At 42.4% G+C, this 288,358-nt stretch overlaps 2 protein-coding genes and 1 pseudogene across 6 annotated transcripts; 2 read left to right on the forward strand and 1 right to left on the reverse strand.

Moving 5' to 3' along the window:
• RHBDD1 (rhomboid domain containing 1) lies at window positions 7,064-144,789 on the reverse strand. 5 transcript variants are annotated; one of them, XM_005676623.3, is made up of 8 exons: window positions 144,538-144,783; window positions 142,567-142,735; window positions 116,313-116,810; window positions 114,283-114,415; window positions 80,879-80,967; window positions 77,432-77,488; window positions 66,976-67,119; window positions 7,064-9,708 (listed from the first exon to the last, which is right to left on the reverse strand). In XM_005676623.3, the coding sequence occupies exons 3-8, from the start codon at window positions 116,743-116,745 to the stop codon at window positions 9,596-9,598; spliced, it is 969 nt and encodes a 322-aa protein (XP_005676680.1). In that variant the 5' UTR covers window positions 116,746-116,810; window positions 142,567-142,735; window positions 144,538-144,783; the 3' UTR covers window positions 7,064-9,595. The 5 variants fall into 5 exon arrangements, with proteins under 5 accessions (XP_005676680.1, XP_013828489.1, XP_005676681.1 ...); XM_013973035.2 differs by lacking the exon at window positions 144,538-144,783 and adding an exon at window positions 143,915-144,527; XM_005676624.3 differs by lacking the exon at window positions 144,538-144,783 and adding an exon at window positions 143,470-143,781.
• Window positions 167,888-168,394, forward strand: LOC102185131 (annotated as a pseudogene).
• IRS1 (insulin receptor substrate 1) lies at window positions 176,744-241,240 on the forward strand. Its single transcript, XM_018058864.1, has 2 exons — window positions 176,744-180,827; window positions 236,828-241,240. Exon 1 carries the CDS (start codon window positions 177,099-177,101, stop codon window positions 180,804-180,806), a length of 3,708 nt encoding a protein of 1,235 aa, XP_017914353.1. The 5' UTR covers window positions 176,744-177,098; the 3' UTR covers window positions 180,807-180,827; window positions 236,828-241,240.

The raw sequence follows: 288,358 nt of genomic DNA on the forward strand, positions 1-288,358 counted from the left end.
TGAACACCTTCATTTTAGTATCAGAATATTATCTTAACAAACTGACCGAATAAATTAAAAAAAAAACAAAACAGCCTGAATTTAGTGGACAAGTTCCTCCACAGTGAGTCCAAGGTAGTGTACAAGGCTGATTCAAAATAGTAGTATCACAAGAGCCCCCTCTAAATGCAGTACAAATGCTGCCTGCTGATTTTGAAAAATTATGTTCAATGCTTGAAAAAGCAAGATTATGGAAATAATACTATCTTACATTAGAGAACCACATTATTTTTTAGGCCATTAGTTTCTTTATCTGGTTACCCATCAGTGTACTTCTCTCCTTTCACTCTGAAGGATGAACAAAGCTTTAAAGTTCTTCTCCTAATTCCTTACTGGTGATTATCCTTATTAAAAGCTCCTTCTCCCAAACCCTCTCCCCCAGCGAGTTAGTTGAAATGCTTCTGGACTGCCCAAAGACAGTTGCTATGAGCTGGGGGTCAGGATGTTTCCTTTCAGGTTCTTATTCTCAATGAGTGGAGCCCATCCATGCTGCCAGCGGAGGGAGGCCTATCCACCATAATCCCTCCTCTCTCAGATTCCCCCAGACCTCAATTTCAGTCTCCACTTCCTGTGGGCTGCTACCTTCTTCTCTGACTCACTGCACCTGTCTTAACATAGCCTTTGTCCTTCACCTCTGCTTGTGTAGTAGACATCTCCCAGCTGCCGCCTCCAGTTTCAAATTCTCATCTTCATTTCTCTAAGGTGCAAACTTGACTTTGTTACTCTCTGGCCTTCGCTGTTGTTCAGTTGTTCAGTCGTGCCCAACTCTTTGCGACCCCATGGACTGCAGCACACCAGGCTCCCCTGTCCTTCACTATCTCCCGAAACTTGCTCAAACTCATGTCCATTGAGTCAGCAATGCCATTCAACCATCTCACTCCCTGTCACACCCTTCTCCTCCTGCCCTCAATCTTTCCCAGCATCAGGGTCTTTTCTAATGAGTCAGTTCTTCTCATCAAGTGGCCAAAGTATTGGAGTTTCAGCTTCAGCATCAGTCCTTCCAATGAATATTCAGGACTGAGTTCCTTTAGGATTGACTGGTTGGATCTCCTTGCAGTCCAAGGGACTCTCAAGAGTCTTCTCCAACACCACAGTTCAAAAGCATCAATTCTTCAGCGTTCAGTCTTTATGGTCCAACTCTCAAATCCATAGATGACTACTGGAAAAACCATAGCTCTCACTATATGGACCTTTGCCAGCAAAGTGATGTCTCTGCTTTTTAATACACTGTCTAGATTTGTCATAGCTTTTCTTCCAAGGAGCAAGTGTCTGTTAATTTCATGGCTGCAGTCACTGTCCACAGTGATAAATGACCCCACTGCCCACAAAGTCTAGATGGCTTCCCACAGGGGGAAAGGGCTGTGGGAACTCTCTGCTCATCACAGAGGCATGTGACTTTGCTCCTGCTCTTTTCATCAGTGATGGCCCTGTCCCACCTCTGTAAGTTTACCTGGCAGACAACAACTTATCTTTAGACTGAATTAGCTGGTAGGGAGGACTGTGTGCATTTCTCCACGATGATCTGGCCTCCGTTCTGCGGCTCCCAGTACGAGTCAGGGATTTGCTCACTCTCTCATGCTTTCCCCCACAGCTCCTGTATTGTCTCATCCCTCTGCCTTCATTCTCTTGCTAAAATGTAAGCTCAGAGGGCAGGGACCATGCTTCATTCATTGCCATATGCTCAGGGCTCACATAGAGCTGAGCATGTTATTGACTCTTCTTTCTTCACTGACAATTCAAATAAGCATCATTAGACATTAGATGTTCAGCTCTGGGTATTGGTTCTCATTGACAAAATGGTTACAAGTACAAACCATTTCTCATTTCAAACAATTTTAATGTGACAACCTATCTGCACACCCACAATCTCATCTTACAATTGTTGACAGAAAGCCGACTGATAAACTTTAACCATTACCCACTCCTGAAACGTAGCTTATTTATGTTTAGTCGCTAAATCATGGCCAACTCTTTTGTGACCCCATGGACTGAGCCTGCCAGCCTCCTCTGTCCATGGAATTTCCCAGGCAAGAATGCTGGACTGGGTTGCCAATTCCTTCTCCAGGGGATCCTCCTGACCCAGGAATCAAACCCACGTCTCTTGCATTGGCAGGCAGATTCTTTACCCCAGCGTCACCAGGGCTCCCCTGAAATGTAGCATACTTTTCCATAAACTGAAATTGTAGAAATAACATTCGAGAGGTTTGACAATGAGAGAAGACTCTTCGTGGAAATGTGATATGTCTTAACTCATGCTGTAGGCTGTGTTCCCTTGTGATCTTGAGTGTCCTAGCATAAAATCCCCTCTACAAAATTTGTATATGTTATTGGTGCTGAGGAAAAGAGTAACAGAATGGTTTACTAAAACTGGATTTACCAAGGGTTTTATTTTGAGCCTCTTAGAGATTATAATAAAACAAATCATTCTCTGTGTTTCAGGAAATTACATGGATTTGTTCTTCTGTCAGCTCACCAGCCTAATTTTATCATTGTTACTTTTATTTGGTATGGCTGCAAGCACAGTGGAAAGATGTGGCCTTAAAGTTGGTTGAACCTAGGTTTCAATTCAGCTGTGCCTTTCCAGTGGCAGCACCCTGGGTGATACACTAACTCCCTGACCCCCATTTCCCACATTTACAAAATGGGGCTTAATGCCTACTCTTGCATTGAAAATTAACTCTATATGTCCAGCATGTAGCTGACCTTGTACATTTATTATGGCCACATCTCCAATTTGAAATAAGCCCTTTCATATGAAAACATATTTCTTGGGATTCTTTACATAGTGGAACACAATGATTCTCACAGGGCATATAAATTACTGATTAGAATTGTTTATCAATTCTTAATGTCTTTGGGAAAGCTATTTTATTCCAATTCTCGAAGTTACTGTACCACATGTGAAAAAAGTCACCGTTTCCTGCAGGATCATTATCAGGAAGTTCTTCAGGGAACAAAACAATTGACATTAAAAATCAGTACTCTGCAATTGCCACTGTTATTATCTGCCAGAGATTCTGCATAATGCATTTTCAACCACCAAGGTTGGCTGCCACATCCATGTGAAATGCTTGAATTTTATGGTGCTTAAATATTTAATGATTCATAGGAAAAAAATGTGAAACGTGTCTGATAAATTGCATCCCTTTATCTAACCTACAGTTGTAAAGACTTTCAACATATAACATTTGCAAGGTGCCTGGTTTGCTATTGACATTGAAATGTTGTATTGCAATTTATACTATCACTTATTATATATAAAATTCTGATAACCTCCAAAAACAACTGTGTTTTATCTGGTGCATTCATTTTCTTTCAAGCCAAAGTGAGTTTACTACTTAACCTACCATGTAACATGGCCTGCCTTAGGGTTGGGGGGAACAAGAAATGTTACATGGTAGAAGTGTGATCTGCAGATGGGAAGAGCTTGAGCCGAGCATGGACAGTGACCCCCCCCCCCCCCCCCCGCCGCCCCTGCCCCACTGCCCCCGGGCTTGGGAAAGCATGATTCTGAGGCTCCAGAGAGCACTGTCCTCCATGCAGTGGTGAGCTGGGGTGGACATGAAACCAATCCTCTGCTGAATTGCGTTCACCTGCCAGCATGGGGCTCTGCTTTCGTGGGTCTCAGCTGTCCCATCAGTTGAAGAATCAGACCACCTGCTTCACAGGGTTGCTGTAAGGGTTAAAAGTAAGAGCTATAGGGGAATTCCCTAGCAGTCCAGGGGTTAGGACTTTGCCTTCCAAGGCAGGAGGTGTGGGTTTGATCCCTGTTCAGGGAGCTTATATCCCACATGCCTCACACTAAAAAGCCAAAACATAAAGCAGAAACAATATTGTAACAAATTCAATAAAGACTTTTAAAAAGTTCAAAAAAAGTCTTAAAAAAATTAAGAGATATAACTACAAAGAGATACAAAATGGAAGGTACTGTTACTGACAACCAGAGGAACTGGAAGTTAGGGGCCAGGAGGTATTTTTATCCTCATAGCACAGGGGTGGGTGCAGTGCAGATATTCAATAGCTGTTTTATGGAGCAACTGTTTTTAATTAGGAGGGAACTTCAGGGGTTATTTGGTCTAACTGGGCTTCCCAGGTGACTCGGTAAAAAAAAAAGTCTGCCTACAAATGCAGGAGATGCAGTTTTGGTCCCTTGTTTGGAAGATCCTCCGGAGGAGGAAATGATGACCCACTCCAGTAGTCTTGCCTGGGAAATCCATGGACAGAGGAGCCTGGCGGGATACAGTCCATGAGGTTGCAAAGAGTTGGACATGACTTAGCAACTGAGCATGCACAATTGTATACTCACTTAATAGAGCAACAATGTTAGTAAACGAACATTTCTTGAACACCTACTGTATGATAGGAACAGTATGAACCCTGTGGTATGAGCTCCCCTCAACCTCTCAACTATCCTATCTTACAGATGAGGAAGCTGAGGTTTAGAGAGGATAAATGACTTGCTCGGGGTCACACAGTCAACACAGGAGATCTCGAACCCTGGTCCATCAATTGCTTAAGACTGTGCTTCACTCACTACACCATGGCCTCCCATACTACTGGTTTTATCACACAATTCTCTACCCAAGCAGCAATATGCATTACAAACAAATTCAGTGATTTCTGCTAGTCATGTTCTGGTTTTCCTTGATAAAGTCTAAATCGTATATTCCAAACTGCCAGTTCATCTGAAGATCCTGAATCAGATGTCAAAAATGCCATGGGGGGAAAAGCAGTGTGCACAGACACACAAACACACCTGCGAAGGAACAGTGGGCAGATCTGGTGGTATCCACAGGGGCTCCTTGGTGATGCCCTGTGAAGGTCCTGGAATCTTGAGTTCTGTGCTCTACATTGTAGCATTCATGACATGAAACCAGCTCAGGGCACAGGAGGATGGAGACCTCTCCCCATCATCTGTAAACCTTGGGGAAGGCCTGGATATTTCTGCTTCTATGGGCAAAAGAGCCTGATGCTGGGGAAGATTGAGGGCAGGAGAAGGGGGCGACAGAAGATGAGATGGTTGGATGGCATCACCAACTCAACGGACATGAGCTTGAGCAAACTCTGGGAGATAGTGGACAGGGAAGCCTGGTGTACTGCAGTCTATGGGGTCGGAAAGAGTCGAACAAGACCGAGTGACTGAACAACTACATGGACAAAAGCTTCTTTCAAGTGATTCTTTCCTGTGACTCAAGAAAACAGACACACAGTCAACAGTATCAAGCAGCAATAGGCACCTCTTCTAACGGGTGCCACTGGTGATGTTATACATGAGCTTCTGTTTCACTCCACAGAAACTTTATTGGTTTTAACACCTCAGACATTGTATCAGGTACTATGAAGAGATGCACAGAAACACAAAGTCCTGCCTTTGTGAAGCTTACAATCCAGAGAACTTCTCTCACTTCATGATAACTAGCAATTCTAAGCGGCTTGTGGAAACTGTGATGAACACCCTCCAAGGGCAGATCATTCTGGGGGCAGAACAGGGAGGATCTAGATGCGCTGAGACAGGAATAGGCTACTGCATGGAAGCCACAGAGTCAGGAATGCTCGTGGCCTGGACAACGATGAGACCTGTTAGCACTAGCACAGACTCCCTTAGGGAAAGTGAGGGTGAGGCTGAAAGGCTGGCTGGAGCCCCATGGTTGAGGCGAATGAGTTTGACCTTTATCCTTTGGCAACAGAGAAATGAGAAAAATGTACTGAGATCGTGAGTGGCATCACAAAAATAGATTTTGGAAGATTAATGGGCAGTGCTATGTAGAATCGAGTGAAGACAAATTTTAAGTATTGAGTGGGGCAATGAACAGAGATTTTAAGCAGGGAGTCTGTGACTCTAAAATAAAAGACTGGGGCAAAAGCAGAAAGAAAATGATTGCAGTAATCCATAGGAAGGGAAGGGAAGAGATGATAGGATTTTGTTTTTTAATGACTTGTTGTTTAGTCACTCAGTTGTGTCCAACTCTGTGACTCCATGGACTGCAGCCTGTCAAGCTTCCCTGTCCTTCACCATCTCCCAGAACCAGCTCAAACTCATGTTCATTGAGTTGGTGATGCCATCCAACCATCTCATTCTCTGTTGCCCCTTCCTCCTTTTGTCCTCAATCTTTCCCAGCATCAGGGTCTTTTCCAATGAGTCAGCTCTTTGCATCAGTTACTAATTGAATACAATTCTTTACTGACTCTTTCAAGAGACACTAGGAAGAGGAAGGAGGTGGCCAGGTCTGCCACACCCTCTGGGTTTTATTGTCCTTTTCTGGTGATGGGTCTCAGTCTTTTAATCCCCCAGGTGGCTCAGTGGTAAAGAATTTGCCTGCCAAAGCAGGAGACACTGATTCTATCCCTGGGTTGAAAAGATCTCCCCTGGAGTAGGAAATGGAAACCCACTGCCGTATTCTTGACTGGAAAATTCCTTGGATAGAGGAACCTGGCGGATTATAGTTCATGGGGTCGTATAGAGTTGGACACCTGAGCAACTCCATTTACTCAGATTATTAACTTACTTCCCAAGCAGCAGAACGTGTGATGGACATGTATATTGGCTTCAATTCTACAAAAACCAGCCTTTTACTACTGTCCAGGCCTCAACAACAGACAGCTTAAAAGGACAGAAGGGCTGCGAACAATCATGTACAACTTTGGAATCACAGGCACTAAATACATTCAAGGTCCTAAAGAGGGAGCAATTTTAACTGGTTCCTCATCTTGAAAACCAAGGAAAGAGTCTGAATTAAGAGGTCTCCTAAGTTGACTGATCACAGCCAAAGCATGGGAATGTTTAACAGACAACCAGGAAATCACTATCAAGCAAAGAAACCAAATTTAAAACCAGCTCTAAATGCTTACTCCCTGAGAGATAATTAGTTGAATACACTGGTTTTTGTTTGCCTTTCTCAACCCTATTTCAGTTTTGTGGTGTAACTTTGGAGATTCCTTACTGTAGGAAGAAAAAATAAGATGGCTATTGAAAATAATAAGCACCGGTGACAAGCAAGCCTATTAACTGAGAAAGTAATTATAATAATTTCCAAAACATCTTTATTGTTGTGCTAAGATAACTGGTTTATATTTATAACTGAAATGACCTTTCCCACATCTGTAAAGTTTAGTGATAATCCACTCCATAAATAAGGTGCGCCTATTACAGTTACACCATTTGCAATCCAATTCTGGTGTCTTTACACCTGACAAGTGAAACAGAGCAAGGAGCTACTATTACTAGACTTGACAGCCATAAAAAATACAAATACCTCCATATACAGTGGCTGGACTTTTACTGCATTGAAATAACACTCTGGTGAGAAACCAACACTGAATAAGCCTCTACTGGGAGGCAGGGGCCAGCCTTTGGGCGATGCAGTGAGAGAGCTGGAACGTGTGGAGTTAACAAGACCTCATTCCACAGCCATTCATGATCTGTGCTCCTGTGTAGAAGGCATGTCTTTCTACAGTTGTGTACAAGTAATCATAGAGCCAAACATAAATGTCAGAGTTACCTTTACAATGTGCTATCAGAAGACAGAGTGTAAGAATGAGGTTATTCCCAGTAGGGGGCTTTCCAGGTAGTGCTAGTGGTAAACAACCCGCCTGCCAATACAGGAGACGTAAGAGACCTGGGTTTGATCCCTGGGTTGGGAAGATCCCCTGCAGGAGGAAATGGCAACCCACTCCAGTATTCTTGCCTTGAGAATCCCAGGGACAGAGGAACCTGGTGGGCTACAGTCCATGGGGTTGCAAAGAATCGGACACGACTGAACCGACTTAGCATGCACACATCACCAGCAGAGGTCATGGGAAACAAGTTTGAAGAGTTTGGGAGAAGAGGAATGACATTTGGCTTAAACATTTCAATTTTAAAATGTTTGAAGCTGCAAGACTCAGAGATACAATTCATACTATAAATGTGCTGCAAGTCACTTTGTATCAGTCATAAATTAAGCCGAGGAGCTCAGGTAACATTGTTCCAGCTGGCAGGTCAAAGTGCTCCCAGGTCTCATGTGGTTTGTTAGCTCATTTACATGCAAGTGACAAGGTCTCACCCAGGTCAGCTGAGATTAGGAACCAGGCACAAAACTGCATAGTTGGTATGCTCCAAATTTGTGAAATATACACAAAGACAGAAAAAGCAATATCCTTAAAATCTTAACCCTGGTGGAGACACAGGTGATTTTTAAATTACACATGTATTTTTTGTATTTCTGTTTATATTGTAAATTTTATCAACAGAGCCACAATACTTATTCTTGAGTCCATTTTCCTGATTATATATTTCATCATTTATTATTATATAAATCAGTTTCCCTATTGCAAAAGTGGTACACACATATAGATACACACACATTTTAAAAAGAGGACAATATAAATTGTGAAAAACAGAAAGTAAAATCCTATGCACTCCACCTTCCTAAATAACCTCTGTTAATATGTGGGTGCATTTCCTGCCAGATGTTGGCTTTATGCATATACAAGGTATATATATTACTTTCATAATCAGGAAACTATATAAATGCTAGATAAAGCCATAGAGGAAGATCTTTTCCTGCTTCTAACTCTCTTTAAACATAAATATCTCCGTGACATAAGACATCAGTGATATTTGACCTTTTCCTTTTATTCATGAAACACAAGCACCAGGAAACCTGTCTTAAGTGACTTGGGGAGTGTCTTGGAGGGTGGCTGTTACAGTGGTCAATTAAAAGGCACTTTTGTGAGAAAAAAAAAAATACTTCCTCAGGAAGGACTTCTGCATGACCAAGCTGCTGGTCACTCCTCTGCACGTGGCACCTGCTGCTGCTCTGCTGGTTAGTTCAATACAAGTCACATCCCCAGGATGTGACATCGTCCCCGGAGAGGCTCTTGCAGCTGGGTTGTCGGTGCCACCTGCCGGGTTGTGGAGCGTGGAACTGGTTTCCCATCCGAGGTCTCACTTAAGCTTATCCACTGACACATCCTGGGAAGGCAGAGGAGCATCAGAGAAAAGCAGGTTCACTGCAGATACCACTCAGACGTGGGGACCCCAGGAACCAAGGCGCCTGGGTGAGGGAGGCCGGGACGACATCCTGCAATGATGGTGCCTAGAAAGTCACCATGGCAGTGTGCCAGGAGGACCATGGCAGTGTGCCAGGAGGATGAGGGATGGCTCCCCACTTCCTGCCAAGTCAGGCACTGAGCAGGAAGGGGGCCTGATCTTCTGGGCTGGTGAACACAAACCTCCGGGCAAAGGTCAGGGTCTTCAAAGACATAACAAGGCAGGGGCTCCACTGAGTCAGCAGTTGAGAGATGGGAGCGTGGAGACTGGCCCCCACATGGAGACGCCCGAGCTTCTGTCTGCAAGAGAACAAGGTCGGAAGTGCCATTCCCAGAGAACTGGGGGCTGTCAAAACAAGCCTGGTCTCAAGACGTCAACCAGCTCAAGACATCAACTGGACTCATGGTGGCTGAAGGATGACAGGCCACTGCAAGCGTGAGCAACTGGGATGGTCATGTGCCCGCTCTGCTTCTGTACAAAACTGAGGGTCTGGGGGTAACTACTGTACAACTGGACCATGTTTGTTCACAAGGCTGGGTTGCCTCGCTGGCTATCGAATCTGTGCAGCCGCTGTCTCCTCATTTCTTCTTCTGGTGAGAGACGGAAACCATAGGCCGGGGAGCTGCTTCTGCGATTTCCTGAAGAGAGAAAGCACAAGGCAGAGTCAAGCACTGCCCTTGTTCTAACATTCACAGGGCTCTGCATCCCAGATTCCAAGGGCGGGGGAGAAGATGGCGTGGGTGTTATCTTTAGCAGGAAACAGAGACAAAACAAACAGATTTCAACTGCAGCTGTCAATATGACATTGTGACATCAAGTAAATGTTTTTAGTGAGGTCCAGTCCATGAAGCTAATTTGACTCATTTTGAAACTTCTTGACAATCCTCCCATTTCTGTGTTGGTTCCCCCACTCCCCGCCGCCCACCATGCTCCATAATTTGCATCATTTAATTTCCCTAATGTCTCAAAGGCTTAGTTTATCTTTTCTTAATGCCCAGGAAAAACTTTGTGACTATCTGTAACGTCCTCACTGGATGTGCTCGGAGGTGTCTCCCGATGGGCCTGAGGGTCTCCCTTTCCCTCCCTCTAACCTGCTATCTCCTGAACCTTGCCAGCCAGTGGGAATCACACCTGCCTGAGAAGCACAAGCACCCACAGGGCATCATGGCCCACAGAGCAGAGGCTGTGTTACCATAATGACCAGTATTGGGGCAGGCAGACAAAACTATAGGCATAGTATGCGACGATCATATGAAGGACCATGGAGGTCATTACTGAAAAGAGCTTCTTGGGGCTGCAAACAGACCAAGAAAATCATTTGCAATAACAGAAGCACTTCAGTTTACTGAATTAAAAACAAAAACAATGGAAGATCCAGGCATTGTTGGGGGGGGGCGGGTAATAAAGGAATACCAACAAACAGTCCTTGACCTCAAGGAACCAGCAACCTAACTCTAATAAAAGAGCTTTAATGTCCACGATGAGACAACCAGGCAGGGCATCACTGATGGATACAGACAAATGATTCACTTTTAAGCACAGGGACCAAAAAGATTGTACTTTTTCCCTTCTGAGCCTCTGCTAACTCTGTGAGCTCACTTTGAAAGGCCTGCTCCCCTCACCGACATCCATCAAAAGTTCTGTATGTTACAGCCAGACCACCATGCTCAACACTGCCCTCTGAGGTTCTGACACAACTGACTCTGGAAGTCCTAGCCGAGCCACGAAGGGTGGGTGGTGGGCAAGGGGGCTGGAGCCACGAGGGAAAACCAGTGAACAGTGATCCCTCCTGCTCACGCTCCGAGTGTCGGAGATGTTGACAGGTAATATATCGACGTGGCAACTGTTAAACCTATGATGAAAAGATGATAGAGAAAGCAGTGTGACTAACAGTCAGTTTGCTGAGCTACAACTAGAATTTCAGCGGTCAGACAAATTTCTAAGAAGGCAGTTTTTGGTCCACACTGTGATAGAGACCCCAAGACTCACCCATATGTGGTTCTCCTTTCCTTTTCAGACATGAGGGAATCACCCCTCCCAGACCTCCTGTAACATTTTCTGACTAGTCCACCCAAAAGTGAACGGGGTGGGCCAAGCCCGACACTCACTCCCACTGGGTAAACTCCACTTCGAGGTTTTTTGATCAGCGAAGTATCCGTCATTTTACCAATGTTCACCAAAGATGATGTTCAAACACAGAACATTTTTACCATAGAGATTCTATGAATCCTATAAAAGTTTTACTAGATACAGCTTTCGCCATATACATTTGTAGAGGGCTTTCTGTTTAAAGTGGTAAACGCTTTGAAATTACAGAAAAACTCATGAATCCAATTATCATTGGTTTATGGCTTCAAATTGCTTTATACAATGAGATCCAAATCCTGCTTTTCCTCTGACAGTTGTTTTTAACAAGTTCATCCTTAATTGCACTCATGAGCATGGGCCAGTGTGTGACAGCCCGTTCCAGCTGGGCAGGGAACTGGGAGGCCTGGGCTGTGGGCAGAGTCAGAAGTGAGCTCAACGTGGCATGTTGACTCTGGGCCACAGGGCGCGAGCCCACGGATGCTGAAAGATGCTCAGACGCCCAAAGGGACTCACAGTGTCCAAGAGAAAAAGCTGTTCCGTGAAGGGAGAAATTAGAGAGGACAGACTGTGAAGGTTCCAGGGGTCCAGCTCTCAAAGTGGGCAGCCTGCACAAAAGCTCTCTGGACCCCCACTTGGGGCACTGGAGGAGAACCAGGGCTGAGCCAAGGGCAGATATGCCACGTGCCCATGTAGAAAACTCACGTGGAGGAACAAATAATCACTCCTTCATGAGAGCCTTGTAAGGTATCCTATTTCAATTAGTTTTTATTCCTAATTTCATGAAGCCAACCTTACAGAGGAGGAGACTGAGGCTCAGGGAGAGTTAGGGACAAACCTGAGGTCACGAAGCTAGCATGAGAGGAAGCACAACTGGAACCCAGGTGTTCTGACTGCAGTTTGAGTTCTTCTCCCCTTTCCCACAATCCCATATCACTGTTCCTTCTAACACACCGAGTATGTTAAGCATCTCATCTTTTCCTTCTGCCTTATCCTCCTCCCCAAACCCAGAGAGTCTCCTTCCTGGATGGATATGTGGGGAGCTCACTATTTGAAAAGAGAAAAAGAAGAACCAGCCTAAGTCCTCAACTTGATGGGACTCTGCTGTCATCACAGATGTGGCCACAAAGTTCCCACACAGAAGTGAAAGTGTTAGTCGCTCAGTTGTATCCGACTCTTTGCAACCCCATGGGCTGTAGCATGCCAGGCATGGAATCCTCCTGGCAAGAATACTGGAGCGGGTAGCCATTCCTTTCTCTGGGGGATCTTCCCGACCCAGGTCTCCTGAATTGAAGCAGATTCTTTACTGTCTGAGCCACCACAAAGTTCCCACTTTGGGTCCCCTTAAACTCTACTGACTGCTGGAGTGGTTGGGTTTTTTTTTAAGGATCCCTGGGAAGGCCTTGGGTATAGCAACCACAAAACAACGACGACGACAATGCCTGACTTGGATATTTTCATGGATGTTTTAAGTCCTTCAAACGCAGTGTTTCTGACTTATCAAAGCCACCCTATTGTCTGAAGAATGACTTAATCCTTTCATTTCAGGTTTTGAACTCCGTTCTTCTTAATGCTGGTGGTTAATTTTCTTGGAAAGTTTTCAAGTCTAAATTAATCTGTGACATTTTAAAGGCAATTGAGTATTTGATATCAGCCGGCAACCCACCCATCCTATTCATCACATCTGTACTTTAGGTCCGTGCCTCTCAGCTGCTCTGCTCAGTCTCAGCTGAGCTCTCTTTTCCAAATCTACACTTTTTCATTTGTTTTCTAACCCATTTCTGTATTTTCCTCTTGTGTCACATGATCTATCACGTCTCTCTTTAGACTCCAGGATCCTCTGAAGCTACTTCTCAAAGGGTCTTAAGAAATGTGCTTTTAGTATCTACTTATATTGATTACGTATGTACTAAGTCACTTTAGCTGTGTATGACCCTCTGCGACTCTATGGACTGGAGCCCATCAGACTCTTCTGTCCATAGAGTTCTCCAGGCAAGAACACTAGAGTGGATTGCCAGGCCCTCCTCCAGGGAATCTTCTCAACCCAGGGATTGAACCCACATCTCATTATGTCTCCTGCATGGCAGGCAGGTTTTTTACCATAAAGGCCACCTGGAAAGCCTGAGCACATAGAAAAAGATCCGAATGGGCCTCAGCTGGATGGTAAAATAAAAAGAGGTCCCTGTGGGTGTACTGGAAATGGGAGATGTTTCCAGCCCTGGGTACAGCTGCGGGGGACACCCTAGGGAAAAGTTCATTCCATCAGGCTCTGGTTGGGTCACTTATCAGGGGAGGCTGAGGAGCAAGGTGACTGCCAGGGTCCTTGCTACAACTCTGGAGTTTGATGATTGGAATTAAATTGTGCCTTCTCCATGTATGGTTATATATCCTTGAGCAAGTAGGTTACCGTCCCTCAGCCTCAGTATTCTTATCTATAAAATGGGAATAGTAACAGTACTTCCTCTGTTGGGTTGTTGAGAGGATAAGAAGAGATGATGCATATAAAATCGTGAGTGTCAGGCATGCAGTTAGTGCCTGATGGCCAATGGACACTGGGACTTTTAACTGTAACATCAGTGAGAATCATGGCTTAAATGTCTGCTTGTTACTATCATTGACTAAGGCAGATATGAAATAAAATTACCAATGACTTCTTAAAAGATAAGAGCCCAGGACGTCTCTGGTGGTCCAGTGGTTGAGAATCTACCTGCCAATGCAGGGGACACAGGTTCGATTCCTGGTCCAGGAAGACCCACATGCGAGGAGCAACCCAGCCTGTGTGCCACAACTATTGAGTCTGTGTTCTAGAGCCTATGTTCCGCAACAACAGAAGTCACTGCAGTGAGAAGACCGTGCCCTGCAGCTGAAGAGTAGCCCCTGCTCGCCACAGCTAGAGGAAGCCTGTGTGCAGTCGTACAGACCCAGTGTAGTCAAAAACAAATCAATACAATTTTTTTTTAAAAAATAGAGCCTAATTCTATTTGAGGGACAACTGGGAGTGTTTTGTACAAAGTGTGGGGTCACTACTTATTAAATATTTGCCCTCCAAGAAACAGATCCAAAAGGGTAATTTGTGACCCCCACTTTTGTAACCACAAGGAGCCTTACAGGCTTTGGGAAAGCTGGCGACCTTTTCTCTGCTGAGTAAAACCATGCTTTGAACGTTTACAGACTTGGGTGAAATGGCCTCGCTCTGATGAACTTGGTACAGAATATTAGTATTTATGAGCCTTGCTTCTGTGTTCCTGTAAATGGAGGTCAGCCCTCAATTTTACTGAAAGAAAGAGTGAGCATGCTTCAAAGAACCTCAGGAACAGTGCCTGGTTTAAGAAGATTTAGCTCAATTATGGCACCAATGGTGAGATCATAAGATTTATTGACTTGTGGTCCTTGATGGAAAAATTTTCAGTTCTCTACGGTTATGTATAATGCAGTAACCTCTGTGTTTTACATCTGAGGGAGGAGAAGCAATTCCATCCACATAAGAATTGCTAAAAAGAATGCTGTGAGTTGATGGCCCTTTTCCCTACTGTTCACCATCCCTGTAAACAGAGATGCTTAATTTGCTGGTATTCATAGATGCTGCCATGATCTGATGAGCTCTCTAGGCCATTCAGTGAAATTATACTAAAATGAAGTCACAGGATGGCATATCTTTCCCTTAAATCAGGGACCCATGGAGGCAATCACTTAAAATTTTTTTTTTTAAATCAAGAAACCCCTAAATGTTCTTTTCCTTTGTCAAATGAGGGCAGTAGCATGGGACCCACAGTCTCTCTTTCAAAAATGTTACTTGATTAGAATTCCATGAATTCTAAAGCTTACAAAATGCTTTCTGATAGCACAGTTGCTAAATCATTTACTACGACCAAAAAGGCCTGGAAGAAATCCCAAGTGCAACAATTAGCAAGATATTCTTTGAAAGTGGGAGGTGCCCGAGGACAATAAGACCACTCTATTGTTTGAGTCACTAATTACAATGACCTATCTATCTATCCATTTCTAAAAAGAGTTCGAAATCACTTAAAGTCTCATAATTTTCATACAGATGGAAGTTTCATTATGGTTTATAGTAAATGTAACAGTTATTAACAGGTATGACTTGAAAGAGAAAAATTCACATTTCTACTCCTCAACCAATGGGTTGAAAAAGTAAAGACTCTGAAGCTGGGAAAGACTGAAGGCAAAAGGAGAAGGGGGATGCAGAGGATTAGACAGTATCATTGACTCAGTAGGCATGGATGTGAACAAATTCCAAGAAATAATGAAGAACAGGGGAGACTGGCGTGCTCAGTCCATGGGCTGCAAAGAATCAAAAATAACTTAGTGACTAAACAACAACAAAAACCAATCAAGTAACAGGAGTAGGAATTCCTTAATTCTGAGACAGTACCTGGAATCCCAAAATGGGCAGCTTTGAATGGAAATCAACTCAGTTACTACCTTCCCTGTTGTACTTCTCTGCCCGTTCTAGTTGGCCAATTTGGGGGACCTTAACTGGCCACAACTGACTTAAAATCAACAGGCTATATATAATTCAGTCAGCAGTTTGAGAAATCCAAAATACTGGGTGTACTCTGTCAGATCTAGAGCTTTTTGCAATATAGACAATGCACTGTCTGAGCTCGGAAACAAAAAGAGAAAGTCCAGGACTTCCCTAGTGGTCCAGAGGTTAAGACTCCAGGTTCCAATGCAGGGGGTACAGGTTCGATCCCTGGTCAGAGAACTAAGATCCCACACGTGTGCTAAGCCGCTTCAGTCGTGCATGACTCTTTTCGACCCCATCAACTGCAGCCCTCCATGCTCCTCTCTCTATGGAATTCTCCAGGCCAGAATACTAGAGTGGGTTGCCATGCCCTTCTCCAGGGGATCTTTCTGATGCAGAGGTCAAATTCTCATCTCTTGTAGCTCCTGCACCACAGGCAGATTCTTTACCATTGAGCCACCACATGCCATGCGGCAGAAAAAAAAAGAAAAGAGAGAAAGTCCAGGGGGACTGCTTTCTGGGCAATTGCTACAGGCTTTCCCTACTTACTCTCCCCGCCTTTGAAAAAGTGTACAACTTGATTAATTTTCATGAAAGGAACATATGGGAACAACATCCAGACCAAAACACAAGAGTATTTCTAGCACTCAAGCCTCCATGTGCTCCCTCTCAGCAGTGGTCCACGGGCTTCTCACAGCAGAGACTTGTCTATTTTTGTCCAGAAGTGGATTCATACAATATGTACCCTTTGTGAGTAGCTTCATTTTACATTATGTTTATGAGATTCACCATACTGCTTTATGTAGTTTTTATTCTATTTATTCTTCTAAGTAGAAGTTTGTCTGTTTTACAGATAGAAAAATTGAGGCTTAAAGATTTTAAGGAACTTGCCATGGCCACACGGTTTGGTCAGGAACTGAGTCCAAAGTCAAATTCATGTTTATTTCTACTCTGCTCCAGACATGCAGTGTGTCAGTTGTCTTCCTTAATTCTGAAACCACACTCTCTAAACCTGAACAATACTATTGCTTTTACACTTGATTTGGAGGCAGGGTCTGTTTAGAATGCAGCTGGAAAATGTTACCTTCTGCTGTAGATAAGCCTCATTGCAAACAGCAAGATTTTCTGGATAACAAAGTAACTAGAATTAGGATCTCCCTTGACAAGGTTTTAGGCAAGAGGTTCAGCTGTGTATGTCAGCCTTGGTAATTAACTACATCAAGTATTTTCTAAACAGAGAATAGCCTCTAAGTTCTTACAAAATAATTCTCAATAGGCTGGAGGGGCAGCAAAGAGACAGGCTGAAGACTTCCCTGGTGGTCCAGTGGTTAAGACTCTGCACCCTATGCCGCGGGCCTGGGTGCAGTCCCTAGTCAGGGAACCAGATCCTGCATGCCGCAAGACCCAGTGCAGCCAAATAAGTTTTAAAAAGAAGAGAGAGAGAGGTTGAGGAGCAAAGTGTCTCCCATTAGGAACCACTGTAACATGAGGTATGTATTTCTTTAAACAAACAGATGTAGATTTTCATACTAAAGGGATTTTCCATTTTTAAATCAATCTGTCTATAATCCTTTCACAATTCTGTCATCATCTTAACACTGTATTCAGAGGGATTTTAATGAAATTAGGAATGATCTTCAAGCACCTTTTATGTATATTTATACATAAAATCCCTTTAGTAAAAATCTCTTTAGTATTAAAATCCATACAATGATTTATATACATTTAATATATAAATGTTTCGAATTTTAGGATGTTTCCAATTCTCTTTGATCTAAAACAGAATGTTCACCAATCCGAAGGTGCCTCAGATGGAGTTTACTCAGTGACTTCAGCTGATTCTGCAAACTGAGGTTAACTGTCTCCAAGAATATCTTTCCCAGTTCCATATACTCTGGGACTGCATCTTTTATTTATTTTTTTAAATTCAAAATCACCTAAGAATATCCACTGGACAGTTATGAGAAAATTCTTGGAAAACTAGATGCAGGCCTCCCTTTGCTCCCATATCCTCATTGCCTAGTACCACGAGGTCCCACGTGCCTGGCTGGGATGGCAGAGAGAAACCGGACATGAGGTCTGTCTGAAGGGACAGATTGGAGAACATACTTGACAACAGAAAAAAGGAAGTAAAATAAGGAAGTCTTTTTGTGGGCAGAGTTCTGATAAAAAAAATACACACACACACGTACACATACATATACATGAGTATAGACAATGCTAGATGAAAGATGAAGACCTTTCAGAAAGATAAAATCCCACACTCTTCTCTGAAGCTCTAAGACCAACATGCCTGACTCGCCCAGGAGGGGCGGCTGCAGCCTCTCTGGATGTTTTTGATGGAGATCCCACACCTGCCCGCAAACAGGGCCCTAGCAGGACCTCAAAGTTGGGGGCCACGGCCCTGCACCTCCGGCCTGGCCTGCAGCTTCGTTGCCTGCAGGGAATCCAGAGGGCCAAACGGTTATCTATTAAAGTCTCTGGCTCTTCTCCTCTGTCAGCTCTGACTTCTCATCTTTATCTTGCAGACAGAGGAGGCCTTCCACTGTCTTCACTGCCTGGACTTTCTGATGAAGTTAAGACGGGCCACAGTGGGGAAAGGACAAGCAGGATGGGACTTCTAGTGGCTCCTGGAGCCTGGATCCCATGCCTCCTTTTGTTTATTGATCATGGTGTTATCTTTGAGTAACTTTTTTTTTTAATTTAATTTTTATGTTTGGTCATGTTAGATCTTTGTTGCTGCATGGGCTTTCCTTTGGTTGTGGCAGGCAAGCAGGGGCTACTCTCTAGCTGTGGTGGCTTCTCCCATCACAGAGGACAGGCTCTAGGGCACGCAGGCTTCAGTAGTTATGCCACTCAGGCTTAGCTGCTCCACGACACATGGGATCTGCCTGAATCAGGGGTCAAACCCATGTATCTTGCATTGGCAGGCAGATTCTTTTACCACTGAGCCATCAGGGAAGGCCTGAGCAACTTATAATTTAATTATTTTTTTAAAAGGAGAGGGAAATGGGTATGAGATTATTTAAACCATAATCAATTGAGCTCAAAAAGATATTAAATAGCCTCCTCGTGAGACACACAGGGTTCTGGTTGGGCAGCTCACCACCTGCTAGGGCATCATCATAAAAGGATTCAGCTGTGACTGAATTCTCCCCTTGCAGGCCTTTTAGTAGCCCTGTGCTATGAGCACAGTCTCCATAGAAAGCAAGCAGCTGGCCAATGGAGACAGGAGTCAGAGCCCTTCGGTAGCTCAAATGCAAGAGGTCTGGGCAATGCTAGACTGTCTTGGAGAATCTACGAATGGGACAGTTTGGTTTTCTGCAAAGACTCTTTAAGTTTTGTGTGCACAATAATGAAGAACTTGTTAAAAATGCAGAGTTACTAGATCCTAAAGGCAGAGATTCTTTGCATTAAGTGGTTGGGGCCCAGGAAGCTATATGTTAATGAAAACCCACCCAGGTGTTTCTCCTGTAGACAATGTATCAAATGACTGAGAATCACTGGGGAAAAGAACACACGTCTTTATAGGTGGGCTTGCATCTGGCTCCACCAGAATTTTGGACAATTCACTTCTCTCCAGGGTCTCAGGCTCCCGTCTGCACAATGAGGGAGCTGGACTGGACATTTTAGACCTCCACACAGAGATGTAAGATCCCACCCAATGAGGCATCAGGGTTGGCTGGCCAAAGAGGGCAGAGTGGGCCATGCCAGCAACCCGCCTCCTCCACGGCCGGTGGTCTGGGCAGCTACTCTGCCTGCCTGTCAGCCAGCCTGGCCGTGACTGCTGACAGCTGGACTGAGATTTGGCCAGGCTGTGCTCCTTGCAAACTTCCTCCAACTCATCTGATCTAACTCAGTGTCCCTCCCCACCCCCTGATATTTTAATTTTTAATAAACTTTTTATTTGGGAATAGTTTTTAGATTTAAAAATGTCTCCAAGGTAATACAGCCAAACATATTACCACGGTCTAGTTGTCAAGACCAGCCATTTACAGGGATGAGCATGTTACTGTTAACTGAATTCCAGACTTGCCTTGGATCTCACTTGTTTTTCCGCTCATTTCCTTTCTCTGTTTCAGGGTCCAACATTCCATTTAGCTGTCAGGCCTCCTTAGTTTCTTCCTGCTGGTGGTACTTTCTCAGTCTTTTCTTATTTCCCGTGACCTTGACAATTCTGAGGAGTACTAGCCTATAGAATGTGCCCCCATTTAGTTTGACTGATGCTTTTCCTCATCATTAGACTGGGTTAGGGTTTTGGGCAGAATACCAGAGAAGAGAAGCACCCTTCCCATTACTCCATGCAATCATATGACTTATCACTGGTGATGTCACCTTGAGCCCTGGGTAAGGAATAAAGCTTTTTTTTTTTTAAAAAAGTTTCCTTTCTTCCCCCCTTTTTGGTTGTGCTGGGTGCTGCGTGCATGCTTTCTCTAGGAGAGGTGAGCAGGAGAGGCTCTCCCTTATGGTGCATGGACTTTGCATTGCAGTGGCTTCTCTTGCTGAAAGCACAAGCTCTAAAGCGCAGGCTTAGCAGTCGTGGGGCACAGGCTTTAGCCGCTCCATGGTATGTGGAATCCTCGCAGACCAGGGGTCGAGCCTGTGTCCCCTGCACCGGCAGGCAGATTCCTATCCGCTGTCACCCACTGGGCCACCAGGGAAATCCAGGGATAAAGCCTCGACTCTCTCCACCAAGAGTTACCAATACAGAACTGGGTACCTAAGGTTGGCTTCGTCACTTTCCCTGTTCGAGGATGAGCAGGATAGGGTGGGGTCATCCCTGACCTTCGCTGGCACAGGCCCCTGAATTCCAGATTCTCTAACAGAGATGTGAGTGTATGAATCACCAGGAGAGCTCTTTGAGAGTTTCCGATTCAGTAGGCTTGGCACAGAGCCCAGGCCACTGTATTTTTAATGAGCTCCCAGGTGACTCTGAGCTACCCTAGCTTTTGAGGATCCCTGAGCTACAGCTCAGAATTTTTTTTTTTTTTTTTTTTCAACTGAAAATATCCACCCCGGGTTTCAGGCCAGTATTCATACTTGCCAGCAGGTGGAGTGAGAGGCCTATGCCTCTGAATCTGCTGCAGAAAACTAGGACAAATTCCAGTCAACAAAGCATTCCGCATAGTAAGCAGAATTAGGGTTATTTTGAAACAGATGGGCTCTCACAGAAGCTGCTGCACTGAATATTATGGAGTTGTTTATTGTCTAGATGGTCTGAAACCCAGGGATTATTGGCCAGCATCTAGCAGTTTCTATGTCATATCACATTTCTTCCAGGGCAAAGGAGACTGACAAGGGCCTGGGAGAGATACAGCTGTGGTTTATGGGTATGGATGTGGATGTGGATGTAGATATTTTAACCAGCTCTAAACTCAGAATTTACCCTTGCTATGGTGCATACTGCCTTCCACGGCTGCATGCTTCTTCCTGGAAATGGCTGGTATCATTCTAACTCCAAATGAGAAGAGAGAAATAGATACAATCCATGATAATCAGACAACGAATCCTGGGTGCAGCAGTCCTAAAAATGCTTTAGATTATGCCTAACCAAAGTGGCTCTGCTTCCTGGTTTACATTTACCCAGACCCTCACTTACATGTGCCCCGACCCTCTATTCTCCTGCCCTCCTCCTTGCTCTGACGACCCCAGGGACCTTGCTACCCCGGGGAGGAAGCAAGGTCAAGGAGGGCCATGGAACGCCCATGTTCACTGTGCCTGATGCAGCAGTTCAAAGCATGCAGGACCAGGGTGTTACAAACGGAGTATTCGTGAGTCCTGGAAATCTTCAAAGGCCTTTAAGCACCTCCAGGTTCCTCCCTGGAGAATTTTTTCCTTAACTAATTCCTTAGCCTGTGATCCTGGACACTCAGCTGCTGCTGTCCTGGCCAGCCCAGGCTCAGAGAGGCCCTGAGGGTGTCTTGAAAGGCGGCAGCTTGGTAACTGGCAGTTCAGAACAGGTCTGAACTATCTCTGCTACTGGGCAGACCCTCGACCATCTGAGGGATGCATGGATGTGGTTCCTAGTGGGTGAGACCTTGCTTTAAGTGGTGGGTTCATAACTGCCTGGGACAGTGGCTCCCTCCCCCAAAAGGGTAAAACCCCAGTAGATGGCAGCCCCTCTGTCACACACAGGGCCAGGCCCTCCACTCAGAAAACAACAAAATCCCCAATACGCTTACCCTTTACCCAGACTCCAGACAGAGGCTGAGAGCAGAAGCACTGCTGATGATACTTAGACCTGTTTCAATTTCTTCTCATTTCCTTCATCTTGAGTTTGGAATCAATGTCCGGCTTTTTAAGCAAAGGCCCAAGGTAATGTTTTCATTGACTTTTAAAATCATAGACCACTTGGAGTTAGCCGTATTTCCCTCAGAAACCTCAATGCTTTTAAAAAATTGTCCACAATGTTGTGTTAGTTTCTGTCATACAACAATGCGAATCAGCCATAATTATATATGCCCTCTGTCTTGATCCGCCCTCCCCTCCTCAACCCCACCTCTCTAGGTCATCACAGAGCACCGGACTGGGCTCCGTGTGTTTTACAGCTTCTCACCAGCCATCTATTTTACATACTATATGTACGTATGTTGGCACCACTTTCTCCATTCGTCCCACTCACTCCCTCCCTCCCTCCCTCACTCTGTTCACAAGTCTGTTTTCTACATCTGTGTCTCCGTTCCTCCCCTGCAAATATGTTTATCAATACCATTATTCCATCAGCTCAGTTCAGTCGCTCAGTGGTGTCCGACTCCTTGCAACCCCATGAATCGCAGCACACCAGGCCTCCCTGTCTATCACCGTCTCCCGGAGTTCACCCAGACTCGTGTCCATCGAGTCAGTGATGCCATCCAGCCATCTCATCCTCGGTTGTCCCCTTCTCCTCCTGCCCCCAATCCCTCCCAGTATCAAAGTCTTCTCCAATGAGTCAACTCTTTGCATGAGGTGGCCAAAGTACTGGAGCTTCAGCTTTAGCATCATTCCTTCCAAAGAAATTCCAGGGCTGATCTCCTTCAGAATGGTCTGGTTCGATCTCCTTGCAGTCCAAGGGACCCTCAAGAGTCTTCTCCAACACCACAGTTCAAACGCATCAATTCTTCGGCGCTCAGCCTTCTTCACAGTCCAACTCTCACATCCATACATGACCACTGGAAAAACCATAGCCTTGACTGGACGGACCTTAGTCGGCAAAGTAATGTCTCTGCTTTTGAATATGCTATCTAGGTTGGTCATAACTTTTCTTCCAAGGAGTAAGCGTCTTTTAATTTCATGGCTGCAGTCACCATCTGCAGTGATCTTGGAGCCCAAAAAAATAAAGTCTGACACTGTTTCCACTGTTTCCCCATCTATTTCCCATAATAAACGATATTTGTTTTTCTCTTTCTGATTTACTTCACTCTGTATAACAGGCTCTGGGTTCATTCACCTCACTAGAACTGACTCAAATAATAATCTTCTGAAAATACCTTTTAACCTTTGGGCATTAAAAAAAATACTGTTCATAGGGTTCTCGAGGCAAGAATGCTGAAGTGGTTTGTCATTTCCTTCTCCAGTGGACCACGTTTTGTCAGAACTCTCCGCCATGACCCGTCCGTCTTGGGTGGTCCTACATGGCATGGATCATAGTTTCACTGAGTTAGATAAGGCTATGACCCATGTGATCAGTAAAGAAAGCTGAGCACCAAAGAACTGATGCTTTTGAACTGTGGTGTTGGAGAAGACTCTTGAGAGTCCCTTGGATTGCAAGGAGATCCAACCAGTCAATCCTAAAGGAAATCAGTCCTGAATATTCATCAGAAGGACTGATGCTGAAGCTCTAATACTTTGGCCACCTGATGTGAAAAGCTGACTCATGAGAAAAGACCCTGATGCTGGGAAAGATTGAAGGCAGGAGGAGAAGGGGATGACAGAGGATGAGATGGTTGGATAGTATCACCGACTCAATGGACATGAGTGTAAGCAAACTCCAGGAGATGGTGAAGGACAAGGAAGCCTGGCATGCTGCAGTTCATGGGGTCACAAAGAGTTGGACATGACTGAACAAGTGAACAACAACAAATAAAATATAAGTAAAGATCACCCCAAGAAATCAAAGAATAAAACAAAAGTAAAATGATGGGAGGTCAACAGGAGAACTTCGGAAAGGGACAAAGAAACTTTAATCAGCAACTTCTGCTGAGAGCAAGCACTCAGGGGTCATGTCCAGATCACACTGGACAACCACTGCTGGGTCACCGTGTGTCAGAAGAGGCGAGCGTGTGGGGCCTGGGAGGGAAGGGACAGCTTCCCTGTCCCAGCTGTTGGGACCGCTGGCCCCAGGCTTGGTGGCAAGACTAACTGGCAGCAAATAAGATGAAACATGTAACAGGTCCTACATCCACCCACTGCTTCCATGTCACCATCCTGCAGAGCACATGCATCAAAGCTCTAGAGATTAGATGCTGGGTCTAGAACAGTCACTCCCAGAGTTGCACATGGGCGGGCATGGGAGAGGCAGGTTCTAAGTTTTAACGTGATCAAGGAATCTGCTCTTTTCACAAGCACCCCAAGTGAGTCTGACACTATCGGGCCCCACTTTGAGAAACTTGGGTCAGAGGGATGCTGTGCTACATTCTGGGGTTTTGTTTGGTTGTGACCATCAGCACTGGCATGATGCCACTTGGTATTGTACACACTGTTTTCTCTCATGTCTTCCCTGATAGCTCAGTTGGTAAAGAATCCGCTTTGGTGGTTTCCCAGATGTGCTGTGCTTAGTCCTGGAGGAGACGGATTTTAAACATAAGACACCAAGGCAACCCTGTTCTCCTAAAGAATATACCAAATATGATCACAGTGTTGCCCTGGTGAGTCTATTAATTATAATGTGACAGTGGGTGACACTGGCCGCTCAGCCAGTCCTAGGTACAAAGCCACTCACCTCTGAATCCCAGGTGCCTGGGACACCATGGGTGCATCATAAATGTCTGCTGAATGTTTGCTGAATGAACCAAAACAACAACTAACATGACAGCAGGGCTGGGCAGAGAAGAGGCTGGGGACCGTGGGGCCAGATCAGGCCCTTGGGGCTAGAGGACCCTGAGAAATACAGGTAAGTGGTAGCAGCTAGGGAATTTCAAGTCCCGAGAATCTTGGTTTCTCACCTCTGCCAACAACCAGCTTCCAAACCCTGAGACATAAATGGGTGAGAAAAGGCGAGAGGAGGCTTCGGAATACAATTCATCTATTTGTTTCCCTTAACCAATGCATGGAGGCCGTCTGGGCTCCGGAGTTCCACTACATTAGAGGCCTTCAGTACCTGGATGCAGGCTGAGATATGAGATGTGATATGTATATCCATGATGAATGCTATCACAAAGACTGTGAAAAGTCAAATTATTTCCACTTTTCAAATAAACCTGATTTAACTACATGCTAGGGGTTGGGGGCCGGAGGAGAAGGGGATGACAGAGGATGAGATGGCTGGATGGCATCACCGACTCGATGCACATGTTTGGGTGAACGCTGGGAGTTGGTGATGGACAGAGAGGCCTGGCATGCTGTGATTCATGGGGTCGCAAAGAGTTGGACACGACTGAGCGACTGAACTGAACTGACTGAAGTGTGTAACTACACATCAAGAGACATCAGTATCAATGCACAATTACAGAAATGATCCCTGACCTAGGAAATGGTCCCCAAGATGCTGAGCAGTCAAGGAGAACACTGTGGTTCAAAGCTCTCACAAGAGCTGGAAGCTGCAGGCCAGCTTCTCTTGCAGGTGGAAACAGAGGAAGACAAGACGTTCGGGGAAAAGCCTGCAATGAGAAGTGCATCACAGCTGGTCTCAAAGGGCCTGGCTGGCAGGGTGGGGTGGGCATCGAGAGACTCACCAGCCCAAGCCCACGAGGAAACAGCAATGCAAGGGCCTTGGCAGATGCACTTGCTGGGTTAAAAAAGGGCAGGGGCTGAGAGGAAAAGTAACTGGAAGAGGAACAACATCCGTGTCAACAGTCCAAGCCCCGTGATTTCTGAATGGTTGGTGGGTTAGAAAACCAGGGTGGGCTCCTTGGCAAAAGTCTAGATAACCGGGGAGGTGAGGATGACCCACATGAATCTTCAGAGTGGACAAGGTCTGTGAGCCAAGTGGCAGGGACGGGCTTGTGCACAAACACGAACAGGCGTGAGCCTTGCTCTCTGCACCAGGAGCTGAGAAATGCTTCCTCTGGGTCAGAGCTGGCCCCGAACTGGGACGGTGGTGAACTTCCATGACGCGATAAACTACCCCAGAGGCAGGACCGCCATCTTAAAATCTTGTTTGTTTTTTTATGTTTGACGGTATTTAACCTGAGCTGCACTGCTGTTTTTTGTGTTCTGTTAGGTCTGACTAACTCGCCCCACCCGTACCAAGTTCTGATCCATTAAAGAGCGAGCGTGTATGTGTGTGTGCATGCTTGTGTGTGGGCACAAGTATGTGTTAACAGACATGCCTTGCGACTGAAATGTCTCCACTAAACAAGCCCTCCCAGTCTGAGGAGGAGCCAGGGGCTTTCTCAGACTATGGGCACACCTTTGAAATAGCCTGCCTCTAACTAACCTAGAATTGTTCAGAAACGATTCTGAAATGGCCTGTGCTATGGAGACTCAGTAACAAAAATAGCTAATTCCTGCTGTGCCAAGTTGCTTCAGTCGTGTCTGGCTCTGTTCGATCCTATGGACTGTAGCTCATTAGGCTCTCCTGTCCATGGGATTCTCCAGGCAAGAATACTGGAGTGCCATTTCCTTACCTTCATCTTACACGTCTGTCAAACATTTATAGTAAAAGCAAACTTATGAACAGAAAGGGAGACCTCAGTACGAAATTTTTTGAACTTTAAATTGCAAGTTAGGAAGTGAAGCTTATTTCGGATAACATGATTTTAAGTAAGTGGGGAGGAAAATGTTGCTCTCTTGAGCATCTTTGGGAATATCTAAGTGTGTGCCGTGACCAGAGAAAAGGCGAGTACTGAAGGGCCTACCTATAGTTTTAAGAAAGAAGCTTTGAAGACTGTGTCACAGGTGGAAAGGAGATTTTATGTGAGACGCAGCCAGCACATCTTAAAATTATGGATTTTCAGAGTGAGATTGAGGAGGACCTGGGATAGCAGCATTCTGTCTGCATTTCAGAGCTGGGAAACTGAAGCCAGAGAGGGTGACTGGGTCTCCTGCTTTGCGCAGCTAAGGGGAGGAAGAATCAGATGCTGCGTTTCTCGGGCCTCTGGTCCTGTCACCAGGCTTCATTGTTTTCTCTTTCGGCCATTTCATCCTGAAGAATCCAACCCCCCTTTCAAGTCTGGAGTGGACATCGGAGTTTATAAGAGGGCCCTCCGGCACCCGGCTCTGGTGGAAGGGCATGTGCTCTGGTGCCAGACAGAGCTGCCTTTGAATACTCGCTCTGCCCCTTCCTCTGGGCCCTCGGAGAAGTCACTTTCCTCCTTGCCCCTCAGTTTTCTAGTCTGTGTAATGCAGAAACCTACCTAGAGATGTGCTCTAAATGGAAGGGAGTAAAGGATGCCAGCGCCTGGCGCAAAGCATTGGAGGGTCAGGGTCTTCTGCTATTACACTGATGACTTTCTGCAAGCTGCCCCACCCCGGGAATGTTCCTGCCATCCACTCAGTTAGTCACACATGCTCAGACCCCAGTTGTCCTGGAAGTTGCCCCTCACTCACCTGCCCCCTTCAGCCCATCACCAAATCCTGTCATTGTCACCTGAACATTCCTCTGACTCACCCCGTCACCAGCCCTGCCTAAGTCACCTGCTTCGGGAGCCTGGGTGGTGCCTGAGCCCTGAGACGGTGCCCGCGCTCTGGTCTTCCAACCAGCTATCCTCCACAGGGGAGCTGGAACGCTTTCCAAAAACATGCATCTCATCAACCTTATCCTTGGTCTAAAGCCCTCTAGGAGTTTCCTTTCATCCAAGAACAAAGATCAAGCTCTGTAGCCAGTCCAGTAAGCCTGCTCTCCCTCAGCACCAACTCCCAGGGATGTTCTCCAACTCCCCCAGCCCTCAGGCAAGTGGCCGTGCCCTACTTTGCTCTGCACTCTCCCAGGATCACGTCCCCTTTCTCCAAAGCACACAATGCCACGGTTAGTAGTTTCTAGCAAATTACAGGATTCTGGGGATCTCAGTCTAGTGCATCCTAAGGTGGTGAGCTTTGTAGGGTGAGCACTGAGGCTTTGTGTTCATATTCTCCCCTCCGGGATGAATAAATAAAGGAACCAGCAGGAACGGGAGGGAGGAAGATGCGGAGGAGTTTAACCACTGTCCTCATTTTACATCGAGACTGAGGCTGGAGCGTGGTGTGTTGACTTCCCGAGGTCGAGATCCCCAGGGTCCAGACCAAAGAGCAGTGGTCCCCACGCTCCCCCCAACCACGCTGCTTCAGAAACCACCACCCACATCTCTCTTCACATTAGCTGGTAGCTCAGCAAAAAAAAAAAAAAATTGTGGGTTCTTTTTTAAAGCTGGGAGACTATGAGGACACAGGGGTGTGTATTAGTCATTCAGTCGTGTCCAGTTCTCTGTGCCCCATGGGCTGTAGCCCTCCAGGCTCCTCTATCCATGGGATTTTTCAGGCAAGAATACTGGAATGGGTTGCCATTCCCTTCTCCAAGGGATCTTCCCAACCCAGGTCTCCTGCATTGCAGGCAGATTCTTTACCATCTGAGCCAACAGGGAAGCCTATTGCTCAGTCATGTCCGACTCTTTGTGACTCCATGGACTATAGACTGTAATTGTCATGTGTATAAAAGAAAAAATTGAGAGTTCATAAGGGGGAGATTTTTGAGTTAAAAAAAAAAAGACCATGAAAATGCACAAAATTTATTGCTATTTAGACCAAGTGGAACAACATTTCCAGAGCTGTCTCTATGGATGTGAAGATTCTAGATTAAGGACAACTGATTTTGTCAAAGGCTTGTAGACTTGTTTTCTGACACAGGGAAGAAAAAACAAGGGCGTTAAAAGCTATACTAGTATGACTGATCTAAATGAAACATACTTCCATGAGTCATTTGTAGCTTTAAATACTATAGCAAAAAGAATTTATGAAACATGCCCAAACAGCCTCCCTTTGATGTGGTGAGCTCTTTTCAAACCACATTGTTCAAATTTATGTTAAAATGCAAACTCTTCATGTTTACAACGGGGCTCTTGGAGGAATGCAATATAAAAGTACAACTGCTAAATTTCAAAGACAAGACTTATAACCCCAGAACAATGGGGCATTCCCAGCGTGAATTTATGAGCTGTTAAACCTCAAAAGGCTTCCTCAATTAGCAGTGAAGGTTCTTGACATATTTGCAGCCTGATATAGGGGCTGCTTTTTATATACTTTGGGGTGTACTGCTTTTATCGGAACTTTCCCTTACTTTGGTGGACCTCGGACGACAACCATTGTGCTCCTCTTTGGGCAGCGTTTGATCCTGCTAATTATGCTGTGGGGCTGGGATGGCATTTCACGGTTTACCGTTGCTCCTGGGGCGCGCTACAAATTATACATAATGCACTGCATTGTAATTGCTGCATTGTGAACTTGGCTTGCCTTTCCAACATAAAATACCGACATCCAAGTAGTTTTATTATTAAAAAAAAAACCAGAAGGGATTCTTTCGGATTATAAACATCTGAAGACCTAACATTCTCATGATTCCGGCGGCTATTTTGGACACACGGTGGGTCGGGGGGTGGGGGATGGTGGTGGTGGCAGGCAAGGCTGATATTTCATATTAATGTTTACAGAGAAAAAGAGGCAGTGGTCACAAAGGCAAGGCCACAGTGAATGCAAAACAAAACGGAGGAGGAGCTGTAGAGCCGAGAGAAGTCCAAACTGGGAAACTAGAGGGGCAAGGTCTAGCCCTGGCCCTTCACCTCACCGGGCCTCAAGGTCCTCATTTTGAAAACAAAGGCATGGCATGAAATGACCACAAAGGTCCCTTTTCCATGGAGAGAGGAACCTCAGGAGGGCAGTGACTTGGTTTCCCAGTCTGATTAGTCAGGCACAGCCTTGTCACAGCCAGGAACCTGTATCTCGTACCAAACACACGGCCTCTTGCCACTATTAGTGCGGGGCCTCTTAGAAAAAGATGATGTCTCTTTAAACAACAGGGGACAGAATAAATGAAGCACAAGTTTTACATATGCAATACCATCAAGAGCAAAAAAAAAAAAATCACAAGGATGGGGGCTTCCCTGGTGGCTCAGTGGTAAAGAATCCACCTGCTAATGCAGGAGACATGGATTCGATCCCTGATCCAGGAAGATCCCACATGCTGAGGAGCAGCTGAGCATGCGCAGAACCACAACTACTGAGCCTGTGCTCCAGAGCCCAGGAGCCGCAACTGCTGATGCCTGTGCGCCCTGGAGCCCATGCTCTGCAGCAAGAGAGGTCACTGCCATGAGAAGCCTGGGCACGGCAACCAGAAAGCAGACCCTGTTCACCGCAACTAGAGGAAAGCCGGTGCAGCAATGAAGACCCAGAAGAGTCAAAAATAAAATTAAAAGAAAAAAAAATTCACAAGAACAGTACTGGGGTCCCTCCAGATGCCTGCAGCAGGCCAGTCACAGGACCTGCTGCGGCTTAGAAGCAGTGCCCAGGCACCAGGGGGTGCCCTCCTAAGGCCCCTTCTTCCTGTAACAGGACAGCAACTTGATGTACAATGCAGACGGGTTTCCTTCCACTTCTCAGGGAAATAAGTGTCCTGGAGGAGCCGGAGGTGCCCCAGAGAGCAAGCTTACAAGCACAAGGGGTCCTCACCCGGACAGCTCAGTGGGCCACAGGACACGGTCCGCCATGCTCAGGCAGGGTAGAACATGATTGTGTTACACTGTGGCTTCTCTTTGAAGCTGGGCACAAATAACCCAATGTGCAGTTGGTAGGCTGTTAACCTTCCACAAAAGAATTCTCTGTCCCTCAACTGACTTTTTCCTCCCACCTGGTTCAACAGCAGGCAAATGGCCCAGTTAATTTCAAACCAAATTTCAGACTTAGATTTGACGGTTAAGTATGCTTAGAACTCTGGATGTTTAACAGAGGAGAGTCGGAATTCTATTTACTTAAATTTTACACCCAGTGCTGCATAAAAGATGTCCTGGATGAGAAACACGGCCGCCATCTGTCAAGATCGAGGAAAGGCTGTGAGGCATGTGGGTCTCCTCTCTTCAAAGCCTCAAGTTCACCAGGGGTAGGTGGGCATTCTGCTCCTGACTAGCTCATGTGAGCAAAAGGGGATGCACAGGAGTGGGCAGCTAGGAGGGCAAACAGTCAGGATTACAACTCTAGGACAGAATACTCATAGTTCTTGGCCCTAGAGCTGTATGTGAAGGCTCACAGGCATTCTACCAGGGAGAGAAAATCAGCTGTGATTTTGTCAACGAAAGAATCAGGTCAAGGTTCCTCTCCCCTGTTTATCACTCCTTAAAAGACAATAACAGCAGTAATAATACGAGGCCTGGCCTTTCCAAGAATGGCCATCTCTACAACTTTTCCACTTGCTTATTCTTGGTGGAATTTACCTTGCTTCCTAAAAAGAAAACAACTCAAATGTAAAATAATGGAAAAGTTCCTGGTGAAGGGGACAGGGCAGGGAGAGTGAGAGGTCATATCTAGGAACTGTTTTCGAAAATACTCCCAAGGCAATGGAGCTTTGCTCTAAATAAAGAAAATACCAGTCTTCAAAAGGGGATAGTTTTGGGTAAATGGCAAAGCATGAGGAAGCTGAGTGGAATATGAAAACACTACCTTCCTGACAAATACCATATGATATCACTTAGATGTGGAATCTAAAATATCACACAAATGAGCCTATCAGAGAAACAGAATCGTGGACAACAGAGAACAGACTGGTTGCCAAAGGGGAAGAGCCTAGGGGAGAAACGGAAAGGAGTCTGGGGTTAGCAGATATAAGCCTTTATATATAAACAACAAGGTCCTACTGTCTAGCACAGAGAACTTACATTCAACATGCTATGATAAACCATAGTGAGAAAGAATATTATATACACACACATACACACACATATATATAACTGAATCACTATGCTGTACAGCAGTAATTAACATAATGTTGTAAATCAACTACACTTCAATTTAGAAAAAAAGAAAAAAAAATACTGTCTTCCCAACTTCTTTAGACAAAATTAGGCCTGAGGTCCCCCCACGCAGGCACCCACTTCATGTCACCAGAATCTCCAGTGTAAGAAAACATCTTGCACAATTTTCTTAAGTAATTATTTTCTTAAATTGATGCCAGGCAAATCTTGTTCTTTCTCTGGGGAGAATATACTTTGGGATTCCTGCCACAAATTAAATGGTCTAGATGAGTTTAGAGAAAGATCATTTAAGGAAAATCAAATCATTTAAGGACAATCATATACTCACACATGCATACATATATATACATGTGTGTGTGTGTGTGTATACACGGCCATGTGTAGGACACGTATGTATGTGTACAACATACACACACTGGAGAAAGCAAATACTGAACATGCATGAGAGTGCCTCGGTTGGAAGTTCAGGCAGGAATCTGGGAGGAAGGATAGTGCCAGGGGACAACACAAACTCAAAAGGGCTCTGCATTCCTCTATTTTGAAGTCCAAGTCCATCAAGAGATTTTGAAAGAAACCGGAAAAAGTAAAGCAGTGGAGGAACTGAAGTTTTACGTTTCCATTTTCTACGTTACAGGCTTTCTTTCCCTCTCCAACTTTATAAACAGAAGGTTTCAGCCTTTTGAAAACACAAGGACACTCGTGCACGTACAATCAAATCCAACCAAAAGATGAGCTATAAAAACCAAGGTCATTTCAAGTTATTCCTCAAGCGAGGGCTTGATCGAGGGTCGAGACTCCAGGGAGAAGTCTGTCTGGTCCTGGCGGTGGTCCAGGTGCAGGTGGCCAGTGACTATCTGTTGAAGGATTCAATGCCAAAGACTTTCCATGGATGGGAGTAAGTTCCATCATTGCACCTCTGGCCCACAAACGCAGCCAATCAAGGGGCACTGCAGGTCTTTAGTTTAGCCCTGGTCTGTCCTGGAGCCATCCAGTGAGATCCATCACAGCCTCTAAAGACCTTGGGATGATCTGAGAAGAGCAATCTATCCTGCTATCCATTTACATAAGAAAAGTGAGGATCCACTTCTCTAGGGGTGAACCAGGGCTTCCCAGGTGGTGCTAGTGGTCAAGAACCCACCTGCCAATGCAGGAGACTTAAGAGATGTGGGTTTGATCCCTGGGTCAGGAAGATCACCTGGAGGAGGGCATAGCAACCCTCTCCAGTATTCTTGCCTGGAGAATCCCATGGACAGAGGAGCCTGGTGGGCTAGAGTCCATGGGGTCGCAAAGAGTCAGACACGACTGAAGCAATCTAGCATGTAGAGGTGAACTCAGGGCTGAGGAAGGAAGGCATGGCTCTGTCCTTTACACAGTCTTCATCTTTCTCTCCCCTCTCATGGTTCCCTTTGTATTTCTTTCCTGCCTAAGAAGGGAACTCTCTAGCTTTCTATCATGTTCAATAGTTACCAAATCCAAATCCAAGAGCTCTGAAGAGAAACCACAAAGATTCACTTTTAGATTAAAAAAAAGTCATATCTCCTGAAAACACAGATGTCACATGAGAAACACTTGAGGGCTGACACTTAGAATTCTAAACAAAACAAAAAAGACAGGCAAAAACACTTCTTTAGTTCTGTCCAAAAATGAGTATTTGAATATTAATAACAGCCACCACCCTGCTTATTTAACTTATATGCAGGGTCCATCATGAGAAACGCTGGGCTGGAAGAAGCACAAGCTGGAATCAAGATTGCCGGGAGAAATATCAATAACCTCAGATATGCAGATGACACCACCCTTATGGCAGAAAGTGAAGAAGAATTAAAAAGCCTCTTGATGAAAGTGAAAGAGAAGAGTGAAAAAGTTGGCTTAAAGCTCAACATTCAGAAAACGAAGATCACAGCATCTGGTCCCATCACTTCATGGGAAATAGATGGGAAAACAGAGGAAACAGTGTCAGACTTTATTTTTATTCCTGCCTCTGGTGACACTTTTCTAACATGAATTGAGTCTGTTTTCTTAGAAGGAGCAAGAATTTCAGGTATTCTCTATGCTGCCTGAAGAGAACGTTGAGTATAAGCCTAGTACCTAGACTTTGAGTCCCAGATATACTGTTTCTTTTTGGATACCCAGTTAGGATTCTGCTGAGTACCATGGACAGAGAAGGCAATGGCAACCCACTCAAGTACTCTTGCCTGGAAAATCCCACGGATGGAGGAGCCTGGTAGGCTGCAGTCCATGGGGTCGCTAGGAGTTGGACACGACTGAGAGACTTCACTTTCACTTTTCACTTTCATGCATTGGAGAAGGAAATGGCAACCCACTCCAGTGTTCTTGCCTGGAGAATCCCAGGGATGGGGGAGCCTGATGGGCTGCCGTCTCTGGGGTCACACAGAGTCAGACACGACTGAAACGACTTAGCAGCAGCAGCAGCAAAGTCACTGCAGATGGTGATTGCAGCCATGAAATTAAAAGACGCTTACTCCTTGGAAGAAAAGTTATGACCAACCTAGATAGCATATTCAAAAGCAGAGACATTACTTTGCCAACAAAGGTCCGTCTAGTCAAGGCTATGGTTTTTCCAGTGGTCATGTATGGATGTGAGAGTTGGACTGTGAAGAAAGCTGAGTGCCAAAGAATTGATGTTTTTGAACTGTGGTGTTGGAGAAGACTCTTGAGAGTCCCTTGGACTGCAAGGAGATCCAACCAGTCCATTCTGAAGGAGATCAGCCCTGGGATTTCTTTGGAAGGAATGATGCTGAAGCTGAAACTCCAGTACTTTGGCTACCTCATGCGAAGAGCTGACTCATTGGAAGATACTCTGATGCTGGGAGGGATTGGGGGCAGGAGGAGAAGGGGATGACATAGGACAAGCTGGCTGGATGGCATCACTGACTCGATGGACGTGACTCTGAGTGAACTCTGGGAGTTGGTGATGGACAGGGAAGCCTGGCGTACTGCGATTCATGGGGTCACAAAGAGTTGGACACAACTGAGAGACTGAACTGAACTGACTGAACAGCCACCATTTATCCCATACGTGTAAGGCAAAGCAAATAAAACTAGGGCAATTAAACAGAGAACTGATTATCACCCTAAGGTGGTTACTCCTTCATAAGAACTCTGTGAGTTTGTGTAGTCATTAAGTTGTGTCCAACTCTTGTGAATTCATGGACCGTAGCCGGCCAAACTCCTCTGTCCATGAGATTTTCCAGTCAAGAATACTGGAGTGGGTTGCTCTTTCTTCCTCCAGGGGATCTTCTCAACTCAGGGATCAAACCTGAGTCTCCTCCATTGGCAGGCAGATTCTTTACCACTGAGCCACCAGGGAAGCCCTCATAAGAACTACCAAAATGCAAATAACCTGTAGTCTCCTCTGTGCCTTAGCTGTAATAGGTTAGAAAATCGGCTTGAAAAAGAACAATGAGAGAAAGACAAGGACTGGGTTTTGAATGCAGTTTGGGGGTGTCCACCAGGAAGGCTATGTAGAAGAAATAGGCCATCCAGGGCTTATGTGGGCTTTAATATCAAACTTTACCATTTACTATTCATCCATTTGTTCATTCCTTCATTCTGTCACTAGGTGATCGGTCATTCATCCAATAAATATTTATTAAGCACCTTCCCAGAGCAGAAAAGTATAAGAGCACGGGGATGGCTTTATCCTCTGTGGGCCCAGTGCTCAGGGACTAAGCTTGTGAAAATGTCTGAGATCTCAAAATAATTAATTGGCTCCCTAAGTGGGGGGGAAAAAACCCTATAAAACTGAACAGTAATAAATATTTTATTAAATGCCTATGAAATGTACCATATAGATCATTTAATATCTCAACTCATAAATATGATATATATATATTTACAGCCATTTACTTAAAAATGTATTAATATAATACGGCTGGGATATCACATGTTTGAACACATTTGAGATGATATGGAGTTCAGGGTGGGGCTTCCAAAATTAAAGCCCACAGAAGTCCTCAAATGCCCCCACAGGATGGACAAGACGTCTCTGCCCTCCTGGAGTGTACAGTGCAGCAGAGACAGAGTCACTCGCGAATAACCCCCATCACCTTATGAAATACCTAAGAAAGTTACCCCTCTGGGCCTCATTTTCTTCATGAAAAAAATAACCAACCAGAAACCATAGCCTTAGGGGCAGTTTTGAGGACCAATGTTTTATTAAATGATAGGAAGTATTTCATAAGCTCAGAGTCATGAGAAGTCAAAATTTAACCCCTTTCATCTTAGCTCCTCCTGGTGGGAAATGTCTCTTACCCTGTTGGGTGCTATACCTGCTGCCTATGCGGGAATCAGTGCTCAGGACAGAGACAAATCTCCACCACACCCTAAAAATAAGGCTGCTTTGGTGCCCTTCTGCAGCCCACAGATGCCTCTGAGAGGCAGACATACATAAACTAGGATGCTTCATGTAAAGATAAGACTGGGTCCATATCATGAGATTCCAAAGAGACAATGGTTTAAAGGCTCTGCAGGTAAAGAATCCTCCTGCAGTGCAGGAGACCCAGGTTCAATCCCTGGGTGGTGAAGATCCCCTGGAAAAGGAAATGGCAACCCACCCCAGTTGCCTAGGAAATCCATGGATAGAGGAGTCTGGCAGGATACAGTCCGTGGGGTCAAAAAGAGTTGGACACAGCTTAGCAACTAAGCACGTGCACACACAAACACACACACAAACAAAGGTTTAAAAATAAACAAACAATTGCTTACTGTGGTAAAAATAAACCCATTTTTCAATTAGCTCAGCCCTAATCAGACACCACCATCTATTTTGCCCTAGGAATAAGAAGCTGCAGACTGCTCCTAAATTTGACTTTACTTCTCATTTTTGTAGACATTTCATGAAATAACTTAATCTTTCCAGGAGTGGCAATGTTAGCACACACGTAAAAGGAGAAAATGAACTCAGCTTTGGAAAGGAAGGATCACATGGTATAACACAGAAATGTGTCCTAGGAAGCAGTCTGATTCTATTATTTCTCATTTTCCTGTTTCCCTATTCATCTTCAAGGGCACCCTTTTAGGGAGCGGGGTAGGAGAAGGCTGGGGTAGGGTGTGCCTGGGTGAAAAGGAGTCCAGGACACAACATAACAAACTGAAGAGGGATGAGAGTTACGAACTTGTGCAAGTAGAACCTGGCTGCTTCACCTGTGTTAGAACAGACCCTCCTTCTGGCTTCAGGATTCCCCTTGTGTCTCACCACAGGATGTGTGTCAGGACCATGTACAATGTGTTTAAATAAAACAAAACAAACTGAGAAAAATGTTGCATGACCAAGAACAAAAATCTACTAAAAATACTTTACGGTGACTTCAAACATGGAATCACATTTTACAAATAACGTTTTCGTGGCTTGGGTATAAGAGACTCAGGAGGAACATGTGGATTAAATTTCATCCAAAATGCATAGGGCTTTAAAAATCAAGGGGGAAATTGGCTTGGCAAAATTAGCTTGGTTTGTACAGCAGAGCTTGGGGGGTCGGGGGGTGGGGGACAGAAAAAAGAAGTTTGCAAATGGCAGTCACTTTGGCATCCCCCTGCCCCCACCTGCTCTCTTTGATGACGAGGTCAACTGGCTACAAGGGCCGTTGCCTGGGAACAACGTTCTTGGAAATAATTTAACTCTCTCTCCCTATTTAGGCAAACTATTCAATAATTTTATATTAAATGACTCTCCCTTACCTCTAAAATCTCTCAAGCATCAAAAACAGAGGCCTAAAGTCTACTTGTGTAAAAAATGTTGAGTTATCTTAGGCTCTGATCAAATGCCTACCACACCTTTGGGGCAATCAGGTGTGACTGCATATGTAGGGACATTTTTATTTCCTATTAATCCAATTGAAACTATTGGGTTGGCCAAAAAGTTCATTTGGGTTTTTCCATATGCTGTAATGCAAAACCATGAACAAACTTTTTGTCCAACCCTATATTTTTCTCCCCAAACAGGCATTATTTTAGACAAAGCCCACAAGAATCAGGCTCTTTTTCACTGCCCAAACCTTTTTTGTTTTTCTTCGCCACACAAACTTATACACAAACACTACCGCCACTAACACTGCTGTACAGTATCTTCGTATTCATACTGCTTTGCAGCTTCTGTTGTTCTTCAGTCTCCCAGTTGTGTTTGACTCTGTGCGACCCCATGGACTGCAGCACGCCAGCCCTCCCTGTCCCTCACCATCTCTGGAGTTTGCCCAAGTTCATGTTCACTGCATCAGTGATGCCATCCAGCCGTCTCATCCTCTGATGGCCTCTTCTCCTTCTGCCCTGGATCTTTCCCAGCATCAGGGACTCTTCCAAAGAGCTGTCTGTTCTCATAAGATGACCAAAATACTGGAGCTTCAGCATCAGTCTTTTCAGTGAATATTCTGGTTTGATCTCCCTTAAGATTGATTGGTTTGGTCTTGCTGTCCGACGGACTTTCAGGAGCCTTCTCCAGAACCACAGTTCGAAGGCATCAATTCTTTGGCGTCCTGCCTTCTTTACTAGAGATCAAATAGTGTTTATTGTTTCCACGCACCCTCAAACACAACCTCGTTCCATTTTGGGGGACAGTTATGACAAGCATTTAACCCATTTTTTTTTTTTTAGATGAAGAAAGGGAGATTCAGTGAAAGATCATACAGCAACAATTGGCCACCCTGCAAATACCAGTTGTACTTTCCTGTCCTGGCACCTTTTATTGCTCATTTTTCTCTAGAGTATCTATCCCCTTAGTCCTCACTGACTAGACTCTCCCATTCTTCAAGGAGCAGAACAAATACCACATCTTTCAAGCTATGATCCTTTATGTCATTATGTCTCTAATCAGCTGACTTCAAGGGAGACCATCCTAGTAAATCCAGGTGGACCTGACTGAATTAGCTGAAAACTGTGAAGAGCAAAGCTGAGGTTTCCTGGACAAAGAAGAAATTCCACCGAAGAACTAGAACTTCAGCCCACCCTTCCTGAAGGCCTGTCCTACAGACTGCAGAGTTGCTGGTTCAGTTTCCAGAACTGTGAGCTCCTCAATGAGTCAGGCACTGTTCATTATTGGATCATGAGAAAATAGCTAAAAAGATTTTCATAAAGTTCATAGGGTACCCTCGGGATATCCTGCAAAGTATTTGTTATATGGAATTTATGGAATTGACTCTTGGGGATCTGGGGTCACCTCGCAAAGAGAAGGCCCATTTTGTACATCAGGTTCTCAAAGTCATCTCCAGTTCGGCTTCCGAGCATTACCTGGGAACCTCTTAACAAGTCAAATCCTTATCGTGTGCCAGCCTCTGTCATGTCTGACTCTGTGCGACCCCATGGAGCATAGCCCACCAGGCTCCTCTGTCCAAGGAATTTTTCAGGCAAGAAAACTGTAGTGGGTTGCCAATTCCTCCTCCAGGGGATCTTCCTGACCCAAGGATTAAACCTGTGTCTCCTGCATTGGCAGGTGGATTCTTTATCACTGAGCCACTTGGGAAGCCCCAAATTCTCACACCTCATCCCCAAACCCATTAAGTCAGGAATTTTAGGGGTGGAGCCCAGCTCTAAACATGGGAAACCATTCTGTTCAGTGTGTAAGAGAATCACCTGCAGAGCCTGTTGAACTATAGACTCTTGGGTCTCACCCAAGACACATGGCTATTTTCACATTTAAATGAATTAAAATTAAGTAAACTTATAAATACAGTGCCTTAGTTGTACTAACTATATTCCAAGCACTCAGCACATGTGGCTAGCAGCTACCATTTTGGACACAGAAGATAAAAGGCCATGCCCATCACTGTGGAAACTTCTTATAAGATGGTGCTGCTCTAGAGCCACTGAGCAGGACCCTGAGGAGAAATCCCTCCGTACACGGTCATGTACTACAGCAGGGAGATTAGGAATTTCCATTATTGACCTTACACTGAAAAAGCACAAGGTGAGATGGTCCACACTAAAGACAAATGTTGCTTTGTGGTTAGGCTGCTTCTCACATGGGTGACTGATTCTCTGTCGCTTAGGATGAGTAGCATCGGGAATTCATATATTTAATACTACTTAAGGCTAGGGAACCCAGCAGTAGTAATGGAGCCTATGGGAGTCATCAGGGTCCTTCTCTTCATTCTTTATTGGGGGTGGGGGATGATTGAGAAACTCAAAGCTTTTAGAAGCTCAGGGCTTTCAACTCCGGTGGAACAAGGGACAACAGCAGGGTCTGTATCACACCAGGAACTGTTCACATCCTGAAACAGCTCCTGTCAAGGCTACTGCTAACCTCAGCATTGCTAAACCCACAGGTCATTTCTCAGTCCTCATCTACCCAGGACCACCGGGGCACACCCAGCACAGACAAATACTCTTTCCTCCTAGGAAAACTTGTCTTCGAGGACAGCGGTCCCCAACCTTTTTTGGCACCAGAGACCAGTTTCGTGGAAGGCAATTTTTTCACAGACCAGGGAGACAGGTGGTTTGGGGGGGATGATTCTGATGGCTCAGTTGGTAAAAAATCTGCCTGCAATGTGAGTAGACCTGGGTTTAATCCCTGGGTTGGGAAGATTCTCTGGAGGAGGGCATGGCAACCCACTCCAGTGTTCCTGCCTGAAGAATCCCATGGACAGAGGAGCCTGGTGGGCTACACTCCATGGCGTCTCAGAGTAAGACACGACTGAGTGACTAAGCACGCACACAGCACACACAAAGTACTAAATTTCCTGTGCACTTTATTTCTATTATTATTCCCATCAGTTCCAGCTCAGGCAATCAAGCATTAGATCCCAGGGGCTGGGGACCGCAGCTCTAGGACCACCTGCTCTCTCTTCCTCTGTTTTTTCAGGCTGCTTCACTGGTTCCTTCTTCTCACTCACCTTTGCTGGTACCTCCTTCTCTCTTCAACCCCTAATGTTGGAGACCCCCAGGGCTCAGTCCTTGATTTTCTTCTCCATTGATATTCACTCCCCTGGAGATTCCATCTACGTTCACGAATTCAAGTATTATTTACATCATGCTGATACTTCCAGACCATACCTGTCATCTAATCTCATACTGAACCACCTACTCCATCCCCACATGGAGCTCTCATAAGCCTGTCACTCTCTCCAGGTCCAAGACTGAGATCTATTTGTTTCCCCTGCAAACCTGCTCTATGTGTTCAGGTTAACGGGAACTCCAACTTTTCAGTGCCCTCAGCCAAAAATGTTACTCCCCCTTCACTTCTCTTTCTCTCATAATCACCACCATTCTGTCAAAGATGCTCCCATATCTGCCTTCAAAACGTATCCAGAAGCTGACCACCGTGCACTCCTCCACGGCTGCCATCAGAATGGGGACAGCGGTCCTCCCTTGCCTGAATGACTGCAGCAGGACCCTAACTGGTCTTCCTGCTGCTCCCCTCTGCCTCTGTCTCCACTTGTGCCTCCTTCTCTGTGTCTATCTTCTTCTTGTCTAACTCATCAGCACAGATGTCACTGCATTTCAGTTCAGTCCAGTTCAGTCCCTCAGTCACGTCCGACTCTTTGCGACCCCATGGACTGCAGCACGTCAGGCCTCCTAGTCCATCGCCAACTCCCGGAGTTTACTCAAACTCATGTCCGTTGGGTTTAGGTCCCACCCAATCAGGATGATATCACCTTGTTACTTTATTATATCTGCAAAGAGGCTTACTCCAAATACAGTCATATTCTGAGGCTCTGGGTGAATATATCTCTTGGGGGGGGGGTCACCACTCAACCCACTATGCCACCCCACAGACTATTTTCAACACAATAGCTCCAGTGACCCCTTACAAAATCAATAAATTATTATGATACTCCTGTGCTCAAAACCCTCTAATGGCTCACATCTCATCAAGAGAAAAACTGAAGTCCTTCAATGGCCTGAAAGGCCCTATGGGATCTGGCTCTTATACCTCTTTGTCCTGACCTCCTACAGTCCAGTCATAACAGTGGCCCAGACTAGTGGACGTGGATTTGAGACATATTTTGAGTTAGCATCAAGATCACCTGGTTACTGACCGACACCCAGGAGGTAACACCTGACGGAAAGCAAGCTGGGAAGATAGAAAAGCTACCATAAATTCAGGTTTGTACATGGTGCATGTGAGATGTCCTTGAGTTCATTTATCTATGATTTCAGAAAGAGATCTGGGCGGAGGAGATAAATTTGAAGTACAAATAGTAACTAAAGCTTAAGAGAAGAAAAGAAGACCTAGAATAAAGTCATTAGGAAAACTGATATTCCAAGGTGGCAGGGGGTGGTGGTAGGGGTTGGGGGTATGGGGGAAGCCTGCAAAGTAGACCAAGAGAAAGGTTCAGAGCAGAGTAGCAGTGGGAGAGCTGGGAGGGTGGGCATCAGGGGAACTGGAGGAAAAAGGCAGGGTTTCAAGGAGTGGATAGGTAACGTTAAGTACATCTAAGGAAGAAAAGTGTCTCCAGGCCTCAGCAACATTGAGATCACTGCGGAACTTTCATTAGAGTAAGGGGGGGCGGCAGGCAGCAGCACGACTGAAGAAATGGAGGGAAGATCCAGAGTGAAAGTGAAGACTTTGGAGACTGTAAATGGAATGGAAAGGTGGGGAATAAAAGTCAGTCGAGTTGTTGACCTGTCTCCTCCTCTTTGGGATGAGGGAGGAAAGAGACTTGAGTAGGTTGACATGTTGATAGGAAGGATCTGGTAAAGACTCAAAAGCTGAAGACAGAATGGAGAGAGGGTTAATCAGTAACAACAGATTTTCCTGAGCAGAGAAGACAGGTGAACGACTAGCTTTTGAAAAGAGGAAAGAGCCCTCCCTGCCCAGCTGTCAGGAGCAACAAGTGTGGGAGTGGATGTAGGTAGGCTGTAGTTTTCATGATAGGATGCTAAAGGTGTTACCTACAGGTGGATTCTATTTTCTCTGGGAGGTTGAGGACAGGGGAGATGTCGACGTCATTTATAACAGGCTCAGCCTGCTCTGTTGGGTCACATTCTCCAATCGAGCTCAGCTGCCAGATGCTGAGTCCCAGACGCCCCGTGGCTGGGCTCACTGAAGTCTGAGGATTTTTCCATATAGGTGGATGAAGGGCTGAGCAGCAAGGGCATTAACCTATTTGTAACAGAGTAACTGAAACGAAGGACTGGACATCTAAACACTGGATGGAGGCAAGACAAGAAGGGAGCAATTCATGAACTTGAAAACAAAGAACACCTGCAGCTGAGTATCCAAAACTTTAAGGTCATCTTAAAGTGGTCAGAACTCTAAATGTTAAAATCCATGAAAGCTAAGAGCCCAGTGTATCTAACACGAGAAGCAAAGGATTTTAGATACAACTACTCTACCATATGGCAGAAAGTGAAGAGGAACTAAAAAGCCTCTTGATGAAAGTGAAAGTGGAGAGTGAAAAAGTTGGCTTCAAGCTCAACATTCAGAAAACGAAGATCATGGCATCTGGTCCCACCACTTCATGGGGAATAGATGGGAAAACAGTGGAAACAGTGTCAGACTTTATTTTTTTGGGCTCCAAGATCACTGCAGATGGTGACTGCAGCCATGAAATTAAAAGACGCTTACTCGTTGGAAGAAAAGTTATGACCAACCTAGATAGCATATTCAAAAGCAGAGACATTACTTTGCCGACTCAGGCCCGTCTAGTCAAGGCTATGGTTTTTCCTGTGGCCATGTATGGATGCGAGAGTTGGACTGTGAAGAAAGCTGAGCGCCGAAGAATTGATGCTTTTGAACTGTGGTGTTAGAGAAGACTCTTGAGAGTCCCTTGGACTGCAAGGAGATCCAACCAGTCCATTCTGAAGGAGATCAGCCCTGGGATTTCTTTGGAAGGAATGATGCTAAAGCTGAGACTCCAGTACTTTGGCCACCTCATGCGAAGAGTTGACTCATTGGAAAAGACTCTGATGCTGGGAGGGATTGGGGGCAGGAGGAGAAGGGGACGACCCAGGATGAGATGGCTGGATGGCATCACGGACTCGATGGCCGTGACTCTGAGTGAACTCTGGGAGATGGTGATGGACAGGGAGGCCTGGCGTGCTGCGATTCATGGGGTCGCAAAGAGTCGGACACGGCTGAGCAACTGAACTGAACTGAACTCTACTGTTAATACTAAATACTACTGTACTTACAATCCAAGAGAACCAGAGGGAACTTGATACTGAAGGACGTACTGAAATTCAAGGAACATCATTCCACCTGAATTTCATATTACCAAATTGTTTTTTTTATTTAAAAAAATTTTTTTTTTCATATTACCAAATTGTTTTTAAGTGATGTGCTTTGTTGATTTTGCTACAACTGCTTCTATGTAAGCATCCTATACACAAGTTCACCTGATTCTTTTTTCATCTAAACTTACACTCTGGTGCAGTGGTTCTCAACCAACTTAGCCTACCTAGGGAACAATGGCAGTGTCTGGAGATAATTTTGGCCATCACAACTGGGAGGAAGGATGCACAAGCTCAGAGTGGGTAAGAAGTCAGATGCTACTCAACATCCCATGGTGCACAGGATGGCCCCACCCCTACCGCAACAAGGAATTATCCAGCCCCAAAGGTGATGCAGTGGTGAAGAATCCGCCTGCCAAAGGAAGAGACACAGGAGATGCAAGTTCGATCGCTGGGCTGGGAAGATCCCCTGGAGAAGGGAAAGGCTACCCACTCCAGTATTCTGGACTGGAGAATTCCATGGACTGTATAGTCCATGGGGTCACAAAGAGTCGGACACGATTGAGCGACTTACACTTTCACAAAGTGGTACAGTGGAAAAGAAGTGAAGTCGCTCAGTCATGTCCAACTCTTTGCAACCCAGTGGACTGTAGCCTACGAGGCTCCTCCGTCCATGGAATTTTCCAGGCAAGAGTACTGGAGTGGGTTGCCACTTCCTTCTCCAGGACTGAGCAACTTACACTTTCACAAAGTGGCAGAGTGGAAAAGAACCCGCCTGCCAATGCAGGACACACAGGAGATGCGAGTTCGATCTCTGGGTCAGGAAGATCCCCTGGAGAGGGAAATGGCAACCCATTCTAATAATCTTGCCTGGGAAATCCCATGGACATGGACAGAGGAGCCTGGTAGGCTACAGTCCACAGAGTCACAAAGAGTCAGACGTGACTGAGCACACACGTGTGCACGCACACACACACACACGAGGTCAATAGAGCTCAGTTAGAAAAACCCTGTTTTAGAACAGACGTCCTTGTTTGAAAGGTAGGCTATTTACATCAGAGAGAGGAGGGCTCAACTTTGGATCCGGGTAACAAATTGTCTTCAAATTTTCTATACCATGAGCATATGAACAGCCTAAATAAAACTACCTTACTTTTTAGAAAAACACTGAAATATGAGTACACAAAACCTTGTAGGTGTAGATATGTAAGAAAGGATGTGGATCCTCTTGATGACTTTCTCTCTCCCTCCATCCTTCCTTGCCTCGCTTTTCCCATTCTCCTGTTTGTTTCTCTGCAGAAGGAGCTCTGTTCTTCGCCACTTCTGCACACCAAACCATTATGTTCCAATGGTAAATTAATTTTGACAAAATTCCTTTACGAGTGGTAAATGTAAAAGTCTGAAGAATTTAGTCAGCTGGCCTTTTGCCCATATACAGAAATGATTAAAGACTAGACTGCAATTAAATTCTGAGCAGAGTGACATAATTAGCAAATTTATGAATGGGTCTTCTTTTCACAGTTCTACTGTCAGGACTAATTACTTGTATTAATTAGAACTGTCAACACATGAATATGCTTGTTGAAGCCGCTTCCTATGGTAAAATACGAGACTGGTAAATATCAAGACGCTTGGAAAGATGCAAAGACTTTCATTTATTAGCAACTCTAAATGATACAGAAGCACTGCCTGCACAATGAGCCTTGGGGATTGTAAACAGATTTCCAGTTAATGAATTCACTGTTTGTTCTTCCTTGCTTAGGCGTTAGTCTTGGTTTAGCCTTTGGATGAAGTAGTCAATATATCACTACTTCAGAAGGACTGTAGCAAGGATAAGGAAAAGAATTCTGCAAGTTTACTGGAAAAGCAGAAAGAATAGCTGGGATGGTTAAGGTGAGGAGAGAATTGCTGTCTTTTCATTGATTAGTCTGAGACTTATTGTAAAACAAGTGTTAAGAACTGCTTAAGTGAAAGGGGAAGGTTTAAGAACCAGAGTTTGAGACCCAGTTTACACTCTGTGACCTTGTGTAAGTGGACAGGTTACTGAGCCCCTCTGTGCCTTGGTTTTCTCATCTGAAAAATGGGAACATCAATAGGACTTCCAGAAAGTTATGGTGACCCTTAATTCAGTTAATACATAGAAATAGCTTAGAGCAGCACTCAGCTCAAGGTATGTGCTGGCTGATTGTTGTTCTGTTGTTTCAGTTGCTAGGTCGTGTCTGACTCTCCTGCAACCCCATGGACTACAGCCCGCCAGGCTCCTCCATCCATGGGATTCTCCAGGCAAGGCTCCTCCGTCCATGGGATTCTCCAGGCAAGAACACTGGAGGGGGTTGCCATTTCCTTCTCCAGGGGATCTTCCCAAGCCAAGGATAGAACCCTCATTTTTGCACTGGCAGGCAGGTTCTTTACCACTGAGCCACCTGGGAGGCCTTGGATGGCAGTAGAAACAGAATTTCACACTCCGAGAACGAGATCCTTGGAACAGGATGCAGTGCTTTGGAATCACAACCAAGCCCTAATACAGTTAATATATAAGCCTCAACTGCGCCCTGCCTCATGAGTTCTTATACAAAGTAAATTTTTAAAAATGCATGTAATGTCCTTGCTGGGCCTGGTACATACAAGGGAGCTTGCTAAATATTAGTGCTTCAGCATTCATTACCATTATCATCTTTTTTGGAGATATCTCCAGAATGGCTTGAAATGAATGCCAAAAGATAAATGTTAGCCAGTGGCCTAAGATGAGCGGAGACAGCACGTGTGAAAGAGGAGGAGCTCTCCCAGGGCCTTCTCTGGGCAGGGGAGGTGGGGCGGGCGCTCATCCCAGGACTCAGGCGGCTGTCACCACGGCCCCGAGAGGAGGGTCTAACCACCAGCCACAGAATCCCCATAAATCCCCTAATTACCTTGTTCGCTGGTGAAGGAGAGACAGCTGGGACTCCAACTGGGGCCTGACTGGCTGTGAAGCCCACCCTGTGTGGAGGCGTGAAAGGCAGGCTGTAAAGGGCTTCCTCACAGACTGAGGCGGGAGGCAGACTCTCTGTTCCTCCTATCTTTTCCCTCTTTCCCTGCTTTACATATTTTTTAAAACAAAGTCATCATTATGGTTGCCTGGGGGAAACGGAGGGATGTGTGCACATTGCTATATTTAAAATGGATAACCAACAAGCAGCTACTGTAGAGCACAGGGATTCTGCTCCATGCTACGTGGCAGCCTGGATGCGAGGAGGGTTTGGGGGAGAACGGATACATGTGTATGTATGGCTGAGTCCCTTAGCTGTTCACCTGAAACTATCAGAACAGTGTTAATCGGCTATACCCCAATATAAAATAAAAAGTTCAAAAGAAAAAAAACAAATTCTTGATAGGCAAAGCTTTGGCTGTCTAGCTGAACTGTATCTGATAACTACTATAAAATAACTACCATAAGACAATTTTAAATTAAGTTCATGTATACTATCATGTAAGAATTGAATCGCCAGTCTATGTCTGATGCAGGATACAGCATGCTTGGGGCTGGTGCATGGGGATGACCCAGAAAGATGTTATGGGGAGGGAGGTGGGAGGCGGGTTCATGTTTGGGAACGCATGTAAGAATTAAAGATTTTAAAATTTAAAAAATAAAAAAAAAATAAATAAAATAAAAAAAAAATTAAATTAAGTTGGGTTAATCAACTTTTTGATCCTCTTAAGTACCAACTTGGGCAAGGGGATTCAAAACAGAATTATTCTCACTTTATGCTGTTTTGAAAGGTCCTTCCCAAGAGGCACATTTCGGACTGTGTGATGACGACCTGACACATGGATGCTGCTGGGAGTGTTTAGGGAATGAATGAGAAGCATTTGCTGGAGTCCCCCCTCAATTCATAGAGTTAATGTTTGGTATTTAGCAAAATGTCAATACTAGGGCTGATTTCAACTGAAAATCCAATTGTGTACAAAGGTTATAAAATTAGACTAAGAAAATATAAGTTGACTCCTAATTTTGTCTTAAAAATAATTTGATACTTAATCAATTAATTAAAGATTAACCTGGCCAAAAATTCACAGCATCAAGACACTCAATGCATAAGAAGAAAATCTAGTTGGAGGATGTTCTGGATCCATCCACAAGAAAGCTCAGTTAAATACAAGATGCTAGAAAACCCACCGGAGTTCCCAACATCATGTTAGAAAGCAAGCTGATGTGAGCTGGTCGATGGAACTTGTTAAAATTTATTTTAAAGGATAGATCCTCGCCTATCTGCTCTAGTTGCTCAATCAATAGACACGTCTCGAAGCAAACGAAGGCACCAAAGGATCTTACTAACAATCCTCTAAGGTAGAGGGGGTTATGTATTGGGTTGGCCCAAAAGTTCATTCAGGTTTTTTCCAAAACAGCTTATGAAAAACCAAACAATTTTTTTGGCCAACCCTGTAGCTGTAATGGTGAGAATGTGTATTATTACTCTGAATAATCCCATTCATTTTTCTGATCACATATTATGCTTAAAACTGAACTTGGGGGATACGGTAAAAAACAGCTCTGAACAGTGAGTATGATTCTGCAGACTCCAGGGCGAGCTCAGGGATGGTCAAGCCATGTGGCTCCAAGCCAATACCCTCTCTTTCCAGGGTGCACTGTGCCAAGGGGGTTAGGACCAAGGTGGTGAGTGCTAAGGCCCTTACAGAGTTATTATAATCCAAGGAATAACTATATTATTACAAACAAGAACTCTGTGGAATTCTTATAAGGCCAAACTGCTGCCACAGGGCTCTTAGACTAACATTTTTTTACAGTTTCTGAAAGTGTCAGCTGAGCTTTCCTCAAACGGCACAGTCGTGCCCGTCAGGTTATAATCGTCTCTAATTGGTGGTTTTGTGAATTGCAAATTTCCTAATCACTAAAAGGCCTGGAAAAGAATCTCATGCCTCTGTAATAAGAAACATGTTAAAAGGCAAAATAATTAAAAAAGAAAACACACTACGAGCAATAATCATTAAAATGTGCTGCTTTATGTTTATGTCAACAATCCTCATTAATAAAGGCAAGCCTAAAAAACAGAATAAATGAAAAACAAACATGCTCTTCTACAGTTTCTTAATTGTATGATTTTCAATAAGAATTGGTATATGATGTAAGTTGGTCTTAATGGTTTCCTTTCTTGTCATGTAAACCTAAGAGGAAACCATTCACAACTCACCCTCTCTCCTTCTCTCCCTTCCATCAATCCATCCCTTTCCTAAATATTCCCGACCATCAGTCACCCTTCTCTTTGATTAACAACAGGTTAACTCAGACAACGGCTGTTTCTGTTGATTCCTGCTTAGTTCCCTCCTTCCAACCTTCTCTCTCTCCCACTTGACTAAGTTTCCTGCAGGCCGAAACTTTGGTTTTAATCTTCATTTTAGGGGAAGAGGGGTGGCTACCTTGCTCATACCTGGCACAATATGGGTTTTCCATATATTCTAAAAATTACATAGAATTTAGAAATCTAGGTAATTATTAAATGGATGGTACTATTTGTACTTTCAATTAAAATTTTTTTTAAAAAAGGTACCCTCTGTCGTCTTCTACAGCTAAAGAGTGACCCAGAGATCAATGGAAACCTCTCTCCTTCGTCCTCAAGGAGCTCCCCACGTGAAGGCCTGCGAGCATCACAGGATGCTCATAACGCAACCCTAGTGCCTGCGCCCACAGGGCTGTCTCGGTGTACGCACCCTCACCCCTGCCCCGCTGGCTGTGCACTCTGGTTTATCTGGGGGTCCAGGCACCGATAATTTTTAAAGCTCCTCAGATGATTCTGACCGGCAGCCAGGATTGAAAACTACCAAAATCTCTGAAACATCATCTTGAGTTACTCAGTAACAGTACACTTGACCTTTCTTGTCTTATAGGCCTTAAATGGACCCACAGTCTTGCTGGATACCAATGGTGATTCTCTTTTTTCCGGAAATCAAGTGTGGTCACAAATACATTTAATTCTCCTTGATGTCAGTGAGCTGTACCTTTCATAAAAGCCCTCCATTTAATATCATATTTTCTAACTTTCCACTGAAGCAGAAGATTCTGTCTATAGTTGGCTGAGTGTTAGCTGTGGGCTGGAAAACATCCGGGGATTTTATATTCCCTCCACTTTCATACGTCTCCACTGAAGGTTCTGGAAACACTCAACCATGAAATGTGTAGTAGAAATTCCCATAGGAAAGTTAACGTTGACCAAGAAGACATTAAAAAACCTCTCTTTGGAAAACTTAATTTGAAACTTTTTGATGAATAAGTTTATTTTTATTTATTTTAATTTTTGGCTGCGCTGGGTCTTCACTGCTGCTTGGGCTTCTCTCTAGCTGCAGCATGCAGGCTTTTCATTGCAGGGGCTTCTTTTGTTGCAGAGCATGGGCCCTAGGGCACACAGGCTTCAGCAGGTTGTGGCACGCAGGCTCGGCAGTCTTGGTTCCCAGCCTTTAGAGCACAGGTTCAGTAGTTAATGGCACACGAACTTAGTGCTCTGTGGCACGTGGGATCTTCCTGGATCACGGATCGAATCCATGTCTCCTGCACTGGCAGGTGGGCTCTTTACCACTAAGCCACCAGGGAAGCCTGCAAGTCTTTGATGAATATTTTACAGAAAACTCAAGCTCATTATAATTTTTAATTTCATTCCTATGAGTATGAATACCAAGAAAAAGCTCATTAAGCCAGTAAAATACTAGTAGCATTTAGAAAACCATTAATTATATTAATTATCAACTAAAGCAACATGACGATGACCCTACCAATACAATATGAAAGGCAAAACAATGTAATGATTAAGTAAATAGACTCTGGAACCAAGATTCCTTGGGCTCAAATCTCTGCTCTATGACCTATTAGCTATGGGACCTCAGTTTGCCTCCCTTCAGTTTAGTCTCCTCTTCTCTGAAATGGGTACATAGTAACACTTCATTTGCAGTTGCTGGATTGAGTGAACACACACACACACACACACACACACACACACACACACACGCATGCATATGTCACTAAATAACGGTGCCTGGCGTGCCGGGACTCAAATTTCATCTCTCTCCTGTAACCCACACATAGCAAAGTGAACTTCAAATCCAGATTTCATCTTATTGCTACCCCTGCACTTGAGTCTCAATGGTTTCCCCTGTCTTCAAGGTCAAGTGCAAAACCCTTAAGCACAACATATGGGGCCTCTGACAACCCGATTCCCACCCATTTGCCACTCTGGTCCGCACACTGAAAAATCTATTGCTCCTACAACCACTGTAGGACCCACAATGGGCCACCCTCTCATCTCAGGGTCTTTCCCCATGGTCCCCTCTCTCCTTTGGTCACACCCTTCCCTAACTTCTCATCACATTCAGGGGAAAATCAAAATCCTTAGATGGTCCATGGTCTGAAGCCCACTAATTCAAATTGAGGATCAATACCTCAATTTGAGTTTGATTGCCTCAAACTTTAGCTATGATACATGTATTCACATGAGAAAGCGTGCTCACCCTGTAAATATTTGTCTGCCAGTCTTTAGGACAATCAAGGTGAAAACAGTTGTTACGGTATCATTACATCCTCTCAAGAGGAAAACCTGTGAATCCTGAGTTTAAATAGGATCCTGTCTGTATACCTCTCTTCTGTCTGCTGTAGGTGCAGTTTTTATTTTCATGTTAAACAGTTGTCTGTCTATTCACGTAACTAAAACAGCAGAGAAAGACACTCTTTTTAGAAAATACAAATCTGGGTGTTTTTAAGGACAGTGCTCATTTGATCTCATTATTCTACCAGTTAATTGACAGGAAAGAATGTCCTAATAGCTCATTAACTCTGAAGATGTCCCCCTTGTCTGGTGTCAAGGACTGAGATACAGAGTGCAGAGCAGCTGTACGACTGCTGCTGCTTTAGGAGGACAAAGCCTTAGGTTCGTACAGTTGAAAAACAGCAGATGTTTTGATTGGGGTTTCAAACAATCCTATCTACACTATGGCAGAATTTGGTGGTGAGTGATTTTCCCCTCAGGCTAATAAGATGAACCACATGGCTGGTTAAACATTATTTTCTGGGGCCACAAGGTTTTTTCACAGCCACCGCTTATGGAAATAATTCTTGGTTAGATTATAATCTGCCAAAATGGTAACTGGTGTGAAAGGCTGAGAAAGTGCTCCTTGCTGCTCTTTCCCTTCTATGCATCCTTGTCCCTTACACGCAGGACTGTCTGCTCCTGCAATCATGAGCGAAAGTGTAAGAGAAACAAGCCATCAACACGGGCACTGCTCAGCAGCTACTCAGGTCCCTTCCTCAAAGCACACAGTGAAATCATGCCATTTGCGGCAACACAAACAGACCGAGAGACAGTCATACTGACTGAAGTTTAAGTCAGACAGAGACGGAGAAATATCTTACGGCATTCCTTATATGTGGAATCTGAAAAGAAACGCTACAAGTAAACTTACAAAACAGAAAGAGATTCGCTGACTTAGAGAACGGATTTATGGTTGCCAGAGTAGGAGGGATAGTTGGGGAGTTTGGGATGGGCATGTACACACTGCTGTATTTAGAATGGATAACCAATAAGGACCTACTGTGTAGCACATGGAACTCGGCTCAATGTTAGGTGCCAGCCTGGATGGGAGGGGAATTTGAAAGAGAATGGATCCATGTACATGTATGGCTAAGTCCCTTCACTGTTCACCTGAAACTATCACAACATTGTTAATCAGTGACACCCCAATACAAAATAAAAAGTTTAAAATTAAAATTAAAAAAAAGAAAGAAATCCAGAATTCCAGAAATCAGCTATGCCCATAAACCAAGAAACACTGTCTTCATGCCTTCCTGATGCATAAAACATTAAAATGATAATAATTAGCAAATAATTAGGGCTGCTGAGGGGGTAAGAAAACATTGTCATAACTCGACAAGTGTCACAGTGTCAAAGCTATGCTCACAATGGTCCTCGCTGGGCCTGAGTGATCGAAGGCAGGGGCTCATTTTCCTCCTCAGCCCCACATGTCTCACTAAAAAGCATCTTCCACACAATGGTGAATTACTTGGGGCTTAAAGTTTATCTCTGTCACAGCACAGTGTGCCAAAAGAAGGGCCTGCTAACCCCCAGAGACACAGCTCATTTAAAGTTATAATGAAGACAGCAGGTGTTCCATACAGATGTCACTTCTTTCTAGAAGACACTGATTAAACACTTTATCTCCTTTAATGTCGGTGGGCCAGGCTACATTTTATTTCGGCATCACCCCGAGCTCCTTTCAGTCTCACTGAGCTGAAAATTACAAACTACTGGTTTTGGGTTATTCTGTAGGGATTTGTAGGGAATCCTGAACACTATGATCTGAGAGTCAACTCCCACTGTTTCCTAGAAACACAAAAAGTGTATTTCGCGATACAAAAATTCTCTTCCACAGAAAGCATGCCATACTCCCCCTTTCCTTGGAGACCCAAACTTCTGAGTGCCAATCACTAGACACCTTCCACTGAGGTGATGCACAACTGATCTGAAAAAAAATGTGCTTGGTAAAATGTGCACAGCTTTAACTTTTGTAAACTGTAAAGTCAGATGGCAACGCCTGGTGCCGTGGCTCCTGAAGGCTTCAGTGAGACAGGATCCAGTGTGTTCTGGATCCCTTAATTTACAGGGCAACAATGGAGAAACAGACATAGAGAATAGACTTATGGACATGGGGACAGGGAAGGAGAGGGTGAGATGTATGGAAAGAGTAACATGGAAACTTACATTACCATATGTAAAATAGATAGCTAACGGGAATTTGCTATATGGCTCAGGAAACTCAAACAGGGTCTCAGTATCAACCTAGAGGGGTGGGATGGGGAGGGAGACGGGAAGGAGGTTCAAAAGGGAGGGAATATATGTACACCTATGGCTGATTCATGTTGAGGTTTGACAGAAAACAGCAAAATTCTGTAAAGCAATTATCCTTCAATAAAAAAGAATTAATTAAAGAAAAAAAAAGAAATCACTGCAGCAGCCAGGGAGAGCTAGCTACTGGTAACTGAAGCCACTGTTCTTCCTGCCCAGAGTATGTGGATACTTTCAGCATGGAAGGATTGAAGGATAGATAAGAAAAGAAAGAAGAAAATGAGCAAAAAGGAAAAGTAGAGACTGGATATAGAGAAGTCCTAGTTTGTATATCAGCTCTGCACCATCTCCCTCATCACTCTGATGGCGTAAGTCAGACCACAGAGGCTGGAGGTGAAGGCGTGAGACGGAGTTTTCCCTGCATTTCTCTACAGAAAACAGCCCGATGCCTTTAACAGAGTGGGACTGTGGATAACATCAAAGAAAAGGAAGGCCAATACTGCATATTTTTAGCAATGTGTAGATTTTCATAAAAGTTCTACATGATCTTGCAGACATTTGAGAGAATGGCATAAAGTCAAAACAAGAAAGTAAGTCACCATAATCTTATTCCCGAGAAACAGGATGAGTGGCATTTTGCTAAATATTATTCCAATCTTTTTTATAGTACATTTACTAGGTCTTACAAAAATAGATGTGCCTCTACTAAGAATACGGCTATATCCTGCTCATTTGAGTCACTGTGAACCTGCTTCTCTTTTTAGTGGCTGAGTATTATTCTAGATCATGGTTTATTTCACCTACTTTTCCTTTTGGGGTATGATTAGGCCATTTGCGATTTTTCTAACGCAGATGATTACAATGTAATTTTAATCAGCTTAATATTTATAGTAATCTTAATAACACTGCACAATTTTGGTCCTGTGTTACAACAAAAGTAGATTTAAATAACACAGATGTGACACAGGAAGACTGCTGGTCCCGAATTGAGATTCACGGAGATATATAAATACATATTATGCATGACTCTCACATCTGGCTCTCCATAACAAAGTACAACAGAATTATAAATAGTTTTGAATCCTTGGAGAACTGCCATGTGATGAAACTAGACCACTCTGAAAGCTATTTGTGATTCTGTAATAAATGGAAACCAACATATGACTCTTGATTTTTCTCGCTAGCAAAACAACACAACAAAATGGATGAACACGTGCAACTCCAAGTGAGATTCAAGAGGCTGAGTAAAAGACAGTGAAAATTCTCACATGAATGATTCCTATTAACAAGAAGCTAGCTGCTGCTTAGTCGCTCAGCTGTGTCCGACTCTTTATGAACCCATGGACTGCAGCCCTCCAGGCTCCTCTGTCCATGGGGATTCTCCAGGCAAAAAGACTGGAGTGGGTTACCATACCCTCTCCTCCAGGGGATCTTCCCAACCAAGGGATTGAATCCAAGTCGCTTGCATTGCAGGCGAATTCTTTACTGCCTAAGCCACCAGGGAAGCCCAGCAAGAAACCAGAAGAATGTGTAGAATGTTGCTGTTTTTGTCTTGTGCTCAGTCCTAAGTCCTGTCCCAACCAAGGGATTGAATCCAAGTCGCTTGCATTGCAGGCGAATTCTTTACTGCCTAAGCCACCAGGGAAGCCCAGCAAGAAACTAGAAGAATGTGTAAAATGTTGCTGTTTTTGTCTTGTGCTCAGTCCTAAGTCCTGTCTGACTCTTTGTGATCCCATGGAACTGTGTAGCCTGCCAGGCTCCTCTGTTCATGGGATTTTCCAGGCAAGAATACTGGAGTGGGCTGCCATTTCCTCCTCCAGGGGATCTCCCCAACCTAGGGATCGAACTAATGTCTCCTTTATCTCCTGCATTGGCAGATGGTAGCTCAATGTAAAATTCTGATGTCTTAAGGCACACTTAGTGCAAAGTGCATTTATTCCTTTTTGTTATGAATCTTTTTCTAAAAAGAAAGCCATAGAAGACAAATTGAGTCCTATTTAAATGAACAGTGCAAATTCAATTCAAATGACATTAATTGAGGCCACAGTAAAAACAATATTTTCAAACTCACATGCAATAATTTTTGGTAGAAATAAACGACTGTCCAGAAGATTATTTATGACTGTCTATAGGAAGCATATTTTTTGGTGTGTGTTCTATTAGATACCTAATATGCAAGTTTCTTGTCATAAGAAGGGCATTCTTCTCCTATACAAACTATTTATTTCACAATTTTTACTTAATGTCAGGATTTCTTTTGCCTAAAAAAAAAAAAAAATCAACCAAAGAACTTGGCCAATGATGTGAGGACAATAGTAAGAGAAATGTCACTGTCATTCTATAAATAATACTATCTTTTTCAGTTTACCTGAGACTGTTCTATCGTGACCATGCCTACCTGAGAGTTTTCAGCGTTCTGATGTCAGGATGATTGCAATGGCCAAACCACCTCCACGAACTCAAACATAACTCCAGCTCAGCCATGTGGCCTGACTATGTGGAGGGCTACAGACAGATTCATGCTGGACTCTTCCATATCTGAAAATTCACAGTAGCCCACCAGTACTTTTTCTGAAGAGGCTGTGTTGGACAACATAGAAAGTGCCCTGGCAAGGAACAGAGGAGTCTGGCCTTCTCATCTGTTGTCTACCACTCAGCATGTGACCCCGGGCCCGGCAATTAGCTTCTCTGTGCTCTGTTTCCAATCTAAAACAATGACTACAATGACAAATGCTTATTTCATAGGGTTTTGTGTGGGGATGTGAACCTTCCTGGCACAGAATCATTAATGCTCATGGACCTGGGAAAAAATCACCGAAACATGTACAGCAGTATCTTCTGGGTGTCTACCTTATGGGTAGCTGCAAGGATTCAATGGGAGTGGTTTTAATGCGGGTGATGGAGTTATGAACTATTTTTTGTCTTTTCTTTTTGGTGATTTGTATTTTCCACAGTTAATATATTCTTTTCTAACCAGCATGACAAAACTTGTCCAAATTCTAGAAGACCCTAATAACTGAACTGAGCTCAGGTACTCATCACCAGCTGTGTCAGGCCCTCAGCAACACCCACCCTGGGACATCTGGAATTTAGGTAGGACTTTGGGAGAAAGCTAGGAGTCCCTTTGCAGGCAGCCCAGAAGACAGATGTGGAAGCTAATTCAAGGTTCAGCTCTGCTCCCACCTGGATTCATAAGAGCACGAGGAAATGTGGATTCAATCTCGCACCTTCCAGGAGGGTTCTGACTCCCAGGATCCTCATGCCTGGGGAAGCCGACCTATGTCACGCCGGCATCCCCAGGGCAGGCCACTGTCCTCAGTTAACAGACACAGATACACACTGCAGTAGGATGTAAGTCTCCTGACTTCTCCTAGTCTGCTTCCTCATTGGGTAAAATCAAGGGTCAGACAATGATGACCTTTAAGGTCACTCTCCGTGCCATTTGTGTTTGAAAATGGTATGGTCTTATATCATTCTCTATTACCTACTTTAAAAATAAATTAAGTAAACTAAGCAAAGGATTGATATAGAGATCCCTCCCCAAGACTGCAGTTATGTACTTAAAATTTTATGGTACAGTTATATGGTATATGTTACAAGAAAGGCTCAAATTAAAAAAATTAATTTATTTAATTTTATTCATTAAAATATCAACTGCTGAGTCAATGAAACAACGTCTAGGCCTTTAGCTCCAAAAAAAAGAGAGATTTGTTTTGTTTCCTATTTTAGTATAGAGACATAGAATTAGAAAAATTTTCACACTTCCAATTGTTTGATTAATAAGAATGTAGAATCTACTATAATTTTAAAGCACTATTTGACAACTCTCTCCCTAATTAAAACATTTTATAGGAATGAAGAGTCTCTTAAACAGGCTTATATTAAAAGAGTTTTCTACAGTTAAGTCTGATCTTATGAGACACTGAATATACTCATCAATAACTCTGGTATTAAAGATTGTACAGATTAAAAAAAGAAAAAAATTGTATAGATAACCTGAGTATCCAAATCATCATATTAATAAATTTGCTATTCGATAAAATTCTTACACAGCTTAAGGAATCACAGTTGCTGAATCAGAGAATTTCATAGATGGGTAAGTAAAGGGACTAACTCATTTCAAAAGTTACTTTATCTCTTTCCTAAATCTAATATATTGGGGTAGCTGAAGTGAAGTCACTTAAATCTCCTATCATTCAGCAAAAAGAATAATACTTTTGGTTTGATAGCAATGAAGAAGACTTACTCATTTCTGTACCCTGTTATTACTCAACAACAGTATCACACATAGACAAGGGACTCAGAGAGGGATTTGCTAATAACAGAATGAACAATCATCCGGAGCAATGTGACGGAGCAATGTGACGAATGCACCAGGCAACATTCCTGCAACCTCTAAGACCTGCTAGCCCCCAAAACAGGATGGAGAAGATGTGGGTGGGTGGAACCACTTCGTCAGAGTTTTGTTTATTGTTAAATCTACTCATTAGCATCTGAATAATGCTTTAAATAAATGGTGATTGGGGGGGTAGGTGGCAAAGGAAAAATTATAAAATAATTCACAAAGAACCATTAATGTCAATTTCTCAAATGTATTTCAATTCCATGTATCATTATTTTAATTTTTTTTTTATTTTAGCAAAGGCCAAGATACAGTTAATCTTTCTAAGTATAAAACCTCAACAGAAGCCTGCTCCTTCCCAACGGCAACCTAAACAGAACCTTGGTCCACTTATTTTATTCTTTCTCTTCCTGACTGGGATATATTCACACGTTAGTTCACAGGTTTGAAAAAGCGTGTATTTATATTTCTTTACATGCACAATTTCACATCTAGCTACGGTCTCGAATATCAGACTTTACTCACTGAAATGCGTATCTCTAAAGTCGAGAGTAGGGAGTAAGACCCAGTGATCCAGGGGAAGCATTCTGCAATGAAACTGCGTTTAGGAAATCTGGCAGATGGTACTTTTTCATTACAGAGAAAGTTTTCCTAGGGGAAAACACACCAAATTACTTTAAAAAAAAGTTAAGTGGTCACACAGAATGAGATGTGCATCTCTGTCCTGGCCTCCAACACGCCTGCAAAGCCAAGCAGACCAGCCGTGAATATTTGCATACATTAAAAATCACCAACTGCGTTATGCCTGCATTGGGCCAGTGAAGACTCATGTAATCAGGCGACTAAAGAAGGTACCACCATCAAACGTATCTACATATCAGTGTAGATCTGCCTTAGACAGCTGTGTGACTTTATCTTCTGATACAGAAATGATCTTTCATCCATCAGCCCTGAGACCTAGATGAGAAACGCGTCAATATTTCTGACACCTCTCAATGTCCCCATTTCTGGCTATGCCTGCCCTACTCAGTCCATTACCACAGAATAATGGAAAAGAAAGAAAACTTTGAAGGGTACCCACTTCAACTCTCTTACTATTAAAAAAAGAATAGTAATAGTGCAAACATCGGATTAGGTTTGGTGACACACATCTCAAGTAAAGCTAGTTCACTGAGGACAGATGCTCAGACCACTGCGGTTCCAAGTCTCTTCTCTTTGTACCATATGATGTACCATATGATGAAAGATTAAAAACATGTATGCAATTTACTCTATTTTTTTTTCAAAATTTTCCATACAATAATAAACAAGACAAATGTAATCTGCATATACTTTGGTGTAGCTTCAATAAAAGGCAAAACAGACAACTCAGTTAAATTCTCTCTTTGTTTTTTCACTTAAAATATACCTGCATTGGTCCCTATGAATATAAATGACTATAAAAAGGATTCAAAGATACTGTCAAGTGATCTTTTAGCAACAAAAGCCCTACATACTGATTTGGAACCTACATACTCTTTACCAATATGGCTCCCCTGGTTAATTTTACATGTGAAGACTTAGAGACAAAGCAGGAACCCGTTTCAATCTAAAGCCAAGACCTTTGTATTATAGTTTATCCCACCATAGCTCCACATATGGCCAGCCAGTAACCCCAACTGTACAGTCTGGGGAGGGGGTGACAACTCTGCTTGATTTTTGCAAGAGAGCCGGAGTGTGACTGTGGCCGTTTGCCTTTCGGAGGAGTCTAGGAAAAGCAACACACGTTACTCCACATGTCATGAGGATTTCCAGTTTTAACCAGTACACATGCTCCAGGCTCGCAGACAGAAGTTGAAAAGGACACAGCTTTGTACCCAGCCGCCAGCTGAACTTGGTGGCAGGCTATTTAAAAAAAAAAAAAAAAAGCACAAATTATACATAGAAGGATGTGGGGGAGGGGGAGAGGAAAATGGAATGAGCTAATGTTTCTAGTTGGCATCTGCCTTTTGACTCAAAGAAAGAGATGGCTCTCATCCAGAATTTTTCTATTATTGTGGCATCAGCTGCCTCTTGGATTCGTTTATAAAAGCTGAGACTGCCAACAGAACAGGACAAGATTTTTGTTGATGGTAGTAAATGTGCAAAAGCCTCTTGAAATAATAGGGATTTCTATATTTCTTCTACAAAGGCTACTTTGGTACTATTATTCCTGGCATGAGCTTTAGGACTTGTAATTATAGCCAGGTACACTGTTAGGAAATATGACAACAGCAAATTCTGAGGTTAAAAGAGTTGCTACCTTGATTCTTTAATTTACTCTTCCAGTATATCGAACTAAAGAGAGGTCTGAAACCAATTTGGTGCTGGATGTTTCTTGCTGGACTGGCATTCTACCAAATGAATTTCCACTATTTGGCCCTTTCAAATCCCAGCATTATTGATGACTACTACACTAACTTCTTTGAAAACTGGGAATCAGAGAAAAAGAATTAAGCGTTTACCCTGCCTTTTAAAACAAGCCTATAGATTCTACCTTCTTGATGAGGGAAAGATCTTATTTTTTTTTTTAAAGCTAATAAATAAATGTACTAAGATGATAAATTGAAACCCCCAATGAAGAATCAGAAACACTTCTGGTTTCCACTGGGGATATAGAAAACTGGAAAAAGCACCACTATCATCTTTAAGCATAAATTCTGCACAATTTGCAAATTAATATTCTGTCCTGAACCTATGGGAAAGGGACAGCAGTAGGGCAATCAGCTAGACTGAAGTCCAAGATGTTACAGGAGCCCTTGTTTACCCAGGACAGGGTCTACCGGACACTTACGAGAATTTAGCCAACACTGTTAACACATTGCTAAGGCAGAGTGACAGCTAGCAAGATTATATTCTTAGAATACATAACGCAGAACACATAGCGGGCTGCAATATAAAGGAATTCACAGGCTCTTCTCAGGACCTCCAGTGGTCCTTATAAAGACACAGGTGAGATCAGAGCATGTGTCCTTTGTCCTCTGTCCTTCCTGGGATAGTCCTGAGGGACAGAACAGCAGCCACCGCAGGAAAGACTGCCTGGATCTTTCCTCCCTACTGTCCCTAAGGAACAAAGGACTTAAGTGCCTGCAAGAAAGACAAAAACCAAGTTTCCCCTAGGGAAATAGTGAGAGCCTTCTGCAGCTTCGAAAAGGGAAGAGGAAGAAAAAAAAATCAAGAACAACCCTCTAAACTGGAGGGTCAGGGATACTGAGAAGACCATGCCTCCAAACCAAGGGACACAGTGACTTCTTGGACTGAGCCTTAATCAGAGCACACCCTACACCAGCCTCCCGCGGCCAGGCTAAAAAGCAGAGAGCAACAAGTAAATGGGGCTTCCCTGGTGGCTCAGACGGTAAAGGATTCGCCTGCAACGCAAGAGACCTGGGTTCAATACCTGGGTCAGGAACGAATAAAGGACTGATGCTGAAGCTCCGATACTTTGGCCATCTGATGAGAATAGTCAACTCACTGGAAAAGACCCTGATGCTGGGAAAGACAGGAGCAGAAGGGGGCGACAACGGATGAGACGGTTGGATGGCATCACCGACCTGATGGAAGTGAGTTTGAGCAAGCTCCGGGAGATAGTGGAGGACTGGAAGCCTGGTGTGCTGCAGTCCACGGGTTCACAAAGAGCTGGACATGACTGAGCGACTGAACAACGAGTAACAACAGTGTGCCACCCACTGGAGAAGGGGTAAGGGAGGGGACAGAGTACCTAACCCAGTTACAGCACTAAGACTTAAAAATGAAGTCCAAGTAGACACTGAGAAACACTCAGGCAAATCAGCCCCCACCCTAGAAACAAGGTAACAGTGGAGGAATTCAAAGTCGTTGGTACACTGAGGGTAACCTTATAGTACATACTAAATATTATAGCAATTCTACAAAAATCAAAATACAGTGCTCAATAGAACAAGTAGGCAGATAATCCGCAAGGATTAGAAGACCTGGGCAACACTATCAACTCAATTAATATAATTAACATTTGTAGAATACCCCACCCAACTAGGGCAGAACACACAGTCTTTTTGGGTACACATGGCACCTCACCAAGATGTACCAGGAACACCACAAACATACGAGATTTAACCTGGGAATGCAAACCTGCCTCAAGTTTGAAAATTCAAATTACTTAGCACGTTATTAATAATAGAGTGGGGCTTGCCTGGTGGCTCAGATGGCAAAGAATCTGCCTGCAATGCAGGAAACCCAGGTTCGATCCCTGGGTCAGAAAGATCCCCTGGAGAAGGGAATGGCAACCCACTCGAGTGTTCTTGCCTGGAGAATTCCAAGGACAGAGTTCGAAAATCAAAATTATTTACTATGTTATTAATAATAGACTAAAGAAGAAAAAGTATATAATGATCTCAACAAACACAGAATTAAAAATACTATTATTAATAACACACTGTGCCCGCGTGTTCAGTCGCTAAGTAGTGTCCAGCTCTTTGTGACCTCATGGACTGTGGCTCGATAGGCTACTCTGTCCATGGATTTTTCCAGGCAAGAACACTGGAATGGGTTGCCATTCCCTTCTCCAGGGGATCTTCCCGACCCAGGGATCAATCCCATTTGTCCTGTGTCTCCTCTATTCGCAGGCAGATTCTTCACCACTGAGCCACCTGGGAAGCCCCTAGAGCATATCTCCGGTCTTTAAAAAAAGAAAAAAGGAAACAGGTGTAAGTTTAAGAAAATATATGGAGGATCTGTATGTTTCAAAGTTTTTAATGGCATGAAAAGATGATTACAACATAATAATGAATGAAAAAAAGTAAGGTTCAAAACAAAGGTACCTACCATAAGTAAGGTTCAAAGGTACCTACCATAATGGCCAATGGTTATAAAATAAACCAAATATTTTTTCTATAGGAAATAAAGGAAAAAAATAATAAAGGCCATTTAAAAAAATGTCTCCTTGGCGTCTCATTCTTACTAAGACAGACATGAATATTTTAAGGGAAATAAAATTGAAATTAATATAAACAATTTGCAAAGTTATTTCCTTTGCTGTCACCCATTACGGTACATATACACACTTTAAGAGATCTCTTCATATCAGTTTCATTGCAACTAGTTCCATATGCTCTTAAAAACATTCATTGAAAATGAAGTTCTGTGGTCAAGTAAGTTTGGAAAACATTAATTTCATAAATTGGTTTCTTAATTGCAGAACTAATTAGAATTGTCAGTATTGTCATTCTGGATTTTCAAGAGATAAATTGCAGGGTAAAGTTTGCAGTTTCTCACCTTTATTTGAGTGAGTGAGAGAGGGAGAACGAAAAGGAGAGAGAGGAGAGAGCTGTTTTCAGCTAAAAATTGAAAGTAAGCTGCAGAGATATTACTTTGCTTCCAAATACAATACTTCAGTGGATATCTCCCAAGAATAAGGGACCTTCTGTTACTTATCCATAATACCACTGTCAGCTCAAAGAAAGTTAGTCCAATTCCCAAATAACATCTGCCACATAGTCCAAACACAAAGTTTCTGTTTCCTCAAAAAAGGTCTCTTTATAAGAACCAGTTTTTCAAGGTGCTCGTGTTGTTTGCTTGTTACTTCCTTTTAATATAAAAATCACACCTTGCTTTCTTTCTGACAATGATTTTTTTCAGGAGACGAGTCTCACTGAATTGTAGAAACCTCATATTTTGTATGATGTCTTGACTTATTCCTCTGTTCCATGTATTTCCTGTACATGGGCCTTTACTCTGGAAGACGAAGCATTTTTAGTAAGAATATGTCATAGTTGATGCTGTGTTCCTCATATGGCATCAAATCAGGAGACATACACTATCAGGCCATCCCATAATAATGCTGCTAAATTTGATCGCTGGGATCAGGTGATGACTCCTAAGTCTCCCTGCTTCCCTATTAACACGTCCTCTAGGAAGTGACCCTTTATCACCATGTGAATGACCCATTTCTTTTTCTTTTTTGGGTGGGGGGAGTATAGCTAATTTACAATGTGGAGTTAGCCTCAGGTGTACAGCAAAGTGAATAACAATGTTCCATTTCTAAACAAGACCCAAAGTGAATCCGTTACAACAATGTTCCATTTCTAAATAAGACCTTTTCACTAATGATTTTTATAGTGTTTGTTTGCAAGACTACCAGTTATTTCTTTGGGTTTCTTGCTAATTTCTATTTACATCTTTTAAAACTCCTTTTTAGGAAAATGTTCTCTTTGCGGGATACAGTCAGGTAAGTTTTGACAAACGCAAAGAGTAGTGTATCCATCACAACAACCAAGATACAGAATAGTGCCATCAGTCCAAAAATCCCCTCCTGTTGTCTTTCTATGGTACTAAATAAAGTTTTGTACAAAGTCCAGGCTTAGTAGCTTTGCCCTGACTTCCTTACTTTTGTGTGTGTGTGATATGCAGGGATTAATATTTTTATCAGTGATAACATTTCTACTGCACTTCTAAGATTTACATCCAATAGAGCATACCGTATTTACATGCAATGGACAGTCCAAGGTAACAAATTCAGACATGGTTCTGTTAAATTATGATTTGTTCCATATTAAATTAAATACAAAATATCCTTACCTCCCATAATATTGCATGTCTCACCTTGGAGTGATTAAGCCCCTGCTGTGCCCAGGACTAACCTTTAGAATTTGTTAAAATACAGCCTCTGGGCCTTGCCCCCAGTGTTTAGGATTCCAAGGCTAAGGCACGCTTCCTGTGACTGTGATGTCAGCGGTCCATTAAGGCTGGTGATGGCAAGAATACACCTGGTTATTCACCTCTGTTTCCGTGCATCCTCTTTGCAATGCGACTCTACAGCTTGGCTCAGGAAGAGGTGGAATCTACTTCCTTATCCCCTGAATCTTGTCTGGTTTCCTGATTTGCTTCGGTAACAAAATATAGCGGAACCAACAATGCACCAGCCTAAGTATGTTCCCACATTCTCCCTGGGCACCCTCGTGCTGAGGCCTTGTGAACGAACTTGGGCTGGCCGGCTGGATGATGGGTCACGTGTGGACCAATCGCCACCATCGTATCAGACAGCGGTCAGTCAGGTAGGTAGAGGAGGCTGTCCTAGAAGAGCTAGCCCCGGCTCACCACTGCAGACACCTCAGCACACCAGCCGAGACCAGTGAAGCCTGCCCCATGGGATCATCCGTGCAGAACCATAAATGTGGAACAAACATGTATTGTTTTAGGCCAAGTGTGTCTGGGCAATTTCACCCAGTAGTAGACGACTGAGAGACCACAGCTCTGATACTCTTCATCTGAGAAGTCCTGATTTATCTCTTCCTCTCCATTGCCTCAGCCACCTTCATCATGCAGACTTTGCTCCGTGATTAGACTACTTCAAGCCTTCTGATTTGTCTTCCCCTCTTGCTGTCACTGCCCACCTCCATGCACACTCTTACTGCTAAGACCGTATTCCTAACGTCAGAAACCAAGTTGTGGGAATCTGTGTGTTCCCGTCATATGTTGTAATGCCTGATATCCCCTTCATGCTCAGTCCTTGTTCCTGGCATGACTGTTGCTGGATCCATGAAACACAGCTCTGATCAGATCACTCTCCCGTGCAGAACTCTTCCTGGAAGTTACATCATATGCCAGACCCATCTTCCACGTGGCCTATTTAATTCCGGGACCTCTGTGATCAGGCCCCAGCCTAGCTGCCCACTCTTCTTCCCCTTCTTCTCTTAGCACTTTATTCAAAAGCGAGGATGGGATGACCACACCCTTTACTCTTGTGTCTGAGAAGATATGATTCCTGCCTGGAAGACCCTTTCAGATCTCGGCAAATGCTACACACTCTTCAAGGATCAACTCAAATACCACCTCTTCTGTGAAACTCTGATAGATCTAGTTAAGAAAAAGCTCACCCCTTCTCATGGATTCCAGCAAATGGCTGAAGCCTCTCTTAAGTACCTGATATTATGGTTACTCATGGTATCGAGCAGGCTTCCCTGGTGGCTCAATGGTAAAGAATCCTCTTGCCAATGCAGTAGATGTTGGGAAGATCCCTTGGAGATGGTAATGGCAACCCATTCCAGTATTCTTGCCTGGGAAATTCCATGGACAGTGGAGCCTGGCAAGCTTCAGTCCATGGAGTCACAGAGTTGGACATGACTGAGTGACTAACACTCAGACACACAAACAATAAAAACAGGAATACCAAAACTTATTACTACCAAACCTAGAGGAAAGATGGCAAAATAAATAGGGCGGTTTCCATATACTATTTCATATAGGGCTTCCCTGGTGGCTCAGACAGGAAAGCGTCTGCTTGCAATGTGGGAGACCTCAGTTCGATCCCTGGGTAGAGAAGATCCCCTGGAGAAGGAAATGGCAACGCATTCCAGTACTCTTGCCTGGAAAATTCCATGGACTGAGGAGCCTGGTAGGCTACAGTCCACGGGGTCACAAAGAGTTGGATACAACTGAGTGACTTCACTTTCACTTTCTTTTCATATACTAATTGGTAAGAGAGTCATCTGGAAAGTCAGTTAAAAATATAAATTTCTAGGTTCTGCTCGCAGGGAGACTGGTTCAGCAGGCCTGCAGCCAAACCTTGAGTTTGCATTCTCACCAAGCTGCCCATGTGATTTTGAAGAAGGCTTGTAGGTGACAGTTTGATGTATAGTGACATATAGCATGCCTTATAGATATGCATTTCAAAGTAAACCCTTTGTTCATGTACCTAAGAATTTTTTTCTTAGGTTTCTTGACTTTAATGCCAAAGCACTGAGTGCAGCAGGCCTATAAAAAGAACCACTTTAACAATACATACATAGTCTGGCACCTTATTAGCTTAGGTTGCTGGGAATATGGCATCGCACCCCGTTCTTTGTAATCACAATCTGCACACATTTTTTTATCTACATCTCCTTTTTATAAACTATTTAAAGTTTAATTTGCTACAAACAGCCCTTTTTCAGACATCACACCATGTGAGGTATGTACTTTAAAATAAGTGAAGGGTGAAAATTCCCTACCTTGGTCCAAGAGGCTGGCTCTCAATGCTCTCTCCAGCTGCTCCTCTTCACTCAGTCCCGCGGTATACATGTCATAGTTCCTGGGGACATCTTCATAGGCACCTCGCCCACCATATGGGTAGTAATCCTGATATCCAGAGTAGCCTGCAGGCACAATGAACAAGTTATGGAACAATGCCATGGACTATTCCTTTTCATACTTCCTATTTTGTAAACAAAGACATTAAAATAATGTCATTATTTTGATTATAGTAATAATTCTCAAAATAAGAAAAGATGACTGGCACTGTATGATGACCTGGGGGGATGAGAGGGGGTAGGGAAAGGAGACTAGAGAGGGAGGGGACATATGTATAATTATGGCTGATTTACATTGGAGAAGGAAATGGCAACCCACTTCAGTGTTCTTGCCTGGAGAATCCCAGGGACGGGAGAGCCTGGTGGGCTGCCGTCTATGGGGTCACACAGAGTCAGACACGACTGAAGTGACTTAGCAGCAGCAGCATCGCTAAGAGTCGGGCACGACTGAGCGACTTCCCTTTCACTTTTCACTTTCATGCATTGGAGAAGGAAATGGCAACCCACTCCAGTGTTCTTGCCTGGAGAATCCCAGGGACGGGAGAGCCTGGTGGGCTGCCGTCTATGGGGTCACACAGAGTCGGACACGTCTGAAGCAACTTAGTAGCAGCAGCAGCAGTATTGCTATATAGCAGAAAACAATACAACATTGCGAAATTTTAAAATATATATTTAAATTAAAAAAAAGAAAGTTAAAAAAAAAAGATGACCAATGGAGAATGCCTTCATGAGGGTGGGTGATTATCCTGTCACCACGGTACCACAGTGGCCACATGGGACTGGACATGCCTGAGTCCTTCTGTGCTGAAGATGAAGTGGATATTAATTTATGTTTAATTGCTTTTTTATTGGAGTATATCTGATTTAAAATATTGTGTTAGTTTCTATTGTACTTCAAAGTGAATCAGTTATACATACACACATACTTACCCACTCTTTTTTAGATTCTATTCCCATACAGCAGGGCTTCCCTTGTGGCTCAGCTGGTAAAGAATCCACCTGCAATGTGGGAGACCTGGGATTGACCCCTGGGTTGGGAAGATCCCCTGGAGAAGGGAAAGGCTACCTGCTCCAGTATTATGGCCTGGAGAATTCAAACATGGACTATACAGTCCATGGGGTCGCAAAGAGTTGGACACGACTGAGAGAGTTTTATTTCACTTGGGCTTCCCTGGTGGCTCACACGGTAGAGAGTCTACCTGCAGTGCGGGAGACCTGGGTTCAATCCCTGGGTCAGAAGATCCCCTGGAGAAGGAAATGGTAACCCACTCCAGATCCCTGCCTGGAAAATCCCCTGGACGGAGGAGCCTGGCAGACTGAAGTCCACGGGGTCGCACAGAGTCAGACGCGACTGAGTGATTTTACTTTCTTTCACTTTCCCATACAGCAAGGAGACCAAACCAGTCAATTCTAAAGGAAATCAGTCCTGAATATTCACTGGAAGGATTGATGCTGAAGCTCCAATACTTTGGCCACCTGATGTGAAGAGCCAATTCACTGGAAAAGATCATGGGATTTTCCAGGTAAGAATACTGGAGTTAGTTGCCATGCCCTTCTCCAAGGGATCTTCCTGACCCAGGGATCGAACCTGCGTCTCTCGCATTGCAGGTAGATTCTTTACCACTGAGCCACCTGGAAAGCCCGTGCTCTATATTAGGTTCTTATTAACCATTTTACATAAGAAGATACTAATTGAGAAGGCATGAGTAGTACTGGAAGGGGACTGGAATGGGCTATTGATGTATGGGGTGGGTTCTTTCAGTGTACAGCTACTTAACACTGTCAGTGAAGACTTGGCTGGACATGAGAGAATGGTTAAAATGACAGTTGATAAAGCCTTACTGTCCAGTGGTTCCAAACAATGACAGACAGACCAATATTTACTACCTATACTGTAGGACTTCTGTGTTAGGTATGACACTTCAGATGGTAATAACTACAGTGAGATATAAAAGATAGAGTTTCTCTAATTGTAATTCTATGCCAGAGATCATAGTTTCTATTATTAGCCCTTTCAAGAAACTGGTTGCTAGATCAAAGGAGAGATGAGATAGTGTGGCCATTAAATAATGTTTTAAGAGTCAAACTTTTACATACTATTAACAGAGGGCAAATTGACTTTTGCAAGATGTTTCCATCAAACTTTTCAACTCAATTTGAGTTTATTTTATTGCTCATATTTATGGAATTTGTTTGGAAGAGGTTATTTTTCCCCACATAAGACTGACAACTTAATTCTGGCATAATGAGAGAGTGTGTACATGCTAAGTCATTGCAGTCGTGTCCGACTCTTTGCAACTCGATGGACTGCAGCCCACCAGGCTCCTCTGTTCATGGAGATCCTCCAGGCAAGAAAACTGGAGTGGGTTACCCTGCCCTCCTTGTGGGGATCTTCTCGAGTCTCTTATGTCTCCGGCATTGGTAGGTAGGTTCTTTATCACTAGGGCCACCTGGGACGCCCATAATGAGAGAGAGAATCCACTTGATTTTTTTTCCTTCTCTCCTGCCACTGTCATACCCTTTGAAGATAACATTTCAAATGTTTAATCAATGTGCTTCCTACCGTTCACTATGCATCTTGTGCCATATGCCTCCATATCACCACAGTACAGGCCTGAGTTTAAACTTATTGCTTTAATAAGACTATAGGGGTGTGGGGCGGGGGGGAAGCCAGCGAGAAGAACTCTGTAGGGTAGAACCTGGGTAATTAAAATTTCATGTTCAAAATTTCTGGTAATTAGTCTTAAAAAAGGAAATGACAATAGAACTCAGCTGGATAATCTAACTCTTAAGTGCTTATATAAATATTTGCCATGTAAAGTATCTGTGTCTGTTGGTTGTGTTTTTACAACAACTTTCAAGAGATTTAACTGACATACTATATAATTCATCAATTTAGAGCATATAACTCAATGGATTTTAGTAAATTCATGGAGTTGTGCCGTCATGACCATAAACAACTTGAGAACACTTTTATCATCCCCCAAAGAAACCTGCACTCTTTCGTTACGAGAGAGTTAACAGGCAGGAAGGCCGGAAGTTCCCCAGCGGCAGGAGGAAATAAACTGCAAGTGGCAGTCTGTTCCTCCTCTACACGAAATTAAAAGCGGCTTCTCGTAATTCTGTATTGAGGACATCCGGTTCGACCTTGAGCTAACCAATGTGTTTTTCTTATGTCAATGAAACTATGTGTTTGCTTTGGAATTTGCCTTTCTTCAAAATGGTTCCCCCTAAGACTTTTTTTCTTTCCTCACACCTTGGGCTGATAATGACTCAACAAGCCAGTATTCCTGTCAATTGTTTCATGGCCTGGGGATGACACACCTCAGGCCAACCTATCTCAAAAGTGCATACTGTGGGAAAGGGGCCTAGTGCAGCTCCTTCAACCTGGAGGCATCGCTCTCATCTGACTAATAGCTTTCTAACAGACATAGAACACCTTCCTAAAAACCAGAAAAGCAGGCACTCTTTCTGGCCCCTTCTGATGTCTATGTCAGAGGCTTTTCCTATCTCTATTATACTTTAATAAAACTTTGCTACACAAAAAGCTCCAAGTAGTCAAGCCTCATCTCTGACCCCGGATCAAAATCCTCTCCTCCGGAGGTCACAAATCCCACGTAACACACAGCTCACAGCAGCAACCTTTCATCTTGGGGGCTTGTCTGGGATCTTCAAGACAAGGAAAGGATGATGGAAGCTCTAGTTCCTTACTCTCCCAGTAAACATGTTTTCTGCTATACTTTACTAACTCTGTGGTGTGCCTGTGTGTGTGAAATCAACAACCTTTCACTTACCAGCCCCCGATCAGCCTCAGTTCAGTTCAGTCACTCAGTCATGTCCAACTCTTTGCGTGTGAACTGAAGCATGCCAGGCTTCACCTGGAATGACCATCACCAACTCCTGGAGCTTGTTCAAACTCTTGTTCGAGTCAGTGATGCCATCCAACCATCTCATCCTCTGTCGCCCCCTTCTTCTCCTGTTTTCAATCTTTCCCAGCATCAGGGTCTTTTCCAGTGAATCAGTTCTTCGCATCAGGTAGTGAAAGTATTGAAGTTTCAGCTTTAGCATCAGTCCTTCCAATGGATATTCAGGACTGATTTACTTTAGGATTGACTGGTTGGATCTCCTTGCAGTCCAAGGGACTCTCAAGAGTCTTCTCCAACACCACAGTTCAAAAGTATCAGTTCTACAGTGCTCAGCTTTCTTTATGGTCCAACTTTCATATCCATACATGACTACTGGAAAAACCATAGCTTTGACTAGACAGACCTTTGTCAGTAATGTGTCTACTTTTTAATGCTGTCTAGGTGTGTCATCGGAGAAGGCAATTGCACTCCACTCCAGTACTCTTGCCTGGAAAATCCCATGGATGGAGGAGCCTGGTGGGCTGCAGTCCATGGGGTCGCAAAGAGTCAGACACGACTGAGCGACTTCACTTTCACTTCTCACTTTCATGCATTGGAGAAAGAAATGGCAGCCCACTCCACTGTTCTTGCCTGGAGAATCCCAGGGACAGGGGAGCCTGGTGGGCTGCTGTCTGTGGGGTCGCACAGAGTTGGACATGACTGAAGCGACTTAGCAACAGCAGCAGGTGTGTCATAGCTTTTCTCCCAAGGAGAAAGTGTTTTTTAATTTCATGGCTGCAGTGACCATCTGCAGTGATTCTGGAGCCCAAGAAAATAAAGTCTGTCACTGATTCCATTGTTTCCCCATCTATTTGCCATGAAGTGATGGGACCGGATGCCATTATCTTAGTTTTTTGAATGTTGAGTTTTAAGCTGATCATCCTAGTCCTAAACAAACGCGGGTCTACTTTCTGCCTCCATAGCTATGCCTATTATGGACAATTTTATTAAAGGAATCATATAATATGTTGTGATTCATGTATGGCTTATTTCATTCAGCGTAATGTTTTCATGGTTCATCCACATTGTAGCACAAATCTTTATTTCATTCTTTTTTGTGGCCAAATAATATTTCATTGTATAAATATATCACATTTTGTTTATTCACTCACCAGTTGATGTCTTTTGGGTTATTTCTACCTTGTTACTATTGTGAATAATGCTACTACAAATATTTGTATACAAGTTGTTATTTGGACATATGTTTTCATTTCTCTTACCTAAGAGTGGAATTGTTAGGTCAGATGGTAATTCTATATTTAACCATTTGAAACCGCTAGAATGTTTTCCAAAGAAGTTACACAATTTTCTATTTTTTAGGTGGCTTAGAATATTGGAGTGGGTAGCTGTTCCGTTCTCCAGGGGATCTTCTCAACCCAGAGATCAAACCCAGATCTCCCACACTGCAGGTGGATTCTTTAGGTGGCTCAACTGGTAAAGAATCCACTTGCAATGTGGGAGACCTAGGTTTGATCCCTTGGCTGGGAAGATCCCCTGGAGAAGAGAACGACTACCCACTCTAGTATTCTGGCCTGGAGACTTCTATGGACTATATAGATCATGGGGTCACAAAGTGATGGACACAACTGAGTGACTTTCACTTTCACTTTCTTTACCAGCTGAGCCACCAGGGAAGCCCAGACATTAGTGGGGATTTACCAAGCACCTCCTGTAACCCAACTTCTGTATTCTCTCTCACATTTCCCATGTCAATATATAAACATTATGATATTTAAATCAGGATAAGGATATATCCTCAAATTCCCTCAACAATTTAGGACTGAAATGGGATCCGGACACAATTTTTAATATGGACACTCTTCCTCAAATTGGCTTCTACTCAACAGAACAATCAGAAAAATTCAGCTCCCACTACTGTGTTGGGCAACACATACCAGCAAGTTTCATATCCTAAGATAAAGGAGCCTATGGCACTGCTACAAACCTTGCTTTCTGTGCGTTTCACCGAAAAGCCAAAAAACATAACAAAACAAAAAAAACCCACCAACCAAAAAAAAAATAACCCCCCAAACCTTTCACATAAGGACAAATGATCAATACATAATAAATACATCTACTTCACAAAGAACAAAAAGACAGGGGCAACCACTCCACAACATAATAGAATATTTATGGACAAATCACTGAATACCACAGGATGCTTCAGCAATCCTGAATAGAGAGACTGCCCGATTCCCTAAGAGTGCCAGTTATTCCACTGCAACATGAGAAGCGCACTGGGCACTTTTCCATATGGCTCATTACCACTGTCAAATCCCAGTGGAAAGTCATTTTGTTGCAGAAGGTCTAAGCAGCATTTCTACCTATCCACCCTCAAAAATATTCGGCTAATTCAAAATCCAAAATAGCCCCAAAGCTCTGAATACCTATCTACACAGATACCAGAAACACGACATACATCTGTGGAGTTTCAATTGACAGATAAATTTGCTACGATTTGAGGCAATGTTTTCTTGATAGAGAAGAACATCTTTCTTCGTGCTATTTCTTATTTAAAGTACAACTGAGCAGTGCCTTCACAAAATAAAGCCTACAACTCCAAACATCTGAATATTATAAAATCTAATTTGGTACTTGCCAGACAAAACATGGGGAGAGAGAAAGGGAAAGTTTTAATGCTTTAAGTCAAAAAGACTAGTGTGGTTAAACGTTCTACATCGTCAGTCATGAGTTATCAACAGGACCGAAGATCCCATCAATATCTATTACAATGAGAAGAGGTCTCCTAGGACCAAAAATTTTCTACAGCTGTTCCACTGGCCCAATCAAATATTTTAAAATCTTCATAGTAAACATGGCTGGAAAAACCTAACAATCATACACTTGAGATAAATAAGTTTAAATTATATCCTGTGCTGAATGCTAGTCTAATATTCTTTTGTAGTTATACACTTTGGCTCTGTAATAAAAGAAATTCTGGTTATCATTATTCTATAAACTACTCCATCTGTTCCTTATACACATACCAGGATTTCATGGCAAAAGAGATCAAGAAACACCACCAAGATCAGAAAGATTGGTAACAGCTTTTTAAACATTCATGAGGTTCTGTGACCTATAAATTCTTTTCCAGCTAAGGACGGCCATATTCAGAATAAATCATTGCCTGTAAGAGATACATATGCTCTCATAAAAGTTCCCTAGGTGACCATTAGCATGGCCACCTGGCCTTATGTAGTGCTGCCTTTGAAGAAATCCAATCACTTCAGTGGAAGAAATATAAATATGATAATCTTCCAGGGGATAGGAAAGGAAGGCAAGAGAGGCTTTCACTGCTGGCTTTCATTCTCTGGTCTGTGTGTCTGCTCTGCTTATACCTCTTTCATATGAAGGAGGCTTTTAGCAGGTTTCCCTTTTTTTCTTAGTAAGTTCAAAAAAGATGAAAGAAAAGTCCGAAGGGAACCTGCCCTCTTTGGTAAGGTTAAATCAGTAGAATGCCCATGTCATATCCCTGTACAACAGAAACAGCAGAGGCTAGGAATCGGTGACTTGCATGTTTAGTCCTAGTTATGTAACTAAGTGCCCGTATGACTTTAGCCAAAATACTTAACATTTTTAAACCTCAATTCCCAATTGTCACAGAAGATGTTGGGATGAGGTCATTTATGATAGTTCAAGCCACGTCTGTGCACAAATATGTTATTATTCTCTTCATCCAGAGGATCATTCCTGTTTCTCTCGGATATTTAAAAAATGAACCAGGAGAGAAGCCCCTTTTCCTTGAGTACTCTGAGGTATTAGGAGCCATATATACTGGAGAGAATAAGGTCAACAGGAAGAGAGAAATCACAATGGGAGACAGAGCCAAAACAGTCTTCCTGTACGATTCATCTCTTTCGAGTCACATGGGCTGAGAAACCTCTACTCAAACTTAAGTCAGTGTGAGCTGGCCTCCATAACCAACAACCAAAAGGACCCAGTGTTCTTCCATAAGACTGCATCAGCTCTGTTGACAACTAATCATCACACCTCCTCTCTTCAGGTGAGTTCAGATAGAAACAAGTGAGCTTGCACTGTGTAGCAACTGTTCCTCTCCTGCACCAAGACCACAGTTCTAGGATTTTAAGCCTCCAGAGCATCAGAAGTGAAAGCCTCAGAGTGAAGCAGTTGGGGAACAACAGTATTCTTCACTATAGTCTATAAGCCTACGTAATTCCAATCATCTAAGCCTATGATTTTTCTTCCTGAATCCATTAGAATCACTTGAGAAGCTTTTTTTTTTTTTTTTTTTTAAAAAAAAGGCCCAAGTCCCTGTCTCTATCCCAATTATAACTTAACTGGTCTGGGTTGAATTCAAGCCATGGACACACTGTAAAAGCTTCGCAGGTGGTTCACATAAACAGCCAAGTTTGACCATCATGATCCAAGCCTTCACAACGACATCAAAAACGTATCTTGATTGTAACTCTTAACAGTATCATTCTACTGAGTAAATCATTCAGTGGCACTCCACTACATTCTGGAAATTCCACGCAGGCTTTTTCATAAAGGGTTGAAAAGCCCTTTCCTTTCATTGCTTTCCTTAACTTCATCAAGTTAAATAAGGATGCTTGCTTAACTCATCAAGACACAGCACTCCACCTCTTCTGGATGACCTCCAGTAACTGCAACCCTGCCCCCTCCCTCCAGGCTGAGCACTGACTGCACTGCATCAGTATCTCTGAAATGGGCTCCTACCTCTGCCAGGAAGGAACAGCTGGGCCTGGATTAGATCTCCTACCAAATCAAGTAGGAGATGGGAGAAAACATACGAGATGGATGTTTTCAGGCATTGTATAATTGGCAGTTCAAGATTCTGAATCTTGAGAGAAGGGAAATAAAGGAAATGAGCCTGAAGGCACTCTCTAGACTGTGATTCAGGGAGCAGGGAGGGACACAGGCAGATGCAGCAGGCTCCCTGAGTAGAGCTGGAATTTTCAGGGCGGAATACACCAAAGGAGGAAACTATGTGTACAGAAAAACCTTCGGAAATCTTCCTGGGGTCAACTGGAGATTCTGTTGAACATTAACTATCATCATGTTATTCTGTACTACTTGATTCCACGGTTCACCATTCTGTTTTCTATACCCAGATTAGTCCTATTCGCTTCTACTGTTTTGCCTTTCCAAATGTATGGCACCTACAATCAAGCCCTGGTTATAAACTCTGAGACAAGGACTATAGCTCTTTCTTTCTCTCCCACAGTGGTCAGTCTGACAAACGTGCACAACATGACCACTCACAGAGTGCTACTGGGTAAACCAGACTGAGGGTCAGAATACTGTATGGGAAAACAAAGCAAAAGCACCGATATATATCTAATTATATAATTCTTTGTGCTTGTATTATTTAAGCCAGGGGTCAAAAAGCTACAAGTCGGAGTACAAATACAACCCACTGCCTGTTCTTATAAATAAGGTTTTACTGGAACACAACTGAGGACCTTTGCTTATGAATAGTATCTGGTTGGCTTCCCAGGTGACACTAGTGGTAAAGAACCCACTTGCCAATGCAAGAGATGCAAAGACTCAGGTTCGATCCCTGGGTTGGGAAGATCCCCTGGAGGAGGAAATGGCAATCCACTCCAGTATTCTTTCCTGGAAAATTCCATGGACAGAGGAGACTGGTGTGCTAGAGGCCATGGGGTCACAAAGAATAGGACACGACTGAGTGACTGAACAGTGTATGGTCATCGTCACACTATGACGACAGGTTGCCTAGTTGAGACAAAAACTACATACGGTCAACAAAGCCTTTAGACTCTCAAACAGTAGCTACCTGGCCCTTTACAGGAAAGGTTGCTGACCCCAGATTTAAGTTACAATGGTTCTCGACAGGCAGGACTACAAAGCCACCCACTGCCTCTGGCACTTAGGCTCTCTGCTGCTTGTCTGCTGGTACTGATCCGGGATATTACAGTGCAGCCTTGCCAGGCTGGAACGTAAGGGCTTTAGCTTAAAAAAGGTCATATGCTTGAATAGGAAGTCCTTTCTACCTATTTACAAAGACCTCTAGAAAAAAAATACCTTCTCCTCTTTAACTGTTAAAGGAATGCCTATCTTAGCTTCTTCCAGTAAGTGTGATTCTTCCTGAATATGTAGGTGGAGTGGACCGTGGAGAACTATGAAAGTATATATGAAAGTAACTTCTAACACTTAGCCAGTGAATGGTCTCTTAGGCTGAGTATCAAGGGGCCTGTTTCCCATACAAATCTTAACAAGTCTGAGAAACCTCAAACCAATCATTTAACATTTTCTGGCTGGAGTTCCCTCTTTCCCTAACAACGCACCCAAATATGCTCCCTGGGCAGCGCCGCCATCTAGCTTTCAGGGACATTAGAGGCACAAGGACCTAAAGTCTGGTGTACTCTTCAATAGCATAACTCATATTATCTTATGGGAGCTCTGTAGTAACAAATAGTGTAATTTTAAAAAACAAGTTTAACTGTATTAAATGAAATAAAGTTACTTACCTGAACTATTAAAGTAGTACTGCTGTCCTGGGTAATCAATATTGGATGGGAAAATGCCTAAATATGAAGGAAAAAACAAAACAAAACATTTTAATTGTAGCCATAGGCTCTACCCTGACCCCTATTGCCAGTTTTACTGAGGTATGATTAACAAATTAAAATTGTACGTGTTTGGGTTGGTCATGATTTTTTTAAAAGGTGTACAATGGGATGATTTAATATACATATGTTATGAAATGATAATCACCATTATGTTAATTAACACATCTATCACTTTATATACTTACCATTGTGTGTGTACACATATGAGAAAACGTAAGATCTATTCTCTTAGTAAATTTCAAGTACTCTTTCAAGTATTAATAAAGTGCTATTAAATATAGTCACAATGCTGAACATTACATCCCCAGAACTTATTCATCTTATAACTGAAAGCTTGTACCCTTTGACCAACATCTGCATCTACCCCACCTGCCACCGCCTGGAAACCACTGTTCTACTCTCTGGTTCTGTGAGTTCAGCGTTTTTTAGATTTCACATGTACGTGACAACATACTTAATTATCCGGCTTATTTCACTTAGCACAGTGTCCTCCTGGCTCACCGACTTTATCAAAAACAGGATGAGTGTTCTTTGCACGACTGATAATACTCCATTATATATACACACCTACCACATTTTCTTCACCCATTCATCACCCATTTGGGATGTTTCCCTATACTGGCTATAGTGAACAAATGCTATAAGGAACATGGGAGTACAGATATATCTTTGAGACATTGATTTCTTTTCCTTTGGAAATACACACAGAAGTGGGATTCCTGGATCATACGATAGTCTTCTTTTTTATTTTTTGAGGACCCTCCACGCTTTTTTCCATAGTGGCTGCACCAGTATCCATTCTCACTAACACCCTCACCTAACTTCGTCATCTCTTGCCTTGGTGATAACAGCTGTCTCAACCATCCCTGACCGCCATCGCCGTTACAAAGCTGCAGCAAACAAAGCAGTATGTGCCTGTGTGTGCCCAGTCACGTAGCCGTGCCCAGCTCTCTGCAACCCCTTGGACTGTAGCCCGCCAGACTCTGTCCATGGGATTCTCCAGCAAGATTAGTGAAGTGGGTTGCCATTTCCTTCTGCAGGGGATCTTCCTGACCCAGGGATCGAACCTGTGTCTTCTTTGTCTGCTGCACTGGCAGGGAGATTCTTTACCACTGAGCCACCTGGGAAGCCCATTGTATACTATAAAGCTATAGTCAACAAAACAGGATGGTACCGGAATAAAAATAGACATGTTGTCTGATAGAACAGAATAGCCCTAAAGCTGTAACTACCAGCCTTTCCAACAGTTACTACCTTCTTTGTAACAAAGCTCAAAGTCATTATAAATAATTTCTGAACAATTAAAATATATTCTCTTTTGTTTGGGGTTAGTCCTACAGGGAACAGAATGTGGTGGGGACAGTGAAACTCTAACTTATACTCTCTGAAGTTCCTTAAGGTTCCTGATGACATAAGATGGTCTCTGCCTTCTAAAGGACCAAGCTTGGCCTTTGAGATCTCTGTACAAGTAGAGATGCTCTGGCTATAGAGAGAACATGCCCCATAACAAGGGTGTTCGTGAGCCATGTTCTTACCCTTCCTAAGGGACTTTCCTGTTTCTTACCCCCGAAAGGGCAATAGGACAGAAAATTTAGCACTGGTGAAGGAAAGGAGAGAGGGAAGAGTAACAGGGGACACCCTCAGTGTGATGCTCCTTTCCCAGGAGTTATCAGACAGTTCATGTGTTTCCACAGGGCTCCTGTGTCCCTTCAGTTCTCAAATCACTCTTTCTCCTGCTTTACTGGAAAAAAGGCAGAGATTGCAGGCTATTTGTGAACAGCACTGAATGTTTCAACTTCTAGTATTCAATTTTCTACTTATTATACTGAAAATATAATGATGTAAAAATAAGTCTCCTTAGAAAACAGGCAAGGTTTCAGGGAGAAAACTAAAAGTTAAAATGTTACAATTATGGGGAAAATCCTCTTTAAAAACAAAATATTTGCCTAAATTTCATAATATGTCTGTAAGAAAGCTTTAATAACCACTTAATCGTCACACACACACACACACAAAAGAAACAAAATACTAGACTTCTAAGAATCATTTCTTTTCCTATATCAGCACTGAGGACATTTGGGCAACAAAACTCATAACAAGATTTCCATAATTACGTTGTATCAAAAATATAATAAAATGCTACATTTTCAATACAGGGGGCTCCTGCTGTCTCCTCCAGGCACACACACCAGAAACACTGTAAGATGCAAATGTAGGAAAATAAAAACTTGTGTGGATGCAACACAGTCTGTAAAAATCACCCAAAAGTGAATACAACCAGCTAATAAAGGCAAGAGCACAATGTTTAGAAAGCTTTCTAATATCATGAATATTATATGGTTTGTAAGAATACCAATCATCGGCACAAATAGTGAAAACAAATTATTTATGGTTCAAGAGAAGGTAAAATAGTCTCAGAAGATTCCCCGTGAGTAAAAGATGAAATATTGGAATTCATATGGTCTATAGAACAAGTGTTTGTAAAACAGTTTCCTTATAAGTCACAACTAGTATAGCATTTTCAATTAAGAGAGCCAAACAATTCATAGGTTTCCTAAGTAAAATAAAGTATTTTCATTGAGCAGCAATTAGAAGGGAAATAATTTTTTTAATTAAAAAGCAGGAGCCATGCTTTAGGAATAACAGACTTGGTTTGGCCACGCATGAAAAAACGTCTCGCCCACCAAGGACCTAGTAGTCATTCTGAATTCTCTAAAATACTGACCTTGTACTTCAGTACAGATTTGTCTTTCTTTTTTCAACTTTGCCTTGCACTTTGAATTCAAGGAATTTTACAGAAGAAAGCATATTTTAAACCTGCTTTAGTTCTCTCAATTTCAAGGAAATAGTGGTTTTCGGTAAGTGGTAATAATGCTGTGGGTGTTTAAGTGTGTACCTCATTTGTCCCCTAAGAAAGCATCAGGTTTAAAACTGGGGCTTTCAGTCTTCTTTTTGGAGCCATGAGAGGACCAGCACCAGCTAGTTCAGTTCTTAGTTTAACAAGAGCCTATTAGGGAATTCCTAAGTTGAATCACAGGGAAACTTGGGGTTGCTTTTATTCCCATTAAAACGAAGATGAGCTTCCAACTAGTCAAGCCAAAGGTGTTCTGCGCTTATGTGCTCAGTTCCTCAGTCGTGTCTGACTTTGCGACCCCATGGACTATAGCCTGCCAGGCTCCTCTGTCCATGGAATTCTCCAGGCAAGAATACTGGAGTGGATTGCCATTTCCTACTCCAGGGGATCTTGCCAACTCAGGGAAATGAACTAGCGTCTTTTATGTCTCCTGCGTTGTGGCAGGTGGATTCTTTACCATTAAGCCAGTGAAGAAGCCCTGTTCTCCATACCTGTGCACGATTCCATGATCTTCTTCAGAGGCCCATGAGTGTACATCAGCCCAACAAGAATTCCAGCCAGATGCCCGGCAAAGGAAGTCCTAGGAGAGAAGGAGAACCTTCATGAGTGTTTGCTCTGCTGTGGACTACACACTGTCTTCTCAATAGCCAGGGGCGTGTCAGTTAATCACAGTTTGCAGGCTCTAGTTCTGCATCACATCTTTCATGCTGAGCAGCATTTAACTCAGTCCCAAGGGCATCACTTCCTACCTTACATGAAAAAAAAAGTACAATGAATAACAAGCAAAACAGGTTTAAAAGGCAATCTCCTTCCTTGACCAAGAGAAGTGACCTGGCTCCTTCAGGACAGCAGAAGCGTTTTTGTTAAGACAACCCATTATACTTCTTCCAGTTTTATGCCTGTAGCTCTTATTAGGAAGTATCAATGAAAACCATTTCCTCTGAATTAAAATCTTGAATTAGTCAGCCACTGTGAGGGACGGCTGTTACCTGTGTTCACTGCAGACCAGACAGCTACAGTTTTCCCACTCTGACTAGGGAGGCAAAGAGCAAGAGAAAACTTTGCAGAAGAGATTGAGATGTCCACCCTCTCTCGCACTCCTCACATAAATGTGGATCTTTCAGTCCCTCAGCCCCCCAAAAACCCCAAAATGTAAACCTCAAGCTTGAAAGATGAGATAGAGCTTTAAATCAGTTCCACTCTTCTTAAAATAGCATCTATGATTCGAAATTGCTTCTAAATATAAATACAAGGCAAGCCCCAGCTACGTATATGCTGAATGAGTAAAAGGAGTAAATTGAAGACCATCCAGCCTGGCTTTCTGCTGCCCCCAGCTCCCGCTCTCAGTGCAGCCCACGCCCTCCATCAGTTATTTTCCCCAAACGGAGGTGAGGTCATGTATGTCACTGCCATCCTGTTGGGCTCACTGACTCCTCTGCTTACAGACACTTTAGCCTGTGCTCAAGGCCTTCCCACTCATGGCCCTGCCCATCTCTTCTCTCTGTCCTCATCTCCTACTAAACCCACCCCTACAGCCCACTGCCATACCCCTCAATAGCTCACTGGTGACCCCACGGCTAAACTGAAGAGTACCCCGTCATAAAAACTCTTCACATCTCAGGTGAAGGGCTCCTCTTCCTTTGAAAGTTACCAAGGAGCTGATGTGAACTCCAAGAGCACAGTGAGTTTTGTGGTCTACACAGAGGTATCTCGCACACCTAGGATGGTGCCTGGCACAGGACAGACACCCAAATATGTGTGGAATGCATAATTCCAGTGTCCCAGGATGGTTTCAGCAAGAAGAGCAGGAGGCAACTTAAAGTCGCTGTGCCTTCGGCCTCAGAGCACTGGCTGTGCCATGGCAGGGACTGAGCCGTGCCACTGACGCCATCACCCTTGCGAGATGCAGAATCAAGTCCAGTATCCCTTGTGACCATGGCAGCAAAGGACAGGGGCAAGAGGCCCTTAACGCCACAAGTGAGGCTGCCACAAGTAACTGTCACGGTCTCAGGGCCAGGGAGGGTTGCTGGCTCACAGCAAAGAAACAGACAAGGGAGCACTTCAGAGAAAAAGATGAAAGGAAGCCTTGTGTAGTCAGGACGGTCCTGCCCAATAGCCAATTCAGTCACACTACTGCCCAAACAAGGCTCCGCATGCGTCTACACACACTGAAAGACATACCATGTGCGGGCGTGCATGTATGCACGCACATACACACATACACATCATTCCTTAAGGATAGCTGTTATTTTCATCAAATATCTCTAACTAACAGCATGTTTGACCTGATAATAAAAACATGGGATCAGACAGTCAGTTTTCCATTTTCAGGGAAGAACAATATTAACTGTGCTTTCCTTTAGCTTTTCCAAAAAAAAACCCGAACTGTACTTATTTTATTCTATTTTTAGGCAAATAAACTCTCCAACTAGTTCGAGGAATGGCAAAGAAAGTGGTGGTTTGAGCAAAGAAGAGTCCAGAATCAAAACTTTAAAAACAGTAACTTCAATTTAACTGAAAAGAATAAAATACATCAATATCTTTGAAACTTTTTAAGCCAATCTTTATGGTAAGTTATACATCTATAACATGACATGGGAGAAAATTTCAGTTTTAAATCCCAACCTATTAAACAATCAAGTTTAAACCTCATTTATAAATTAGAGCACAATAGTTAATATAGTAAAAAAAAAAAAAGACGTATATTTTGTATTAAGCTTCCCGGTGGCTCAGCAGTAAAGAATCTGCCTTGCCAATGCAGGCAACTTGGGTTCTGTCCCTGGGTCGGCAAGATCCCCTGGAGGAAGAAATGGCAGTCCACTCCAGTACTGTTGCCTGGAGAATGCATGGACAGAGGAGCCTGGCAGGCTACAGTCCATGGGGTTGCAGAGAGTCAGACACAACGGAGCGACCAAACAACAACATAGTTTCTCTCTCTAAATGGGTTTGTAGAAGTCTAAGTTATAATCACATTACAGATAACTAAGGAAGGGAGGCGGGCAGACCAGAGACTATATTTCATTATCTGCCTAAATTCAGCATTTTCGACTAAAGTCCCATTTCAACACTCTTATTGTCCTTATCATTTCATTTAAGCAATAGAGAAGTATTTTCTTTTAAAATAAAAAATACTCAGAGCTTATGGTCTTATTCGATCAAAACTGAGAACCTCTCAGGACTTCCCCAGTGGTCCAATGGTTAAGACCCTGCGTTTCCAATGCAGCAGGTGAAGGCTTGATTCCTGGTCGGGAAACTAAGATCCCACCTGCTGCACACGGCATAGCTAACACAACCAACCAACCCCTGAGAAAGTCTCAACATTATACACAGAAAAGGGAAGGATGCCATCCATGACAAAGGAATCATATGCTTGTCTCAAGAGGTGAGTTAACCTGCTCCATGCTGTAGGTAACTGTTTGACAAACCACTGCCCTTCGCCTTCTAAGAGATAGCCATGTCATGAGAGAGGAAACATACCTGCAGAGGAGAAACGGAAGTGGAGCTGGGAGCTTCCTTCTCCCTGGTAGGATGGGGTAGTCCAGTCCTAGGATTAGGACACTTTATTCTGGCCCCTGGGGGTGCTGGGGAGGAGGCAGGGATAAAGGAGGCCCTGGGGCTTTGAGGGAAGAAGACACACCTAGGCTCTCTGATTAGTGGCTGGGAATGTCAAATGTCACAGCTCTAGAAGCAGACTGTGTTCCTAGGATCATAATGACACATGCTGAACTGATGTTTCAACATTTCTGACATCTGAGGCTCCCCGAGCTCCACAGCAGCCCTCCTAGAAGGTGCACTCTCCTCTGCTCTTACTTATACCTGCCGGCTAACACCCCAAGTGGCAGGCTGGGGAAACCCTGCTTTTAGGAACAGCCTGAGAAGGTCTCAGGTTGGCATGAGGATCTGGTGGTGACCTTGTCTCCTCCATCCTAATCTACGGCAGTTCCTCAGAGACAGAGCCACTGTCCTCAACTGTGCATCCACGACCTCACCTGGCACAGCATCGGCAGCACTGAGAAGTGGCCTGACTCTAGTTCTTAGTAAACAACTCCTGAAGGAGTGGAGTAGAATTAAGCTTAACACACAAAACGCACACACCTGACCTACATTACAACTACACTCCAAAAGCGGAGTGTAACACCGCTCACCAGTGAATAGCTGCTTTAGTATCAAGCTCCACTGGGAGAGACAATGATTGCACACACACTTCCTCCCTGTGCTCACTCCTGCACACTTGGACAACGTATTACACAAACCATGTGTTCACTGAACAAAACAACAGCACTAAGTCTATTATCATAGCCTAAAATTGATCACTTAGAAGCTTTGTTTCTTCTGATAGCTCAAGAGGGACTCTTTAGAAAATCCTAACAGCTATAGTCAAACATTGACTGTGATGGTGAGATGTGGTCACAAGAGCCAGATATACCACTGCTGTGTGTGGCCACACAGGATGTGCGCTGTGTGAACTACAGACAGAAGGCAAATTGCCTGTCCAGGGTCTCAGTGGTTCTGCAAAGTAACTGACAGATCTGAAATTCAAATCCAGGTGCTCCGATCTCACCGTCAGAACGAGTTAAGTGCTGATATAATTTCTTCTTAACTGGGGGACAATACAATGATCCAGTAGTCCTTTAACTTGTCCAGGTTCTAAATCTCTTTAAATGTGTGACAAACGCCGTGAATCTTGTTTGCGGAAAGACTCCACATTCACAAGGTATGTCAGTTATCATTTTAAGAAGTTCACAGATGCCCTGAGTCCTATCCATGGACCTCTGATTAAAAATCCTTGCCTGAAAACAATTTATCACAAAGAGAAGAATTTCGAATACTGGCACTAAGTCTAAGCAGTTACATACTCAATTGGAAAAACATTTTGTTTGTATTCAAATCCTAACACAGAGGCAGCCATTCCCTTAGATCACTTACGTTTATGAACATGTCCAACTTCTTTGTTGGCCCATGGCTCTCTCATGGTGGAACCTACATCTGGGATCAATTTCTTTCTCTCTAAAATCCAACGTTTAGCAATTCTTTCAGTTCAAGCCTGAGAGCAAAAAATTCTGCCAGTCTTTATAGGTTCAAGAAGGTCCTATTTCTGAATCTACTACGGCTGCTAAGAAATGCTCTAACCATCGGACAGTCATTTTTCTATAGGTGATCTGGCTCTTCTCTCAGCGTTTAAGATTTCCTCTTTATGTTAGATTCACTGGCATTATGGATCATTCCAGTTGTAAACTGGTTTAATTCTCTCCTTGAGATTTGCTGCTGCTTTTTCAACCCGAGGTCTCATGTCTTTCTATAGTTATGAAAAATCTTCATTGTTTTTCATCCTGTGGACCTCCAGCGATGTAGCACTTCTGTATTGAGCAGAGTGGGGGTTCAATACGTGTTCACAGAAAAAAACTTCAAAAAAAAAAAAAGAAAAGTAAATATCAAATCAGTGTTGCTACATGTAAGGAATAGTGATGGTGGAAAGATAATTTGGGAGCAAAACTAAGATACTATTGTGGATCAAAGGTCAATTACCTCTCAGTAAAGCTGAAGAAAAGATACCATTGTGGATTTTAGTTCCACAGATGATATGCAGACAATATTATGAATACCAACACACAGCATTCTTTCCTACCATGCCAGCGTCAGCTGATCCCCCCACTCCTTTAACAGGCAAATTATTTGTCAGACTGAGCTAAGTGGTTATGCAAATGTTCCTACCGTCACACGCACTGTTGAAGAAGCAAATCTAAAGTTATGATCGGAAGCCAAGACAAGCTCTACAGGGCGTCTGTTAAACGGTGAACTCTGCCCACAGTTGCAGAGGTGATCCTCTCAGGCACAGTTCAGAAAGCAGGCAATGAATTACTCTAAGACGTGATCTCACTATGGATGAACAGCAAAAGACCTCATTAAGGACGCAACTTGGTGGAGACCCAGTGTTGGACAAGGTAAGATGAAAAGGTAGGGTTAAAGACAGCCAGCTAGAAGTGGCCTCTGGTCCTGGATGTTCCAGAATTTCCTCCTGTAAAAGCAGCTACTACCAGGTAGGGACTGAGTGGATCAGAAGGTCTGGGGATCTTAATAAAAGGCCCCTGACTGCCACGACAGAAACAAGATGTAGCAAGAATGTTTCAGCTTTAATGAACATCACTATGGAAAATCTCCATCAGATGGCTTCTTCCCAAGATACCCTGTTCTTAAACCATCTGTTTTCTATCTGTGATGCTTTGTTCAACCACAGCCAGCCTGATTCTTTAGCAATGGCACTGTGGGAGATACCTCATCTGTGTCTCTCTCACCATACCTTCCCTCATGCCCTCTCCAGCTTGCTGTGGCCTCAGAAGGAAAAACTAGTCTCCTTCCAGTATTATATCTCCTTAAAGGTAATGCGATCTCTACTCTCCATGTTGGTTCGATAAAACATGGCACCGACCTCAAAGACAGAGCTGGGAGCTGCCCGCTGACATTTACTTCAGGCCCAGACAAACAAGACCTAGACAAAAACAAGCATGACAAAGGTTGGAAGAGCCTCTCTTACACAAGAGCTTCCAATATAATAGATGATACCAAGCAATTGCTTGGCTCTCAAGTCCGCGTCTCTCAGCCTGGCAGCAAGAGAATCCCACGAGCTGGTTCAAGGAAGTAGCATTCATTCATTCACCAAATACTTACTGACTGACTACTACATAAACAGACAAACAGTCACTGCCTCACAGAGTTTATAGTTGGCGGGGGAAACACACACTAACAGTAAATTGTGTTAAGTGTAGGGAAGTGACGCCACTTTCCCTAGGGCGGTCTGGGATGGCTCCTTAAGTGACATTTACAGTGACATACACAGGATTTGAAGCTGGCAGGGCACGAGGCGAGGATGGGAGCCTCTGGCAGGGAAAAGTACATATGGAAGAACTTTGAGGGAAGGAAGAACTCGGTGTTTTAAAAACACTGAGATGGCTATGAGGTGGCTGAATACAGTGAGATGATGGAAACCATGAATTTCAGCATGAGCTGAATTTAGAAAAACAGGTAAAGGTCAAGTCCTATAGGCCTTAGGTGCCATGCAGAGGAATTTGGGTCATTTCATAAGTACATTGGGAGGCCACTGGAGAAGTTTAAAAAGGAGGATTCTTAAGAGTGATCTATTCTGTCTGCTGAGCAGACTCTCCAGTGTCAGCAGACCAGGAAGGAGGCTAATGTAGCTCAGGTGAGAGGCAGCAGCTTGGAAGAGGGTGGGAGCAGTAAGCGTGGAGAGAAAAGAATGGCTTGAGGTCTATTTGGTGGCCAAGATAAAGGATTTGTTGATACATTCAGTGCAGGGGGTGAGGAAAAGGGAGAAAGCTAGGCTTCTAGCTTGTGTAATGAGACAGATGAGAGAACTACCTACTAAGATGGGTAAAACCAGAGAAAGAGGGGAGCGAGAGGGGAGAATCTAAGAGCTCCATTTTGATGTGTTTACTCTGAGATGCCTGCAAGACAGTTAAAACAGAAATACCTAGGGGAGTGTTCGCTAGATATCTGGATACCAAGTTGGAAATTGAGAGGAAGAATGACTCAAAATTCATATATTTAACTTTACTTGACTCCTAGAATATCTGTATACATAGGGCCATGACATTGTATCTTTAAGTATATAACATATGAGGCTCCTCTGTCTATGGGATTCTCCAGGCAAGAATACTGGAGGGGGTAGCCACTCCCTTCTCCAGGGATCTCCTCGACCCAGGAATCGAACTCAGGTCTCCTGCATTGCAGGCAGAATCTTTACTGTCTGAGCCACCAGGGAAGCTCTGGTTCTGATGCATTATACACACCCCAATACACGTATACATATCTAAAAATAGGAGATACAAAGAAAGAGCAACCAATTATATGGGGGAAAAGAACATCCCCCCTTCTTTGTTCCCAATTTCTTAAAAGAGTGTTTTTACTATGTTACTGGGGGCTCAGTCATGTCCGACTCTTTGCGACCCCATGGACTGGAGCCAGCTTCTCTGTCCACGGAATTTCCCAGGCAAAATTACTGGAGTGGTTTGCCATTTCCTCCTCCAGGGTATCTTCCTGACCCAGGGATCAAAACTGTATTTTCCTATGTCTCCTGCACTGACAATCAGATTCTTTACCACTGAGCTACCTTGGCAAGAATGTCATTATTTTTTAAAAATATATAAAGAAAACAGTAACTGGGCAAGGCTCTCATTTAAAAGACGACATTTCTCTCATTGATGTGGTAGATAAATCCAAATATTTTTGCTGTTGCTGTTGCGGTAAATCGTTAAGAAAGCTTTCCTCCATTTGGCACAGGCTAGTGTTTCTAAGTTGACCTCCAGATGGAAATCAAGATCACTAGCTTTGTAGCATTAATCAGTTTCTTTAGAGGCTGTGCTATTATTCAAATCTCCTTCAAAACATAATGAGAAGTTGTGCCAAATTAAATGAAAGCAACAGGTAAGTGAAATTACACACACAATAAATGAATAACCCACACACTTAACTGGAGCACAGACGTTACAGAGTCAGTGTAATTCTCTAAGTGAGGCTGGTGTTCTTTTCCTCACCAGACACTTCATGTAGCTGGATACCTCCTAGAGTTCCCTCTCCCATATCTTCCATATCACTGTTGAGTAGGTTTCATTTGCCCCAAATCTCTCCATCTGCTCTGCACTGCCCTCAAGCCCTGTCCCATCCCAGGCTCGAGCCATTTGCAAAGGCCATGATTCCACTCCGCACAGCTTAATATGCACTGTGCCCTTTGCCTAGCTGAGCCCAAGTGAAACAGCATTCCTGATCACCCCTGACTGCTGCCTCAGGACAAGGCAGGGGTGGCTTCTTGGCTCTTGGAGTATCGTCTGAGTTCCTCCAGCATTTAAGGAACTTTCTTTGTCTGCAGGTGTGTCTGCCATTGCCCCGCTGCTTATCCTCCTGGCTATGAACCCTATCACACCCAACAACCCCCAAGCCCAAATATTCTTTAATGCTCACTCTGTTTTATTATAATGGAATTTATAAATAACGTATCTACACACACATTTTTAAAAACACAGACACAACACATACACTCAATCTCAATTCAATGCCCCAGCTGTAAACACTAGAAAATTTTATTTTATTTTTTTTTTAGTTTTTTTATTTTTTAAATTTTAAAATCTTTAATTCTTACATGCATTCCCAAACATGAACCCCCCTCCCACCTCCCTCCCCACAACATCTCTCTGGGTCATCCCCATGCACCAGCCCCAAGCAAGCTGCACCCTACGTCAGACATGGACTGGCGATTCAATTCTTACATGACAGTATACATGTTAGAATTCCCATTCTCCCAAATCATCCCACCCTCTCCCTCTCCCTCTGAGTCCAAAAGTCCGTTATACACATCTGTGTCTTTTTTCCTGTCTTGCATACAGGGTCGTCATTGCCATCTTCCTAAATTCCATATATATGTGTTAGTATACTGTATTGGTGTTTATCACACAATAAAATACTATGAATTACAAATGTTTAGGGACTTTCCTGGTGGTCCAGTGTTAGTAGCCACCTACCAGTGCAGGGGTCATTGGTTCAGTTCCTGGCCTGGGAAGATTCCACAAGCCGTGCGGCAACTGAGTCCATGCACCACAATGACCAAGTCCACACTGCAACTACTGAAGCCCCCGTGCCCCAGAGCCCATGCTCCCCAACAAGAGAAGCCCCTACTTGCCGCAACTAGAGAAAGCCCTCACAAAGCAATGAAGACCCGGCACAGCCAAAAATCGTAAGTAAGATTTTGTAAAAAAATGTTCAGTCATACCACCACCAGAAGACACATAAATTGATCCCTTTGTTTGTCCCTATGTATGGAATCTGCATGGAGAAATTCACAAATGCAGGTGGGGACAGTTGGGCTTTCTGTGACTCAAACACCGCAGGCAGGGTTTCATTGGTGACATGACTTTATAGGAGGCTTTTGACTCTGAATAATGCAAAGTACAATCTTCTCTTAAGTTACATTTACAATTCAATTTACAATTTTCCTGGAAAAAGTCACTGACTATTAAATCCATGCCAAAGAGGAAAATCTTTGTGTTTACATGAAAAGCACAATTAGGTTTCAGGCTCAGATAATCATAAACAGGTTTTTCACCTACATAAAAGCCCTTTCAACAGAATAGGGGTGTGGTGTGTGCAGGACATTCTTGTTGAAGGGGACAGTACTGCAGGCTGCAGGGCAGCTGGTACCTGTGGTCTTCACAAACCAAGTGCCAGTAGCTCCCCCACTAATTGTTATGATACCTGAAAACAACCCTGTAAACTTCCAAGAGCCTTCCTGGAGACCACGCCACCTAGCCTAGTGGAAAACCACTAGCTTAGCACACAGCAGAGGCTTACGAAATGTTCGTTGAATTGATGACCTTTAATCATTAAGCTTCAAAAATATTTTTCAAAGTACTTTTCATGTGACTACACCATGTACACATTCCAAGGATTCCAAGTAAATTTACAACATATTGAAGTGATACGCAAGAAAACTTCCCACCACAACTGAAACGCACACGGGAAGTCGGACTATTTGAAAGAGGCCATGATCACTTCCACACTGTGCTGCGGCAGAGTAAATGCAACTTGGCACAGGAAAAATGCTCTGCCATCTGCTATTGCTACAGACGAAAGTATTTCTGGATACCACATGAATGGTTATGTGCATATCACCTCCAGAAAGTAAATGTGAAATGAAAGAGAAGTGGGATTGTTTATAGCCTGATTTTAACATATGCTACTGTTACGAAGCAAATCAGCCTTGTAGAGGTATTTTCAGAAGGACTGTCATAACTGGAAATCTCATGGCCCTATGGTAGTTGGGCTCTTTGAGGCTGTAAGAAGAGACTGGCTTAGATGACCCCAATTAATGAGAGTTCATTGTGGGGTACACTGGAAGAGAAGGACAGCAAGGAACAGTCTTGGCTGTGACCTGTGGCAGTGACTTCTACACTGCGCTGATACATACCAGAACACCAATGGTAGGCTTCTCTTACCAGGTGGTAGTCTTAATCCACTGGCTCTCTATCCTAGCTCTCAACTGAGTCCCTTAAAGAGATTTTCAAAGTCACAGCTCCTTGGACACCACTCGCAGAAGTTCTGCAGAATTGTTCTCGAGTGGTATCCGGACATTGCTGTTTGTTGGGTTACTTGTTGATTATGTTGGTTTTAATTCCCCAGGTGATTTTATGTGTCGGGGTTGAGGCCCACTGATCTTAAGCCAAAATTCAAATTCTAATGATGAGATTTCAGCTGGCATGGCAGGCTAACAAGAAAAACATTTTGAGTGTTGGCAAGACTCTTTACCCTGCAATGTACCCCCAGAGAAGTGACATCTGTTTCCCTTCTTGGTAAGTTGGTCTTAATATATCCTGAAAGGCAGCAAGAGAGTAGGTATAGCTTTGAAAATATGTGCAAGGAAACATGTGAACTTACTTCAAAAGATTTACAAGTTTTTTGTTCTTTGGAAAACACGATAATTTAGCTAATGCACCCACGTATTCAAGAGAGTCATATAAACATGGTCAAAATTGAGGACAGTAAAGAGCTAGGGTAATCCCTGAGCCTCTAAATTCAACAGAAAGATTGGGAAACAAAACTGGATCATAAAGCTAACCTATAATTTCAGAAAAGGTAAATTCCATTTGTGGTTAAATCTGGTCTGAATCAAAATTCTACAAATGCCCAACCTTCTCCATGACTTAGAGACCCAGACATGCCATGGACATCACATGCTGCTCCTGTAGCCACTTTATTGGTATGCCTGTGAGGCATAGTTGACGTTGAACAAAGAACCATCAGCTGCACAGTTCTGAAAACCGCCCATTAGAATAGAACGTGTTTATGTAAGACAACATACTAGGCCGAACATCTGGGTGGACAACGTAATCCCAGTGAAGCCATGAGATCCACAGGGGCTCATCTCAGGAGCACTGTCACAGTTGAAGATACACAGTCCCACCTTTGATGGAGGCCCAAGCAGGGCAGATGTCCTCTCATCTCCCCTGCTGGTAGCTGGAGTGCCGACATGGGACCAATACAAGGCCAGTGAGACACACCTCACACCTAATCTTGAGAAGACAGTGCTGAGAGTGCAGTGAGGCAGTGGCAATGGCAGAAGGGTCCATCCAGTTCTCACAGGTCTCCCCCCAGCGCAGTACTTCATTAGTCTCAACAATTCTAGGAGATGCTTGTCATCCCCCAGCACATCTTCCCATGATCAAATATGCCAGAGTCAATTTCTGTTTTCCATCAAGAATCCTAACTGGTAAAAGAACAGGTACATATATGGATGACAAGGAGGTAAGTGGCTCTATTTTCTCTAGGATCACTAGTTTTATGATGACGTAAGGCAGGAGCTGTTGGTCAACCCTGTCACTGGGTGGAGAGAGCTTTTCTGAGAAAGAAGCTCTGGTGGACAGATTCTAAGAGGAACTTGGTGACTCCTAGTATTCATGCCCTTCATAAACCCTTCCTTCATAAGCATGGATGGGATTGGGACTTGCTTCTAACCTATAGAATAAAGCATGCAGCTTCCATGATCATATGACATAAAACTGTAATTTTTGCCTTGTGAGCAGACTCTTCCTTGCTAGCTTTGATGAAGGAAGTTGCCATATGGTGAGCTGACCTACAGAGAGATTCAAGTGGCAGAGAACTAAGGATGGCCTCTGGCTGAAAGCCGACAGCAAAGCTCTCAGTCCAACAACCCACAAAGACCTGAGTTCTTTCAAAAGCTACATAAGCATGGAAGCAGCTCCTTCCCTAGTCATGCCTTCAAATGAGACCTCAGTGCTGACAGACATCTCTGCTGCAGTCTTGTGAGAAAGCCTGACATATAAGGCTTGAAAATTCTAATGAAAGTGTCAGAAAGGATGCTACCACACTAAAGAAATATTAACCCAAATGTTCAACTCACTGTATGAATTCCCGGTGAGTTGTATTTGGCGAAGGAAATGGCAACCCACTCCAGTATTCTTGGCTGGAGAATCCCATGGACAGAGGAGCCTGGCAGGCTACAGTCCATTGGGTCATAAGAGTAGTACATGACTTTGTGACTAGATCAACCACATACCCTTGTATTGGATACAGCTCAATTTGTTATGTGTGAGGGAAAAGAAAAATACCATTGGAAGAAATAAAAGAGAAAATACATACAAAAGTGGTCCATATAATGCTTAATATACTGGAAGTGTTAAAATGTGAGTCAAAATCCACTCACCTCATTTGTTAAAATTGAGAAACACTATTTTTCAATACTCATTTACTATCTCTAAAGGGCTTCTCAGATGGCACTAGTGGTAAAGAACCTGCCTGTCAGTGCAGGAGACATGGGAGATGAGGGTTCAATCCCTGGGGTGGGAAGACCCCCTGGAGAAGGAAATGACAACCCACCCCAGTATTCTCGCCTGGAAAATTCCATGGACAGAGGAGCCTGGCAGGCTACAGTCCAGGGAGCTGCAAAGATTTGGATACTGAGATCCAACCAGTCCATTCTGAAGGAGATCAGCCCTGGGATTTCCTTGGAAGGAATGATGCTAAAGCTGAAGCTCCAGTACTTTGGCCACCTCATGCAAAAGAGTTGACTCATTGGAAAAGACTCTGATGCTGGGAGGGATTGGGGGCAGGAGGAGAAGGGGATGACAGAGGATGAGATGGCTGGATGGCATCACGGACTTGATGGACGTGAGTCTGAGTGAACTCTGGGAGTTGGTGATGGACAGGGAGGCCTGGCGTGCTGCGATTCATGGGGTCTCAGAGTTGGACATGACTGAGCGACTGAACTGAACTGAACTGAACTGAGCGACAGAGCGCCTACTATTTCAAGAGCTCTCTGAAATACGTGGATACTTTTATCCAGCGAGGCGTCATTCTCAGGGGCTCTGATGTCCTCAGACTTGTGTGAGCTTCATCCGCCATTCTTCTTGTACCCACAGAAGACAGCTCAGAGGCACTGAGATGGTGGGAGCTTTTCCAATGAGTCTGATACTGATTTCAGGACTTTTTCTGTTTATCTTTTTAGTCCTCCCAACAAATTCACGAGATGCATACTGTTGCAGTTCCTACATAACAGACGAGGAACTGAATTTTTGAGAAGTAAAACCAAGGGCCAGGGTTATGAAAAGGAGATCTAAGAGAAAGTAGGAGTGATGCTCAATAATTGTGTGTTGAAAGGAGGAGAACTGAGTAATGCATCTGTACCCAGTACTTCCTCACTGATGGATATACCTTCTGCTTGCTTTTGCTCAGACTTTTTAAGTCTGGGAAAGCATAAGTAGGATGTATAATCTTCAGTGAGGAACATGAGGATAAGACACCACATGTGTGACCAGAAGCCATATAACTGTTCATGTAACACAAGTCTAACGATATAGTGGATCATGTTTTACCCATAAAACATTTCCCCCAAATGAACTAATCTACTGATTTCTAATTTGTACCCCTCAACAAACTTTTTCAAAACAGCTATGTGTGCCTCCTTCAAATCTACTAAAAGACTTGTTTCACCAGGTGGTTTTAATTTTCTTTACTGTTTTCTAAGATCTTTTGCTGCCCGTTCCCCATCCGATCTTTTTTTCTTTTAAAAGTGCTGATTCTGAGCTGAACCTTATGAAAACTCAACTGAAACCAGCATGCAAAATTCTGTGGAATATAGATCAAAAGACGTCAAAGTCATCATTAAAAATGAAGACTTCGGAAGAGGATCTTAGAACAATATGGAGCAGAGGAGAAACACCCATCTCGTGAGCTGCGCAGCCCACCTCTATGTGGACAGGGAACAACAGCTCTCATGAGTCATTCCAGGCTAAATATAACAGTGTCCTCTTATCCATCATTGTGCATTCTGAGGTTTTAGCAACCCAAGGTCAACCATGGTCCAAAAATATTACATGGAAAATTCTAGAAATAAAAAATTCATAAATTTTAACTTGTGTGCTGCTCTGAGTAGCCTGATGAAACCTGTCGCTGTCTTGGTCTGTCAGCTATCCTTTTGTCCAGCATATATGCCTGGAGATACTGAGTAGCCATCTGGGTTATCAGATCAACTGCCATGGTATCGGAGGATTTGTGTTCAAGTCACTCTTATTTTACTTAATAAGAGCCTCAAAGTACAAGGGCAATTCAGATCTGCCAAAGATAAGCCATAAAGTGTTTCCTTTAAGTGAAAAGGTAAAAGTTTTCAACTTAATAAGGAGAAAAAACCAAACGCTGAGGTTGCTAAAATCTGCAATAAGAATGAATCTTCTATCAATGAAATCGAGAAGAAGGGAAAAAAAATTTATGCTAGCTTTGCTGGCACATCTCAAACTGCAAAAGTTGGCTATCATGGTGTGTAATAAGCATTTAATTAAGATGGAAAAATATTAAACTTGTACAGTAAGGTATTTTGAGAGACCACATTCACATAACTTTTATTGCAGGATATTGTTGTGATTGTTCTATTTTATTATTATTACCGTTACTCTTTCTGATAGTTATGTACGGATGTGAATGTTGGACCATAAAGAAGGCTGAGCACAGAAGAATGGATGCGTTTGAACTGTGGTGTTGAAGAAGACTCTAGAGACTCCACTGGACAGTAAGGAGATCACACCAGCCAATCCTAAAAAAAATCAACCCTGAATACTCATTGGAAGGACTGATGCTGAAGCTGAAGCTCCAATACTTTGGCCACCTGATGTGGACAGCTAACTTATTGGAAAGACCTTGACGCTGGGAAAGACTGAAAGCAGGAGGATGTGGGTGACAGAGGATGAGACAGCTGGATGGCATCACTGATTCAATGGATGTGGACCTGGGCAAACTCCAGGGGATGGTGAGCGACAGGGAAGCTTGGCATGCTGCCGTCCATGGAGTTGCAAAGATTTGGACGTGACTTGGCAACTGAACAACAGCAACAACAATAATTAATCTTTGTGTCCAATTTATAAGTTGAGCTTTATCCTAGGTATGTATGTAGAGGAAGAACATTCATATAGGGTACAGCATGATCCCTGATTTCAGGCATCCACTGTGGGTCTCGGAACATATTTACTCAGAAGAAGGGGGTCCCTACTGTACTCAGAGCGAGTCAGTCTTGTATTATCTGAAACACCATTACAAAGGATGTGTGTTAAACAGTATATAATCAGTCTGCTCAAGACAGTTGATAGCAATCTTGATGGCAATCATGTGTGGTGCACTGAGAGAGACACTGAAGTGGAATTTATGAATTTCAACTGAACTTTTACCATTTCCTAGGGCAAATCTTTTGGAGAAGGAAATGGCAACCCACTCCAGTGTTCTCGCCTGGAGAATCCCAGGGATGGGGGAGCCTGATGGGCTGCCGTCTATGGGGTCGCACAGAGTTGGACACGACTGAAGCGACTTAGCAGCAGCAGCAGGGCAAATCTTTAAAATTTGCCCTAAAACTGCTACAACGCGAAAGAGCTTAAAGACAGGTGTTTTCAACCACTGTGACTTTACGGTCATTTTTCCATCCTGACAAATACACCTTAAATCTTTTGCCATGAAAGCCATTTAATGCCTAACTCTGAGGTTCTCAGATTAGAGATCTGACAACTTCAGAACATGACTCAGTTCAGTTCAGTTGCTTAGTCATGTCCGACTCTTTCGATCCCATGGACTGCAGCACACCAGGCCTCCCTGTCCATCACCAACTCCCAGAGTTTACTCAAACTCATGCCCATTGAGTCGGCAATGCCATCCAACCATCTCTTCCTCTGTCATCCCCTTCTCCTCGCCCCATAAATCTTTCTCAGCATCAGGGTCTTTTCAAAGTCAGCTCTTCACATCAGGGGCCAAAGTACTGGAGTTTCAGCTTCAGCATCAGTCCTTCCAAAGAATATTCAGGACTGATTTCCTTTAGGATGGGCTGGTTGGATCTCCTTGCTGTCCAAGGTACTCTTAAGAGTCTTCTCCAAACCATAGTTCAAAAGATCAATTCTTCAGTGCTCAGCTTTCTTTATAGTCCAACTCTCACATCCATACCCTTACATGACTACTGGAAAAACTATAGCCTTGACTAGATGGACCTTTGTTGGCCAAGTAATATCTCTGCTTTTTAATATGCTGTCTAGGTTGGTTATAGCTTTTCTTCCAAGGTGTAAGCATCTTTTTAGAACATGACTAATACCACTATTATTAGTGCAAAACACCTGAGGGAAACAAAATCAAATATGAGCCATAATAATGACCATCATGAAGAAAATTCTTCTGCCTTCAGAAAACCTATAATTCTTTATGGGCAGGAAGAAGAACTGTACACAGGATGATGCATGTCACTTAGCTTTTCCCAGGGATGAGCTTTCCTGGATGAGATCAGGAGAAATATGAGAGCAGTGATAAATCAATGAGAAATGTGGTGAAGACTCATAATAATCCATGACCCTTACTTTTTTACTCCCAATTAGACTCTCGAATCAAGGAGAGGACTTTTACTATTCCACAAGGTTACTCAGACACGAACTGTCTGGATGGGCAAGCTCTGAGGACTCCGACACTTACTCAAAGTGAACTATCTTCCACATGGACTCTTTCCTCAGCCCTCAGTCGGCAGCACACAAGAGGGAAGAAAGGGGAAGGAGCCTGCCGGGAGTCAGCCATCAGGATAGACAAACCAGACACTGCTCCTGCTAGAAACCTATTTCACCATAAGTACACATGATGGCTTCCCAGGCGACAAAGTGGTGAAGAACCCGCCTGCCAGTGCAGGAGACGCAAGAGACACAGGTTCAATCCCTGGGTGGAGAAGAGACCCTGGAGGAGGAAATGCAACCCACTCCAGTATTCTTCTCTGGAGAATCCCATGGACAGAGGAGCCTGGAGGGCTACAGTCATGGGGTCGCAAAAGAGTCAGACACGACAGAACACACACACACACACACACACACACACACACACACACACACGCTACCTATGCTTAAATAACTTCAAGGCAATTTTCTAATGGGAAAATGAAGAAATGGGAAAAAACAAAGGAAAAACAGTAATAGTGAATTTCCATCAACACTACACTGGTTATTAGTAAAAAGATGGAATGGCTAGTGTTCATTTTTAATTCATAGACTCTACTTGTATATTCAGTACAAAAGAGCACTGCAAGTTTATAAAGCCGTTTTTCTACCGCCTGCATAGTACTGAATTATTTAAAACTCATTTGAAAAACACACACACCTGACAGTTTTTAAAATACCATTTGACAACAACGTTTTCAACATCTATAAAAATATGTGCAAGAGAGGCAGACTCTGTATACAGTCTTTCATTATCAAGTCCTCAAGTATTTTCACCCGCTGGAGCATCACACTTCACAAAACCACTGGAGAGGAACAGGAAGCAATGCAAGCCTTTGTTCAGAGTTCAAGTTACTTGGTTTATATCATTCAATGAATGCATGCCACCCTCCAAGTAAAATCAGCTGGTTCACCAAAATCTGCACAATGTCAGGACTTCCCTGGTGGTCCAGCGGCTAAGACCCTGTGCCTCCACAGCAGCGGGAATGGTTTGATCCTTGGTTGGGGAGCTAAAGTCCCACATGGCCACTAAAACAAGAAGTTCTAAACAAACAAACAAAAATCTGTGCAATGTCAGCTACACTGGGACATCTTCCCTTCAAAGTTACAGGATTTAAGTCCTCACAAACTGACACTTGGTAAGATCTCATCAAATAAATTCTACAAGGTTGGATGCAATACTGATGTTGGAATACCTCTTGGAAACTCAGAGACTTGTAAAAAATTACATATCCATATTATTTGTTCCATAATGTTTTCTTTTATAAAGAAATCTGGGGTTTAATGAATCTAAAATTTTAATAATCAAAAAAGCTATCTCTTAATACAGGAAAAAAAGTTTATGAAAACATACATCCATTTGAAAGTTGATCCAGCTTCCTTCATATCTATGCTTACATCTTTTTCGTATCTACTGTTTCAAATTTTCCTTCTAAGTTTCCTAATTAAGCCTGCCACTGGTTAGCCCATTTGTCTTTTTAAAGATATGGCCCTCCAGTTATCTATTTTTTTCTTTAAAAAAGTTTTACTTTTACCAATTCCATCTTTCCTTAATCTTGTATTGATTCCTTTTCTCATTTAAGATGAGGACTTCATTTATTTACCTTTTAAAGCTTTTTAAAAAACTTTCTTATAAAAAGAACTTAAGGGTTGGATATGGAGTGCTCCAGCTATTCATTTCTAAAGTTTTTTTTTTTTTTTATCATTTCCTCTTCATCAGGGAGTTATTTAAATTTCCAAGTGATTATGAATAATTATTAGGATTGGCTTTTTTTCCTTTTACTCATATTCAATCTTTTTCCCCCGCTAAGTTTTTATGTATTTAGCTGTACCAAGTCTTAGTGGCAGCATGTGGGATCTAGTTTCCCAACCAGGTATCAAACCCAGGTCCCCTGCATTGGGAGCTCAGAGTCTTAGCCACTGGACCACAAGGGACGCCCCTCATATTTAGTTTTTAAAGTCCTTACCATTACTTTGTGATCAGATAATATAGCCTCTAAAATCTCTGCAGTTTTAGAGGTGATCAAAGCTACCTTTGTAGCCGGTGCACAGTCCCTGTTTATCTCAGTATCTGATGAAGGAACGTGCGGTCTCTCAGGAGGATGAGATGAGCCCAGGGCACTTCCACCATTCTAGCCCCATTGTTGAGCTGCCTCTCAAGCCTCCTGAATGTTATTTTCTCTTTGCCCATTTGAATGAACGCTGCCTTCTTACTCAGCACTCAGGTTTTACATCTGATTTCTTTCCACGCTAGACTTCTGAACAAGGTCAGTAACTCAATTTACAGTTTGCCTATTATCTTTAACAGGGCTAGTCACCTCAAAGTGTCTTTATTCAACACATGTACATTTTACTGAGTAACTATGATGTACCAAGCACTATTGTAGACACTGAGGATACGCAGAGAATAGGACAGATGATAGCTCTGCCCTCCTGGAACTTGGGAGGGATGAGAAAGTTAAGGATCATGCAAATATGCTGTTTATATTTTAATAACTCAAGTCTTTCCACGTAAATAATGCATGCTCACTATAGAGAATCTGACCAAAAAACAGTTAAAGAAAAATGATAAAATTCCATAACACTAACAATATTGTCATCTGTTTTTCCTTAGCCCTTTTTGTGACTATTCTTAGTTTGGAAAAAAAAAAAAATTGAAACCACATCACATGTAATACATTGTATTCTACTTTCTACTCAACTTGAGGATCTTCCAATTCTATTAAGATAATCTCTGAAAATAGCATTTTAATGGCTATATAATATTCTATATACATTATCATTTAACCATTTACCTATTATTGGGTTGTTAAGTGGTTTCCAATTTTCCAACACTTTATGACAATAAATACGTTTACATCTATCATTTTTTGTATTTACTGTTATTTCTAATTTGGACAATTTCCTAAAAAAGTAATTACTAAATTAAAGGGTATAAACATTTTGCATCTTTCAATACATATCACCAAATGACTTTTCAGAAAGTTTATACCAAGATACAGCACCAGCAGAAGTTTATGTAAACTCTCATTTCACCAAACTCTTAACAACAGTGAAAATCTTTTAGTCTTCTTGGTTCAATAAGTAAAATAGCCCATTATTTTAACATTCATTATTTGGTCAATAATGAATTTCTGTCATACATTTATTAGGTCACGCATTCTTTTTTTTTCTGTTTACAGTCTATTGATGGACTTTTTCTTGCAGTTAGTACTATTTACCACAAAAATATGATCTTCTTTTTCCAAATATATTTCTAATATATTTTTGGTCTTTTAACTAACAATATATTTGGACCTAGAGAAAATTGCTTTTACCTACATTTGAGATTATGTTATTTTTTATGTTTAGAAGTTTCTTCTCAAGACCTGAAAAATTTACCTCACTGAAATTTCTTAGACATTTTTTAGACTATTTTTAAAATCTTCTAAACATAATCTATATGAAAGTTGTTTTAGGGTATACTGAATTAAAACTATAAGTTGAACAACAACAGTTTCTTCCAAATGGTTAAACTCTTCTTCAAGTACCATTTGCTAAATAACCCTTATTATCCCCACAGATTTATGATGTTATCTTTATTATGTTCATGGCTTATTTTGCCCTAAAAAGATGCAGGGGGAAAAAGTATGTCTTAGAATCAAGAAACTATGGTAATATAAATCATAAAGGAGACATACATTGCTGGAAATAAAATTTGTTATTTATTTGACCTGTGTGTTATAAACAGCTGCAAAATTAAAATGCTCTCCTCTTGAATTCAGAGGGGAACAATGTCCATTTAAAGAGAGATAAATTAGAATCAAATTATTTTATCTTTCATATAAGCTAATGAGAAGCCAAGTTGAAATGGAAGGAACATTCATGTAGTCTGCAGCCTGTTCTCAGCTGGTTATCATGGAATAATTGATGCATTAATGATTTCAATTCATAGCACCGACTGTCTTCATTTCACATAATTTAAACCAAACCTGAATGTAAATGGAAAACAGTCCTCTTGACTATTTAACTCCCAAGACTTTTAACTAAAAATCATTTAATCCTGCAGAAGAGGAGGGGAAAATTAGCAAATATAAAGAACTTTCTATTTAAAAACATTCCTTCTTATACTGAAATCGGAAGAATTAAGTAAATACACCACAAAATCTCCAGAGATGTGATTTATCATCTTATTAGGTGAGAGTGAACTGTGTAACATTTATCTCCAATATATGTCTCCTGAAAAAAAGATCCAAGTAGACCAAAGTACACATTCTAAATACTGATACTCCCAAGGGAAATAAATGTACTATACTTCACAGGGCTCATTTTTTTAATGAAAAAACTATTAGTAAGAAAACAATCAACTCAAAATAATTGCTGCAATTGGTAATTAACTTTTCAGATTAAAAAACACCTTTTCCTGTAAAACACATATTACACAGGGCTCTTTAATTTAATAAGATGCATCTATTAACTTTTGGCATATGACTTTTTTAATTTTTAAAAAATTTCATCTTTTAAAACTAACTTGTACCAGCTCCAAGCATGCTGTATCCTGCATCAGACATAGACTGGCGATTCAATTTTTACATGATAGTATACATGTTAGAATGCACGGGGATGACCCAGAGGGATGTTGTGGGGAGGGAGGTGGGAGGGGGGTTCATGTTTGGGAACGCATGTAAGAATTAAAGATTTTAAAATTTAAAAAATAAAAAAATAAACAAAATTAAAAAAAAAATAAAATAAAACTAACTTGTAGTCATCATTACCTGAGACAGTCAATATAGTAAACCCAAGCCTTGCACCTGTCACCAAGTCACCAGAATTGATCATTAACAAGCCTAGTTAGTTAAGTACAGATTAGGTAGGTATTATCATCCACAAACCCACAATTACATCACAGCATGATGGCCAATTAGTTTCAACCTGCGCAGTGAACCTTATTCCAGACAACTCTGCGCTCAACTGGAAAAACAGCTGCTTCCTCATTTCTGCCTACTGTTCTTCTCTGTTATTCTGAGCCAACCAATTGGGTGAAGCAGGTCTGAAACAAGGTCTGAGTAATTTACCAACAGCAGGAGTCCTCCACGCTAGTGTGCTCTAGTTGGGATGGAAATTTCTCATATCTACCTCTGTGTATGATGTGCACATCTTACAGTGGAACCACAGCAGTGCCATTTAAGAAAAGACAATATATGTTCATACACCTAAATTAAAACTTGCTTAGAGGAATGGCAGTTCAGGATGGGGGACACATGTACACCTGTGGCTGATTCATGTCAATGTATGGCAAAAACCACCAGAATATTGTAAAGCAATCAGCCTCCAATTAAGATAAATTAAAGAAAAAAAGAAAACAAAAAACTTGCTTAGAAACCATGCCAATTGTTAACTGAACACTGCTTCTGAATCACAAGAGGGCAAATCAAAGAAGTTAATGCTTATACACATGGACATTTAAGAAAAATAGCTAACTATGACCAACCTAGACAGCATATTAAAAAGCAGAGACGTTACTTTGTCAACAAAGGTCCATCTAGTCAAGGCTATGGTTTTTCCAGTGGTCATTTAGGGATGTGAGAGTTGTACTATAAAGAAAGCTGAGCACCGAAGAATTGATGCTTTTGAACTGTGGTGTTGGAGAAGACTCTTGGGAGTCCCCTGGACTGCAAGGAGATCCAACCAGTCCATCCTAAAGGAGATCAGTCCTGGTTGTTCATTGGAAGGACTGATGTTGAAGCTGAAACTCCAATACTTTGGCCACCTCATGCGAAGGGCTGAAGGGAACCCTCCTACACTGTTGGTGGGAATGCAAACTAGTACAGCCACTATGGAGAACAGTGTGGAGATTCCTTAAAAAATTGCAAATAGAACTACCTTATGACCCAGCAATCCCACTTCTGGGCATACACACCGAGGAAACCAGAATTGAAAGAGACACATGTACCCCAATGTTCATCGCAGCACTGTTTACAATAGCCAGGACATGGAAACAACCTAGATGTCCATCAGCAGATGAATGGATAAGAAAGCTGTGGTACATATACACAATGGAGTATTACTCAGCCGTTAAAAAGAATTCATTTGAATCAGTTCTGATGAGATGGGTGAAACTGGAGCCAATTATACAGAGTGAAGTAAGCCAGAAAGAAAAACACCAATACAGTATACTAACACATATATATGGAATTTAGGAAGATGGCAATGACGACCCTGTATGCAAGACAGGAAAAAAGACACAGATGTGTATACCAGACTTTTGGACTCAGAGGGAGAGGGAGAGGGTGGGATGATTTGGGAGAATGGGAATTCTAACATGTATACTGTCATGTAAGAATTGAATCGCCAGTCCATGTCTGACATAGGGTGCAGCTTGCTTGGGGCTGGTGCATGGGGATGACCCAGAGAGATGTTGTGGGGAGGGAGGTGGGAGGGGGGTTCATGTTTGGGAACGCATGTAAGAATTAAAGATTTTAAAATTTAAAAAAATAATAAAAAATTAAAAAAAAAAAAAAGAAAAGAAAGAAAGGACCCTGATGCTGGGAAAGATTGAGGGCAGGAGGAGAAGGGGATGACAGAGGATGAGATGGTTGGATGGCATCACTGACTCAATGGACATGGGTTTGGGTAGACTCTGGGAGTTGGTGACGGACAGGGAGGCCTGGCGTGCTGTGGTTCACGGGGTCGCAAAGGGTCAGACACAACTGAGCGACTGAACTGAACTGAACTCTTCATTAAAAATAAAACCAGTTGTCACAGCCAAGAGGAGCTGCCATGGACTGAATTTTGTACCTATCCAAATCCGTTATGTTGAAGCCCTTGCTCCCACTGTGAAAATAGCTGGAGGTGGGACCTCTGGGAGAGAATTAGGTTTAGGTAAGGTAATGATGGTTGCATGCTCTCTCTTTTTTGGTATCTCTTTGTTATGTGAAGACACAGTAAGAAGATAGCCATTATAAGCTAGGAAGAGACTCCTTGCTAGACACCAACCATGCTGGCACCTTAATCTTGAACTTCTAGCCTCTAGAACTGTGAGAAAATTAAATTCTGTTATTCAAGCCATCCAATCTATAGTATCTTGTTATGACTGCCCAAGCTGATTAACAAAGGAGCCTAAGGAGACATGAAATGTCACATAGGAGTCCAGTTAAGAACCTAGAACAGAAAAAGGACATCAGGTAAAAACTAGGGAAATCTGTATAAAGAAGTTTAGGTAATAATAATGTGTTATATTGGATCATCAACTGTAACAAATATACCATACTAATGTTCAGCTCAGTTCAGTCACTCAATTGTGTCCAAGTCTTTGTGACCCATAGACCGCAGCACATCAGGCCTCCCTGTCCATCACCATCTCCCGGAGTTTACTCAAACTCATGCCCACTGAGTCAGTAATGCCGTCCAACCATCTCATCCTCTGTCCTCCCCTTCTCCTCCTGCCCTCAATCTTTCCCAGCATCAAGGTCTTTTCAAATGAGTTAGCTCTTTGCATCAGGTGGCCAAAGTATTGGAGTTTCAGCTTCAACATCAGTCCTTCCAATGAATATTCAGGACTGATTTTCTTTAGGATGGACTGGCTGGATCTCCTTGCAGTCCAAGGGACTCTCAAGAGTCTTCTCCAATACCACAGTTCAAAAGCATCAATTCTTCGGTGCTCAGCTTTCTTTAAAGTCCAATTCTCATATCCATACATGATGTTAAGATGTCAAAATTAGATGAAACTGGGTGCAAAGTTATGGGGGAACTTTCTGTATCTCTTTACAATTTTTTTCTGTAAATCTAAGGCTATTCTGAAAAGTAAAATTTATTTAAAACAAACATACAAATAGGTAAAACCTGTCTTCAGTCTACTCCTAAAGCAACCTATCAGATTTCTTATTTTCAGTGTAAAAGACTTTCTGTCCTTAGCTATAATTTAAGTCTTTATCAATTAATATCAGACAAAAAAATCCCCATAAACATTGTCTAAGTTATTATTTGTGTGTGCCTGCTCAGTCATGTCCAGCTCTTTGCAACCCCATGGACTGTAGCCCACCAGGCTCCTCTGTCCATGGGATTCTCCAGGCAAGAATACTGGAGTGGGTTGGCATTTCCTTCTCCAGAGGATCCTCCTGACCCAGGGATCAACCAAGTCTCCTCTGTTACAAGTTAATTTTTTACTGCTGAGCCATCAGGGAAGCCCCAAGTTATTATTCGCAGAATTTAAAACTACTGTGTACTTAAGGTCCTTGCTGCTGCTGCTGCTGCTGAGTCGCTTCAGTCGTGTCCGACTCTGTGCGACCCCATGGACTGCAGCCCACCAAGCTCCCCCGTCCATGGGATTCTCCAGGCCAGAGTACTGGAGTGGGTTGCCATTTCCTTCTTCAGTGCATGAAAGTGAAAAGTGAAAGTGAAGTCATTCAGTCGTGTCTGACTCTTAGCGACCCCATGGACTGCAGCCCACCAGGCTCCTCTGTCCATGGGATTCCCCAGGCAAGAGTACTGGAATGGGCTGCCACTGCCTTCTCCTTAAGGTTCCTTAGTATATATAATCTAATAAGAACCCCTTGAAATTCAGTATCACCACTCATTAACAATAAACAATTAACTTATTCTTATTGTTCAGTCACTAAGTTGTGTAGCATCTTGAAAGTATGTTGGGGACACAAAGATAAGTCATGAACAAGGAAATAAAACTTATTAAAAAGGAATAAAAAGTTGTCCCATTTCACTAACTAAAGATTATAAACAACAGAAAGGGAACAACTTTTGTTATGTATCAAATTAAAAAAATATAGCAAATATTTAGTTTGGTCAAGAAGTGGGGAAGTAGGCACTCCCATATGCTGTTGGTGGGCTGTAAATGAGAACACACTTGGAGAAAACAAGATAGTAATATGTATAAAAGAGCCATGAAAAATAGTTCAAACCCATGAACTGATTCTGGAAATCTACTCCAAGGACATATTCAGATCTGGGAGCCAAGACTAGCAACTAATGCTTTAATAAACATTCTCACTTGTAATTTGGATGATTAGGTAATAAAATTAGCATGTAAAATTAGTGAATGAGAAAATAAGGAAACTACAACACGAATCATTATACGGCCATTAAAACTGAGGCTTCTGAAGAGCTGTACTTGTAACAAGTTAAACAAGAGAGCAGGAAACAGAATTGAGTATGAGGGGAGGGGTGCAATGGCAGAACGCTGCAAGTAGTTTTCTAGGAGGGTAGGAGATTATGGGCAATTTGTGTTCTTTATCTGTATATATTTCGAACTTTCCTACAGTGAATACCCCTTCATGGATTACAGCCTTATCAAGGCGAAGGGGCTTGAGCAACTCAATGAAGCTATGAGCCATGCCATGCAGGCATGAATATACTGTTTTTCAATTAGGAGCTGAGAAATTAGGTTACACTCTCATTTGGCTACTGTTTTATTTTCAGTTTAATTCTTTAGGTAATATAACCAGATTTTAAAAGAAACTGTTAACACTAAATCTCTCAGAAAAAAAAGAAGAAAACACAGTAGTCAGATAAAATTCTTTTCTGCTCTTGATACACTTCCTATTTAGCTGGAGCCTCTTGGTAAGTGGTCAGGGATGGCTCAGCTGTCCAGAACAAGGCCAGGCCTTCTCTCTTGCCACAAGCTTGGACTCCAGAGCTAGGCAAAAGATTTATACACTCCTTTGTCCCTCAGAAAGTTCCAGTCCTAATGGGAGGGAAAGTTCTCTGCCTCCAAAGTTCTCATTCTCATCTCATAAAACCTAACCCAAGGGAATCACTGCTTTCGTTAAGCACTGCTCTCACTGAGTTCTGTTCAACTGCAAGCCCTCCTGGGAGACAAACAAACTAACTCACTCTTTTCCATAACTCATATAACTTTCCTTTATGGGAGCCTGTAAAGAGAGAAGGAAGGAAATGTATAAATGGACACCCAAGGGATGCAGAAGAAGAATCTGCTCAGGAGAGTCTTGGAATGTTGACTCACAGGCTGTGAAAACATGCTTCCATGAAATAGAGGGTGAGTATCAATTCTATATACATGCGTCATCCAACTTTAGTAGAAAAATGCAACCATGCCAGTAGATACAAAATAAAAGATGTCACCGTATAATAAAAACAGAAAAACAATGCTTCAGAAAACGCTCACCCTGGCCAATAAATACATTTGTATATACACACATACCCAAGCATACCAAACAACCTGGCAACAATACATTATACCTACTAAAAAAGTGGGTTTAAAAAAAACAATTATGGCCCCTCCAATACAGGTCAATTTGCATTAAAACTGACAAAAATGACATAATGAATTGGTATAACTTCTTGAAAAAAAAATTAACCCACACTTGAAAAACAGGAATGTCTTACAGCAGCCGTCTCTCCTCTCAGTGAGCTGCCACTACCCTCCCTGGCCCTGAGAGGACCACGCTTCCTCCTTAGCTCTCATCCATCAGGCCATTTTTTAAAACTTTTTACTTTGGATTGGAGTGTAGCCAATTAACAACGTTGTGACAGTTTCAGGTGAACAGTAAGGGAGAAGGCTGTATATACATGCATCCATGCTCCCCTGAACTCCCCTCCCATCCAGGCGGCCACATGACATTGAGCAGAGTTCCCTGTGCTATACAGCAGGTCCTTGTTGGTAATCAGTTTTAAATAAGGAGTGTGTACGTGTCCATCTTGTTAAAGGAGCTTTCTCTCCAAAGCACAATTAACTTGGGCTTCATTGGATTTACCCATTTGTCATTTGCTTGTTTACACAAACTCCCAAGGTGTATTTTAACCCTATATTCATTTGGGTTTTATTTTCTACTAAGCTATTGGAAATAAATCTATCAATACATTAAAAAGCTTGGAAAGGAATATTGCACTTCTGGGGAAAATGTGTTAACTTTTACACTTCATTGTCTCCTTTGCTTTAGATTAACCCTTTCTCTTGAATTCCAAAGGATTTTTAAGAATAATGTTTATAACTGAGCAATCGTTACTAGCAATTCTGATTTAGGTAGGTGAAGTCTAAATCTGTTAGCACACATATTCATATAGACAGCTAGAGCGGGCATATTATTAATTAATAAGCTTGCAAATTAATACTTATTCTAATGAAAAATAGCAGATTGGCAGAAATCTGTCATCACAGCCCATTCTCATTGCCCCTCAAGACCTGCCAATCTAATGTTCTTCCATGAAGACAATAAATGTCCCTGACCTTAGAGTAAATGCATTTAACTCTAGTTTAAGCAACTAATAGCTGCTTTAAAGCAGCACCTCCCCAAATTTTTGTCCTGTGTCCCACACCAAAAATACACTTGAGAAATGCAGCGCACAGACACTTAAAACGAAAGTGCCTGGAAATAACACCCTCACCACACTCAGCACTAGTCTGTCTTTCTCTTTCCTTTCCCCTCTCCCTTCCTTCCTTCCTCTCTTCCTTCCTCTCTCTTTCAAACACTGCTTGGGTCTCACTACACCGATTTCAGAACCCTTTAAAGGATTAGAACCCACAAGTGCCAACTACTGCTTTAAAGCCCTGTTAGCTGATGGGTGATGCTGCTGTGACCCATGGTACCACGGCAGCCCAGCATGCACTCCTCCCTCAGCCGCCCTCCTTGGCTCTCTTCCACGTTCACTCCAGACCCCCTCCCACACTGTCCTTTGTACTCCTTTGCTTTTCATTCTACTTTCCCCACTTCTTTTTCATTCACCTGTCTGGCATTACACAGGAGACAAATCTCCCCACATGCAGAGGCATAAAATAACACTTGCTTTCTTCCACTTGCAGATTCTGTGGGTCAGGAATTTCAGGAAGCACATGGTGGCCGGTCTTGCCCCCACCATGTTGAGGCTGGGCTGACACATGGCTATATCTAACAGCCATTCACTCACGTGTTGTGTGCTGCTTCCTCACAGCACAGGGGAACCAGGGAATGTGGGCTCCACAGGCCAGTGTTGCCGCTCATAAGGCAAAGGACTTCTTGCTTCAGAAGTAACATGGCTCTTCTCCTGCCATCTACTGACTGCAATGAGCCACAAACCCACTCAATTCAGGGGCAGGAGCCCCGGATGCCATCTCTAAGTGAAGTTCTAAAAGAACACATGGGACAGGAGATGGTGTAACCATCATCATCCAAATTGTTATTCCTCAACCTCATTCCTAATTCCCAAGGCAAAAATCCAACAGACTGCTACGAAGCTGACTCCACAGAGGTGTCAACTGGCACTCAAACATAAGGTATGCCTTTTATGTTCCCTATCTCAGCACTACTGGAGAAGAAAGAACATGCATGTTGCATTTTAGATGAATATGCCAGAAGCACCTTATCGCAAAATGTAAGCAAGGACAGAATTCAAAGTAGGATGGGAGTTCCCTGCATCTAAGTTCTTGTGGAACAGAACTTACAATCAGTCCCTTTAATGAGAGAGACAAGTGGCCCCTCTCCTGACAAAGCATTAACAGTTCAGGGTAATTAGGAATTGTTAATCAGCGATTTCAATGGTTACATGTGTTCTTGCATACTTTACTGCTTCCCTTTCTCTCCCAGCCCTGGCTGCATGAAGCTCCCATCTTTCCTTTCATACAAGTTAAGACACAGCCAAGTGCGATGCCAGAGAGGCAGCCTGAGAGCTGGGAGCAGTGATTCTCAAAGTGGGCTCCATGGACCATGGGAGGTCCCAGAGGCCCTTCCAGCAGTTCATGAAGTCAAAACTATTTTCATAAGAATACTGAGGCATTATTTGCCCTTTCCTATGTACTGGCATTTTCATTAATGATATAAAAGCAACAGGAGCTTCCCTGGTGCCTCAGGGGTAAAGAATCCACCTGCCAATGAAGGAGACAGGGATCTGATCCCTGGGTGGGGAAGATCCCTGGTGAATGGAATGGCAACCCACTCCAGTATTCATGCTGGGAAATGCCATGGACAGATGAGGCTGGTAGGCTGCAGTCCAGGGGGTTGCAAACAGTCGGACAAGACTTAGCAACTAAACAACAACAACATAAAAGCAATGAGGGGTACAACCGCTGTGTCTTGGCTGCTTGAATTAAGTGAATCAAGCAATGACTCCAAAAAAATATCAGGAGTTGCTGTGTGTCTCACAGCCACAGATTCACACTCAAAGAGAAAAATGGAAGCTTTGCTTAAGAATATCCTTGATAAATAGTAAAATTTTAATTCCTTAAAAAGCATACATCTTTTTCATATGCTATGTAACGAAATGGGAAATAGGCAAAAAGCACTTTAACTCTATATCCAACTAAGGTGCTTATCTCCCAGTGAAGCACCAGTGTGGTTGGTTGAGCTGTGAGATGAACTGGCTACTGTTTTTATGAACTCTCCCTCATCAGACTTACTCAAAAGAAAAACTGACTGCCCATGGTTAAATAAATGGAAAATGGCACGCATTTTCTTAAAAATAATGCGAGCCTTCAAAAAAAAACCCCACAAAAACCCAGTGGTATCTACTGTCAATAAAATTTGAGCTTTAAGGTGAAAATTAGAATTTTGGAATATCCTCCTGCCTGTGCCACCTTAGAAGCAGGGTCACTTCTTCAGACACAACCACCGAGCAGGGTCCCAGGACACACAGGGAAAGGAAACAACCAAGTGAGGCACAGCTGTCACTGACACACGCCACACACGGGAACCGTGACAGGGACACCGTGCAGGGGCCTGCGGGGCTCCTGGGCACAAGGCCTCTGTGTCCCGTTTCTTTGACTATAGGAAACAGCCTTCATTCAGCCTCCAGGACCTTCCCTGAGTCCCAGTGGGCGGATTCAAGCAGCTGTTAATCAGGGAAGGGAGAGGATGCAAAGCCAGGGAGAAACAGTCAAGAGCAGCCTTGAGGCAAGGTCCTGTTTCTCCATCAGTGGATACACACAACCTCTCTGAGCTGCTCTGCAGATACTGACCCCTGCTCAAAGTGGGAGAGGTTAATGGTTAAGGATAGTGCACTGCCCACAAGCCTGTAGACCCCAGACTCGTTGGACCTGAAAGTTGATGATGCTGACTCCTACTTATCTCACCACCAATTCATCAGAAGAAATGGCCAGGACTGATCATTCCCTCTTCGAACATGTACTATAAAACTTCTATCTTCCCCAAGTGAGGACACAAGGTTTTGAGGACATTGAACCTGCTGTGTGTCCCCCTTTGACTGGCAAAGCAACAAAACTATCCTTTTCTACTTCACCCAAAACTGTCTCTGAAATTTGATTCAGCATTGGTGTACAGAGAAGCTGAGCTTTCAGCATCAAGAGCAAAAGGCCCAGCAAAGAAGAGTGGTTACTTCACCCTGCTGTGCAGGTCCATACCCCTCACAGGGCTGGCTGTTTGGAGTGGCTTCCCTCCATAAAACTCCCTAACTGGGGGAAATTACTAATTCTGTGGATTTCATAAAACACAGAGGGCCATAAATGTTTGCTTGGCAGATTTTTTTTTTTTCCCTCCCAAAGGGCAGCTCATTAAGTCCATCAATAAAGCAGGCTTTGTTCTAAAGATTTACAATGTTTTCCCAATGAAAATTCTAATTGACAACCACCAGGAGAATAACAATGTGGAACACCAGAGCTCTGGTTTCTCCCATTCTTCCAAGATCCATCTCAGAGAAGCACTCCCTTCTTAGGTTTCCTGGACCAGCACTCAGCTCTGTCTCTATTGGACACACACATAAGGAGATGCTTGGATATCATCAGTTTATCATTCAAAGTAGTCAAACCTTAAAAAAACAAAAGATTTAGTCTTTCAAACTTCAAAGGAAATTCCATTTGATTCCCAGGCTCAGAATATCAGGTCCCTCCATGCAGAATAAGCATATTACATAAAAATGCAACCATGCCTTTTCTATGTAAAAGGAATGGGGGTGGGGGGGCTGGTATTGCTAAAAAATAAAAATGCATGATGAGGTCTTAAGCAATAGTTGCATGAGAATATTAAAGGCGCAGCTATTCAGTGGATTCATTATAGAATAAAAGTTCAAGTATCAGAGGGAGTGATTTTCATATGAATGTTGGGTGTTGCCCTCACACACAAGAGTCTCTGGTCTATACAGAGAACCGAGTCACATCAAGCAAGTCAGGGAGCTGTGAGTGACAAGGTATAGAGAGGGCTGTTCAGATATGGGACACACATTACTGGACCCTTTTTCAAAGAAAACTTTGAAGATTTTGTTAGGCTTTCTTGGTGGAACTGTCACAAGATAACAATACAGTTGCAAATGAGTGGCGTTCAGTGGCCACACCACTGCCTTTTACAGACCAGCTGGCGAAGGCTGCCCTGACGGGATGGGAAATTAGCATTAAAGAAGGACTCAAGGTTACTGGCCTGACACGCAGCCCAAGAACACTCTCCAATAAAGTACACGACACCCAACATAGTCACAAAACCAAAAGCAAAACAAAAGAGCTCCTTACTGAAAAGAAAAGCAGCCAAAAAATATCCATACTCCTTTCTGAACCTTCTTGAATCTCTCCCTTCTCCAAACAGTTTCCAGGTCCCCAGAGTTTAAAAATAAATGTGCAAACCATGGGCTTCCAGTTGCATTACACAGATTAAGAGAAGTGCAGCTGGTGGAAGAGGTAGGGAAATAAAAAACAATTCACTCCTTTTTCTGAAGAGAAAGTAGAGAAAAGAATCAAAGTGGAAAAGCAACCCCCAACTCCATCCCCACTCCCCTGGGAACATTCAGACCAGGAATCAGAAGGCTAGAATCCTAACTAGCCTGGTATCTACCACCAGCTGTTCAATGAGTCTCCAAGCCTTCTGAATTTCCTTGTCCTCATCTTTAGAGGAAAAGTTATAGATGTCAGGGATTCCCAAACTGTGTTCCCTGGAGCTCCAGGGTTCCAGAGGAGCTTCTGACACAGCCACAGTGACATGGAGGTCAATCAAAGGGAATGGGGTCCTGTGCTTCAATTCAGCCCAAACAGTGCAGAGTTGATCCAGCTCATATGTCAAGACTGTGGGTAAAATCTTCTGCTTATCGTCAAATCACCAAGACAATCCACAACTAAAGTGGCTTAAAAGCATTAGTCCTCTAAAATATCTGCTGATTTTTTATCTTTAAAATTATATGGTTTCTAGCTGCCTCTCTGAATTATCATTATTAGAATTAACTAATTGACAGGCTGGTTAATATTAACCCCCTAAGCTGTGTACCAGGTTCTACTTAAAAGGTGAGAAAATGGAAACTCACGTAAGACAAGTACATCAAAATCACACAGTTCAGTAGCTGACAAGATTCAAACAGAGGAATATCTGACATAAAACCATTAACTGTATTCTGTCCTCAGAGTTAAAGGACAAACTTCACTCACTATAAAAGAGAGCAGGTTACCTCATTATTACTACAATTCTTTCTCCGTGGAATATCAGGTCCTTCATTTGCATTCTCTAAGAGTAAACACTCACCCTGGTGAGATGAAATGAATAGCCAAGAGTTCCACCCAACAAGCAAATCTGTTGGATACAGGAAAGCCCAAAACGTTGACAAAGCCTCCAGGGCAACAGTGGTTGTTCAGAACTTTCAAAGCAAACAAAACTCCTAAAAGAGAATAAAGAGCATTCAAATATCAGCAATCCAAATGCAGAGATGACCAACACTGGCAAAAAAAAAAAAAACTAACTGAAGTGAAAATGATTATCTGACTAGATCCAACTCTTGGCTTTGAAACATACTCTATTCCTGATAACGAGTCAACCCAACATTTGACAGAAAGATAATCCTCAAGGTAACCATTCCTTCGATGTTTCTTCTTCTTCTTTTTTTTTTTTCTTTGATCTTTTGGCTGCACTGAAAAGCATGTAGGACTTTAGTAATCCAACCAGGGATCACATCCTCAACCCCTACAATGGCATCCCGGAGCCTTAAGCACTGGACCACGAGGGAAATCTCCTTCAGTGTTTCTTAACAGAGTTCATACTGACTTTGAGTATGCTGCTGCTACTGCTAAGTCGCTTCAGTCATGTCCGACTCTGTGCGACCCCATAGATGGCAGCCTACCAGGCTCCCTCGTCCCTGGGATTCTCTAGGCAAGAACACTGGAGTGGGTTACCATTTCCTTCTCCAATGCATGAAAGTGAAGTCACTCAGTCGTGTCTGACTTCGCGACCCCATGGACTGCAGCCTACCAGGCTCCTCTGCCCATGGGGTTTTCCACGCAAGAGTACTGGAGTGGGGTGCCATTACCTTCTCCTTTGAGTATGCTACTAAATATATAACACATAAAATGGGGATAACACACTAGTAATGGTACTAAATGCGACTGAATTTAAACTTCAAAATCATTAATTGTATGCTGCTATGTGATTTTTAACTCAATTTGAAAAAACACCATTAATGTGTTTTTTTCTAACTCCTATGGAAAGATATATTGAAGGCAGGGCATTATGTCCTTTCTTCTCACACAATTAGATGCATGAAGATGTATCTTAGAGGAAAGGGGAAAGGACAGCAGGGAAAGGGGAGGAAAGGGTTTGTTTTCCTTCTGTTTCAGGACAATTTCCCTCCTACCCTTCACATTCTAATTTTTAGAGGATCTATTTTAAGTCCGATGGCAATTCAGTCCTACAAGAAAAATTTAAGAAAAGAACTAGTGAGGGGCAACAGTGAGAGACAACGTAACACGTGGTTAAGTCATGGAAACTAGGTTCAGACCCCAGCTCCATCACTTACGGGGTGTATAACCATGACTGATTTCTCTGTGCCTTAGCTTCCTAACTTAGAAAATCAACACAAGGCCACCTCCCTATGGACCTGTTATATTAATTAAATAGCATAAATTGTGCATAGAGCTCAATTTACCACTCCCCAAGTGGCGCAGCGGTAAAGGATCCAGCTGCCAAAGCAGGAGATGCAAGAGACTCAGGTTCAATCCCTGCGTCGGAAAGATCCCTTGGGAGATAGAAATGGCAACCTGCTCCAGTATTCTTGCCTGGGAAATCCCACAGACAGAGGAGGCTGGTGGGCTACAGTCCATGGGGTCTCAAGGAGTCAGACATGACTGAGCGCACACACACGTATAGAGAATATCATGGTAAGGAGGTGCCATCACAGGGTGTGGTACCTTTATTTTAATGGCGTTATTGAGAGGCTGCTGATCTTTTTAGAGAACTCCCTATCACAAATACACCAGTGCATCTCTCTCTCTGGCCCCATCACAATGAGCCAGGGCCTATTTCCAAAATTCTATTTCCTGCAAAACCACCTGTGGGCAGACAGGTGTCCAAGAATGAATAACGCAGCATAATGGGAAATAGCAAAATCGATGACTCTCCTGTGCTCCAATCAGCCTCTTCTCCAAAATCCAAGCCCCAGCAGTCCTTAGCCACTCAGATGTCAGTTCCCTCACCAGCTGGGACCCCCGCTGCATAAAACAAGAACAGCTGTACCTCCCTTACTGTCTTCAGGCAGGCTACCTTTAGAAATGTGTCTGCCTTACCTGAGAAACCGATAGCACAATTCCTTTTGAAGTCAGGCTCATTTAGAAATTCTGCCAGAGCAAATTCCAAGAACAGGTACACAACCCCAGTGAGGAGGGAGAACGTGACGATGATGTAGGCAAACCATCTACTCCCCAGTCTTCTCTCCAGATGAATTCCTTTCCACAGCATGGATGCCATATTGAAATACAAGTGCCAGTCATCCGCATGGTGAATAGGGGAAAGCAGCAGGCGTTGCCAGTCCTTCTGCTGGTAACACTTCTCCACACTGAGGCAGGAGCTAAGCAGCGGCTTCAGGGGATTCAAGAAGAACCAGATGTTGAGAGCCAACGTTGCCAGGGTGACAGGTGGAACATTGTTGATCCCGACCTGGAAGATTTGAGAAAGGAGCAGAAGCAGCCCGATGTTAACTCCTCTTGATCTCCGATGCATGGTGAGATATCAAGCCGGAGATAGGAAGACGTGGTCAGGTCTGGGGAATACACAGGCAGCTGACTCTAAAACACAATAAAAAAATGCACATGAAAATCCACCAATTAAGAATTAGGGCATCGACAAGACATGCTCACCCGAAGATTAGCTTATGTTACATACATCTCATCTCCCATTTAATGGAAACATTTATATTCCATGTCGTCCAGAGCAACTCCCAGGACACTGGCTGCCATCTCTCCTCATTGTACATCCTAAAGGAGAAATGTTATCCCAAATCCCAGTGGGCCAGTGAAGGGCTGGGTATGCTTTTTCTGACAAACATGCCATAAAAATGTGACTTGCCTCTCGTATAAAAAAACTTATAACCTAACAAAAAGACAAAGATACTACACAAATATTTAATGATAGTACACAGCTACTTATTGATTTCTTCTCAGAATGCTAATTTTAAAGAAATTTCGATGTTGATACATTAGAGTCTGCCCCAAAGTTGTTTGACACTGGCAAGTCTTAAAATGCAAACATATATCATCTTCTAGTCTATTTTGCCAGATGTTAACTGCTAGAATGCTTTATTTTCACAAAAATTTCCTCTTTTAAATGTTCCACTATGTGTCAAATCCTGGACTGAAACATGGTCACTGTCTTTAAGGAACTCATTTTCTACTAAGAAGTAAACCAACAGCAGCCACACAGTGTTTTAAATGCAGGGACAGAGGAAGCCGCGACCCGAGGCCGCGATTCAGCCTGACGTGGTTATGGTCTTGAAGGGTAAACTGGATTCACCAGTGAGGAAAGAGTACCCTGTTCACTGGTCTACTTCTCCATGCCCTGGGCTGACCTTGTGACCTACTTTGGTTGACAGAATGAAGAGCAAAGGACACTAGTTCTGAATCTAGGCTTCAAGGTGATTTGCAGACTTCTGCTCTCTTTTGGAACCCTCCTGTGTAACCATGCACACAAGTCCGGGCTAGCCTGCTGGAGGACGGAAGACACGTGCTCTAGTCACCTGATGGCCGCAGCCACTGACCAGCTCAGAAACAGACCTGTTGAACTGACCAAAAATGAATAAGTAAATCCAACTGGGGGCTTCCCTGGTAGCTCAGCTGGTAAAGAATCCACCTGCAATGCAGGAGACCCCAGTTTGATTCCTGGGTTGGGAAAATCTCCTGGAGAAGGGCTATCCACACCAGTATTCTTGGGCTTCCCTGGTGGCTCAGATGATAAAGAATCCACCTGCAACGTGGAGACCTGGGTTCAGTCTCTGGGTTGGGACGATCTCCTGGAGGAGGGCATGGCAACCCACTCCAGTCTTCTTGCCTGGAGAATCCCCATGGACAGAGGAGCCTTGCAGGCTACAGTCCATAGGGTCACAAAGAGTCGGACACGACTGAGCTACTAAAACACAAATCCAACTGAGCCCAGACTAATTTGCTGACTCACAAAACAGTGAGCTAAGCAAATGATAGCTTTTATCCATAATAAGATATTTCAAGTTTTTTATTTGTTTATTCTTGGCTGTGCAGGCTTTTCTCTAGTTGTGGTGAGCAGGGTCTACTCTCTACCTTCAGTGCCCACTACTCAGTGTGGTGGCTTCCCTTACTGTGGAGCACAGGCTCTAGTGTGTGCTGGCTTCAGGAGACACAGCTCCCAGGCTCCAGAGAGCAGGCTCAGTAATCGCAGTGCTCGGGCCTAGCTGTTCTGTGGCACGTGGGATCCTCCTGGACCACGGATCAAATCCATGTCTCCTGGATTGACAGGTGGATTCTTTACCACACAACCACCAGGGAAGCCCACTAAGTATTTTAATTTCACTAAGTTTTGAGTGGTTTGTTACACAGCAATGACTAAACAATACCAAGGGACTTTGCTTTGGAAAAAGTCTGGGTTATGCTTTCGGGAGGAAGCTAGTAAAGAAAAGGGGCACAGATTAAAGGTGCAAGAGATAAACAAAAGGAATCAAGTCCTGAGAGGAACAGCCTTGTCCACCACAACAAATAAGAAGACAAATGTCAGGTATAGATATGGGTAAACAGGCAGATTAGGGGAAAGGATGCTGAAAAAGTTCTCATCTAGTGGTTTTCTGATTTGCCTGATTTCCCTTTTTCTGAGCTTTCTTGTCTTCCAATCAAATACATACCTCACTCTGATACGCTAAAGATTTCATTCAGACAGCACACTGGAAACTGCATAGCTTTGGATTTAAAAAATGGCTAGATTCTCCTACTTACTAGACCTGGGACATTGGGCAAACTACTTAAACTTCAATTAGTTCACTTTAAATTGGTAATAATACCTCCTTCCCAGGATCACTGTAACACGTCTAGAACAAAGTAGGTGCTGAATAAATGGTAGCTACTTTTTCACTGGGGCTTCCCAGGTAGTTCAAGGGTAAAGAATCCAGTTGCCAACGTAGGAGACGTGGGTTTGATCCCTAGGTCAGGAAGATCCCCTGGAGAGGGAAATGGCAATCCACTGAAGTATTGTTTCCTAGAGAATTCCATGGACAGAGGAGGCTGGTGGGCTACAGTCCATGGGGTTGCTAAAGAGTTGGACACGACTGAGCAACTAAATAACAACAACTTTTCATTACAATAAAGTAATCTCACTTAAGAGAAAAAGCTTTCACAAATTACAACATTCTAATAAGACTCAAACGTACTTCCCAACCCACCCCCCATATGGATTCTTATTAACATCACACCCAAAAGAAAAAAATATACATATATGTGCGTGTCATATGTGTGTCCCTATTATTAGCACTCAAATTTCTTTACTGCCAGGGCTTATCGTTATAGCTTTGTAGCAATCTCATACACTAGAGAATTTAATAAAATTTCAACTGAAAAGCTCCCAGATAATTTTGGAGAAATAGTCTATATTTTTCCCATTGACCTTCATGTTGATTTTCAAATCTCCAACTATTGTGACAAGTTTGCAATTCCCCTAAATAGTTATCTATATATCGAACATCATTACTTGTAATGGGAGTAATGGAAAAATATGGCCATGGTCATTAAGTAACCGGCTTAAAAGAAATCACAAAATAAACCCTTCAGTATTAGTACAGTGTCCTATGATACCAGGCATATGCTCAGCAGAAAACCAAAAGTAATTATGTCTTTGCTTAAGAAGAGCAAAGACATAAAAGAAAAGCAAATTCCTGTCAACTGGAATTACTAGAGATGAAGAGTACAAACAAAAAGATAGTGGCATTCCCCCAAGCCTCTCTTACGCTGTGCACCCAGGCTCACGTTCTACTTGCTTGACTTCTGCTCAGACCCAAAGGCCCCTTCTTGTTCTCCTCGCTTCTCACCTGTCTCCCCACTGATGGCTGCTCCTGCTCCCCTGGGCTGCTGGGCTCTCCTGTAGGTCTCCTGACTCCTTCCAACCCCCCTTTCTTTGCTTTTCAGTTCCCCTCCATCCTTACACTCTATTTTACATATACTCATGGAATTCCACTCTCATGGTTTCTATAATTCTTTTTATCAGGATGGTTCCCAACTTTATATTTTACAGCCTTTATTTCTCAGATTTCAGAGACATAACCTTCTAGGAAGAATAAAATCTGTCCGATATCTTGCTCTCACAGAATGACTATTCAGCCATACCTTCAATCACTAATTTATTTAATAACTAACAAGTGCTGATTGCATGCCAGCCCCTGTGCCAGGCACCAGAGGCACAGCAAAGACCAAAACCCTAGCAATCTCAGTCCCTAAATGGCCCATTTCTATTTGTTGAAGGAAATAAAAATACTGGCTGCCAAAAAATCACAGCATGAATAAAACGACATGCTATGCTTAACAGTGCAAAGGCAGATAAAATCAGAACCAATGTGAGAAGTGCATAATATGTGTCAGGCTCTGCTTTCACAAAGGCCAACAGAACATAAAGTTTTGAGTTTTAAGTAGCCAAGATCAATCCAAGTCTTTTAAGTAGCCAAGATCAAGCCAAGTATTGTTTCATATCAGATCTGTGGCCCAGTTTCCTTTCTTGTAAGTTACACCAAGTCAGACATCCAAGGTGAGGGGTATAGCCTGTTAACAAGGTAACAGAAAATCCAACTAGTTCATGTGGAGATCAAATATGTAATTTGACCTTGTGGGTCAGGCAGGCACAGTTCTAAGAACACCAAAGACAACAGATCACAAGTGGCGTTTACTATAAGATGAATATTGTCCTGTATATCAATATACAGAAATTTCTAGAGAGCTAAGCTAAGCTTATTTAAATTATATGCAGAGTACATCATGCGAAATGCTGGGCTGGATGAAGCACAAGCTGGAATCAAGATTGCAGGGAGAAATATCAATAACCTCAGATAAGCAGATGACACCATTCTTATGGCAGAAAGTGAAGAACTAAAGAGCCTCTGATGAAAGTAAAGAGGAGAGTGAAAAAGTTGGCTTTTTCACAGAAAACTAATATCATGGCATCCAGTCCCATCACTTCATGGCAAATAGGTGGGGAAACAGTGGAAACAGTGAGAGACTTTATTTTCTTGGCCTTTAAAATCACTGCAGATGGTGACTGCAGCCAAGAAATTAAAAGACAATTGCTCCTTGGAAGAAAAGCTAGGACCAATCTAGACAGCATATTAAAAAGCAGAGACATCACTTTGTCTACAAAGGTCCAACTAGTCAAAGCTGTGGTTTTTCCAGTAGTCATGTACGGATGTGAGAGTTGTACTATAAAGAAAGCTGAGCCCCCAAGAATTGATGCTTTTGAACTGTGGTGTTAGAGAAGACTCTTGAGAGTCCCTTGGACTGCAAGGAGATCCAACCAGTCCATCCTAAAGGAAATCAGTCCTGAATATTCACTGGAAGGATTGATGCTGAAGCTGAAACTCCAATACTCTGGCCACCTGATGCGAAGAATGGGCTCATTGGAAAAGACCCTGATGCTGGGAAAGATTGAAGGCAGGAGGAGAAGGGGACAACAGAGGATGAGATGGTTGGAAAGCATCACCGACTTGATGGACATGAGTTTGAGTAAACTCTGGGAGTTGGTGATGGACAGGGAGGCCTGGCGTGCTACAGTACATGAGGTCGCGAAGCGTCGGACACAACTGAGTGACTGAACTGAAGCTGTGGGAGACAGCACAGAAGCAAGATTGATGAGCTGGAAACTGGAGCAATGTGTTTGGTTTTGAAAGGGACTTGTTTATTCTAATCTGTACCCAGACCATAACCAGTTATACCAGCTCAAGGAAGAGCAGGTTGGGCCCTTGCTCCAACCCTGCCCTCGCATTATAAACACTTCCTTCCCCTCACACTCAGCATGTCCCAACCTGAACACTGGAAGGTCCCTTCCAAGTCTGGCCCTCCCCCCATGTTCCAGATCTCAGGACACAGAATCCCGACCTACCTAGCTATTCATGTTGGAGATGCTGATAACATCCTCAACACATACTTTCTCCTCTTCATCCCCATATCCCAACCACCACACTTTAATTCTTCCAAACTACTTTTTATCAATCTCCCTCTTTCTACCCCTAGATCCACTACATTAACCTAAACCACCATCATAGCTTGCCTGGATTACAACAAATTCTGCTTCTCCTTCTTCTATCCACCAACCACTTTCCACCACTGCTCAGAGTAATCTTTATAAAACTGAAGTTGGAATACCCTGCAGTAAGCCATCGAAGGCTTATTGTTAAAGGCTGGATGAAGTCCAAACTCTTGACTACAATTACATGCTCATGATAACCAGTGCCCTGCCGGCCCCTCTGGGCTCATCTCACGCTGCTGCTGCTGCTGCTGCTGCTGCTGCTGCTGCTGCTGCTGCTGCTGCTGCTGCTGCTGCGTCACTTCAGTCGTGTCCAACTCTGTGCGACTCCATAGACGGAAGCCCACCAGGCCCTCCCGTCCCTGGGATTCTCCAGGCAAGAGCATTGGAGTGGGTTGCCATTTCCTTCTCCAATGCATCTCACACTAGTCTCTGTCTTATCCACTATGATCCAGCCACTCAGGTGCTTCCACCCAAGGAACTTCACGGTCACAGCATAAATGCTGAGGGCAGAGTTATCTGTTTTAGCCACCACTGAATACCCAGAGCCTGGCATAGTAACTCATATACTCATATAAGTTGTAAGTGTTTGTCCAATGAATCAAAATATTTAGCATGTTAAATATATCTCTACCTTATACAGTAAATGAGACTGACTGACAAGGTCTGAATACCTATGATACATTCATCCCTAAGTATTTTTCTTATAATTGCAGCAGCCTTCCTCACAGCACTATACATATTATTCCACTTAATACTTTCAGTTCCTGAATAGTGTTTGTAACGTTTACCTCAACTTTACAGGAATAAACTTCTGCTCCATTTAAAATGTATTAGTAAGTTGCTTTGCCAGAACTATTTGATAAAATAATGGCATTTTAATTATGTAGTAACACACACCGGACAGTGCTACATCAAGGTTGTGACAGAGAGAAATGGAAGACCTCTTAAAATATTGATAGGAAAATTAGCCGCATTTACTTTCAATGAGAAATTAAAAATTAAACAGGTATGTAATAAGAAAAACTGAGTGGTTAGAACAAACAAAAGAAACTGAATTTATAATCTGGGAACCCAACGTGTCTCACAGGGGAAAGAAAGGAGTTTTATGAAAAGGGAAAAGAAACTAAGTACAGTGATTCTCAATTCTACTGACAAAAGCAAAAAATATTTCATCATCACCATTTACCATGGTGACAGTGTATCTCAATTTTCAGTTTAAATGTTCAAGAACTCAGGCTATTAAACTGCAAACATATATACCAGTTATAAATTATATTCCTGATTTGGCATCTGATAGTAACCAAATTAATATCACAAGAAAGAAACTACAGTCTTAATAGGAGTAACCGAACACTATTCTGAAAACAGCCTTCTATGTCATTAGAAGTGCAACAGATCTTAAAATTATTCACTGAGAGCTTTTAAAATTGTGTGAGATTTTTCTTAAAGAATCAATAAAAGGATTATCAATACATATTTGAGGTAGAATAATGATATGTCATTATTACTATTTTCACGCCTTTGGAAAATTTCATTTAGGTTCCATACATATTTAAGCATATCCTCTAAAAAAAAATCATAGAGAAGAATGTATGTTTGTCCAAGTCACTTCACAAGTATTTATCAGAGGCCCGCTACCACTCAGGTTGAATATTTTGCTAATGCCTGACTTTCCAGATGCTTAAGCATTGATTTTTAAAAATTGAGCTATAATTCACACACCATAAATTTTACTCATATACTACACATCTCAGTGGGTTGTGTATATTCACAAGGTTTTATAATCACCGCCACCATCTAATTCCAGAATATTTTTGTTCCATTCAAATGAAACTCTCTCCACTTACCTCCTCAACCCTCCACCTACCCAGTACCTGGCAACCACTAATCTACTCTTCACCTCAATGAATCTGCCTATTCTGAACATTTCATACAAACAGAATCATACAGCATGTGGCCTTTCGTGTCTGGCTTCTTTCACTTAGCACACTATTTTCAAGGTGCATCTACACTGTATCAAGTATCAGTACTTAAGAGTTCCTTTTCATGATCCAGCAATATTTTATTATATAGATAAGCCACACTGTTTTATCCATTTATGATGGACATTTGGGTTACTCCCACTTTTTTGGCTATAAAGAATGCTGCTGCTATGAACATTCACGTACAATTTCTTTGTAGAAACATATCTTTCCAGTTCTCTTGGACATATATCTAGGAAGAGAATTGCTGGGTTAATTCTGGGGCTTCCCAGGTGGCGCTGCTGCTGCTGCTGCTGCTAAGTCGCCCCAGTCGTGTCCGACTCTGCGCGACCCCATAGACGGCCGCCCACCAGGCTCCCCCGTCCCTGGGACTCTCCAGGCAAGAACACTGGAGTGGGTTGCCATTTCCTTCCCCAATGCATGAAAGTGAAAAGTGAAAGTGAAGTCACTCAGTCGTGTCCGACTCTTAGCAACCCCATGGACTGCAGCCTACCAGGCTCCTCCATCCATGGGAGTTTCCAGGCAGGAGTACTGGAGTGCGGTACCATTGCCTTCTCCCCAGGTGGCGCTAGTGGTAAAGAATCTGCCTGCTGTTGCAGCAGACTTAAGAGATGTGGGTTCGATCCCTGGGTTGGGAAGATTCCCTGGAGGAGGGTATGGCAACCCACTCCAGGATTCTTGTCTGTCTGAAGGATCCCATGGACAGAGGATTCTGGTGGTCTAACAGTTCACAGGATCTCAGAGTCAGGCACGACTGAAGTGACCTAGCACAGTAACTCTATGCTTAACTTTTTGAGGAACTACTAGACTGTTTTCCAAATTTTTGTGCCATTTTTCATTCCCCTTCAGTGTAAGGAGCTCCAATTTCTCCATACTCATACATACTCAACAGCACTTGTTTTTATCCATCCTTTTTATTACAGCCATCCTAAGTGGGTGTGAAGCAGTACCGACTTGCTTTTCTCTAGTGACTAATGATGTTGAGCACATGCTTAAATTTTTATTGCTTAAAACACAGATAAGCATGTTCACTGGTACCCGTAACCATAAAGATGAATATGTCCCTATCCTCAGCCTCCCTCCCACACCCCCTTCAAGGAACAGTTTAACAAATGCTTCAGAAAAAAAAAAAGAAAGAAAGAAATATGATGAAAAAAAGATGGAACCACAAAGTCATTCTGGTTAAACTGCCAGAATTTTAGCACTACCATCCATCTCTTCCCCTGTGATGATATGTGCTAAAAGTGAATGAGAATGTACTTCAGTAGCAGGGGCCAGGCTGCGGCCAAGGCATTCAACTCTACACACTGTAAAATCTTGTTTTGAAAGATGCAGAGGGTCAGTGTGATTTATCGATTCAAATAAAGCAAAAAAACTATGGAAATATCAGATTGGATATGCTAAACATAAAAACGTCCTCCACTTTTGAAATTACAAGAGCTGAACAACAAATCAGAGCATCATAAATACCACACTGACTTGGATATTCGCCCAAGTGAATTCACAAAACAATTAGATGCATCTTTTCTCTCTCTCACTGCCAGCATAGTCCGTTTTCTCTAAGAATGAAATGAAATGGATCATTTCTTCTCATTGCCACCAACTCTCAGCAACCTTTTCATTCATGGCTTTTCTAATCCAAACATAAGAGACTGTCTTTACCACCTGTTAATATAGGGCCAATAGATGAGAATGCTTTGTTCCAAGACAATAATAATACAATCTGTTGTTCTTCCTGTAATACATCTTAGCATAATTTTATTTTTCCTAAAGGTATTAGCTCCAAGAAAGTCCAATAACAAAGTGCAGATTTTCAAGATATTTTTGAAAGTAAAAAAATGCTTCGGTATAATATGTATTTGCATTTAGTGGAAAATAAGAATTTATGAACCAAACACTTGTGAAGTAATTTGTTCCCTGTTTCAAATATATGAATGCATTTCAAAAAGCTTACATAGCTTAAAAAGTGATACAGCTGTTAAATACAATATACATAGTTATATCAATAACACAGGAAGTATACTTTTAAAACTTAGTACTTAAAACATTAAACGTAATAGCAGATGGCCTGGCTTAACACCACTGCACGGTGTTCAATTGACCAGAATGCATCATCTACCTGAGTTGATGAGTCAACGGGGAGCTCCAGGGGTCCAGTGTGGAAGCTGCGACAGAGCACCATCAACATTTTATGACATAAACAACAGATTTTTTTCTGGCGATCAAAATCTGTCACATGACCTCATGAGCTATGTTAATGATAAAAAGCAAAGAAAATCAGAGTAGGATTCTGTTTTCTTATTTCACATTAGAGGCAGAGAGATACAAAGAAATGACAATCGAGTGAAAACTGACTTCATGAATAAACAATGAAAACTGGAATCAAATTATAGGAAGAAGGTAATTGGAATCTAGTCTTCATGAAAACTGTGACACTCAGTAATTACACTCCAGTGTCTGTTCATGGAAATATCTACGGCTTGGACTCTGGTCCAGAAGAAACTGGGAATTGTGAACACTTTCCCTCTTTGAAGACTGCTGACATCTCCATGTACACAATGGTTCTCCAATCTCATACACTTCATCTTCATAACTATGTAAGAAACTCTTACCCAGGTAGAGACAACCATTAAACTCTCTCTCAGATACCAAAGGGCTAAATCTTTCTGATTTTCAGCTACCAGACCTAGCTTAAAGACACAAGACCTAGTTTTTAACACATGAGAGCTCCTCTTTCCTTCTCCCCCTTATATACCATCTCTCCAAGTGAAAACAAATACAAAATTTCCCATACCTTACTGGAACTAGGTCCAACTGTCCTTTACAAGGCCGTCTTAAGTACTAATACCAATGCCGTTCATGTGGAAGGCAAAATAGATGACCTCTGAGGAGTTAGGATTTAAGACCACTAAAATGAGACAGAAGTTAAGAATGTTCCAGACAAGTAAGCAGCCATTAATAAGGTCATATGTGTGATGACACACCCAACCAAAGGTCAGATCCTTATCACCTGATGCTCCTCCCCCAATCTTACTTGTTATGCCTGACTCGATTTGCTTAAAATCCCATGTCATCATGTTATTCCCTGCCCCCAATCCATCATGTTTTCTTACCTAGATCAGCTTTCTCTACGTCATCATTGTAATAAGACTGAACAGTACCATATTTAACAGAGTAGACTCTGAAGCTTAATGGCTTGGGTTCAAATTCTGGCTCAACTGTTTGGAATTGTATGATCTTGCTGTCATTTGTATGAACTTGTTAAGTTGTGTCCAACTTCTTGTGGACTGTAGCCTGCCAGGCTCTATCCACGGGGTTTCCCAGGCAAGAATATTGGAGGGGGTTGCCATTTCCTTCTCCAAGGGATCTTCTCGACCCAGGGATGGAACCCACGTCTCCTGCATTGGCACACAGATTCTCCACCACTGAGTCACCAGGGAACCCCTTATAAAACAGATACTAAAGAATAATAAGACCTGTCTCACAGAGTAGTTGATGAGTGAATATATGTAAAACACATAGGACAAGGCCTGAAATATACTAAGGAGTTTGTAAGTATTAGCTGATATAATCATCAGATCAACTTCAAGCATTTTAGCCTATACATCAGTCCTATATTTGTATACTGTTCTCAGTAATGGAGTCTCTGGTGGCTCAGAGGTTAAAGCATCTGCCTGGAATGTGGGAGACCCAGGTTCGATCACTGGGTCGGGAAGAACCCCTGGAGAAGGAAAATGGCAACCCACTCCAGTACTCTTGCCTGGAGAATCCCATGGAGGGAGGAGTCTGGTAGGCTACAGTCCATGGGGTCGCAAAGAGTCAGACACAACTTGAGTTCTCAATAATAACTAATATTTATGCAGCTATCTGTAGTTTACAAAATAGTTAAGTATACTTGCTTCATTTCACTTAATTCTCACAATCTGGGGAAGACAAAGTTAGTTCCATGTTATCTACCAGCTGGTCTACCCAGCACTGGACAAAAAAAAAGTCACTTTACTGTCTTGGTAGTCATTCTGAAGCCTGCTCTGGACAGCTGCCCAGATGAGAAGGAGCTCAATGAAGCTTCTGCCCTGGAGACTTTCTGGGGATGTTAAATTCCTCTGTCCAAGGTGCTAAATAATTATGGCCATCTCCACAGATGGGCAGTCCTATGGGGCTCTCTCACCACCAGAGGTCACCAAAGTGAATTTTACATACATCCCATAGCTTTTAAGTCTGAGTATTCAGAACATAACTGCCCAATTTAATGGAAATCCTTTCAGCAGTTTTGGTGAGAAAGCTTCAGAGAAAGAAATAACATTTCTTTCTCATTTAAAGAGACCAAGATGACAATGCTCTTAAATTGGACTTCTGCTGCTGCTGCTGCTAAGTCGCTTCAGTCGTGTCCGACTCTGTGCAACCCCATAGACGGCAGCCTACCAAGCTCCCCCGTCCCTGGGATTCTCCAGGCAAGAACACTGGAGTGGGTTGCCATTGCCTTCTCCAATGCATGAAAGTGAAAAGTGAAAGTGAAGTCGCTCAGTCGTGTCCGACTAGAACTCAAAATCAGCTCATCAGATCAGACAGTGCTTGTTTATCTGGCAAGCCCTTCAACCTTCTGCCTCTCACAAATGCAACCCTTGCCGTTACTGTCAACGCTTTTGAGAGACCGCCATGATCCTATCCATCACTCAAAAAGTAAATGTCCACATTTCCGCAGGTTTCCCAGGTAGTACTAGTGGCAAAGAATCCATCTGCCAATGCAGGAGATGCAGGAGACCTGGGTTCAATCCCTGTCTTGGGAAGATCCCCTGGAGAAGGAAATGGCAACCCACCGCAGTATTCTTGCCTGGGAAATCCCAGGGACAGAGGAGCCTGGAGGGCAACAGTCCATGGGGTTGCAAAGAGTCGGACATGACTGAGCACTTGTCAGCAGCATATTTCCACAGCACATAAGAAATTCCTGAAATGAGAATGACTATATGGGGTTCAATAAAAATCTTTTGGAATTTTAGGTTGTGATCTAGAGGCAGACCAGGAAACAGCTCAAACTTCTGATGCACAGTCCATCTTTTTCTAACTCAATAGAAACCCTGAAACAAGATGTCAGCTACTTTGCTTTCACATAACTGTTTCTTGGTGGTAAACTCAAGTTTAAGAGAATTCTTGTAGGTTCTAAAAAAAAAAAGACTAAAACAATGTTTCATTTTTAGCTCAATCTCTCCTTATATAGCATAAAATTCAATAAGGACTATTTTAGGTAGTAATAAGTGAGAAACGGGTGAAAGTTTAAATATTTCCATTTAGTCAAAGGTTTGCTTGTATGAAAAATAAGATCTCACCAAAGAGCTAAGGTAGGGCCACTCAGTTTAAGGTGGATATTGCTTGTGGCAATAATGAGACCCACTGAAATGGATGCATCGTGAAGTGAGCTATCACTGTGGGTGCTGGGCTTTATCTCACCAGGAACTCTGGGAGCTGGTACAGATAATACCTCAGTGTTAATGCCAAGGGCTAGAACTCTGCCTTAACTCCCTGTCACTGGTGGCTTGTCAGAGCAGGAAAGGTGGGTATTAGGGGCCACAGAAAACACTCGGGTAAAGAACCGCAGGTACTAAAGGCTGGAAGTCTGTCAGAGGACACCAAGGGCACAGGGATGTGAGACACACTCCCTGCCACTCCTCCCAACCCGTTCAATTCTGCCCCAACCTTCAAAGCGCCTCTCCTGAGTTGCATCCTTAACGTCAGATTCCTCAGCCATCTCAGCATTCACAAAATCTCCCACAATGCCTTCCATGTGTATGATCCACCTGTGCCAACAGGATGTCACCAGAGGCTTTTTATCATCTCCACCACACTGTGTTTTCAGGATACCTCGGGGCTTGAGAGCACGTATTCTGGGGTCTAAACTAGTCCCAGTGCCTGGCTTTAGCCTTAAGAGCTGTGTGAAGTTGTGCAAGTCACTTAACCTAAGCCCCTGTTTCCTGCCATGAAAATGGGATAATAATAATAATAATAGCTAAACCTGATCCTGTCTAAGTCTCTTGGACAGCAGGGAGATCAAACCAGTCGATCTTAAAGGAAATTAATCCTAAATATTCATTGGAAGGACTGACGCTGAGGCTGAAGCTCCAGTATTTTGGTCACCTGATGCAAAGAGCTGACTCATTAGAAAAGACCCTGATGCTGGGAAAAGATTGAAGGCAGGAGGAAAAGAGGGTTGTCAGAGGATGAGATGGCTGGAAGGTACTACTGATGCAATGGACATGAACTTGGGCAAACCTTGGGAGATGGTGAGGAACAGGGAGGCCTGGCATGCTGTGGTCCACGGGGTTGCAAAGAGTTGGACACAACTGGGTGACTGAACAACAAACTTGATCTTGGAATTCCTGCAAGGATTCAGTGACCTAAAACACCAAGTGTTCATTCTAAGGAATGATGTCAAGCACACAGTCGACACATTCAATCTCAGCTCATGTTTCAATGACTTAAACAGAGATACCCATTTGTTATGGAGTTTAAGTTTTCCTCAACATGGGTCAAACACAAAAGTCAAAAAACTTTGACTAAAGTTACACTCTTATGTAGTCGGAGTTCATCCTTGGCAGCACTGTTCTCAAGCTTTACACATGCACGATTACCTGACAAAGTTAACTCATAGATCAGGACCCACATAATGAAGGCTGCCTCAAACGTCTGGCTCATGCCACAAATCTAAACCCAAGTCAGCCTGCTTTTATGGGAACAGCCTCGCTGCCCAGGAAACCTAACGCTAAGCACAGTCCTCCAGATCAGCTTTAGTCAGGTCACCTTACTCTTTTGAAAAAACAGGTCCTGCTCGCCTCAAAAGGAAACCATCCCCTACTCCCTAGCCAGCCATGCAGTTTCTTCCTTGCCTCTTCTAACATTCTGTAAAACTCATGTGCGTACATGTGTGTGTGCTCAGTCATGTCCAATGCTTTGCGACTCCATAGACCATAGCCCACCAGTCTCCTCTGACCATGGAATTTTCCAGGCAATGATACTGGAATGGGTTGCCATTTCCTACTCCAGGGCATCTTCCTGACCTAGAGATCGAACCCACATCTCCCGCATCCCCTGCATTGGCAGGCAGGTTCTTTACCATTAGGCCACCAGGGAAGCCCTCATAAAACTTGCTCTGGCCCCAAATTTCCGAGGAATAAGGCTCCACTGCTTGGGAGGCGCCCTGTCCCCGCACTCTAGGAACAAAGGACATCAAGCTTATCACTAAGTTGTCTTAAGTTTTGTCATCCTGCATATCCCATTCAATCCTCTAAACTTTATGCGGCAGGTATTATTTCATTTTACAGATGAGTGGGGATTTTAATCAAGATAATCTGGCTCCAGAGTCCTTGTTCTAAAAAGGAAGTTGTGAATCAGGTCTGTCTGCATGAAAGTTGTGAGTTTTTAACTCTCAAGATAGCCTATTCTTGTACTCTAGCAGTTTGTCAGAACAACCATGTAAGCTTCTCAGTGAGTTACTACTGCTCAGTGGCCATGGGTCTAGGTAAAGCTTTAGGGCAGGAGAGGTGCACCCCCAAACAGGCCACTTGGCATAAGGATTATCTTGAGCTGAATATAATTAAGAACAAGCAGATACAACTGAAGCTCTCTGCTTCCCCAGTCTGCTTAAAAGCAGGACATAAATATGTGTACCCCTCCCCCTCTACCAGGCAGGACAAAAGTTAATCACCAAAGACAACCTTAAAATTGGCTCCCAAAAAATCTGCACAGCAAACTTCATCAACTAGCCCTAATCTTCCATGAGTTCCCTGACCCTTTTGCCTTCCTACCATTTGCTGCCCTAGAAACTCAAAGCCTTTTTCCTTTGCCTTGTCACTTCTCAAAGAAATGTATTGTTCTTTCACTAGGATGCTGTATAAGCCCAAGTTCTAACCAACTCTTGAGCCACTCATCACTAGGTATGGTACTTCCACCATCTGAGCCACCAGGGAAGCGCACTAAAAGCTGTACTACGTGAATTCTCCAGGCAAGAATACTGGAGTGGGTAGTCATTCCCGTCTCCAGGGGATCTTCCCAATCCAGAGATCGAACTTGGGTCTCCTGCATTGCAGACAAGGAGAAGTGGGCATCATAGGATGAGATGGCTGGATGGCCTCACTGATGCAATGAACATGAACTTGGGCCAACTTTGGGAGATGATGAGGGACAGGGGGACCTGGTGTGCTGCAATCCATGGCGTTGCAGAGAGTTGGACATGACTGGACGACTGAACAACAACAAAGATAATTCCACTGTGTGCACAGCTTAGCTGCAATTCTCAAAATAAGCATTTATCTCCAGATTTGGGTGTGACAGTTTGCCCCGTGACCTCAATCCTGACAGATCTAAGAAAAAGTCACTGATTTTCAGTTTGCTCAGGGTTCTTCTTGTTGTGAAAACCAGGGTAATACCTGCAAGCTCTTTACATGTCAGGGCTGAAACAGGAAGTCACTCCTACTGTCTTTCGATAAGAGAAACGACACTTCAACCACCAAAAGAATCAGGAAGGACATTATTTGAGCATAAGGACTTGTCTTTGCTAAGAAAGTGCAGTTGGTGACTTTCATCACACACCAAAATATATATGCACTTTGAAGTATTTCAAATGTAGAAAATTTCAGAACATAGAGCTTTTACTCTACCAAATGTAACTGTTTCGTGACACAAAGTAACTTGAGGTACAAAGTAATGTTCAAATACCCAACTTCTCTTGGTAATTGTCATTGTCATAGCTTAAAAAACAACAACAACAAAATCTGTTTCTAAAATCAAGTTAAGAAACAAAACAGTAATCCAAATGTCACTTTTCTCATTTTGGAATATACTCTATACACATAGAGAAGCTGAGGAACAAAAGCCCCTGCTCCATTGCTGACTTTTCTCCCACCAGGACCAGGGCTCCACCTGGCAAGGACTCTGGAAAGAAGGGCGTAAAGCAGGGGGATATGAAGGGTGCCCTGCCCAGCATTCTTTCACCTGCAGGCCCAATCCTGCAAAGTAAGGCTTAATCTAAGCCACAGAGAGGCAAACATCTTTTCTGCCTTTTACGTGGGCAGTAAGGAGATCAAACCAGTCAATCCTAAAGGAAATCAACCCTGAACATTCATTGGAAAGACTGATGCTGAAGCTGAAACTCCAATACTTTGGCCACCTGATGTGAAGAACTGACTCATTGGAAAAGACCCTGATGCTGGAAAAGACTGAAGGCAAGAGGAGAGGAGGGCAGCAGAGGATAAGATAGTATCACTGACTCAGTGGATGTGGGCTTGAGCAAACTCCAGGAGCTAGTGAAGGACAGTGAAGCCTAACGTGTTGCAGTTCATGAAGTCACAGAGTCGGATTTAGTGACTGAATAACAACCTCTTTAGTGACACTTTTCCAACTCTTAGCACTGTGTTTCACCCTGGAAGGGGTATCTTCTTTTCACATTCAACAAATACTTAGATAGCACTCATGAAATGCAAAAATTTCTATACAACAGCCTCTTCGGGAGGAAAGGGTAACCTTTACCCTATCCTTGCTCTTATTTTACTCAGGGTGGTCATGATACATAAGAAAGTACCCAGTGATGAGTAACTCAACAGATGGCTAGAACTTGGGCTTATACAGAATCTTAACAAAAGAACAATACATTTTTAGAGAAGTGACAAGGCAAAGGGTTTTGAGTGTCTAGGGCAAATTTCTTTTTGCCAAATCTCCAAATGCTGCCTGGTCGGATCACATCATTTTGCCTTTGAAGGACTTCTGCAGAAATGCACCTTCATATTATTTGAGGCCCTGACATAGGTCTCATGCACCCGAGGGACTGCTGCAGAGGAGTCATTTTCACATTGTCGTAAAACACTGTTCAGACTTCTCCTTCTCTGTGCAAATTCCTACCAGAGCTGGAAAAGGCTCAATTTCACCTAAGAAGTGCCTGTGCTCTCTTCTGCTGAGAGCTACTCAGTCGTTTGGTTGCTTTTTTTCCCCCTTTACTACCAACTTCTGTCTTAAGTCATTTCTAAAACTGACACTTTCTGGAAATCAGCAAATGTGCCAATTTGTGCCAATATAAATGTACAAATATGTGCCAATATAACAATTCAGAGAATACCTTAGGGAGGATTCCTCACCTGCATCAGACTTTTAAAAAGCAGATAAAAGGAGGAAAGGTATTTGTGCTGTTAGTATACGTGTTAGTCACTCAGTCATGTCCAACTCCTTACAATCCCATGGGCTGTAGCTCGCCAGGCTCCTCTGTCCATGGAATTCTCCAGGCAAGAATACTGGAGTGGGTAGTCTTTCCCTTCTCCAGGGGATCTTCCTGACCCGGGGATGGAACCCAGGTCTCCCTCATTGCAGGCAAATTCTTTCCCATCTTAGCCACCAGGGAAGCTGTTAGCACACAGACAGCAAATAGGGGAAACGTGCTTGTGCGCGCCTGCTCAGTCATGTCTGCCTCTCTGTGACCCCATGGACTGCAGCCCGCCAGGCTCCTCTGTCCATGGGATCTCCCAGGCAAGAACACTGAAGTCAGTTATTTCTTCCTCCAAGGATCTTCCCAACAAAGGAATTGAACCCACGCCTCCTGCACTGGCAGGCAGATTTTTCACCACTGTGCCACCACAGAAACCCAAAATATGCTTAGCGAAGTTTAAATGCATTAGGCTGCTCAGTTCTGCTCTAATGCTTGTTTTGTAACAAGTAGATTTGTTCAAATGCAATTAATATTGATATATCAGGGAACAATCTGAATACAAAGTCTACATCAGATTTGCGCAGTTTCATCGGCAAGAAGTCCTAAGTGAATGCAGGAAACTGCATTCTGCTAAAGCAAGCTGTACAGAAATTCATAAAATGTACACATTTGCACACTTTGAACACCCACCAGCGGCCTAAAGTTCACTGCGTATTTAATGAGTTACGCACCTCCACGTCTCCAGCTACGACTCACCCATCCACATAATCCTTCCTCCACCACTTGACAGTAATTCACAAGCTTCAGTCTTTCTGACAACCATTTCTGACAGCGAAGTTTAGAGCTTTGGGAAGGTAAAGTGCCATATTTCTTATATACTTCTGTATTTATCATTTAAGGAGTGTAAAACCATGCTAACATTAGTTTCCTATCTTTTTTTTTTTAAAGGTACCACTGATAAAAGTCTGAGCATTTTTCTCCTAGCACCCTTTGCACCATAAGCTCTCTGGTTTTTGCTGCATGATTTCGTACAGTCTGGTGGTTTGGGGAATGCCTCTGTCACTTTTGGCAGAGCTGACTATTCCTCGAGTCTAAAGTGTGTGGGAAGGAGGACAGTCTGTATTCAGGAACTGCTGTACTTTAGCCAATGTTATCCCATATCCACTCTGTATTTTATTTCTATCATTCCACTCTGTAACCCAAACCACCCAGGTTAGAGGCTCTTGTCACTCAAATATTTAAACACCATATACTCTGAACTTTCTTGGACAAATTAGAATAAGAGGGGATAAATTTTCTTTCAACCTACCAAATATGCCCATTTTCCCCCCTTATGTCTTCTCTACCAAAAGCTGTTTCACCTTCCTTCACATGGAATTTAGAACCAAGACTCATTTAATTTTGGCATTTGTTTACTTGACTGCATGTTCTAGGAGTGTCAAGGTTTCACGTCCGATTACAATTATTCAATGACACAAAACATCTGTGTTTCGGCCAGATGCTTTCAGTAAGAGATATCAGTACAATATTCGAGGGCAACAATTTCAGCAAAGAAGTAAAGGCAGCGTGAAAGTGAGAACCCAAGATCAGATGTTCTGACAACACATGCAGCTCAAGGAGCCAACTGCATTTACACGCACTGTGCACGTGTCACGACTAGACAGCAAGCAAGGTCGAACCGCTGTCAGTGACAACAAGCTTCCAAACTTCTGGTCAATTATCTGGCTAATAACAAAAGACAAGGCTATGACATCATTACGGCTAGAATTAATTTACACAGATCTGCTTCCTGTCAATCGAATACATCTTTAAAAGCACTTAATTATTTTTCACCTAGAAAGCCAACACTCAGCTTTGTTAGACGAAAAGCAACCTTGCTGAATTCAACATGAGAGGCTGTCAGGCTGCTCTAAGACATAAAGGACAAGTCTTCACAGGGCACACTGCTGCAATACAGGAGCTGCTGCCACATCCACAGCAAACAGATGCACAAGATGATGGATAGCACAACACATTCGAACAGTTTCTGAAGACAAAGAAGTTGTCAGCGAATGGGGGTGTAAACAGACAGACTCTGGCTAAGGAAACATCACAGTGCTTTTTGTCAAAATGACATAGAGGACCAGTAATATTAACATATGCAGTACAGGACAATAGTTAAGGGCATGGTCTTTGGTAAAAGCTCCAAAATACGCCAGCCGTGTGACTTTATAGGAAAGTTACTAACTGCTGGTTTCTCACCAGTACAAGGAGATAATGTAGCCACATTTGGTACTATGAAGCTCAAAAGAGATTATGTATATAAAATCATAAATTGGAAAGTGCTATGGTTTTTAATGCATATAAACACATAAAATAAGGTTTAAGATTAAAAACTCTAAAAAGCTTGATTTTATAACTTAGTAACCAAATAGCCTTTTTCTGGGCTACCTATGAGCCTTCATTTTTATACTGTATTGTGTGATACAATTATACACTTTTTTAAAAAACAACATGATGGGCTATGTGGAAGGCACCACAAAACAAAAAAAATATTTTTTAATAAATTTAACAATAAAATTTCAAACCAGAGTTTTTGTCAAGATGATCGTAATCACTACATTTGAGGATTTAATGAGCCTCCATTTTAGGATTAAAAAAGTCAGATGGCAAAAGTTTAATTTCCCCCCCTTTTTAGAGTGTTATACTCTTGATTAGATGATCTTTATATATGAAAAATGAAATACTGGATTTTGTATATAATCTTGACTTGTGCTCCATCGTGAGGTGAATTAGTGCCAACTCCAATTCTGATCCATCATCACTTATGATTTCCAGTATCAATCATAAGCCGGTTCCTTCTCTCACAGACTACAAGTTTTAGTGTAATGAGGGCTCATTAAAGTTCTCCAACTGACAGCCCTTCAGACGTGGGTCCTTCAACCGGGAGGCGCTCAGGGAGCAGCAATGCCAGCAGTCCACCATTACTCCGTTCAAGAGGATTTAGGGAATTCCACACTCACTCTTACTCCACACCGGATTTCTTTACCTAAAGTCATGAAAAGGTGAGAGCCCTAACCCCATTTAAACTAACGCATGTAAGAACTGCTGGTGAATTATTTACGGAACTGAAATCCTCCCAGCACAGGAACAAGTCAAGAGGGGAATGGCACGCCAGACATCAGCAATGTTCATGTTCCTCAAGCACACAGGACGTCGGCTAATTACCAGGCGGTGGAGACAGCCTGGGTTTTTTTGGTTTTGCTTTGCTGTCTGGCCAGCATCACTTTCGTTCTTTCAATAACAGGTGAGAGACGGCTCTCACTCCCATTGGATGTGGTCCTGGAAGGACCACAAATCAAGGGTGCATTTCCTACATGGATTCGAGGGTGACACTGACCAAAACTGGAAGAACAGCTCTCCTCCTGGAATCTAAAACTTGTGCACAGATACTAACAGCTTCTGGATCTGATGTTCAGAACATTAAAGAATTTTCCAGATCTACCCAAGTCTACTCTGGAGAAGGAAATGGCAACCCACTCCAGTATTCTTGCCTGGAGAATCCCATGGACAGAGGAGCCTGGTGGGCTATAGTCCGTGGGGTTGCAAAGAGTCGGACACGACTGAGCGACTTGACTTCACTTCACTTCACCCAAGTCTACTCAAGCCTTGAGCACTTACCTGGCTGCTGTCCTGTGGTTTTGGCTTTTCTGTAGATTTTCTGAGCTTCTTTATATATTTCCATTAAATCTCCTGTTCTTGAATAAGTTGGGCTTCCCTTGTGGCTCAACTGGTGAATCTGCCTGCAATGTGGGAGATCTGGGTTTGACCCAGGGGTTGGAAACATCCCCTGGAGAAGAGAATGGCTACCCTCTTCAGTATTCTGACCTGGAGAATTCCATGGACTGTATAGTCTATGAGGTCACTAAGAGTTGAACACGACTGAGCAACTTTCACTTTCTTGAACAAGTTATCAAGGTAACTTAGTTAACTTCTGTTTTCACAGTCGAAGAACCCTACCCAGATATTAGGGCATTTGCCAAGGGCGAGCAGCAGATCCTAATATCTATCAAGCATTACCAACTCTCATTTTTTGAGTCCATACAACACTCTAGCTGACAGGAGAAACGCAACTTGGAGGGTATATAAGCAGCATCCCAAAGGTTGGCCATACACAAGCCACTCCCAAAGAAAGAGGTGTGCTCAGAGCTGAGGAGGTGAGCACAAGAGCAGCTTCTGCATACACAAGGCAAAGCCCTCTCAATGCCATACACTTGGTGCATAAATTTGGACACTAAATGAAGAATGTTATTTCAAAAGAAAGAATTGATTGTCTTAAATGTGGCTTCTACTTATACAAAATTGATGGTTTTTCAGGAAAACTTCTAATTACTGAAGTGATGTACTCCCTTTGTTCTGCACTGAAAGTAATACTAGTCTATACACCTAATAAAATGTTACCAGGTGATAGAAACTTCTTGCTAGAACTTTAGGACAATGAATTATTCAGATTCATGGGAGGAAAGGAGGGAGAAAGGAGAGGAGGAAGAGCGAGAAGGAAGGAAAAGGGGGGTAAGAGACTTAAATTTCATAGCTTTCAGAAAGGAACACAGAGGTCTCCTGCATGCTTTTCTGTGGAAAGGTTTAACCCTCCTTTCCACCACAATGCACTTCATTAACAGACCTAAATATCCATATTTCTCTAATCATGAACCGAGAGAAGAAAACCAATGAACACAAAACTACAGCAATAAAAGCATTAAGCATGTAAGTCAATATATCTTCATCTATATTCCATCATTTAAGAAAAATCCGAGCATCTACTAAAAGACAAGCACTGTCCTTATAGACAACCACAGTCTTGAGAGAGAAACAGACAAACAGCAACATTACAGTGTGATAAAGAACTGTAACAGGTCTTCAAATAAAGATGCATTAAGTATTTGGAAAATAGCAAAGGTAAGTTATAAAATTCGGTATAGGATGTGGACTTTTCTATGGCTCTGTAAAGAATCTGCCTGCAATGCAGGAGACCCCAGTTCAATCCCTGGTTTGGAAAGATGCCCTGGAGAAGAGAGTGGCTACCCACCCCAGTATTCTTACCTGGGAAATCTCATGGACAGAGGATCCTGAAGGCTACAATCCCCAATCCACGGAGTCGCAAAGAGTCAGACACAACTGAGCAACTAACACTTTATGGGGTATGGGAGGAAAGAAAGAAAGTAAGTCCTGGAGCAAGTATTATCCTGTGGGCAACGCCAAGGGAGATGAAATGTCCAGGACACTCAGAGTCAAATCAGTGGATCCATTCCACAAAGAGAAATGGATGAAATTTTAAGTCATCATTCGGTGGATGTAACAGCTACAGGGTGAATGTTTAGAAAGCAGAAAGGTCCCTTACTAATACAAAATGAACATTCCTTGGAAAGAGAAAGACCTGAAGACTCTGGCGTGTAGGAACTTCTACTACCTGGGCAGCAGGCACAATGTTTATTCCTACATCTGTTTAAAGTCAGCATCACAACTGATTCATTACAATATACATCACTGCAAATGTCTTGTATTTGTAACATTAAAAAACGGTAGCAAAATTTCTTTCACAGTGTTGCCCAAAAGACTTTGTTGAAGGGAAACACACACACAGCCTTATATATTATTTATATAAAACTGAAGTCATTGTCATCTGTATCTAAATTTCATTCATAACTATCCTGATATTGTGACTCTGGATTTAAAAAATGCACAAGCAACTGAACACCATCGAGAAACAGCCATTGGTGTAGTAACAGCATTCCTGGGGTTAAAGCCAGATTCAGGGTCAAATCTAGACGCTTTAGTAAGTATGTGGCTTTGGGCAGATCACATAATCAATCCTGCTGAGCTTCAGTTTCTTTATCCATGGATGAGGAAAATTCCACTTACTTTCTGGCATCATCAGAAAGAAGAAATCCAATAGCCTGTCGTGTAAAGGCACATAGCACATCCCCAAAGTTTGTTTTCCATTCTCCCTTCCTCTCCATAAAGTAATGGGCCTTCTGCCCCCATGGAACTAGACTTTATTGCTTTATAATTATGATATCCATGTAACAATGTCCAAAAGAGGAGGTAGTAAATAACACCAACACGCAAACCTGAATGCAAGTTAGCTGGCTACCAGCTAGATCCCCAAGGGCGCTTGCACACTCTCTATTGCTTCCCAGAAATTTGATACATTTTCTGTTCTGAATACAGCCAAAATTATCCACGGGCTTTGAAATATCACCATCATGATGTTGCACAGAGCAGCTGGTTGATTGAAAGTGACTCCCCCTCCCCCACACCCCAGCTGTCACCAGGAAACCCTCCTCAATGTGTGAAAAAGGACAATGTGATAATACAACTACCCCTATTAATAACAATCTAACAAATACTTAGCATTTGAGATATTTTTCTTATGAAAGCTCACCCTTAACTGGAAATTAACTCTTTAAGAAAAACCTTCTACCATATAAATGCAAACCAGCTGTTTTCATACAACAGAAAACCAAAGGACAGTAAACACAAGTAATGTATTTCCACTGACTCCTTGTTTCTTTTTCCTTGAGTCACTTATAACGCTAAACAACAGCCAGTTAAAATATTAAATAGTTTTATATGTGCTAACAGATGTCACAAGCTTAGTGATTATAAAAAATAAAAAAAAAAAAACCTCAGATGATTTCTCAAAAAATGTGCCTAGATTCCTATTTTTGTATTAATCACGCTGAAGTTTGGATTTTTCTTTTCTAATAGCCACTCTGCAAGAGAAGCATATGTATGGCATGTTTGACATTGCTGAAAATCCTGGAAGTTGTTTTTAGAACATGTTTATGAATCCCACTCAGGAATTCTCAGCGCCCAGACTTCTTGAGTACAGTACAGCTCCTCTCCTGAGGATTTCCACACCAAGATGAGGAGTTTCACACCTTCTGACTCAGCTTCCACGGAGGGTCACTGCAGGAGGTTCAGGATAAGCCCTTTAAGCTCTCTCAAAGCCTCTCAGCTCCTGAGCTTTACAAGATGTTGCTAAACAGTTTCCCCTGCTACAAAAATCTGAGGTCCCCTGCTTAGATGACTGACTGGAACTGCAGCACAAAAGGTGATCTTTTTAAGGGGCTTCTATCCCTGTAATAGCTTTTAAAAGAATTTTTACAAATACATGTATAATGCATGGATTATCTGTCCCCACTCCCACATTATCATACACTGCCAAGTAAACAAAATTACGACCTAGTAATGAAATCTTCCGTGCTCACATATTCATATGTAATATACACAGAAATACAAGAGATTTTGGTATTTTAAAAAATGGAACACAAAACTTTTCACTTTGCTACCATTAAGCGTCCATATTCCAAAATAACGATTTCAGAGCTGACAGCATTTTCTTATTCTTTGGTGCACGTATTCAGTGAAGTCTCATCTCCTGTGACAAGAGCCCCTTCCTCTAGCTATTCCTGTTAACTGAAGATACTTAAATATCCTGACCTTGTCCTTTTAGTACACACACAGAACAATGCAGGAAAGTTGCTCGGTTACAGTGATAGACCTGAAAATGGTGTTCTTCCACTGGGTTTAGAGTTGTAACTTGCTCCAAGTGTTTGCTTTCTCTCATACATAATAATATGAAAGCTTTGACTCCTCAGCATTTTGCTTTAAAAAAGAAAAAAGCAGTGCAGTTAGGTAATTAACAGAATCACCTCATTTATAAAAATATTACGAGGCAATAAATGAGATCAAGCTAGATTTGAGGTGATAACTACCTTTTCTCCCTTGTCCAATGTTTACCAGCTACCTGAGCCTCTCAGTGTAACAGACGTGTTTTGCACTTGATTTTATTCAACGTCCTAAAGTAGTCCACACCATGACTCCCATTCTATAGGAGACGAAATGAATACTGGGAAGATATTAACTTGTCTACTCGACATGATCAGTATGTAACAAGAAGTGGTGTTCAAAGCGGGGTCTGCCTGACCCCAACCACAGAGATCTGCCTCTCAGACACAGACGACAAGAAAAATGGGCCTTTGTGAAAAGTGAACACTTCATGGTCGGACAGTGTTAAGTTAGTAGCAATATTAACAAAACTACTTATAGGAGCTGAAACCTATGCTGATTCCTGTTTATCTGAAAACTCACCACAATACCCAGGAACCACAGCGCCGACTTAGGAGCAGAAGACTAATCAAAGTGACATGTAGTCTCAGCCACAGTGTGGCACTCTTCTCAACATCACAGTTGAGTCTAGGCTTTAGGGCAGCTGCTTCAAGTCCTGAATATTTCTCGATATACCCCCAACACTGACACCCTGAAAAGGGAAGGAAAAAGTTGTAAGCAAACACTGCAACTGACGTTTGGTCAAAACAGTGGATGGAGGGCATATCTTAACTTAATTCCTATGATGCTTCCAGAGAACAGAGATAAGTAGATAGGATGAGGCCTTCGCTGCTAATATTGTGGAGCTGTATGACACGAGGGAAAAAAAAGATAAGGAGAGAAACATCTTCAGTCTTGCCTCTTATTTCCAAGTCACTGCTCTGTAATACTTCTCAACTCTAAGGCTGAGGCTGGTCTATGGTCAGTTATCCACTTTACCTTTTTTTTTAACAAGTTCTGGGTCAAAAGAAGGTACAATTACATGGGAAAGACCAAAAGGCCAAAGAATTAAAAACTACTCTTTAACACAATTACTAATGTGGCTCTTAAAAACACCACAGCATAGGTATTAACTGAATATCCTACACTGGACAACCTCAGCTGTATACAACACAGTGAGAATCCATAAACAAAACGCTCTCTAAGGAGCAGCAGAGGCAGAATATTCATGCACTACAACTCACATCAAAATCAAAGAATCCTTCTAGCACAATCTATGTACTTATTTTAGGCAAATTACTTAACATCTCATTCTAACGAATTAATAACATCTCATCTGTTTCCCATCTGTGTTAAAACATTTTTCCTGAATTTTCATAGAATACCCACAGCCCTATGAAGTTATCTATAACTAGTCCAAGGTCCTACACCTAGGAAAGGCTTCACCTGGATTCAGATTCCATTCTGTGACTCCACAATGGCTTGGCTGCTCTTTATCACTCCTGCCAGCATTTCTCAAACTGTAGAACCCAGGTGTACTGGGATCAACTGGCAATCTCCTTAAAACAGATTTCTGATACATGGAGTTTGGGGTAAGACTCTTCACTTTGCAGTTCCAACAAGCTGCCAGGTGTTGTTGATGCCGGTAATCCTGAGACAACTTTGGAACGCAACGCACTGCATTCTTCTAAGATGACTTGTTTCCCCAACCCTTGCCACACCAGCAGCAAATTAGTAGAAGCTTTAGATTTAAGTTATTAGAACCAGAAAAGTGTGTCATATAAATGTGAGACATCAGACAGATTTTTAACAAGTAATTTCAAAGAACAACAACAACAACAACAAAAACAAAAAAGCCACAAAGTCCAGCTGTGACTGCAAAAGGGCCTACCCGTCTCGATGACTCAGTCATGACTACGCAATAATTTATTGTGCTGGTAACCCTGAGTCTTCAAGAGAGCTTATGCTTAGTTTAGAAAAACATACACGCATAGGATCCGTTTTTGAATGGGTTTATGAGGCCTGGACATAAAAGGGTTGTGTACACTTAGTTTACTTCCTGTCCCCTATTAAGGGAAATACACAGGTTAGGATTGTGTTTGCCATACACAGGTGCAGAGAAAGAGTTCCTCTTTACAAGAGAAACTGAAACCACAAGCCACTGCTGATGCAACACCACTTTAAACTTCCCGCTTTCATAAGGGATCCTGTAACCACCCCGTCTCCCCGAAACCAACGATTCCCAGCGCCTCTGTCCGTCCTTCCCGGGGCGATCGGCCTCAAGCAGAGACTAGGGTGAAGACGCTTAGACCCTCAGATAGAGTTGCTCCGGGAAATCCCCATTCTCGGACCGGCCGAGAGATCCCTGGATGCGGAGGCTGGACCTCCAACCCCGCCCCAGTTCGGATCTCAAGGAAGCGCCGACAGCCGCCCGCAGCCCTAGCCCCACAGCCGGCGGCGCCCGCGGCCCCGACTGAACTACCAGAGCGGCGACGAACAGACGCGGAAACTCACGCTCTCTTACGGCCCGCCTGCGTCCCCACGTCTTCGCGAGCAAATACGTCATCACGCACGGGCGCCGGCTCCCGGACGCTCAAGGTCCCGGCGGCCTGGGGGCGGGGAAAGAGAGTGGTTGACTTTGCGACACCGCTCCTACTGCCTTAGCACAGCGGGCCAGCCACGGCGCATGCTCAGTTGCGCGCACGTGCGCGCTCGTCCTCGCAGGTTTCCCCGCTGGACCGCGAGCTGTGTAAGTGGTTTGGAGGATGCTCCTAGGACGCGACAGGGAAAGGGCTGCGGCGGAGCATAGTATGGAGGGTTTGTACCTGCGACTCGTCCTCCAAGCTCCGAGTGACACCTAGATGATAATATTCCTTCTGCCATAAGAAACTGTTGGCTGCCCGTCATGCGTAAAGCAAGTGAATGGCCTGCATTCGAGTACCTGGACGTGGGATGGAGTAGGCCCGATCGGGGCTGAGAAACTGCCCTTCCGAGCGGAGTCCTCCCACGGGCCCAGAACCCGCAGCGTGGAAGAGTAACACACGCGGACTGGATGGCGGAGGAGACCCCTGTTCATGAGTTATCAGACGCCAAAGAGCAGCCCACCACCTATCTCAGGGCGGAACCCGTGGTTACAGAGCAAGCTAACAAAAGATTGTGGGTGTACATTTCACTCCCTAGAGCTTCCGTTTGAGGCTACATTTCGAAGTTCATTTGCCATTTTAAGGCTTTAGGTGTTAAGTAATTTTTGTTAATGTATCATTTGATGCTGTTTTGATTATGGATCCGTTTCTGCCCTGGAGCAAGTTTTATGTTCGGTTGTAGGAGTCAGGTTAAATGCTGTATTTCATGCAATATAATAGCTAAGGGGACGATAACGTGTTTTCCAAGGAAGAAACCAAGAGCAGGTGGTTCTATGTTGCCCTGTATTTATTGGAAGTTGTAGCAGCTGTGTTTAGATAGTCTACTTAAAAACTGCCTAAATCAGAAGCCTTTTGATTATCGTTTGTTATTATGTATTGCAAGAATGCTTCATGGAAATGTTTATTTTGGAGTTTTGAATTTAAATGAAGATTTAGCTCACGTGCAGGGTGTATAACAGACTTTCAAGTGATAAAGAAGAATCTTGGCAATTTGCAAGTATGTTCCTTGAGCCTTGCAAGTTATTCCTTATGAAAACAATATGCTGATTAGAAAGTTTGGCTGACAAGGAGAAGCTGCGTTTCTCCAAATAGAAATTCAGCTGACGGGTGAAGGTGAATTGCCAGTAGGAATATTTTTGTATCAGTTCAGTCGCTCACTGGTGTCCGACTCTTTGTAACCCCATGGACTGAAGGACGCCAGGCTCCCCTGTCCATCACCAACTCTCCGAGCTTGCTCAAACTCATGTCCATTGAGTGGGTGATGCCATCCAGGCATCTCATCCTCTGTCGTCGCCTTCTTCTTATTTCCTTAGAAAAAATAAAGGTAATTTCTCAAAAAGAAAGCATTCCCTTTTATTCCTGATCCATGATCATGAGCATCAATTTAGTTAATACTAATCCTTAGCTTCCATTTTCTACCGCTGTTTGCACCTTTCTATAATCGCATAATTTTTATTGGCCTTTTATTACATATCAAATACATAGGTGGTTTTCAGGAAGCCACAAGTCAAAGAGGCTCAATGCAATAATCTCATTAAAATGTCATTATATATGGGGGTTAGAAGTATACTTAGGCAATTGTATTCCATTCCAAGTATTATCATTGAACAATTTCATAGCCATTTAAGAGTACAGAAAAAGTCTAGCCTTTTAAAAAATGACCTTATTTTGTCCTATAGGATTCCTTGAGCAGACAGAAGTTTTTTAAAGCCCATTGACATCAACATGTATCAAACTCAGACCCTATTTAAATTGACAAACAGATCACTTGGATAATAATTGTAATATCTTTAACATTACCATATGTGGCAGTCAGCAAGATCTTTTTTCTGAGGCAAGGTTTCAAAATATCAAAGAATCAATACTTGAAAAGGTCGTTTAGCACAAGTTATACAATTACAAATTACCTTGTAAGATAATGATTCCTAAAGTTCAAGTGTACTCATAATTATGAGAATAAGCAGTATTCTGCACATTATGAATAATATCAGAGATCTATGTAATGGTCTGGACAGTTTTTTTTAATATTTATTTATGTGGCTGTACTGGGACTTAGTTGCAGCCTGCAGGGTCTTCGACCCTTGTTGTGGCATGCAAAGTCTTAGTTGCAACATGTGGGACCTAGTTCCCTGACAAGGTATTGGACCTGGGCCCCCTGCAATGGGAGCATGAAGTCTTAGCCACTGGACCACCAGGGGAGTCCCAATTTTCTTTATAAAAGTTTTTCATGAGAGCAGTAATGCCTAGGATTAAGCTATCTGACTTAAATGAGTGTTCCTAAAATGTGATTCTTGAATACAGAGGAGTTGTGGTAACAATCTTTGTACAGTTTATAAGTCTAGGATTGGAACTGCAGGAGGGCAGGTAAGTGCATTCTCAGGTTTTAAAACCTGGACTGAAGGTGACAAAGCACCAAACAGCACTGTTAGCAAATAACACAACTGGGTTATTTTGTTTAAAGATGAACTTGTGTGTTATCTGATTGCTTTTAATGGATCAAGTATTTATTACACCCAGCACTGCAGGGAAAGGTGTGTGAAACTCATCAAAGAATTTATAGCTTAATTATTGTGAAACTTGAAAATTAAGAACAACTTTAAGTACAAAATTGCATCATGTATTATGACAAAAAGACTAACAACAATACTTAAGAGTGATAGGCCCTGCAAATGGCAACCATAGGAGATTTGCAGTGGCAATAATAATGACAGACAAAATGACTTTAAGACAAGTATTTCTAGAAACAGACATTTCATAATAAAATGGTCAATGCATCAAGAAACTGTAACAATTAGAAATGTACACGCACCCAAAACAGTCCTAAATACATGAAGCAAATATTGGTGTGAATGTAGAAATAGACAATAACTTGATAATTTAATATCATAGTCTCAATATGGGTAGATCAACTAGACAGGTAACCACTAAGGCTATAGAAGCCTTGAACAACACTATCAACCCAACAGGTATCTATAGACCTCTGAACTTAGTGACAACAGAGTTTATGTTCTTTTAAAATATATACTCCAGGCCACAAAAACAATGGGGTATACACATATAAACACTACTAGAATTAATAAATGAGTTTAGCACAGTCTTTGAATATAAGATCAAAATTTTTAAAAATATATCTCTAATATAAGTTAAAAGTCCAAAAATAAGATAATTTCTGTCAACTGAAAGAATACATGCGGCCTAAAAGTTGAGTTAGGTTTATTGCATGGGATTCATGAGGATTTCAAACTCAGGAGATGTCATCTCAGGTGACCCCGAGAGAACTGTTTTGCAGGAGGCTGGGGGAGGAGTCAGGCTATATAGAAGTTTTGCAGCAAGGGGCAGGTAATCTGATTATTAAAAGGTTATTGTTAATTAAGGAAAACCAGATATAGTGCTTTAAGGGATTTAGCACTCTTTTATATATGGGAAGATGTAAGCATCCAAGCTTACTAAAATCATTTCTTTCATATGCATCTCACCTGTTCATTGTTCAGTTGCCAAGTTGTATCAGACTCTACACAACCCCTTGGACTGCACCACGCTAAGCTTCCCTGTCCTCACCATATCCTGGAGTTTGCCCAAGTTCATGTCCATTGTGTTGGTGATGCAATCCAACCATCTCATCCTCTGTCATCTCCTTCTCCTCCTGCCTTCAATCTTTCCCAGCATCAGGGTCTTTCCCAGTGAGTTGGCTGTTGGCATCAGGTGGCCAAAATATTGAAGCTTCAGCATCAGTCTTTTCAATGAGTATTCAGGGTTGATTTAAGGTTGACTGGTTTGAGCTTCCTGCTGTCCAAGGAACTCTCAGGAGTCTTCTCATCTATCTGGAGCCAAATCCTGCTTTTCAGCTTTCTCTTCCTTAATCCTTCCTTCTCCTTAAGGGGTTGCAGATGTGGCTGATGGCTGCCTCTTCCACTTTCTAACATCCACCCCCTACCCCCAGCTCCTCAGAGCTTACCTGAGAAGCAGTTCAGTTCAGTTCAGTCACTCAGTCGTGTCCGACTCTTTGCAACCCCATGGACAGCAGCACGCCAGGCTTCCCTGTCCATTACCAACTACTGGAGTTCACTCAAACTCGTGTCCATTGTGTCAGTGATGCCATCCAACCATCTCATCCTCTGCCATCCCTTTCTCCTCCTGCCTTCCATCTTTCCCAGCATCAGGATCTTTTCAGATGAGTCGGTTCTTCACATCAGGTGGCCAAAGTATTGGAGTTTCAGCTTCAGCTTCCAATGAATATTCAGGACTGATTTCCTTTACGATTGACTGGTTGGATCTCCTTGCAGTCCAAGGAACTCTCAAGAATCTTCTCCAACACCACAGTTCAATAGCATTAATTCTTTGGCACTCCGCTTTCTTTATAGTCCAACTCTCACATGCATACATGACTAGTGGAAAAACCATAGCTTTGACTAAATGGACCTTTGTTGGTAAAGTAATGTCTCTGCTTTTTAACATGCTGCCTAGGTTGCAGTTGGTGCCTGTCTAATAACCAATATTGTTTCCTGGGCTAAGAAATTTGTATTTTAAAGGCTGGAATCCCTCCTGGCTGTGACATCCTTCTTTACCTATAAGGCAAGAAATATTTCATTTCACATTTCATTACAAATAGCATCACAAAGAATAAAATGCTTGGAAATAAATCTAACAAAAGAGATGACGATTCATACACTGAAAACTACTTAAAATGGCTGAGAGAAATTGATATTCCATACTTATGGACCCAAATTGTAATATTGTTAAGATGGCAGTTCTAAATTGATAATAGAATCAACATAATCTCTCAAATTCTTAGGATTTTTTGGATAGAAATTGGACAAGCTGATTTTTATAATATAGAATAAAACATCTATAATAGCCAAAACAACTTTGAAAAAGAACAAAATTAGAGGAATGACACTACTCAAAATGTACTCTAAAGTAACTGTTGCAGGGACAATCCAATTCTGACTCCACCTTGCAACTGTTTCTTTGACTTGCTTTTGTTATTATATGTATGTATGTTAGTTGCTCAATCATGGCTGACTCTTTGTGACCCCGTGGGCTGTAGCCTATCAGGCTCCTCTGTCCATGGAATTTTCCAGGCAAGAATATTGGAGCAGGTTGCCATTTCCTTCTTCAGGGGATCTTCCCAACCCAGGGATAGAACCCAAGTCTCCCACATAACAGGCAGATTCTTTACCATCTGAGCTACCATGGAAGCCGAATCATACATAGTGGCCTACCTTAGAGAATCCAGCCCCTCCGCCTGACTGTTAAACTAGAGTGACTTTGTCTAGAACCCTATCCTCCTTGCTTAGGTCAATTCAGTTCAGTTCAGTCACTCAGTAGCTCAGTAGTGTCTGACTCTTTCCGACCCCGTGGACTTCAGAACCCTATCCACCTTAGGTGGCAGAAAGGAAGAAATTAACATATCCCACTGCCTGAGGCTTGCCATTCTAGGAGATATTTGCAAGATTAATGGCCTCTTTACCTTGTTGCCTCACCTCCTCCCATCTCTGATTTATAAAAGAACTTGGCATCCAGACCCAGATAAGATGGTTACTTTGAGACATCAGTCTGCCACCTTCTTGGTAAGCCAGTTTTCCAAATAAAGTTATACTCCTTGCATCAACACCTCATCTCTCGGATTCACTAGCCTGTCGAGCAGGGAGCAGATTAAGCTTGGACTCGGTAACATTACAAACATCAAGACAGGTTATTATTGGTGTAGGAATAGGCATAGAGATCAATGGAATGGAATTTAAATAAACCTGTATGTGGTCAGTTAGTTTTCAACAAATTGCCAAGGCAAAGGATAGTCTTTTAAACAAATAATACTAGGAAGATTGGATATTTATATTAAAAAAGACTATTAATTTGGACTCATACTTCTGTAAATAGACATGTAAAAATATTGGGGGGGGTGATAGAAATGTTTAAAATTGGTTTGTGAAGATGGTTACCGAACTCTGTAGGTTTATTAAAAGTCACAAAGACACACTATACACAGATAATGGGTGAACTTTTTGGTATATAAATCCTGTTGATACCTCAAAGTTGCTTTTGGATGCCATACTTTAGGATCTTTTAGTCTTGTATTGGAGCAGAGGGGTCTACATACATTTCAGTGAAACCAGATAGAGCTAACTGCTCTAAGTGAAGTTTAGTTAAATTAACTTAAGACTTCAAAGGAAGATCATATTGACTGAAACTATAGAGATAAGTGAATGCTTTGTGGAGTTGATATCTGAGTGGGATTGGGCCTACTGATGATAAATGAAAGCTTACAGTGTTCTGCTGGATTCATGGTCTCAGAAGGAGAAGATTTAACTCCAGGACCAAAGACAGTCTCAGTCATTCAGAGCTTTGTGTAGTAGAAATGTTATTAAAGTAATAGTGACAGAAAGAAGCTTCTGACATAGACATCAGAAGCGGGAAGAAATATTACCCACTTTGCTAGTTTTAAGCAGGGAAATATATACTTTTCTGCTAGTTGTTGAGAATAGAAAAAAAATACCTCAAGACTGTGAAAATTTTGCCCAGACCCTTTCCCATAACATCCTGGGTTAATATCAGCACGAGATTAGCCAGAAGGAACAGGTTAACCCAGAGCTCAAGGTTGTGGAAGTCTCACGCAGGTCTTCTCCTATAACATATGTTCTGAGCTAAAAAAAAAAGCGTGTCCTTGAATGAGAGATACTGCGGCCTTTGAGGCCTATGTGTCTAAGGCAAAAGAATGTGAAAAAGAAAGAATGCTCACCTCCTCCTTAAACGGGCTTTAGGCTTGGACTGCTTATCAATTTGCCTAAATTAACTCTTTCACTGAGATGAATGAAAGAGAATTCCAGCCGACACCCCCCCACCAAAAAAATCGGTAAAGTGAGAACAATATTACAAGGGATCAATCATTAGCGTGATTTATATTTTGTGTAACATTTGAGCAGGGTGTTATTTTGATCCATAATAAGGAATGAAAAGTAAAAGCTTATGCTATTATGTCCAATATTCTTGGTGTATGAAGTGGCTTGGTGATAAACAATCTGCCTGCCAGTGCAAGAGATTTAAGAGATGTAGGTTTGAGCCCTGGGTCGGGAAGACCCCCTGGAGGACAAAATGGCAACCCACTCCAGTATTCTTGCTTGGAAAATTCCATGGACAGAGGAGCCTGGTGCGCCACATTCCATGGGGCCACAAAGAGCCAGACACAACTGAGTGACACTAAGCACAAGCAACCTGGGTGCTGATGTCAACCCAGGATATATGTTATGGGAAAGGGTCTGAGCATAATAATGTGTGTACTGGACCAAATGAAATGGGGGAAAAAATTAGGAGAATCATGGGGAAGTTTAGCTGTAAACTGTGGATGTAAAATATAGAGAATATTAAATACCCCTTGACAAAAATTAATAATAAGAATGCTATCAACATGCTAATGTTTTAGAAATTCTTACAAAGAAGGATCTTTGAGCCTTTATAAGGAAATGTGTGCTTTAGAACTTCAGTGGTTTCCATTGGTTTAAATGAAGAATATAGAATTCAGAATCTATCATGATTGAGTTCATTCTATAGTCAACGAGAGAAGTCCTGGAAGTAATAGTTATCACTAAAACTGCAAATAGGAGCAATGCGCTTGCAGTAGACCTGTGATGGTTAATTATCTTGACATTATTATGGTCATTATTATAATTGCATATCAATTGTCACTAATCGACTCAGTCAGTCTAATGAAGCAAGAATGTAACTCAGAAGCTGTCAGTCAAAGGCTCTCTCTTGGGACCCAGGCTCTTGGAAGGATCTAGAGATGATGAGGCCATACTCATCTCAGCATCTGAAATGGCAGTACCTTCATGGGCGAGCTGGAGGCTGAGTACTTTTCAAAGCACCCAGAGAAGGGAAGGGTATTAGCTAAACAGTCTCAGGATTCCCCAGACTTTAACCCAACATTTGACTCTCTACTGCTAAGACCTTCAGATACAGCTTTCACTTTCTTACAACTCAGTATTATTTTAGTAAATTAAAAAATTGTTTTGTCACTCCTCTAAGATCTTACAAGATCTCAGTATCACCATCACTGTGACATCTACCTGACAAGTAAGATGATGCATTTAGACCTCTCTTATGAAAGTGCCTGGGACACAATAAACACTCAATGCACATGAACTGTTTTTCTAACTACTGCTGCTGCTGCTGCTAAGTCACTTCAGTCGTGTCCGACTCTGTGTGACCCCATAGACGGCAGCCCATGAGGCTCCCCTGTCCCTGGGATTCTCCAGGCAAGAACACTGGAGTGGGTTGCCATTGCCTTCTCCAATGCATGAAAGTGAAAAGTGAAAGTGAAGTCACTCAGTCATGTCCGACTCTTAGCGACCCCATGGACTGCAGCCCACCAGGCTCCTCCATCCATGGGACTTTCCAGGCAAGAGTACTGGAGTGGGGGGCCATTGCCTTACTATTAGCCACTATTTGTTGATTATCTACTATGGGCCAGGCATTTCACCTCCAGTTTGAAAATGAGGAAACAGAGGATCAGAGAGTCTAAGTAACTTACCAAAGCTCACAAAGCTAGTGGTGAGGGACTGATGATTCAAGCTTTCTTTTTTAAAAAATACTTATTTATTTGGCTGTGTCAGGTCTTAATTGTGGCACATGGGATCTTTCCTTGATGTGCATGGCTTAGTAGTTGGAGCAAGCAGGCTTAGTTGCTCCACCAGCACGTGGTGTCTCAGGTCACTGATGAGGGATGGAACCTGCCCCCCATGCATTGCAAGGCAGATTCTTATTGACTGGACCAACAGAGAAGTCCCTGGCTCAAGCTTTCTCATACATTATTTCTACTTTTGAATATCAAAATCTAGTACTGCTTGGCATCGGATATATCATTGTCCACATAAAAGGTAATTTTGTTTTTATTCATGTGCGTGTTTACATAAAGTTTTCATTGTTTCTAATTATCTAAACTATAAAAGATAAAATGACAGCTATTTATTATCCATTTCAGAATTATTTTGAATGACTGTGTTTCTTTCAATTTCCTACATTTTTCTATTTCAGGAAGTTTTTTTTCTATTGAGTGTTTTGGATAAATCTTCCTTAATCTATTTTGACTCATCATGATTATTATCTAAAAATTAAATTGAGTTTACAGATGTCCCATTGTTCTTATGTTTCCAGGATAATAGTAGATATTGTTTGAGAGTTCCTTTTTCTTTCAAATAATAAATCCTAAATAAGCAGTTTATTTTAATAATCGCTCCTTTAACAACATTTTTCTTTTACATCTGCAACTGCCACTTCTGTTTTCATATCAACTAAAATTCTGATGCTTCCATGACCGTGATGAATAATTTCACTCCAAACTGCCATATCACATTTTCTATGTGCCATATGAGATCTCATAGAAGGCTTCCCAAACTACATCTCCTCAAATCTGACAGAATACATCATGATGACTCTATATGTCCTTTATGAAAAAACAATTCAGATAATGAATTCTTAGCAAAGGAAGATCTGCAAATGTTCTTGCTAGGAAAAAATATTCAAAAGGGAATTTGCATCAAGATATGGAAAATGAGGCTGCGAAGACAGTAGCAGTAGGTGATTCAGGCTATCTTTCCTGCCAGCCCATGGTACATGGTGATTTTAGGACCTTCTTTAAGGACATACACACAGCTGTATCTCCACCACTGTTTGCTAATAGTTCAAATCTCTTCAAAAAGTGCCCTTCCATCCACCATTAGGCATGAGTGTGTGTGTGTAGCTGCGACCGACTCCTTGTGACTCTATGGACTGTAGCCCATCGAGCTTCTCTGTCCATGGGATTTCCCAGGCAAGAATACTAGAGTGGGTTTCCATTTCCTCTTCCAGAGGATCTTCCTGACCCAGGGATCAAACCCGTGTCTCCTGCATTGACAGGCGGATTCTTAACCACGGAGTCTCCTGGGGATGACAAAGGATGAGATGGTTGGATGGCATCACCAACTTGATGGACATGAGTTTGGGCAATTTTATTAAAGGTCAATGAGTCTACCTGTCTCCCAGCTTGTGGCAGTCCTGACTAGAAGGAACAAGAAGCAGAGAAATTGGGATAAGACACAGTAGGAAAATCTGCAGAATTATTACTAAGGTTTTGCCCAATTTCCTACAATAGGACTAGGGAAAATAGAAGCCCTGGGCAGAGCAGAAGAGGAGGGAATTTTTGACATCACCTATGATCACAGATAGCTTCTCTTTACATAATTTATATTTTTCTTTTTCTAACACACCTGACTTCTAACAAAAGCATCTCTTTTCCAGGGAATTTGTTATTCAATTGATAACTAAGTAAAGGCTGACATTTATCTGAGAATATTAAATATATTTAAGTGAAGATTTTTTATAGCTTACTGTTTATTTTTCTTAAGTTATCAGAATGTCAGTCTTTAAAAGGATGGTATATCACATAAGTTTTCATGCTCCCAATTATGTTTTTAATTTATTTTGAAATAGTTGCAGACATTATAGAAAAGTTGCAAAATAATACAGAGAATTTCTGTATATTTTCAAAATATCCTAAATGTTAACATTTGTTGCTTTTTCTTTCTCTTTCCCTCTCTATCTATGTAGGTTGTATTAATATTAATATATTAATTGACATATATACATACACACCATTTTGAATCATTTTGTTGTCAAACCCAAGTTTGTGTACCTGATGCATAGTGAGGCCAAATGAACCAAAGCTGCAAAGGCTGGAGCAGAGAAAAGTTTATTGCAGGGCCATGCAAGGAGGAAAACTGGGTGGGTGGCTCATACTGAAAAACCCAAACTCGCTAGTGGTTTTCAGGGAATGTGATATTCAGCTCTAGCACTAGCTATGTGGTCTTGTGTAAGCCATTTAAACCCTCCAAAACTCAATTTTCTCAACTGTAATATGGAATAATCACATGAAATTATTTCCAAGTTCTCTTTCAGCTTAAGTATTTTAAGATTCTAAGATCTAAAGAAAAAATAAATAGCACATTTGGAAAAAACCAAAGATAGTAAGATATTCAAATATGACTAGACCTAAGAGTTGCTGAGCCAAAAGGAAGATAAAGTTTAAGATATAAAGAATCATTTTTAACATTTAAAAATTCACTTAAAATTAATTAAAACTTTAATGATGTAGAAAAATGGATAGAATATACAGTTTTGCTATATTTTGGAACAGAGAAAATAAAATCGAGGTAGTCGGTAAACTAAATATGACTTGCAGTTACTTAATAAATATATCCTGTGCTATGACATCCGTGAGAGGCAATCACAGCTTTGTACAAAGAAAACTCCTAAATTATAGTGCGTGAGTCAAAAAAACATTAAGCTTAAAAATCTCTATCTACTGAGAGCCGGTAAGTCACAGGAAAAGAATAAAGAAAAAAATGTAACTAAACAAAGTCAACATCTCTGGAACAAACTCAAGCAAAGAATAGGTTGATTATTTTAAATTTAACAGGAAAAAATATTCATTCACTGCTTTAAAAAAATATACAGAAAATACTACCAATCATTATTGCATTTATAACTGGCTTGAATTCAAGCAAACCAGGCTTTGGTCCCAGCCCAACCAAGGGACTGTGTGATCTGACCAACCTCTTAAACAGAGCAATAATCCCTTCCTTTGTGGCTTCTTGTCAAGATTGATTGTGATAAGTCATATAAAATTATATATCTTAGTGACTGGCACATAGTAAGGGTTCGAAAAGATGTTAACTGTCACATCAACCTTTCCATCATTCATATTCAGTCTTCTGCTTTGAGGAGGAAAAGCAACAGCTTGAGTGGCAGGGATAAGTGAGGATGAGTTTACCAGAAGTCTAGAGAAAGAGCAGAAAAGGTCTGCCTGATACTGGGGGTGTTACTAATCCACCTTCCTGGACTAGTTCACAGGCCCCATTTCTTCAGTGCAATTCTTTGAAAGATCACCTGACTTTCTAGCAACTCCTTTTTGGATCTGTGTTAGTAGATTTTTTGATCTTACTTTCAAAAATAAAGGTTAATTTTAAAAGAAACATTTACTTTTCTGTAGACCTTAATTTTTAGAGACTGAACAAGAGTCAGCAGTGATGATTAGCTATTAGCCTAAACACTGCTTTGCCATGAATAATACATTCCTTTGCCTTTCTCTTGTTGGGTGAATAAATTTCCTTAAAAGGAAAACTAAAACAAGGGTTTACAGCATACATTTTCAGGAATTTTTCTTAGGACCTATGAAATATTGTTTAGTCAGTGTCAGAAAAGCCAACTGTTTAGAAAAGACTCTGATGTTGGGACAGACTGAAGGAAAAAGGAGAAGGGGGCGGCAGAGGATGAGATGGTTAGATAGCGTCACTGACTCAGTGGACGTGAACTGGAGCAAACTCTGGGAGACTGTGAAGGACAGGGGAGGCTAGCGTGCTGCAGTCCATGGGATCGCAAAGAGTCAGACATGACTGAGTGATTGAACAACAATAGTATCCGAAAAAGAGTCACCCTCATTGATTAAAATAGAGCTACCATTTATTGAACCTGTGCCATGAACTTCATTCATAAAACTACATTTATCCTCCTAATGAGTCTATAAAGTAGGATTATTACCACATTTTACAGACAAGAAGCTCAGAATCAAAATGACTTTTAAGTTCACAGAGACAAAATATGAGAGACTTAGAACCCAAACCAAATCACCATGAACTCGTCCACAGAGCTTCCACTGCCCTAAAACGGACACCTGGACTGCAAGAGAGAAATGATATGAGATATAGTTTTCAAACTTAAACCCAGGCGATATTTCATAAACAGATTTTTATTTTGAATTTCCTTGAGACTTCTTTTCAGTGTGCATAATCAAGGGAATTAAAACAATGATGAGAAAGTCTTATTTTTCTATTGCCAGATTATATTTGGTCTGGGGTAAAAAGTAACACATCTTATTTTCGAGGCCTTGCTGAGAAATAATACACAGTATTTTAACTATATTTTTTATAGGACAAAGAAAATGGACAACATGTTGCCTACTTAATATTCTTGGGCTATTAATCACATGTGATTGATTTAAAGTGAATTTTTAAGAGTTTCTTAAATTTATTATTTATCTTTATTTTTGGTAAAATATAGTAACCATGCTTTCTGTAAAACAACAATCTCTAGCAGTATCTTTCCTTTTGCCTTAAAAAACATGCACAAAATAAAATATGCACATCAATTAGACAAGGCAAATTGTGTAGCCTCTTAGAAAGACTTGAGTTAGATTGGACTTTCTTTTGATTAATGGGCATTCTTTAAATGAATTAGCCCAGATTCTGCCCAGGAGCATAGTATAGGCATCCCAGGGGGATGCAGTCGAACAAGTCTGAATGCAGAATATCTGTCTTCATCATCAAATACTGTTCAAAAGCAATTGGTTTTGAAGCACCCTTAAGACAGGGGTCACCAACTCTAGTGCCTCCAGGAGGTAGGCAGGTGATACAAATGAGTCAAGTGGGCTGGATGGAAGAAAGCATCTGAAACATTGCAGTGACAAATGGCACCTGACACTTGGCCATGGTGTCAGGGTGGGGGTGGGGGGGTGACCTGGAGCCACGTGATCATGGCAAACTGGCCATCAAAAGGAGCAGCTGCTTTTCAGTTCTGGCGGACTGAGGCCATCTGGGAATCAAGGGCCAATGCTCTCAGATCACCTAATTTTTAAAGAGAAATTAGAATTTCAAATTTTGATGTATCATCTTCTAATCTTTATGTTGACAATTAATTTTAAAAATGCTATTTGGACCAATTTAAAAAACCACCCATGGACCACATCTGGCCAGCAGGCTACCAGTTTACAGATTTAAGAAGGTAAGATAATAGTAATAGAAATAATACCTGAAAATGATATCATAGTTTTGAATTCTCATATCCATATTAGACTTCATATACATTAAAAATACACTTAAGTTGTACTTTCCCTAAAGAAACAAAAGGATGGTATAGGCCTAGGGTTCCAGGTGAAACCATAAAATGTATTTCTCAGCATGTAAACTATGCACTGTCTGCTCCAGAATTAACTAAAGAGCTTATTTAACATGTGCATACTGGATTTGCATTAATTAGGTCTCAGGTGGCTTCTAGCAATCTGACTTTGTCCAAGCACCCTGGTCCCCAGATGATTCTAATAGTTATTAATGGAGTTCTCCCTTGGAGAATTTGCAGGCTCTCTGGTCATTTTACTGCCAGTCGTAACTTCTGCATCTTCCCTATTTTCCCAGGCAGAGACAGCTGTGATTTAAAGAGGGTTAGGTTTTGGATCCTTTGGATCCCTGCTTAGTTGGCTGATCATAACACATCTGTGTTTTGGGCTTATTCAGTCCCATAGTTACAGGTTGATACTTCATAATGACAAATGTCTACCCCATTAGCTTGCAGTTTATGGTTGCTCAGTTTATGTCTTCATTTAGCTAATGTCTTAGTGGGTTATTTCCTTGTGGCTCCCTACTGAGTATCAGTGTAATGTACCTGATCAGTGCCCAGTAAGTAATTTTTGATTGACTATTATAATGCATTAATTAGAACATTGTCAACGAGGCCTACCGGATCAACTGTCTGTGACTGAACTGAATAATCATTTACTTTAACCCACCAGGCATTTTAGTTAAGCCAATAATTTGACTAATTCTTAGCTCTCAGAAGATTGTTTGATGACATTTGACCAAATGAGCCCATCCCCAAATGATTAATATAACTTCTGACCTTGCCTGCTTATATCTTCATGGAGTAAACATATTATTAGGAGTATGTAACTCACTATGTGCTGTCATACAGGACAAAAATAGTATCATCAAAGTGGTATTGTCACACCATTTTAGACACTGGAAACAATAGCTGTAGAAAATGCTGATAGACTGACATGTTCAATGAACTCCACATTTTAGTGTGCCTAGGGAAAACCACAATTGAAATGTAAATTGTCATTTTGCTTCAGTGAAAAATCAACCAAAATGCAAATTTTCTTTTAAGAACATTGACAGTGGGGAAAGGCATTAAACCTGTGTTTTCTATCTTATGTTCATACCCTATAAATGACAGCATCTTGGATATAGGGCACAGTTAAAAAGATTATTCATCCCTTAGACTGGACTATAAGTAGGGATGGGTCTTTATTCCAACGTTGTTAGACAAAAGAAACATTTGACCTCCGAGATAACCTTCTCCAGAAGATAAACTGATAATTCCTTGCACAAGCTGCCTTTTTTTTTCATCATTTCCATTCCGGTCTAGTTAATGCAACCAGTTCCTGCAGTTCACAATATTCAAATATGTTACTTGGGATCTGGACACAGTGATAGGTCTTGAATTCTCCCTCGCAAAGGTGAAGTGACATTAAATTTGTCACAGTCTCGTCTAAGTCAGCAAGATGGCACTGTATAATATCTTTAGAAATACTAAGTTAAGAAGTCCATGGGGAAGAAGGTGAGAAGAAGGTCAGCTACTGACATAAAATCAGACTTCAGATGTGATGACCTTTCGTCAGAGGCTTTGTAGCCTGCAAGTCAGCATAACATTATTGAATCCACCTCCTAGCTGAAGCCAGATACGGTGACAAAGACAGCCCAACCTGCACACTAATAGAGGAGCCATCAGCATTACCTCACAAATGAGACACCCAAAGCAGTTCTTTTTGTAAAACAAACAAACAAAACTTAAAGCTATAAATGCCCACTTTTATTTTCACTTCCTTCACTTCAAAGTGTCGACCTTTATTTTAATGTCTGAAGCACCCATGAATGTATTACAATGTAGAGAAAGAAAAGAATTAATCTTTGGTAGCCAGAGTCTTGAAAGTTACACTTTGAAGAATTCCTGGAAAATTCAGTCTTCCAACTGACAAGCAACTAGACTAATAATAACAATAAGCACTTTAGTTTTGCTAGAGACAAATCTAGTGACAACTCTTCAAATAACCCTTTTCCTCCATCAAAAAGAATTAATGAAGTGGAATAGAGATCACAAGTTTTAATTTTTACTTTTGCCTCATGTTATATAAGTAGAGTTTATGGTCTTTAGAATCAATCGATCTTAATATGCTTCAATTAATACAATATAAAAATTCCCCAAAGATTTCTATGTTACCTAGAGGAATTAAGCAGTAAAATATTCAATGCATTTTTAAAGCTCAGATCAAATGTTTAGTAACTGTATTATCTGATGTGCTGATCCTTATTTTAGAAAAGAATCTCCAAACTAGATGCAAAGAAGGATTCAGCAATTCTAGGAAATTGCTCATAACACATCATTATTTTGAGTTATAAAATAATCTTCATCATGCTTATTGCAGAAATTAGCTTATATAATTACTGGTCAGAAATTTCATGACAAAAACCAATGTTACTTACCAACAGTTTGAATTAATAATGAATAAGGATTAAGAGAAGAAAAATTAATTAGGTTAGAGTTTGAGAAAAAAAAAAAAAAGAACTTCAAGCCAGTTTTCCTTAAAAGTGATCCAATGAGTATACTTAAAAAAATGGCATTGGGAGGGGCATCCTCCAGGGGCCCAAAGCAGTCTCTGAAAATTGTTTCTTAGTGTCCAGCTGGTACACAGATCTGTCTTCTGACATTGGGCAGTTTCTGTAGCTAGTCATTCAGTCCAGTTCAGTTCAGTTGCTCAGTCATGTCCGACTCTTTGCGACCCCATGAATCGCAGCACGCCAGGCCTCCCTGTCCATCACCATCTCCCGGAGTTCACTCAGACTCACGTCCATCGAGTCCGTGATGCCATCCAGCCATCTCATCCTCTGTCGTCCCCTTCTCCTCCTGCCCCCAATCCCTCCCAGCATCAGAGTCTTTTCCAATGAGTCAATTCTTTGCATGAGGTGTCCAAAGTACTGGAGCTTCAGCTTTAGCATCATTCCTTCCAAAGAAATCCCAGGGCTGATCTCCTTCAGAATGGACTGGTTGGATATCCTTGCAGTCCAAGGGAATCTCAAGAGTCTTCTCCAACACCACAGTTCAAATGCATCAATTCTTCGGTGCTCAGCCTTCTTCACAGTCCAACTCTCACATCCATACATGACCACAGGAAAAACCATAGTGACTAAACCTTATTGCAAGTTGTCTCTTTGAATATACTATCTAGGTTGGTCATAACTTTTCTTCCAAGGAGTAAGCGTCTTTTAATTTCATGGCTGCAGCCACCATCTGCAGTGATTTTGGAGCCCAGAAAAATAAAGTCTGACACTGTTTCTACTGTTTCCCCATCTATTTCCCATGAAGTGATGGGACCAGATGCCATGATCTTCGTTTTCTGAATGTTGAGCTTGAAGCCAACTTTTTCACTCTCCACTTTCACTTTCATCAAGAGGCTTTTAAATTCCTCTTCACTTTCTGCCATAAGGGTGGTGTCATCTGCATATCTGAGGTTATTGATATTTCTCCTGGCAATCTTGATTCCAGCTTGTGTTGCTTCCAGTCCAGCGTTTCTCATGCATATAAGTTAAATAAGCAGGGTGACAATATCCAGCCTTGACGTACTCCTTTTCCTATTTGGAACCAGTCTGTTGTTCCATGTCCAGTTCTAACTGTTGCTTCCTGACCTGCATATAGGTTTCTCAAGAGGCAGTTCAGGTGTTCTGGTATTCCCATCTCTTTCAGAATTTTCCACAGTTTCTTGTGATCCACATAGTCAAAGGCTTTGGCATAGTCAATAAAGCAGAAATAGATGTTTTTCTGGAACTCTGTTGCTTTTTCCATGATCCAGCGGATGTTGGCAATTTGATCTCTGGTTCCTCTGCCTTTTCTAAAACCAGCTTGAACATCAGGGAGCTAGTCATATGAGCAGTCAAATAGATCAAGGAGCACACAGAGTGACTGCCAGTAACTGCCCATTCCCTGGAGGATGGCAAGGATGGAGGGTGGCTTGTTTGCTGCTTGTGAGGCCTATAGCCCTAGACTCCTCTCTATATTCTATGCAAAATTTGTATCAACCAACTAAGTCACCCTTGTGGGCTTGACGGATTGGGAACTGGCACAAACATGCTGACTTCCAGCTATTACTTTTTCTGTGCATAATATAGTCTTGCATTTCTCAAAAAAAAAAAAAAAAAAGTAAAAAGTAGTCAGATGTCCTACCATCCTCCCAACTGCTAAGGGCCAAAACCGTCATCTTTGACTTCTCTCTTACAATTGTTCCAAACAGCTGGCTGTTTTCAAAGTCCAGTATCCCCACCTCTGAGTTGTTTCTCTTTTTTTTTTCCACATGTGTTCCTTCCTCCTCATTTCTATCACCATGAACCTAACCCAGACCCTCATTATCTCATTTGATCTTTTGAAACATGTTTCTACCTAAACTACCTTGCCCAAGATTTCCATTTTATTCTGTTTTCAGATCTGCTCAGGTTACTTCCCCTGTTTATCGTAAGTACTCCTTATTATTTGCCAAGTAATTCCAAACTCTTTGATCTGCTTTCAAAGTCAGCTGTGTGGGCCCTCGAGGTTAATGTAAAAGCATTCAGTTCTACAATGGGGTACTGAGTGCTTGTTATGAGTGATTCTCAAATGAAGAGGACCCTCTTCTCCTCGAAGAATTTATAGTCCCTGCTTCGTATAATGGAACTGTGATAATTATGAGGTGATTAATCCCTTACATGCATGATCGCATTTATAGACACGTGATGTATTCCTTTTCTTCCAGTCCACACAGAAGTCCTGCTTTTCTTCATGACTTTCCCACCATTGTTCAAATAGTTCTCCATGCCTGGAATGCTCCCTTAAGCCATCTTTATTCAACACATATTTGTCTGGAGATATATTTAACTTGTGTCTTCCCAGGTGGTGGCTAGTGGTAAAAAACCCACCTACCAATGCAGGAGAGGTAAGAGATGTGGGTTCTATCCCTGGGTTGGGAAGATCCCCTGGAGATCTTCAGTATTCTTGCCTGGAGAATCTCATGGACAGAGGAGCCTGGTGGACTATGGTCCATAGTGTCGCAAAGAGTCAGATACGACTGAAGCATACATGCACGCATATTTAACGTATGTGACTTGTGATACTTAAGAAAAATAAAGTAAGTTAAGGTGAGAGTAGACCTAGCAAACTCTTACCACTTCTTGAAGGATAAAATTTCTATGATTCTAACCATTATATGTTAGGCCCTGTTCTGCAAGGGATGAGGGATTAAAGAGGAGAGAGATGACTGGTGGGAGTAATCCCATTCAAAATACATGGCTAAGACAACAATAATGATGGTGACTAATATTTATAAAGCATTGATAATATAGGAACTATCTGTTTAAAATCTCACAATGGCCCAATGAGATAACCATTATTATTCTCATGTTTTCAATACTTGAGACATGAGGCAGGTTAGATAAATTATCAACATTTACAATGATGGTAAATGGCAGAGCCAATTGAACAAGACAATTCAGTTCTAAGGAAGGCTTAAATTAATTGCCTTCTATGAATTAATCCACAGAGGAGCACAGTACTCTTGGCAGGAGATGAAGAAAGTGAATGCTGTGTAGATGCCTAATAAATTTCCATGTTGATTACCTCTCTGCCTCCAACCTTTTCTCTTCTAAGTCTATCCTCCAAAACTACAAGAGTGATCTAACTACAAAGTCCAACTTTGTCATTACCCCAATTAAACAATTTAATGGCTCCAACTGCTAGATAAACTATTATCATTCATTGCTCTCTAGTGAAATTTACAAAGTGGTATTTACCTTAACTCTCAGTTTAAGAAAACCTCTACCACAAATCTAAGCACCTGGTACAGAAGGGTAAGCTTATTCTACTTTGTTTTATTAGTCATTATGAAGAAATCCTTACTGGATGTCATTGATAGACTGTCTACAAGGAGGTTTAGTTTTTCATCCACAGAAATCTGTCCTTGGGTGTATTACAGGAAAGTCAGGAGCAACTCATGGAGGCAAAGGGGTGGAATGTTTAAAGATAAAAGCTCTGGAGCTTGGGTTTGGAATTATGGCACTTTGAATTAAGATTCTTTGAGCCTTATTTGCAGCAACGTCAAGTGCAATTTGAGAAACACATTTTTCTTATAGTGTTGCTGTGAGGACTAAATGAGATATTAAAGGGCTTAAAACAATGGCTATATAGAAATTCCTAAGCAAGTGATAACCATTGCATGTTATTAAAGTTTTCCTTGTTCTACACTTGCTATATTAAATATCATGGTTTAATTCCAGTAGTAATACAAGAATGTAGTTGAAAAAACAAACAAGCACTATAAGAGAATATGGGAAAACAGAGTCCCTTTCCCAGAGAAAACCACTGTTAAGATTTGTTTGCCCTTCTAGAGTTTGTCTATGTATAAAAATATACCTGTGATTTTTAAAAAACACAAATGAGAGCATTTGTAATACAGTTTTGTACCCTGACATTTTTTTCCTGTGAGAATTGTTTCACAGTGATACAAATAAGTTTCCTAAATTATCTTTAATGGCTATACAGTATTTCAACATGTCAATATGGAATAACTAATTTAATAATTTCATTATTGATGGACATGTATGCCGTTTTCAGTCACAAGACAAATTTCAGTGAATATCCATGAATGATTATTTCCACAGAATTCACTTCTGTAAGTGGAATTGCTGGATCAAATAGCATGTGCATTCAAACTTTGTATAGCTCTTGTTCAACTGCCTTCTGAAGAGCTTAAAGATTAATATACTCTTACTCAGTTCTAGTACAGAGATGTTATTTAAATACATTCCTTATAAACCACTTCAATTTTCTTAAGCTCATTTTCTCACTGTCCCAGAAAATCCCAAGTTACATTCCTTCTTCCTTGCTATAAACTTGTTTTGCTTCTAGCCTAGAATTACCTTTCTTCTCATTTATCCGTCTCGTCCTACATATCTGCAGTAGTAGGACACAGTTGCAAGTAACAAAACTCAAATGAATCTAGCTTATGGAAATTAAAAGGAGAGAAGAGGAAAACTACTGAAAGGATTCTAGGTAGTTCACAGAACTGAAGGACAAGCTGCAAGTTCCCAGGGCAGTTCTAGAAACGTAAGACTGGAGCCTTCACACACTTCTCTAATTATCCATCCTCAACTTCATGTATCTCTGAATGATTTCATTCTCTTCTACGGTAGATGGGTGAGGCTCATAACTGTTAAAAAAATGTGAAAATTTACATAAAAGGCCACACATCATAAACATGAAACTTCATAAGATGTTTCGCACTGGCAGTTTCTGGCTCTGCCGACTTTTGGTGTCTTCTTATCTCTCATTACACAGAATTCAATGAAGAAGTTTAGAAAACACTGACACAATGTCCAGAAAAATGACTTCTCCCAAATATCAGAGAATCAAGACTCTACTTTTCTTCATTACAGTAATGTCCTTTAAGTGAAAGTTGTCCAGAAACTATTTCAGGAACATCTTTTTCCCCACCTGTATGACGAGAATATGTTGCTAGTGCCTCTTCCTCACGCTCTCCGTGGTCCTGAACCACCTGGCGGTGCTTCATTTTAGAGTCAGTTGAAATGTGATAGGAAGGGAATTAGGGAAAAGAGAAATTGAAAAGGCTGTTAGGGAAAAAGAAAAGATTTTTGTTAATTTTATTGCCAACAAATAAACCACAATTAACCTTGGCAAAACTGAAAGAGAATAAGCAATTTTGGTGGGAAGCATTGCAATCTATGCAAATGTCCATATGCACAAGCAAGATTGCATGGTGATATTGTCACCATGCTTATTTAACTTAAATGCAAGTACATCATGAGAAACGCCAGGCTGGATGAAGCACAAGCTGGAATCAAGATTGCTGGGAGAAACATCAACAACTTCAGATATGCAGATGATACCACCCTTATGCAGAAAGTGAAGGACTAAAAAGCCTCTTGATGAAAGTGAAAGAGGAGAGTGAAAAAGTTGGCTTAAAGCTCAACATTCAGAAAACTAAGATCATGGCATCTGGTCCCATCACTTCATGGCAAATAGATGGAGAAACAGTGGAAACAGTGACTGACTTTATTTTTGGGGGGCTCCAAAGTCACTGCAGATGGTGACTGTGGCCATGAAATTAAAAGATGCTTGTTCCTTGGAAAAAAAGTTATGACCAACCTAGACAGCATATTCAAAAGCAGAGACATTACTTTGCCAACTAAGGTCCATCTAGTCAAAGCTATGGTTTTTCCAGTAGTCATGTATGGATGTGAGAGTTGGACTGTGAAGAAAGCTGAGCACCAAAGAATTGATCCTTTTGAACTGTGGTGTTGGAGAAGACTCCTGAGAGTCCCTTGGACTGCAAGGAGATCCAACCAGTCCATCTTAAAGGAGATCAGTCCTGAATATTCATTGGAAGAACTTCTGTTGAAGCTGAAACTCTAATACTTCAGGTACCTGACGCGAAGAGCTGACTCATTTGAAAAGACTCTGATGCTGGGAAAGTTTGAAGGTGGGAGGAGAAAGGGACAACAGAGGATGAGATGGTTGGATGGCATCACTGACTCAATGGACATGAGTTTGAGTAAGCTCTTGGAATTGGTGATGGACATGGAGGCCTGGCATGCTTCAGTCCGTGGGGTTGCAGAGTCGGACACGACTGAGTGCCTGAACTGAACTAAACAAGCAAGATCTCTGATGGAAGCGGGCAGATCATCACTGAGCAAAGGTGAGATGGCTCAACGGCCATTCTCAGTTGACCCAAAACAAATTATACATGGATTTTCTTGATTTTTTTACTTTTATATCATGATGAGAAAATTGCAGAACTGAAACAATAGTAAAGTCTTCCAATTCACACATATATGTGTTTAAGTAAATTTAGTAATTCTCTAAATATTCAAGAGTTATGGTTTTTACTCATTGGTAAATTGTGTGTCCACCAATGATATAAAGGGCTTCCCTTGTGGCTTAACTGGTAAAGAATCTGCCTGCAATGCAGGAGACCTGGGTTTGATCCCTGGGTTGGAAAGATCCCTGGGAAAAGGAAATGGCTACCCACTCCAGTATTGTGACCTGGAGAATTCCATGGACTGTGTAGTCTGTGGGATCACAAAGAGTTGGACACGACTGGGTGACTTTTACTTTCACCAATGATATAATCATTTCAGTTTTACATAATTATATTGTTGGGTATTGATTTATTTTACATAAGATGTTGTTTCTTATTTTTCCAGTTTAACATGAAGTGCTGATATTGCTATTTGTCCTTTGAATGTGCTAAATTATTTTCCATTAATCTTAAAAAGTAATTCAACATTTTGGCTGGAACCACCTTCTTCCAGCAATTCACTAAAATGACCAGCAAAAAGGGAAAGAGGAGGGGCACCCTCCACATGTTCTCTAGGCCTTTTGGAGAACTTGGAATTGTTCCTTTGGCTACATACATGCAAATCTACAAGAAGGGTAATATTGTAGACATCAAGAGAATGGGTAATGTTCAAAAAGGAATGTTCCAGAAATGTTATCATGGCAAAACTGGGAGAGGCTACATTACCCAGCATACTGTTGGCATCACTGTAAACAAACAAGTTAAAGGCAAGATTCTGGTCAGGAGAATTAATATGTGTATCAAGCATATTGAGCACTCCAAGAGCTGAGATAGTTTCCTGAAATGTGTGAAGGAAAATGATCAGTAAAAGAAGGAAACCAAAGAGGAAGGGGCTTGGGTTCAGCGGAAGCAACAGTTTCCTCCACCCAGAGAAGTACACTTTGTGAGGATCAATGTTAAGGAGTTAAAAACAGTTCTAACAGTTGAACTGTTGGAGCCCATTCTCTACAAATTCATGGCACGATGGGTGTAAAAATAAAGACCTGGACTGTACAAATGTTTCTGTTAATTGAGTAGAGATGTTATGTCCCCTCCCTAAGGAAATACTTAAACCACATTGTAATTGTGTCCAAATTCAGTGGGTGCCATCTTCTCAAATTTAGTTTTTATTTTCTTTCTGAAAGATATAAAACAGTTTATTGTTTGGTATGCTCTGTTGGTTAATAAATTGCCAGATAGTATTTATATAAAAAAGTAATTCAAGATAAAGAGGAAAACTGTTACTTGTTATTGGAAAAATTTTAAATCAGTAAAGTTTAATAAATTTAGAAGTAGATTTCTAGAAGTAAACTTTCATCTGAAAATATTTTTTAAAAGGATTGGTAAAAATGAGGACATACTGTCTTGGAAATCTTTCCTATAAATTTCTCTACCCCTCTCTCTTACCCTCTCCCCTCTCTCAAAATTTTAAGAAATGTCTAGAAGTTTACAGACACAAGAAGGCTAATAAACTTTTCACACTGTAAGTTATGACACATGAATGTGCTTGGAAATTAATTTAGTAGATCTTACCAAGCTTTGGCAGAGAAGGCAATGGCAACCCATTCCAGTGTTCTTGCCTGAAGAATCCCAGGGACGGGGGGCCTGGTGGGCTGCCGTCTATGGGGTTGCACAGAGTCGGACACGACTGAAGAGACTTAGCAGCAGCAGCAGCAGCAAGCTTTGGAAGAAAAAGAGCCATGGGAGCAAGAGAGAGGAACAGAAAGAAAGTAGAATGATCTGAGTGCGTTACAAAGAGTAAGAATAAGTTTGTTTCAGTTAAGTGTTCCTGTGGACAGGGCTTGAGGTACAAGGTTTGTAAATGTATTTTTGCTGTAAATTGAAAAGTGAAAGTGAAAGTCCCTCAGCCATGTTGGACTCTTTGCGACCCCACAGACTACACAGTCCATGGAATTCTCCAGGCCAGAATACTGGAGTGCGTAGCCTTCCCCTTCTCCAGGGGATCTTCCCAACCTAGGGATCAAACCCAGGTCTCCCACATTGCAGGCGGATTCTTTACCAGTTGAACTACAAGGGAAGTCCTTTTTTCTTTTTTTGCTCTAGGTCATGGTCAAAAGATTTTAAGAAATATGGTAGAGTATTTCTGAATAAAACTATTGACAGAATGTAGCAATTACTGGAGTTCAATCCATAGGCATTTCATAACATCCTCATTTAAAATACACAGTTTAGATGCAGGCTAATGAGTAGTGTTCAAATCTTAGCACACATAAAATTCCTGGGAGTAGGGGTAGGAAAGGGTAAGGGCACACGGACCTACAGAACATCCAATTTGGGGACCCTGTGGGGAGAGGGCTGGTGGGGTGTAGTTAGGGAACATGTAAGCTTCGAGTTTAACAAGCACCCAGGTGATTCTGATGTGGGTGGTCCTCTGCCCATCTGAAGAGCCACACCCTGCAACACCGCTGGTTAGCTATGTAATTACAAACATCTTGAGTTCAGATTAACTCCTGTCTTCCTAATCCACACATAGCAAATATGTCTAAACTTCTAATCAGCTGGTTTTTGTTTTTTAAAATGAAGGACCTGAAGTCATGAGCCCCAGTATGAAGTTTGAGGAACTATTTTAAAAAGAGAGAGAAAAGAAAAAAAGATGGTTTTTAATCTTGCATTTAAGGAGACAGTGTGAGAAAAGCGAAGGTCATGTGGATCCAGCTATTCTTTTTTAGTAATACCTATTAGTTTTTATCTCTAGAGCCCTGGGTACGTGGATGTTAAGTCACTTCAGTCGTGTCTGACTCTTTGCGACCTTGTGAACTGTAGCCTACCAGGCTCCTCTGTTCATGGGGTTCTCCAGGCAAGAATACTGGAGTGGGTTGCCAAGCGTTCCTCCAGGAGATCTTCCCGATCCAGGGATCAAACCCCATGTCTCTTACGTCTCCTGCACTGGCAGGTGGGTTCTTTACCCGAGCCACCTAACAGAGGCATTGAAAATTCATCGTTACTTCAATTTCTGTAAAGAAACAAATATTATTTTGAAGACATTTTTTAGTTATCACATTTTATACTGAGTGCATTGCACCAAAAACCAAACAAAAGTATCACAACTTTAAGAGGAAAGATAAGGCAAAATCAACAAGAAGTGTTATAAAATTTACAAACCCTTCTAGGCATGTGCTTTTCTGCATAAAACATATGTCTCTTTAAATACAAGAAACAGCTGAGGATTCTTTCTTTAGATTAACTAATTTATCAACAGATTTGATGGCATTATCTAAGAGGACAAATTGCCAAACCTCAGTCCTCACCAAAGAATGCGAACGAAAATGAAAACATATTAAAGCAATCAAGACAATTTTTAAAACGCAAAAGCAAGTCTTTCAGATAAGTGTCAGTTATTAAGGGCTAACCTAAAAAAATCACCAATTGGTAAAATTTGTGAAATGGAAAAATTAAACAGCGGCATAAAGTTTTCACCTCCTCCCTTTCCTTCAGCCTCATCCATCTATTTATTTCTGGCTTGCATGTGTGGGTGCTCAGTTGTGTCTGACTTGGTGACCCCACCAATCTTCTCCGTTCATGGGAGTTTTCAGGCAAGAATACTGGAGTGGGTTGCCATTTCCTTCTCCAGGGGAGCTTCTTGATGCAGGGATTGAACCCTTGTCTCCTGTGTCGGCAGGCGAATTCTCTACCACTGAGCAAAGCCCTTTATCTCTGGCTTAATTTATATCAAAACCAAAAAACGTCTTGAAATTATCTTTTGAAAGTATTAGTGTCTTTCTGAAATCCTATTCCCAAAGTATTAAATTTATTTTCCTGTGTGCCTAAACCAGTGGTTCTCAGATTTTACTGTAACATTCTCTGGGGCTTCCCTGATGGCTCAGGGGTAAAGAATGTGTCTGCAGTGTAGGAGACTAGGGTTCGATCCCTGAGTGGGGAAGTTCCCCTGGAAGAGGAAATGGCAACCCACTCCAGTATTCTTGTCTGAAAAATCCCATGGACAGACAAGCCTGTGGGCTACAGTCCAGTCGTCACAAAGAGCTGGGGACCCGACTGAGCACTCACAGTGCATTTATCATCACACTTTGGAAAACACTAACACAAATGTTTGGGAGAGAATTAACTCTTCACCCTTGTCAGAAAGATTTAATACTTGAGATTGAAAAGAGAAACCTCTATGCTGTATTGTCCTAGTTAAGTAGATTTTTTAAATTGCTGTTGTTCTTGGTATGCATACAATCCTAAAATGTAAGTATCTTGCTTGACTTTCACAGCATCATATTACTGTGCCTTTAAATGAACCATCAATCACCTAGAACTTCACTACTGACAGTGTACTGCCCGCATCTACCCCCTGGCAGAATCAGCATCACTGGAAGTATGTAAAAAATGCAGACTTCAGCCTGCCCTAGAACTTCTAAATCAGAACCTGCATTTTAACAAGATCCTCAGGTTTAGATGCATTGATCTTGCTAATTTTCCAGCTAAATGTGATTTTTCAGCTCACTATTTTGATTTCACTATTTCACATTTTTAATTTAAAAGGATGAAAGATTTTAATTATGAGAGGAAATAAGGTTATTAAGGAGAGAGACAACTGAAGGGCCCCAAGTTGACTCTGTGACTTATGACTTTTAAAATCAGAAGGCAGTTGGTTTTTATGGAATCTCACCTGAGATCATGGTGCTCTGTAGATCACAGAGGCCTGAGACCCCAGTACCCTGAACTTTATTCGTTTGTATCTCTTCACTGTAAGCTTCTTGTGGGCAGGATCCTTTTAGGGTATTTAAATCTTCTGTGGCCAGCCTAACGCCTAACCCAAGGAAGTGCTCCAAAATACCTGAATGGGGGGAAAAAATTGCCAATCACTTATGAATTATATCCACCCTTCAGGTTCAAGCTTTCCTCCAAAATATTTCTTTAGTTATTTTGCCCAGCATAATCTCCACCTGCTCTAAGTAAATACCACTTACTTGACATTTAATGCTAGTGGTAAATAACCCGCCTGCCAATGCAGGTGATGTAAGAGATGACGGTTTGGTCCCTGGGTTGGGAAGTCCCCCTGAAGGATGACATGGCAACCCATTCAAGTATTCTTGCCTGGAGAATCCCATGGACAGAGGACCTTGGTGGGTTACAGTCCATAGGTCCCAAAGAGTCAGACACGACTGAAGTGACTTAGCATGTGCATGCACGCACGTGCATACACACACACACACTTTAGTTATCAATTATTTTGTATCTCTTATTAGCCCACCAAGACTGTAAAAAGCTGCTTCTTTTTATACTTTTCATACTGTCTTGCAGAGTAGGCATTCAAATATTGCTTACTACTGAGAGCAATCTTAAAAAAAAACCACTAAAGTTAGAAAATCTATACAATTTTATTTTGCTCCAAGCATCATTTTAAATTGTCCAAACTAATTCTAGAGTTGGTAATATTTAAACAGCTCCTCCAGTTGCGATCTATTTCACTGAAATAAAGCATCACTTTGATATAAGAAATACTTTTAAATTTTCAAATGGTTAGTTGACCCTTCAGCCAACTCAATTCTCATTTTGGTTATTTTTGCCAGTAACTTATACTTCTGTATGAACTTGGTTTGATCCCTGGGTTAGGAAGATCCGCTAGGGGAGGAAGTGGCAACCCACTCCAGTATGTTTGCTTGGGAAATTCCATAGATGGCGGAGCCTGGCGGGCTAGAGTCCATGGGGTCGCATGTCTCAGACATGACTAAGAGACTAATAACTGTCACACTTTAGCCTGTTATGCAAGTCATCTCTGAGTGTCCTATAGATGGCAGCATTGAGCAATAGATTAGTATTTGATAAGGATGCTGTTTTGGTTTCTGAGAATTTTCAGTTGGGAGTCAATTTTTCATACAGTATATTTCATATAGTACACCAAAAGACTAACTTAGCATAGGCTGGCAGGATAATACTTATACCTGCTCAAAATTACTTCAGTTAGTTTCCACAAAAGCATCCTTTCTATTCTGTATCTAATTCATATATACATTTCCAGAGTTAGCTCAATCCACTAATAAAAGAAAAAAGTAAAGAAATATGAATTACTATAGTATAATTTTAATTAACTATTAAACACCTTTAACATTGGTAGTAAAACATCAGCAAGTAGGAAGAAAGAACAAGAACATCTTACCATCAGTGATTATCTATGATGGGAAATCCATTGATTTGGGAAAAAAAAGTCAACAATCTGACTTATTTCATGATTTTAATGAATATATTAGCCACTGAAGTTGTGCTTTTAGAGATCCTTTCCCACAGAGTTTTTTTTTAAAAAGCTTTTATAATTAAAAAAATAACATTTTTATATGATCAAAATTCTAACCTGTGAAGATTTTTCTAAAATATTTGCAAATTAAGTTGATCTTTCAGATCCCTCTTTCTCCTAGAAAAGAGTATTTTGTTTCCCATAGAGGTATACTACCTTCATTTACCTTTAATTTTGAAGGGCGGCATCATTTCTAAAGTAAATGGGTTTGGATTATTTTTCCTACAAAATGTGAAATATTCTCCACCCCCACCCTGCGCTAAACATCAAACCTGTAAAAAGCCATTTGGTCTTAGATTACATTGTTACTAGCAAACAACACTTTTACCTTTTTCCCCCTCTCTCTCCAAGGGTAAAACCCCACAATTACTTTACTACTAACTTCAGACTTCCCTATTCGCATTCCCTTCTTCTACTCTCCGTAAAACACGCTATTCCCTCAGAATCCCAGTCACTGTCATTGCCGCCTAGTTACCGGATTACATCTGCTATTTATAGCTTTGCTGTTGTGGGCACGTGTGCCCACATCACCAGGCTGTCAGAGGGAGAGAAGGGTGGGCTTTCAATTCAACAGCGTGTACACAAATTACAGATGAACAAGGCTCAGATGAGGCTGCATGATGGCAGGGAATAAGAAGGTGAGGGAAGAAATGAAAAGCTCCCAGGCTTTGGTGGGGTGTAGCTCCTCTACAGTTACCGGCTACCCCTGTTCACGTATCACACGCTGCTGAATGGCGCCTTTGGTTCTTTTTCTTTCTTTTTTTCTACTACGCTTTGCAACCTACCTTGGTACCCTCACCCTCTCTCCCCACCTCCCCTCCTGCAGTGCAAGGTTTGAAAGACAGGCAGCCCCACCAATCAGCAGGCTATCCTAAGAAACTCTCCCCGCCCCTCAGCCCGGTATTAGGCCCAGGCTGGCTTCTCCGCAGCCCAGCGGGTCCTGCCCAGCGCATGCCCAGCGCCTTCACTGCCGCGAGCATCGGGCAATGCTCGAGAGCTGGCGACTAGGCAGGGTCTCCTGCGCGGTGGGGGTGGTGGAGACCCCCAAACGGGCCAGGACTGGGGTGGTAAAATAAGATAACGTGAAACAGATGAGTCATTTTTTAAAGGGTCCTTAATGATTTGTAGATCACCTTAACAAACAAAAAACTTTGGGGAGCGTTTGCTTGTGGTGATTGATACCGCAAGCTAACAGCCTAAGAGTCTCCGCAAGTAGACCCAAGCTGCTGACCTCTGCTACCCAAACACCCATTTTCCTGTACAGCTCAGCTGGCACCGTCCTTGTTTTCTCCCGATTATCCTTGTAGTCAAGGGTAAAAATTTTATGGGGTGGTTCGATGGGTGTGGAAGCTGTGTGTGAAACAGACACTTCGGCCAATGTTTACCCAGTAGGGTTTTGGCCTTACGAACCCTCTGTAGGTCCCTAAATTTTTTTTTTTTAAATCACAAATAGGTTTCGGAATGTGATAAGGGGCGTCTCATTTTCTCCCCAAGCCTTCACCCCCAAGGTGTGACTCCCCGACCGCTCGCTAGGATGAGGCGGGAGTGGGATGGGGTGGGGAGAAGCTGTGATATTAACATTCTCTCCCTAATAGATCAGCAGCTAACCCCACCACTCCGGACACACGACACTTCCCCCGAACTCTTCTTGTTTGGGAGTGACCATAACCTCCTCCTTCCCTCCCCCAGTCGCTGCCCTTGGGCGTCCCTCTATTCTTTCGTGGTACTTCACTGCAGCAAATTCGGGGATTCCAAGGTGAAAGGCTGGCCCGGAAGTCCTTTAGTAAAACCTCACGAAAATACAGATAGCACCACGGCCTATCGCACTGAAACTGAAATCCAGCTTTTAGATTTCTAGGGAGGGAAGAAAAAAAAAAAAAAGCCTTGACTAGAAACACTCTCTCCCGAGGGGCTTCTCTTACCTGTTAGGTAAGATCCAGCCCAGCTCTCGAGTCCCCTCCTCCCCGGGCCCTCCCACGCAGAGCCCAGTAGCCGCAGTGCCCCCCCGTCGCCCCCCACCCTCACTCCTGCGTCTTCCCGGGTTCGCCCCCCTCCCCCGTTTTCCCAGACTCCCCTCGTGCTTTCGGGGAGACACCCAAACACCCCCGCCCGCTCCCGCGGCGGGGATTCCTGCGGGCCGGGGGGCGCCCTGGGTGGCGCGCGACGAGGCCGGCTCTGAGCCCAGGCGGCCGGCCGCGTAGGGGCGCTGCCCGAGCGCGGTGCCGAGGCCGGGCGCGGGCGCCTCTGCGGCACGGCCGGGGGGCGGAGAGGGGCGGGCGCGGGGCGGGCTCGGCCGGGAATGTAGAGACCCGGGCGGGAGCCTCCCGGCGGCGGCGGCGGCGGCCGGGCTGCGGAGCGCGGAGGCTCCGTCACGTGTTTTTTTCTCCTCCCGAGTGAGACGGCGGCGCGGTCGGCGCGCAGAGCCAGACGCCGCCGCTTGTTTTGGTTGGGGCTCTCGGCAACTCTCGGAGGAGGAGGAGGAGGGAGGAGGGGATAAGTAGCGGCAGCGCCTCCGGGGGAAGAGGCGTCTTCCCCCGACTCCTTCCCCAGCCTCCCCCTCGCACCCCCGACCCCCCCCCCCTCCGCCTTCGCCTCCCGCCCTCGTCCCCTCCCCTCTTCCCCGGCCGACTGGAGCGAGGGGCAGGGATGAGCCTGTCCCTTCGGCGCGCCCCCAGCTCCCCAGGCTGCCTAGTCGCGTTTCGCGTGGAAAAGCCACTTTCTCCGCCCGCCGACATGGGCCCGATCGGGGGCTGCAGAGGACGCGTCCGCGGGCTGCGGCAGCAACAGCAACAGCCGCAGCGCCGCGGTCTCCGCGATTGAGCTGGTATTTGGGCGGCTGGTGGCGGCGGGGACGGTCGGGGGGTGGGAGGAGGCGGAGGAAGAGGCGAAGGAGGAGGAGGAGGGAGAACCCCGTGCAACGTTGGGACTTGGCAGCTCGCCTCCCCCTGCCCAAGGATATTTAATTTGCCTCGGGAATCGCTACTTCCAGAGAGGAACTCCGGAGGGAAGGCGCGCGCGCGCGCCTGGAGGGGCCAGACGAGGACCCACACACACACACACACCCCGCCCGCCCGCCCGGGCCGCCGCCTGCCAGCGCCGGTCTCTGGCCCCGGCGGCGAGAGATGCATCTTAGCTTCTTCCCGACCGCGGCGGCTGAGAAGAGACTTGGCTCTCGGGGGATCCGGGCTGCACTCGCGCCGGACGCGTTGCCTCTCCCCCAGGGCATAAAACGCCAGTAAACTCGGGTCGGGGCTATCTCCTTGGCGCAGCTGCTGCGTCCTCCCTCGACCGCCCCTCCCCGGCGCAGAGGGCGGCGTGGATTTCGGAGTCGGGGTTTCTGCCTCTAGCCCTGTTTGCATGTGCGGGGCCGCGGCTAGGAGCCTCCGCCCCCCACCCGGTTGTTTTTCAGCGCTTCCCTCTGCTCGGCGGCGGCGGCAGCATGGCGAGCCCTCCGGAGACGGACGGCTTCTCGGACGTGCGCAAGGTGGGCTACCTGCGCAAACCCAAGAGCATGCACAAGCGATTCTTCGTGCTGCGGGCGGCCAGCGAGGCTGGGGGTCCGGCGCGCCTCGAGTACTACGAGAACGAAAAGAAGTGGCGGCACAAGTCGAGCGCCCCCAAACGCTCGATCCCCCTGGAGAGCTGCTTCAACATCAACAAGCGGGCGGACTCCAAGAACAAGCACCTGGTGGCCCTCTACACCCGGGACGAGCACTTTGCCATCGCGGCAGACAGCGAGGCCGAGCAGGACAGCTGGTACCAGGCCCTCCTGCAGCTGCACAACCGTGCCAAGGGCCACCACGACGGGGCCGCGGCGCCTGGGGCGGGAGGCGGCGGGGGCAGCTGCAGTGGCAGCTCCGGCCTCGGGGAGGCCGGGGAGGACTTGAGCTACGGGGACGTGCCCCCAGGACCCGCCTTCAAGGAGGTCTGGCAGGTGATCCTGAAACCCAAGGGCTTGGGTCAGACAAAGAACCTGATTGGCATCTACCGCCTCTGCCTGACCAGCAAGACCATCAGCTTCGTGAAGCTGAACTCGGAGGCGGCGGCCGTGGTGCTGCAGTTGATGAACATCAGGCGCTGTGGCCACTCAGAGAACTTCTTCTTCATCGAAGTGGGCCGTTCCGCAGTGACGGGCCCGGGGGAGTTCTGGATGCAGGTGGATGACTCCGTGGTGGCCCAGAACATGCATGAGACAATCCTGGAGGCCATGCGGGCCATGAGCGATGAGTTCCGCCCTAGAAGCAAGAGCCAGTCCTCCTCCAACTGCTCCAACCCCATTAGTGTGCCCCTCAGGAGGCACCACCTCAACAACCCTCCACCCAGCCAGGTGGGGCTGACCCGCCGCTCGCGCACCGAGAGCATCACGGCCACCTCCCCAGCCAGCTTGGTGGGCGGGAAGCAGGGCTCCTTCCGCGTGCGTGCCTCCAGTGATGGCGAAGGCACCATGTCTCGCCCTGCCTCAGTGGACGGCAGTCCTGTGAGTCCTAGCACCAACAGGACCCACGCCCACCGCCATCGAGGCAGCTCCCGGCTGCACCCGCCTCTCAATCACAGCCGCTCCATCCCCATGCCTTCTTCTCGCTGCTCGCCTTCCGCCACCAGCCCCGTCAGTCTGTCGTCCAGCAGCACGAGTGGCCACGGCTCCACCTCAGACTGCCTTTTCCCGCGGCGGTCTAGTGCTTCTGTGTCTGGTTCCCCCAGTGATGGCGGCTTCATCTCCTCCGATGAGTATGGCTCCAGTCCCTGCGATTTCCGAAGCTCCTTCCGCAGCGTCACCCCAGATTCCCTGGGCCACACCCCGCCCGCCCGGGGTGAGGAAGAGCTGAGCAACTACATCTGCATGGGAGGCAAGGGGGCCTCCACCCTCACTGCCCCCAATGGTCACTACATTTTGCCCCGGGGTGGCAATGGTCACCGCTACGTGCCAGCCGCAGGCTTGGGCACGAGCCCAGCCCTGCCAGGAGAAGAAGCAGCCGGTGCGGCAGATCTGGATAATCGGTTCCGAAAGCGGACTCATTCTGCGGGCACCTCGCCTACCATTTCCCACCAGAAAACCCCATCTCAGTCCTCTGTGGCTTCCATTGAGGAATATACTGAAATGATGCCCGCCTACCCACCAGGAGGTGGCAGTGGAGGCCGAGTACCCAGCTACCGGCACTCTGCCTTCGTGCCCACCCACTCCTACCCAGAGGAGGGTCTGGAAATGCACCCCTTGGAGCGGCGTGTGGGCCACCACCGCCCAGACACCTCCAGCCTTCACACCGATGATGGCTACATGCCCATGTCCCCAGGGGTGGCCCCAGTGCCCGGCAGCCGGAAAGGCAGTGGGGACTACATGCCCATGAGCCCTAAGAGCGTGTCTGCCCCACAGCAGATCATCAACCCCATTAGACGTCATCCCCAGAGAGTGGACCCCAACGGCTACATGATGATGTCCCCAAGCGGCAGCTGCTCTCCTGACATTGGAGGTGGGCCCAGCAGCGGCGGCAGCAGCAGCGGCGCCGCCCCTTCTGGGAGCAGCTATGGCAAGCTCTGGACAAACGGGGTAGGGGGCCACCACTCTCACCCCCTGCCACACCCCAAACTTCCGGTGGAGAGCGGTAGTGGCAAACTCCTGTCTTGTACAGGTGACTACATGAACATGTCGCCCGTTGGGGACTCCAACACCAGCAGCCCCTCCGACTGCTATTATGGCCCCGAGGACCCCCAGCACAAGCCCGTCCTCTCCTACTACTCATTGCCAAGGTCCTTCAAGCATACCCAGCGCCCTGGGGAGCTGGAGGAGCCCCGGCACCACCAGCACCTCCGCCTTTCCTCAAGTTCCGGTCGACTCCTCTACGCTGCGGCCGCAGAAGATTCCTCTTCGTCCACCAGCAGCGACAGCCTGGGCGGGGGATACTGTGGGGCTCGGCCAGAGCCTGGCCTCCCACATCTCCATCATCAGGTCCTTCAGGCCCATCTGCCTCGAAAGGTGGACACAGCTGCCCAGACCAACAACCGCCTGGCTCGGCCCACGAGGCTGTCTCTGGGGGATCCCAAGGCCAGCACTTTACCTCGGGCCCGAGAGCAGCAGCAGCCGCCCCCGTTGCTGCTCCCTCCGGAGCCTAAGAGCCCAGGGGAGTATGTGAATATTGAATTTGGGAGCGATCAGCCAGGCTACTTATCAGGCCCGGTGGCGTCCCACAGCTCGCCTTCCATCAGGTGTCCGTCCCAGCTCCAGCCAGCTCCCAGAGAGGAGGAAACGGGCGCAGAAGAGTATATGAACATGGACCTGGGGCCGGGCCGGAGGGCCACCTGGCAGGAGAGCGTGGGGGTCCAGCCGGGCAGGGTGGGCCCGGCGCCCCCTGGAGCTGCTAGCGTGTGCAGGCCGACTAGGGCAGTGCCCAGCAGCCGCGGCGACTATATGACCATGCAGATGGGCGGTCCCCGGCAGAGCTACGTGGACACCTCACCTGTCGCGCCCATCAGCTACGCCGACATGCGGACGGGTGTCGTGGAGGATGCCAGCCTGCCCGGGGCCACCGCGGACGCTCCCTCCTCATCCTCCACGGCCTCTGTTTCCTCCACTGCACCTCCGGGAACAGGGGAGCTGGCGGCCCGCTCGGCCCTGCTGGGGGGCCCGAGCGCCTTCACGCGGGTGAACCTCAGTCCCAACCGCAACCAGAGTGCCAAAGTGATCCGTGCCGACCCGCAAGGGTGCAGGAGGCGGCACAGCTCCGAGACCTTCTCCTCTACGCCCAGTGCCACACGGGTGGGTAACACGGTGCCCTTCGGAGCCGGGGCTGCCGTCGCGGGCAGCGGTGGCGGCAGCAGCAGCAGCGCCGAGGATGTCAAACGCCACAGCTCTGCTTCCTTCGAGAACGTGTGGCTGAGGCCTGGGGAGCTTGGGGGAGCCCCCAAGGAGCTGGCCCAACTGTGTGGGGCCGCTGGGGGTTTGGAGAATGGTCTTAACTACATAGACTTGGATTTGGTCAAGGACTTCAAACAGCGCCCTCAAGAGCGCCCACCTCAACCGCAGCCTCCTCCACTCCCGGCCCCTCATCAGCCTCTGGGCAGTAGTCAGAGCGGCCCCACCAGCCGCTCCAGCGAGGATCTAAGCGCCTATGCCAGCATCACTTTCCAGAAGCAGCCAGAGGACCTCCAGTAGCTCAACTGGACATCACAGCAGGTGCGTTTCATGGTGACAAAGTAAGAAGACAAAACTACTTTTAACCTGGTGCTCGGATTCTGTGCCCCAGGGCCCTTCCCTCTCCTCCCTCTGCTTCTGTAGGGAGTGCACTCCTGGGAGGGAGAGGTCTGGGCACAGGAGGGGACATGTGCCTGATGGTTAGATAAATCTATAGGAGCAGCCACTCCAGAGGGCTTTTCCCCTTGAGATTCCCAAGTGAAGTACTTTAGTATTTCCAAGACATATATCCTGTTAATGCCAGTTCTGAGGTTTGTGAAGTTCGTTTATAAGAACCTTGATCTCCTTATGGAAGTTTTCTTTTGACTATATACTGAGGTCAGTCTCTAGAAGGGACAGTTCTACAAAAAACGTTTGTTAATCTAGGGGCTAAGCCCTTCATTTAAAGGTAATTTCTCAGAGCTCTTAAGGGTGATCTTATCAAGTTGCCCTGTGTACTTTAGTTCTGTGATTTCACAATACCAAGGCAACATAAGTAGTAGTGGGAAACATCAATTTTTATTCCTGTTGCCCAAAAAAGATTCAGAAGTAAGAGCTTGCTTTAGGCTTACAGATTTAGAGAAATAGCTGTCTGTCTATGGCTCTCTTTAAAAAGTAATTATTGGTGACATTTTGTTTCTGAATGAAGATTTATGAAATGTTACCCACACATGGACCCATCACCTCACAGGCATGGCTGCTTTTACACAGTGAAGTCTGCAAGCATCTGGGACCCATTATTGAGTTAAGAGTTATGAAAATTCATCCCACCATGTCAGCCTTACAGTTGTCTGTTCTTGCAAAGGCCTGTACAGAGAGAGACCCCCACATAGATCATATGGGGGCTACTGTACATCTTCTGTAAAATTACTTAACATTTTTACTTTGAAAAGAAATATTAAGTCAGGGAGATGGAAGAGTTTGGTTTTCATCTGCATTGAATGTAAGGGCTAAACCTTGTCCTTTTTGTAGTATATTTACTGTTTACCTTTTAAGTTCTAGAGTGAATGCCTCACTAAATGTTGAAAGTTGGCTTTGGGTCTTCTGTGGCTAAGGCTGTACTGAAAATGAAAAACATTTCTAATAGGAAATTAGCCTGCCCTTCATTCTGTTGAGCCTTTTTTTCTGGTGGTCATAATTGTGGGAAGAGGAGAGGAGTATAGTTTGCAAATAATGTGATGAGTTGGCAATGTAGATGTTTCCAGCATTTGGAAACACTTTATTCTGACAAACATTATCTTGTGATAACCTTTTTATATATGTTTCATCAAATGTGCTTTTACATTATTCTTCTTAATATGTGCCCATCCATAAGAAATTCATGTGTATATTGGGTTCCTATTCCTATTGATTCTACTATTTGACCCATATCATTTGCTGTTTTCTGGAACAAGGTGCAGGTATAGAAACAATCAAACTAAGATTTTAGGGGATATATATTATGCAAAACATTTATTTGATTAGTATTTAGATTTATATTCATGATTCCTTCTCTAGAAGAGAGATTTAATTGTGTGCATCAACAGTAAAAATTTTGGTTGTTTCAAATGATGTTTTGGGACATGTGGATCCCTCTAACACTTTAACTGTTTGTGTTGCAAAGTTTCTCATTTATAAAAGAATGGGAATTTGAAGGGGGAAAAAAATCCCAACAGAACCAAGATTTTGATTTTAAAGAAGAAAGAAGAGGCTAAGAAACAATAAGTGTTCCTCACCTGTTTTCTTAATTTGATCAGGGTTTTTTTTGTTGTTGTTTTTGAAAGTAGAATAAATAATATTTTGCTTTGAAGGAAGTTGACCAAATAAAGTTTTCATTTTTCAAAACGGCTTTAAAATAAAATCCTCCTTTTATGGAGGATACATTAAAAACAAACCAACCCAAACAAAACAATCTTCCATTCTTAACTTTCTGAGGGAAAGTATAATATTCTGGAACAACCATATAATCATTCCTTAATAATTTTGGAGCAGCAATAGACCAGCAATGGACAGCACCATGCCAGAAAAATCCTACAGTGTGTATTTGTAAGATGTAAATGGAGAGAGGTGAGGGTGTGTGTGTGTGTTTTAAGTGAGGCACCAAATGCTACTTGGCACATTTACATCTTGAATTCTGCTTGTTTGCCTTTGCCCTGTTGCCTTTAAATTTGTAATTTAATAGGTAATTATCATATGAAACAAAAAGAAATCAAGCCTGTCTGTGGCAAACCCCTTTGCCTGGGAAGGAGTATGTTACTTTGTGAAAACGTTGTTTTCCTAACTTCTCAGCAATTGCTATCTTTGCCTTTCCTATTTCTCAGGTAAAACCTAAAGCAGGAAAAGGAATGAGGGGCTTGGAGATGTGTGTGTGCTCTTTCCCTTAACCCCTCAATTTAATCGTCTCTGCTTCTTGAATGTTTTTCACCGTCTGTTACAGGAGAATGTTTCTGAGGCATTTAGCGCAGGTGCCCAGGAGTGTTGGTTGCCCTTGATTCACCTTCTGTCTGATCACCTTTTCTGTTTCTCTTCTCCTCTCTCGTCCATCCGTGTCTCCTCTGGGTTCTAACCTGCTGTATTTTTTTTTTCCCCCGGTACCCTCCTCTCCCATCCCCCTTGTTTCCCACCTCTTATTTCATGTTCCTGCCATTGTCTTTTTTTTTTTTTTTTTCTCTCTCTCTTTCTTTCTCTTTGGCTCCATTTCAGAATTTCGCAGTACTTGTGGCCTACTCTCCCCAGAGAGTTAATGGAGAGCCCCAAAAGCAGGGCAGAAAGGGCACAGCAGCCAGCTATCTTCAACCAGCGTTTACCTCAAGTTTGTTTTGTTTGGAAACTGCAGCCGGGCAGGTAGAGCAGGCTTTGGCAAAGACATAGGCTCCTGCCATTTATTTTAGGTCCCTTTTTTTTTTTTTAAGTCATTTTGTTTTGTCCCCTTGGAAAAAAAGTCCATTTTTCTTTCTTCCACTGCATTTCCTAGTCGAGATTTCCAGGACTCCTACCTCCAAGTCTGCCTCTCATCTCTCCTTCCCCGTCCCTCCCTCCTGTCACCTCGCTGTGTGGCCTTTTTGTCTGGCACTTTCTCATCTCCACGGTCACCTCTGCTTCTTGCGTGCCTCTCTATTTGGCGCTTGGCTCCTCCTCCCTCCTGCAAGCCCTTTTTGGCCCCGGGATGGGGGGGTTAGTATCGAGGCGGAGGCTACTCTCAGACTCCCACCCGGTCCGCCGGTTGCCCGAGGGCGCGGGGGCGGTCGGGCCCCTTTCCGCGCACCGCGCGTGGTGGGCGGTGGCGGCGGCGGCAGCCGAGCCCTTGGCCCCAGCAGAGCGCGGCAGAGACTGGCCCAGAGTGGGCGGGGCATCCGGGCGCTGATTGGCCCCCGCCAGAGCCAATCAGCGCGAGCGCAGGCCCTGCTGCAGCAGTGGTGGGGAGGGGCCTCGGGTGAAGGGGGTCGATTGGGGGCCCGTGGTCCGGGGTCCGGCGTGGGCGGCGGGCCAGGCATCCGGGCTGTAGCCTACCGCTCTCCCGCCAGCCCTTCCCTGTGGAGCCGGGAAAACTGAGCCAAACACACGCCCCCTCCACCCCCTTCCCGGAGGATGTTGTGCACTCGGCCCTATTAGTGTGCATCCAGACCAGAATCCTAAGAATGAGAAAGTCCAACCAGCCCACTGACAGAGGCCGGAAACGCACACTTCCTCTTATATTTAATTGAGAAAAATCCAGGCCGTGGCCATGTGACGCGCCCCATTTTGTTTCCCTCCTCTCTTTACTACGGTTTACTACTACTACCCGTTCCTGTTCCTTCACCTTCCCAGGAAGCTACAGCACGTGGCTTAGGAGTGATTGGGTTGGCTCAGGAGTTTTCCATTTACTTCTCTTACTATTGGGAGGGAGGAGAGAAAAACAAAACAAAACATTGGAGTAGAAAATACAAGTGCTGTGGCAGGCACCGTGTGGGGATCATTCGGGAAAACACGTTTGGCTTGAATTTGCCTTGGAGTTAACACTTAACTGAGTGCTTGCAGTTTGCAAAGCACGAAGCTAGGTAAGATCAACAAAAATTGACCATCCTAGGCCCTCAGGAGTTCCCGGTGAAATGAAAACATCTGATACATCCTTTCCAGTCGTGAGAATCTAGAGATTCATTATAAGAGCTTGGGTAGTGTTCCTTACTGAGCTTGGAGGTAATGCGGCTTGCTTCTAAAAACCGATTTTTTTTTCCCCCCACCAGTGACAGCTCATCAGACAGGCTGGACGAACTGATTTTGAAAGTTTGCTAAATTTGTGTTGTGCTCCCTCAACATAACCGAACTTCTCTGCGCTGTATAACCAGATGAAATTGGAAATTTGTTCACATTTGTCTTTTCTACAGTAAAGAGGGAAAATAACAAAGAGGAATTCCATGGAAGTATTTTCTTCTCTCCATGCCTCTCAAATAAGTATTTCTCAGCAGCCAGCAATCACTGTTGCAGTCGCTGAATCATAAGCCCCAAAGGCAGCATTTTTCCTTAGGTGTCGATTGAAACATCACAGGTGAAAATGTAAGGAAGTAATTCTATGCCCCCTGAGTAATTCTGTGCCCCAATACTGTGAGCAGGTGGGAGCAAGCTTCTCTGTTCCAAAAAACTTTGAGCATTTCATAATTTTCATAATTTCTACCAATGTTTGGGTAGCTTTTTATTTTTAAAAAAATCCATAAAAATTTCACATATTGGCTATTTATCTGATTGCCCCCCCACCCACTCAAATAAACACTATTTCTAAGATTGTCTTAGGGTCACACAGAGTTGGACACGACTGAAATGACTTAGCAGCAGCAGCAGCAAGAGACTTGGAATTCAAAAAGGCATACTTCCCTCCCCTCTCCCTATTCTTTTCTGTTGTTGTTGTTTATCAAAATTCCTGGAAAATAATTTAACGCCATCTTGAATGATACAATGGAAAGAACAGTTTCTGGGAACCAGAGATCTTGGGTTGTAACACAGCCTGTGTCCTTTGCTAAGCCGGGTGACCTTGAGAAAGTTGCTTAATTTCTCTGGACCTATTTCCTTTTCAGTAACTTGAGAATTTTGTTCTAAATTATTCTAACCTCTTTTGCAGCTCTAAACATAGTGATATTTTGTAGAAAATTACAGATATTCTTTAATGGGTCAGTTGTAATGAGGGTTCTTTCTGGAGAAGCTGTTGTTGGGGTTGTAATGAAGTGCTTTAGAATATTCTGTCCTGTTCTACCTTCTGAATCACTCTTTTGATTTGATTCAGGACTGATTTCAACCTCTTTTATTTGGATGGAGCATTTTCAGGTTTTAACAGACCTTAAGACAAACCTTCCTGACTATACCAGTCTAAATTTTTAGAACTTTCTCTAAACTTAGTTTGGCTCCTCTCCCTCCTCCCCTTTTAAAAATAAAATTTATGTAAGGATGTAACTTGGGGAAGACTCTTGAGAGTTCCTTGGACAGCAAGGAGATCAAACCAGTCAGTCCTAAAGGAAATCAGTCCTGAATATTCATTGGAAGGACTGATGCTGAAACTCCCAATACTTTGGCCACCTGATGTGGAGAACTGACTCATTTGAAAAGACCCTGATGCTGGGAAAGATTGAAGGCAGGAGGAGAAGGGGATGACAAACGATGAGATGATTGGATGGCATCACTGACTTGATGGACATGAGTTTGAGCAAGCTCCAGGAGTTGGTGATGGATAGGGAAACCTGGCGTGCTGCAGTCCATGAGGTCACAAAGAGTCAGACATGACTGAACTGACTGAAGGATGTAAGTTACCTGCTGATTCCTTCACTTTAAGGTCAGCTGTCGGAAGCACCCCTCCCCACCTGACAATATGCTGCTGTTTAGTCACTAAGTCCTGTCCCACTTTTTTTTTGCGACCCCATAGACTAGTCTCTGGTGGCTCAATTGGTCAAGAATCTGCCTGCAATAAGGAGATCCAGGTTCAATCTGTGGGTGGGGAAGAGCCCCTGGAGAAGGAAATGGTAACCCACTCCAGTATTCTTGCCTCAGAAATCCCATGGACAGAGGAGCCTGCTGGGCTACAGTCCATGGGGTCACAGAGTTGGACATGATTTAGGGACTGACTGCACCACCACCAAGACTGTAACCTGCCAGGTTCCTCTGTCCTTCGGATTTTCCAGGCGAGAATACTGGAGTGGATTGCCATTTCCTTCTTCAAGGGATCTTCATGACCTAGGCATCGAATCCCTGTCTCCTGCTAGGTAGGAAGATTCCTTATTGACAGTTTAGGTCAGCTTTAACCAATCCATGTCTATGATGTTATTCTGTTGGAATAGAGTTGGTGGGCTGTTTATGGATAATGTTTCTCAGTTGTTCCATCAGAATCCTTCAGTGAGGTATCCACTTGAATGAATGGAGAGGAAATCAGAGAGGCCAATTGGGAACTCTAGGAAGTCATGCACAATTTTTTGTTTGGTCTTATTTTTGTCTGTTAGGTGTGTGAAAAAGCTCAAAGCTTCTCTTGCTGGTGGAAGTTAGTGTTGTCCAGTTTTTGTACTTCAGATTTTTGATTGGTCGTCTGGGCTGTTCATTGCTTTGCTGACCCAGTGTAACCCTCCCTGACCAGTTGCCAGTGCTTTCAGAAGGTCCTAGCCTTTGGGCACTTCCATGTGGATTTCATAAATCTTTAGAATAGTCTATTGACCCTTTCATTCAAAACTTCATTGACCGAATGCTTTTCCAGTCCTCCTCCTATAATCAGATATGTTTCTTAGCTGTATTGTATATAAATGATTCCTTTTATTTTGGTGGGTTGGTAGTTTTAGTATAATGGAACACTTCACCATTTTGTTTTGCTTTGTTTTAAAGAAAACCATTTCCTCAATTATTTCCTCATGTTACATACTTACTGGAAATTGTATTAAGGGAAAATTGCTTCTGGTGGATTAACTTGAAGTCAGTTTCACACCAAATATTCTGTAACTTTTTTCATACTAGTACTTTTCTTGTATTTAAAATTATAGATACTGTACCACAGTTATAATTATGTTCAGTTTAGTTCAGTTTAGTTGCTCAGTCGTGTCCGACTCTTTGCGACCCCATGAGTCACAGCACGCCAGGCCTCCCTGTCCATCACAAACTCCCAGAGTTCACCCAAACTCTTGTTCATCGAGTCGGTGATGCCATCCAGCCATCTCATCCTCTGTCATCCCCTTCTCCTCCTGCCCCCAATCCCTCCCAGCATCAGGGTCTTTTTCAGTGAGTCAACTCTTCACATGATTCAGCTTTAGCATCATTCCTTCCAAAGAACACCCAGGCCTGATCTCCTTTAGAATAGACTGGCTGGATCTCCTTGCAGTCCAAGGGACTCTCGAGAGTCTTCTCCAACACCACAGTTCAAAAGCATAAATTCTTCGGTGTTCAGCCTTCTTCACAGTCCAACTCTCACATCCATACATGACCACTGGAAAAACCATAGCTTTTGGTCTTAGAAGCTCTATTATTCAAGGACATTTCCCCCCTGCCTTTGGGTGGGTGGGTGGCTTTTATTTTCAGTAGTGAAAACCTCTAACCCTCTGATCTCTGGTTCCTGAGCTTGCTTCTGGCGGGAAGTATAATCTCTTTTGAGATTTTGTCATTTCTCTTTTCTCTCTCTTTCTTTGTTTTGATGGTGTGCAGTCATACTTGTTTTTAAGCTTGTAGTAGTTTCTTCTAGAAATACTAAAAAAAGCATTTTAAAAAAAAGGTCCACCAAGTTTTATGATAGTTTACTGTATCCAAACTTTTTTTTCTTTACTGTTTCGGTATAGGCAATGCATGTAACGTGCTATAAGTGTCAAGTGGTTTACACATTTTTTTTAGAGGTATAGAGTGACCGTTCAGGCTTCCTCCCACTCCTGTACCCGTTTGTCTTCTCAGAGGTCACCACCAACACTGTTTTATTGTTTATCTTTCCAGAGATGAGCTGCTCATAAATCTTGAAACTTAGTTATAGAAAGTTGGTTACATGCCCAACAACTCAGTCTTTCATGGAAGAACAGGCTCAGACCTCACATTTCTGCACGAAAGGAACACAGCAGACAAGATGCCTCTTACAGCAGATTCAATGCTTTGTCCTGTTAAAGGGAAAAAGAGAAGTACTCTATTTTCCATGCCTCTTTTGAAAACCCAGGAAGAAGAAAAGCATTGGTTAAGAAACGGTCTCTTTTTCTAACTTTGAAGCATTTCTCCTAATTGATAGAGGAGGGGAAGGTATCTAAATTTTCACATACTACATTTTATAGCTTTCTTTATTTCCCCGGTACACTTTCATAGTAGTACTTGAGCATTCGACACCCAGCCCTTAACCTCTCTAAGACTAAATGAGTAACTAGTTCTTAATATAGTATAGTAGGATTAAGTATAAAGGTTAAGGATCTTTCTGAAGAGTTTCTGGACACCAAAGTCTCATAGTTCTGAGAGTTCAAAAGAATTAATGCCTCTTGCTGGATGAGTGAAAGCTAGAAGTTCACCTCTGAGAAAAACAAAAAATGTGACTACTGGGGTTTCTCATACCAGGCTATTGTCTATATTTTTAATGCCATTGGTGGTTGGTAAAAATATTCATGGTGTTTTCCTAGACTAGAGACTTTTCCTTTCTAATAGTCCTCAGATGGCTCAGACAGGACTGGAAATGAAATGTTGTCCTTGAAAGGCATCCAGAGCCCAGGGGTGCTTGAGACATCTTGAACAATCCTTCCTCCACCTCTTCACCAAAACTGCCCTCTCCTTACAGACCCCAGAAGCTAAAACAGATGAGAACTGAAAGTTGAGTGGGGAGAGCTGGGCAGCCATGACCGAAATAGGGTCAAAGACTTTTAAATGGCTTAAAAGAGGTTTTCCCACCTGAGTATGAGTCCAGATCTGGGAACAAGAGTTGCTAATTATCGGAAAGCAAACCCAAAGGGTTGGTAACATCCCACTCAAAGCCAAGGCAGAGTTGTAACTCTTTGCCCCAGATATTCTACCAGTCAGCATTTGCTTTTCTCATTTACCAGAATCCCCACGCGGTAAATGTTCTCAGGGTTGCAGAACAAAACAAAATGGGGCCACTTTGGGAAGTATGTCATGGTGGGGGAAAGGGGAGGGGCTTCCTTAAAGTTTTTCCGAGGGCCTGGCTGAGCTGGGTATCTATGACCCACTTTTGGCAACTCCTACCTAACCCCGAAATCCTCCCTTTGTCGCTGTTTTTCCCCCCTGCTCAATTTCAGTGTATGCTTTAAACCACAGCTAAACAATAACTTCCTTTCAAACCTGATCCTATTCCTCAGGTTAAGGAATATAAACATTGCATTTTTTTTTAAAAAAGAGTAGGTAATGACTTAATTTCTGAAAGTACTTCACTTCCATTAGTAGGGCACCCTAGATGTCATTGAGATTATAATTAAGACTTTCTCTTTTGCCTCAGCTTTACTGTGTGTGTGGGGGGGAGGGGTGGGGCGGAACTTGGGGAGGTGGGGGAGGTGGGGAGGTGGGGAGGTGAAGCTGAGGGTTATGGAGAGGAAACTATAGTCTGATAAAATAGGTTCTATTCCTAAAACTGGGTCTTTAAAAATATCTTGCAGGCTTGGTCCCTCAAAAGTCCCCGCAAGGGACGACCTTCAGAAAGTGTGCAGGCTTGTGTTTATTGGGCCTTTGAACTGGGTGAGGAATGCGTCTCGGGTCGGAAAAATGAATGGCTGGTGCTTTTAGCCTCCAGCTTGAAACTCGCTAGAGGAATGTCATTGTGCCTTCAGAGCCTGCTTCCCACCCCACTGGGCTCTTGGAAAGTGTCTTTGCAGCATCAAGTACTCAAGAAAACCACATGCCACCCAATTTGATCTAATTCACTAGGTACTTTTGGGTGGATTTTAAATGAATGTCTCTTCTCTAAGAATAGAACACCATTCCATGGTTACTCATGAGATAAAGAAACTTCAGGCTTTTTCTTTTTTTGGCTTGCGGAATATTATTTTAAAAAATGGTGGCAGGAGGTATTTAGGGACATAAATGAAGAGTTCTTAGCTCTGATGAGTTCAGAATGGATTTTCACCATCTATAAAATTGCATTTGCAGTGTAAAATCAATTCATTTAATTGATCAAAGAAAATATCTAGAGCCTTTGGTTTTCTGGGTTCCAGTGTACCTAGCATGCTGTCTCTTTCCTTTTTTTCAGAAAGTTTACCCCTTCCTGAGAGATGCTGGAAACCCCTTTCCTGGCTTGAATCACTGGTTTCATGCTCCTCTTTCCTTCTAGAAATTGTAAGCTATTTGAGAGTAGTCTCACTAATTATTTCATGACTCCAGTATCAGTGGAGGTGCTCAAAATGCTTGCCAAATGAAAAATTTGTTTATCAACAGTTAAGGAGAGAGTTGTTCAATCCAGGAAGAGGATAGTTTTAGAAAATTCCTAAATTAAGACAACACTGCGGATCTATTTTGAGGCCCTCAAACCCTTTCGTTTGCTAAATATCTTAAAAATCAAGTTCAGATTTAACAAGATATTTAAAAAATCATCAAACAGGATTACAGGAATCTTTGCAGTCTGATATGACCGGATGTGAAAACTTGGGGAAAATTAATTACAGCTGCACTGTTGCTGGGTCTGAAATCCTTGCATACTTCCTCTGCTCCCCCAAACCATTCTTTGAAAGATTGACAGAAATTTTGCTTTGTTTTGACAAGATTTATTTCTCTGCTTCCAACAGTAGTTCATCAACTTTTATTCTACTAATAGAGTTCTTCTGATGTTAATTGTAGCCTACTGATCTAGGTCAAAGCATAGCTTTTTTACTGAGGTTTGAAGATATCAAAAACAATGCAAAAAGTATTTGAAAAATAATTATTGTATCATAGTTACCTCTGTTTTCCAAAATGAGGCCAGTTATTAAGTATATGATTCATAGAGGACACTTCTAATTTGTCCCCATGCTCATCCTTTTTTTTACTCTTGAATATATTGTTGCTAATTAGCCTTTTCTACTAAAATATGAGTAAGGTCTGGGGAAAGGGATTAAATTTAAATGAGTGCATTTTGCCAGTGTGGTACTTGTTATTACTCTGCTAAAAAGTTACCTTGGTCTGAGCAGTTGACCCTGATTGCCAAGATATGAGACTTTCCTCTTGCATTATGTTTCTGCGCTTGGTTGAAGCTGGGGTAGTTTGATGACCAAAGGATTAGACTGTGTGTTCTAAACTAGCCTATCACCTATTATAGTAATTTTTTTCAACATTGCTTGAAGTTTTAAGTATTACGCTAATAATTAGCATCGAAGCAATTTTATAGATAGCAAAAATTTATAGTTTTTAATATAAAACCCTACAAGTCCCCAAGATCTGTAACATAAATATGTTCTATTTTAAATAGGACTTCAATTTTCTTGGTCCTACATAGTCACGTTGGCATTTATGCTACTTTCTAAAATGTGAAAGTATTTTCAATGGGCATGTGTCTGGTATTGAATTAGGCTATTTTTCTCTCTGCCAGGGTGGTTGACAAGGTTTACATGCTTAGTGCAATGCCTCTGGCATTTGGTCGACACTATTTGTTGTAGATACTGAATGAATGAATGTGGGACCATATGTTTTTAAACCACAGTATGGGAAAGGTGCCAACACCTCATTTATCTATAGAACAGAATCATATTCTATTCAGGAGGACAGAGAGTTAGAGTTTTTCTTAGCTACATTACCACTGTCTGACACTTGGTAAGTACTTCTTAAATATTTCCATTAAGCTGTTGTAATTACTGAACCTGGAAATTTGAAGAAATCATAACCCGACTTGAAGATAACTGTGCGGAAGTGCTGAAGACTCAAACTTCTGGTTAATTAATGCAACAAGGAGTTAGTGAGTTTCTCCTGAGTGCCAAGCTTATCCCTGAGTTCTTGAATTACAACTGTAAAGAAAACAGGTGAAAATTTAGGCTTTCATCGAGCTTTTTTTTTTTTTTTTTGAGGACCCGTTGAAAGAAAGGCTACAAAGGATCAGCTTCCTTGGGGGACAAATAAGGCCCACTAAGAGAAGGAACAAAAACTGCCAGCCCTTTTCATGGACTTGAAGGGTTCACATTGATTTGTTTGTGTAATTTACTCATCACATCCTTTTGCCTGGATCTAAGTATGTTTTTTATACTCCTTGTGACTTTTCAGTTGTGATCAAGGTTACCTTGTGACTCACAAATGAAACAAAGTCACATTTTTCTGACCTCATGGGACAGGATATGAAACAGAAGGAAGTAAAGACTTGAAATTGGTGTGTGTCTGCTTGGGAGAGATTGCCTTATGTGAAAGGCAATATCTGGAACAGATGACGCCCAGGGAAGGGGTGTGAGGGGTGAGTGAGATCTCCAGGAAGCCCCAGAAAAGGCTGGGACTGTGTGGGCACCACTGTGCGCTGGGCCACCCGTGTATGTTGATGTTGTGAACCACAGCTAATGTCATGGTCCTTACTGGACGGTAGTAGTTCTCACTCTTTAAGAGGTTTCTTTTGAAGACTATTATGCAAAACTGGTTATGGCTCATACCAATTCTTTTCTGAAGTTTTGTTTGAAAACTCTGATGGAAAATTATTTAATATGTTTACTTTTCTCTGCATCTGTTCTTTGTATAAAATGTTTGAGAGGAAAGACCAGTATCTTGAAACTACTTAAAAAGAAAAAACTTTTATTTTTATATTACTGTGTAATTTAGTAATAAGGATATTTGATATGTTCCTGGTATATCCATACATCACAAGAGTAAATTCCACCATTTTGAGGTGACTTTTTTAGTGGTTACCAGTTTTTATGGTGAGGATATGTGAGATTATTTCCCTCACTCTGATTTTAGTAGTGATGACAACAAACAAGGCCCCTGTCCTTTTTAAATTGAAGATATAAATTATATTTTTATCAGAATATTTAAGTTTATATATATATATATAAACTTCTGTAAGGTACAGTAAGGTTCTAAAAAAATTTTAAAAATAAAACAATGGATTTAAATGTGCAGAATATAAAACAGGAAATCATAACAACATTGCTCTTTCTAAAAGAGGAAATGAGGCTGGAAATAAATTTAAACAGAAATTCTTAGAAGACAATAGCCATAAACATGAACTGTTTCATCAGTGAGTAGACAATGTTTGTTAAACTGAATATGACTTTCTGGGTTTCAAATATATATTTATTTGCAGACATTTAATTGCAGTCAGTTTCCTCTGAAAGAAATTTTGCATCATCCTACTTTTCTATAAAAAAGAAGAATTCATCAAATACAATTTACCATGTAGGGTTCTTTAAAGTGGCCAGGAAATTTAAAGGTATTTGAAAACCGTTTAGAGAGCAGAACATATGAATATTTTTATAATCACCTAACCTTGTTTTATTGCTCATTTTTAACCCAGTAGGAATGTTTTAAAACATTTCTCTACTTTCTATTACTATAAGATGCTCCATGATTATCTTATTTATTTCCTGCCCCTGTCCTAATATCATCCATTCCTCTGCTGCTGCTGCTAAGTCACTTCAGTCGTGTCCGACTCTGTGCGACCCCATAGATGGCAGCCCACCAGGCTCCGCCATCCCTGGGATTCTCCAGGCAAGAACACTGGAGTGGGTTGCCATTTCCTTCTCCAATGCATGAAAGTGAAAAGTGAAAGTGAAGTCGCTCAGGCGTGTCCGACTCTTTGTGACCCCTTGGACTGCAGCCTACCAGGCTCCTCCATCCATGGGATTTGCCAGGCAAGAGTACTGGAGTGGGTTGCCATTGCCTTCTCCTCCATTCCTCTAGGGAGCTCTGATTCCTTTTACTGGAGAATTGTGTTAGAAACCAAGATCTTGGCACTAGATTTGTTTGTTGCTACTAGAATGTTATTTCTTTTTTGCTCTCTTAGCTGTCAGAGCAAGGAAATGTATGTGTGTGTATTAACCTCGATATATATAATATATATGTTTATATAATATATAATAGATATAATAACATATAGTATATATGATGTATAATATATAGACTCCCTCTCTCTATATATATATATATGTTTGCTCAGTTGTGTCTGACTCTTTATGGCCCCATAGACTGTAGCCTGCCAGGCTCCTCTGTCCATGGAATTTCCAGGTAGGAATGTTGGAGTGGGCTGCCTTTCCCTATTCCAGGGTATCTTCTTGACCCAGGGATTGAACCTGCATCTCCTGCATTGCAGGTGGACTCTTTACCACTAGCGTCACCTGAGAAGCCCATATGTGTGTATATATACATTCACATCTACATACACATATACACATATACATACACGGACAGAGTTGGCTGGCAGACTACAGTCCAAAGGGTTGCAAAGAGTCAGACACAATTGAGCAACTAAACACGTATACATATCTGTAAAAATTTATGCATGTAACCATCTGTAAGTAACTTAAGCTGATCATGGATTCATACTAATGTCTGAACTCTGATCAATGGATCATTATTGATCAGATTATTGGTGGATTATTCTAGCCTCTGCCCTTTGCTTATCTTTACCTCCCATCCCAACAGGGAGAAACTTGGCTGTCACCATCCTTCATCCATGTACTTACTGGTTCAGTTTCGCTGCATACATGTATGTAGCAGTGTCAGAATTGTCAACACATGCCCTATAGGAAATGACTTTATCAACTAGAGTGCAGTTTCTTTTGCCTTTAGTTTTGTAGGTTTTTGCCACATTTCCAGTTACTTAGGTCAGCACCTCATATCTCCACCTGCCTCAGGGAGATTGCCTCATGCATTTGTGATATATCTAGATGCTTCCATCACATTCTGTATTCCACCTGTAATCAAGGACCTCTTGAATTAAAAAGTTTTTTTTTTTTTGCATACACGTAAGGTTTATGCTTTTTGCTGTCAAGTTGTAGGTTTTGACAAATGCTTGTTGTCTTGTGTTTACCATTACAGTATCATGCAGAATAGTTTCACTCTCCTAAAAATTACCTGTGCTTCCCTATTTAAACCTCTTCCTAATACCCAGAATCTGGGGGTAAACCACTGATCTGTTTAACATCTCTGTGGTTTTGCCTTTTCCAAAATGTTATATAATTGGAATCACATAGCACATATATTTATTTATCAGACTGTCTTCTGTTGCTTAGTGGTATGCTTGTTAAGATTCATTCGTGTCCTTTTTTGTGGCTTGATAGTTCATTTCTTTATGCTGCTGAATAATATTCCATTATATGGATGTATCATAGTTTGTTTATCTAGTCCACTGACCTCTTATGGGATATTTTCTTACATGTGTTTGAAGACCTTTGTGAAGTCAGCTTTTAGTTTTTTCCTTTATATTAACCATTATTAGATTTTAGTTGGCATTCTGGTTTCTCAAACCTTTAGCCAATTTTGTGGTTCTTCCCAAAATCTATAAAATATCCTGCATCTTTTTCCTGTCCAGAATTGGTCAGTATGCTGGAGTAGAGTGTTTCAGACCAACCCAGCATACAGTTGGAGATTTGCTTCCTAATTTCTCCAGTTCTTTCCACTTTAATCGGCTCTTTGTCAGTGTTTCTTTGTTTCATGACAGCAGACCATTATAGATTTTTTTCCCTCAAACTTTAAGCTTTTTATTTTGTATTGGGGTATAGTCAATTAACTAAACCCTGAACTGAACTGATAGCCAATAAACAATGTAGTAGATTCAGGTGAACAGTGAAGGATTCAGCCATAGATAGATACATGTATCCATTATCCCCAAACTCCCTCCCATCCAGGCTGGCATATAACATTGAACAGAGTTCCATGTGCTAGACAGTAGATTCTTGTTGGTTATCCATTTTAAATATAGCAGTGTGTACATGGCCTTCCCAGAGTTCCTAACTATCCTTTCCCCTTGGTAAGAACAAGTTCATTTTCGGAGTCTCTTTCTGTTTTGTAAGTTCGTTTGTATCATTTCTTTTTAGGTTCCACATATAAGGGATGTCATACGACATTTCTCCTATGTCTGACTTACGTCACTTGGTATGATACTCTCTAGGTCTGTCTTTGTTGCTGCAAATGGCATTATTTCATTTTTTTAGTGGCTGAGAATTTATTCTGTTGTATATATGTACCACATTTTCATTATCCATTTTTCTGTCAATGGACATTTGCTTCCATGTATTGGCTATTATAAACAGTGCTGCAATGAACATTGGGGTGCATGTATCCTTTTGGTTCATGTTTTTCTCCAGGTATATGCCCAGAAGTGGGATTTCAAGGTGATGGTAGCTCTATTTTTATTTTTTTAAGGAACCTCCTTATTGTTCTCCATAGTGGCTATACCAAGTTACGCTACTACCGTCACTGTAGGAGGGTTCCCTTTCCTCCACACCCTCTTTAGCATTTGTTGTTTGTGGATTTTTTGATGATAGCCGTTCTGACCAGTGTGGAAGAGGACACACAGATGGCCAATGGGCACATAAAAAGATGTTCAAAATCGCTAGTTATGAGAGAAATGCAAATCAGAACATTATAGATTTTTGTATCACCTTGGAGCCACTGTGATCACCAGCGCCTTCTTGAGCTCTCTTTCTCCAAGGACCTAGCTACTTGGATTTTTTAAAACAATTGTATGAATCCTTCCACTAGTAATCTTTTAAAGAATATTTTATGATGTTGCCTTGCTATAGATATTTTGGTGGTGCTAGTGATAAAGAACCCACTTGCCAGTGCGGGAGACCTAAGAGACATGGGTGCGATGGCTGTGTCGGGAAGATCCGCTGGAGAAGTGCATGTCAACCCACTTCAGTATTCTTGCCTGGAGAATCCAATGGACAGAGAAGCCTGGTGGGGGAGGCTATAGTTAGGGTTGCAAAGAGTCTGACACAACTGAAGCAACTTAGCATAGATATTCGGAGAAGGCAGTGCCCCACCCCGCCTTCCAGTACTCTTGCCTGGAAAATCCCATGGACAGAGGAGCCTGGTGGGCTACAGTCCATGGGGTCGCTGAGAGTTGGACATGACTCAGTGACTTCACTTTCACTTTTCACTTTCATGCATTGGAGAAGGAAATGGCAACCCACTCCAGTGTTCTTGCCTGGAGAATCCCAGGGACGGTGGAGCCTGGTGGGCTGCCATCTATGGGGTCGCAGAGAGTCGGACACGACTGAAGCAACTTAGCAGCAGCAGCAGCAGCAGCAGCATAGATATTTTAAAAACACATTTTTTTTCTTACCATAATTCTTTCCCAGGTCTCAAAGAATCAAGTTAGTAATCCAGATCATGTGAGCGTGGTCATCATCGATTCTGCAATAGGAATCTGGAACTGGCCAGGCACCGCTGCCTGGTCTGGGTGCAGTGTGGTTCACACAAGACGTGGTTCACAGCAGACATGGATTTCACAAGACGGCCACAAAATTCATTCCTGTCTGGACCTGTAGTCTGGGGACAGGGCTTTCCTTCCTGGATTGCAGAATTGTTTCTAGACTCATAAAAGGGGCCACTCTGTGGAAATCTGTGCTTATCACTTGGGCTTAAAAAAAGGCAGTTACTTAACAAATGGCTAAAAGGGGCTTGAAGAGCATATTGAAGAGTTTTTTCAACACTCAACAAAAATTTTTGAGCATTTACTATGTTCAAGGTGAAATCAATCTTAAGGCTTCTCTTGTAGATTGACTTCCATTGAGAACAGTCAAATCCCTTTTTACCCACCTGGGGTGAGTGTGCTGTAGGGCAGGTAATCATAGCACAGAGTGATAAGAGGGCCATAAAGGCATAGATATTTTGCTCAAATACAAGGATACAGAAGACAAGTGGTACAGTCCCAGGCCATTTATGTTATGTGCCATAGTTCTTTTTTTGGGGGGGGGGGGGCGGGGAACATTGATTTTTTTTTTTTTTTTCCTCTCTTTCTTTCTGAAATGGTCTCAACTTGTGTAATTCTGGCAATAGAATTCCTGACATACTAGATCATAAAGATTATAGCTAGGCGTCTTTTATACTGTGTATGTGTGTGTCTGCATGTATTCTTACCTTGGGTTACATGTGTAATTTTTCAAGCACATTCCCGTATAATCAGTTTTGTTGTCTGTACTTGTTGACTAGCAAAGCTTCTGGAAAAGTTGTTTAGAAATATAGGACCCAAGGGTTTCCTTAAACATATCCTTTTCATCAAAATGAATCTCTGGGCAAAAACTATTTTTAAACTTGTTTAAAAATTAACTGACCTGAAATAAATCTTCGTTCCTTTACGAACCAGATATTAAAAATAGGGATCTGTATCTGTTAAAGGCTTTTGTTTCAAAATTCCAAAAATACCCAAATAGAGGTCCATAGGTCATTGCCTGGGGACATTCATGGGATCCTCTGTAGAATTTCTGGGGCTGCTGGATTTTGCACCTTCTCGATTGCCACCAAAGTCTAAGAGGAATTGGTGTGACTGGACTATATTTGCATTTAGAGTGTTAGCAAGCTTCCAGAGTACATATGCTGGGCTATTTATGAAACAATTTCAGCTGACAGCTGAAGATCAGAAGCTCCTATTTTGGGACGTGTCCTAAATGTGAGGTTCTGTGGTAAAAAAAAAAACATTTAGTGTCCTCCAGATAAGAATACTTAAAACAGGAAGCAATGGTAATTTATTGCATCCTGCGTAAGTATGTCCTTATCAGTCAGATAAGCTTTTGGTTTCAGTTCTGCTTTCCTGATTTCTTGTAATCAGCTTCTGTAAGAGGATTTTAGAAAGGGGGATAGGGGGCATTAGGGGTCTGGGGAGAATTTGCCAGCATCATTTTTCCTGTCTTGATAAGATTCTTTCATTTCCTACTACTCAATAGTATTTGCTCTGCTAGGAGAAGAACCTTGTACTACTGTTGACTCATCCCATTGGCTCGTCTACTGTGTGTGTGCATATAAGATTGATTCTGTATATGTTTACAAGGCAAGGCCAGGTAGACTATAATACATTAAGGGTTGAATGATATGAGAACCAGCATGGGCAGGAAAGGACCTGATTCAGCCACTTCCTGGGATCCAACTTCTTTGACCTGATTTTCTGGTCGTAACATTGGCTATGGTGGTATTTCCCCAATCTCACAGTTTTGTTTGAATCACGTAAAAGTGCAATTGGGAACTATGAGTTGCCTTTTGAGCCTAAGATTTGCAGTGGTTTGAGTTTAAATCCCTCCACTTCTCTTTTGCCCTTACAACCCAAGGATGCTTTTGGTTTATGTTTGTCCCTATTCAAAGTGCTTTTCAAGTTCCGTCAGCTTCCTATACATCTTGACTGGAAAAGTACATTGTGACTGAGTGCTTGAAAAGATACATTGACTCTGACTCTCTAGTTGGATATTTGTTTCTTGGAGCATGAGTATTTTGTACTGTGAAATTCTAGGAATTATTAGTTTGGCACAGAAGAAGCTCTACACGTGGGCTAAATTATTTTAGAAGCTGAAAGTATAAATCAGGATTAAAGATTGCAGTGTATTTGTTAAATTTTAAAAGGAGGTATGTGCATGCATTTTATAGTTCCTGTGGATTTTTTAATACACTAAATATGGAAAATAAAAGTATTGATGGGTGGCACTGAATGTTTCCTTCCACAGAATTCTTGTTGATAAATATCTCTACTCTGGCACCCTTTGCCAGAGAAAACTGGTGTTCCTTGCTGTGCTGGGTAGAATGGTGACCATCTTGAGGCCACGGGGAAAGGAAAGTATGACTCACTTCTTAGTGAAGGAACTGGATTAACTCGTTAAAGTTGATCTTAGAATTTGAATGGTGCAATTTACTAGCCCTAAAGAAAGCAAGCTTTGGAATCTGTAAGCTGGCTGAAAGAATGGGATTTACTCTTGCTGGGATAAAATGACCTTGGTAGTGTGGGCTATGTTGTGATTTTGAAGGTTACCCTTTATTTTTACCCCACAGGGGAGAGTGGGTATTTAGATGTGAGCACATTCTTGGTCCTGACTTGCATTTTTCAAGGTCATGGTTATGGGGGAAGGATAATGACAGTAGGATAATGACCCTGAATATTCATTGGAAGGACTGAAGCTGAAGCTCCAGTGCTGTGGTCACCTAACCCGAAGAGCCAGCTCATGGGAAAAGATCCTGATGCTGGGAAAGATTGAAGGCCAAAAGAGAAGAGGGAGGCAGAGGATGAGATGCGATAGCATCACCAACTCAATGGACATGCATTTGGGCAATCTCTGAAAGACAGTGGGAGGAGAGAGGAGCCTGGTGTACAGCAGTCCATGGGGTCACAAAGAGTCAGACATGACTTAGCAACTGAACAGCAGCAACACAAAACAACAGGAGGGTACACATGACTGTAGAGGTGTTTACAGCGGCGTGCTCCTTCCTTTGCTCAGGTGCACAATACTAGTTAGCTATCCAGAACAATAATTTCAGGGGCTCTCTAGGTGCATTTGTAGTCCAAAGTTCAGGGCATTCAGCTCCATTGGTCAAGGAAAAAGAAAATAGGGGGAAAATGAGAACAAAGGAGTAAACTGGAGGAGGTGTAAAATTGTGTCACACTCCTGTAGCTAGTCATTGGCCATAGTTACTTAATGATTTATAATTACCCAGAGGTCAGGAGTTAGAATTTTAGTTATTTTGCTATTTTATTTTCCATGTAGAGTGGATTATGTAAACCATGTATGCGTCTCTTGAGTTTATTAAGAAGAATGTTAGGGCCGTAAGCATCCTTAAAGATTATAAAGCTTAAAACATTCATTTTATAGATAAATGGCAACCCACTCCAGTATTCAAGAATTTGCCTGGAGAATCCCATGGATGGAGGAGCCTGGTAGGCTACAGTCCATGGGGTTGCAAAGAGTTGGCCAGGACTGAGCGACTTCACTTTTAAACTTAGGCCCAGAGAAGCTGAATAACTTGTTCAAGATGACACAGCTTTTTTTGTGGTAGCATCAGCCAAGAACCCTTATTATCATCCTGAGTGAGCGCTCAGGCACTAAGCTATGACCAACTCTTGGCGACCCCATGGACTGTAGCCCACCAGACTTCTCTGACAAATGGGATTTCCCAGGCAAGAATACTGGAGTGGGTTGCCATTTCCTTCTCTAGGAGCATCTGTGACTTAGTCAACCCTAACCATAAAGTTTTAAAAATGCATTTATGACTACTAGAACTTTATTAGTGCTCTTTTTTTCAACCTCCTCTTTTCTTTCTGGGAGAGGAGTATATTCCCAGTGACTGTACTTCTCATATAGGAGAGCAATGAAAACCATGAGGCTATATTTTACACAACTTGAAAGGGCATGTCTTATATAATAGTAAGGCAATCAGGATGATATGTCTTAACTAAGGTAAATGTATGCTTCTTATCAGTGTGACCCGAGTTCATTCAGAAAAGCTGGAAGACTGTTCCATGGGCTTATGACTTTTTGTACACACCTGTTTTCCAAGAATCATAGATGCAAAGTTTTCTAGAGATAATGACCAGAGGAATCATCCTCTTATCTCCCCTTTTACCACTGAAAGAATCACTTTATTAGACAACTTTGATGTTATAATGAGAATGGTAAGTTGTTGCTTTTCAAATGGAAGTTAAGTCTCTAGCCTCTTGTGGAACTCTTTGGTTCAGTTCAGTCCCTCAGTCATGTCTGACTCTTTGTGACTCCGTGGACTGCAGCACACCAGACTTCCCTGTCCATCACCAACTCCCGGAGCTTGCTCAAACTCATATCCATCAAGTCGGTGATGCCATCCAACCATCTTGATCTCTGTCATCCCCTTTTTCTGCCTTCAATCTTTCCCAGCATCAGGGTCTTTTCCAATGAGTCAGTTATTTGCCTAAGAGTCAGTGAAACTCTTAGGGAGCCTGAAATGACATGTCCTGCACGGCTATGTCTTCCATCCATGGCCTGGTTGGCAAGGCCAGACCCAGAAGTGGTTCCACGGGGTGTTAGAGGCCTGGACTGCTTTGGTCTAATTTTGAACTTCCCAGAGTCACCGTGGGCAGTCTTGATTGAGCTGCTTCTTCCTTGACAGTTACTGATCATAGGAACCTGGACTGTCCTGGTTTTGACGTTTGTGTTCTGCATTGCCACTGACCATCCTTGGCTGGGCAAGGGCTGATGTCCTCAGTTGACTTCAGTTTCATTGTTTGTTCATAACTCTTTTCTGACTCTGTGCCATTGATTGCAATCTTTGGCATGTCTTCAATGCTTTTAAGAGCATTCTTGTGGTCACAGAGTGATTTGGTGATGGTGGTAGCATTGGATTCGGAGAATTCTAGTACCAGTTTCTAGGTTCCGATTATCTTTTCAGTTGCATAAACAATATTGAGCTATACTGAATAGAGTTCCATAAAATACAGAGAGTGTGTGAATGGTCCTGTCATGCAAATAAGTGATACAACGCTGTTGGAGAACGGGTCACAGAAGGTACCATCTATCCTGCCTCCGTCAGCTCTGATGACTTTAAAGAAGAATCAAGAACTTAGTGAACTTTTGAGGGCATCCAAATTGGTAATAGCCAGAGCCTAGTTTCAAGTGGATTTTAAGGTCAGCAAATACAGAGGAGTGCTCCAGGCAGTTTTGCCAGTCAACTCTTGGCATATTATGCAGTACACAAATGCTTTTGCCTTTGATTAGCCCTTTGGCTGTGACTGGGGTTGTTTTCATCTTATCAGTGATTATTTGCTTATTTTCATTATTATGTCATAAAATGTATTTATATCAATGCAATTGAAATGTATCCAGTTACTTGTTGAGTATCTATTCTGTGCCCAGATATGTTTTTGAAAAATGGAGATTTTCTAGTGAATCAGGCAGAGTGAAAACTTTTTTGTCCTCATGGAGTATATATGATCGCAGTGGAAGAGACAAATGATAAACAAGCAAACAAAAGTCATGTAATTTCAGAGACTAAGCATTGCAGAGAATATTAAGTAGTATATAGTGATAGTGGTGAAGTAGTAGTGTGGGCTGTTTTCGATAAGGGTAGTCAGAAAAGGAGGCAGTTTTGAGCAAACACCTGAATGAGGTGCAGGAGAAAGTTGTGTAAACTGTGCTGGTGAGGACCACTCTCAGGAGGGGCAGCAGCAGATGGAGTCCTACAATGGAAACGATTCCAGCATGTTCCAGTGCTTCCGGAGGAGCAGAGAGAGGGGTGGAAGATGCACCTGGACTAGTAATTTAGGGCCAGATCCTGGCGGGTCTGATAGACTGTGGTGAGTCATTTGGATTCATTCTAAGTGTGATGGGAATTCCATTAAGAAGGTTAGCATATGTGCCAGGACCACCCAACATGCCTACCAAGTTTCCTATTGCAGAGACATGGAGTTCTGTATGGAGTTCTTTGATAGAGCCAATTAGCTGGGATCTCCTAGATAGGAACTAAAGCCACCTGTGACCTAGATTGGTTTTCCTGCGTTCATTCCCAGCATCACCCAGGGGTGCATTCAGGAGACTTCCTCTTCAGTCTTGCCGTTGCAGCCTACTGCTCAGGCCCCTGGGATGCCCATTGGCCAAACAGGGTCCTTTGAATATTATGACTACAGTTTGGTCTTAGTTCCAGGCCAGTCTGGATGCTCAGCTGCCTACCTGGTGATTGTTGATGCATTGTAAGACATGCCTCTCTAGTTTCTTTAAAGCCAGATCCCAATTTTTCTGTATAGAATGGCATTATTAACGCATATATATATGGATTCTAGAACAGTCTGTGGGGTCACAAAGAGTCGGACACGACCGAGTGACTAACACACACACACACACACACACACACAGAATCTAGAAAGATAGTATTGATGAACTTGCTTGTAGGGTAATAACGGAGATGCTTGGGCAAACTCTGGGAGATCGTGAGGGACAGGGAGGCCTGGCATGCTGCAGTCCATGAGGTCGCAAAGAGTCAGTCATGGCTGAGTGACTGAACAATAACAACAACAATGGAGTGGCAGGCATAGAAAACAGACTTGTGGACACAGTGGGGAAGGAGAGGATAGAATGAGTTGAGAGGGTAGCACTGAAACATATACATGACTGTATGTAGTAGGAATTTGCTGTATGACATAGGAAGCTCAAACTCAGTGTCCTGTGATAACCTAGTGGGGTGGGATGGGAAATTAAGAGGGAGAGGACATATGTATACCTATGGTTGACTCATGTTGATGTGTGGCAGAAACCAACACAACATTGTAACTCAATTACCCTCCAATTAAAAATAATTAATAAAAAAAAAAAACCAAGAAAGATCATCCAACATCCCCCCCCGCCCCCCCCCCCAAAAAAAGGAATGGCAAAAGCCCTTCCTTCTGGGGTAGGAGTTTTGATATAAGCCTCCAACAAGCATACCAACTGTAAATAACCCAGTTTTTATATACCTTGATTCGGTTGTTTTTGTTTTGGAACCCATGTCACCTGACATGACCCATTCCTATATTGGCTCTATTAGTACCTGTACTTATTTCAGCACTCTTTTTATCTTAAGTGGTTTTTAGATTATGAGATCCAAATTTAGACTCACTGGTATCACTTGGCTGCCAGTTGACTGGCCCTGAGTGGAAATCTGTATGTTTTAGGAAGTACAGTATTAGTTCATTTTAATCCTTTAATCTTTTGTATGCTAGAGACTAGTCTGCTCCAACACCTACGTTTCGGAGCATTCTTTCTGTGACATTTAAAACCTATCAGGGAAACATATGGCACCAGTCAGGTAGTATGAGTTAGCCCTGACTTTTATTGCTTTCTTTAAATCGGATTTTACCTACTTCCTGGAAAATGTTGGCCGAGGTAACTTTTCATGATGTTTGGATATGCTGTGTACTTTCAGGTGTTAATTCTGTGATCATTCTTATTTGGAGCTGCTCTGGACAGCTGGCTGTAGTAGTTTCATAGGGACATGTGAACGGGTTGATGAAACCCTAATAGATGAGTGGCTGGGGTGGGTGGTTATGGAAGAGTGATCTTCATGATACGAGTTCCTGCAGCTATAAGGATTTAGTTAGGAAGTAGAAGCTATAAAAATATCCATTTATGAATGAACCACTTTAAAACTCCCCTTGTGTATTATCTCACTATCATTAATACCAAGTTTCCCCACTGGTTCAGTGATAGACAGTCCACTGCCAATGCAGGAGAGATGGGTTCAATCCCTGGATCGGGAAGATTCCTTGGAGAAGGAAATGGCAACCCACTCCAGTATTTTTGCCTGGGAAATCCCATGGACAGAGGAGCCTGGTGGGCTACAGTGCATCAAGTCGCAGGGAGTCAGACATGACTGAAGCGACTAAACAACAACATAGTTAAATGAATTTTTTCTCCCTCTAAATGGATTTGTAGAAGTCTGAGTTATAATCACATTACAAATAACTAAGGAAGGGAGGCTGGTAGAGTCCGTATAGAGTCGGGCACAATTTAGTGACTGAACAGTAGTGATCATTAAACCAGGGACTGTGCCTCCATCATTATATTCAACATTGAAAACGCCCATTTTGCAAAAGGGGCAGGATTTCATGAAGTCAATGAAAAAGTGGTTAAAGAAAGGCTAGGATTCACAGGGAGTCAATGATAAGATCTAGCAGAATTAGATGAGTCAATGGTTGAAGAAACAAATCAAAGATAATTATTTTCTTAGTACTTTTAATGCACATGGTCAAGCTATCAGATTAAGAGAGGCCCTTGGGGAAACTAGTGAAGCCTTTGACTATTTTTATAGAAATGATCCTTTATATGACTGTTCTATGAAAACCAAACAAGAAATCAAAGATGAAACATGAAGGACAAATAATCCAACAAATGAACACTCAATCACAGTCTGTTCATTCTGAGACTTTGCTAGTAGATGCAACTGAGGCTTTTCTGATAAGCATAGAATAAAACAGCTCTTTCTCATATATTTTAGTTTGAATATATCCAATATTTTAGTTTTCCAATATAAAATTCCATTCAACCTCTTCCTCACCTTTCTTTTTTTTTTTTTTTTTACTATGAAAATCAGGTCCCTGTGTTAAATAGATTTTACTTTTAAAAATGACCTTATTTGGATACCAGTTAGGTTCAGCTGATATTGGCATCATATATATTCCTTTTCAGGGTGTGGTAGAAGACAGTCATGGGAAGCCCGTTTTTTTGCTCCCCACATTTTGCTCAGTAGAAGCTGGAGTTTCTTATTGTTTCAGAGCTGCGAGGCCAGTTGTTAAACAAGCAGGTGGCAAAGCTCCAAAGATATTTCACTCCTGTGGGCCCAAGAAAGGCCACTAGTGCTCATGGGTTGTTTTCAAGAACTCACTGGAACAGTGATGCTAGCCAACTTTGTAGCAAACACAAGCAAGTTGCCGATTTCTCACAGGGCCCCCATCAAAATTCCTCCTGGCCCTGAGTGCTGGATATGAACCAGTCCTGAAGACAGCTGCATCAAGAGGACCCTCCAAAGTAGTCTGTCTGACAACAAATAGCTATTCATGAAGAGCTTGCTACTTACTAGTCAATAACATTTTAGATCTTAAAGGGACTATCTCATGTCGAATTCCCATGTCAGCTCAATTGTGTGTTTCCTGAAGGAGGAGAGTTTGAGCAGATTTTTTTTTTTCCTAAGAAAGAAATATGAATTGATGAAGTGCTAGCATGAGATTGAGGTAGATAGGGATATAATCCAAGGGGAAGGAAATGGAAATAGAAGTGAATTTTCTTGGCTTTGAAGAGAATTACCAAGAATCAAAATTTGGGCAGTAGAGTTCTAAGCATTATAGTGATGGCATTTCTGTAACCATCATGTCAGTGTGATTGTGCCCCATTAGGTCTTTATTTTTTTAATTAACTTTTTTGTTGACATATAGTTGCTATACAATATTGTTATAGATTTACAGTATAGTGATTCATAGTTTTTCAAGGTTATACTCCATTTATAATTATTATAAAATATTGGCTGTGTTCCTTGTGTGGTATAATATATCCTTGCAGCTTGTTTTTTACCTAGCAGTTTGTACCTCTTACTATCCTGCCCTTTCCCCTCCCCCTTTCCCTGTCCCCACTGCTAACCACTAGTTTGCTCTCTAGATCTGTGAGTCTGCTTTATTTTTGTTATATTCACTAGTTTGTTGCATTTTTAAGATTTTTAGGGAGCACTTCGTCAGTAGCATGTGGGGCATAATCTTGTAGGAAAACCAGTTAGGCAGGTCATCTGGTTTTGATCTGCTCACGTATGTATGCATGGGTGCTTCTGTGTGTCCAGCTCTTTGCGACCCTATAAACCATAGCCTGCTAGGCTCCTCTGTCCATGGAGTTTTCCAGGCAAGAGTACTGGAGTGGGTTTCTTTTTCCTACTTCAGGGGATCTTCTTGGCCCAGGGATCAAACCTGCATCTCCTGCGTCTCCTGCATTCGCAGGCAGATTCTTTAGACAACTGAGCCACCAGGGTTTCCCTCACATATGTACAGATGAGCATAAGAACTTGATGACTCCAACACTGAACTTATACCACTTATATCTTAAAACACTTATAACACTGAACTTACAACACTTACAACGCTTATGAGTTATAACACTGAATTTATAAGTTGACTGTATAATGACTACATAGATCATGCTCACACAGAGATGATGATGCCACGATGCCAGCACCATGATCTGCTGCCTCAACTCCTTTTCTGGATTCATAACCTCCTCATTTGTTCTCTCTTTTCCCAAGTCTTTATGTGTTAGATTTGTGGAGTCCAATTTAAAAAATCCATATTTTAAAATTTGAATCTTTGTCACATTTCTTTAGTGATCCCTTGTTAACACCAAAGGAGCACATACTTTAGTTAGTACAATAAAAGCAAAAGCAAAATATTATTTAGAAAATCTGGTGTGGGGGAAAAAATCATAAAACTTGTTTTCAAATGGGGTAAAAATGATACTGGATTGTGTAGTGTTAAAAGTTATCCATGCTTCCTTTGCAAAGTTATGTCAAGGGTTTTCATCTTAGTACTAGTATTTTGTGGCTCATATATTGTACGACATTGATAAAAATGAGTTTTGAAGCTCTTACTACTGACTGTTTCAAAAATTTTTATATTAAGTAGGATATCTTAAATGTCCTGAGGTTCATTGTTGGTATTGACAAAGAAGAAAAGAATAGTTTGGGTATTACTAAAGAGAAATTCAGTTCAGAAGTCAGAGTTTTTGTGAATGGGGGATTTATGTAAGGTCCTTTTTGATGCCATTTAAAATTGATTTGAAATTATTGTGAGGATAATGAATAATTCCAAATGGAATAGAACTTAAGAAACCAAGAGAGAAAGACCACAAAAATGTTAATATCTTGGCCATCAGAAATCAAAAGTACTATAATGTTTTGGATCACTGGTGCTGGAGAGGGAGAGAAAGCAGATGGTATCTTTTGACAGTCACACTCTCTGAATGGCTCATTTCATTGTCATGCTAGCATTCAAAGTGGGGGAACCACCAGGATCTGAGATGTGGCTCTTTGGCACTTCTCATGGATTTTGTTTGTCATATTTTTGTCATAAATGTGCATAGTAGCCTTCCCAGAGAGCCTTCATACAGAACCTTGCATAATTTCAGGACTGAAGAAACCACAATATGGTATAAAAAGAAAAACCCTAAAAATGTAGTCATTTGAATAAAAAGGAGCTGAAAATAGACTGGTATGGGGAATATTTAGAGAATGGTGAATTTAAAACTAACAAGACCCTCCAGTGTAAGTGCCTCAGACATGTGGTCTTCGAAGCTTCTTTATTCCTTACACTATCTTCATCCCTTGCCTTTGAAGATATTGTCTCTTTCTCCCTTTTATCTTTCCATTCAGAAAATTTCTGTGCTTTCCTTACTACAAACACATTTAAAGAAAGATAAAGACACAGAATTTTCTGAAGATAGTCTTGTTCTCTTCTGGGTGATCAAAATAGCATTATAATATTCCATAAGAATAAAAATAACCTATTTATATTTGGGCAGACCACTTGTTAGCTATTTTCCCCACCTGATTCCTTGCATTTGAAAGATGATTTTGGTTTGTAGCGTTGTTACTGTGAGCTGATTTTTAAAAAAATTTTATTGAAGAATAGTTGATTGGCAAGGTCGTGTTAATTTCTACTGTACAGCAAAGTGATTCAGTATACACACACACGCACACACACATTCTTTTCCTTTTTTTTTCTGGTCACACTGCACAACTTGTAGGATCTTCTTTCCCTGACCAGGGATCAAACCCAGGCCCCCTGCAGTGGAAGAATGGAGTCCTAACCACTGGACTACCAGGGAATTCCCTATATATTCTTTTTTGCATTATGGTTTATCATGGGATATCAAATACAGTTCCCTGTGCTAAATAGCAGGACCTTGCTTATCCATTCTGTGTATAGTAGTTTGCATCTACTAATCTCTAACTCCTGGTCCATCCCTCCCTCACCCCCCAGTTTGGCTTTTATGTGCAGTCCCTTTTGTATTCTTTAAAGCTTCCCACATAGCTCAGTCGGTAAAGCATATGCTCGCAATGCGGGAGACCTGTGTTCAATTCCTGGGTCAGGAAGTTCCCCTGGAGAAGGAAATGGCAATCTACTCCAGTATTCTTGCCTAGAGAATCCCATGGACATAGGAACCTGGTGGGCTACATGGCATCACAAAAGTTGGACATGACTTAGCACTATCTTTCTTTCTCTCTTTTGTATTCTTATTCCTGATTTACAGTGAAATATGTGGTTTTACTGACTTCACACTAGATTGAGTCAACAAATTAGTCTTAGAGACTAAAATCTGACCATCGCTTGTTTCTGTCATTTTGCGGTGCACAGCTAAACCCATATATGTATTGTCTGTGGTTGCTTTCCAGCTGTAGCAACAGAATTGAGGTCTTGCAGCAGAAATTGTAGGTAGACCTCTTGGTAAAATTTACATTGTAATGTTTTGCTCCTTATCTTGTTTTTACATTTTTATGATCTCATGCCTTTTTGGATGGTTATATCACAGGAGACATGAATTATGTGTCTTCAGTTCTTAGTACACTATGACAGACGTAATGGCTTCCCAAAGAATTCTGGGCATTGATTCTGAGTCTGGATGCTACATTCAGATGGTAATAGTGCATTTTTCTACCCCGAAGAGCAAGGTTTTTAAAAATTTTGCTAATCAATCAAACCAAAGTTAAACCTGTGTTGTTCTGGAAAATGATTCCCAGTTGTTGGAAGAGCATGAGCCTTAGGGAGCCTTCTAATTGTATTGAGAGAGCTTCTGTAGTAAGCAAGAATTATATAGATCTAGGACTGTAGATCAGCCTTATATACAGATCAATCATTTTTGCCCACAGAATGAAGTGCCTGTACAAGCCAGTCATCAGGGGTCTTTGCTTAAACTAATGATAAACCTTAATATTCCTGTAGTTTACGAAGGAAAGCAATGTCACCTGGCAACCTCTCTTATTTGTGACCATGTTTATGGCTCTATCATGATTTCCAAGTTACATTAATGAAACGGTCGTTTAACTTCCAAGGCTGACAACGTGGAACTTCACTAGATCAAACACCACTTTTTTGGGCAAATTCCTTGGCTTGGGAGAATTTCAGATTTATTGAAATACCTGTAAAATCTTAGTTCTGTTCAAATTTTAGAACTAGTTATGTGCAATTTAGGATTCTTGGTGGGAAGAAGGAGGCTCTTTGAAGCCTCAACTGACCTTTATTTAGTGTAAATTTAGATGAGAAGCAAAACTTTATCACTGTAATTGACAGTTGATGAGTGTGGAGAAAGTGGCTGGGAAGAATTACATAAGCATAGTATCGGAGATAAAATGGATAACTTTCAAGTATACTTCTGGGTAGACTTAATAAAACCCACAACCACCTGATCACCACTTCTTGGGACTGTTTCATACAGATGATGGTATAAATAGCACCCCCTGTGGTTGTACTGTCAGAACCTCAGGTTCAGTTCAGTTCAGTTCAGTTCAGTCGCTCAGTCGTGTCCAACTCTTTGCAACCCCATGAATCGCAGCATGCCAGGCCTCCCTGTCCATCACCAACTCCACTCGCGTCCATCGAGTCAGTGATGCCATCCAGCCATCTCATCCTCGGTTGTCCCCTTCGCCTCCTGCCCCCAATCCCTCCCAGCATCAGAATCTTTTCCAGTGAGTCAACTCTTCGCATGAGGTGGCCAAAGTACTGGAGTTTCAGCTTCAGCATCATTCCTTCCAAAGAAATCCCAGGGCTGATCTCCTTCAGAATGGATTAGTTGGATCTCCTTGCAGTCCAAGGGACTCTCAAGAGTCTTCTCCAACACCACAGTTCAAATGCATCAATTCTTTGGTGCTCAGCCTTCTTCACAGTCCAACTCTCATATCCATACATGACCACAAGAAAAACCATAGCCTTGACTAGACGGGCCTTAGTCAGCAAAGTAATGTCTCTGCTTTTGAATATGCTATCTAGGTTGGTCATAACTTTTCTTCCAAGGAGTAAGCATCTTTTAATTTCATGGCTGCAATCACCATCTGCAGTGATTTTGGAGCCCCCCAAAATAAAGTCTGACACTGTTTCCACTGTTTTCCCATCTGTTTCCCATGAAGTGATGGGACCAGATGCCATGATCTTTGTTTTCTGAATGTTGAACTTTAAGCCAACTTTTTCGCTCTCCACTTTCACTTTCATCAAGAGGCTTTTTAGATTCTCTTCACTTTCTGCCATAAGGGTGGTGTCATCTGCATATCTGAGGTTATTGATATTTCTCCCGGCAATCTTGATTCCAGCTTGTGGTTCAAGAAAAGCTAAATTTAATACTGAGCGTGCATGTGTACTAAGTCACTTCCATCCTGTCTGACTCTTTGTGACCCTATGGACCATAGCCCACCAGGCTTTGAAAGCCTTCCAAAGCAATTAACTTATCTGGAGAGTTGGGTTTGATTGCCCTGCTTTGCTCGTTAAAACCAATAGTTAATTGGAATTGTCTGTACGTTTGCATTCCTATCTATAGCCAGTGAGATGTTGTAGCTTGATAGAGAACACAGCTTGATGTCTAAGTTTAGCTTCACATCGCGAGCCAGCAGTGAAACCTAGAAGTGTTGGTTTTCATAGAAGCAGCGTGGAAAACCTCAGCAATTGCCGAATCTCCACTACAAGGCACATGTGTGAGTCTACTGCTGGGAGGTGGGAAGAGGTACAGGATTAGATTTCACAATGTTACTTTCACAAGACTGCCCTTAACCTTGTGCACATTTGCTTCCAAGGTTTCTAGTGAGGGTTAACACCCTGGACTTCAGACAGCTTCGATGGCGAGTTTTCAGACTTTGTTCTTGCAATATCTTTTTAAGAAAAGAATTGTTAGGTGTCTGGTAATAGTACAGAATTCAGTGACTTAAAAAAACAGTTCCTTGCTGGCTTCATCGGAAGGTGGGAAGAAGAGGGTATATGCGGGATTAACCATTGAGCCATGTGGATGTAGGCACTTAAGCGGGGTTCCTTCCTACGTGCCCAGATCTCTACCAGCTGTGTACTTGTTCATCCTTCACAGAGGGGTGAGGGTTTTCCTCTGACGTAGAGACATTCCAGATGGATAAGAGTGTAAATGCCAGGTTACATTTTTAGGGGCTTACTAATGGAGCCACAGCAGATTAAGAAGGGAAAAAAAGGATGACTGCTTATCTTTGTAGGGAAGTGTGCACCGGACACCATTAGATTTGCTGTTCCTGAGATTCTCTGCTACTGACATTTTATAAACTAACTGGGTATTTCAACTTGTCCAAGGAATAGATTCTAAATGCTACCTTTTGTTGAAATAATATTTCAGACAACATTTTCGTAAAGCCACTTATGGATTCTTGGTTTTAAAGTTAACTTTTAATTTTGTCTTTAGGGCACAAGACAACAAAACAAACAATGCAAAAATAAAACAAGCAAAATGAACTCCAAATTTAATTTATGCACCTGATGTTTGCAGGGTGGGCTTATGCTGTGAGTGACTTTTCTCTTGTCTAAGCCTGTGTATGAGTTCTAACAGATCTCTAGAAGACAAAACATCTCACTGTGTTTTCATGGCTTCGTGATTCATGGCATATTTACATTTTATGGTGACGTTCGAGTCTCTAGAGTTTTCACTAGCGTAAAGAAAATGGCATGTTTTCAATTAGATTTTAAAAATGGTTTTTATTTGCCTTCACATGAATTTTGAAAATTGTTAAGTTTTGGTGTTATTTTTCATTCGCTTTAAAAATACATATGAAAATTTCTCTCTGCTCTGTTTGTAATGAGCTCTTCTCTGCTCACATGATCTTCATTCAGCCTTAGTAGAGGAAATAAATTTCCCTGCACATCAGCATTTTACTACATTATAAGAAGAGGTTGTAGAGTTTTGGAATGCAGCTTGCTTCAGCTGCTGTTTGGTGGGTTCACGGTTCGGAATGTTTGCCAGCTGCCATGCTTTGCTGGCGATGTCAAAACCCTTGTAATTTCAGACTCAAGAACCCAGTACTCATTTGCCCCTTTATTACATGCAGGTACCATGTTTAGAAGTTCATTTGTTCCAGACCTCCATAAAAGTTTGCTCTGAACAAGGTGCTTTGCTTTGTGGAAAGAACTTTTCCATTTACCAGCATTTCATTTATAAAAATACAGCAACTTTATCTCACATTTATAAATGAGCATTTGGATTTCCATGCTACATGAGTGCCTAATGAATATTACTTACTAGTTGTGACTTTGTGCTTTGAGCCTTGTGTAATATTTTTTCCCCTGAAACAGGCAGTTTTGGATATTAGGGCTTATTTTTACATGATCCCCCACTGGGCCTCTATGAGTCATCTTCTGGGCACAAACAGAAGTGAATGTATAATTGCACAGTCTCTCTTATTCTGCAATTATTGGCTACAATAATTTGTAATGTGTGTTGAGCATTTTTGCTACAGGGATTTATAAAAATGTCTTCAAGATAATCCCTGTGTCTATCAGAAGAGTTGCAAAAATTCCATTTTCTTGGACATTTTAGGCATCTTCGATTGGACTGTGTCCTCTCTGGCTGTGTCCTCAACAGCCCTTGTGGGGCTGTTGCCATTTACATCTGGTGCTTTAACTTCCCTTCCCTACCACCGTTGCCTTTTTGATTACTCCTATAAAATGTTATGCTCTTTCTATTTCATTTCCATATTTCTGGGAGTTTATCTTATATACATAAAGATATCTTAGAAAATATGTATATCATCGCAGCCTTTTGGAAGCCAAGAAAGGGATCAAAGTCATAGTCTGAGTCATTGTAATTATTTCTATGTTAATCAAGGTTTAACCGCATAAGCTAAAATTTCTGCCCATCTAAATATTCACATTTAAATAGTCAGACTTCACATTCTTCCAGTATACCCAGCAGTATCTTGAGAAACTATTTTGGCTAAAAATAATATATTCTGTTTAATATTTTGAAATAATATATGATATTGTCATTAATTTTCTTTTTTAATTTTAAATGTACTCATCCTGGGTGGTTGGTCATAGTGGTAGACTAATGGTAGAGTTGGTTTTTCTAGCAATGTAAAATATTTTTACTTTTGTCTGTATTTCTTCAATTATTATTTAAAACTATTTGTACAGTAATAAACCATTTCATTTATATGACCTTTATCCACCAATGCCATGAAGGTAAAAATAAAACACCTTTCATACATGAACCAGGAAAACAAAAGGATGGTTTTTCTGAAGTCAAATCAAGTCTACAAATGATTAGGGAAGGAATTTTGCTCTCTCCACTCTTCATTTTACCTCTGTATATTCATTTTCTTTCAAAAATCAAAGCAGCAAATAATACTTTTGACATTTGGCATGTCACATTGTAAATTATTGACTACAAGTGATATTAGGAATTTAGGAATAAAAAACAGATATGATACCGTCAAAGTATATTTTTGTGTTCAGTTAATTTTTTACCAACTTTTCCATCCCCCAATATATTTCTTTAGTTTATCTCTATATTATTTTGTCTGATATGTCATCATAATATTTTTTGAATAGCAAAGTTCAGGAGCAAGTGCTTTTTTGTGAGGGATGGGGACGGGGGAGGGGGCTTGGAGTTTTTAACATAGTCTTTTCCAAAGTGTGTTTCACAGGATGTTAGAGTCATTAGTGTGAAATAAAATCTACATATTGTTTGATCAGAAGTTTAGGAAACACAAGGTTAAACAAAATGTGAAGGTTCTAATGTCAAGAGAGAGATACTGCTTAAGTGTCATTGGCCACAGAACCTTCTTTCTCTTGGAGCGCCTATTCTGCAGAACATGTTTTGGAACTGCTGGCTTTTTGCATATCCAGGACTAGGTCTGCAGAAGTGGTACTAACCATTATGTGCTAGGACTTCTCACTCTGTATATTGTAGGTCCCCAAATGTTGTATTACTTGGAGTCATTGTCATGACCCATTCATTGTAACACTTTATAAACAATCAAATTTGTACTTCTTATACCTGCCTTTCATCATTGAAAATAAGGATACAGTCCTCCAGACCTCTCTTTGGCTACATGTGGTTTCCTTCTCTGAAGACTATTAAGGAGAGAAACCATCATATTTTTTTTTTCTTTTAAATATATTTGTTATTTTTTGGTCACACTGTACGGGGTATGCAGCATCTTTGTTTCCCAACCAGGGGTAGAACCCATGCCCCCTGCAGTAGAAACATAAAATCTTAAACCACTGAACCACCAGGGAAGTCCTGATATCTTTTTTTAAAAACTATAACATTTTTGATTAGAAGAGTTCTGTTCCAGAGCATTGACGCTTCTACAGACATTTTCGCTTCCCTCCTTAGCAAACTTATATACATAAGCCAACCCTTTTAGTGATTATTCTGGGCAGCAAAGATCAATAAAAAGCCTTCTTGAAACCATTATATCTTAAAGGAGTCAGTTTGGTGCTTCCTTGCAATTCTGTCGGAGTTGTGGTTTGGACCATTGAGTCTGAATTCACATTGCTATTGTAATGTAGCAGTAAAGGTGTAATTGATCAGTAAAGTCATCTGATTTCAAAACTACCTTTTTTCACTAATGTTCTAAAGGTGGAATATATTGTTTTGTTTATTCATCATGAAACCTCTAGGTGTGAAACACTTGGAGCCACCTTTTTGGATGTCAAGACGTTGACCTTGTTGTAGGGTTAATGTTAGTCCTTGGAAACTTTTGGGCAACCATGATTCACTGATAAGGAATGCATATTCAGGGCTGTTTCACCACCTTCCATGGAGCATGTGTTTTGATTTCATTGAGGTCATCAATGCCAGATTTTAACATCAGAACTTTCTCAGAAAGATGAAGCTGGTGATTCACCTTGGCTTATACCTGAGACATGTGGGTATAGGATAAATGATTTCTTAATGATAGTTCAGGACAGCCAAATCTTTTATCTACCTGAATTTTTTTATTGGCTGTCATTAATTGGCTACTCCTGATGGAGTGGGCTTGTGTTCAGTTAAAGCTGGAGCATTTTAGAATGAAGTCTCTCCTTTGATATGGACAGTTCAAAGTAAATGCCGCGAGGTCTGTGAATGGATGGCATGTTTTAAAGAGGTTTTGCCAACTGCTGGTGTCTCGAGAATGTAACAAACTAGACTTTTAGAGTTGAAGTCCTTCCTTCTCCTCTTCCAGGTGCATAGGTGATGATGGGATGGGGAGATCCATGCCCTTAGGGTTCGTTAATTGTGGATTCGCATTGTAATTCTTAAAGGCAAGAATCTGAACAGTGGTTATTGGTATGGGGCCAATAATAGTGATGAGTATCAATATCAATGCTGAGAAGTATTTATGGGTGGCTCTGAGTGATAGATAGGTAGGAGGGATTAGGGTAAAGGGCAGGGGAGAAGTTGGGAGGAGGAGGGGGAAAGTTGGGAGGAAAGTACGGGAAGGGACAGAGTGCCCCCAGTAACTGCGTTCACCGTCAGCCAGGGCTTGTGCTACCCAAGTTCAACTTGAGAAGGCTTTTTGGATTATTTTGATTGGTGAAGCCAGTAGTATCTTATACCGTAAATGGGGAACATACACTCAAGCTAGAGAGCTGTAAAGGTCACCTTTGTATTTTAGAGTTTTCTGTAGACAGATAATTAACACAATGATAGCTCTCTATTTGAGCGCTTCAGATCTGTTCTCAACAACCAGAATAAGGCACATAAACTCAGCTCTGTTTATATGTAAACTGTGTAATATCTTAAAGCTAACGTCATTGTTTGCCCCTTCTCAAAGTACAGCCTGTTTTGATCTACGTAGGGAATATTTTTGAAAAGTGGATGTCTAAGAATGTAAACAGTTGGGAGGGGAGATACAGCTGTTTATGATTTACTTTTTCATCTTCTGTTCTTTTTTGGCTTTCTATGTCAGAGGACTTCTCTTTACCTATTCTAGTATATGGCTTATGGCTCTAGAAGTATACTTTTTTTGGTTTTTATTTTGGCTTTCTAAATAAAGGGTGGAAAGGACTGAAGGAAAAGTTGTCAGATAAAAATAGCCCCGAGCCCACTAGATCTTAAGCTGCAAGCACTGGGCCAGAAGAGCTAGGATCCTAGAGTGAAAAGGGTTTCTATTTTATGGGGCCAGTAAATGTCAGGCCTCACTCTTTACCTTAGGGCTCTGTTTGTGTTTGTCAGAATCTATTAGTCACACCCAGTTGCTTGCATCTACCACTGTCTAGGCTCTCCAGGGAATGAGAAACTTCACATTTACTGTTTTTCTAGGAGGGCATGAATTAAGGGATGAAGAGGTGCTTTTATGATGACAATCTCTTTTGCAAACTATTTTCCAGAAGGGAAGGCATTTCCGATATCCAGGTGCCTATTATGTGAAATGTTGTTCTAGTTGATTTCGTATAGATTTATCAGAGTGGCATTTCACTATGTAATTTCTCATTACCCTTTGTAAACACGAAGCTTACTCTTCATTTCCTTTTATAAAAATAACTTTGTATGTTCTAGTGGCCTCTATTTAGATGAGAGGTTTGACAGCACTTCCACCCATTCTTTTTATAGCATTGTCTATACATTCATGATCAAGAACATGACTTTGAATCCAAATTGCCTCACTTACTATCTTTGAGATCTGGAGGAATATACTCATTCTTTTTGAACCTCAGTTTACTCGTTTTTAAACAGAGATAGTACAACAATCTTAGGGTGGCTGTGAGGATTAAATGAAATAATGCATATTAAAACCTCTAATATAGTGCCTGACATGAAGCAAATGCTGGCTATGTTGTTGGTGAAGACTCTAAATTACTGTGATGTGTTCATGTGTGTTAGTGGATTTGGTAATTTTATATACCACATCTTTACCCTAGGAATGGTTTGCTTAAATATTTGAGGAGGAAGGAGAAGACAAGAGTTTGTATTATTTGAAATCAGTTATAATTGAGATTAAAATTTCTTTATTTTCTTAGCCATATTTAACTTGTAGCATTAAAAAATTGGTTGAGATTTTTATTTTGTTTAGCAGAAGAGGATAATACTTTTAAAAGGTTTTCAAACCCTGACTTTACTCACTGTCAAATGTGAGGCAAATCTCCAAAAACTTAATAATCCATTTCTTCTTTGGCTGAAATTGCCCTTAATTAAGTCTTTTGGACCTTAGAATATGTGTATGAGTACTTATGATTTTCCTATAGATACTTTTTTAGATAATACAGTTATTGAGTGCCAATTATGTATTAAACACTGATAAATCAGGCTGAGAGTTGCAGAGAAGAAACCTCAAAAACTATTAGGGAAAAGATATTAGTCAGTCAAATGAAGCTTTTTCACAGTCTTAGGAAATTAAACTTCATGGAATATATGGAATATGGTGTGAACTTACCATGCATAGATGTAGTTTTTCCTTTCAACTAGTAAAGCGTAAAGTGCTTTATACTCACCAAGGACAATCAATTTTAATAATGGATCAGCTTTTAAATTGTAAGTTCAAAACCACATAGGAAGTGCCTTCATGCTGCTGCTGCCGCTGCCAAGTCGCCCCAGTCGTGTCCGACTCTGCGCAACCCCATAGACGGCAGCCCACCAGGCTCCCCCGTCCCTGGGATTCTCCAGGCAAGAACACTGGAGTGGGTTGCCATTTCCTTCTCCAATGCCTTCATACCCAGTGTTGAAACAGCAGTAACTCGGGCAATATTCCTAATTTGAGACTAGTGGTGTCATATGATGAGTGTAAATGTTGGAGTTTCCATGACAACATTTTTTGAGATAGTCCCCTTTGCACTCATGTCTGCGGCATGAGCAAGAGCAGAGAGCTTCAGTGTCAGGGTGGCTGTGGCCTCTTCTGTCCCCTTCCCATTATGGTTTCTGGTGGCTTCTAGCTGCTGGATGGAATGAATGAATTGTTCTGTAGTTGGCTCAATTGTCAGAGTCTGTGACACATGTTTTATAGTCACCCTCTCAGTTAAGCCTTGCTACAGGCTAGTGACTTAGGTGCTTTTAATGGCATTTTACCAGAAACTCACTGATGTTGTTCGAGGTTGTTCAGGTGCCTGCGTCCCCGATAGGTGGCACTGGGGGCCCTAAAGGCTTCCACAGTGCAGTGTCCACGTGGGTCCACCAGCAGTTTCCCTTCCTGTTGTCTCCCAGAGATCTTAGCGAAATACATTCTCTGTCCCAAATGGTTGGCGTAGCAACTTGTGTGAAAGGCACAGCATGTGAACTGCCGTGCCCCGTGGAATTAGCTCTTGGAGACTATCTCTGGCCACCTCATCATTTTCCTGCTATTTCCTCAAGCCACTAGAAATCTATGCTTGCCTTGCCTGGGCTTCTGTTCCAGACCAGTAAACTTGTACCTCCTGGTTAGAGCACAGGGTCCAGCCCAGGGAATGAAGCTGCCGTCTAATAATGAAGGTGTTGCATTCCTGTGAAACTTCATGGATAGGGAAATGGAATCTGATAACTGACTACCTGATAAATCAGACTGATGGCCATATTCTTGACTCAGGGCTGTTTGCCTTTGTGTAGAAATGGGGATCAATTTCCTACTGCCTGTTGACCTGATTGGAGATTATTAGCACACACAGACTATCTTTTTGTGTTTATTTTTCAGTTTTTTCTCAAATGTTGATTCCTTTAAGTCATGGTGGCTTTGCATCATCCCCTGATACTATCCAATGTGCTATTTCCGGGTCTTCCTCTGCACACATTGATGGTTCTAGGGATGAGATACCAGCACGTGGAATCATCCTTGTTCTTCAGAGAGATTTTGGAGGATGAATTAATACTCACAGGGAAGTTCAGTTCAGTTCAGTCGCTCAGTCGTGTCCGACTCATTGCAACCCCATGAATCGCAGCACACCAGGCCTCCCTGTCCATCACCAACTCCAGGAGTTTACCCAAACTCCTGTCCATCAAGTCGGTGATGCCATCCAGCTATCTCATCCTGTTGTCCCCTTCTCCTCCTGCCCCCAATCCTTCCCAGCATCAGGGTCTTTTCCAGTGAGTCAACTCTTCGCATGAGGTAGCCAAAATATTGGAGTTTCAGCTTCAGCATCAGTCCTTCCGATGAACACCCAGGACTGATCTCCTTTAGGATGGACTGTTTGGATCTCCTTGCAGTCCAAGGGACTCTCAAGAGTCTTCTCCAACACCACAGTTCAAAAGCATCAATTCTTTGGTGCTCAGCTTTATTCACAGTCCAGCTCTCACATCCATACATGACTACTGGAAAAACCATAACCTTGACTAGACGGACCTTTGTTGGCAAAGTAATTTTGAGCATTACTTTACTAGCATGTGAGATGAGTGCAATTGTGTGGTAGTTTGAGCATTCTTCGGCATTGCCTTTCTTTGGGATTGGAATGAAAACTGACCTTTTCCAGTCCTGTGGCCACTGCTGAGTTTTCCATATTTGCTGGCATACTGAGTGCAGCACTTTCACAGCATCATCTTTCAGGATTTGAAATAGCTCCACTGGAATTCCATCACCTCCACTAGCTTTGTTTGTAGTGATGCTCTCTAAGGCCTGCTTGACTTCACATTCCAGGATGTCTGGCTCTAGGTGAGTGATCACACCATCGTGATTATCTGGGTCGTGAAGATCTTTTTTGTACAGTTCTTCTGTGTATTCTTGCAACCTCCTCTTAATATCTTCTGCTTCTGTTAGGTCCATACCATTTCTGTCCTTTATCGAGCCTGTCTTTGCATGAAATGTTCCCTTGGTATCTTTAATTTTCTTACAGGGAAAGTGGAAGCATATTTTGATTCAGTGTGTAATCCTTGATGACTCAGTGGTCAAGACTCCACTTGCCAGTGTAGAAGATGTGGGTTCGATTCCTACGTCGAGAAGATCCCCTGGAGAAGCAGATGGCAACTCACTCCAGTATTCTTGCCTATGAAATCCTGTGGACAGAGGAACCTGGCAGGCTACAGTCCATGGGGTTTCAAAAGAGTCAGACGCAACGTAACAATTATACCACTGTCACCACTCCTTTGCGCCTTGAAGTGTAGTCCTCTCATCAGTGGCCCTGGCATCACCTAGGAGCCGGTTAGGAATGCAGAATCTGGGGCCTGCCCCACTCCAAACCTAGAGATTCAGAATCTTTATTGTTAACCTGATCATCAGGAGACCCTAAGCACATTAAAATGAGACAAGCACTGCTTTATTTTCTCTCTTTGTGATTTATTTTTTCTGTATTTTTCTCTAGTATGCCTTAACAGTGGAGGCCAAAGTCAGGCATGACACTGCAAAAGCAGAAATATTTTTAGCAAGTATTCTTCTATCTCAGTTCCTATTCATACCCATAATGTTAAAAGATTTCAAACTAAATTGCTGTGTAATCTTCAGTTACAACAAATGTATAGTCTCAGAGGCTTTAGAGGAGGTCTTTTTCTGCTCCGTATTAGCGTCCATCATCTAAAGAAACCCCTGCTTGTAGCTGAGTGACTGGACTGCCACAGAGTTTGTTTTGCACATATATATATATGGAATACTATCCTATCTTCTTTTTCTAGTTTGCTTTTCTTAAGAGTTGGGCTATTGAGAGTTCAGTGACTCATGGTTAGAAAGAATGTGGGTGGAGAGACTCCATCTTACTTCCATGCTACTACTAACCAGTTTTGTGAGCTGAGGCAACTCATTTAGTGATCATTTTAACTCTTAACTAACCACACGGTCAAGGTACCACTGTGCTCAGTTGTTCAGTTGTGTCTGACTCTTTGCAGTCCTTTGGACTGTAGCCTGCCAGGCTCCTCTATCCATGGGATTTTCCAGGCAAGAATAGTGGAGTGGGTTGCCATTTCCTCCTCCAAGGGATCTTCCCCATCCAGGGATTGAACTCATGTCCCTTGCATCTCCTACATGGGCAGGTGGATTCTTTATCTGCTGAGCCATTGGGGAAGTCCCCATAATATCAGGCCTGGGACTGCTTTGACTGTTCTAGTCCTATTAATCCAAGAGACCTTTATACAGTGACTTGATCATGCAGTGGAAGTTGCCTATAGGAATAGGGTGTCTAAAACAAAAATTGGGATAATTGTCATCCATATGTGTATTTTGCTTAGTCATTGTAACATCCTCCTTACCACTTTGATAGAACTCTCAGGTGGGAAAAACTTGCTGAGTGGACTTTTTTAAAAATTGAGGTATAGTTGATTTATAATAGTGTGTTAGTTTCTGGTGTACAACAAAGTGACTCATAGATATATTCTTTTTCATATTTTTTTCCATTATGGTTTATTACAGGATATTGAATATAGTTCTCTGTGCTATACAGTGGGACCTTGCTGTTGATCTGTTTTACATATAGTAGTGTGTATCTGCAAATCCCAAACTCCTAATTTATCTCTCCTCTGCTTTCTCCTTTGGTAACCATGAGTTGGTTTTCTAAGTCTATGAACCTGTTTCTCTTATGTAAATAAGTTCATTTGTGTCATATTTTAGATTCCACGTATAAGTGATATTGTATGAGTTCACTACATATAAGTGATATTGTATGAGTTTACTTTTTGTTGAGTTTTTCTTATATTTCCTGGCTCTGTCTCTGGAACAAGTGCTAATAAATCACTGAAAGAACGGCCAAAGGCAGGGGCAGAAGGCCACCATGGAGAAGGGTCCCAGCTTATTTACTTATGTGCAGTGGTTCTCAAGCCACTTTCCTATTGACTTTCTCCAGCTAATTCTTGTAGAACGGAACTTAGCAAGGATCTGGGTGTTCCCAGTGCTTGCACCTCTGTTGAAAGACTCTGCAAGGGCTTTTATTTCTACTGGAAGTTCACTAGGGAGATTCTAAGAAGACACGATGTGTGTTAAGTCAGTGGCTGTGTTAGGGTCTCTGTTAGGAATTGCTGATGGTTGGGAGTGAGGAGAGCTAAAAGTTGGAAAACGAGGATCTCTGAAGAATCTGTCTTGGTCTGGACCTCAACCTAGTCCCGTTCTTCTTTAACTGATTCTTGAGGAAGGAAAGCGTGGAGAAGCCAAGTAAACAGGTAGGCCATTGTCCACTGGTGACTTGGTTTTATGGAAAAAATATAAGGCAATTTTTGAGCAGAATTCAGCAGAGCTCATCATAGAGCTGTTAATTAAGTGTTAATTATAGCCTGTCGCTGGTGGATAGTAATGGTGAAATTGTGTGGTTCGGTTTTATTTTGAAGGCATTTTGTCAGCAGCTCAGACTACAGTCAAGAAAGAATAGAAGCTATTGTTTTCTTTGTGTATCTTAGGACCTTAGCAGCTTCTGGGGCCAGTATTGAAAAGAGGATCTGTTCTTATTACTATCACGAAGTTTTATCAGAAAAAAAAATGTATTTAACTACCTGGAAATCAATTTGTTCTTTGTGCTCATGGTTTAGATTTTAGAATTTTGAACCTGAATTCTCTTACGGATGATGGTACATGTGCCCTGCCCCCTTCCTCCACCTCCTCTGTTATTTTTCTTCAAGTTGAGGGAAAACAGACCTAAAAGTGTCTTCTTGGGAACACATCTTATATTTAGAAATTCCAGTTGCTGTTTCTATCTCAGTCTTGTACTTTGACTATTTTTTTTTTTTTGGTAATAAATCATCTTCCAAGGTGGATATTTATTTCATAAAGTGAGAACAACGTGTGGGAAACAGTTTTGTAACTTAGGAGTCTCCCCTGAGAGAGCAAAGTTAGTGGCTTTAATTTAAAAGTTGACTAACTCTGGAATAGAGGGGACCTAATCCTTAATTTTTTTTTCCCCTCCCAGATATTTGAAGGGCAATGAGCAGGACTAATAGTCACAAGCCACATAAGGAAACTGTCTTCTGCTTCACAATGTCCTTCTCTTGTTATCTAGTGGAGCTTTGCAAGTGATTGTGAAAACGAGATGTTTTCTCCACTTCATTGTACTATGGAGGCAAAATGAGATCAAATGAGTCATTCAAGACCAGAGAGAAGGTCCTGGCTCAGCTGGGCGGAGATACAGACTGGGAGTGTTCAGATGCATTTCCTTGTGGGGTTGATCTCTCTCCTGTGGGTCAGAACAAGAGGAGCATCATCACACCGTGATAGTCTTTCCCTAGATCTGTTGCTTTGGCCTCAGCAATCCTGCTTATCTCCCCTCTTAAGTCACCTTTGTTCATTGCATCCAGAAGATTCCTGTTTTCCTTTGGAGCAGGGACAGAGGCAAACATGGGGTAGGGCTGGTTAATCAGATTAACTAGATGTCTTCTAGGTCATGAGGCTGCAGGACACAGTAGAGGTAACTTCCCACCAGTGATAAATTGGGAGGCGCCCTTGGGACTCAGGTCATGGTGTGACAATCAGAAATAAAGCCTCAGAACCAAGAGGACTTCTTCCCTCCAATTCTTCCCTAACAGGTTTCCTCAGACTCAGCTCAACTGACACTTGGAGCCAGGTGATTCTTTGCTGTGGGCTTCCCAGGTGACTCAGTGGTAAAGAACCAGGCTGCCAATGGCAAGAGATCCAGGTTTGATCCCTGGGTTGGGAGGATCTCCTGGAGAAGAAAATGGCAATTCACTCCAGTGTTCTTGCCTGGAGAATCCCATGGACAGAGGAGCGTGGTGGACCACAGTTGCAAAGAGTCAGACGTGGCTGAGTGACTAAAAAACAATAACAGCAATTCTTTGTCGCAGGTGGCCTGTGCACTGTAGGATACTTGGTATATTCCTGGTCTCCATTTGGGCTTCCCTGGTGGCTGAGATGGTAAAGAATCTGCCCACAGTGTGGGAGATTGGGGTTTGATCCCTGGAGAAGCGAGTGGGTAACCCCTCCAGTATTCTTATCTGGCAAATTCCATGGACAGAGGAGCCTGGCAGGCTACAGTCCATAGGATTGCAAAGACTGGGACACAACTGAGCGACTAACACTTTTCACTTCTGGTATCTACTTACTAAATATTAATAGCTTCTCTCTTACTTGAACTCCACCTGTGACAACCAAAAGTGTTTCTGGGCATTGTTAAGTGTCCCTTGAGGGGGGCAATTATCCCTGCCCATTCAAATTGAGAATTATTGCTCTAGAGACTTCATGGAATACATGGAGGCTAGAAGGTCTCAGGCGTGAGAAGTGGGCTTAGCCCCACCAGTACCTTTTAGCTAAAGTCCAGGTGACTTTTGCCTGGTACTCCAGTGGGCCTGGGGATCACCTTCACAGACCCCATTTATTTCCTTTGGGACCGTGACTACCTCAGAGCCCCCAATAAATATTCTTCATAAGGATTCCTTACGAGTTGTCACTACATCTTCATTAAGAACTTGGCCCAACTGTCTTCAGAACGCTTCTAGTTCAGCCCTGAACTGGCATGAAGCACTTAATTCAGCATGCTGGTAGGGAATTTTCAGCAAATATCATTTTCCAAGTCAAAAATGACAAGGCTGAGATGTCCGATAATGAAAGAAAAGAGGGAAGAATGGGCACAGTGGCGGTGAGACTTGAAAGATGAAAGTGGAGGACCAGGAGCCTTGGGGTCAGTGCATGAAAGGTCAGCCCCCCTTTTCCACTGGAAGAGTTTTGTCCCCTTATCCAAGACAATAAAGAAGTGTTTGCAGTTGGTTAGAAATCTGCATCACTGCTTCAAAGACCTTAGAGATGCGACTGATGTGTCCATTATCAGTTAGTCCAGATCGTCTTTCTGATGTCTTCCCTTCCTTTTCCAGCTGCCAGCAATTAGACATGTGCACCTGGCAGCAATTGGTTTTCCGTCAAGTTCGCGAAGCAGCACTGGCCTCACTCTCCTGTTCAGTTGAGAGACTGGGGAAAAGAATTAGGAAACAGCAGCCACTCAGTCCCTTCCCCAACAATTAGAAACATACTTTAGCACCTGGAGAGAGTGCCTAAGAGTCCCAGTGAACATCCATTTAAGCCTCTTCATGAGAACTCTTTGTAAATTCTTTCATGTATAAATCTTTTCTTTAGCTGACTTAGATAGGGTGGGGATCTTCAAGCTTCTAATTTCTTCCTGGCAAGCAGCAGAAGTGGCCTTTCTGTGACATTTCTGTAGATGGCATCCACTGAAGAGCTGCTCAAAGACCTGTTGGTGCTGCTTATCCCAGTGTTCAGTGGAGCTCTTCCCTTTGTGTTCAATAGGTAAGCAGGTCTTCGTCTTGTCTGAAGACAAGACTTTTTGTCTTAAAGATCCAGGACTTCATCTCACAAGGTCCTATTTTTGCGTTTTACTACTACTACTTTTACTACTTTTATGTTGTGTTCTGGCCTTTCCGCCATACCCACCTTCTCTCTGAAGTAGCTTTTCTGTCTTCCCAAGACACCTCCTAATCTTGACTTCAGGTTCAGTTCTTGGCCGCCATCTGGTCTGTGGCTTCCCTGTTGCTTCCCTCTCCCACCAGGACATTTTTGGCTGCTATGTGTTCAGGTTATCAGGAGGGGATATGAGATCCAAGGATTTCTAGTTCTTCATGAGAATAGCACCAGCAAGAGTTAATGTCTGAGGGCTTATGCTGCTGCTGCTGCTAAGTCGCTTCAGTCGTGTCCGACTCTGTGTGACCGCATAGAAGGCAGCCCACCAGGCTCCCCTGTCCCTGGGATTCTCCAGGCAAGAACACTGGAGTGGGTTGCCATTTCCTTCTCCAATGCATGAAAGTGAAAAGTCAAAGTGAAGTGAGGAACAATGATGAGAACTTTTCATGTATTATCTTGTTGAACCTCAAGAGATGACCCTATGGAATGGGCACTGTTAGCCTATGTTACGGGTGACAACACAGAGGTTTACAAGAGTTCATAACTTGCCCAAAATTATGGAGGGAAGAGAAGCAGAAGAGAGAATGTACAATCTTAGTTTTTTGGGTTTTTTTAATCTTTTTCAAATTTAACTTGGAAATAAGTCCTGAGTTAAAATTGATCAGTCTTTAAATAAATGCAACAACCGTGTAATGGCTCTGTCTTCATTCTCAAAATAACCTTTCTGGATGGAGTGTCCTAAACTACATTTTAGAACTCAAGATTGCTTACAGGGTATTCACATATCACTCAGGTAGCGGCAGCTCAAGGGAAACAGTTGGTTTCAGAGAGTGTTTTTTCATTATTTAGGCTGCTTAAGGCAAAAAAGAAAAATAGCTCACTTAACTACGTGGTGCAGTAGTAACGAATCTGCCTGCCAATGAAGGAGGTGCAGGAGAGGCGAGTTCCGTCCCTGTGTTGGGAAGATCCCCTGGAGAAGGAAATGCAACCCACTCCAGTATTCTTGCCTGGGAGATCCCATGGGCAGAGGGATCTGGCCGGCTCCAGTCCCTGGGGTCGCAGAGAGTCCGACATGACTGAGTAACTGAGCATGCTCACGCATACTTAACTGCCAAAAATCCCAGATGAATTCTCCCCAACACTTCCCCTTGATATACTCAAAGCAAAAAGAAGGAAGACAAAGGCTAAATCCTTTTCATTTGTGATTTGCAATGATGTGTTTCAGGAGATGTTAATCAGATGAGTGTAGTAGGGAAAGTCCTCTACTGAGTTTGACCTTCCTAGGACCAGCTGGCAATGGCCCTGTTCTCTGTTAGGCCAGTTTAATGACCAAAACACCTACAGGAGGGAGATCAGGGCCACATGGCTGCGGTACCTCGTGGTTCCTTTGAAAGATGCTTGTTCAATTCAGTACATTTTTCTTGCATTACCAAGTTCTTCCATAAAGTCAACCGCAACCCATATTATCGGGGACTCCGACTAAAACTTGTGGTGAGTAGGAAATAGATTAAACACAGGTTTTCCCTTTTCTCTGGCTGCCAAAAGTGATGTCAGTGACGTTAATGATCCTTGCCTCAGCCCTCTGCAGACCTAGGGCCATCTGTGAGAATGCTTGTTCTATACTCTTGTTCCTGGGCTGTTACAGAAAAGCTGATGCTGGCTGATAAGGAACAGCTGAGCAGCCGGACAATTACTCGAAGGTACACGCAGGCGCTTGCTTTCTTTCAGTTTATGAGAAGACTCTAGGGAGTGGGCATAGACTGTGACGTCTATTTAGTGTTTAACAGAAAAAAAAAGGCAAGGGGATGAGGTTCACCTGCTTTCTTTTTGCCTAATTAATAGAAGCGGTCTTGCAAACACTTTTTTACTCTTTCTACACCACATTGTAAATGAAGTGATTGTCATTTAAGCCTACAGACTTGTATCAGAGCCAAATAAAATCTATGTCCCATACTTTTGAACATGACACAAACAGACAAACAAACAAAACTGGTATGAAATTACAGTATAAACCTCAGAGATGCAATTGTAATTCCTGTTGGGGAGAATATACTGCAGAAAGAGCTCCCATGAAAGCGGAAGAAAGCAGCTTTTATGACCTTCTTCCTCAGGTAGGGAAGATGAGATCATATTATTTTCATGTCTTCAAGTAACAGGTTTATTTTAGTTGAGCTCTGTGAAAATGAAAACTTCCTGTCCCCCAGCACAGGTGATCTGACTTGAAATGTTAGAGGGATTGTTTCTCTGACCTCCTCTGCTTTGATTTTCATGTATTACTACATGGGGATAGATTAGAATTTTGACAGAAGGGAGATTTGAGGCATTTGGGTTCATATTTAGTGGGGGAGACTATTAGGGTGTTGACACCCCCTTTGCTTTATGTTTTAATTACGTTTGGCTTTATCAGCATGCTCCGTCTTTAAGAAAATATGGTTAGTAACTGAAGTGATTAGTCTTTGGCTTCAAAAATTTCTGAATATTTATTCAGATTTCCTTAGTAGATCGTTGATGGAGTACTTTTCATGGTTGAAGACCATATGTTGTCATTGTTTAAATCGTCTTCTCCATAGCTCCCTAGCCTTCTTGAAAAGTTTTCAGCCCCTTCGTCTTCTGCCCCTGTGTTGCTGGGGAAGGAGAAATCCACGCTACTGACAGCATCAGCCGGCTGGACCACAGCAGGAGCCCACAGTCGTGATGGGCAGTGTCTTGGTCCCTCCCTCTCTTCTTTCCTGTGCATAATACGTGTGTCTGTCTTCATTGGTGGTCTCCTGAAGTCACCAGCGCTGCCAGAAGGTCTTTCCCTGGGACAAAAGGGAAGCTGGAGTGAGATGGCCTCTCACATGTTGGCAGCTCTCCCTGAATTTCTTTCCTTGGCAACTCTGCGCCATGGAAGGGCTGGCCAGCAACCGTGTTATTTTCACCAGCCCTCCCCCATGTGACTCGCACTGGGCAAAACTGCTATTTAAGCAGCTCCATTAAAGCACTGGCTTGGCCGGTCGGTTACCCTTTGCCATTTAAGACCATGAAACCAAGTCTTTCCAGCTCACTTCTGGCCTATTTTGAAAGATGTTGGTTGCCTTTCTTTAGCTAAAATGGCTGTCTCCTTTCAACATAAAGTAGCAAATACCTTGGGTCTTACTTCCGACTTGACTTCTTGAGTTCAATCCTTACTTGATTTTTTTTTTTTTTCTTCTTTTTGGTGATTATGGTCAGAGGCTTTAAAAGAGAATGTTTTTTCACTACTTAGATCTGTCTTTTCCCAAAGTCTCAGGTTGCTTGCACACTTCCAGTAGTACCTTGTGAAAAGCAGAGAGACAGTCCCCCTGGCCGAAACTTGAAGCTCTCTGGATTTAATTCTCTGTTCCTTGGGTAGCTGGGCTGGTAACTCTGCTTCCGCCTTAGATGCTACCATCAAGCGCACATACAAGCCAAACTCTGAGCCAGGAAATTCCTTGCATAAGGGCTTTCACACAGTCCATCAGATAGATCCCTGCTATTTCTTATCCATCTGAGACTACATGGTACACTACCAGGACTATAAATGTATTTGATGCTGATGGTTTAAAAAAGAACTACTGGGTCTGTTTTTCAGGTTTCAGGTACACTTAAAAACAGTAATTTTGCAGTGTTTTCTAAGGTGTTTTATTATACGGAAGCATTCTAGAAGGCTTGGTCAGCTTTAAATTGGCCATGTGTTGTTGTTCAGTTGTTTCCCACTCTTTGTGACCCCATGTGACCCCATGGAAGCACACCAGGATTCCCTGCCCTTTACTATCCCCTGGAGTTTGCGCTAACTTATGTCCATTGAGTCAGTGATGGCATTAAACCATCTCATCCTCTGTTGCCCCCTTGTCCTTCTGGCCTCAATCTTTCCCAGCATCAGAGTCTTTTCCAATGAGTTGGCTCTTTTGCATCAGGTGGCCAAAGTATTGGAGCTTCAGCTTCAGTCCTTCCAATGAATATTCAGGGTTGGTTTCCTTTAGAGTTGACTGGTTTGATCTGTTTGCTGTCCAGGGGACTCTTGAGAGTCTTCTCCAGCACCACACTTCAGAAGCATCAATTCTTCGGTGCTCAGCCTTCTTTTGGCCCAACTCTCATATCCGTACGTGACTGTGAATTAATTGCATGAGCATCAGTGGGGTTGCCGAAGAAATGAACTGTGGTCATGGTTAATAGCACACAATTGAATATAACTGTGTGAAAAAGAAATTAACAAACCTGGGAAGACAGGATATAGAGAAATATCACCGGTGCCATGTTCAGCATCCTGCAAGGTACAGAGCTCCCCACCAACCTCTCTGCTCTCACATCCCTTCCACCTTCTTTCTTTTTCTAATCCCAATCAAAGGTAATCTTCTCCTCTGAAAGGAGTTCCCCTATGCCCCCACCAATTTTTCTAAATACTTTGCCTGTGCCATTTCCTTAAGGACTTAGGCATTTGGAAAACAAACCCAAGAAGCCAGAGGTTTGTGTTTTTTTTTTTTTTCCTGCTTTTAAATTATCATACTTCTCCCCATACACAATGAATTGGGAGGATGGGAAAGCGGTTAAAATACCAAGAAGGTTTAAAAAGTTGGTTAACATTTTATCTTATTACAGATTTTTCAGAATGGGGAAGATGTAAATATTAAATCTATTAAAGCATTATCTTCTTCGCTACTTAAACATCTTTGACATTAGATATAGACTATTAAAAGTTCAAAAATTTTAAGTAAATAGTAAAATCAGAACCATAGCTAAATAGTAGTTTTCCTTAGGTGACAGGAATTATAATAATTATAATGACTTATCTTTATACCTTCCTTACATTTACTATCTCTTATAAATTTTCTTTATTATGCTGAAGGTTTTTTTTGTTTTCAGTCACAGCTGTTTATGTTAAGCGAAAGAGAAATATGCTGTTTGACACATTTCTTCAAGTGGAGGAATTTATTTATATGAATTTTTCTAGTTGAGTCTACAGTGTAAGATCTCAAACAATGATCTCCATTGAAGAAAAGTCATTACTATAGTTTTTTTTTTTTTTCCCAGCCATAGTTGGATGAGGAAGAGTTTCTTTCTGGCTACATTTTAGTGCATGACAACAGCCCAGCAACTTACAATATTTTTACTCCTGTTTTCTTAGTAAAGTAGAAAGTGATGTTCTAACCAGGTATTTCAACTATGTTGCACTTAACAAGTTGGCAGGGAGTTTCAAGGTGTTTAAATACAAGATAAAAACTTTTAGACAGTGGGTTTGGCTAAAAATGCATTGCTGAAAAGGAGCAGATCCTTCTTTTGTGCTTATATCATAACTGTATGCTGTTTCAGCTGCTCACCCAGTGGAGACTAATCAGTAGGCTGAGACAGTGTGAAAGGAAGCAGAAGCTTTATTTGTTTTTCAGCTCTAGCCAGCAGAGTTTAAGTGGGTCGAGTCCAGGAGATGTAAATTCCTACTGGATACAATAATGCAATAATCCATAGGTCTCAAGTAGCATAGTCAAGTGTTGACTTATTTGATAATGCTTTAAAAATTACATTTTTCATTACTGCCAACAGGATTAGGCGTATTTTATCCTGTGAGAAGACACATGTGGACCATAGATGCTGATGTGGTGATGAAATTTTTGTCAAAATGTAATTTCCTGCACTAAATCTTGTGACAGGTGCATCGTATTTCTGGGTTCAAAAGTTATTCCCCAGTGATGTAACTCGAGAGAATATATCACAGGAACATCACCATTTGATATTTGCACAGTTCTTCTCCAAGGATTTGTTTTGCTTTTTCTTGTTTCCAGTTTATGAGTGCTACAAATGAGTTTTTGTAAAACATCCTAGCAATGTTTGCCTTGTGTGGTTGATTGGGAGTCTTAAAATTGTATATATAAAGTGCATTAAACACACATTACCCATGTCTTCTTTTTCAGTATGTATTACAGTCTTTACCATTGTATTTGTGTCACTCAACAGATGTTTATTGCATTTAATGACTTGGGAGCTTAGAATGGATGGGTGTATTTCCAAGTTGCGAAAATGTATGAATATACATTCATAGATGTCTATTTTGGTCGTTTAGTCACTATATCGTGCCATGCATGCAAATAAATTTGCATGGTTACCCTTCTTCAAGTGGGTTGCTTTATTTAAGCTCAGCCCTTATGGATTGCAAGTGGTAGGCATATAGACAGATAAACTGAAGTCCCATGAGGCATCTGCTAAGGTCTGTCTGTAAAGTTAGGACAGTTCTTTCCAACAAAACTCTACAGTGATGTTTTTGGAACTTTAGTTTTGGAGTTCTTTGGCTTTAGATAAAACCTCACTGGGAAACATTACCCAGCTTAATCAGCTCTTTTATTCACCATATTTGGGTCTCAAAGCTTTTTGACTGTCTCCAAAGATCAGATGTGCCCTCCAAGGGCCAAACTGGCTGCTATAGAGACCATTCAAAAGGGTATGCCCAAAGCTGAGAAGGCAGTTGCAAGAAAGAAAGGGGACTTGAAGAAGGCATTCCAAAAATGCTTTGAACAATGCTGCATGCTTGGAATAAGTATGCAGATCTGAGGTGGCTGTGTGCAAGAGTCCTCACTGAGGATCTTTGTGAAAAATCTGTCTTGTTTACTCAGTAGCTAAACTTTATGTAAGGACACACACACACCCTTACACAAAAATAAACAGTGGGCAAACTTCAGACTGTCCCTTTACATTTTCCTCTCTTGCTTATTGATAGCTTCTGTTCCTATCCCCTCCATGTCAGCCTTACCTACCACTTTCTTACCTTATTCCTAGACTAGCTAGCACTGGTAGATAGCATTAGTGACTGAGGCCTGTGTAGATCAGGATTTACGATAAAGGCTTTGAAAAGTAGTATGCTGAAATTTTTTGGAGGGGGCAGTATATGATGGAATCGATATATCCTTTGATTTCCTGCCCTTTGAACATACTGCTTGTGGAAAATTACTAGGATGGTTTCAGGGGTGCAAGGGTATGTGTGTGTGGTCCACAGCAATAGATTTCAGCCTCCAGGGACCATATATTTTTCTTTTCCTCTCCTCAAAGGGGCCCCAATTTCCACCCTTGTGCATCCATCCAGGTTGGCACGTGTGATGACACAACTGGTTATAGTTTGCTCCTGTGCTAAGCTGTTCATTCAGCTCTTCTGGATAAGAGCCAGATGTAAAATCAAAAGCATATCCTTGACTTTTTAAATTGGCAGCATGTTTGTCTCAGGCCTTCTAATAAAACATGGCCTTCTTACCTAATTTTAGGACGTATGAAACTGTTAAACTGCACATAGATATCCTGGTAGGAACATTTTGATAGATTGCAATATAAGTTCAGAAGAAACTTGAAAGTAAGTAAGATCTCTGGGGTTTTAGAAAGGCTAGGTTATTGTTTCACTTGTAGCAACCACATGAAGTAAATCCTGTCTCTTTGATAATAAAAGATATAAGCCTGGTGTGCTTTTTTGTTTGTTTGTTTTTACCTTGATGTCTCCATGTCAAGTCTTTATTTGTAGGTAGAAACACAGACTTTATCTGTCATTTAGGGCTGAAGTTAATACTGTGAAATGAACAGAAATCTCTTAGTAAAACTTGAATCCTCATCTGGTAAATTTCAGCTTACCTGAAAGCGGTTCTGTAGATGATCAATGCTGCTGGGTCCCAGCTATACTCTCCTGCAAAGAGGAGAGCGAGAGGCAGAGGGGAAAAATATTTTGCATTGGTCAACATTTACCTTGTGTGGACTTTCAGGTCTGCTGCTGTCCTTGTCATGGACATGGATCATTACTGCTGTGTGCTGATCGTATCACAAAGCACGTCCTTGTGGTCCCTTCACTTATTTAAAGACGTCTTGGTCTGTTATTCAGTGCCTCACCACCTACACAACCTACGTTTGTAGACGTCTCTCCTCTTTCCCCTTTGCAGATATCCCGTGTTCTGACAAAACTACCTTCCTCACTTGGCCTGACCAGGGCTGTGTACTCATCCCTCCTGGGGCTTACTGTGTCCTGTGGCCTCCGTGGGAAGTGTGCCTTGTCCTTTTCATTCCTTCCACTCATATTTAGTGAGTTCCTGCTACATGCCAGCACTGAAACACCGTTGCCACATCTCCAGACTCTTCCATGGCTTCCAAACCAAGCCAAGTGTGTCAGTGAGGTGCTTTCTTTACACTCCCAGCTAGAAATGTTCTTCCCTCCTCTGTACATCTAGGGCAGGAGTCCCTAACCCCTGGACCATGGACTGTTACTGGTCTGTAGACCATTAGGAACTGGAACACACATCAGGCGGTGACTGATGGATGAGCGAGACAGGGAAGCTTAACCTGTATTTACAGCTGCTCCCCATTGCTGGCATTACCGCCTGAACTCTGCCTGCCATCAGATCAGTGGCAGCACTAGATCCTCATAGGAGTGTGAACCCTACTGTGAACTGTGCATGCAAGGGATCTAGGTTGCATGCTCCTTATGAGAATTACTTCAAAACCATCCTTTCTCTGCAGCCCTGGAAAAAATTGTTTTCCATGAAACTGGTCTCTGATGCCAAAGAGATTGGGGACCACTGATAAACAGCTTTTTGCCTATTGCACCTTTTGTGGAATTCACCCTGTTTCAACTTTGCATTCTCTCTATTTGTGAATGAAGCTTACCTTCCTTGATAGAATTTCTGGAAAGCAGAGCCTATAGCAGAATTCACCATTGTAGCCTTGATAGTACTTAATGCAACCATTTACTTATTTGACAGGTATTTATTGATTAGCTCTGCTGTGCCTCCTCCTGCTCAGGACATCCTATAAATATTGATGTTTCTGTAGATACCTTTTGGATGCAGAAAAAATAAGGCCCTCAGGAGGACTATCTAATGTTGAGAGCGAATGAGACTTTTATAAGATTGAGAAGGGGTCTCCTCCTGAGGGGAATGGGTAACACTCATTGTGATCTGACTTTTAAACTGTGTAGAAGAAATGTTGTGTTTCTGCCAGAACAACTTATCTCTGTTAGACCTAAATTAGAACCCCCTTTTTAAATTTAATGATTAACTAGGTCTCTTTTGCTTAGACATTCTTTTGCATCTAGAATTTTCCTATCAACCAATGTCAACTTAGAAACCAATTTCAGATTTTATAATGGGAAAACCCTGCAACTTCAAATTCTAAAGTCTCCATTTGACTTTTAATCAAAAGAAGATTAAGCGTAGCCTGACGGTAACCTGCGTACCATATTTTGTAGTTGTTTTACACAAAAGCTGCAGTGGACGTTTTTATTTTGATCATAAGAACATCAAAGTGTTCTGTGTTTTTGTGTTGCTAAACCTCTGAAACCTCCAAACCACATCGATTGGTTTGCTGACTTAATATTGACTATTGTGACTTTGTGATTGCTTTAGACGCTTGCATTTTGAAAGAAAAAAAAAGAAGTTAAATAGAGTTTGTTTATTTTTCTGAAGTACTCAGTACTGCTTGTGCCTGTAACTTCAGTTTATCCCATGCTGTCCCCCTGTCCCTTTTTAAAGAAAAACCCTAAAGAAGTGATTGAACGTGTGTTTTGAGATGCTGATGATGACGGATTCTTTCATTTTTCTTTTCAGAATGAAGACCTAAATGACCTCAGCAAATCCTCCTTTAACTCATGGGTACCCAGACTCTAAATATTTCATGATTCACAACCAGGACCTCACATCTTCCTCCTCAGTAGATGGTACGATGCACCCATTTCAGTTTGTTTACTTTACACAATCCTCAGGAGTTTGTTGACTGAACTGCACGTTGTATATCGTGCCAAGAAAAAAGCACTGTGACACCAGAACAATGAGTCTGCATAAACTTCATCTTCAACCTTAAGGACTTAGCTGGCCACATGAGCTGATGGGCCACCGTGCCACGAGAGAATGAGTTTACGCTCATTGCATTTACAAGACACATTTCATCTGCTGCTGAAACCGTGTACGACAGAGCATCATTGTAAATTATTTCCTATGGAACTGTTGCGTTGGGTGGAGAGAGTATTAAATATTTAACATAGGTTTTTGATTTATATGTGTAATTTTTTTAATTAAAATGTAACTTTTCTTACAGCACATCTTTTGGGGGGGGGATGTGGAACTGAAGTATACAGTGTTCTATTGTAAAGAGTGGAGCAAATGCTTAAAACAAGGCTAACAAGAGTAGAATAGGGTACGATCCTTGTTTTAAGATTGTAATTCAGAAAAGTAATATAATAAGAATCATAGTGCCATAGATTTTGGTTCTCAATTGTATAGTTCTATTTGCTGATACTATCTCTTGTAATATAGCCTTGATGTTGAGCTGAGATCCTTACAAGAATTGATCTTAATTTTGTATTTTTTTTTTTTTCTGTAAGGCAATAGGCCATGTTAATGAAACTGAAGAAGGATATATTCTGCTGGGTATTTTCAAGTGTCAGCTTAAAATTGGCAATTGAATGGAAGCAAAATTACAAGAAAAGGCAATCAGTGTCTTCCTTTGTATATACTGTAAAGAGGAGACATGGGTGATCCCTTTGAATCAAAAGCTCTCTTTGGAATGAATAATGTGGGTGTTTGTAAATTCTGGAAATTTCTTTCTATTCATAATAAACTAGAGACTGTTGATCTTTTCTTCTCCCCCTTCCCCCACTTCCTGTTCCATTCCCACCAAATTTTTTTTCCTGTTGCACACGTTAGGATCTTTCATTTCCTGCATTGTCTCAAGAAAGATGTAAGACAAGTGAGTACTTGTCTTTCATTTCTAACCAGAAATTAAAATTCCAGAACATGTTTTTTTACAATGACCAGGGCTACATTGTCACTTTTCCTTAAGACTCCTATCTCATGTTTTCTGAGAACGTCCAGTGTAACGTTATTTAACCGAATGTAATTTGGTCCATTCGCCCTGGTGGCTACTGGCCTGTGTGTGATTAGTTAATAAAACCCAGGGTGCAGAGAGCACATCAAAGCATAATGACCTGCTAGGGAAACATCTAGCCAGCAGTGAAAATGTTAATCCTTTTCTTGTTTGGAAAGTATACACGTCTTGGAATTTTTCCTCATGAAAGAGAAATGGCAATGAATGTACCAAAAGAAATTGCCTACAAAGTTTTGAATCTTTTGATCAGGAAACTTCCTAAAAGTTCAGTGAATTAAGTCTAGTATCAGGCTCCTCTGGAGTCCGTGTGAACGCTCTATCAGGAATCCCCAGCCCTGCTGTTGAGAGGAGCAAGATTTTCTTTCACTGAAGGGTTGAGCTCCCTGGTTGGGGGAAGGGTTGCCAGGAAGGGGCCAGGGTTGGGGGCCATCGCAGTGGCTGTGCGTCAATGGGTCAGGGACACCCACCCCCACCCCCAGCTCTACTCAAAAGGGAGTAGAGATCAGTGGACCCCCTCCCCTGCTGAGGCCCGTGTTACTGTTAATTCAGCCAGATGGCATGTACCTCACAGACTCTTGTACAATGTTCACCATTGCAGATTGTAAGCATTTGCATGCTCATCAATTTCTAAGATAAATAGGTCTGTAGTCATAAGAACCCATTGTTTTCAAGGAACTTGCTGAATGACATCATTTCCTATCAGGAGAGAACACCACCGATTTTTAAAATCTGATATGAAACTGTTTTGTTTTTGTATCCTTTCATAAAAAAGACTTTCTTAGTCAAGCTCTTATTTTTCAAGTATTCTGACTCATACTCTCGCTTGTGTAGGAAGGAAGCAAGCTGTCCCGCTCTCTTCCCTTGAGGACATTAGTAGTCAAGGAGAGATAATCAGTGAACAAAGTCAGCCCCACCCACTTTCCTATAAAGGTGGTTATTTCTCAAGGAACCTAAACTTTGAATATGTATTACCAAGGTACCTCTGCATGTGGGATTACTAACATATTTCCGGTGTGAACAGGAAATGAACCGGACGGGAAAAAAACATCTCTTGGTTTCTGTTCCTCTCATCTGTTTTGTTGAGTCATGTAGTATAAAGGTAAGACACTCCTATTTAAGCTGTTTCTAGTGGTCCCTGAGCTGGGTTTGCTGGTAGTATCAAACTTCACCCATTTAAAACTGGAAGTTGCTGGTATTTAAGGGAAACATGCTCTGTCTCCGCGAGGGGTTGACCTTCAGCTGCTAAGTGCTTGTGTTCAGTTCTTATTTGGGAGACTTGGCTTTTATCCGTTTCAAAGTATTTGTAGGCCAGCCAAGGGCTTACATTAATGAGACTTCTAGTGGCCTCTGGTTAACCTATAAGTTAGTGGCTTTTTCTTCATGACACCAACCTTTCACAGTGTTCTTTCTTAGAGACTTTAGGCAGAGTTTTAAAATTCTCCTTTGTGGAAAGAACAAATATGTTCCATGACTTTGATGATATCTTTATCCTGGGGGGACAAAAAAGGTCCTAGAACCAGCTAAAAGTGAAGAGAATCCATTAATGATCAACCACCTGAGTCAATAATGACAATTCAGTACTGATGTTACATTTGTGGCTATTTCTTGCTAACTTTCAAAGGTCAGGGACTCTCTTGACGAACTGACGTTGACTGCAAAAACTGAATTTTCTGAAAATCATCCAGCCAAAAGTAGAGATTTTTAACTTTTCTTTCCCTGATGCTTGCCTCCTAGCTGTCTTTTAAATCTGGGATCTTTAAAGTGTTAAACAGTTTTACTAAACCGTAAGAAACACTATTTGGCAATGCTGAAGCCCTGTTTTGTTCAGTCAGTCCTGCATCTTGAATACAGTATGCCATGTAGTTGAAAACTGATTTTTATTTACTACAGGTGGTTTCAAAATGGAGGAGGAGGGTGGAAGGTCATCATCCACTGATGACAAGGCCACAAAAAATGAGATGAATGTACAGTATTCCAGCTGCTTTGGCAGAGCTCTATGGGTTGGTCTGTCACATGGGGAGACACTGAAACTAGAAACACTCCACAGATTGAGACCTTGACTGGGGAAAGATGAGACCCTCTGGAAGGCATGGGAAGGAGAATGGATGGAGGCCAGATAGAAACTCGATCCTTTGCAATGACTTGACAGGAGAGTTAGGACCTCGTATATGTTCTTTGGAGGTAATGCTGCATTTATATAGGTTGCTAAGAAATTCGAAAGGAAGAAGCATATGCTTCTAGGGATATGAGGAACTAGGACGGACCTTGCCAACAGTAAGAGAAAAGACTTTCACTCTGTAAGCTTAGTCATGGAGGGCAAATAGAGCCTTGTAATCAGTAGACCATCAACGGGTTAAGCTCTTGGTGCCATTGGTCATTTCTAAAGCCAAGCCAGAGAGGATCATGAGGGTCCCTCCACAGCTCTATAAATCAGTCTCCTAAGGGTGGACACACATGGTATGAGTCAGATGGCATATTGAATTTCTTCCCTACTTATAACCAAAGCATCAAATTAGTTGCTGAGAGGAGGTGGAATGATATTGGAGGGGTTTGACCCTACTTTTAATGAATTTATCAGTAATCCAGAGCTTAGAATTAGCTAATATGATTAGAAAAACATAAGGCATGGCTGGAGAGGTGTCTTCCTAGTTTGTTGATGGCATCTGTGATGTGTACACCAAGAGATCTTGGTATTACAGACTTTGGCTATTCACCTCTCTCTCCCTTTGTTTTTTTGTTAATTTCCTCAGTGTTAATCAAGATACCATGTGATAGGAGAAATTTAGTAAACAGAAAAATTGGTATGAACATCTTTAGTGCTTTTTTTCTTCTTCTTCTTGTTAGAATTTTGCTATTGGCTTAAGAATATAGTTCCCGGAACCATTTTTCTTACAAAGTTCTTTCCTTACACCTCTTGGCTACAGGGTGGGCCAAATTAAAGACATCTATATTTTTTCATTTGATGTGTGTGCAGTTAGGTTTATCATCTTAAGATGGTGGCGCTCCCTCTGGTGCTACTTCATCTGTGTTCAAAAGGACCAACGCATGGTCTGTATTGCTACCAAAACATTTACTGTATATATGTGTATACCATATGTATGATGTATATATGTAATGGGTACCAGCCAGGTCTATATTTTTATTTAGATTCACTTTTTCCAAGTTTTCTTTAGAGTGTTATGCTTATTTTTCCGTTTTTCTTTCCCCCCTGATTCTGTCTGGTACTTAGAACTGTAGTGTCTTCATCGTTAATTAAAGAAAACTGTCTAAATGAATTCACGGATGTGAATGCTAGTGATCCTTCATGTTTTCGATTATGGGACATGAAACAAACTGCCAATTAAATTTTCCGGGCCACTTGATTGGGTAAGAGCAGTGTACACTGTTTAAATGCTTTAATGAATGATTTTTGAATGGATAGATTTACCTCACCCTTTCTCTCTTCACCTGGCTTCCAATGGCCAAGAGGATAAAGAAGAAGACCTCTGAAAAGACAGACTATGAGTTGCTTTTGGTGGTGGTGAAGTGATGGGAAGAGAGAGAGGAGCAAAAATCCATCCTTCCTGGGGTAGAAAGATATGTGTTCTGTTGCTGTGCTGAGTTGCATCCAACTCTTTGAGACCCCATGGACTATAGCCCACCAGACTCCTCTGTCCATGGGGATTCTCCAGGCACGAGCGCTAGAGTTGGTTGCCATGCCCTCCTCCAGGGGATCTTCCCAACCCAGGGATCAAACCCAGGTCTCCCAAATTGCAGGCAGATTCTTTACTGTCTGAGCTACCAGGGAAGCCCAAGAAGACCGGAGTGGGTTGCCTATCCCTTCTCCAGGAGATCTTCCCCACCCAGGAATTGAACCGGGGTCTCTTGCATTCTTTGTTGATCTTCAGCAGAGATCTTTTTCTGATGCAGATCTGGGCTGGTTGATGCACTTTGTCTGGAGTGGGCCTGGGTATCATTGCTTTCATTTTTTAAAATTTATTTTGAATTGGAGGATAATTGCTTTTCAATGTTGTGCTGATGTCTGCCAGCAACAACGTAAATCAGCCATGTGTCCCCTCCCTCTTGAACCTCCCTCCCACCCCCACCATCCCACCCCTCTTGGTTGAGCTCCCTGTGTTACACAGCAACTTCCCATTAGCTGTCATGTTACATATGGTAATGTATATGTTTCGCTGCTACTCTCTCAGTTCCTTGCACCTTCAGTTGCTTTTTATATTCTCTAGGAGACTCCAGTACAAGTCAGGGCTGAGAATGGGTATGGGAAGTATTTCTAGCTGGGAAGTATTGCTCAAGCTTATCTGATGACTGGAGTCACTTTTTCAAAATGCTGATCCCCTGAAGCTGCCTGGGAACGTGTATTTAAATAGGTGACCCTTGTAGTTGGCACGTTTGGAAAATCCTGATTTCTGTACAAGTGGAGTCTTTGGATTGTTTCACTATAAGAAGGGATGGAACATCAATGATTTTTGAAAATAATAAACTATGTGGCCAATACATAAACAGCCAACTCCCCAGGTCCTCCCAAATTAAGCTTTCTTGCTTAAATAAACAGATGATGGACGTGTCTCATGTTGTTAGGGCAGACCCAAATTACTGAACACTTTGGAAACAGATTTGAGATATAATTTTCTAAATTAATTTTTGTTTAATGAGCATGATACTCCACTGAGAGTAAAAAGACTGATATTTCTGTTTTTCCCATCCTTACTTGGTACACCAGGTCAGAGACTCTTCCTTCTGCCTGGCGTGCAGTGTAAATGATATTTTTCTTGTTCAGAAGTTGCGCACAACGTGACTGAATAAATGCTTGAAGTCATTATTTCCTCTTCACTTTATATTGGCTTCCTCCATTTATTCTTTTAAAAAACATAATTTGTTCTCCCTCCCAGTGGTATTGCAAAGCAAACATCACTCTAACTTCTACTGAAATTACAAGTAAACATCACTAATTAGTATTAACTTGAGGGAAGTCTAGTTGGAGTGAATTAATGGTCCAATTTATAGCAAAAATTGTCTTATTACCTTTACACATATGCCGAAACAGACTATAGCAAGTAAGATGTTGTCAATAAGATGCCTGTGAGAATGAACAGGCAAGGAGAATCTGTAATTACCTCACTGATTCTATTATAAACAATAGCAGCATTTATTCTGTATTCATAGTTGCCAGGATGTACAACAGTTATCTCATTTTATCCTTTTATCAACCAGAGGTGGATACTGTCTTGATTCTTATTTCCCAGACAGGCAAGCAGAAAAGAGAAAGCGCGTGATGTGGTCCAGGGATATTATGGGATGGCCAGCCTCTCAACCATGGACTGAACGATGGCAACGTTTGTATTCCCATCTTTACCACTGCAAGTTTCTGGTTTCCAAGTACTTAAAAAAAATTGAATTCTGTACACTGAAAACACTGTCATTCCACCTGCCTTGTATTACTAATGTACTGAGCAAATATAATTTCACAGGAGCCAGAAAGAAAAACTCTCTCCAACTTATAACTTTCACCCTACAAAGTAATAGACCCTTATTACATTTATTTCAATTCCTTATCTTTGTGTCTAGTGTGAAAAATCTTTTTCTGATTCCGTACTGGTTTGCTTAAGAAGTTGACCCCTGGGACTTCCCTGGGGGTCCAGTGGTTAAGACTCTACATTCCCACTGCAGGGAGCACAGAATTTGATCCCTGGTGGGGAACTAAGATCCTGAAAGCTGTGTGGCATGGCCAAAACAAAGCAAACAGAAGTTCGCCCTTTTTCAGCAAGGACTGTTTGAGACCCCAGGGACTGTAACCCACCAGGCTCCTCTGTCCATGGGGTTTTTCCCAGGCAAGAATTCCGGAGTGGTTTACTATTTCCTTCTCCTGGGGGTCTTCCCTACACAGAGACCGAGCCCCCATCTCCTGCCTCTCCTGCATTGGAAGGTGGATTCTTTACCACTTGAGCCACCAACATAGTCCCCAGCAACAGAACAGAGATGATTTTATTTCAGGAACATACCAGGAAAGTAGGTGAGATGAGAAAGCCACAAAAAAATCCAGATGCCTCTGTGTGTGTGTGTGTGTGTGTGTGTGTGTGTGTGTGTGTGGCATCAGGTTTTACATATTGCCTCCTTAAACCCTTTAAATCAGAGCTCCTTACATTCTCTGGTAGGGAGACTGATGGTCAGATCAATGACGAAGATTGGCGATAGGAAAAAGTGGGGTCATCTGAGCTGGAGAGGGTCCTGACTTGAAGTGATAGAATGATCAAAGCTGCTTCAGTACAGGAATCTCCTCTCTCATATGCCCTGTAGGGCAGGGAAAGGTTTTCCTTGACTCTCTGGAGGTCCCTGGCTTGGACTGAAAATTAAAGACAAACTGACAAGAGAAAAACCTATAAATTGAGATGTACGAATTTTTACATCACATGGGAGCCTTCCTAAGGACCTGAAGAAACAGCTGAGTGTTTTTGTGCTGCATTTGATGAGTGCAGACCCTCATGGAGGCTAGTGTACCAAACTGGGGGAAAGTTAGCAAGTCCTGTCTGTTTGCATTCTTCTTGGTGTCTCTTTGTCTTTGGGGATAAGGATGCTCCTCTGCTCTGAATATAGGGAGGGCACCTCTCACATGAGGGTTTTATGACCTGTTTCAGGGGAGAAGGGCAGTAGAAGGTCAGAATGACCTTCCTGCTGCTGCTGCTTTCTCAGACTCATTTAGCTTAAAATATTCAGTGGCCAAAGGGCTGTATTTGTGGGTGGTGTGTCCTGAACCCCGTGAACCCATAGTGCTTCTCAAAACTTGGACTGTATACTACCTACAGAATTTCCTGACGACATAAGGATTTTTAACAGGGGCCTCAGGAAGCTATATTAGTGACAAGTTTTTTCCCCACATGCACACACACACACACACACACACACACACACACACACACACACATACACTCCGTCTCTCTGGGGCTGCTCTACACCCTGACCTTGGTGGAATGTGCTATTGGCAGTCACTAGGCAGTATCCTTTCTGTTCCTTTCTCTGTATAAGTTTCTCCAAATCTCAAGTCCCATAGCCTCTAACTGTAAATGTGAGAGAAAGGATGACATTGCTGGAGTTTCTTGTGGCTCTTGAAAAAAAACAATCTATAAAGTAGAAATGTAAAACTTAGCATAAAAATATAAGAACTAGGTAAATTTGCAATAAATACAGCATTACCCTGATTCTATAAAACAAAATCCCAAACAAAAATCTCTAAATATTACAAGTGGTGGCATGTTTAATGGCATTATGGATGAATTTTAAATTTTCTGGGTTTTTTGATCATGTCTGATTCTCATAATGAGAAAGAAAAAATATTCCATGAAACACAAAGGGAGTTGGGGGAGAATCGTAGTGAATCCCCATGTGCTGGTTTTACCATACATCACAACACTCAGTGGTCATTCAGTCATCAGTTAGCCAGCTATGGTCCGGGAGCCAAATACAGCCCAGGAGCCTGTTTCTGTAAATAAAGCTTTATTGAACATAGGTCTGCTCATTCATTTACGTACAGTCTATGGCACCACAATGGCAGAGTTGAGGAACTGTGACAAAGATCAAACAGCCCCCCAGGTAGCACACTTTCCATCTGGTCCTTTATGAAAAAAGGTTGTCTAGCCTTATAATCACTGCTTTTTAAGAGAGAATTGGGGTGAGACAGAGTCCCTTTCCCTGAGCTTCTGAAATTCTCCTGGACCTGTTCAAGGAGCTTTTTGGATCTGCTGACACAATTACAGTGCTGTTGGACAGACTGTAGCCCACCAAGCTCCTCTGTCCATGGAATTTTTCCAGGTAAGAATACTGGAGTGGGTGGCCATTTCCTACTCTGGTGGATCTTCTCAACCGAGGGATCAACCTGGGCAGTTGATTATTGAAGTGCTAAACAGACTTCTTTAAGTTTTGCCTACAAATACTAAAATACTTTTACAATTAGGCACGTGGAGCTGAGTTAGAGTAAGTTTAGAATGATACTTTGTCCTTGGTGCCTCAGTTTTTCTAGATCAACAGCCAAGAAAAAAAAAAAGCACAAATCATCAATTAAAAGTTATCGCTTTGAAATAGAGGGTTTCCCCAAGAGATTCTAAAGGAGGTTCAAAATAGACTATGATCTCTAGAATAGCAGGACTTCGACCAATGGGAGAGACAGTAAACAGACATCCTTTCCCAGTCTCTTTTCCCAACTTGTCATCAACTGCAGCGCTGAGAATGAAAACAGTGCCAAGAACATGGATTCTGGTCAGGAAGATAATACCTGATAACCTATGAGATGAAGATTATTGGATTAGGAAAAAAAAAAAAATTGTTATAAGTTATTAGGCTGGAAAGCAATTCTTTGGTATTTTAAAATTATAAAATCCCACTGCTTATTCCTTCGTCACATCCATGCTATTGTTGAGGAACTATTATGTGCTATGGAGAGGAAATAGCAGCCCATTCCAGTATTCTTACCTGGAAAAATTCCATGGACAGAGGAGCCTGGTGGGCTACAGTCTATGCATGGGGTCGCAAAGAGTCAGACATGACTGAGTAACTGACCTCGTATGCATTATGTGCTGTGATGTGGCAAAGTAGAGAGGGTATGCTCAGCCTGACCCTTCACTACTCCACGGATGGACTGTAGCACATCAGGCTCCTCTGTCCAAGGAATTTTTCTAGGTAAGAATACTGGAGTGGGTTACCATTTCCTACTCCAGTGGATCTTTCGGACCTGGGGATCAACCCATGTCTCCTGTGTCCGCTGCCCCAGTTCTTGTTCCCTTGGTGCTCTCATATTTGTTCTGCAAGTGATCTAATCTATGTCTGGACCGCTTGATTTGTGGGTAAGAAAATTGAATTTCTGTTCCATTGCTATTTAACGTGACTTTATAAATTGTATCTGTACCAGATTGAGTAAAACAGATCCTAAAAGGGCTTTCATGCCCTTTAGCAGCTTTTGAGGTGCTCTCATGCCCCTGTCTGCGGGATATGAAGTGGGTGCACAGGCTGGGCAGTCCTGTCCTGGAGGGTGGCTGAGGGCGACCCGGAGAGTCAGTGAGGTGGGGAGTTTGGGACAGCGACAGCGTTGCAATGGGACAGCTATAAGGACCAGAAAGCTGGAATGTGGGAATCAGAGCAGCCAGGTGGAAAGGCCCCTGTAGCCAGCTTTCAAAGAGACCAGAAGGCATCAGAGAATCTGAAAGGGTTAAATCCTGTACACATCAATGGTACAACTCCTTGTTCTTAGGTAAAGTCAGAGATCTAAGGGCCCCAGTCCCCTGCCCATGAATTAAGAACTCCTTCTGGATCAGATGGAGTGAAAACCTGAGGAGGAACACCCACGGCTCACGTTTTCAAGCATTTTGCTACATGTCTGTCACAGTCCGTGGATCAGCTCCTATGCCTTCATCCCAAATGTTTGTAGATATTGCATATAACCCCATTTTGAAGAGTAAAATAAACTAAGATCTTGAAGAAAGCCTGTCTGAGGTCATTTGATGGTAAGTGTAGCGCTGCCCTTCCCACTCAGTCCCGTCTTAACTCCAGAGTTTCAACAACTGAAAGACATGCAACCTGGAAAAAAGAAATGTTCACTGAAATCCTGATACACATTTTTGGCACAGGATTGTCAGAAAATGCCTTGCGGCAAATTCTCTCTCTCTTTTTTTTGGTTTCTTCATTCTCTTTTAAACTTTGCTGCTGTTCAGTGGCTCAGTCCTATCTGACTCTTTGTGACCCCATGGACTGCAGCACGCCAGGCTTCCCTGTCCTTCACTATTTCCAAGAGTTTGCTCAGACTCATGTCCGTTGAGTCAAAGATGCCATCCAAACCATCTCATCCTCTGTTGCCCTCTTCTCTCCTTGCCTTCAATCTTGCCCAGCATTAGGGTCTTTTCCAACGAGTCAGCTCTTTGCGTCAGGTGGCCAAAGTATTGGAGTTTCAGTTTCAGCATCAGTTCTTCCAGTGAAAATTCAGGGTTGATTTCCTTTAGGATTGACTGGTTTGATCTGCTGACTTACTTAATTTGTTCTTCGGGTGCTAACATATGGACAATAAATCTATTTTAAAATATGTTTTTTTACTTCCACATATTTTTATTATTAATTGTTTACTTATGTAACCATGGGGAGAGTTCTTGATTCACACTCCCATTGCTGGACACAACATGTGCCCTTCCCCGACTCCCACCTCATCTAACATTCTTCTTGACGATTCTGGGGGGCTCCCATTAGGTTGGTGTGCAGGTGCTCCTCAGCTGTCTCTCTTTAACCTCTTGAAGCTCAGTTAAGTACAACTTAACATTTGCTTTTCACAGAAGATGGCAGCCAACACACACACACACCCTCCCCACAGCACATCACAGCACATCTCACACACACACGCACTCTATCACACCACTTAGGCACACACACACACGCACACCACAGCCCCCTTTCCTTCCCCCCCCCATCATAAAATTCTAGGAGGAAAAGTTAATGATGCATCTAAAATGGCTAAATTGGTTTTTACATCAGCAGCAAGTTTCTGGTTTAAATTCAAATTGTTCTTTAATTTTACATACTGCTTTCATCACTACCACATACCAACTACTCCAGTTAGCAGGGTCTCATGCCCCATACGTAAAAATGTATTAGATTTCTGAATCTGCTTTACTTCATCTGTTGAAAAAGAAAATAAGGTTGGCTGAGCTAAACAAATTTCTTCCTGAATAGAGTAACCCTGCTCTTTGTGTTTGCTGAAATGTTTGACAGAGGAGAATCTGATGGGGGTATTTCTTTTAGTGATTGTGCAGCACTTCAGCTCTCATCTTTGCTTTGCCACTGAGTGACTTTGAGCAAAGCACTCCTCTCTGGCTCTTTCCTTCATTGTTTATAAAATATGAGGTTTATCTGATCTTAACCTGAGGTCCAGAAATTTGTCTACACTCTAAAAGCAAACGTAGTGTTTTTCTTGGGCATGACTCTGTGCATTTTTTATTCCTGGGCATGGCATCAGTGACTTCTACTATAGTCATTAAAGATTCAAAATTGATAGATGGCTTCTTAGAATCAGAAAATTTCATGATTTTCATGGTGTTCTAGGACATTTTAATAGAATTTAGGGGGCTAGCCTATGGCAAAATATTAGATCAGTGAAATTTGTCCCCACAACTTTCTCCCATCAGCTCTACAGATGGGTTGAGGTTGGGTATTCTCCCTTCACAAAATGATTTTTTGGAACCCAAGGCCCTTCTGGAGCAACAAAAACACTTCTGATAAACCGGGCTTTTTTTCCCTGGAATACACAGAACTATCCAAAAAAGATCTGCATGAACCACGATGGTGTGATCACTCTCCTAGAGCTAGACATCCTAGAATTCGAAGTCAAGTGGGCCTATGAACAAAGCTAGTGAGGCCAAGGAATTCCAGTTGAGCTATTTCAAACCTTAAAAGATGATGCTTTGAAAGTGCTGTACTCATTATATCAGCAAATTTGGAAAACTCAACAGTGGCCACAGGACTGGAAAAGGTCAGTTTTCATTCCAATCCCAAAGAAAGGCAATGCCAAAGAAAGTTCAAACTACTGAACAATTGTACTCATCTCACACGCTAGCAAAGTAATGCTCAAAATTTTCCAAGCCAGGCTTTAATAGTACATAAACCAAGAAATTCCAGATGTTCAAGCTGGATTTAGAAAAGGCAGAGGAACTGGAGATCAAATCGCCAATATCCGTTGGATCATTGAAAAAGCAAGAAAGTTCCAGAAAAACTTCTACTTCTGCTTTATTGACTATGCCAAAGCCTTTGACTGTGTGGATCACAACAAAATGTGGAAAATTCTTAAAGAGACGGAAATACCAGACCACCTGATCTGCCCTCTGAGAAATCTGTATGCAGCTCAAGAAGCAACAGTTAGAACCAGACATGGAACAACAGCCTGTTTCCGAATCAGGAAAGGAGAACGTCAAAGCTGTATTTTGTCGCTCTGCTTGCTGTTACTGCTGCTAAGTCACTTTAGTTGTGTCTGACTCTGTGCGATCCCATAGACGGCAGCCCACCAGGCTCATCCGTCCCTGGAATTCTCCAGGCAAGAATATTGGAGCAGGTTGCCATTTCCTTCTCCAATGCATGCATGCATGCTAAGTCGCTTCAGTCGTGTCCGACTCTGTGCAACTCTATGGACAGCAGCCCACCAGGCTCCTCTGTCCACAGGATTCTCTAGGCAAGATTCAGGAGTGGGTTGCCATTTCCTTCTCGATGCTTAATTAACTTACATGCAGAGTACATCATGTGAAATGCCAGGCTGGACGAAGCATAAGCTGGAATCAAGATTGTTGGGAGAAATATCAATAACCTTAGATACGCAGATGACACCACCCTTACGGTAGAACTAAAGAGCTTCTCGATGAAAGTTGTAAAGGAGAGGGAAAAAGTTGACTTAAAACTCATTTTAAGTTTTTTCATTTAGAAAACTAAGATCACGGCATCCAGTCCCATCACTTCATGGCAAATAGATGGAGAAACAATGGAAACAGTGACAGACTTTATTTTGAGGGCTCCAAAATCACTGCAGATGGTGACTGCAACCATGAAATTAAAAGCCCTTTGCTCCTTGAAAGACAAGCTATGACCAACCTAGACAGGATATTAAAAAGCAGTGACATTACTTTGCCAACAAACGTCTGTTTAGTTAAAGCTATGGTTTTTCTAGTAGTCATCTATGGATGTGAGAGTTGGATTATGAAGAAAGCTGAGTGCCGAAGAATGGATGCTTTTGAACTGCGGTGTTGGAGAAGACTCTTGAGAGTCCCTTGGACTGTAAGGAGGTCTAACCAGTCCATCCTAAAGGCAATTAGTCCTGAATATTCATTGGAAGGACTGATACTGAAGCTGAAACTCTAATACTTTGGCCACCTGATCTGAAGAATTGAGTCATTAGAAAAGACCCTAATGCTGGGCAAGATTGAAGGCACGTGAGAAGGGGATGACAGGATGAAATGGTTGAATGGCATCACTGACTCAATGGACATAAGTTTGAGCAAGCTCCGGGAGTTGGTGATGGACAGGTAAGCCTGGTGTGCTGCAGTCCATGGGGTCACAAAGAGTTGAAAACGACTGAACAACTGAACAGAACTGAAATGAAATTAATATATCAGCTTCCAGGCTATCTGGATCAAAACAGAACGGCTACCCAGGAAGAAGAGTCGAACACAACTGAGCAACTAAACTGAACTGAACCCAGGAAGAAGAGAACATTTTGGCAAATGAGAAGCAATGGCTAATAGTGGAGTTTTGGGAATCCATCTGAAGAGAGGTTTAGTAGCGGGGGGTGGAGGGGTATTTAGTTTTGTTGGAGCGGATTTAGTACTGTACAGACACTGAGTCTTGAGAAGGAATCCGGTGAGGTGGTCCTTTTTCTCTTTTAAAATTAAAGTAAAATAAAATTTTGCTGTGACAATGACCTAAAAACTTGAATGTTTGCAGTCAAGAAATTTTACTTCTAGATTTTCTGAACAATTTTAATTCTAAATATAGTCATCAAAGCTAAATGTTTTCTCTTTTGTGTTTAGCGGATGGAGTCCCTGCTGGGCTGTTGTTCTCAAGTCTTGCCTGGGATCAGCTCTCCTATCCTCACAACTCTGAAGTCATCTTTGGTAGATAACCACCTATTCTATCTATCACTGTGGATGGTGACAGAAGCTGTGATATCAAAAGATGCTTACTCCTTAGAAGAAAAGCTATGACAAACCTAGACAGTACATTAAAAAGCAGAGACATTACTTTGCTGACAAAGGTCTGTATGGTCAAAGCTATGGTTTTTCCAGTAGTCATGTATGGATGTGAGAGTTGGGTCGTAAAGAAGGCTGAACACTGAAGAACTGATGCTTTTGAACTGTGATGCTGGAGAGTCCCTTGGACTGCAAGGAGATCAAACCAGTCAATCCTGAAGGAAATCAACCCTGAATATTCATTGGAGGGACTGATGCTGAGGCTGAAGCTCCAATACTTTGGCCACTTGATCTGAAGTATTGACTCCTTGGAAAAGACTCTGATCCTGGGAAAGGTTGGAGGGAGGAGGAGAAGGGGATGACAGAGGATGAGATGATTGGATGACATCACTGATTCAATGGACATGAGTTTGAGCAAACTCTAGAAGATAGTGAAGGACAGGAAAACCTGTTGTGCTACAGTCCATGGGGTCACAAAGAGTCAAACACAACTGAGTGACTGAACAACAACAACCTTTTCTCCCAGTACATGAAATTGGCTCTGACTCACCCTCTGATGAACACTGCTTAATTTCTGGCAGAAAAAGAGCTAAAGCAGGAAAAGAATGAATTTCCTTCTGGCTGACAAACAACTCCTACTTGTTGCTACTAATGGGAAATCTATTTTTACTCTTTGGTGCCCCGGCAATGGAGTTGATCCTCATGACACGAGGAAAACCCCAGCCAAAAATTTACAGAGACCATTTCTCTTTGGAGATTATAAACTCAAAGTATCTTCTCTAGGAAACTACAATACGGTATTTCAGGTGAGAAGACTATATCCGCTGTGTGTATTGCATTATAATGTTCAGCCTCTAATGAAAACATCATCACTTACCAAAGATTTTCACCAAAGATGACTGTGCAGATGAAATCTGTCCTTTAATTTTTTCTTGTCAATGCCATTTAATTTTTCTATGTAGCTGTGGAGTGATGCATCTTTGTTCCAGAAAAGCGCTGTAGTGTTAGAATTAGTCAGTCCTAGGCCACCCTGGAAATCCCATTTACTAGCTGGGGGACTTTCTGAAAATTGCTCAACTACTTGGAGCCATAGCTTTACCTTCTGGAACATAGGACTGATGACATTTACTTTGCAGAGGTTTGGAGAGGATTCAAGGCATTCTCACCACATGCAGAGCACTTGATACAGTGCTTCGCGCATAACTGGCACCCCACACATTGTAGACCTTGCAGAACAATTTAAATTCTAAACATTTTTACAACTTTTGGACAAAATCTCTTCCTTCATACCAGAACAGTTGGGTCTACCATTTTATTACTGTGAAGGCCTTAGACACAAGAAGTCTGCCTTGTTGGAAGCCTGGAGTCTATCTTTCTGGTGGAAAAGGCCTGTGGTCCAAGGAAAGTTATGACGAAACCATAGATGGAATTTTGTAACCATGGCACCCCTTCTCGGAGATGCACTCAGGCAGTTTCTGAGCACAAAAGTGGCACCAATGAGGAAACTGGACATGACAAATGACAAACATTTGAGCTAGTTCTGCCTTTAATTCTGATTACTGCTTTACTTTCTGCAAGATCTGACCTGAGCTTAGAAACGCTCATCCCTTCCACGCGTGCTCACCTATAAGTTGGATTCCGATATGGCCCCCTGGTCTCCCAATCTCATACTTCTTGCTTATCCAAAACCTGCTGTTTTGTTCTGATCCATACATAGCCTTCTTGGAGAGAGGTTTTTCTCTTAGCAAATACCCCCTGCACCATTTGGCCCCTGGGGTTGAATTCACTTCCTTTTAGATTTAAGACCCAAATCAATGAAGAAATATCTTTAACATGAGGCTGTTGTGTCTGCTTCATCAATAGTCTAGATTCTCCCCCACCAGAGTGTTCTTACAGAGGAGGGGATCCAGGGGGAACATGCCACCGAGGCTGTGAAGGGAGCGCTCTCTGAAAGACAGAAGGGCCAGGCTCTGGCCCCCTCGCCCTGACTCATTTCTCATCTTCCCCTACTGCCTATCATCTCTCTTTCCCTTCATTTCTGGGCTCGCCCAGCCTCCTACAGCATTATTTTTAGTTCTGCGACAACACTGACTTGTTTCTCTCGTGGTTTCTTTTTCCCTTTACCAGGGATGTGTGATGATTTTTCTCCTTGCGCGTTCAAGGGCGTCAGGAACACTGTGTGCTCGTGTTTAACCCGTTGCATTTCCCGGAGGTCCTTTGTTCAGTTGCTCATGAACTCTTAATTTTTTCCAGGCTGGTGTGTTTTGTCCAGACTGCAGCTTTCCTGGAGCTTGGCTGGCCTCTTTGTTTTGGGGAAGCTTATTGCTTCATAGGGAGACCATCTGACAGTCGTTATCTGCGACCTGAGAGACAGAACTGCCAGCAATGGGAGTCAGGGGCAGTGATGAGTGGTACTCCTCATCGATCTCCAGGCTTCTCAGCCCCCACCACCATCTAGGACCACACGAGCAAAGGGACCAGGGGGACACCAAATGTTCACAGGAGGATGGAAGATTTCCCCACCCACTAGCACTGGCCTTGGTGTTTCCTTGAGCCCCTGACAATGGAGAGAAGCATTGAATTGCATGTATGGATGGTTGGCTATATGGATGTCTGTACTCTGATCCTCCTCCTTCCTTCTCTCCAGCTCTCTTTCCTTTCTCCCCTCCCATCTTCCTTCCTTCCCTTCATCTCTACGTTTCACAGCAATCTGCAATCTTACATGCTGGGCAGTATCTCTCCAGGAGGCAAACACAATGGCAGACAGAATGTCGAGTACAAGTCACTGGATTGTGTCTTCAGGGAGCTGCCCAACCACAGCGAGAATAAAATCCGGGCTCTTTCCCACTGGCACCACCCTTTCTCCACACCCTCTCCAGCCTTTATTGTTTGTAGATATTTTTTTTTTTTTTGGATGATGGCCATTCTGACAGGTATGAGGTGATTGTCATTGTAGATTCGATTTGCATTTCTCTAATAATGAATCTGTTGAGAACATTTTTTTTTTTTAAGTTGGGGTATAGTTGCTTTGCAATATTGTGTTATTTTCTGCTGTGTAACAGAGTGAATCAGCTATTTGTATACATATATCTCCTCCCTTTCGAGCCTTCCTCTCACCACTCCGCCACCATCCCATCCCTCTAGGTCATCACAGAGCACTAAGCTGAGCTCCGTGTGCTATATAGCAGCTTCCCACTAGCCATTCATTTTACTCATGGTAGTGTATATATTAGCGCCTTCCCTAGTGGCTCAGATGGTAAAGAATCTAGGAGACCCTGGTTCCATCCCTGGGTTGGGAAGATCTCCTGGAGAGGGGAATGGCTACCCACTCGGGTATTCCTGCCTGGAAAATTCCTTGGACAGAGGAGCCTGAGTCTCCCAATTCATCCCCGCCCCCTTCCCCACCCTCACTTTGTGTCCACGGGTCCATTCTCTAGCAACATGTCTCTATTCTTAACCAGCAAATGAAGAACCTAAGCCCTCCCATTTTGGGCATAACACAAATAGGTGTATCTGTACCACTTTTCTTGAGTCCACAAATATGCTTTAATATACGAAATTTGTTTTTCTCTTTCTGACTAAAAACAGTTCACAAAGTGTACCAATAGTGCAAACATTAAAAAGGATATAATGAAGAAAAAAAATCCATACACAAAATCAGAGTCCCTGGGGGACTCGCCATCACTTTCCATCCCCCGACCTTGCCTGCCTTCCTGATACAGCTGTCGGCTCACTCCTCACTCAGAGCTTCCTCACTGAGGTCTCCTCCTGAAATGCTCTGGCTTCAGAACTTCTTGTAGGTGCTGACCTCTTACCCTGATTTTAACCCAAAGTCTCCATTCCCGGAGACACCTTTCCTCTTTCCCCCAGCCTCCGATGCTCTCTATTGCCTGTTTTGCTTTAGTTTCTTCACAGCTTTTCTCTTCATCTGAAACTCTCTCTGTGTTTGCTTGCTTGCTTACTTCCTGCCTTTGTGTTCAGTCCCACAATCGTGTCCAACTCTTTGCCGCCCTATGGTCTATAGTCTGCCAGGCTCCTCTGTCATGGAATTCTCTAGGCAAGACTGCTGACTCTCTATCTTTTTCTCCATGTGGTCCCCAGTGCCTCTCATGTTAGTGTGTCTTCAATAAATGTCTGTTGAATGAATGGATAAATAGATACTCTCATAGGGTGCATAAGAAATACAAAAATAACATCATAAATAAAGATAATAATAATGACTGTTGCTGAGCACTGTGTTTTATGTATACTATCTCCCGTCTTCAAAACCATCATGAGAGGAGAGTATTACTTTTATATTTTGCCAAAAAAAAAAAAAAGGAGGCCCTCAAGAGTTGGTATTTTCCCAAGGCCACCCACCTTGTGAGGGAAGGACCTGGGATCCATCCCCAGACAGGTCTGACTCTCAAGCCCACAGCGGTTCTTTTCTCTGGACCGTGGTGTCTCATACGTGTAAACAACTATGATACAAGCCAGAAAGCGATAAGCTCCATGAGAGGTACAGATAAAATATCATGAGAATTCAGAGAAAGAAGACATGGCTTCTGGATGATGGCAACAGGAAAGAGTTGTGACAAGGTGATTTTGTGTTTCTGGATCTCAGCCCTTGAAGACTCGGGGGTGGAGGAAGGTGGGAGGTTCTGGACTTTTGGAAGTGGAATATGAAATCCCAGGGTGTATTGTGTGTGTGTGTGTTTTACGGTAGAGAATAGAAAGGTGAGAACGACTATGAGTTTAAATTCTGTTCTGAGAAACCTTGTAAGTAGCTGTGGGAGGGCATATTTCCTTCTTTTATCCAGCTTTGTCTTTCATTCTTCTTTTAAGACAAAACTACACATCTGTATCTATTAGAGTAAGAGATTCATATAAACATCTATAATCTTGCATTTCTGTTTTAGCAGACCTTGCTATTTATCTACCCCCAAAAATGTATTTTCCTACTGAGTCACATTTTAATGTCAGATGTAAGCTAAATGTTCCCAGGCCTATCTAGCCAGGGGGCGGGGGTGGGGGGCGGAGGGGAGGTGGTCACATGTGACCACTTTACCACTTAAACCCAGATTTTCATGATTCAGTATCTCCGTCTTCTCAAGCAGGATTTATGTCCTCCACCAAGCCTCTGCCCAGATTATCCTTGAGTTCCAGGAAGGCACATCAGCTGCGTTCACACAAGGCCTCCTCGCTGGCATGGCTTTGCCTTCTTTCTGCTGCAGGACGCGGCCTTCTCCGCAGGCTCTTGGATTCTGTGTTTTCTACCAAGCCTCCTGCCTAGGGCTCCAAACCCAGAGTCACTAGTTTCCAAATTGGCTGCATTTCTTTCAGCCCTCCCAGAAGTGAAGCCTCACAGGACAGGGACAAAACCTCCTCTCTTCTGGGGGCTAGGCTGGGAACCAGAATCGAAAGCACAGTAAAATAGCCAGCGTCATAATGGATTCCATTTAAAAGGATACTGATATGTTGTGATGGAACTGAATGTGAGAATATTATCAGTCCTGATGATGTAGAAGTGATTGTGATAGAGAATGAAATGGAGGTCATGAACATACACTGATTTCCTGATCTTTCAGTGAAGACACAAACCATAATTTATAAGCAAAACTAAATATAAATAAATGAATAAAGCAAAGGGTAGAAGTAACAATATATTTAAAATAAAAATATAAAGATAAATATAAAACAATAATGGGGAGGAAGCAACTATAATAATTGTGATCTACTGTGATCTAGTTGTGATCTAGTTGCCTTTATAACTACAACTATATCACAGTTTAGCATGACAAAAAGCCATTAGGAGTGAAGGTCTAACAGTTTCAAGCCTTGTTGTTGTTTAGTCGCTAAGTTGTGTCCGACTCTTTTTGTGACTCCATGGACTGTAGCCCACCAGGATCCTCTGTTCATGGGATTTCCCAGGCAAGAATACTGGAGAGGGTTGTAATGACAACCTTCTCCAGAGGATCTTCCCAATCCAGGGATCGAACCTGCATCTTCTGCTTTGGCAGGTGAATTCTTTACCACTGAGCCACTGGGGAAGCCCAGATCCATTCCAGGCATCTCAAATAAAAGTGAATATTAAATGAGTTTAATGAGATAATTAAATTTCAAAGAGAAATTTAATAGAAAAAAATACAGGACACTATTTTTGTTACATAGAACAGAGAAATATTTTAAAAATAAACTGTCAAAAGCAAGAGAATAAACTAAAAATCTGAGACATTTGATTATATCAGAATAAAGGATTTTTATTCAACAAACATTATCATGACTAAAATGGATACATCAATGATAGAATGAGGGAAGGTATTTTCCACATCCAAGCCAAAGACTAATATTTAGATTAATCAAGAAACTTTTGAGAACTAAACATAAAAATACAGCAAGACCAATTAGAAAGTGAGAAAGGATATGAATAGGCAAGATACTGATGAGGACACTTGAAAAGTTAATCAGTGTTTGAAGAGAAAAAAATCAAAATTAAAGTAACAAGGGTATGTCGTATACACCCATTGGACTGACAACAGAAAACTAATCAGTGGGATTCAGGGCATAGAAATCCCTATACACTGCTAGTGGGAGTATAGGCTGGTCAGCCATTTTGGTCAGATTAAACAGCCATGTACCCTATGATTTGGACACGACTGAGCGACTAAGCACAGCACAGCACCTTGTAATTAGGAAGTCCAGCAGAGGAGTTATGACACCATTAGGTTCCTAAAGGACTTGCGAGTCCCTTGGACTGCAGGGAGATCAAACCAGTCAATCCTAAAGGAAATCAACCCTGAATATTCATTGAAAGGACTGATGCTGAAGCTGAAGTTCCAGTCTGTTGGCCACCTGATGTGACGTGTCGACTCATTGGGAAAAGCCTTGATGCTTGGAAAGGCTGAGGGAAAGAGGAGAAAGAAGTGACAGAGGGTGAGATGATTAGATGGCATCACTGACTAAATCAACATGAATCTGAGCAAACTCTGGGAGATTTGAAGGGCAGGGAAGCCTGGCATGCTGCTCTCTATGAGGGTGCAAAGAGTCAGACACAACTGAGCTACTGAAAAACAATAATAAAGAGCTAGGTACAATGATATTAGTTACAGAGGCATGTGCGGTATCAGGGAACCTGGGTGCTCATCACTGGAGGAGTAGAGATGTATAATCAAGTGGATGTTCATTTTGGAGTTTATCACACCAGTTAGAAGCTGTGGGTTCCATGTTTGCACAATGATATGGATGGGTCTTAAGCACAGTGCCTAAGGAAAAGAGGTAACACATATTAATAGAATAAGATGTACTAGTCAGCTCTCTGTATCCATGGGTCCTGCACCCACGGATGTGCAAGGCCAACTGTACTGCGCTGTTTTATACGAAGGACTTGGGCATCTTCGGATCTTGGTACACATGTGTGTGTTTAGTTGCTCAGTTGTGAGCACACTTTGTGACTCTTTGTGACCCTGTGGGTTGCAGCCCGCCAGGCTCTTCTGCCCATGGAATTTTCTAGGCAAGAACACTTGGGGCAGGTTGCCATTTCCTTCTCCAGGGGATCTTCCCAAGGATCGAACCCCCATCTCCTGCATTGGCAGGTGAACTCTTTACCACTGTGCCACTTGGGAAACCCAATGTGTATCCATGGAGGTCCTGAAACCAATCACCCCATGATTCAGTGGGACCACTGTGGTCCACCCTACCATTTATGTCAAGAATGCAGGCACACACCAAAACAGCGTACAGTTTGCCAGGATACTAATTTTTAGAAAGATATGAAACATGAAACATGTTAGAATGGTTGCCTATTTGAGGGGGAAGGGTAGGGGAGGACGTGTGGGGATAAAAAGGAAAAGATCCTTTGAAAGAATAAATAAGAGGGGCCTTGTGTTACCAATGATAACAATGTGCCATGAATTGAAGCGTCTGATAAACCTAACCTTCTGTTCCCGAAGCTTAAAAAACAAAACAAAACTGAAATATAAACTAGACAAATAATATAAACAAAATAGAGAAATTTGTGAAAGCGAAGCCTTGGAAAGTCCCCGGCCCAGATGGCTTTTCAGGGAGGTTCTACCAAATCGTTAAAGGACCGATAACTCCAGGGCCATGCAGGCTGTTTCAGAGCAGAAAAGGGGGAAGCTTTGAAATGAGTTTTTTGACGTTAGTAGTCCTCACAATGCCACAAAGATAGCATAAAAAGAAAGCCGTAAACAGTATGACACTGTTAGGCAAAAAGCCTAAATAAAATATTGGCAGATAGATTCCGACAACACATTAAAAAAATAACTCACCCCAATGAAGGGTTTATTTTAGGTCCATACGGCTGATTTCCAACTAGGAATGTTAACATGATTTAGCAAATCAGTAAATGAAGCTACTAATATATAAAGGTCATTTGCCCTAATACATGAGGAAAAGCATTCAATAATATTGAATACTGATTTTTTAAATTGAAAGAGGTCCCCTAACAAAATATTACTAAAATGTTACTAAAACTCAAAATATTAGATAATTTGAAAAAGAAATAAGTACTAAATAAAAAGAAGAAATGCTAAAGGTAACATTTATTGGGTCCTCTCTATAAGAAAGGGACTGATTTGTATCCTACCAGCAGTAATACATTCAATCTTCATAGTCACCCTATGAGACAGATAATATCACGAAACCCATTTCACAGAGGAAGAAACAGGCTTTACAGAGGCTAATTCACTCAGGTTCACACAGCTGGTCAGTAGTAGAACTGAGTTGCAGACATAGGAAACCTAACACCAAAATTACATATCCTTTATTACTTTTTGGGTGCCTCTGTCATAAGCCTTTAAAATTTATTTTATTTTTGGCTGCACTGGGTCTTTGTTGCTGTGCAAGAGCTTTCCCTAGTTGTGGCTCTAGAGCACCCAGGTTCCTGGATACCGCACATGCGTCTGTAACTAACAGACTCAGAAGGTGCAGTGCACAGACTTAGTTGCCCTGTTGCATGTGGGATCTTAGTTCCAGACCAGGGATCGAACCTATGTCCACTGCAGTGGCAGGTGGATTCTTAACACGGAACCACCAAGGAGGTCCCTTGTCCTAAGTTTTGTTTTAAAAAACAGTTTCCTTCCCTGTTTTCTCCTCTCACATCCACTGAGTTAGATGTGTCTTCTGCTTATGTTTTTGTGAATTTCTGAATGCACTGAGTTCCAATGGCAGTCTACCAATAGTTCTATCTGTCAGCATTTCATCTTATCCAAGACTTCATTTAAGAAGAAATAGAGTGTTACAAGTTTATTTCTCTTTGTCAGGCACCTACACTTTGGCAAGAATAATTTTGAATGATAACATTTGTTAACATGCGCCTAATGTAGATTGTAGCCATAAGGATAATATGTTAATTTGTAGTTTTTTTCCCTAAAGAAATTAGTCATTGAGTGTTAAAATAAGTTAAATGCATTAAAAGGTACGCATTATGACTTTTAAAGAAATGCTATTTGCATTGTTTTTAAGTAAAAATACTAAGTCAAATAAAGTCAATGATCTATTGCCCAATAAATATCTTAGGGGGTCTCTTCTAATATATAAGGATGACTTATAATGCACACACCAGTAACTACTTTAATTTTTATAACAAATAAATATTTTAATGTGCTTGAAATATTTTTCTTTAATGGCTTAGATATTTTCAGCCACTTCTACTTACAAAATTATAATTGATTCACTTAATGCTTAGCAGGATGCTGAGCTGGAGGTTTTAACATAGTGTCAAGATATAACAAATGCTCACACCACATACAAAAATCAACACAAAATGGGCCAAAGACCTTAATGTAAGAGATAAAATAGTAAAACTCAATTCCTAGCAGTTAATTTAGAGCAGTCAAGGCAGGGCAGTGATGTAATACAGAAGAAAGAGCAATTGTGTGAATGGAACAGGAAGGAAGTGGCACCACGTGCAGACCTATAGAATCCCTCTAATCTCCACATTTTCCAGGAAAGCCTTATCTGTGCAGAGTGTCTATCCTATTTTCCAGCTCTGCCTCCCAGCAAGATCAACACTTCCCTGTACAAAAGTGAGAGAAAAAGAGGAAGCCCTTGCACAGTAAATAACACAGAACTAACAACCTGAAGAGCTGCAAGTGCATTTTCTTAAGTTTGGGACTGTGGAAAATATTCACTGATAAGCACTTTCTCACCTACGGCACCTATAGCACTGCCTGCATTAATTTTTTTAACAAGGAATGATCAGCACTTTCTACAGAGTGTCTTGATTTTTTTTTTTTTTAATTTAATTTCGAACCCGGAACTCCAGCATTGCAGGCCGATTCTTTCCCGTCTGAGCCACCAGGGAAGCCCTTACATACAATTACTACTGCTAAGTCTCTTCAGTTGTGTCCGACTCTGTGCGACCCCATAGACAGCAGCCCACCAGGCTCCCCCGTCGCTGGGATTCTCAAGGCAAGAACGCTGGAGTGGGTTGCCATTGCCTTCTCCAATGTATGAAAGTGAAAAGCGAAAGTGAAGTTGCTCTGTCGTGTCTGACCCTCAGCGACCCCATGGACTGCAGCCTTCCAGGCTCCTCCGTCCATGGGATTTTCCAGGCAAGAGTACTGGAGTGGGGTGCCATTGCCTTCTCCAAGAGTGTCTTGATTTTAAAGACTTCATAGGTTTATTTCAAAAGGTGCTTCACGAAAAGGTATATGTCATGATGGCTTCTGCAAGTTTATATAATTCATTAAAGTTTGGCAAACATCTGGCAGTGGACACATGTTTATACCCAAGGTCGAATGAGAGGCTTTGAAATGTGGTATTTGGTTGAATGCTTGGTGAGTTAGCAGAGGACTTCACTATCACAAATAAGACAGTTAAAGTTCCAGCTGGTATTATTTTGATTCCTCTCTCAAAGTACTGCCTTCAAAAAATAGTCATCTCTACTGAGAATTTAAAAAGAATGCTGCTCATTCTACATAGTTTTATCTGTAAAAGGAAAAATACTGTTCATTGCATATAGATTCTAAAAAAGACTATTTCTCAGCTACGCATTGAGCAATGATATTTAAACTATTTTGACAATGCAGACCAATGAAATCAGTAGATAAGAAATTCTAGTGTGCAAACCCTGATCTAAGCCAAACCTTAAATCTTACAGATGAGGACACTGGGGCTCAGATGTAAAGTGTCAAAGGTGAGTTTGTCTTATTCTAAGGGCTTCCCTGGTGACTCGGCTGTAAAGAATCTGCCTGCAGAGCAGGAGACTTGAAGAAGACATGGATTTGATCAGGAAGGTCCCCTGGAGAAGGAAATGGCAACCCACTCTAGTATTTTTGTCTGGAGATCCAATGGACAGAGGAGCTTGGCGTACTGCAGTCCAAGGGTTTGCAAAGAGTCAGACATGACTGAGCGACTAAACAACAACAAAAACCTGTCTACTGTCTACCACTCAACGCTGACAGAAGATTGGAATGTGGCCAGAACTATCAAATGTCTTGAACAACTTCCTCAAAGCTCTTATTCAAAGTCAGCTTGGCCCAGAAAATAGGAACTGAGTTACAGTGGCTAAGTCCATTCTTTCTCTTAGCTTTGTTCCTTCCTTTTAAGGAAAGGAGGAAAGAACTTTTATATTTTGCCCTTAATCTGTAGGCGTCATGCTGACACTGGTTTCAGTCTCTCTACACCTACATGGGTCGAAGTTGCAGGGAAGCAGTGGTCTGGGGCTGTGCTATCAGGCTGATAGCTGTGAATTTGCCATGTTTTACTGTGCTACTTGTTGAGGAAAAACAGACGATCTTAACGGACTTTGAGATGCATGGATCCCACTGAAGCCTGCTCCATACTTGCGCGCTCAGTCCCTGAGTGCATGGGGTCCTCGTTGTGGTGGCTCCTCTGGTTATGGAACACAGGCTGTAGGCACATGGGCTCAGCAGTTGTGGTGCATGGGCTTAGCTGTCCTGTGGCACACAGGATCTTTCCAGACCAGGAATGAACCTATGTCCTCTACACTGGCAGCAGATTCCTATCCGCTGTGCTGCCAGGGAAGTCCCCACCACCAAGCCTTTATATTCAATCTGTACTGCTCTCTGGAAGAGATCATGGTAGCCTGAGTTTGTGCAGACAAGGGTTATTCCTTTCTCTTCTTGCGCTCTTCACGCTTCCAAATGAAAGTCTCATCACTGCACAGGAGCACTAACTGGAAATCCTCTCGGCTCAGATCTTTCTGGACCTCAGTGGGGTCTGGAGGGATCCTGTGTAAAGCTCTGAGCTTGGCTGCTTTCCACTCCCCAGTTGGGAGCCCCACCTATGACACTGGCCAATGAAGTCCCTCTCCTCTTTTAGATTTAACCTGTGCGCGCCTGTAATGTCTGGGGCTATGGATGCAGTCAGTGGAGAAGGGGAGGATGCATCTTGTTGCTGGATAGGGTGATCCATATAATGTCAGAAGAAGAATCTGCCTTGAGATTGAAGGGCCCAGGATCTAGAGGTAAATTGCCAGAGCCTGAATTTAGTCTGTGTGATCCTGGGTGGGTTGAGAAGCCTTAGGGAACTTTAGTTTCTTAACCTGCAAAATGGGGGGTCACGGCAGTTCTTAGCTTCCAGGTTTCTACAGAGACTGAATGTTACAAGCTTGAGTCAGGCTCCTAAAAGCATACTGGGTATCTGGAAGCACTCAATCCATGGACACACTTGTGAACTCTATGAAAATGGTTTTGATGGTTAATTTATCAAGATTATGCTGAATCTATGTGTGTGTGTGTTGCATGTGTGTTGTGTGGTTCCTGGATCTCAAGTCTCATCTTCAGTCATATTTATGGAGATTCTTGTTAGGAGTCAGTGCTGTGGGGAAGAACAATGGAATATTACTCAGCCATTAAAAGGAACAAAATTGTGCCATTTGCAGAGATATGGATGGACCTAGAGACTGTCATACAGAATGAAGTCAGAAAGAGAAAGACAAATATCGTGTATTAATGCATGTATGTGGAATCTAGAAAAATGGTATAGATGAACTTATTTGCAAAGCAGGAGTAAAGACAGACATAGAAAATAAATGTATGAACACCAAGGTGGGAAGGGGGGTGTGGGATGAATTGGGAGATTGGGATTGACAAATACACTATTGATACTATGTGTAAAATAGATAACTAATGAGAACCTACTTACAACATAGGGAACTCTACTCAATGCCCTGTGGTGACCGAAATGGGAAAGAAATCTGAAAAAGAGTGGCTATATGTATATGTATAGCCTATTCACTTTGCTGTATGAACATAACATTGTAAAGCAACTATACGCCAATAAAAATTTTTTAAATATATAGAGCTCAACATCTGAAAGAAGAAACTAGATAATAAAATGCTTGTAAATGCCACAGGACTAAGGCAGCTAGTCATACCTTTGGAATCCAGAGCAAGATAGAGGGATTTGGGGCTATGGAGAGGAGGGCCGGCTTCCTCAAGAATGCAGGGCTTCACTGACTTGCAAATCTCTGCATACCAGGCTCTTAATTCTCTGAATTTGTTTCCACTTATGATAATTTGGTGTCCATTTATAGTTGAGAGGGTGGCATGGAAACATGACTGAGAATTGTGTCTGCACGGGCACGCTGGCTGATTTGCCAACCTCACGAGAGAGTGCGGTAGGGCTACTTATCAGGACAGTCGGCTTCTCCAGAGGTATCTCTTCCCATCTCCTGCTCATGCTGGGGAGGGCTGGGTGTGGAAACCCAGAAGCTGAATTCTGGAGCTGAGCGGACAAAGGATGCTGATGCGAGCTTTCCTTACCACTGAGTTTGAGCAAATTCCGGGAGATAGTGAAGGATAGTGAAGGACAGAGAAGCCTGGTGTGCTGCAATCCACCGGGTCACAATGAGTTGGACACAGCGTAGAAACTGAACAATGATAAAGCCAGGACAACGCACTGCTGTCTTGAACCCCTGACAGCCTCTTCGAAGTGGGGTGATGGTGTTACCTGCCTGGGGCTGCTGTCTTGAAGTACCGCGAATCAGGTGGCTTAGAACGACAGAAACTTATTTTCTCACAGTTCTAGAGGCGAATATTTTAAATCAAGATGTTGGCAGGGTGAGTTCCCTCTGGAGGGGTAAGGCAGTCCATGCTTCTCTCTAGGTGTCTAGCGGCTGCTGGCCGTCCCTGACGTCTGTTGACTTGGGGCAGCGTGGTCTCCATTTCCTGCCTCAGTTGTCACCAAGGTCCTCCTCACTGTGCCTCTGTCTTCCCCTTTCTGTCTTGTATAAGGGCTCTTTTCGTGGGATTAAGGGCCACCCTAATTCAAGATGGTCTCCCTTTGAGTTTCTTACCTTTGCTACATCTGCAAAGATCATTCCAGTCAAGGTCATATTCTGAGGTTCCAAGTGGATATTTTTTGGGTGACACAGTTCTATCCAGTACAGTGACCACATATTTTTTGTTCAGACCCAGACACTTTGCCATTGACAATGCTAAGCTGGACAGAAACCAGTCAAGCATCTTGGCTTGGGCACTTCCTTGGATACGAGGACTGGTTCTATGTTCATCTCTAGGTAACCACCTACCTTCTCTCTTGAGAGGAGCAGCTCCAGGATGTGGGCTGGGAAGATGGAGTGCAAAGATTGAATGTTTCCTAATACCGACTTCTGAATGTTGCCGATATCCTCTTCCAAATATTCACTCGCTCCTTGACTAGTTCTCTCCTTTAGGGACACTGAAGTTGAAATGAAAGTCTCTTCTCTCGTCCAAATGTTTTGACACTCTCTTTTGCTAATCTTCCTGCTCCTGTTATTAACCATCAACCACAAGTGGGGAAAAATGACGGTGAGGAAAATACTTCTACAGGCATTGGGAAGGAGTGGAGATAAGTGTTCCTGCCTGCTTTTGTATAAAAGAATGTGTATTAGAGGGGCTTTCCTGGTGGTCCAGTGGTTAAGACTTTGCCTTTCAAGGCAGGGGGTGCAGCTTCAATCTTTGGTTGGGGAACTAAGATCCCACATGCCTCATGGCCAGAAAACTAAAGCTGAAAATGGAAGCAGTATCGTGACAAATTCAATAAAGATTTTTAAAGTGGTCCACAACAAAAAAAATTTATAAAAAGAATGTGTGTAAGGGAAAATTTCACTTACTTTACTTTTATGTTTCAACACAAGACATGAACACTTGTAAGAGAAACCTCACCAATAATTTAAAAAATTGCAGTAGAAACTGCAGTAGAACACTTACACATAAATAAACCCAACAGATTCTTTTCACTGTAATATTGTGATAGTTAATGTGACTGAGGATGCAGGGTGAATGGACAGGTTCATACGCTGCTGATAAAATAAAAAGCAGTAGACTTTTCTGGAGGACAGTTTGACATCAAATATCAAATGCCTGAAAGATATATACAGCCATCCACCTAGTTTCACTTCAAGAAATCTATTGGGAAGAAAAAGAAAAAAGAGATTTGTTACAGTCCTCTGTGTGAGGGTACAAATTTTCTTTTCTTGGGCTCCAAAATCAGTGATAGTGACTGCAATCATGAAATTAATTTCATGAATAAATCATGAAATTAAAAGACGCTTGCTGCTTGGAAGAAAAGCTATGACAAACCTAGGCAGTGTTTTAAAAAACAGAGACATCACTTTGTTGACAAAGGTCCGTATAGTCAAAGCTATGGTTTTTCCAGTAGTCATGTACAGATATAAGAGTTGGACTGTAAAGAAGGCTGAGTGCCAAAGAACTGATGCTTTTGAACTGTGGTGTTGGAGAAGACTCTTGAGAGTCCCTTGGACAGCAAAGAGATCAAACCAGTCAATCCTGAAGGAAATCCACCCTGAATATTCATTGGAAGGACTGATGCTAAAGCTGCAGCTCCATTACTTTGGCCACCTGATGCAAAGAGCTGACTCACTGGAAAACACCCTGATGCTGGTAAAGAATGAAGGCAAAAGGAGAAGGGGTGGCAGAGGATGAGATGGTTGGATGGCATCACCAACTCAATGGGCATGAGTTTCAGCAAACTCTGGGAGATGATGAAAGATAGGGAAGCCTGGGTTGCTTCAGTCCATGGGTCACCAAACGTTGGACGTGACTTAGCGACTGAATAACAGCAACACGTCACATACTATGTGTCGGTCAGAATCCGTTGAAATCCGAGTGTGGCTATAGTTGGCTAAATGAGAAGGCATTCATGTGACAGCAGGGCACGCAGCCAGTAAAAACCATGTTTTAGGGACTTCCCTGGCAGTCCAGTGGTTAAGACCCTGTGCTACCACTGTAGGAGGCCTGGGTTCAATCCCTGGTCGGGGAAATAAAATCCTGGATGTTGCACAGTGTGGCAAAAGACAAGACAAAACAAACAACAAAATAATCATATTTTAGAAAAAATATTTAATGGCATTGCCAGACGATGAGAATTTTATTTAAAATTTAAGAGGCAGGTTACAAAGCAGTATATTCACAATGATTCCCAATTGAAAAAAAAGAAACAAGCAACTTTATTCCTTGGGGAAAAAATGACAGCTGGATGGATACATGTCAGAATGTTCAAGCTGAATATCTCTGAAGGATGAGCTTACAAGGTGGTATTTACTTCTATTTTTGTGTTATTCTGCATCTATGTATTTTCTACAATAAACATATGTTAATCTGTATTGCTGTTATGCTAAGAAATACATACACCCAATAAAACAAAAAGGAAAGATGAACATAATAGGAAAAAATAATCTGAGTCCCTGTCCTTTGCCCTTCTTCTTTCTCACTGTGTTCCTTGCATAGTACAAGGTCAAGCTATTTAGGGACTGGAATCTATATATACTCCCCAGCGACTGCCATCCCCTTCTCCCCGACCTGTGTACTCACAGTCAAGCCCTTGGTGGCATGCCTTTACAGACTCTCTGACCCTGACAATGTTTCTCTAAGCCTGGCTTGTTCACATGTCATATACCTTAGTAACTCTTTGAACCTCTGGGATGAAAAAGGTTGGGCTTCCTAGGTGGCTTAGTGAGTAAAGAATCTGCCTACAATGCAGGAGATGAGAATTTAATCCCTGGGTCAGGAAGATCCCCTGAAGGAGGGCATAGCAACCCACTCCAGTATTCTTACCTGGAGAATGTCAAGAGCAGAGAAGCCTGGTGGCCAACAGGCCATGGGGTTGCAAAGAGTTGGACATGACTGAAGCGATTTAGCATGCACACATGCACAATGAAAGGGATTGCTTTTCTTTGAGCTAACAGTCTGGAACAAAATTTGAACAGTCTTTAGTGTCACTTTCCTATCCTCTCATAGTTACTCCTGCTTCTAGCCACTCTGTTGGGAGGGCAGTACACATTGCCGACACTCACTGAAAACCTACTTTGATCCACTGCAGTAAGTTGAATCTGCCATTCTAGCCTTTCATGTTGTCATGAGCCTTGCTCTGAAAGCAAGTCTTTTGGTTTATGAGATTCGCCCTGAAAGCAAATCTTTTGTTTAGACAGATAATCTTTTAAAAAAATTTTTATTAGAGTATAATTGATTTACAGTGTTGTGTTAGTTTCATATGTACAGCAACGTGAATCAGTTGTACATATACATATGCCTAGTTATTTTTAGATTCTTTTCCCATGTAGGTCATTACAGAGTATTGAATAGAGTTCCTTGTGCTATACAGTATAGTTATCTATTTTAGATAACTAAAAATATTCACCTATTTTATATATGCTGCTGCTGCTGCTGCTAAGTTGCTTCAGTCGTGTCCGACTCTGTGCGACCCCATAGACGGCAGCCCACTAGGCTCCCCCGTCCCTGGGATTCTCCAGGCAAGAACACTGGAGTGGGTTGCCATTTCCATCTCCAATGCATGAAGGTGAAAAGTCAAAGTGAAGTAGCTCAGTCATGTCTGACTCTGTGAGACCCCATGGACTGCAGCCTACCAGGCTCCTCTGTCCATGGAATTTTCCAGGCAAGAGTACTGGAGTGGGTTGCTATTGCCTTCTCTGATTTTATTATAGTAGTGTGTATTTTGGACTTCTCTGGTGATTCAGCAGTAAAGAATCTGTCTGCAATTCAGGAGACATCAGTTTGATCTCTTGGTCGGGAAAATCTCCTGGAGGAGAACATGGCAACCCACTCTAGTATTCTTGCTCGGTGAATCCCGTGGATTGAGGAGCCTGGGGGCTATAGTTCAAGAGGTCTCAAAGAGTTGGACATGAGCGAAGCGACTGAACACACACACATATACATACAATGTGTGTATTAGACAGATAATCTTTAACTTATTCTATTTTCAGTGTTAGTCAAGTATTTGAGGTTTTTTTTCCTTCAAAGCTGCTCATTGACCAGTTCTATATATTAAAAAAATATTCCATACCCACACTCCCTCTATTCTACACCTACCTCCTCACTCACTCACCAGAGCTGAGATGTTACAATTTCTGATCTTTTATATCATTGTTGCTATTGCTCATTTTCACCTGACTTCTTATGCCTTCGAGGCACCATCCTCACGCTCAGCTTAGTTTCTCAACTTCATTTGTGCGTGTTTTTAAGATAAGCTGTGGTCCACTGGAGAAGGGAATGGCAAACCACTTCAGTATTCTTGCCTTGAGAATCCCATGAACAGTATGAAAAGACAAAATGATAGGATACTGAAAGAGGAACTCCCCAGGTCAGTAGGTGCCCAATATGCTACTGGAGGTCAGTGGAGAAGTAACTCCAGAAAGAATGAAGGGTTGGAGCCAAAGCAAAAACAATACCCAGCTGTGGATGTGCCTGGTGATAGAACCAAGTTTCGATGCTGTAAAGAGCAATATTGCATAGGAAACTGGAATGACAGGTCCATGAATCAAGGCAAATTGGAAGTGGTCAAACAGGAGATGGCAAGAGTGAACGTCGACATTCTAGGAATCAGTGAACTAAAATGGACTGGAATGGGTGAATTTAACTCAGATGACCATTATATCTACTACTGCGGGTAAGAATCCCTTAGAAGAAATGGAGTAGCCATCATGGTCAACAGAAGAGTCCCAAATGCAGTACTTGGATGCAATCTCAAAAATGACAGAATGATCTCTGTTCGTTTCCAAGGCAAACCATTCAATATCACAGTAATCCAAGTCTATGCCCCAACTAGTAATGCTGAAGAAGCTGAAGTTGAACAGTTCTATGAAGACCTACAAGACCTTTTAGAACTAACACCCCAAAAAGATGTCCTTTTCATTATAGGGGACTGGAATGCAAAAGTAGGAAGTCAAGAAACACCTGGAGTAACAGGCAAATTTGGCCTTGGAATGCGGAATGAAGCAGGGCAAAGACTAATAGAGTTTTGCCAAGAAAATGCACTGTCATAGCAAACACCCTCTTCCAACAACACAAGAGAAGACTCTACACATGGACATCACCAGACGGTCAACACCGAAATCAGATTGATTATATTCTTTGTAGCCAAAGATGGAGAAGCTCTATACAGTTAACAAAAACAAGACCAGGAGCTGATTGTGGCTCAGATCATGAACTCCTTATTACCAAATTCAGACTCAAATTGAAGAAAGTAGGGAAAACCACTAGACCATTCAGGTATGACCTAAATCAAATCCCTTATGATTATACAGTGGAAGTGAGAAATAGATTTAAGGGCCTAGATCTGATAGATAGAGTGCCTGATGATCTATGGAATGACGTTTGTGACATTGTACAGGAGACAGGGATCAAGACCATCCCCATGGAAAAGAAATGCAAAAAAGCAAAATGGCTGTCTGGGGAGGCCTTACAAATAGCTATGAAAAGAAGAGAAGTGAAAAGCCAAGGAGAAAAGGAAAGATATAAGCATCTGAATGCAGAGTTTCAAAGAATAGCAAGAAGAGATAAGAAAGCCTTCTTCAGCAATCAATGCAAAGAAATAGAGGAAAAGAACAGAATGGGAAAGACTAGAGATCTCTTCAAGAAAATTAGAGATACCAAGGGAACATTTCATGCAAAGATGGGCTCGATAAAGGACAGAAATGGTCTGGACCTAACAGAAGCAGAAGATATTAAGAAGAGGTGGCAAGAATACACAGAAGAACTGTACAAAAAGGGTCTTCACGACCTGGATAATCACGATGGTGTGATCACTCACCTAGAGTCAGACATCCTGGAATGTGAAGTCAAATGGACCTTAGAAAGCATCACTATGAACAAAGCTAATGGAGGTGATGGAATTCCAGTAGAACTGCTTCAAATCCTGAAAGATGATGCTGTGAAAGTGCTGTACTCAATATGCCAGCAAACTTGGAAAACTCAGCAGTGGCCACAGGACTGGAAAAGGTCAGTTTTCATTCCATTCCCAAAGAAAGGCAATGCCAAAGAATGCTCAAACTACTGTGCAATTGCATTCATCTCACATGCTAGTAAAATAATGTGCAGAATTCTCCAAGCCAGGCTTCAGCAGTATGTGAACTGTGAACTTCCAGATGTTCAAGCTGGTTTTAGAAAAGGCAGAGGAACCAGAGATCAAATTGCCAACATTTGCTGGATCATGGAAAAAGCAAGAGAATTCCAGAAAACATCTATTTCTGCTTTATTGACTATGCCAAAGCCTTTGACTGTGGATCACAACAAACTGTGGAAAATTCTGAGAGAGATGGGAATACCAGACCACCTGACCTGCCTCTTGAGAAATCTGTATGCAGGTCAGGAAGCAACAGTTAGAACTGGACATGGAACAACAGAATGGTTCCAAATAGGGAAATGAGTACTTCAAGGCTGTATATTGTCACCCTGCTTATTTAACTTCTATGCAGAGTGCATCATGAGAAACGCTGGACTGGAAGAAACACAAGCTGGAATCAAGATTGCCAGGAGAAATATCAATCACCTCAGATATGCGTATGACACCACCCTTATGGCAGAAAGTGAAGAGGAACTAAAAAGCCTCTTGATGAAAGTGAAAGAGGAGAGTGAAAAAGTTGGCTTAAAGCTCAACATTCAGAAAACGAAGATCATGGCATCCTGTCCCATCACTCCATGGAAAATAGATGGGGAAACAGTGGAAACAGTGTCAGACTTTATTTTTTTGAGCTCCAGAATCACTGCAGATGGTGACTGCAGCCATGAAATTAAAAGACACTTACTCCTTGAAAGAAAAGTTATGACCAACCTAGATAGTATATTCAAAAGCAGAGACATTACTTTGCCGACTAAGGTCTGTCTAGTCAAGGCTATGGTTTTTCCAGCGGTCGTGTATGGATGTGAGAGTTGGGCTGTGGAGAAGGCTGAGCACCGAAGATTTGATGCTTTTGAACTGTGGTGTTGGAGAAGACTCTTGAGAGTCCCTTGGACTGCAAGGAGACCCAACCAGTCCATTCTAAAGGAGATCAACCCTGGGATTTCTTTGGAAGGAATGATGCTGAAGCTGAAACTCCAGTACTTTGGCCACCTCATGCGAAGAGTTGACTCATTGGAGACGGCTTTGATGCTGGGAGGGTTTGGGGGCAGGAGGAGAAGGGGCCGACAGAGGATGAGATGGCTGGATGGCATCACTGACTCGATCGACACGACTCTGAGTGAACTCCAGGAGTTGGTGATGGACTGAGAGGTCTAGCGTGCTGCGATTCATGGGGTCGCAAAGAGTTGGACACGATGAGTGACTGAACTGAACTGAACTGAGATCTATGGGAAAATTACAGTAGAGTAATTGGCTCCATTTGTATGTGCTAGTGGTGAAGGACCCACCTGCCAATGCAGGAGATATAGGAGATGCAGGTTTGATCCCTGGGTTGGAAAGATCCCCTGGAGGAGGGCATAGCAATCCACTCCAGTATTCCTTTCTGTAGAATCCCTTGGACAAAGGAGCCTGGTGGGCTACAGTCCATAGGGTTGCAAAGATTTGGACATGGCTGAAGAGACTTAGCATGCATGCATGCACACATTTGACAATCTGTTTGGGATAATAAGGCTTCCCTGGTGGCTCAGCTGGTAAAGAATCCACCTGCAATGTGGGAGACCTGGGTTTGATCTCTGGGTGAAGATCCCCTGGAGTAGGGAATGGCTATACACTCCAGTATTCTTGTCTGGAGAATTCCCTGGACAGAGGAGCCTGGCAGGCTACAGTCCATGGGGTTGCAAAGAGTTAAACATGACTGAGCAACTTTCTCTTTGTGATGATAAATGTTAAGACTCTCTATTTACCTTACTCCATGAACATTTATTGGAATCCCATGTGGCTCAGTGGTAAAGGATCCACCTGCCAGGGCAAGAGACGAGTGTTAGATACGTGGGTCAGGGAGATCCACTGGAGAAGAAAATGGCAATCCACTTCAGTATGCCTGCCAAATCCCATGGACAGAGAAACCTGGAGGGCTACAGTTCATGGGTTCAAACAGAGTTGGACTTGACTAAACAACAACATCAATGAACATTTATATACCATTCCTTTGTTTAAATGACCCTAGATTCTAAATCCAAAATTACAACACGTGGTATTTTTCCCCTTAGTGTTTAAACATCTATTTGGTTGAAGTCTCACAAAGGGATAAAAATGAAAGAATGTTTACTTTAAATGGTATCTGTACTGGTAATAAGAAAATTCAATGATATTAAGATTGTTTTAGAAGATCTTTGTCACCTGGCTATCATTGTTTTTTTACCCTTTGGGGTGTATGTGTAAGTTTGTGTGTGTGTATATCATGCTCACAGATGCTCAATCTACATTGTATACAAGTAGCATTATATGAATAATTCCATGGGTATTAAAATATGTGATATCTCAAAATGCAGTTTACATTGACCCATCAACTCGTTAACTTCTCAGCCTCAGACACATTTAACACTGAGCAACAATTGCTCATGGTAGGTTATTCCTTGCTCTTCTCAGCTGACAGATAAAGAAATGCAGAAAAGAGCTTTGTAGATTGGGAAACTTATACTTTAAAAAAGTGATATTACTTATGAGGAACACAGAGTAGGAGTTTTTAGGATGAAAGTCCCAGATTCCCATGGCTTAGATGGGGGTGTTATTCACTGTCTTACCTGTTCTACTGTTTATCTGTCGATGTAAGTTGTTTACTGAAAATAATTTTAAAAAATACTGAAGTATAGAAAAGCATAATGAAAAATAGCAATGTTAAAATTTCAACACTCTAGAGACAACTTCTATGAAGTATTTAAGTTTTAAAGGAATTATCTGTGACTATGGAGAAGGCAATGGCACCCTACTCCAGTACTCTTGCCTGGAAAATCCCATGGATGGAAAAGCCTGGTGGGCTGCAGTCCATGGGGTCTCACAGAGTCAAATACGGCTGAGCGACTTCACTTTCACTTTTCACTTTCATGCGTTGGAGAAGGAAATGGCAACCCACTCCAGTGTTCTTACCTGGAGAATCCCAGGGATGAGGGAGCCTGGTGGCCTGCCGTCTATGGGGTTGCACAGAGTTGGACATGACTGAAGTGACTTAGCAGCAGCAGCAGCAGCAGCAGCATAGGAATATATGGGGCTCTCCCAATAGCTCACTGTGTAAAGAATCCTCCTGCAGAACAGGAGACAAGGGTTTGATCTCTGGGTCGGGAAGATACCTGGAAAAGGAAATGGCTACCCGTTGCAGTATTCTTGCCTGGAGAATCCCATGGACAGAGGATCTTGGTGTGCTACAGTCCATGGGGTCACAAAGAGTTGAACATCACTAAGCAACTAACACTTTCACAGGAATATATAAAGATCCTGCTGAATATGTAATTTTGTACCTTGCTTTTTTTTTTTAACTTCACATCATATGTTAAGCTTTGCCTATACAATTAAAAGCTCTTAAGAGCATAAATAAAAAATATATATTTATTTGGCTGTACCAGGTCTTAGCTGCAGCAGGCAGGATCTTTGATCTCTGTTGCAGCATGCTAAATCTTTAAGCTAAGTCTGGCATGCAGACTCTTAGTTGCAGCATGTGGGATCTAGGTTCCCTGATCAGGGATTGAACCTAGGCCCCATACATTGGAAATACAGGTCTTAGCCACTGACCACCAGGAAAGTCCCGAAAACATTATTTTTTAACAATTTGAACTCCATTTTACAGAGATCTTTGTCTGTTTTCCTAACTGATGTTCATCAGGTGCTGAGGACAGTGTCTGGACTGGTAGGCACTTAACAGTTAATGAAAGGTTCTATGTATTACAACCATTCAAACATGGTCCACTGGAGGAGGGAATGGCAAACCACTCCAGTATTCAGGCCTCGAGAACCCCATGAACAGCAATGAAAAAGATGACACTGGAAGATGAGCTCACCAAGTTGGTAGGTTTTCAGTATGCTACGGGGAAACTGGAGAAATAGCTCCAAAAAGAATGAAGAGGACGGGCCAAAGCAAATGACAGTCAGTTGTGGAGGCTTCTGGCAGTGACAGCAAAGTCTGATGCTCTAAAGAACAATATTGCATATGAATCTGGAATGTAAGGTCAATGAATCAAAGTAAACTGAATGTAGTCAAGCAGGAGATGGCAAGAATAAACATCAACATTTTAGGAATCAATGAGCTAAAATGGATGGGAATGGGCAAATTTAATTCAAATGACCCTTATATCTACTACTGTGGGCAAGAATCTTTTAGAAGAAATGGAGCAGCTCTCATAGCCAACAAAATGGTCTGAAATGCAGTACTTGGATGCAATCTCAAGAATGACAAAACGATCTTGCTTTGTTTCTAAGGCAAGCCATTCATCTTCACAGGAATCCAAATCTAAGCCCAAACCACTAATGCTGAAGAAGCTGTAGTTGACTGGTTCTATGAAGACCTACAAGACCTTCTAGAACTAACATCCAAAAAAGATGTCCCTTTCATCATAGGAGATTGGAATGCAAAAGTAGGAAATCAAGAGACACCTGGAGTAACAGGCAAGTTTGACCTTGGAGTACAAAATGAAGCAGGGCAAAGGCTAACAGAGTTTTGCCAAGAGAACACACTTATCATAGCAAACATTCTCCCAACAACACAAGAGACGACTCTACACATGGGCATCACCAGATGGTCAATACTGAAATCAGATTGATTATATTTTTTGCACCTGAAGATGGAGAAGCCCTATACAGTTAGCAAAAACAAGACTGGAGCTGACTGTAACTCAGATCATCAGCTCCTTATTGCAAAATTCAGGCTTGAATTAAAGACAGTAAGGAAAACCACTAGGCTATTCAGCTATGACCTAAATCAAATCTCTTATGATTATACAGTGGAAGTGAGAAATAGATTCAAGGAATTAGATCTGGTTTGACAGAGTGCCTGAAGAACGATGGATGGAGGGTCGTACCGTTGTACAGGATGTGGTGACCAAAAACATCTCCAAGAAAAAGAAATGCAAGAAGGCAAGAAGGCAAAGTGGTTGTCTGAGGAGGCCTTACAAATTGGAAAATGAAGAGAAGCAAAAGGCAAAGGAGAAAAGGAAAGATACACCCATTTGGGAAAAGTTTTCAATTAGCAATAATCGCGCCTTGGATAAACCTCATTGGCTACGATACTGCCACTGCACAAAGCTAAGGATATACCCATTTGAAAGCAGAGTTCCAGAGAATAGCAAGGAGAAATAAGAAAGCTTCCTAAGGGAACAATGCAAAAAAGTAGAGGACAACAATAGAATGATTAAGACTAGAGATCTTCTCAAGTAAATCGGAGATACCAAGGGAACGTTTCATGCAAACATTGGCACAATAAAGGACAGAAATGGTAAGGACCAAACAGAAGCAGAAGAGATTGAGAAGAGGTGGCGAGAATGCAAAGAAGAACTATACAGAAAAGGTCTTAATGACCCAGACAACCACAATAGTGTGGTAACTCACCTAGAGTCAGACATTCTGGAGTGTGAAGGCAAGTGGGCCTTAGGAAGCATCACTATGAAAGCTAGTGGAGGTGATGGAATTCTAGCTGAGCTATTTCAAATCCTGAAAAATAATGCTGTGAAAATGCTGCACTCAATATGTTAGCAAATTTGGAAAATTCAGCAGTGGCCACAGGACTGGAAAAGGTCAGTTTTCATTCCAATCCCAAAGAAAGGAAATGCCAAAGAATGTTCAAACTCCCATACAATTGCACTCATTTCATTTGCTAGCAAAGGTAATGCTCAAAATCCTTCTAGCTAGGGTTCAGCAGTATGTGAATTGAGAACTTCCAGATGGATTTAGAAAAGGCAGAAGAACCAGAGATCAAATTGCCAACATCCATTGGATCATAGAAAAAGCAAGGGAATTCCATAAAAACATCTACTTCTGCTTCATTGACTATACTAAAGCCTTTGACTGTGTGGATCACAACAAACTGTGGAAAATTCTTCAAGAGATGGGAATACCAGGTCACCTTACTTATCTCCTGAGAAACTTGTATGCAGCTCAAGAAGCAACAGTTAGAAGTGGACATGGAACAATGGACTAGTTCAAAATTGGGAAAGGAGTATGTCAAAGCTGTACATTGTCACTCTGCTTATTTAACTTCTATGCAGAGTACATCATGCAAAATGCCAGGCTGGCTGAATTACAAGCTGGAATTAAGATTTCTGGAAGTAATATCAATAATCTCATATATCAGATGACATCACCCTTATGGCATAAAGTGAAGAGGAACTAAAGAGTCTCTTGATGAAGGTGAAAGAAGAGAGCGAAAAAGTTGGTTTAAAACTCAGCATTCCAAAAACTGAGATCATGACATCAGTCCCATCACTTCATGGCAAATAGGTGGGGGGGAAATTAGAAACAGTGACAGATTTTATTTTCTTGTGCTCCAGAATCTCTGCAGACAGTGACTGCAGCCATGAAATTAAAAGACCCTTGCTCCTTGGAAGAAAAGCTAGGACAATCTTTGTGTATTTAAAAGGAGAGATATCGCTTTGCCGACAAAGGTCCATATAGTCAAAGCTGTGGTTTTTCTAGTAGTCCTGTATGGATGTAAGAACTGGACCATAAAGAAGGCTGAGCATCAAAGAATTCATGCTCTTGAATTGTGGTGCTGGAGAAAACTCTGAAGAGTCCTTTAGACTACCAGGAGATCAAACCAGTCAATCTTAAAGGAAATCAGTCCTGAATATATATTGGAAAGCCTGAAGCTGAAGCTCCAATACTTTGGCCCACCTGATGCAAAGAACCCGTTTATTGGAAAAGACTCCGATTTGGGGAAAGATGGAGAGCAGGAGGAGAAAGAGACAACAGAGGATGAGATGGTTGGATGGTGTCACTGACTCAATGGACATGAGTTGTGCAAACTCCAGGAGATGAAGGACAGGGAAGCCTGGCATGTGGCAGTCCATGGGTCCCAAAGAGCGACTACTGAGTGAGTAACACTTTCATTTTTCTGCATATCTGAGGGAATCTCTAAGCTATCCCATAGTATTCACTGCCCCATAAAGGCAGAACTTGGGTTTACAGACAAGGAGAAGACTTAGGAAGCTTCCTAAGGTAGTTCATGATTAGCTTAAAAAAAATCTTTCTAATGAAACTGGCAAAATCAAGCCTGCCTTCACCTTTTGCCTACTCACCTGGACACCAGTTCTTTTTCTTGATCGTGTGCAGAGACCAGAGCATCTAAGAGCACCATATTGATTCCCTTTACACTATTTCTAGGTTTACAGTCTGCCCTAAGATGCTAAGATGTGAGCTTTACATTGTTACAGATACTGAGTACATTCCTTTTATTGCATTTGTTTTATTTTAACTTTTTGGTGTGAGGTCATGGATGAGCACCCATCTACATTCTCCTCTAGATGAGCAGTAGCTTGGGATACTTGTTAGATGGTACCGAAAGGGCCAGTGATGGCCTTGGGTGCTAATGCTGAGTCTCTGAAAGAATAGCCCAAGAGGCAGCAACTGGAGCAGAAACAAGCAAACAAAAATCAGGTAAAACTATCCAGCCAGGGTCCTCCTTGGTGGCTCAGTGGTAAAGAATCGGCCTGTGAATACAGGAGACACAGGTTTGATCCCTGGTACAGGATAATCCCACATGCCTCGGGGCAACTAAGCTCATGTGTCACAACTCCTGAGTCTGCTCTAGAGCCTAGGAACCACAACAACTGAAGCCCTCCTGCCTACAGCCCATGCTCCGAAGCAAGAGAAGCCACCACAATTAAAAGCTAGTGCACTGCAACTAGAGAGTAACTCCACAACTAGAGAAAAGTCCGTGAGGCAAGGAAGACCCAGCACAGCCAAAAAATAAATTAAAAATTTTAAAAAAAGCATGCAGCTAATATCTCAATCTGAAGGACATATGCAGAGAAAGAGAGTTCAATTAATGAGAGAGAAACCAGACGAGTCAAGAGAGTTGGAAGTGGAAGGGAGACAGAGTCCGAGCTGGGAGAGTGACTATAAGCAGCTTTATATAGGCACCTTGTTACCTCTAGGGATGGCAGAGTGTTAGTGTGAAGAGCAAAAGCAGGAGCTAGCCAACAATTCAAAGACCAGAACAGTAGCTGTAAATAGGCTCCTGGCTGGCTGGAAGCCAGGAGCAGATTTTACTGGAACTGCCACAGCAGCTCAGGGCCAAGGAGCATATGGCAAGACCCCTGAGTCATCTGCGTTCTCTCTAAGCACTTCGAGAGATGCAGTGGAATGCTCACCTTTGCTACTGAGTGATACCAAACAACTTTGTATCACCTGGAATTATAATAGATTGTATTTGCTTGGGATGAACTACCTCATAATACTTTGTTGCCAGGGAGCTCAGCAAAGGAGAGTGATGTCAACCTTCAGGGCTACTCAGTAGACAGCCTTTCTCAGGTAAAGAGCAATTTTGGACAGATGGCTAGATGACAGAGTGCTGGGTTTCTCTGCCTCAGGGGATCAGACACTCAAAAAACAGTTAAAAAAGAAAGAAAACCTACTCCACTAGGTATAGATGATGATGAAGAGGAAACTGGTATTCCTCGTTTCCTCAGTTCAGTTCAGTTGCTCAGTCGTGTACGACTCTGTGATCCCAGGGACTGCAGCACTCCAGGCCTCCCTGTCCATCACCAACTGCCAGAGCTTACTCAGACTCATGTCCATCGAGTCAGTGATGTCACCCAACCATCTCATCCTCTGTCATGCCCTTTTCCTCCTACCTCCAGTCTTTCCCAGCATCAGGGTTGCTTTCAGTGAGTCAGTTCTTCCTATCAGGTGGGCAAAGTATTGGCGTTTCAGCTTCAGTTCAGTCCTTCCAATGAATATTCAGGACTGATTGCCTTTAGGATTGACTGGTTGGACCTCCTTGCAGTCCAAAGGACTCTCAAGAGTTTTCTCCAACACCACAGTTCAAAAGGATCCATTCTTCTTCACTCAGCTTTCTTTATAGTCCAACTCTCACATCCATACATGACTACTAGAAAAACCATAGCTTTGACTAGGCAGACCTTTGTCAGCAAAGCAATGTCACTGCTTTTTAATATCCTGTCTAGGTTGCTCACAGCTTTTCTTCCAAGGAGCAAGAGTCTTTTCATTTCATGGTTGCAGTCACCATCTGCAGTGATTTTGGAGCCCCCCAAAATAAAGTCTGTCACTGTTTCCATTGTTTCCCCATCTATTTGCCATGAAGTGATGGGGCCGGAGGCCATAATCTTAGTTTTCTGAATGTTGAGCTTTAAGCCAACTTTTCCATTCTCCTCTTTCTCTTTCATCAAGAGGCTTTTTAGTTCCTCTTCACTTTCTGCCATAAGGGTGGTGTCATCTGCATATCTGAAGTTATTGATATTTCTCCCGGCAATCTTGATTCCAGCTTATGCTTTGTCCAGCCTGGCATTTCGCATGATGTACTCTGCATGTAAGTTAAATAAGCAGGGTGATAAAATATGGCCTGGATGTCCTCCTTTCCCGATTTGGAAATAGTCTGTTGTTCCATGTCTAGTTCTAACTATTGCTTCTTGAGCTGCATACAGATTTCTCAGGAGGCAGGTCAGGTGGTTTGGTATTCCCATTATTTGAAGAATTTTCCACAGTTTGTTATGATACACACAGTCAAAGGCTTTGGCATAGTCAATAGAGCAGAAGTAGATGTCTTTCTGGAACTCTCTTGCATTTTCGATGATCTGACGGATGGTGGCAATTTGCTCTCTGGTTCCTATACCTTTTCTAAATCCAGCTTGAACACCTGCAAGTTCATAACTCACGTACTGTTGAAGCCTGGCTTGGAGAATTTTGAACATTCAGTTCAGTTCAGTTCAGTCGCTCAGTCATGTCTGACTCTTTGCGACCCCATGAATCGCAGCACGCCAGGCCTCCTTGTCCATCACCGTCTCCTGGAGTTCACTCAGACTCACGTCCATCGAGTCTGTAATGCCATCCAGCCATCTCATCCTCAGTCGTTCCCTTCTCCTCCTGCCCCCAGTCCCTGCCAGCATCAGAGTCTTTTCCAATGAGTCAACTCTTCACATGAGGTGGCCAAAGTACTGGAGCTTCAGCTTTAGCATCATTCCTTCCAAAGAAATCCCAGGCTTGGTCTCCTTCAGAATGGACTGGTTAGATCTCTTTGCAGTCCAAGGGACCCTCAAGAGTCTTCTCCAACACCAGAGTTGAAACGCATCAATTCTTCGGCGCTCAGCCTTCTTCACAGTCCAACTCTCACATCCATACATGACCACAGGAAAAACCATAGCCTTGACTAGATGGACCTTAGTCGGCAAAGTAATGTCTCTGCTTTTGAATATACTATCTAGGTTGGTCATAACTTTTCTTCCAAGGAGTAAGCATCTTTTAATTTCATGGCTGCAGTCACTATCTGCAGTGACTTTGGAGCCCCCAAAATAAAGTCTGACACTGTTTCTACTGTTTCCCCATCTATTTCCCAAGAAGTGATGGGACTGGATGCCATGATCTTCGTTTTCTGAATGTTGAGCTTTAAGCCAACATTTTCACTCTCCTCTTTCACTTTCATCAAGAGGCTTTTTAGCTCCTCTTCACTTTCTGCCATAAGGGTGGTGTCATCTGCATATCTGAGGTTATTGATATTTCTCCTGGCAATCTTGATTCCGGCTTGTGTTTCTTCCAGTCCAGCCTTTCTCATGCATATAAGTTAAATAAGCAGGGTGACAATATACAGCCTTGACGTACTCGTTTCCCTATTTGGAACCATCTGTTGTTCCATGTCCAGTTCTAACTGTTGCTTCCTGACCTGCATACAGATTTCTCAAGAGGCAGGTTAGGTGGTCTGGTATTCCCATCTCTTTCAGAATTTTCCACAGTTTCTTGTGATCCACACAGTCAAAGGCTTTGGCATAGTCAAGAAAGCAGAAATAGATGTTTTTCTGGAACTCTCTTGCTTTTTCGATGATCCAGCGGATGTTGGCAATTTGATCTCTGGTTCCTCTGCCTTTTCTAAAACCAGCTTGAACATCAGGGAGTTCACGGTTCACGTATTGCTGAAGTCTGGCTTGGAGAATTTTGAGCATTACTTTACTAGCATGTGAGATGAGTGCAATTGTGCGGTAGTCTGAGCATTCTTTGGCATTGCCTTTCTTTTGAATTGGAATGAAAACTGACCTTTTCCAGTCCTGTGGCCACTGCTGAGTTTTCCAAACTTGCTGGCATATTGAGTGCAGCACTTTCATAGCATCATCTTTCAGGATTTGAAACAGCTCAACTGGAATTCCATCACCTCCATTACCTTTGTTCGTAGTGATGCTTTCTAAGGCCCACTTGACTTCACATTCCAAGATGTCTGGCTCTAGATGAGTGATCACATCATCATGATTATCTTGGTCGTGAAGATCTTTTTTGTACAGTTCTTCCGCGTATTCTTGCCACCTCATCTTAATATCTTCTGCTTCTGTTAGGTCCATACCATTTCTGTCCTTTATCGAGCCCATCTTTGCATGAAATGTTCCCTTGGTATCTCTAATTTTCTTGAAGAGATCTCTAGTCTTTCCCATTCTGTTGTTTTCCTCCATTTCTTTGCATTGATCTCTGAAGAAGGCTTTCTTATCTCTTCTTGCTATTCTTTGGAACTACTTTGCTAGTAATGTTAAGTAATGTGTGAGATGAGTGCAATTGTGTGGTAGTTTGAGCATTCTTTGGCATTGCCTTTCTTTGGTATTGGAACAAAAACTGACTTTTCCAGTCCTGTGGCCACTGCTGAGTTTTCCAAATTTGCTGGCATACTGAGTGCAGTGTTTTCACGGCATCATCTTTTAGGATTTGGAATAGCTCAACCGGAATTCCATCACCTCCACTGGCTTTGTTCATAGTGAGGCTTCCTAAGGCCCACTTGACTTCACATTCCAGGATGTCTGGCTCTAGATGAGTGATCATACCATCGTGGTTATCTATGTCATGAAGATCTTTTTTGTACAGTTCTTCTGTGTATTCTTGCCACCTCTTCTTAGTATCATCTGCTTCTGTTAGGTCCATACCATTTCTGTTCTTTATTTTGCCCATCTTTGCATGAAATGTTCCCTCGGTATCCCTAAGTTTTTGAAGAGATCTCTAGTCTTTCACATTTTATTGTTTTCCTCTATTTCTTTGCATTGATCACTGAGGAAGGCCTTCTTATGTCTCCTTGCTATTCTCTGGAACTCTGCATTCAAATGAATATATCTTTGCTTTTCTCCTTTGCCTTTCTTGTCTCTTTTCTCAGCAATTTGTAAGGCCTCCTCAGACAACCATTTTGCCTTTTTGCATTTCTTTTTCTTAGGGATGGTCTTGATCACTGCCTCCTGTACAATGTCATGAACCTCTGTCCATAGTTCATCAGGCACTCTGTCTATCAGATCTAATGCTTTGAAGCCATTTGTCACTTCCCCTGTATATTCGTAAAGGATTTGATTTAGGTCATGCCTGAATGGTCTAGTGGTTTTCCCTACTTTCTTCAATTTGAGTCTGAATTTGGCAATAAGGAGTTCATGATCTGAGCCACAGTCAGCTCCTGGTCTTGTTTTTGCTGACTGTATAGAGCTTCTCCATCTTTGGCTGCAAAGAATATAATCAATCTGATTTTGATATTGACCATCTGGTGATATCTATGTGTAGTCTTCTCTTGTGTTGTTGGAAAAGGGTATTTGCTATGACCAGTGCATTCTCCTGGCAAAACTGTTAGCCTTTGCCCTGCTTCATTTTGTGCTCGAAGGTCAAACTTGCCTGTTATTCCAGGTATCTCTCGATTTCTTGCTTTTGCATTCCAATCTCCTATGATGAAAAGGACATCTTTTTTGGATGTTATTTCTAGAAGGTCTTGTCTAGGTCTTCATCGAACCATTCAACTTCAGCTTATTCATCGTTACTGGCTAGGGCATATCCTTGGATTACTGTGATATTGAATGGTTTGCCTTGGAAATGAACAGAGATCATTCTACCATTTTTGAGATTGCATCCAAGTACTGCATTTCGGACTTTTTTGTTGACCATGATGGCTACTCCATTTCTTCTAAGGGATTCCTGCCCACGGTAGTAGATATAATGGTCATCTGAGTTAAATTCACCCATTCCAGTCCATTTTAGTTCACTGATTCCTAAAATGTCGATGTTCACTCTTGCCGTCTCCTGTTTGACCACTTCCAATTTGTCTTGATTCATGGACCTAACATTCCAGGTTCCTAGGCAATATTTCTCTTTACAGCATTAGACTTTACTTCCATCATGAGTCACATCCACAACTGAATGTTGTTTTTGCTCTGGCTCTGTCCCTTCATTCTTTTTGGAGTTATTTCTCCACTGATCTCCAGTAGCATAATGGTCACCTAGCAACCTGGGGAGTTCATCTTTCAGTGTCCTATCTTTTTGCCTTTTCATACTGTTCATGGGGTTCTCAAGCAAGAATACTGAAAGGGTTTGCCATTCCCTTCTCCAGTGGACTACACTGTGTCAGCACTCTCTCCCATGACCCGTCTGTCTTGGGTGGCCCTACACCACATGGCTCATAGTTTCATGGAGTTAAACAAGCTGTGGTCCATGTGATCAGTTTGGTTAGTTTTCTATGATTATGGTTTTCAGTCTGTCTGCCCTCTGATGGATAAGGTTAAGAAGCTTATGGAAGCTTCCTGATGGGAGAGACTGACTGAGGGGGACAGTGAGTCTTGCTCTGATGGACAGGGCCATGCTCAGTAAATCTTTAATCCAACTTTCTGTTGATGGCTGGGGCTGTGTTCCCTCCCTGTTGTTTGACCTGAAGCCAAACTATGGTGGAGGTAATGAAGGGGACCGCCTTCAAAATGTCCCCTGCACATACTGCTGCACTCAGTGCCCCCAACCCTGCAGCAGGCCACCACTGACCCAGGCCTCCTCCAGAGACTCCTGGACACTTCACAGGCAAGTCTGGGTCAGTCTCTTTTGTGGTCACTGCTCCTTTCTCCTGGGTCCTGGTGCACACAAGGTTTTCTTTGCACCCTGCAAGAGTCTTTTTCCGCAGTCCTATGTAAGTTCTGGTTGCTGTATGGTGGGGTTAATGGCGACCTCCTCCAAAAGGGCTTGTGCCATACCCAGGTATGCTGCACCTAGAGCTCCTGCCCCTGTGACAGGCCACTGCTGACTTGTACTTCTGCAGGAGACACTCAAACACAGTTCTGTCTCAGTCTCGGTGGGATCTCTGGGTCCTGGTGTTCACAAGGTTTTTTTTGAGCCCTCCAAGCATCTCTGGTGGCTATGGGGTTTGATTCTAAATGCAATTTTGCCCCTCCTACCATCTTTCTGTGGCTTCTCCTTTGCCCTTGGATGTGGGGTATCTCTTTTTAGTGGGATCCAACATTTTCCTGTTGATGGTTGTTCAGCCGTGAGTTGCAATTTTGGATTTCTCGCAGGAGGAGATGAGCACACATTCTTCTACTCCACCGTCTTGTAATTTTCTACCCCCCAATTTAAAAGCTGGCAAGATATTTACATCTCTATAGAACTATGATTACGCCAAGGAAACTGAGTAGTCATCTCATTTGTCCTCAAGTGTTCGGAAGACTTGAACTTTATTCTTTCCTCATTTTAATATCTCTAAGGGCCAAATTAGTACTGAGTGTACTAGTTTAAAATTTTCCTCTAAGATGCTGCACCATCTCTTCTTGTACTGGTTGTTCCTCCTTTATTGAACGGTAGCAAGTGTGCTACCCAGTTTTAAGTCCATATTTAGCAAGATCTCCATGGTCCAGACAGAAGTGCCAAAACAGGAGATGGGGTCAGGTTTACTTGACTTTTTATAAGAGATGTAATTCTTCGTTTCAAAAGCAGTCTGTCAAGTGTTTACGTTAAAAACAAACATATCTGCACAAACACTATTTGACTCAAATTGGAATAAACTATGCTTTGAATTTAGATGTGATGAACTGTTTGGCTGAATGAAGATTTATTCAGTATTCAACAAACATTTATTGATTTCTCACTGTTGGCCAGGAATTGCGCTAAATAGTATAAGGTCTGCATTGATAAATGAGATAATCCTTGTCTTCTAATCACTCATAGTCTCTTAAGGGAGTCACCTAATGAAAGATTAATGGCATGTTATGATTAATATTTAGGTGGAAGTAAGTACAGGAGGCTTTGAAATAATTTTGGAGGGGCTCCAGACAGGAACTATCAGGCTCCGATGATCACCAAAGACTTCCACAACTACAAATATGGATTCTCATTTCTTTGAATATCTCAAATACTCTCTACATGTTACAAGGTTTGGTGTCCCATTCTCTTTGGAACATATCAATGTCACCTTCCAACTGAGGTCATCCCTGAGCATCCTGTTTTAAATTATACCTTCTGTCTGTACATCCCCAGTATTCCCTGCTTTTCTTCCATACTTTATTTCTTTTTCTGCAGCAATTTCCACATCTGATATAATATATATTCATTTTTATTTGTTATTATTATTGCTAGTCATCTATCTCCCCTCTCCCCTTACTGGAAATGTGAGCTCAATTTTCATGCAGTTGTATTCTCAGCACTGAGAATTGTGGCTTTCAGATAGGAGTGCTTAGTATGTGGTTGTGGGCCAAAAGAAAGGTTGAGAAGTTTTATTATTTGTACAAAGTTAAGAATGCATCTAGTGGCTTGGGCATTTTACTTTTATGCTTTACATAACCAAAAAATTTTGAATTGTGGTACTGAAGAAGACTCTTGAGAGTCCCTTAGACTGCAAGGAGATAAAACCAGTTAATCCTAAAGAAAATCAACCTGAGCATTCATTGGAAGGGCTGATGCTGAAGCTGAAGCTTCAATATTTTGGCCATCTGATGAGAAGAGCCTACTCATTGGAAAAGACACTGATGCTGGCAAAGATAAAAGGCAAAGGTGAAGGGGTTGGCAGAGGATGAGATGGTTAGATAGCATCACCGACTCAATGGTTATGAATTTGAGCAACTCCTGGGAGATAGTGAAAGACAGAGGAGCCTGACATGTTGCAGTCCATGGAGTTGCAGAGAGTCAAACATGACTTAGCAGGTGAACAACAACAAAAGCCAATAAAATTTAAGGAGAAAATGTTAGATAAAAGTGGGATAGAAAAAGGATCAGATTGCTAAATTTTATTGAGGGCCTATGACATACTAGGTATAGGACTGGATGATATGGCAAATACAGTGAAGCTCAAGAGAGATCTTTGCCTTCAAATAGCTTATAATTTAATTGATGGGGAAGATACAAACCTATATACTGAAAGACAACACACAGAAAAACAACATGATATCTCAAACAGACAAAGGGAAAAAAAAAAAACCCTAAAGAAATGTGCAAGCAATCTTGGCTGAGGGTAAGCTGGTTTGTCAGGAAAAGTTTCCTGGA

Source organism: Capra hircus, chromosome 2, assembly GCF_001704415.2.
Source record: "Capra hircus breed San Clemente chromosome 2, ASM170441v1, whole genome shotgun sequence".
Classification (NCBI taxonomy): domain Eukaryota; kingdom Metazoa; phylum Chordata; class Mammalia; order Artiodactyla; family Bovidae; genus Capra; species Capra hircus.

Coding starts and splice junctions, on each gene's coding strand:
- RHBDD1 (XM_005676625.3), bottom strand. CDS start 116,745: ATGCATCGGAGATCAAGAGGAGTTAACATCGGGCTGCTTCTGCTCCTT. Junction 80,968..114,282: donor ATTCATTTCATCTCACCAGG/GTGAGTGTTTAC, acceptor CTTCTCTCCTAG/GACTTCCTTTGCCGGGCATC. Junction 67,120..77,431: donor GTACTACTTTAATAGTTCAG/GTAAGTAACTTT, acceptor TTGTGCCTGCAG/GCTACTCTGGATATCAGGAT.
- IRS1 (XM_018058864.1), top strand. CDS start 177,099: ATGGCGAGCCCTCCGGAGACGGACGGCTTCTCGGACGTGCGCAAGGTG.